This window comes from Lissotriton helveticus, chromosome 1_1, assembly GCF_964261635.1.
Source record: "Lissotriton helveticus chromosome 1_1, aLisHel1.1, whole genome shotgun sequence".
In the NCBI taxonomy this organism is placed as follows: domain Eukaryota; kingdom Metazoa; phylum Chordata; class Amphibia; order Caudata; family Salamandridae; genus Lissotriton; species Lissotriton helveticus.
In genome coordinates this window covers 1,792,862,019-1,793,150,376 of record NC_136057.1, presented here as the reverse complement: position 1 = coordinate 1,793,150,376, position 288,358 = coordinate 1,792,862,019, and the positions used below count along the sequence as shown (strand labels likewise).

General features: G+C 45.6%; 1 protein-coding gene across 2 annotated transcripts; it reads right to left on the bottom strand.

Annotated features, from left to right (window-relative positions):
• Positions 1–60,434: 60,434 nt before the first annotated feature.
• XPNPEP3 (X-prolyl aminopeptidase 3) lies at positions 60,435–220,958 on the bottom strand. Of its 2 annotated transcripts, XM_078640651.1 has the most exons (10): positions 220,802–220,958; positions 135,790–135,909; positions 135,084–135,488; positions 112,418–112,620; positions 82,014–82,076; positions 81,748–81,861; positions 69,798–69,883; positions 64,396–64,579; positions 62,457–62,577; positions 60,435–61,051 (listed from the first exon to the last, which is right to left on the bottom strand). In XM_078640651.1, the coding sequence occupies exons 1-10, from the start codon at positions 220,881–220,883 to the stop codon at positions 60,879–60,881; spliced, it is 1,551 nt and encodes a 516-aa protein (XP_078496777.1). In that variant the 5' UTR covers positions 220,884–220,958; the 3' UTR covers positions 60,435–60,878. The 2 variants fall into 2 exon arrangements, with proteins under 2 accessions (XP_078496777.1, XP_078496780.1); XM_078640654.1 differs by lacking the exon at positions 135,790–135,909 and having other exon boundaries at positions 220,802–220,951.
• Positions 220,959–288,358: the final 67,400 nt, after the last annotated feature.

Below are 288,358 nucleotides of genomic sequence, written 5' to 3'. Positions count from 1 at the left end.
CTGGCTTTCCCTGTGAGGTGTCCACTCCTGGGCACCCCCAATGTGGAGGCCAGGCATCCTTAGCGTTGTGGGGGCCGTTGTGGAGATTAAGCAAGCTATCGCCCAGAGTTGCAGAGTGGGACTCCATGATTGGAATAGGCACCGAGGCGAGAATTATCAGGTCCGTGGAATTTTGAGCCCAAGACCCGCCGAGGCGGGGAATTGAACCCTGGTCCCGGGCTAGAACTCTGCATCAGGGTCTGCCGCTCTAACCATTGAGCCACACTTCTCCACATGTGTGAAGTAATACATGACCGGGAGATATGTATGATTCCCAAAGACTAACCGGTTGTTTATTTATTTATTTTTTATATATATTTTTATTGATTATAACACAAGAGTAGAAATGTACATATCGGGTATCATGTGGTGGAACATATTGTAGTGGTGAACGGGCAAATGAATTGAGAAAATACATAACAATTATAGGCATCTGAGAGTCATCAATACCAGCTTAGAGCTGGGGCAAAACAATACGGTACAGAAAACCTTAAGGAAACATCATCGGAACCCGTCCACCCAGAATACAGGATCGGAAGATCGGACACTCGACACCCGAATATGAGGAACAAAAGGCTCAGGAGAATATTCCACATCTCTTGTGAAGAAGGGAAAAGGAAAAAAGAAAGGCCATAGAACAAAATAAAGGAAAAATAAAAAAAAAACTCAACCCCCCCCCCTGCACCCCTGCAGATGGCTACGACCTAACCCCACTAGCAGCGTGCCTGTCGCCCACTAAACTAAACCCCAAAGATGGGAAAAGATGGAGGAGGAAATGTCATACAATACAATACGGGCTCCCGGACTCCCCTCCCCCCCGCCAAAAGCAGACATCCCCCACCGTCGTACTAAGCGAATTAAAGCAGACTAATAAGCAAACAGGTAGGGGAGTCACAGAAAGAGAAAAGACCTTCCCGCCCAACCCCCGGCACCACAGAGGCAGCAAATCCCTTTTCGAACATAGCCATTGTACCAAACCCAGACAATCGGGCTTCCATCTGGCCCCTACGCTCACGGATACAACCCAGCAGAGCCAAAAGAAGGTCACTGTACCGAACTTAGACAGTCAAATTCAGCCCTGGCCCTCACGATCCATCGCGCAAACCCCATCCAGTAGGACCGACATAGTAGCAAAAGAGTCAAAACGTCGTAGAAAAAGGAGATCAATATATTCTGAAAGGGTCAAAAAGGTTAAGTCCCGAAGTCTACCAGATACACGGAAGTCAGTCCAAAAAGTAGTAATGGAAGTCTCCAGAAGCGAAGGAAGAAATGAGTCCTGCGCGGGCGATGACTCTGCCGATCTTGCTAGCTGTTCAGGGGCTCCAGTAACGTACCGCTGTAGTCGTGCATAGACAAATGGCACCAGGTTTTGATTATGTTCGGGGTTCTCCTCTCGAGGTGGATCAAGCTTCGCGGGGGTCACCGTGTGTTGCAGGTCTGACACAGGGCTGGAGTCCGGTCTCAAACACACAGTCTCGATGCTTACAGTTAATTTGTGGAGAGCAACCTCCATCTGCAGGTGAAGAGCCCCGATGGCGGCCATTACGGTCCCCAGTGTTGGTCCACACATCGTCCGATCCATCTCCGCTTGCACGATAACAAAGCAGATCCTTAACCCCGGAGGCCGGCTACTCCGGGGAGACAGACAGTAGCGGGATGGACGGTGGCAACGGGCGACTTGCAGGCTTGGCGCTCTTCACACCGCTGCCGTGAGCGGGGGCCCCACCCGCGGACCCCGAGAGACTCAACAGGGTCCCGGGACCTGGCCCCCCACCCACCGCAGCAATCAGGTCTCGTCGCCGAGTGTCTAGTATTCACCGGGACCAAAGACCACCATCAGGTTCGAGAATAAGTTTCACTCCGATGAGACCGGACTCCGCCAGGAACCCGCGGCCGATGTTGTTAAACTGAAACCCGGCTGGGTCAGTACTCGAGGCCCCAGCTCACACACTGGAGTAGGCCCGAAAATGAAAGACGGTGTAACTTCGTCAATAAGAGCAATAAAAACTCCGAGATTGCCCCCCTGGGCTCAGCAACGATTCAGACACACGGGAGTCGGGCGAGAGGTCAGGATGAATTTCAGGATGGGTCCGCCAGCGACGGAGGTCGACGGAGCCGGGAGCTTATGCGGCCATCTTGGTTGCTAGCGTAGCTCCTCCCGGTTGTTCATTCTTAACCTTAGGTCAACCGCGTGTCATGAGAGAAGTATCTCAGGAAAGGGAAGGGTTCATCTCCTGATCATATACCAGGTACTGCTTTATATCCAGTGAGACAGTACAGGAGGGTAGGAAGAGGATTGCAAGTATTAATGTGTGCCTTCTTTTGTTACAGGTGTCCCTTCCACCACAGCTCCTACCCTTACCTATCCCTCGCTTGACTGCTTTTGTGCTCTGTATGCTTATAGCTAGTCAGAGTGCAGGGACGTCAGGAGGTGGACCGCTTTTGAGCATCGGTCTGATTCTGAGGAGCCAGCAGTCGTGACAGAATCACGTGCTCACGAACTATACTCCTCCTGATCGGAAGGATCCTCAAAAATGGCGACATTAGATGACGTACTCCAGGCCTTGTTGCTAGTACAACAAGAATTGGCTACGTTAAAAGCTGAGGCAGCTGCCTTAAGGGAAAGGCTAGATAGACAGCAGGGCAATCCGTTTGATGCGCCAGTAGGTGCTCATGAAGATATTCCCGTGATCCTCAGAAAATACAGGCTTTTCTAACGCAGATCACCCTACATTTTTCGTGCCGACCTGCCTCGTTCCCCACGAACCTGTCCCGAGTGGCATTTGCCATCTCATATCTGTCAGGGGATACGGCCAACTGGGTGGTCCCTTTCATTAGGAACGATGATCTCATTCTTTCAGATTGGTCAGCCTTTCGAAAGGAATTCGAGCGGGTGTTTGACCGAAGGGCCACCACCCTCAGCGCAGATCGGGAGCTCTTAGAGCTCCGTCAAGGCAAGATTGATCTGGTCACGTACATGACCACTTTTAACCGGCTGATCGCAGAAACCGCCTGGCCGGAAGAAAAAAGAATGGCGCTGTATTATCAGGGACTGTCTGACGACAGAAAAGATGTGTTGAATCAGATCGACCCCCAACCTACCACGTGTGTAGATTTGATTAACCTCACTTTGCGTCTAGACCAGAGGATAGCAGAGAGGGGAGGAGACCGTAGGAGGCATGACCGAACACCGGGAGGTATGGGACAAATGTCTCATCCTTCCCCAGTAGCGAGAGATAGCGCTCCAGAACCTATGGATGTAGGTGCTATCAGGTCCCCGTTGTCCAGGACAGAAATAGAGAGCCGCCGAACACAGGGGGTCTGTATGTATTGTGGCATGAAAGGGCACTATGTGAAAGAGTTTACCCTGAAGCTAAAGTGACCAAAAACCTTTTATGCTGGAAAGAAAGTAGCGCTCACAACAGTAGACCAGGGCGAAACCGAAGAGTCAGGTACACACAGGAAGGGGTCGGAGGAGAAAGAATGGAGGTTGACATCCATAGCATCCACTGAAGTCAAACACGTAGCTACTCACATCATACTCCCCAAATTATTGCAAACCAAGAAGCAACAACATTCCGTATGGAGTATGATAGATTCCGGTGCTACCGGGAACTTCATTGACGAGGGACTGGTGCAGCTTTTGGGATTGGGGCGAGTTCCCAATCCGCCCCGGAGACAGTGCTGGCAGTGGACGGTACCCCATTGAAATCCGGTCCGATAACAGAACGCACTGAAGTAGTGGAGTTAATATTAAAAGGCAGCCCAGTCGACCATGTGGAAAACATAGTGTTAAACATAATTGAAGCTCCCCAATACGATATCATTCTGGGAATACCATGGTTAGGACTCCACAACCCCTCTATTGATTGGAGGCTCAAATCCGTTAGCTTCCTTTCCAATGAATGTCAGAACACATGCATGACAAAACCTCCCTCACACACGCTAGCCTTAGCTCAGGTCCTACATATAGCCACGGCAGTCAAAAAAGAAACAGTAATGCCGACTGTTTATGAAGAATATAGAGAGGTATTCAGCGAGATCAGGGCAGAGGTGCTCCCACCTCATCGCGAGTACGACTTCCGTATAGATCTTATTGACGGAGCGTCAGTTCCGTCCTGTAGGGTGTATGCTTTATCGGAGCATGAAACAAAACACTTACAGGAGTATTTGGCACACTTCAGCGTGGTCGGGTTTATTCGGCCATCCAGGTCTCCCGCAGCCTCGCCTCTGTTTTTTACGGCGAAAGCCAACGGCGAGCTGCGAACGTGCATTGACTACCGCCAGCTGAACAAACAAACAGTACGGAATCGTTACCCACTTCCACTCATCCCCGTCTTGCTGGACCAAGTGAGGGAGGCCAACATCTATACACGGTTGGACCTCCGTGGCGCCTATCACTTGGTTAGGATTCGCGACGGAGATGAGTGGAAGATGGCATTCAAAACCCGATATGGACTGTTCGAATACCTGGTTATGCCCTTCGGGTTGTGTAATGCCCCGGCGGCTTTCCAGTATTTCTTTAATGACGTGCTGAAGGAGTCCATAGACCAGTTTGTCATAGTCTACATCGATGACATCCTGGTCTATTCCTTATCCAGAGCTCAGCACATCAGCCATGTCATCCTGATCCTGAAACGACTGTTAGAGAACAGCCTCTATTGCAAACTCAGCAAATGCGAATTTAGCGTTGCAGTGGTAGAATTCTTAGGGGTTATTCTGACTCCCCGGGGTTTCCGCATGGCTGAAAGAAAGATTGAGGCTGTTCGATCATGGCCGATGCCAAAATGTGTGAAAGAGTTGCAATGTTTTTGTGGCTTTGCTAATTATTATAGGAGATTCATCTCTCAGTTCTCCCTGTTGGCCTCCCCAATTACCAAACTGCTGAGGAAGGGGGTACCTTTCATGTGGAACCCAGAAGCCATGGAGGCTTTTGAGCTTTTGAAAAAGGCGTTCGTTACTGCCCCGATTCTGAGACACCCTCAATTGGACCTGCCTTTTGTGGTGGAGGCGTATGCATCTGATTTGGCGGTGGGGCCGTACTATCACAAAGAGACAAAGAAACGGGGCAACTACATCCTGTTGCTTTTCTGTCTAAAAAATTAAACCCTGCCGAAACCAATTACACTATATCCGAGAAAGAGCTGTTGGCCATCAAAAAGGCATTCCAGGAGTGGAGGCATTACCTCTGGGGAACACAACATTCAATAACTGTGTACTCAGATCACAAGAACTTGCAGTTCATGAGGACCGCACGCCACCTTTCACCCCGACAAATGAGGTGGATGCTGTTTTTTGCGGAGTACAATTTCATAATAACTTACCGTCCAGGTTCAGAAAACAGGAAGGCAGATTCCCTCTCTCGGCAAGGGGAAAACTCTGTACCACAACTGGTGATTCAACAAGCTATCATAGCTCCTGAGAGAGTGATATGCTTGGTCACTGCTGAACAATTCATACAGCAAGTCCATAGTGATCGGAGTCAGGCTCAGTGGCAAGCATGGGTGGGAAAAAACAGACTTTGAGTCATCAAACATGGAGTACCTCTGCATGAGGGGAAGTTGTATTTGCCCACACATCCCCTTCGTTTGAAGGCGTTCAATTGGTGCCATTACAATGTGCTTGCAGGGCATCCAGGAAACAAGAAAACGCTGCATTTAGTGAAACGCCATTTCTGGTGGGAAAACATGTCGAGAGACGTAGAGAGTTGGATCACCCATTGTGACACCTGTGCCCGTGCGAAAGGTGACCAATCCAAGAGTGGAGGAAAACTCATGCCGTTACCCACTCCTTCCCGTCCGTGGCACACGATCAGTGTGGACTTCATAGTCGTTCTCCCAACAGATCAAGGGTGCAACGCCATCATGGTGGTGGTTGACAGTTTGACAAAAATGGGACATTTTATCCCTTGTACGGCGCGGTGCAAAGCCGTTCCACCTATTCTGAAGGATGGCCAATTGGAATATGAGGTTCGCCGCATTCTGGACTCCAGGTATCGTCAAGGAAAGTTGTGGTTCCTTATCTCCTGGAAGGGATACCAGCCTGAGGATGATTCATGGGAGCCGAGTGCGGGCGTTCATGCCCTGTGGGAGGTCCGATCGTTTTACGCCCGTAACCCGGATAAGCCTGGTGCTAGGAGGCACTGGGGAGGGGGGGCGTACTCGCAGGATCTGACGTACGTGCCTGCCGAATATTCGATAATGAGGTAAAACTACATCTCCCATAATGCTTAGCGTTAGGGGGAGGACCAGGAAGGCATTTAGTAATGCGAGAGACAGAAGTCCTCAAACGTGATTTTGTGCTTGGAGTTGTTGCGGTTCAGCGGACGCCCTGTCTCCGCTTAGCCGCTTCGGATTCTCTGTTAAACCCCTACGTTGCCTGGTTGACTCCGCGGCTGCGGAGAGGAGATCGCGGTTATGCTCGGCTGAGCAAGAACGCCTCTGTCAGCGTTAAGCCAAGTCTTGTTTTGGTCTCCGTGTTTGGTGCTGGGAGACGCTGGATTTGCCCCCTCTGTGCCCAAACAGGAAAAAGCCTGTTGTGTTTGCTCGGTGGAGCAAAAGCACCGTTGCGCATGATCCTGGAAGTGAGGTATGCCTGAGATAAGAGCTGGGAGCCGCTGGATTGCCCCCTCCTAGCCGTATCAGGTATCTGAGACAGTGTTTGGTAACATTGGGGACCTATGAACTGGGAGACGCTGGATTGCCCCCTCCTGAGTTTGGCCTTGTTATACCTACACCGGGAGTCGCTCTCGACTACCGGAAAACACAGTGAGTCATATTCTGAACTCCTACCTCTGCCGGTAAGACGGATTTTGCTTTCTTATTGACTGTGATGGATTTACTATATAGAGTGACATATACCCACCGTGAGACATTAGTGTAGCGAAGCCTTGGTCACGGTTTATGATTTCCTTTGTTTTGGGAGCCTCTTGGTGGAAGACTATATTCACCCAGGAAAAGAGATCGCCAAAAAGACCATATATTCTAAAGATTCTTTGAGATAGAGTGATTGGTATGTATGCTACTTGTGTGAAGTAATACATGACCGTGAAATGTGCATGATTCGCCAAGACTAACCGGTTGTTCATTCATAACCTTAGGTCAACCACGTGACATGAGAGAAGTATGAAAGGGAAGGGTTCATCTCCTGATCATATACCAGGTACTGCTTTATATCCAGTGAGACAGTACAGGAGGGTAGGAAGAGGATTGCAAGTATTCATGTGTACCTTCTTTTGTTACAGGTGTCCCTTCCACCGCAGCTCCTACCCTAACCTATCCCTCGCTTGACTGCTTTTGTGCCCTGTATGCTTATAGCTAGTCAGAGTGCAGGGACGTCAGGTGCTGGACCCCTTTTGAGCATCGGTCTGATTCTGAGGAGGCAGCAGTTCTGACATCCACCACCACCAAGTCTAGCACCACCACCACGTCTACTACCACTAGCACCACCACCACATCAGCCACCACCACATCCACCACCACCTTGTCCACCACCACTACGACCACCACCACCACGTCCATCACCACCATGTACACCACCACCACACCCACCACCACGTCTATCACCACCACACCCACCACCACAACATCCACCACATCCACCACCACCACGTCCACCACCACCAGATCCACCACCACCATGTCCACCACCACCACTTCCACCTCCACACCCACCACCACATCCACCACAACCACCACATCCACCACCATGTCCACCACCACATCCACAATCACCACCTCCACCACCTCCACCACCACCACCACCACATCCACCTCTACATCCACCACCACCACGTCCACCACCACCACATCCACCACCACCACGTCCACCACCACCACGTCCACCACCACCATAACCACCACCATGTCCACCACCAACACCACCACATCCACCACCACCACGTCCACCACCACTATGTCCACCACCACTACGTCCACCACCATTATGTCCACCACCACTATATCCACCACCACCACACTCATCTCCACCACATCCACCACCACCATGTCCACCACCAACACCACCATGTCCACCACCATGTCCACCACCAACACCACCACATCCACCACCAACACCACGTCCACCACCACCATGTCCACCACCACCATGTCCACAACCACCACATCCACAACCACTACCACCACATCCACCACCACTACATCTACCACTACTACGTCCACCACCATTATGTACACCAACACCCTGTCCACCACCACCACCACACCCACATCCACCACCACCACATCCACCAACATGTCCACCACCACCACGTCCACCACCACACCCACCTCCAACAGCACCACGTCCACCACCACCACCACGTCCACCACAAGGTCACTATGACGTCCACCACCACCACATCTACCTCCACCACCACCACATCCACTACCACCACCAAGCCCACCACCACGTCCACCAACAAGTCCACCACCAAGTCCACCACTACATCCACCACCTCCACATCTACCACCACCACATCCACCACCACCAGGTCCACCACCATCACGTCCAACACCACCACCACGTCCACCACCACCACTTCCACCACCACTACATCCACCACCACCACGTCCACCACCACCACATCCACCACCACCACGTCCACCAAGTCCACCAAGTCCACCACTACATCCACCACCACCACAACCACCACCACCAGATCCACCTTCACGTCCACCACCACCACATCTAACACCACCACCACGTCCACCACCACCAAGTCCCCCACCACTACATCCACCACCACCATGTCCATCACCACCACGTCCACCACAACCACGTCCTCCACCACCACGTCCACCACCACCACCACGTCCAGCACTACCATGTCCATCACCATCACGCCCACCACCATGCAATCCACCACCACCGTGTCCACCACCACCAGGTCCACCACCACCACATCCACCACCACCATGTACACCACCAGCACTACCACATCCACCACCACCACATCCACCACCACCACGTCCACCACCACCACGTCCACCACATCCACCACCACCACATCCACCACCACCACTTCCAACACCACCTCATCCACCACCACCGCATCCACCACCACCGCATCCACCACCACCGTGTCCACCACGTCCACCACCACCATGTCCACCACCAACACCACCACATCCACCACCACACCCACCACCACCTCCACCACCACGTCACCAATCACCACCTCCACCACCACTCCAAATACCACTCAGTGCCACATAATTACATGCCACATAATTACACTGCACTCAATGCAACATACACTCCAAATACCACTCAGTGCCACATAATTACATGCCGCATAATTACACGCTACTGAATGCAACACACACTCCACACAATACCACTCAGTGCCACATAATTAGATGCCACACAACTACACTCTACTGAATACAACATACACTCCACACAATACCACTCAGTGCCACATAATTACATGCCACATAATTACACTACTGAATGCAACACACTCCACACATTACCACTCAGTGCCACATAATTATATGCTACATAATTACATGCCACATAATTACACTGCACTCAATGCAACATACACTCAAAATACCACTCAGTGTCACATAAGTACACGCCACATAATTACACTGCACTCAAAGCAACATACACTCCAAATACCACTCAGTGCCACTTAATTACACACCTCATAATTACACTGCACTCAATGCAACATACACTCCAAATACCACTCAGTGCCACATAATGACACGCCACATAATTACACTGCACTCAATGCATCATACACTCCAAATACCACCTAGTGCCACATAATTACATGCCACATAATTACCCTGCACTCAATGCAACATACAATCCAAATAGCACTCAGTGCCACATAATTACATGCCACATAATTACACTCTACTGAGTGCAACACACACTCCACTCAGTGCCACATAACACAATTATATGCTACATAATTACACTGCACTCAATGCAACATACACTCCAATCAATACCACTCAGTGCCACATAATTATACACCACACAATTACACTCTACTGAATACAACATACACTCCACACAATACCACTCAGTGCCACATAATTATATGCTACATAATTACACTGCGCTCAACGAAACATAGACTCCAGATACTATTCAGTGCCACATAATTACACACCACATAATTACACTCAACTGAACACAACACACACTCCACACAATACCACTCAGTGCTACATAATTACAATGCAACATACACTCCAAACAATACCACTCAGTGCCACAAAATTACACGCCACACAATTACACTCTACTGAATACAGCATACACTCCTCAGTGCCACATAATTATATGCTATGTAATTACACTGCGCTCAACGCAACATACACTCCAAATACCACTCAGTGCCAAATAATTACACGCCACATAATTACTCTATCTATCTATCTATCTATCTATCTATCTATCACCCTCTATCTATCTATCTATCTATCCAACGTCACTGCTAATGCATATGATATATGTTGGAATTCTTATCCGAATGACTGATAATATGCCGTTTCCCGATCTTTTGTAACAAAAACCTCAATAATAGATTCACACACAAAAATAAATAATGTGACTTCAGAAAGCTTGGAAATATATGTTACTGATAGTAATTTTACATTTATTTTAGTTCTGTGTTTAGTGCCCTTCAGCACAGCACTGGATAATAGAATTGATTTGTTGGATTTATTATTTATTGATAGATAATAATCCGCTATATGGGAGTTTTTACCTGGGGAAAACAAGTAGAAGAATCTACATTTTTGACTGACATTGAGCCGCCTGGAGTGGCACTTCTTACCCTGGCTTTCTTCACGGTTACAGTGGAGTCAGCACTTGTTGCCAGCTTGATTTGGGTCAGAAAGATACCATGGGGGCGTAGAAACCTTCTTTGCTTCCGGATGTCCGACTTAGATTACATTTTTTTATTGCTGTGTGTAAGACACAATATTTTCTTTAAAGAATGCATGGGTCTAACAAAACATTTGTGCCTATTTCCTGTGCTGGTATCTATTTTGGACTGCGGTGGTAAAAGACCATATGAGCCCCTGATACTGAATTGGGCCCTTGATTGCCTATCCACTACCCCTGGTGTGTGTGTGTGTGTGTGTGTGTTTGGGGGAAGGGGGCAGACAGGATCTGAGCACTACTCCAAAAATAAGTCTTCCCTTATATTCATGACCAAGTTCTGTTGTATGTAGAAGGAGGGACACAGATAACTACACAGCAGCTGCCACCTACCTAAAGCCTTTCCCCTTGAAAGAAGGTGCCTTTATTTTATAGGAAAAACTCTTTTGTGCAGTGTTGGAATATTCAAATTACCTGAAAGAAATTCCTGCTTCGTCCCTGAGAGAGATCCGTCTCGCTCAGGGGTTCCTCTCAAGTCACTTGAGGTAATTGGCAATTGGCCTTTTTGAGCAGCTCACCCAGTTCACTGAAATTGGAGGGGGGGGGGGGGGGAATGTGCTCAGATTTTCAGATCATGGATAGTGTTCTCACTTGGAGACACATTGAGACGTCAGGTTACCACTAGCTTTGGTGCCCAGTAACTGCTAAAAAGCTACACCTCAGTATTCTGTTTACAGTTCAGAGATTGCAAAAGAAGGCGAGGAGACCCACCTGAGGAGCAATCACTACCTCGCCCTGAAAAGGTTTGGCTGCACCCTCCTAACCCACGTCGGGTTTGCGTTGGGAATAAGAGGGGTAGCCATAATGCCTAAGAAATCAGTCCCACAAATTCCACACCAAACGTGGCAGGATCACTAGGGTAAATTTGTGGCACAGCAGGGACATGAAAGGGTCAGGCGATACATCTTTGTTCAGTGAATATCCCCCCTAGACTCCATGCGGGTCCTTTTCAGGAGCTTACCAAGACACTACTTTACATGTCCTCGGGCATCTTGATACTAGGTGGGGACATAAACACTACAATGTCCCCGGAAGTGGACAGGGTGACGGCTTTCTCTCGGGAGTCGGCCCGGAGCGCCTGCGGGCATTTGTGGAGGCAATGGGGTTAACTAACGTATGGTGCGCATATAACTCAACAGCTACACAATACACACACCTGTCAGCCCAGCCCTAGAGTTAGAGTGGGATGGGAATCTGGGTCGTTCATTGGGGTACAAACTGCGCATCAAACAGAGAGAGCTGAAAGACCTGGAGGACAATTTGGCCCAGCTGCACACTATTGCGGTGCAGAGGAGATTGTATGATCTGGGTGATAAGGTGAACAAATTGATAGCTTGGTTGCAAAGGAGCACCAGAAACAAGAAATGGGTACTGGAGATACGAATGCCTCGGAAGCCCCAGTGCACCTCTGGAAGGGGCATAGCGGAGTCTTTCCTGGACTACTATGAGGCCCTAATTAAATCCATATCTGTCAGATCTGGCGAAGACTGTGTCGATCTACTTAAAAACATCTCCCTGCTGGAACTGTCAGTGGGTGATAAGGAGGAACTGGATAAGGATTTGACAGTCGGGGAGATAACGGGTGGGATTCGGGACATACAACCCAGGAAGGCAGCGGGCCCGAGAGGTTTACCCGCGGAATTGTATAAAATCGTGGCGGATAAGGTGGAGCAGCCAATGCTCAATATGTTCCAAACAGCGAGGGAAAATGGGCGGCTGCCGGACGACCTGAGATTGGCCACCATAACAGACAAACCCCAAAAACTGTGCAGTTCGTCCTGGCCCATCTCACTGTTGAATTTTGAAACAAAGGTACTGGTCAAGGCACTGGCTAATAGACTGCACACAATTATCTTGTCAGTGGTCCATCCTAAGCAATAGGGTTTTATACCGCAAAGAAGCACGCGGCTGAACTTTCGATGTCTCTATGGAGTCATGCATATGACAGCAAAACCACTACCTGAGGATGTGGCCCTGCATTCACTGGATGCCTGTATGGCGTTCGATAGCATTGAGTGGCCTTATCTGTTTGCAGAGCTGTCCAGAGTGGGCTTCCGCGACAAATTTTGCGAGTAGGTCAGACTGTTGTACTGCAAGCCAATGGTGGAGTAGGGGTTAATGGGATGATTTCGAGGCCTTTCTGGCTGCAAAAAGGCACACATCAGGGTTGCGCCTATCCACTATCTTTGCACTAGTGCTGGAGTCACTTGCAGCGTGGGTGCAGCATGATCCCATTGTTCACTGCATTACGGGTGAGAGTAGGTGGGAGGAGCGTATCTCCCGGTACGTGGATGATATTCTCCTATATGCGTACAGACCTCGACAGACGATCCATAGACTCCTTCATATATTCCAGCTGTTTGGTGGCTACTCCGGATACCAGATAAACTGTGATAAGTCTTTGGTGTTCCCGCTGCCCCCCCGACAACCACCTGTGAGGCATTGGTGTGGAGGGAAAAGTTAACCTATCTGGGTATTCGCATCAATGTCGAGAGAGAGTTCTTGTATCTCAACCTTCTTCTGCAGCTGGAGAGTTATGAGGGGATGTTATCCATTGGCGGCAGCTCCCGATATCATTGATAGGGAGGGCTGTTCTCTTTAAAATGATTGTCCTTCAGCGCTTAAAATATGTGCTCCAAAATAGTCCCTATAGGATATCGGATGACTTTTTTCGAGCGATAGATGGTGAACTCCGGGCCTGCTTTGGGCAGGTATAGCATTACACAAACTTTAACGAAGGGTGTATGAGGGTAGGTTGGCAGTTCCAGACATTACATTATACTATTTGTGAAGTAGTGAATCCACACACTGATGGGTCCCACAAAGTCAATAGCCAACTTCAACCATGGACCCTCAGGGAGATCACCACGCTGTACAGGTGGTGAAACAATCTTAATAACTTTATCGCTGGTGCAACACGTGACACAACCTGCCACAACATCATTTATTTGACGATCCATAGAAGGCCACCAATAAACCGCACGTATTCTCTTTTTCGTGTTAGTTTGACCAAGATGCCCTTCGTGACCATAACAAATGATTTGACTCTTAAGTGACTCTGGAGGAATACATTTGTCACCACGCATAATCATACCCTCATCCTCCAAAGTAAGTTCTTCAGCAATCTTAGCAAAAGGATGCAGATCAGCATCCAAATGCTTTTCTTTAGGCTACCCTGACACAATGAACTCTTTCACTTTTTTGAGCAAAACATCAGATTCCATGCCTTTCAATCAAGTTCTGAGAAACAACCAAAACAACCAAAATTACATGCATCCACAACTGCAATGATACATTCATCTTCAATCTTGTTATCACATTCATCCATCCTTGTAGGTAGAGGAGATCTAGAAAGATAATCAGCCCTCGTATTTCTCCCACCTGGCATATGAGCAACCCGAAAATTATACTGCAATAACTTTGAACTTAACCTCGCAATCCTGGGAGTATGATCTTTAACAACTCTCCCCTCCAGAACAGGAATATGGGGTTTATGATCAGTAAAAAGCGTAAAAAATGTTCCCCACAAGAAACACTTAAACCGCTCTACAGCCCAGCAACGCGCAAACAACTCTCTCTCAATAACAGAGTGGTTTTTCTCACTCGGTCGCAAAGCACAAGAAGCAAAACCAACAGTATACTCCTTGCCCTGTTTGACTTGTGAAATCATTCCCCCAAGACCATCAATGCTGGCATCAACTGATGAAATACATTCAACAGAGGGATCATAAGGAGTAAGAATCTTACATGAACCTAACTCTTTTTTGATTTCCACAAATTCCTGTTGACATTCTCGACTCCACACAAACACAGTCCTCCTTTTAAGTCGTTCCCTCATGTGCACAGTCTTTGCAGCAAAATTGTGAATACATTTAGTATAAAATTCACACAAACCTAAAAATGATGAGACCTGCTCTTTAGAAATGGGACACGGAGCATCAGAAATGGCCTGAATAAGACCCTCTCTTGGCACAATGCCCTTGCCTGAAATGCAGTGACCTAAATATTCTATGGATTCCACCCCAAAAACACACTTGAGTTTGTTTGCCACTATGCCTTTGGATTCCAAACTTTTCAAAACAATAGCAACATTAGAGTCATGCTCATCCATAGTTTTTCCAGCCACCAAAATTTCATCTTGAAAAACAACTGTATTAGGAACACCCTCCAAGACTTTTTCCATAATACGCTGAAAAACTGAGGCGGCAGAAGCTAGCCCAAATGGTATTCTTCTGAACTGAAAAGTTCCAGCTGGTGACACAAAAGCGGTCACATGGTTAGAAATGGGATCAAGCTTGACCTGATGATAGGCCGAAGCCAGGTCTTTCTTCGAGAAATATCTGGATTCAGCAAATTTGGAAAGAATGTCATCAATTTGTGGTAAGGGGTGTGAATCAACCCACATTTCTCTGCTAACACTGCGCAAATCAATACACACCCCAAGATTGCCATTTTTTTTCTCGCCACCACCAAGGGACTTAACCAGAGAGATGACTCTATGGATTCAATAACCCCACTTTCACATATTGTTTTAAGTTCTAATGACAGGTCATCCCTTATGCTAAAAGGCACATTCCTTAGTTTGTGTTTAACTGGCGATGCTCCATCTATAACTTTTATCAAATGTTCAAAACCAGTAATACACCCTAGTTTTTCGCTGAAAACCTTAGGAAATCTCTTTGACCAATAAGCTAAACTTTCCTCTACATGTTGATCATCTACAATAGAAACTTGTTCCTTAGTACCGGGCTTAAGTATCATGCCAAAAAGGCCTTGATGATACCAACCAAGAATGTTAAGTCCTTTTTTAGCAACATAGACTTTCCCCTGAATACGCTTCTTTTTGAAAATTAAATTAGCTTTTGAAAAATGCAGATAATTCAATGCGTCTGCCTTCATATGATACTGGACACCTATCGGGAAGATTAAGACTCCTGTTATTCCAAGTTTTCTCAAAGAGTTCATCTGTAATCAAGGTTATTCTTGCCCCTGAATCAGCCAAAAGCTGTAGACACTTATCATCCACCCGAATATCAACAATGGGATCAATACATTCTTCAGACTCATCCTTTACTACAACTACAAAATTAGTTAAAGAACTAACTACTTCACATTCATGATCATTCTTTGTTTCTTCAGAGTACACAACATTAACACCACCACAGGAATTACACATTTTCGCAAAATGATCTTTCCCACATTTCCGACAAGCTGCGAATTTAGCAGGACAAATTCTTGAATCTGGAAAATATTTTGGAAAACCACACTTATTACAGGCATTTTTGTTGAAATGACCTTTCCACCCTACTTTACTAGAGGAAAACTTATTGTTCTTTTGTTCAAAATTTGATTTGATTCTTTCTCCTTGTGTTTTTTCATCAACTACATCTTTCTGTTCTTTAACCACACCTGCTGGTGAGGTTCTGTAAATTACGAATTTGTTCGTGCTCAGCCTCCATTTTTTATTCGCCGCCATTTTGTTGCCCTCACTCAGGCAGCACGGCGAACGCGATGTTTTTGTCGTTTCTGCATTTACGTGTCGGGTGGCTTCTTTGCCCGTGTTTACTAGCTAGTGTCAGGGTCTGACCGAGTACACTAATCCCTGTCTGAGCTGATTAATCCCCGTCCGGACTATTTGTTGGTTCACACCATTCTTTCCTCTGAGTTATCTTATATGCTATCCTTCGCAACATGTCTCTTGCATTCTCCCGTTTCACGACTGTCCTTCTACAACATGCAGCTGTGTTTTCTCTACTCGTAAATTGAATTGTGTGGATTCACTTGTAATTTACTCAAGGGGTCGAGTGACAAACATAACCGGGAAACTTGAGTTGCATTAGACTTAAAGTATTGTTTATAACGTTTGCCCATGTCTCATTCTCTTGTGTGATTGCATTTTGCATTGTATTGTATCGTATATAAACCTGTGCGCCACGGAGTTAAGTGGCAGTCTCTTTTGAACCTCGTTTTTACCAACGACTTCTAAGACCACTGTACTAGCTGCAGCTAATAAATACTATCTTCTACGGATGTATGACGATACATCGCGCACCTTTTCATCGCGTGCGTTTACCACGCGTCTTTTACGCCGCATAGTACATTACCTCGTCAACAGTTACATCGACAGCTGTAGCAACGCCAATGCATTGCTTTCTATTGTGCATAACATCACATCGCGGACCCTGATATCGCATGCCGTAACAACGCATTAGTACAACTGCCCATTAGGAGCTGATCACTCGAAAATGTATGTATGATCGACTCACCAGCATGATTTATTTTGAATGTTTACTCACCGAGTCGGACAGGATGCTCCATAGAGAGACGAAATATTTATGGCTATTGAAGCAAAGTTTATGTGACGGTATGCTAAGCACTCTGAAAAGTAAACATCACCTTAACAGTAAGTAGCATGCATAGGTAGTTACTAAAAACTGGAGAAACTGACGATTTCCTGTATTCCGTATTGAAAAAAATAGTGGAGCAATTTATGGTGAGAAAGTTCGTAATAGGATTGCTACAGTCACTCAATATGTAATGTCTGGAGGAGCGAACAATAGGCCGGGGAGATGTATTTATTTAATAATAAAATAAAAGTAAGTGGCAGCGTTGGGATTCAAACTCACGCCTCGAGAGACTAAAGACTACATCCAGGGCCTTAGACCCCTCGGCCACGGCACCGCATTCAAATATGTGTCACAGACAAGAAACCTGTGTTACAGTGAATATATGACGCAGAGGAAGATCTGTTGCTGTTTGAAAATGAAAGCAAAACGATTAAACCACTGTAAGCGTCCCATATAAAAGATGAAGGGGAGGAATGGAAATGCCTCACTGGAGAGAAGAGGGCGGGTGTCTGATGAGCAATAGTTACGGAGGGTTATATCTGTATTGCTCACACACCGCCAAAGTATTCTCCGGCCAATCCAGTCTCCAGCAATTATCGTACACTACTCTCTGACAGGTTTTTTCAAACCATTTTAGAAACATCTGCTCTAAATATGTCAACGTTCATCCACCCTGTACAGACTTACATGAAGCAATTATTGTTAAGTATTTGTTTGCAAACCATGCACCTACCCATTCATCCACCCACCCTTTGATCCATCCATCCACCCTTTCAAACATCCATTCATCCACATACCCTTTCAACCATCCAGCCATCCTTCACCCATCCACCCTTTCAAACATCCATTCACCCATGCACCATTTCATCTATCCATCCACCCACCCATCCACCCACCCATCCACCTACCCATCCACCCATCACCCATCCATCCTCCATCCATCCACCCATCCATCCACCTACCCATCCACCCATCCTCCATCCATCCATCCATTCACCACCCAGCCCCCCATCCATCCACCACCCAGCCCCCCACCCATCCATCCATCCATCCACCACCCAGCCCCACCCATCAACCTACCCATCCACCCATCACCATCCACCCAGCCACCCATCATCTATTCACTCACGCAGCCACCCACCATCCATCCACCCACCCATCCACCCATCCTCCATCCATCCATCCATCATGCATCCATCCACCCACCCATCATGCATCCATCCACCCATCATGCACCCGTCCGCCCATTCATCCACCCACCCATCCATCATGCATCCATCCATCCACCCACCCATCATGCATCCATGTGTCTGAATGCGCACACAACAGCGTTGCTTTTCTGCAATGCTGTCCTGACAACATTGTTGAAATTGTTGGAATATTGCAGGTAATCATAAATCAGAAACATAAAAAAGAAGCACTTGTAAGTGTGTATTTTTTTTGTAGCTCAGGCGAGTCTCGATTCTTGGTTCCCAGCACCAAAGTCATCAGCGCTATCCTGCTTTATTTCGATCTGTAAGTGCTTCGTGTTGATGCTCCTGCCCCAAAAAGTAAAATTTCAACACAAAGCACTTACAGATCAGAATAAAGCAGGTGCACGCGTTGAAGGGCACAACCCGACGTTTTTTTTAACATTTCCTGGCCCTTTTGAGAAGAGACGACAGAAGAATAAGTGAAAGGCATGCAGAATGCAAACCCTGCACAGCGGGAGAGCAGGTGGCAACACGGATAGCGCTGCTGACTTTGGTGCTGGGAACCAAGGATCGAGACTCGCCTGAGCTACAAAAAAAATATATACTTACAAGTGCTTCTTTTTTGGATAATCCGTTTTTTTAAATAAAGCAGGTGCATGCGTTGAAGGGCACAATCCGTTTTTTGTTGTATCAATGCTTATGGTAAAAAACGTCGGTGCATCACCAGAGCTGTGTCAATAATAACAACATAAGCAGGTGCACGCGTTATTAAAAAACGTCGGGTTGAGCGCATTGGCGGTGACATGCCTTGCACCTGCTTGTTTTTTTTGTATCAAAATAAAGCAGGTGTAAAGGTGGCTCAGCAGCTTGCCATAAATGTATTTCAAAACGCGTGTGAGCGCATTGGCGGTGACATGCCTTGCGATGTAACTGTAAACGCTCAGTAGTCGCATGCGTTGAGAAAGCAGGCGATGTAACCGCCCCCGCGATGTAAAGGTCGCGATGCGATGGCAGCGCGATGTAACACTGTCGGTGTAATGGGTGTTCCCCATCTTCTACGCCAGACGAAGAGTCCGTGTCTCTGTTTCTGACAAGGCAGGTGAATCCAGGGGATTTCAGGCGTACCCTGCGCCGCCGAGCCTTAAGGCTACGGTTCTCCAACTGGCGCACAACGCGGGGCGACTTCAACGGTAGCAGTTGAGCCCGAGGGTCGTGAGGAGCCCCGCAAGAAAATTCCGGAGGAAGCGCACCACGTGATCGACCCCTGTATGTTGAAAGTGGACCGAAGGTCTTTGACAGCGTGGCTACTCCTCTCCGACGGCTGCTGACAACTGCTGCCCTGACTGTCGCCCAGCCTTGGACCCTTCTGATGATGTTTGGTAAAGCAAGACGATAGACGGACCTTCGCTGGTGTAGGACGATCCTTAGTTAAGTATTTGGTGGGTCGCTCCCACAAAACTTTGCTTTGTTTTGGTTTTTGAGTTTTTATTCAGGTATTGCAATACCCGAAGCCAAGGGGTAAGTACGTTTGTACTGTTTCATTGATTTACACCCCTTGTTGTTTGTGAACAGTCTAGAGAAGTAACGATGCCTGGCCTGAGTAAGTTCAAAAGAATTTGTTGTTTAGGTTGTACGAGGGATTCCCAGTTGGAGGAATCATGTCCGATCCCTCCAGTTGGAACTCCCACTTATGAGCTCTATTCAAAACATGGTATTGGTCCCATTACCTTTAACGAGACATGGGTCCGATACACGAAAAATAGTGGAGTTTGGAGATGGCCCCAAAATGGTAGTTTTGATCCCGCCATACTAGATAATTTAGAAACGATTCTGTTTAAACGAAAAGCCCGGCCGGCAATGTTTGACTCTTTTTGCCTGTTGCGTAAGGAAGCCAAACAGAAGGAAATTAAACAAGCAAAAAAGGATAAGAAAGCGCAAAATATGTCAATTATAGAGGCTGCTCAGCAGTTTAAAAATAATGAAGTAGATGGTGCGAATGAGATACTAGAGAGACAACATCGCTTGGCAATAGACAAATGCTATCCGATGCTGCCTACTTCATCGTCAAATAAAAGTAAGGAATTGGAAGAAGATTCTCTAATGTCTTGTTTGTTGAATTCACCTCCGCCCTATGCCCAAAATCCTAATGCACCTCTGTTACCCCCTCCTATTGCTCAACCAATGGTTGCCCCATTGCCGATTGTTCAGCAACAGGCTCAGCCTATTAATGCTTCCCTGCCTGCCTCTGCTCCGTCTTTACTGCCTGTAATTCAGCCCCCACCTCCTCCCCAATCTCCCGTTCTTGATACTCAGTCGTCTACGTTCCAGTCCCCGTTGCCTTCTATGTCTGTAAGGACTCCTATTCTCTCAAGGGATTCCCCTACCTCACACAGGAGACTAGCGGACGCTGTTTCGAATATCTTTTCTCCTCTTCTTGGGTCTTTGAATTTGTCTCCAGTTTTTTCTAGACGACAATCCCGTTGTCAACTTCCTCTCACAGATGAGAAAGTGGTTTTGGGGTCCCTAGCTCGTAAATGGATTACAAATGGACTAGACTACAGTACAGGGGACATTATGAGTTCCTTTCATCAATGGGCAGAGCCCACACAAAGATATGTTTTTAATGTCATGTGTCAGACTCTTATCAGTGGTTGGGAGGATATGGAGTTGGATACAGTTCCTTCTGAGTTACTGAAATTACAAGCTGATTTTGATAACGTTTTTATTGTAGGGCCACAAGTTGAAGAGGCGGTGAATAAACTTGTTGCGTTCCGAACAATGTTCTTGTCTTTGTCCGTTTCCGAAATTGATGCTTCCAAAAGCAAAGGCATTAAGAATTATCCGATGCCTGAAGTTACCCCAGTATGGAGGGAAGCGGTGATTGGTCCGCCTGCTGTCCCTGCTCATTTTCAGCGTATATGGGTTCATGAACCCTGGAAAAGGTCTGAAGTATTGGCACTTAAACAAACTCTTCCGGACCCCCGTAAAAAAACAGCTGGATATTACAAGGAGTTGTCTCAAACAGTTGAGGCATGTATTATGAATTTGGCCGATATTGATATGTTATTTGGAAATGTCGTTCCGCAAGCATTATGGGCACGGATTCGTAGGGAGAATCATGTTGGTGAATTAGGTGGTGATTGGGCTGCTATTAGAGCCGCTGACGCTAATCAAGTGGGTGGTGCGAAGCCTGAGGATCTGATTACGGCCCTACCAGGCAGAATAATTGAATTGATGGAAACTATGATGCCCGCGGTGCGAGTTAATTGGGATAAGCAGGCTGCATGCAAGCAAAAGAAAGACGAAAGCGTTTCGGATTTCTTCACTCGTTTTGAAGAGACGTTTAGTGATCATAGTGGTCAGGATTTGAGTGCAGAGGGTGGTCATCGATTGTTTGTGGATAAGTTCGAATACAACTTGCTTCCTGAATTGTCAAATAAACTAAAGAGCTCTGAAAGTGCATGGGCTGCCACTTCCCCAGCTAAAATACTGGCTACCGCACAGTATTATGAGAATAGAGATAAGGAGGAGAAAGAGAAACAGGAGAAGAAAAATAAAGATTTGAAAACGAAGGTTCTGTTACAGCAAGCTTATCCTCCGCGTTCTGCACAGCCTCAGTTTTCTCAACCCCCCACAGTTTCAGAAAGTGCTCCAGAAACCTGAATACTTCACAGCACGTCTTCCGTTGGGTCCTAATCAATGTGCGTATTGTAGGGAAGAGGGATATTATAAGAATAGTTGTCCGGTTTTATTACAGCGTAATAATGGGATGTCTGCTCCACGGGGCCATGGTATTGCCCAGACTGGATCTAGAGGTAGAGGACGAGGTGTGTCCTCTCAGGAGCAGCGTTCTTTTCCTACATCTACTACGAATTACTTTGATCAGCAGAGAGTTCAGTACACGCAGTATCATAATGACGATTATTGTGAAGAAAGGGCTGACGATTTTCAGATCGAATAGGACAGCCAAGGACAAAGTGAGGGAGATGTGTCGATTCCAGTAGATCAAAATGGGCCATATGTCACTATCAACACTATGGGTGTTTCAGAACCGTTTCTTTTGGATACTGGCGCGATGAGAAGTTCTATTATGCATACTAAACTCCCTGGGGCACCTTTGTCTGGCTTAATAAATACTTCAGTAGGATTTTCTGGCGCCCCAGTCCGTAATCCGGTTTCTTGTCCTTTACCCGTTTCGATTGGCCCATATGATTTGAATGCTCCACTTATTTTGACAACTGGTTGTGGCAAGAACTTGCTGGGGCTGGATTTATTGAAAAGATTACATGCAACTTTGTATTGCTCCCCTTCTGGTGTGCATCTAACGTTGGGGAAGAAATTGACGTCTTCCATGTATCTATCTCGAGACCAGTTCCCACCTGAGTTGCTTTCTCTTCCTGAAAGTCTTTGGGCTACAGGCCCGAATAACGTGGGTTGTCTTGCGATCCCACTGTACGTTGTCACAGTTAAAGAGAATGTGAGAATGCCGCGCATTCCCCAATACCGTATCTCTGCTGATGGGGAGAGAGCACTTTTGGCTATTGTCGATGATTTTATTCAGAAGGGTGTGGTTGAAGAAACGAGAGGCAATGTTTGTAACAGCCCTGTTCTTCCGATCCTCAAAAGGACGCATCCCTCACAGCCTCCGGTGTATCGATTTGTTATTGACCTTAGAGAGGTTAACAAAATAGTTGTACCGCAGTTTCCTATTGTACCAGACATTACAGCTTTGTTGACGATGATTCCTGCTTCGGCAGCTTGGTTTTCCGTTATAGATCTTAAGAATGCTTTCTTCAGCATTCCTATTGCTGAAGAAAGTAGGGACATCTTTGGTTTCTCTTTAGGTGGCCGAAGTTTTAGATTTAAAAGAGCACCCCAAGGCTATTGCGAAAGTCCCTCTATCAATAGCAAGGCTCTTAAGTCACAACTTGATGCTTTCTCTTTGCCCCCAGGTGCCACGCTTATTCAGTATGTGGATGATTTGCTGGTGGCTGCTGATACGGAAGATGTGTGTAAGAATGTGACTGTTGCGTTGTTGCATCATTTGTCTGCTTTACAGCATAAGGTGTCTCCCTCTAAGTTGCAATATGCCCGCCAAGAAGTGACCTATTTAGGTCATCTCTTGTCGAAGGAGGGAAGGCGAATGACCCCAGAACTTATTCTGGCTATTTCACAAATGTCTGTACCCACCACGCAGAGAGAAGTGCATGCCTTCTTGGGTATCACTTCCTACTGTAGACAGTGGATTCCCAATTTTTCACTTTTAGCGAAACCACTGTTGGTGCTAACGCTGAAAGATACGCCACACCCACTCCCTTGGACGGATGAATGTCAGAAAAGCTTTGATGACCTACGTACTGCTTGCTCTATGTTCTGCTCCAGTGTTGGGTACCCCAGATTATAGCAAGTCTTTTACACTGTACGTTTACGAAAGAGAGGGTTGAGCATTGTCAGTTTTGACACAGAAATTTGGAGATAAGCAGAGGCCATGTGCCTATTTCTCCGCCACACTAGACCCAGTAGCTAAAGCTTTGCCCAGTTGTCCCAGAGCTACGGCAGCTGCGGCGATCTCTATTAGACAGTCTGCTGGATTAGTGTTGGATAGCACGCTCGTTGTTATGATCCACATGCAGTGGATACCCTGTTGAATAGGACAAGAACACAGCACCTTACAAGTGCTCGTTTGTCTGGATATGAGCTGACACTTCTAGCGAGTCATGTACATATCAAAAGATGTAATACGTTAAATCCAGCTACATTGTTGCCGCTCCCAGAAGAAAAGGACGCTCAGGAAAAGCATGATTGTTTTCTCCGAACGGAAGAAGAAACGAAGGGTAGGATTGATTTAAAGGACACTCCGCTCAAAGACCCGGATGGGATCTTGTGGGTGGACGGTTCTTGTTTCAAGCTTCCGAACGGGGAAACTACTTCTGCTTATGCTGTTACCACCTTATGCACAATTGTTGAGACAGCACGTATTGGACATAATTCAGCCCAAGCAGCTGAATTGATAGCCTTGACTAGAGCGTGTGTGTTGTCAAAGGGAAAGAGAGTGAATGTGTATACAGATAGCCAGTATGCTTTTGGCGTTGTACATAGTTTTGGTAGGTTATGGAGGGAGAGAGGATTTTTTACCTCTCACGGAAGGAAGATTCAGCATGGTGAGTTAGTGACTGATCTTCTTGAGTCACTTACCTTACCTGCACAGATAGCGATCATAAAGTGCAGCGCACATAAGAAAGTCACAGACGACGTGGGTCGTGGAAATGCATTTGCAGATAAGGTAGCAAGAACTACAGCCACAGATATTGCTAGTCGAATGTATGTGGCAGGTCCTGCAAACTGGGTTAGGGAAATTGGAATGTGTGAAGATACGATTGAAAGTGTGAAAACGATTCAAGGAGAGGCTACTGAGAAGGAATTGAAAACGTGGAAGGAAAGTACGGGAATGTTAGACTCGTCGGGTTGTTGGACGGAATTGTCGGAACATCAGCGATGGTTATTACCGGATGCTTATGTGCTGCCGGTTGTTACTATGGCTCAGGGTCCAGCTCACATTAGTGCGAAAGGCATTTGTAAGCTGTTGGCCCCTGTCTGGCAGAATGAAGGAATTCCGAAATGCGCAGAGAATGTGGTTAAGCATTGTATTGTTTGTTTAATGCATAACCCAGGAAAGGGTACCCCAACTCCGGCAGGTCATTTTGCTCCCCCGTCATATCCTTTTGAGGTGTTGCAAATCGACTACATTCATATGGATCGATGTAACAACCTTAAGTCTGTTCTGGTGGTGGTATGTGCCTTTTCCCGCTGGATAGAGGCCTACCCCTTGAAAGATAACACTGCTCTGTCAACTGCTAAAGTGTTGCTTAAAGAATTCTTCCCCAGGTTTGGTTTGCCGCGAATTGTCTGGAGTGACAATGGAAGTGAATTTGTGGGTCAAATCATGCAGAAAGTCTGTTCTGGTCTTGGTATTAGACAAAAGTTCCATGCGGCAAACCATCCACAGTCAGCGGGTTTGGTTGAGTGTTATAATGGTACACTCAAGCTTAAACTAGCTAAGATTCAAGCCAGCACGGGTCTTGCTTGGCCAGATGCCCTGCCTTTAGCTCTCTTGTCAACCAGAACTACTGTACACTCTCGTATGGGACTTAGCCCATATGAAGTGGTATTCGGACGCCCAGCCAATATTTGGGGTGTCCCTCGTCCTAAGAAATACTCTGACATACCATATCCTTTGTTAATTGATTATTTGCATGACTTGACTACTACATTAAGTATTATTCGTCAACAGGTACAAAGTGCTTTGCCAGAGGCCTCCACAGACCCGACCCGGTGACTGGGTCTGTGTTAAGAACTTTCAACGTACCAAGAATCTGGAGCCCCGTTGGTCCACACCTACGCAAGTCCTGCTTGTCAACCGCACAGCTGTGAAGGTGGCCGGCAAACGAAACTGGGTACATGGTGTGCACTGCAAGAAGGTGCCATTGCCATTACCCTTCGACCAGTGGATTCGTAGTGGTGTAAGGGAATCGGATACTACAGTTGTTCCTCGTTTTGAGCCTTTCAGTGACACTCAAATTTATGGAACTCAGTCTGAGAAAGCAGATGACGATATTCTTCAAGCCGCTGTGCCTGCGCATCTTCGAATAGACACTACGAATCCAAAAACTTTATTCAAGGATCAGACGGTGCCGAGAAAAACTCGCTACAACCTGAGGTCGGGAGCTGGCCAAAGCAACTGAACACTTTGAACACTTTTTTCTCAATCAGAGACTTTTTTTGTAGGATATTTAGTATTAGATGCGCCATCTGTCTCCGTCGCAGGGTCACGGTTGGAGTCTCAGACTGTAACCTGGTTTTTGCTCTTTTTAGTAGGTGGCTAGTGCCTCAGGATATACAGAAGTACGTAGCTGAGTGATTAAGGAAGATTGCCTTGAGCGACATTTTTTTTTAGTAAAGATGGATGGTACTACAATCATAGGTAGGGAAAATAGGAAGCAGGAAATGAGATTGAAATGTTGTACATTATTACGTAGTCGATTTGGCGTAACGTTGTGTATTTTCATGTTTCTGTTTATTTTAATAGCTTGCATAGGTTGGTTAGTACATGTTCTACACCCGAGAAATGTGGCTAATTCTACAACTTCTTTGCCCTCTCGTCTTTCTGTCTTTTCACATAATATGCATACTCTACCCCCTCATGAACAAATAAGGAGAGCTGAATATATGAATAATACGTTTATTCAATTGTTACATCAACACCAGTTGGCTATTAATATGACTGATTGCTGAGTGTGCGGTCTTATGCCACACAATGCACGAAAGGGGATGCCATATTTGGTTCTTCCCTTCTCATATGAAGGTTCAGCTTGGGCTTACCTGACTATGTTTTCGGCTGCATACCATAACAGACTTCGAAACCCTGTAAAAACTTCTGGGAATGGATTGGATTTCAGCCATAGCTCTCTGATAAAAGGTATAGTGACGATCGCTAAGATTGTAGAGAAGAGTAAGATTCCGTTAGATGAGAAGGAAGCTTATGAAGGATGGAATGTTACTCACTATGTCTCTATCTTTGGTGACAAAACTAGAAAGGGTGAGTCTTCTCCTATATGGACGGTAGCCCATCAAGGTAATATTTGTCTCCAAATCAACAGTAAGAAAACTGACGTTAAGCAGAATTGTTTACACACCTACATTTTCTTGTCCCTTGATTTCCCTCCGTTGGTTCCGTCTCAAGGAACCTATTTTGTCTGTAAAGACAGAGCTTACACGTGGCTCCCTTCCAACTTTTCTGGAACCTGTTAAGTAGCTTTCCTTCTTCCCCCTACATATACGGCTCTGCCAGACCACCATAGAGTTAGATGTAGCCGAGGTATATTTGATGTCAAGGACACGGCAGAACAAGAGGGAGGAGACTTCTTTAAATGATTCCTTCCCTTTTGGGGCCCGATGGCCAACAGCAGAAACATCAGGCAATTGGTGCGAGTGGTTGAGACCACTATTAATGTTACTGCAGGTGCAATAGGTAACATTACAGCAGAGCTTCAGGCTGACCGTCTTATGACGTTACAGAATCGAATTGCCCTAGATGTGATCCTAGCAGACCGAGGAGGCGTCTGTAAATTGATCGGATCTAGTTGCTGCATTTATATTCCAGACGATGCTCCGGCAGTATACAAAGCCATTTCCAAATTGCATACCATCTCCGAGTCGATTCATCAAGACGAAGGGGACTGGTCATTTATGGGATGGTGTTGGGGACTATTGTCAACTTGGGGATGGAAGATCCTAACGTTCCTTTTTGGCCGTCATATTCTCTTGTTGTCTGTGTGTTCAATGTGGTCTGGCAGTATGTGGTCTGCTGGCTACTTTAAGCGTTCCATGTCCTGCAACTCAGAGGACAGAGAATATTAGGATGATGGTACAGCAGCAGCTTGAGGATTTTATGAACATCGATGCTAATTCCGACTCAGATTAACATGAGTGGATTTGTTTTTGCCTGAGTAATGGCAAAAGGAGGGTCTGAGGTTCTGTAAATTACGAATTCGTTCGTGCTCAGCCTCCATTTTGTATTCGCCGCCATTTTGTTGCCCTCACTCAGGCAGCACGGCGAACGCAATGTTTTTGTCGTTTCTGCATTTACGTGTCGGGTGGCTTCTTTGCCCGTGTTTACTAGCTAGTGTCAGGGTCTGGCCGAGTACACTAATCCCTGTCTGAGCTGATTAATCCCCGTCCGGACTATTTGTTGGTTCACACCATTCTTTCCTCTGAATTATCTTATCTGCTATCCTTCGCAACATGTCTCTTGCATTCTCCCGTTTCACGACTGTCCTTCTACAACATGCAGCTGTATTTTCTCTACTCGTAAATTGAATTGTGTGGGTTCACTTGTAATTTACTTGTAATATACTCAAGGGGTCGAGTGACAAACATAACCGGGACACTTGAGTTGCATTAGACTTAAAGTATTGTTTATAACGTTTGCCCATGTCTCATTCTCTTGTGTGATTGCATTTTGCATTGTATTGTATCGTATATAAACCTGTGCGCCACGGAGTTAAGTGGCAGTCTCTTTTGAACCTCGTTTTTACCAACGACTTCTAAGACCACTGTACTAGCTGCAGCTAATAAATACTATCTTCTACGCCAGACGAAGAGTCCGTGTCTCTGTTTTTGACAAGGCAGGTGAATCCAGGGGATTTCAGGCGTACCCTGCGCCACCGAGCCATAAGGCTACGGTTCTCCACTGGGTTCTTCTCTGTTTTGAGTTCTTTTTTAGATTTTTGTGACAGTTCTATGCTTTTTACGATACTAATTGTTTCATCAAGAGTAGGATTTTTTAAAGTAAAAAGTTTCTCTTGAACTTTACTATCCCAACAGTGTACTACTATCTGATCCCGAATAAGTTGCGAACAAAAATGTTCGAACTCACACTCAGACGCTAAGATTCTAAGGGCAGCAACATATGATACAATACTTTCATCAGACTCTTGTTTTCTGGTGAAAAACCTGTGCCTAGAAACTACGAGACTACTCTCAACATCAAATTGTTTTTACGACTTGATCATAAACATTCAATTCTTCCTCCCCTGCTTCTGCAACAATAGGAGGTAAATGTTCTAAAACAGCTTGGCCCTCAAAACCCAAATTGTGCTCCAAAATAAAACGTTTCCTTTCTGCGCTGAATCTTGAATCCCCAATGGCCCCAATGTACTTTTCAAAAGCTCTGTGCCAAACATTCCACTTCACCGGAGGATCGTCTGGAAGCTGTAAGAAAGGTGGTAGAGCTTGTACATTTTGCATATTGCAACTATAAAGAGAAAGTTTTATAAATACCTGAAAAGGAAAATTAGATTAGATAACAACACAAATTGCACTACCAGAAGTATGAGACCAAAAAAAATATATATATATGAGTGATTTAAAACTGTGTTGCAGTACGTTAAAAAAAAAAAATCATTCAGTCAGATATTCATCCCTTCAAAACACCAAAGTTCTGAAGAGAAGACAAACACATAAATAATACGTAACCCGTAAGTATACTCCAAGATAAATAAACTGTCACACAGTTGCTTGTAGATATCAACCATAAACACGATGAATTAAAAAAAAATAAAGAAGTCTGTGAAACTGGCCAATCTCTTAAGTCTTACTTCCGTAACACAATGCTGCGATCGCCTTCCTCCTTCACCAAATTTCAAAGATTCTGACAGACGAATTGCCAAAAAACTTCTTTGTGACAAAATGTTTCTGAAATGCTCCTGCGCATGAAATTGACCTTATCGCCTATCGAGCGACTTAATCGTCATATCCAGCAACTTCTTCGTCGTTATGGAAACAAGCAACTTCTTCGTCGTTAAAGAAACCTTCCGCTTCGCGCATGGGCATTCCTCTCTCTTTTCTCGATGTTCGCGCCTGCGCAGAAGAGATTAGAGAATCAGAAACCTTGGTGAAGCACGTTTCGAATATTCTTCTGTGCACCAAATCCCTCCGAAGATTCTATGACATCACCAGTCACAGACAGAGACGAAAGGGGAAGGATCTCTCTCCACGAAAGATTCAACTGTCACAATGGAGCCAAAGGCCATGCACAACAGCCACCAAATCCACTCAACGTTTCCAACGTGAATAACACCACGAAGATTAAGAAAATCGCGCTAGCATGCAGCAGGGAATCAGGTAAGCTTTAGCTGGAAATCTCTTTTTTTTTAATGTTGACAAATCGAAGCTTAAGGTAAAAATGATTAAACGATAACAGGCTCAGCTTAAGTCCACAACTAAGTCCATACACTAGAGATGTGTATTACAAGTCTCTAGTCGGGTAAGATGTCTTCTTAAAAATTGCCGACTTCAGAGACTTTTCTTGACATCAGAAGATGCTTGGAAATAAGGACCTTAAAGCAGCAACTTGACACGCAGACTCTACACGCACACGCGTGGGTGGAGACAGAGACAGTGTTCGTCGCCAATTTGAAGTAGTGAATCCACACACTGATGAGTTCAGGAACACAGACTTTATTAGCTGTATGTCTCCACAGCTTCCAGGAACTGACACCACAGCCCCGGGGATTCAAACTGTGAAGTTCTATAACTATGACAATTACATCATAGATAGTTCATGCAAGAATCATGGTCATAAGGTTAAAACAGAGAGTAGAGACTATTACAATTTGGTATCCCAATTAATAAATATTAATGACTGGGTATTTGTGGCTAGCACATAGCCGGCATACTGAATGGACCAGCATGCTATGGGGGGGGAAGGGGCTACCCAGTGGCGCTCTATCGAAGAATTTGTAAGAGGCAGCTCCCTGCACACACGCAGACAGTGTTGAGAGCGTGGTGCGAGGCCGCAAAGCTACTGAGATGGGACATCAAGCTGACGGCTGGGACCCCACTCTGGGACTGCGATGGGCTGGCCTCTTGCAAGGTTTCCGGAAATGTATTATTATTGGGATTGAACATCTTGGAGATGTCTGGCGGACGGGATAATGATCTCCTTTGAGGGCCTCAAAACTGAATATCAAATGGTTGACAGCAAGCACTTTCAGTACGTACAGTTAAGACACGCCTTGAGATGTCATATACCGGAGGGGGAACAGTTATCCGAATACAAGCGGCTAGAGGACAGGCTTCTACTAGACCAAATGGTGGAAAGAACCATTTCTCTTACGTTTTGGAATCTCGTAAATAACTCTCCGGACCCCCTGAAGGAGGCGTGGGAATCAGACGTGGGGCTCCTGGCAGATGATGACTGGGCATAGGGGCTACCATGCCCTAGAGAGATAGCCATAAGATCATGCTTCCGACTGATTCCAATGGAAGCAAGATGGCATGTACTGGGGCTCACGGGGAATGAGATTTGGCCCAGATATGTGGGAACATGGTCATGCTAGCCTCAGGAGTGGGGAAGAGAAATATTGTGCGCGCTTGGGGTGCGGCAGCCTCTCCCCGGGTACGAGACTGGGAACACAATATGGACTGGTGCCAACAGGTGGAGAAGGTTATCTACCAAAGTAGGGGGTGCTCCAAAAAGTGGGAAAAGATTTGGACCAACTGGGAGACACCAGTAGACGATAGCTGAGATGGAACTGCAGCATGAGTGGGGCCAGGATATGAGCAGCGGGAGGTGGTACCATGTGACGCTCCTAAAGTAGATAGGGTATGGCCTGTTGATAGACAACCTTCCTTCAGTTCACCAAAATACTGTAAATACTCTATAAGCGATGACTGTGTTGATGTACATAGCAATTAATCAATAAAAAAACGTTTTTAAAAAAAAAGGCGCAAGACAAAAGGAGGATTACAAAAATTCCAAGATCAATGTTCACCCATTTTGATGTCAGCACAGATGCAATATAAACAAGTAACACATAATTCACTTTCCTCATGGTTACTTTGTCCTTGTCAGCTCTACTACCTCTTTGCTGGTAATGCTTTTTTCCAGTATGGGGGCAGCATTGTAGGATTCAATCATGAATATTCCCGCATTAGTCTAACACGCATCACACCTGACATTTTCAGCTTCATGGGCTCCATGCAATAATTTTGAATAAATACGAATTTTAAGGAGATCAATATTAGACCCATACAAAGTCTCCAAAGCACTATATTCTTTAACACACAAGTGGGTCGTCAGAAACAAGGCTAACATTTGCTGTCAAATACTTTTTCAAGGTCAAATTTGTGCACAATAGTCACAAAAGAAAATATGTGCAATGGCCCTTTGAGTATAATAATGCCTGCTGGTCTATTTGCTTAAAAGTCACTGAACACCCAGAGTGCATGCCTTAGAAACCACTTTCTTCAGTTTCAAAACCCAAAATAAGTAAAGGGCCTGATTTCTTTCGAACCCCATAGACAAAATACTGCCAGAATGTTGCTATTTATGCACTCAAATGTGCATGGCAACTACACGTCGACTAATTCAAGCAGATGTATTAACGGAAATCTATGACAATTGAGGTCTTCGGTTAGGTTGCATTCTATATACAATATTTAATTCATTTACAAAACTAAGCACACACAGAGGATCCGTAGCAGCTACACACATACACAAGTGAGCTACTTTCCTCAACGCATGGTCAGTTTTTGGAAACCACTTTCTTTTGTAAGCAAGTAAAATATTTCTGAAGCACACATATGCATGAGCGTTTTAGCGCTAAAACAATGATGCCACTGATCAAGAGAAAAAGAGTTACATGGACTTTGGGACAAAGAACCACGTTTTGAGCGCTTTTCTATAAGGAGCCTATTTGCTTCAGACCTGGGGGAGGAAGGCAAGGAATTCCATAGTTTTCCCACCAAGTAGGAGAGGCTTCTACCACCCCAGTTGGCCTTCCTCACCCAGGGGATGACAACCATCCAAGCATTTAAAGATCTCAAATCACATCGAAGGACATGCCAGACAAATATTTTCTGGAAACCCTGAGGGCCGAGTTCATACAATGAACCATGAACAATGCCTTGAATTTGATCCTCTCTTGAATGGGCAACCAATGAAGGTCCTTGATGCTGTTAGACGTAGGGCTGAATTTGGGGAAAGAGGAAGTAAAGAGAATAGGAATCTTTCCCCTATGGGGTAGAAGCAATCCCTCTATTTCTCTTCTCTGGAGGAGCTCTTGTACCTCTTCCTTGTGCAGGCCGATATGTTCTCTGCTGAGGACATATGTGTATGGCTAGTTGTTGGGAGTGGTTGTGAGACATTCTAGACAGTAGTTGTAGTGAACCGCTGTGAAAACTCACTGGCCTGATGTGATTTCCTCCCAGTGAGAAAGGAACTCTTGTATTCTCAACCTGACAGGTGACGTGTGGTCTCTAGGGAGGTAGGGCAAGCCAGTGTTCGAAGGTAGAAGCCATCTATGCCCTTCCCTCCGTAGTGATCTCTGTATGCAGCCTACTGGTAGAAGGTCTGCTGCTGTCTGTGGTAGGATTGTGCAAAAACAACAGTTGATGGACAGAATGCAGAACAATGTCATGTCATACATTCACCCCAATACAGAGATCTGGGCCTAAATCATTAGTTTTTTTGCTCACCACACCACCCCAGTTCAGACATGGCCATATGCAAATCAGCCTTGACCCTGTGCCTCATGGGAACAGTCCAGCCCGAACTGCCAAGCCATGTCTTCTCTGGACCGGAATCAAGCATCCTAGGACCGGTTTCTGGCTATCAGCCGTCTTCAGCCAGGATAGCTTGCCTCCAGTGGCGTGGAGAGCACTAGACTCACGTCTGAGCATACCCGTCCCACTCGGGGTGCCAAATGCAAAAACAACAGTTGATGGACACAATGGAGAACAATGTTATACATTCACCCCAGTACAGAGATCTGGGCCTAAATCCATCGTTTTTTTCTCACCACACCACCCCAGTTCAGACATGGCCATATGGATATTAGCCTTGACCCTGTGCCTCATGGGAACAGTCCAGCCCGAACTGCCAAGCCATGTCTTCCCTGGACCGGAATCAAGCATCCTAGGACCAGTTTCTGGCTATCAGCCATCTTCAGCCAGGATAGCTTGACTCTAGTGGCGTGGAGAGCACTAGACTCATGTCTACGCATACCCGTCCCACTCGGGGTGCCAAATGCAAAAACAACAGTTGATGGACAGAATGCAGAACAATGTCATACATTCATCCCAGTACAGAGATCTGGGCGTAAATCCATCGTTTTTTTGCTCACCGCACCACCCCAGTTCAGACATGGCCATATGTAAATCAGCTTTGAACCTGTGCCTCATGAGAACAGTCCAGCCCGAACTGCCAAGCCATGTCTTCCTTGGACCGGAATCAAGTATACTAGGACCGGTTTCTGGCTATCAGCCATCTTCAGCCAGGATAGCTTGACTCTGGTGACGTGACCTTGGCTCCTCCCGGCGACTGTTCCTTGCGAAAGGAACCTCTCGCAGATGGAGTATGCAAGGCACTGATAGACTTGGCAATCTCTGTATCCTTCTTCATCTTCTTTAGCTTCGCATCAGTCTGGGGGCCTAAGAGATGCTTCACATCGAATGGACCGTTGAAGCGATGCTACTGGACTTTGGGCCTGAATCCGGAGATGAAAAAGCCAGGTGTTTGTTGTCTGAAGAGGATGTTGATGCTTCTGCAGGGTGTGCCCGGTGGCATCTAGTGCACAATATATATTGAAGTTCGAGATGGTCATGCCCTCTGACACTGTCCCCCCCCCCCCCCCCCCCCCTCCACAACTCTCCCTTCCTGCACTGGTCTGGCAGGTGCTTGACACGTTCTGGCATCTCTTCCCATTGAGCTCTGTCATAACCTAGAAAGAAGTCCAACAGAATTGGCCATTGATCTGGCACAATGTGGTTGGGGGGTGGGGGTGATCAAAATATGAACTGTCTACTGATACTTGTAAACAACACAAAACAATTGGAGCGTTCTCAGCAAAGTTCCGAACCTGAGGGTGGAGAAAATCTAACATGGAGCTGGTGCCTGTGTGCACCATCAACCACAGGAGCCACAGCTCATGACTCAAAATAAATGCTTCTTTGGTGAAAAACAACTTGCAAAAGTCTGAGTTAAATACTACATGGCACAAGTATGCACAGCATTTGTATCTACAGCCACACATGCTACCGACCTCATTTTTGCTCGAGTCAGGCTGCTCAGGTCTGGGATTAGGTGGGCTTTTGTCCCCATCAATCAGAAATCAGACTTTCTGATTACTGCTTGTGTCACCATTTCCCAGTGTGCAGGATTGGAGCGTGCAGTTAGCAAAGGACCAGTTTCTGAGCTGGAGCCAGCAGGATCTTTTGTGGGTAATCAAGCAACTTCCACTACTGTTAACTCTGCAACCAGCATTTCTGCCTGCAGAATAGGTTGTGTCATGTCTACATCTTGACATTGGGAGGGCTCACCCACGAGTCACAGGTAAGTGCCCCTTTCACAGATTGCCAGAGCATCCACCTCATTTTCCAATCTGGAAAGAGCTGTAATGATACACTGCTGAAATTGCCCATAGTATATGGGACAATCTAATGTACTAGTGCTCTTCTCCTCCATCTCAGAAGGGCAGTGATCCAATTGGGCAACTACCCCCTTCACTTGCAACATGTGTTCTTTAACCTCTTGCAACATCTCCATGGAAGAAATGTTTTAGGAGCTGGATTTCTCCAGGTTTCCCAATGCTCCCAAGAGCAATGCTTCATCCTGGGTGGGATGGTCTTTCTCTGGCTCGACACTTCACTCATTCATATTCCTATGCGATGCCTTTGGCAGCCCCAGGGAAATTGTCTTATGTGACTCACTGCTTTCTGTCCTATGGGGACATCATGCTCTGTCTTCAATATTGCTACCACAACTGGTTCTCACGGCACATTTCAAATGGTTTTACAGTCCGCAGCATCATCCTCAGTTTTCGGCCCTCACCCTGCTGAGGCCAGAGACCACTCTCCTGGCACGTACAACCAGCCACCAGATTCTAACAGGCTCATCCTTAAACTTCTCAGGGCCTTTGGCCCAAGTTCTCTCCGAGCACCAGTTCCATTTGAGGGTGTTGTGCCTCTCCTCCTCTTTCAGGACTCAAGGCTGTTGCAGCACCAAGCATCACCATTTTGACCTCTCTGCCTTGAAAAGCAGTCTTCTGTCTGTTAACTATGGTCAGGGTTCTCACCATACTAGAGATATCCAGGATCATTCCCTATCTCAACCTCATTAGCTCTCAGGTCTTCAGCAGCCATCCCAGAATGTACCCACTGCAGATCTTCCAGTGAAAGCAGATATCGAAGTGCACACCTGGCCCCATTCTCGTCCCTATGGTTTAAACCACTCCAAAGATAGTTGGTATCTACAAGCATGAACGTGTCTTTCTCAAACTGTTCTTCACCCAAAGGTATAGCAACATGCTTGTTATAATATACTCTGTACAGTCTCTGTCATACATGCACAACATACAAACACTTCCCACGTGGGCCACAACACAGAATCACATTCCGGTCCATCAAAAACTAGCTTAACTGCTTAAATGCTTAACTGGTCTAATTCTTATTCCTTTTCACTTTACACTTAAGCATTGGCATGGTGACAGAACCCGATAGGAGCAGAATTCTGGTCTTCACACTTGACATCAAACACTTGTAGGAAGTTGGCTTTTTATGTAGTGTACCAAAATGAGGTGAGAAGGCACCCCTATGATGAAGCATGACACCTCTGGTGTGAGAGGGGAGTCGTCCTTAAAGGGATACCTTCCCCAGTGAGTTTTGAGTTGTCACATTTTTTTAGGGTTTCACTTCCCTGTATTAGTAGTTGTTTGGACCCGTGGGCTCTTTTGTGTGTTATATTTACACTATGTACACAGCCTGACAACTCTTATTGGCTTACAGGGCTTACATTAATAATCCCAAATGCTCTCTTTGTGGTAGTGTGGGCGAGCAGTTTAGGCTTATCAGAGGGCAGTGTTAAGCATTTGTTGTAAAACCAGTCAATAAATGAGGCACACACTCAAGCCGAAACTCAACACTAATTTAGAAAAATACCAGTGATTTTTACGTAACTTTTGACAACAAGATCACCGGGTAAGCACTTTAGACGTTATTACATTTTACAGTAAAAACAGTAGAAAATGACAGCTGTCAGATTTGAGGCATGAGCCGCGTACATGGTAATTTGATCAAATGGGAGAAACAAACACTGCATAGGTAAACTTACAGACGACTTACAGGACTGTTATTTTGGACTTAAGGTAAGTAAGGTCCAAGAAAGCACCAACAGTTTAAGTTTACCTGACCAAGGGTGTCCTGGTGCAGAGGTGCTTAACGCAGCGGTGGCCTCAAACGTTACTTTTTAAAGTCAATGGGAAAAGTACCTGTAAGGAAAAGGCTTTAAGGGGAGGCTGGGTGACCAGTCCGGCAGAATCCAAGGGGGATTTAAAAACCCCTGGCCTTGATATGCCACATAAGCAAAGCGCCTCACCAGCCTGTGATTACTTTTTAGCAGCATAGCTTAACTTTAATGTACAATTGTGTGCGGCTTGCAGGGAGGGGCGCCAGCTGTACATGTTTAACAATAAAAGTGAAAGTTAATGAACGGCTCACAGTGGATGCTAGGGCGTGTTCACGCGCGTGTCCACATTTCCAGTCCGGCCTACAGCCTGCGCATGCCCATCTCCTGTCTCCTTTGATAGCCAAGTCAGCGGCAATAGGTCTTGCTTCGCGCTGCGTCGCTAGGTGCGAGACCTAAAAAGTGGGGGTGACCATGACAAAAAGGTGCATTTTCCTATCTACCTACATAGACGCAGGCTCCTCAACCCATAGCACTCTCATGATTATCGTGCTACTTGTCCTTTTCAGCACCTGGTTGGGAATGAAGTGCTATGTACATGTACAGAAACTGCAGACTGAGCTTCCTTATGGAATTAATGAATGAAACAAAACCACCTGTGTTTCAGTGAATGTTATTGAAGTTCTTTTTTTTCTGGAGGTTTAGTTAATACTTCACAATATTTGCGGACAATACGGAAAGATTAAAGACACTTTATGCTCTTTTACAATTAAATGACACATGGTTATGATTTTGTGAGAAAGTGAAATATTAGTTGGGGTGAATGGTAGTCCACCATAAGTAATAAAGTCACTAATGTGTTTGGTCCAGTTAAAGGTTAGAGCCATTTAAACCTGGCTCAGAGAAAATAGTAAATAGAGAAAAGTTTAATATGCAAAACTGTACCAAAACGACAAATGTCCAATACTGGACCCAGAGATATATCTATATATTTTTTTTAAAGAGTTAAGAGAAATTAGCACCATAAAGCGAAAAGCAGTATTAGCAATCATTAGTCACAGTAGACTGAGATCTAGGTGCAATTTGGGACCAATCACGATAGAGCATGGGGTCAGATATATCAAGTAGATTGGCCCTATTACTGCCTGGATTTATGCACGTTCGAAAGAATTTAGAAGCCTAAATCTGAAAAGGGACTTGGTTATTTTTCTGAGGAAAAACCTTCTCCACATGGGACAAACCTAGAATTCAACCCAATCCCATGGAACTGACGGTCTGATTGATACTTTTTGTAGTTAGACCACTTAGCTCTGGAGCAAAAGTTTTGAAAAAGTCCAAAACTTTTTGGGGTGCCCAAACTGTGGAAAAGTAAATTTTGCCATGTTCTGTGTCCCTACGTGTTCCCCATCTTATGTTATGTGTGCATGATTAATATGCATATGTATTCCCCATGTTCGAATAAAGACGCAATTACAGTTGTGTCCATCTCTAGTATGCCAGTTTCCAGTCCTCGTGAAAGCTACGAGTATTAGGCCTCTGTAAAGTTACGTTGCCACGTTTCTCAGTGTGCACGTTATTTCATTGAAAAGTCCCCGTTTCTAGGCCTCAAAAGGGCCCGGACACCAGATTCAGCTCCTGTCTCCTGAGCCCTCGCTGAGGAGCGATACAGCCCCCACCTGTATTCCTGACCCTTCACTTACTTCCTGTCTCACAGTGCCCGGCTCGGCCTGGCTCTGCCTGCTAGTCTGCCAAGAGTATGTTATGATTCTAGTTATCAGTCCAGCCCTCCTTCTCTGCATTCCTAAGCTACTGAATCGCATCAATAGTTTCAGTCATCGTCTAGCCTTTACGTCTCCATGTAAGAGAAATACTGTATTAATGGTCATTTAATATTCTTCAACACGCACTACATGTAGAATAATGCATGCACCAGTCTTAGAGTCTGTTAGCCTTTACCCCGATAACTTTTAGTTTATATCAACATGTTCTCTAAACATCAGATACTAGATATTGTTTAGGTACATGTCGCCCTGACTCTCCAGACTTCAGTCTCTGCTCCTAGCGCAGAAGTCATAGCCCCCAGCTTCTCCTAGTAACACGTCATTGTCAGTTTGCGCGCACCACTAGGTTAGAGGTCCCGGCTCCTCAGATAGCCCCCTCCATGTCTCCGCCCCATTTATGACATATTCTGTTACGTTTACATCACATGTCTATGTATACGCCTCCTGTTACACCCACTTTCACCCTTATCTTTCGCGACTGCTATTGACCACACCCACTGCTCCGCCTATTGTATGTATTGTAATGCAATTGTTTTAGTATATATACTAGTGCACTGTTATTAAAAGTTACGCCGACTCCGATCCTGCCCCCGGCAGCGCTGCCATCCTATTCCTGTGCAGGTTGTCCTGTTCCTGTCCTTATGCTGTATTAAACCTGCAAACTCCTACTACCTCGAATCTTGACTCTTATTTATTGAGCTATCTGTTATTACTATGTCCAGTCAAAAATAGATCCGGTATTATTTATTTATATACCACATAATGGCGCCCGAACAGGGACTTGCCCTTTCCCCACGCGCCGGTGAAGCCACGCAAGCCCCCTGATCCTCTGCAGCCGTGACAGAACCATACCGTGCACGTGCAGATATTTCTGCTTCAAGTATCCCTCAGGCCCACAGAGGAGACGGAGGTTGCGGTCCAGCATCCAGACGAGGCGGTGGAGGAACGCGGCGAGTCCCGACCAGAGCCCAAGCCGAGAGTTCAAGGTCCGAGGTATCCGGAGGCCCACCCGTAACAGAAGTCCGAAGTGTGTCCGTCCGGCGTCGAAGCAGTCCAGTCCAGTCCGAGGCCTTCCGTTCTTGCTGCCCGGTGAGTACCGTTGCTGGGGTAGTATCTAGACAGGGTCAATCTAATTGACTCTGGTCCGTGGGTTTGGTGGTACACAGACCCAACACGAAGTGTCCACTCCGGTGGATGCGGGTCCTGACGTGTCTCTTTATGAGACCGGTAAGTTTCGTACTGTTTCAGCAGTGCATCTAGTCTCTGTTCTAGTCAGTTCTGTTCTCGAGAAAATTCATGTATTCTGTTTCCAGTATTCCAGGTAGTATTTTGTCAGAACTGTTATTTTAAATGTCATTCATGTATTTTAATGTCGTGGTATGAAAGTGGTGTAATTATCGTGTTCATTGTGTATTGTATTGTGTCTAGATTACAGTTCAGTCATGCCTTTGTTTTCCAAACTACGTCAGTTAAAAACAAGAAAAGGTCTGTTAGAAGAAGCAGTTCCTGTCCCGCCTAGGGACAGTCCAGGTCATTTTATGTATCAGAAGCATGGCATAAGTGCCATATTATATCTAGATTTATGGGTGGAGTACACCAAAGAGTTAGAAGAAAAGTATAGATGGCCCGTATCAGGTACGTGGGATGCCGAGTGCATCATGCGAGTAGAAGAAGCATTATGGAAAAAGAAAGCCAGACAGTCACAGAAAGATGCCATCGAGTTATGGCGCAAAGAATCTCATAAAAGAACCGAAAAAGAAATCAGAAAGTCAGAATTAAGTAGAGAATCCTTAGAACGAGCCCAAGAAAGGGAATTAATCGAGATAGGTGAGCGAGTTAAAACCGAACAGTCAGACAGACAGAGGAATGCCCTCATTAAGGGTATGTATCCTCTTCTTGCCGAGGGCTTGCCAAAAGCGACCCCGGAGACATCCAGTAATTTTCCGCCACCATTAGTTCCGACCAAGTTACGTCACAAACCGACCGCAGCTGATATTTTTCTCTCGTCCTATTTGGACGACACAGTCCCGGAATATGCAAATCCTGTTCCGCCAGTTCCTGTAAATAATGCAATTCCTGCTCCTCCAGACACCGGGGCACCTTTTGCAGTACCTGCTACGGTACCCCCGGTCCAGCCCATAGTACAACTTCCCGCCACATCAGCCACTCTGCCAGCACGAAGAGTATCAGTCGACGATTCTAGTCTAGGGGCCGCAGGAGGAGGTCCTCCTGGTACCCCGCCACCACACCAACGTGTAACGTTAGTCGAGTTACATGAACGTGCGTTACAGCGTACGCCCAAATATAAGTCCGTTGCAGACATCCGACGAGCTCTTACTGAATGCCGCTATGATCCAGTCGCAGGCGATGATAGTACGGTTATATATTCCATACGTGTAAGACGGGTGACCGGGTATTTGGACACCCTACCAGATATGAAAGATGATCTAGACAGAATATATCGTTTCATCCGTACAGGGGATGATCCAGAAAGTATTGGTGAAGCCATGTCTCAAAGGAAAGCTGAGATCCAGCTCATGATATTAAAGTTTCTGATTAATTGTTTAATAAGGGAACAAGATTATCCGACCAAAGATCCGGCCGAAATGAGAACACTAACAAGGTGGAGTGATAATATAGCCGAGGGTAAGCACAGAACCATCAGTAGTATAGAGAGTATGTACAAGAAAATTCGTAAGGAGATAATAAGGTTACACGAACAACGTAAAACAGCACAAGTAAGCGAGAAAGAGAATGACTCTCCTACAGAAGAGGTAGAGGACGAGAATACCGCCAGAATAGCGTATGTAGGAAAATCTAGATTTCCAGACCGCCATTTACGCCTAGAACACAAGAAAATCTTTCATCATCCAGCACCGGAACAAGGTTCTCTGGAACAAGTATTTCAAGCTACCGATCACATTTTGAAATCACGAATCGGTTATAGCGAGTTAAGTACTATGCATGAACAAGAACTAGCCCGATCAGCAGTCCGATGGACTACTGATTCTACCACTTTTCCAGATGAAATAGTGGCACAAATGTTTCTGAAATTGCCCCCAGCCGAGCAACGACTGGTGGGTATGTATATGATTCAGCACCTCATCACATTATATGAGGGTCAACATTCTGATCCAGGTCCGTTACATGATGTCCTGAACGAGTTACTCCAGTATAGATGGAAAGGTTTAGGTACCGATTTAGTTAGTGTCATTCTAGAACAGCGCTACAAATATAGTATGTTTTTGAACCCGCATTTTGTTCATGTCTCATCTCCAGAAAGTAAACCGTTTTACATAGATAGACAGAATCCGTTACGAGAAGTACACCCAGTCAGGACAGCAGATGGTGAAATGCAACGAGTATTTGTTTACACCCCGATTACAAAGATGGAACTCTTAGAGATGAAGAAATTAATTCCTTGTCATGACAAAGATCCAGCAGGGTTCCACCGAGAATTAAAGGACATGCTCCGTATGGGAGAATATACATATCCAGATATTATTAAAATGCTAAAAGTCCTGTTGCCCGCAGGCATATATGAAAAACTCAAGGAAAAGGATTGGGAGGTGGGAGAGAAAAAGATCGATTGGACAGCTCTAGAAGCTGAAGATAAGATACGAGTACCAGGTACTGGTCTTGGAGAGAAATGTAAAGAATTACCAGAACTGTTAATACAAGTTTTGCCTTGATTGTTAGCCACTAAAAAGGAAGACTGGGATGCAATCTCAGCCTGTAAACAGAAACAAGATGAAGACACTAGTGATTTTTATTCTAGGTTTGAAAAATGTTTTATTATAAACAGTGGATTGAAGACGAGTAGCGAGTCATACCCTCATCTTTTTGTTACTAAATTAGTCGAGAATTCAAGTCCACAAGTTAAGAATCGAGTTTTGAAAGTCGAAAGTACATGGCAAGCTAATACTCCGTCCCAAATGCTCCAGATGCTCCAGTACCACCAGAATAGAATCAGAGAAGAGCAAGAACACGAGAGAAGACGTATGAAAGACACGAAAATGAAAGTACTAGTTGCACAATCTGTTCCACAAGACAGTCAGAAGAGGGGTCCGAATCAAGCCAGTCATCCTGCAGCTCCCGTTAAAGGGACCTGCAATTATTGTAAACAGCCAGGTCATTTCATAAACGAGTGTGCAGTTCTGAAACATAATATAGCCACTGATAAAACTAAAGAAAGACCACGTCCGCCTAGACAAGAACAAGTTTCACAGACTTCTCAGCCACAGAATGCACAACAGACAGTTCCAGCGCCGCAGCCTATTGCTGCAACACAGCATGTTACACAGCAGATGTACCAGTATGCTCAGACAGAGTATCCAGAGTATCAACAGTATTCATGAAACAGCCTAGAGAGGGAGGTAGGCTTGCCTCTCATCGAGATTCCTGTAGATCAAGAAGGCCCCTATGTTCATAGTCAAGTACTAGGGAAAGACAGAAAGTTTCTGATTGATACAGGGGCAAGTAGGACCACTATAAGTCACGCCGAAGTTCCAGGGGCTCCGCTCTCAGGCTCTAGAAATGTTTCCCTTGGATTTTCAGGAAAGCCTATTGTAAACGAGATTTCAAAGCCAGTTACTCTAGAAGTAGGTCCATTGTCCCGCACTACTGATCTATTACTTACGAAGTCATGTCCAGAAAATTTGTTAGGCATTAAGACACTGAAAGAATTAGGTGCAGTCATATGTTGTTCCCCCGAGGGAATACGTTTGTTCTTATGTGACTTCAAGGGTCACTATGTATTACGAGATTTTGATCCAAGATTGTCTAATGTTCCGCAGCATCTATGGGCGCAAGGTCCAACCGATGTTGGTTTCATGCAGATCATACCTCATCGTGTGACTCTCAAACCAGGTATAGTCCTGCCACGAATCAGACAGTACAGATTGCCACCTGAGGCTGTAGCAGCCTTATCCAAAATTATTGACGAGCTCATGGCTCAAGGAGTAGTTGTAGAAACTGACTCCAATGTATGTAATTCTCCGATCATTCCAGTCATGAAACGTACTGATCCAAATGCACCCCCAGTATATCGATTAGTGATTGATCTTCGAGAACTTAATAAATGTATCATTCCCCAGTACCCAGTTGTCCCAGATATTTCTTCCCTATTGACAGCCATTGATTCTGAGGCTACATTTTTCACAGTCATAGACCTCAAAAACGCATTTTTCAGTGTTCCAATTCATCCAGATAGCCAGTACCTTTTCGGTTTTTGTTTAAATGGAAGGAGCTATAAATTCACACAAGCTCCTCAAGGTTTCACAGAAAGTCCTAGCATTTACAGTCAAGCACTTAAGAGACAACTAGACAACATTCACATGCCAACAGACACTGCCCTGCTCCAGTATGTCGATGATCTACTGATCACAGCCCGTTCTGAACGTGCTTGCGAGCAAGCGTCACTTACAGTTCTGTATTTCCTTGCCGAGATGGGGCACAAGGTGTCCCCTTCAAAGCTTCAATTCTGTGTCCAGCAAGTGATCTACTTAGGCCACTTACTGTCCAAGTGGGGTAGGCAGTTGACACCCGACCGTATCCAGTTAATAGCGAGTCTTCCTCAGCCCAAGACCCAGAAGGAGGTACGTGCTTTTATCGGCCTTACTTCTTATTGCAGACAATGGATTCCTCAGTATGCATTTCTAGCCAAACCACTGATACAGTTAACGACACAGGAGGCAGCCGTATCGACTGTCCTCCCTTGGACATCTGAACATACACTTAGTTTCAATGAGTTAAAGAAAGCTTTATGCCAAGCTCCTGTTCTAGCTACACCGAACTACAGTAAGCCTTTTACACTTTTTGTTACAGAACGTGATGGTACAGCATTATCTGTTCTCACGCAAGATCAAGCAGGTCAATACAAGCCCTGTGCTTATTTTTCAAGCACATTAGATCCAGTAGCCCAGGCTCTGCCTGCGTGCCTCAAGTCAGTTGCAGCCACAGCACTAGCTATCAGACAAAGTGATTCCATAGTATTAGGACATTCCTTGACAGTACAAGTTCCACACTCTGTGGAAGTTCTTTTAAACCGAACACAAACTCAGCACTTGACAATTGCACGTTTAACAGGTTATGAACTGACACTGTTCCAGCCACACATAGAAATCAGACGCTGCAACGTTCTAAATCCTGCTACACTGTTACCGTCAGTTAATTCAAATCCTGCCACACATGACTGTGTGGAAGTAGTTAACACCATGACTAAGCCAAGACAAGATCTGACAGATATTCCATTACCAGATCCTGACCTGACACTTTATGTGGATGGTTCATGTATGAGAACAAGTACAGGAGAACTAGTAGCCGCGTATGCAGTGACTACTGACACTGAAGTTATAGAAACACACCGTATTGACACCCTGTCTGCTCAAGCAGCAGAGCTAGTTGCTCTGACACAAGCCTGCATACACGCCAAGAACCTGAAAGTTAATGTTTACACAGATTCACGCTACGCATTTGGAGTCGTACACGACTTCGGAGTGCTCTGGCAGGAGAGAGGTTTCATGACTTCTCATGGAACCAAGATTCAGCATGGTCTCCTTATTCAAGCTCTGTTAGATGCCATACATTTACCGACATCTATTGCTATCATGAAATGCAAAGCACATATGAAAGTTACAGACATTGTTTCCCAAGGTAATGATCTAGCAGATCGCACAGCCAAGCTTACAGCACAGACTCCAGACATGTCAGTTAATCCGACACAGACACATACTCCAGATCCAACTACTAGTATGACAGTTAAGGACCCCACTCAAGATGTCATAGATATCCAGTTACATGCTACTCCCGATGAAATCAAGAAATGGTCCGAACAAGGAGGGGTCCAGACAGATCAGGGATGGGTAACGAAGGGAAAAGCCACATGGTTTCTCCCCGACTCTATGGTTCAAGTCATTATCAATACCGCACATAGTCCAGCACACTTAGGAGAAAAAGCTATGTTAGACAGTATCCAGAACATTTGGTTCAACAAGCATTTACGAGCTGCAGCCAAGCAGAAAGTCCGTACCTGTATGATATGTTGTCAATTTAATCCAGGTAAAAGTGTCCCGGTGGAACAAGGTGGTTTCCAGCCCCCTGACCACCCTTTTGAGGTCCTCCAGATGGATTATATTCAGATGGAGCGATGTCGAGGTTTCAAGTATGTCCTTGTAGTTGTATGCGCTTTGTCCAGGTGGACAGAAGCATATCCAGTTCCAGATTACACAGCCGCGACCACTGCCAAGCAGTTGGTACGTGAGTTCTTCCCCCGCTACGGACTCCCTAGGGTCGTATATTCTGATAACGGCCAGCCATTCTCATCTGAACTGATGAAACACGTTTCCCTGTTGTTAGGGTACCAGTGGAAGTTCCATTGTGTACGCCATCCTGAAGCAGCCGGTCTCGTAGAGAGACATAACCAGACCCTGAAAATCCGTATTGCTAAAGTCTGTCAAGAAAAAGGTGTAGACTGGCTAGTTGCTCTGCCAGTCGCTCTGTTTTATATGCGCATGGTCGCACATTCCAGATCAGGTCTGTCCCCGTACGAGGTCGTATTCGGCCGCCCCCCTAATGTGTGGGGTACACCTAGACCCCGAAGTATTACAGATGTTTCAAGTAATATGCTGACAGATTACCTAGCTTCCTTGATGTCTGCCCTACACTCTTGTCGTTCACAGGTTGCCGCCGCATTTCCAGACAATACCGAGGTGGCACCGCATGAAATCGTTCCCGGAAGTCTGGTTCTCGTAAGGAACTTTGATCGTTCAAGTCCGCTGGAGCCCCGCTGGAAGGAGCCCAAGCAAGTTCTCCTGGCCACCCGTACTGCCGTCAAGCTGGAAGGCAGGAAGGGCTGGGTGCATTTGTCGCATGTAAAGAAGTTTTATGGACTAAAGACTGTTTCCAAGAACATTTCCGAGGATTTTAAAGACTGCCAAAGTACTATTCTCAAGGACTGTCCCGCAAAAGACATTGATACAAACCCCTCCCTGTTAGAGAAAACTCCGCAGCAGGAGTATAAGTTAAAATTAAGGTCTAGTAAAATAAGTCAGCCAGTTTGATTGTCTAAGTCCTCCCCTAGGTGAAACGGTTAGACCGGTTTCTGACATGTATAAAATAGACCCCCATAGAGAGAGAGTTAGTGAGAACTCTAAAAGTTGCATTATTATTTTATGTTTTCTGCTATATCTCAGCCTTATGATTACCTGCACGAGTTATGCATTTTATTTATGTTTTCCAGTTTCTCATGTAAATAAGTCTTCTAATACTACAGTAGAGCATACGTTTAGTGATCTGCCTCCTCATGAACTATCTTATCGTCTTGCTATGCGAAATAATTCCTTTATCCGCATGTTACATTATTCACACCAGACCAGCAATGCCACTAATTGTTGGGTATGTGGTCGACTCCCCCCTTTCCAGACACCGAAGGGAGTTCTGCCACTGTTTCCTTATCCATTTTCACATAACGGTTCATGTGGAGCATGGTCCACGTTAACGTCGTCCCCAAATGATATGTCCTTTCTGAACAGTACATGTTTTCCAGACAAGCAAGGTCTTCCCCACAGAACAGGGTTAGATCTAGAAAATGAAGTTTATAATTTAGGTAATCATTCTTCGAATTTCATGGTCCTGAATGTTCAGTCTGATTCTACTCCAGACTTACCTGCTATGTCAGTACTACCAGTCAAAGGTGAATTATGTGTCAGAAAGAATGGTTCCGTACATGTAGGACATAGTGATTGTACTACTATTGTCAAGTATAGTGACAGTGGGAAATCTGTTTTCAAAGCTTCACGTCATTCCTATTTTGTTTGTGGTCAGACCGCATATGTTCGTCTGCCCCTCGATTGGGAGGGAACCTGTTACATTGCCTTCCTACTGCCACCAGTTTTTCTAGCCCCACCTGACTATCATAGGAACTCCCACCTAGTACATACTAGACACAAGAGAGACCTCCCGATTGTTGATTATACTGAAACTGCTCTAGAACAATACATAGACATCAATAAAGGGGTCTTTCCCTACTTAGGCACTGTCGTGAATAGTAAACTGATACGTAGATTAACCAGAACACTTGAGGCAGTAGTGATTGAGACTACCTCTGCTCTAGGTAACTTAACCGAAGAGCAATCCTTTATGAGAATTGTCGTGCTCCAGAATCGTCTCGTCCTTGACGTCATACTGGCCGATAGGGGCGGGGCATGTAGAGTCATCGGATCTAGTTGCTGCATTTTCATTCCTAATAACGCGCCGTCTGTTTATTCAGCTATAACCAGACTCCATAAAATTGCCCATCTGTTACACCAAAATCCAGGCCCCTGGACATGGTCCGGTTGGTTCTGGAATATAATTTCCGCCTGGGGATGGAAAGTGTTGTCCTTTCTAGGTATTGCAGTAGCGATCATATTCAGTTGCTGCCTCTGTATACAATGTGGCCCTGCGATTTGCGGCATTTGTGCTACCTCTTGTATTCCTAGTCCCAAGTCCCGTTCTAAATCCAGTTCCAAGAAAATTCGAGACGAGCAAATGATACTGTATGAAATAATAGATGGTATCATGAATATTGATGTTTCCTGATGGAAACGTAGTGACAAGGAGGGAATGTGGAAAAGTAAATTTTGCCATGTTCTGTGTCCCTACGTGTTCCCCATCTTATGTTATGTGTGCATGATTAATATGCATATGTATTCCCCATGTTCGAATAAAGACGCAATTACAGTTGTGTCCATCTCTAGTATGCCAGTTTCCAGTCCTCGTGAAAGCTACGAGTATTAGGCCTATGTAAAGTTACGTTGCCACGTTTCTCAGTGTGCACGTTATTTCATTGAAAAGTCCCCGTTTCTAGGCCTCAAAAGGGCCCGGACACCAGATTCAGCTCCTGTCTCCTGAGCCCTCGCTGAGGAGCGATACAGCCCCCACCTGTATTCCTGACCCTTCACTTACTTCCTGTCTCACAGTGCCCGGCTCGGCCTGGCTCTGCCTGCTAGTCTGCCAAGAGTATGTTATGATTCTAGTTATCAGTCCAGCCCTCCTTCTCTGCATTCCTAAGCTACTGAATCGCATCAATAGTTTCAGTCATCGTCTAGCCTTTACGTCTCCATGTAAGAGAAATACTGTATTAATGGTCATTTAATATTCTTCAACACGCACTACATGTAGAATAATGCATGCACCAGTCTTAGAGTCTGTTAGCCTTTACCCCGATAACTTTTAGTTTATATCAACATGTTCTCTAAACATCAGATACTAGATATTGTTTAGGTACATGTCGCCCTGACTCTCCAGACTTCAGTCTCTGCTCCTAGCGCAGAAGTCATAGCCCCCAGCTTCTCCTAGTAACACGTCATTGTCAGTTTGCGCGCACCACTAGGTTAGAGGTCCCGGCTCCTCAGATAGCCCCCTCCATGTCTCCGCCCCATTTATGACATATTCTGTTACGTTTACATCACATGTCTATGTATACGCCTCCTGTTACACCCACTTTCACCCTTATCTTTCGCGACTGCTATTGACCACACCCACTGCTCCGCCTATTGTATGTATTGTAATGCAATTGTTTTAGTATATATACTTGTGCACTGTTATTAAAAGTTACGCCGACTCCGATCCTGCCCCCGGCAGCGCTGCCATCCTATTCCTGTGCAGGTTGTCCTGTTCCTGTCCTTATGCTGTATTAAACCTGCAAACTCCTACTACCTCGAATCTTGACTCTTATTTATTGAGCTATCTGTTATTACTATGTCCAGTCAAAAATAGATCCGGTATTATTTATTTATATACCACAAAACAACCACATGAGTACACTTTGAAGTCCCCCAAGATCTAAGGGGGAGGCACTTAGAACACTCAGGGCGTCAGACAGAGGGAACACCAAAGTCCAGTCCCAGTTAAAGTCCAGTTGCCACTGGTCAGCTGGGGTTCTTCTCAGAAATATCCTTTTAAGGTTTTTATGATCCCGGTGCTACCCAAGGGATCAGGTTTATAATCCTTGGAGATCTTTCTGTCCTTGGATTTCAAGTGGAAGGGGGTCCAATCTCTTCGGTTCCATGTCACAGATGCCAAGTGCAGCAGGTTCAGTCTGCCTGGTATCCTTTTGCAAGTCCAGCAGTGTTCTCAGGAAGGTGCCTCGGGGTGCCAGCTAGTGGGTGAGGAAACTCCTAGGCACGCCCTAACTAGTGGGGTAAAGGTTCCCAGGGGCAACTCTACCCAATTGTCTAGTTGTTCCTGTTGGCCTTACTGCAAACAGGCCCAAAATGCCATATTCTAGGACACTTTCAAGATGGCAAAAGTCTTAGACCGTGCCAAACTTGGGCTCCTGTTGCTCAATCTGTGTGTGGGAGTGTCATAGGGCAATTACAATCGTCCTCCCACATCAAACACTAAAATCCAGTTTGAAGCAGGCACTGTACCCCCAACAAACCCAGAGCAAGACACCTCTTAGGACAAAAGCAGGACACTTCAGCAACCAGACAAAGGACACACAAGAATTCTCTTGGCATTCACTTCCCTCAATTTCAAGTGTGCCCCAAGTAGTGTTACATGTGGCTCAACAGACCTGTCAAGCAAGTTTGACACTGTGGTATACCAGGTTCATAGTCATCTCTGCCCGTTAAGTTCAGCCTATTGTTCCCTCCTGGGAGGCATTTCACAACTCTTTGCAGATAGAAAACAGCCGGAGAGGTAATGCAAATCAGCCCCCAGGAACTACAGGCAGAGAAAATGTAACTTTCTTAAGGTTACATTACCTTAATATTCATTAAAAATAAAAAAAAATCAGCGCCTTGAGACCCTCAGGGGTGAGTAGCGCTCTTACAATTCCCTGATTGATTCACTGAACTTCACCAATGCATTAGATTTTTAAGCACTATTAAAAATAGAGGTATTCTTTTCCTCTAAATTGTCTAATTTCCGAAATAGCAGTATTTGTATTTTAATCTGTAATCTGGCTTTCTGTATAGGACTACTAGGCCTGTCACAATGAAAATAGCTTTTGGATCTTGTCACTGTAGGGACATGGTAACAATATTTTTTTCATGTACCACTTTTAAATACCATGCACCAAACCATGTGGGTCTCAAGATCTACACAGGGCTGACATTAATATTTAAAAGGGAGTTCTTACTGGTTAAAGTGTTATTTTAACAGGTCAAACTACAGGTTTTCCAATGCAGCAGCCAGGCTACAATGGTAGACCTGAAGCCATGTTTTATTTTGCTACATCAGTGGGTGGCACAATACATGCTGTAGTCCACAGACAACATTTAACTTTTGATAACATGGGTGCATTTCTACACCACATACTATGGCCGTATATAAAAGTTAAATAAGTGAAACAAGATTATCCACTTTCTATATGTTTTGGGGGCCACAGAACATACACTGGGCACTGTCAGTCAGTGCTCTAGTGTGCAGTCTAAACACCTGTAATAAAATGCAGCTAACAAAATGGAGAGGACCGTGCAACAGAGGTATTTTCTCACAATGATGCTATTTTATTGCATTTCTCTATTGTACACATTTTTATGAAGTATCTAAGAGCACTGATCTCACCGTATTTTAATACGGGACGCTAAATAAAAAGGAGAGAGAGATTTCTCCCATTGGTTAACTAATTCTTTTGAAGTCAGGTGGGCTCTCACAACCCGAAAACGTTAGCTTTATGGTGGAGTAAACCACATCTAGCACCCGCTGTCGTACTGCAGGGGAAAATTAAGCAACTGGTTACATTTACATGGTCCTTAGAATCCATTTTTTGATCCCTTTGTAAAAATTCTTACCTGCTGAAGGGCTATTTAAATTCCAAAAAGGGTCATGGATGTTTTCATTTAGAAACATGAATAGGACTTTGAAACCTACAGATTAAAAAAATGTTTTAACACAAGATTCATTGGATATAAAAGTTTACTTGATGCAAATCAATGCAAGACATTGTTTTTCTGGTTGTATGCCATGGATATTTGGTTCAGGGAGCCAGGTACGATTTGCGCATCTGATTAGTAATCTTATTAAAAGCTGGGTTTTTGGAAATCTTTAAGTACCAACTGAGGGGAAAATGGAGGCTCACAAACAAAGAGTGTACAGAACAGAGAAGACCCTGGTGTCAGCACACTCACTATTCTTGATGATTCAAAAAACAAAGCATTGTGGACGTGCAAAGTTAAGATTAAAGGCCTTCAACAGTTCATTGCATAAACAATGTTTCATCTAGAGGTCACAAAGAGAATAAATAGAAAGGAGATAATCAGATGATGTGGATAAAACTTGGTTAGAAATGGCTTGTTAATTGAAAATCATACTCAGGGACAATAATCAGGACCCCGGACAACATGAGATTTTGCTACATATGCACCTAAACAAATGTTCAGGCTAGATAGTTCCAAGTTCGAATTGTCAGCAGGTCTTCGGTGATTTGACGCATTACTGTGGGTATGTAATAGGGTACTATACATTTTGGAAGAGCAAGGATTTAAATTTTTGACTTAACCTCAAAATTTCCGTGACACATAGATTTCTAATCACAAATTATTTTTCTGATTCTTATAACATGAATGGTATGGTGTTGGCTTTGGTTCACACAATAATAGCTAAAGGACTGATCTAAAGAATTGGAAATATGCGTTTATACTTTTAAATTGAAGACTTGCTGGAAAAGTTTTGGATAAAAGCTGTTGCACAGCATTTAACTTTAAAAAAAAAGCTGTGGGAATACGTTTGAAGCCATTCCCTTAGACATATTTGCATAACACTAATTTTTTTAAATTTATATATTTGTATAACACACTTTATGTAATGGATTAGAATGCCTTTTTGTAATCGGATGGTTAGAATGTCTTTTTTTTTTGTTTGCCTCCATCTTGTGTTTAACTTTAATTTAATTTTAGAATGTCATCTATCAATGCACACTGAAATGATATTACACATTTAAGTGAAAAAATGAATCCCTTGAAAGTAAGATTAAAGCTTGCAACTAAGAAATCATAGGGGTTCTCAACAAGAGAATGTGTGTGTGGTCTATAGAGCACACCATTTTACTGCTTGAAAACAGGAGAAGTCAGCAGGTAACATCTCCAATACTTTATTTCTTTTCTGGGAACCGATCATCAGAATCGACTACGAACCCCAGTAGAATTCCAAGATACCACAGTTTCACACACAAAGATCCTCCAGATTGCATGGTACTGTGGAATCAAAATTACTGTTCAGAATGCCTCTACCAATACTAAAAATTTCGAGGCTATTTCAGCTTCCTGTAAGGCGACATGAGAGTGCTGCAAAAAGCTATGGTGAAAATCACTCCTCCACAAAGGGACCAAATTCTAATTGCTGCAGTCTGGCTCGAAACATCCCAACAGCAAACAAGCATTGGCAAAGATCATAGGTCTTGTCTATATAATAAGGACTCCTCGTTTTCCATTTTTACTGATTTTTACAGGTAAATACAGACAGAAAACATTGTGTTTCCTGTCTGTATTTATTTTTAAAGGGAGAAAAGTACAGACAATTTGACTTATTTTGAGTGACTCTCCATGCTGAGATTCATGACTTTCAGGCCAATAGCTTTACATTCTGGCAGCATGGGGTAGTTACAAAACTGAATAAGATTTGCTTAAATTACTGCATAGCTCAACATGTATTTGTGCAAATATGTTATTCTTTCATGTGGGTTTATTATTTTGGGCTGTGTAATGTGCTAATAATCACCGACAGGCATCATAGTATGTGTGCATGTTTATCTATTAAATAAATGCAGAAATATGTGTGTTATCACCTCATCTGTTCACAAAAAAAATATATGGACCAATACCAATAAGATGGGCCAAAAGTAAATCTGGATAAATACAGACAGAAATGAAAAAAAACAAAAAACTATTTATATGCAAGGTGATGAGCTGTTGACTTGCCAGTGTTTGTTTGTAAAACATTATTTAAAAGAAGTAAAAGAAAAAGGAAAAAATATGTTCAAATACTGGAGGAAAAGCAAAAACTTATCTTACGGAGACTCAAAATCGTACATTGAATTCAATGTTTTACATTTTTATAAATGGCGTCGTTTTTTTAATCAAATACTTTTCACTCATAAAAGTCTGAATAGACTTTAAAAATAAGAAAGCATCAGAATGTAAAGAGAAATGCTTTCCAAGGCCTAATTTACCTTCCACAGGATTAAGCAACTTGCTCCCCTGCATTAGCGCAGGGAGCAGGTGTATGGGCCTCCAGGAGTAATATATGATGTTACAACGCATGCCTTTACAAAGCGGTCAGTACAACAACCGCGTTGTTACCACGCTTACCATTACAACGCAAGTCATTACAATGACTTTCTGTAGGGGGCGCTGGAGTTTGAAAAATTTACTATTCCAAATCCAGTCTGTTCAACAGTAGAGAAGGTGTTGGATTACAAATCCAACACTTAAAGCTCCCCTACAGCAAGTCGTTGTATTGACCTGCGTTGTAATGATATGCATGGTAACAACGCAGTCGTTATAAATGCTGTTTCCCCTCCAGGAGAAGTGTCATAGTAAGTATACCACCTGCCTCAGACACCAGCTGAGTAAGAGCACCATGAAAGCCTTTGTGTGCCAACACTTGTGCATTCACGCAATATGCGGAATGCAGAAACTGAAACAAAAACCCTTAAAATCTGCTTTTTAGCCCCACCCTAGCAAAAATGTTCCTTTTACAGACAAGCTTGAAGGGGTGGCATGCAACTCAGCCTGGGGTGTGGGGGAGGATAGTTGCACAAAAGGGAGAAATGTTTGACACCTTGTAGTATTCTTGAGTGTGAATACAATAATGTTCAAATTGTGTCTTAAGCATGGTTCTTCAAGAGCTAGCCCATTTGTCTGTTAATTTCTGGTCCTTGACTATCACTAAATTGACTGCTACGATTGACAAATGGATTTCCCTTCCCCTATCTATGGCGGGCAGGGCATCCCTCATAAAAATGGTGGTGTTACCTCATTTTTTATATCTTTTTTTAAATATTCCTTATTATCCTGGTGCCTTTTTTTTTCAAAACTCTGCGTACGGAACTGATCAGGCTGTTCTGGGGGGGCAAGCAGCCAAGACTGCGATGGTCGGTATTGACGCAATCCTATGATAAAGGAGGATTTGATCTGCCGGATTTTGAGGCTTATTACGTAAGTGCCCAGGCGCATTATGCCTACTTCTGGATGAAACCCACGCCTTTCATGCCACAATTGGCGGTGGAGGACTGGATAGCTAATCCACTCCCCTTGACTGGCCTTATACAGGCCTCCGTCGCGGCCATCGAGACGCCGTACACGATGGTAACGTGCACAATAGAGGGCTGGAAGCGTATAGCTAAAATCTTATGTTCCCCTTTACTTTACTTGGCGAAAATGCCCCTGACTTACAATCCTCGGCTGGCGCTCCTTCAGGAGACAGGTTTCCAAATATTATGCAAACGACTACAGGTACACACGTGGGGTGATCTTTTTACTGAGGGACACTTCTCTACACTGGATCGTTTCTTCCGGAATTACAGTCCTACCCCTCTTGATACCTTTTATTACATACGATTGCGACAGGGGATAAAGGAGATCTTACCGGACTTCCCGCAGGAACCTGCTACTTTAGCACCGCTGCACTTCATGTTGGGGTCACAGGATGGCTCACATCTAGTTTCAGGCATTTATAGTCAGATTAGGGAGCACCGACCGGGTGTCCGCTCGGCTTCACTGGGAGGAGGACCTAAATACTGAGATTACCGACGAGCAGTGGCTTTACTGTTGTAATATTACCGCTAGAATATCTGCTAGCTGCAGGCTCAAGATTATACATTATAGATTTTTACAACGATTATACTACACACCACTAAAAAAAATTTAATTTTGACTCTCTGACAACGATAAATGTGAAAGGTGTCATGCGGAACACGCTGTTTTTTTTCATTTGGCATGGGAATACCCCGGGGTCCGGGACTTCTGGCAACACGTACACGAGGCCTTGGAGGGTATGGTAGGAGACACCTTGAATGTTGACCCCTTATTGCTGTTGCTGGGTTGTACAATGTCCGTGACCAAATCTTATAGGAAGTTCCTTGATGTTGTTATCTTACTAGCGAAGAGAAAAGTGGCATGTCGTTGGGGAAGGGGCAGGGCCTCGAAATTCAAAATGCAATCTACGCTGAATCGCAGCTGCCCTCATGCAGACAAAAGGACATTTGGGGGCCGCTGACCGCATATCTTGTCTCTCAGGGAACGAGCGAAGGAGACTCTATATGTAATGATGTGGGAAGCACTGATGGTGGGGGTCTGGTGACATAAACGCTTTCATAGTGTATAATGTTTAATTTTCGTCAACCTGCGAATGCATTGCTTTGGGATATAATTGTTTCTGCTTTACCTCTGGTTACCGCAATGTCTTAAATTCATGTGATATGTCTCCACTGTTACCATGATATGCTCATTCTACCGGTCGTCGCTGATGCCATGTCTGATTCTACGGGCCGCAACAAATCCTTTTGCCAATCTGTGCTGCTGCCACTGTATGATGCTTTTCTTATTGCTAAATGATATGCCTTACCACGATGTGCTTTATTACTACCTTGCATGGAACATGTGCTAGTATACCCTTGTAATGTTGTTTTTTCTCTCTGAAAATGACAAAAAATAAAGTTAAAAAAAAAAAATTCTGGTCCTTGCAGGCTTCCTGTGTACCCTGATTTTTAATACTATCTATTTTGCATTAAGTTTGAATGGTAAACGTTTGAAGTGCTGCCCATTTTATTCTTTCAGTGGTTCCCTTTCAGTTCAGTACCCTAGCTCTAGAATCCACCCCATATTTTAATACTCACTCTCACTGTAACACCCATCCTTTACCTCGGACCCAAACCCTGCTCCAAACTGTAACGCCTACCCTTTAATCCTAAATGCAATCTGTGTGACGTACCCCAATCGCCAGTTGCGATTCTTCATGTACACCAGCTCAAACCCTTCGACTAATCCTTAAATTAAACTTTAACCAAACCCTCACCCTATACTATTTAGCCAAAATGTATGTAGGTAACTCAATTTTTTGGTGAGGTAATGCCTGGTCTATTCCCCATAATGTTCGTTTTCACCAAGGAGGGACCGTTTTGATAGACCGGGTCAAAAGCTGCACTTTAGTCAAAAGAGCATTCATAACTATGTATTTTTTAAAATCTTTTGTCACTAACAGAGACAGACAGCAAAGCTAGGTTGTCATTAGCAGAACATTTCGTTGACTGAGATGCTGTAAATGTTAATGATCTGAATTTTCTCAGCAATGACATGAGCAACACTAGTAAACACCACTAACAGATGATGCTGCTACCAACAACCTTTTTTCATCCATGCACCTCGTAATCCGATCTGCTGACAGATGGCCTCAAGAGTGCTTCAGAAGTTTGACAAGAGGTAGGAAAGCACCAGAGAAATAATGCAATTTAATATCACATCCTATTCCAAACATATTGACATCTCAAACTTAACCTTAGCCTAAGGACAATTCTGAATGCTAATTCTATCTCTAACTCTAACTGGTCTGAAACCCTTTCATTACACGGACATGTGCTTCTGTTCTCATTGTCACTGTAATCTTTTGCCTTTTTCTGACAATTTAAATGTTTTTCAAAACTAATTGCTGCAAAGTGACTATTTTTTTTGGGTGGTTACCAAAAGTTTGTCTTTTTGGGGGGGGGGGGGGCGGGGGGGGGGCTCATCTACTATCCAGTGCCAGGTGTATGTGCTCTGGCCCCTAAAACATGTTGAAAATTTGCCTAAAACCTGAATGTCACACTTAACGTCCCTATAAGGCAAGAGTATATGGTGCAGAAATACACCCGTGGTAAGCTGCCACATATATTCAAGAGTGATCAAAATGTTCCGAAGTTATTTGGGTATGTCGTACATGTTTTCCTTCTCAATTACACACTACTCTAACTTCTAATTAAGTTGAGCATGTACAGATCAAACTTTTGAATATTTTCTGCAAATACACTGCATATATATTTCTTTTTTGTTTTGTCCTCATTTGCCTTTAACCCTCTACATATATTTCTTAGTAGTGCATGTGTGCTACTCACGTTACTAGTACTTTTTTCCACCCATTTTACCATTCATATCGGACAAACACAAAAACTGTGTCTTTTATTTTTAACTTGCATCATTTAGGGGTCAACATTGACACCATAGGCAGTGCAGTCGTACATGAATTTAAAGCCAATGAGCTGGATTCCATTAACTATTTCTCAACATGAGTGGATGATCATAAACATGTTGTATTCAATTTCAACTGACTTACATTTTGTAGCTCATGTATAACTAATGTATGATCGTGGCTAGTGAATGTACCCAATTTTGATTGATTCTGTTGGTTTCATTGGTTTACAGCATATTGACTATTTTTTTTGCACATGTCCATCTATTGTTTACATTCCTTCTATTCAAACATTTATTGACCAATTGGTCCATTAAAAATGTCTAAATATGTAGGCACATATAAATAACTCTTCAATACATGTCTGAATTATTTCATTATAGGCTATTTACAGCTGTAGATACTTGTGAACTGTAGCACCTATTGGGCAATCCACTATAGTGGCAGTGAAAACAAGGCTTCATGCTTACCTAATGCAGACTGGTGGCAGCAGCTTGCACCCTGATGGACAGACATGTCAAAAACACGCTTTTGACAGGTAGAAAAATCTGACTTCAAATATTAAATAAGCCCCCTCCCCCAGCAAACCTTGCTGTCCACAAGGCATGGTGCATAATATTAAAGAGTTGAACGTCTTTGTTTTTTTTAAATGGCATGTTCTTCCAATGACTAAATCCAAAATAACATATGCATCGATCAGGCTGTAGCTGGCACATAAGAAAAAGCGAAATGCATATTATACTCTTTCATCTGTAACTTTTGCCTCGCTACAATCCACATTCAAAGGCTTATTTTTATATTTAATAAAAATCCAATCTAATTGTGAAGTTAGATTTTTATTACATATATTGGAAATGTAACTTTTAGAAAGTTAACTTTACCATTCCTAAAGATGCATCAAGCTAGTTTTCACTAGCTCTGCAGCAACTGCTCACCCTGTATTTTCGCCTGAATTAGGTGTGAAAACTGCTCCCACAGCAGCAGTGACAGTGGTCTGGGAACGGGAAGGTGTTTTCATTTCCTGGCAGGAAGACCAGTTGTGGTTGGCCCAGAAACTTAATTAACTTCAAAGGGGTCCGCCCTGGCACAAGCAGATGTAAGGTGCCACTTGGAAAGGCCACAGCTTTTGTCCCCCTAGACAGGCTGGCACCAAACTTAGTGAAAGGAATGCTACCCCTAGAACCAGTTTCAAGTGACTACAGAGGAGGGGACTGCTCATTACCCTGGCCACACCTTTGCCTAAGGAGAGAAGGGTTTCCCCATCTTGGATTTTGAGAATGACAGGCAATGTGAGACTGAATACAGTAGAACAATCAGTAGGACAATCAGAAAATGCTGATAAAGTGAATTGTGTTGCCCCAAGAAAAGTTTACTCCATTAATTAGGGAATGTCCAGCAATCGAATTCCTAGCTGTTGCCAATCATAAATGTGGCACCACAAGACACCTCCACAGTACACTTACTAGACCTGCAGAAGATACAAAAGAGGGCATGGGACCAGAGAGAAGCCCTGAAGGACCGGACCCGCTCCCTCTTGTACCCAAAACAGAAAACTGGACTACACGGGTCAGGGGGATGACCTTCTGTATGGCTATAAAGGCACAACAAAAATAAAATTGGTTGTGGAATTTTATTGGGTTTTGGCTGACTTTTTCTAAGGTATATGCACAGTTTAAATACTTTACACACTGCCTTTGATTTAAGCATGATTGCTTTGTCTCACATTACCCAGGACTGAACTAAGGTTCATTTTTATTTAATTTGTTTCAGCAGGTGGTGTACTTATCCTTTGAAGTGGACACTTGTCCTCCCCACATCATGATCCACTTTACTACACTAATGATTTTCAGACATTTCGTTTTTTAGATGTAAGCTCAAAACGTTTATTAGCTCACTTTTCTTATATGCACAACATCCTGAAAACTTACCAGGGCCAAGCCCACATAGCCACGGTGAACACCCTTGTGTTAAGGGAACAGTTAACTTTCTCAAAGGTTTGATTGTTACCCACTTCTTCTGGCAAGGAACAGATGAAAGAAATGATGCACCAGTTGGTGCAGCCTAGCTCAACGAGACCCAAACATGTGCCTCAGGCCACCTGGATAGAGAGGCTGACGCAACTCTCTATCTGAGGACATGCAACAGGGACCAACCAGGCTGTACTTTCAACAGGTGGAAGTTGGGGGCCCAGGCCATTTTCTCTCCAAAGCAACATTTAAAGTAAGAAACTGTGATCTTTGCAGAGGTCACACCAGCCTGCTCAAGTAGACAACGTTGCTTCAATATCAAACAGGCACTTTTATTAACACTTTATGAACAGTCCAAACACTGCAAAGGTTTATAGATAAAAACTCTCAGCTGCCTGTGTTCGCCACGTCTGTCTGTCTGTCCAGGGAGGAAGAGGCAGGGCTTGCAGTAAAGGCACTTAACATTAGAGTCAGTGCCTAAATATACTACCGCCCATGCGTACTCGCTGAGTAATTTTGGGCGACAGATATTAAACATCATTGTTCCACAAGTGTAAACAGAGCTCCTGGGACAGGTATTTTGCACAAACACTTGATAAATAGAAATATATAAACGTATAATAAGTCTGTAAATGGTGGTCAGAGGAATCAGAGTCCATCTTTCTGTCTTGACAGTGTTCATGGGTTGGACGGGTGGGCACTGCTTGCCCCCACCCTTGTGTTCAGGACCTAGAGCCATCACCAAAAGTGTGATGTCAGGCTCGCGGACTTCGGGCACAGATCTGCTCCAGGTCATAGATCTCTTTGGGGCAGTCTGAAGATAGAACTAGTGGGGTATCCTCAGTGATCAGCACATCGTCTTCAATGCGCACCCCCATTCCACGGAACTTCTTGGGGACTGAAGGGTCATCCTCTCCTATGTAAATACCTGAAGGATGAGGAAGTGGGAGAAAGAGAATAAGGAGAGTAGATTATGCCCCAGGCTTCAATACCCGAACAACCAATCAAATGTCCCCCACCAGTGCAGAGTGCACCTTGAACAGGTTTATGGTGATTACTGTGTCTACACACTATGCCGCCGGGCATGCTAACGCCATCTCATCATGTGCATACTGCTCTGAAGTCCAAATTGATCGGAGTTTTCATCCGCCAGTCTACATGCTGTCTTGACAGTCAATCATTCGTAAATTAATGTTCATTCCCAATATGCTACCTGTTTCAGACATCTCCACTCAAAACTCAGGTACTCTGCATTAACAGTCCTATCCTGCTGCTGCATTCCCAAAAGATGCATCTTGCAGGTGGATCCAGAAGCCCTTGTGGACTCGCTCCTTTCTACTGCTTTACGATTGTTCCTGGAGTGCTCTGAGCAATTTCCTTTAATGCTGTCACGCATGCCTAACGAAAACAGACTGCTGATTTTGTCCCTCTCCCTCCTACCATCTTCCCTCCTACCATCCTTGAGCCTCTGGACACCAATCCTGTCCTATGTGAAGGATTTACTTTATTATCAGCCTCCAAATGCACCCTTCTGGTGGTTTAATTAAGGCTTTCCATGTATGTCTTTTGCCAGAATTCAGAGTCTAACCCTGTAATGCCCCTCAGCTTATCTTCCTACTGTGTGCCATTGAGCCTAGTGTCTGAACTATCAATTCTGTATTGCAAATTAATGTTTGTTTACGTTTTCAAATGGAGCACATAATCCCCACCTCCCCAGAGGTCCACTCTACCTTGCTTTGCATTTTCCAGTTTCAGCCTAAGTTTTCCTGGAAACGCTGCTGCCCCTCCAGCTCCTTTCTCCTGGGAGGCCTGTTTCGCATTGTATAGGATGCTGCTTTATCACATAAAGCCTCTTCTTTAGCTCCCTTCTTCTTAGTGTACGTGTGCTTTAAGAGCCTTTGCTTTGAGCATCGATTGGTTCTTATACAAGACAGCTCTATATTTCCATTTCCGTACCTGGTGTTAGCTCATCAGTGGTCAGCTGTGTGTCCTTTGGACACGGAAGTCGTCTAAGGTGGATATTTCCCTGTTACATCAACCCAGTGCTGGAGCGGTTGAGTGATCTCTCCCATTTCTTTCCCTATACATCTTGGCTGGTTGTCTGTTGAATAATATGTGATCTTCCTTTTACTGTTCACAGAATTTTGCCTGTTCTGAACCCCATCTTTCTATCATCCCCTACCCTGGACATTCACATACCTCTCCATGGTGCCCAGAACTCATGCGTGCAGCCTTCCCACAAAGAACCTACAATACCCACTGGGTAAAACTACAGCTTATGTAGAGTCTTTATTCCTGTTCTTGATACTGGACCTATAGTTTCAATCACCTACCTGGCTCGATAGTGATGACCATGCCGGGCCTCAAAGGTAGGGACCGGGACACCTCGGGGGTGTCGTGGACATCCATCCCCAGGTAATGGCCAATATGGTGGGGGCAGAACCTGCGGACCGCCTGAAAGAAATTGAGAGGGTCAACATAGTGCTGGCTGTTTCACTGAGCTGCGACTAATCACCTCTCCGAACGCACAACTCATTTGTGCATTCAAATTCACCCACCCACCCACTTGTAAATACTGCACTGAGATCACAACTCTACCACAGTGTTGGGCTTTTCCTACAAAGGTTCAAGCTCCACCAATGGACCATTCATCAGTGCAGTAAAAACATGCATATATATCCAATGACAGCTTGTTTCCACAGTGAAAACCACCCACAGCGCTGTCAATGCACCAGTCATTAGGGCAGTAAAAACATGCATATATATCTGTCAATGCAGAGCTTGTTTCCACAGTTAAAACCACCCACAGCGCTGTCAATGCACCACTCATTAGTGCAGTAAAAACATGCATATAGCTGTCAATGCACAACTTGTTTCCACAATGAAAACCACCCACAGCGCTGTCAATGCACCACTCATTAGTGCAGTAAAAACATGCATATAGCTGTCAATGCACAACTTGTTTCCACAATGAAAACTACATACAGCGCTGTCAATGCACCACTCCTTAGTGCAGTATATCTCTGTCAATGCAGAGCTTGTTTCCATAAAATGTATACACACTTCAGTCAACACATTGCTCATTAGTGCAGTAAAAATGAAATCACAGCTTTCAATGCACCAGTCTGGAGTCCAGTTTATAGCATCAAAGCGCTGCCAAAGTACACCCGTTACTGCAGTTAAACCATTCACCGCTCTGTGCATGCACTGTTGTTACTACAACAAAAGCCAATCACAGCTCTGCCAGTGCAATAAAACCCATAAACAGCTCTGTGCATGCAACCCTTACTTCTACAACGAAAACCATCCAGGGCTCTCTCAAATCAATAGAGCAAAAAAAAACACAGCTCGTTTATAGAGTAAAAGCATCCACAGCTCTGTCAATGCCTCACTTGGTAGTACTGTAGAAGCCCCCATAATTCTGCAAATGCACCATTAGTTAATGCTGCATAAAAACATTCGTACCATCTGTTAATGCACCAACTGTCAGCAGTAAAAAACACACACAGCTGGGTCAATGCACAGTCTGTCAAAACACTGCTCACGAATGCACTAAAAAATATGTACCGCTATCAAATACTCATTAATGCAGTGCAAATCAGTACAGATGTATCAGTGCACAAATTGTTAATTAAATAAAAAAACACCCACATCTCCCACAATGATCAAAAGTGGAATTTTAAACATCCACAGGTCTGTCAATGCACAACTTGTTAGTGCAGTACTGCCACCGTGCAGCGTTGCCACAGCACAGGATGTTCCAGCAACACCACCCACACTGCTTTGACAGTGGAGCGCTCATTGGTGCAGTGAAAACCATCCACAACCTTCCTAAAGCCCCAGTCATTATTGCTTTACTGAGGCAAGACTGTTCTCGCGCAGTGTCGCTGGTTACCGCTGCATTGAGGCACAACATCTCTGACAAAGTGCCACAATCAAGAAGTGCAACGGACACTTCTATTTCAATCTGAGACCAAAGGGCAACTTTTCCAACGTACAACTTATAATAGCTATGCCTACATTACCCACTGCTCTGCCAATGCATCACAATCCTGACCTACAGCATACCAGGTATTCTAGTAGTGGGACTAAACACAGATCTCCAAGTGCATCTAAATCTTACACTGCAACAGTTCTGCTATATGTGTCCTGGCCCCCTCAAAGGTCAACATTAACCTGCAGCACCACTGCTGTTCTGGCACTGAGACCCACACACAGCGCTGCCGCAGCATGGCCTACAGCCCTAGAGGTCTTGCTGCAAGCTTCGGGTACCTTGAAGAGCTGGTCTTCGCTGCACTTCGCAGGTAGGATCCCCAACTCCTGCAGCTTCTGCCCAATCAGGGTCAACATCATGCTGTAGATGTTCTCCAGGCTCATCCCAGGGGAACATAGGCTGAGGCATCCTCTCTGCACCTCCAGCACAGCCTGGTACAACAAAGCCTGGGGTTCAGAGAATCTGCAATGGAATGAGAAGGATATGTGTGAGTGAAGACATCGTGTCTAATGGCTCTCAGCCTCATCAACATCAAGGCAACCAACCCCTTCCAAAATCCCAAACATCCACTGAAGTGACCATATCGCACTGACAGCGTAATACAGCTGAAACACGTTTTCTTGAAGTCACAGGCAAGTAAAAGGTTACCCGTTGGCCGTAATATTTGCCACGGCATTCAACTGCCACAATACCCTTACATTACCACTTAAACGGCCAAGTAGTACAATTTAGCAATATCATTATAGCATGGGTACGCAAGAGGCGGAAGAGTTTAGATATCCAGAACCAGTGACACAACAGAAAGCACTTAATAACTTCCATACCCAGTTAAGTTAGTACGTTACTTTATAAAAAAAATTAAATGACCTTAATAACAGGACATTTTTAACCTTCAGTCCTTCTTGGCCCATGATCTAAATCGAAGCTTTTTACAGCTCCCGCCCAAAATGCACTAGAATTTTGTTTCACGTTGAGCCATTTACGCAAATGCGAAAATATGTGGGAATGTCTAGAGTCTGCTCAGCAATGGTCAAATGCGCTCAGGTCTCTTAATTAAAAATAGATGTTTGAGGGGTGGTGTATTGTACCACAGCATTTACATCAATCTAGCTACCTGTGGTAACCAAGAAGGCCCCTGAATAAAAGGGGACAATGCAAAGATCTGAAAGGTGGAATGCATTAATTAATCACAGCAAACTGGTAATTAAGCTAAATCCACATTCCAGTCCATTCTTATTTGGCTAGTCTGTACAATTACAGATTGGCACCACCCATACACAAATCAGAGTTGGCTCCATCGCACAAGTAACAGTTCAGACGAATTGCCAGGCCTGCTCTCCTATGAGTGGCATTATCAGCAAACGTAAAACATAACAGATCGTAACATGTTCGCGTAATTACAAGTAGCTGAGATTAATTCAAACAATCTGCTCACCAACTTTTTGGTTTTCCATTGAGCATAAGGGAAGCACTAGAATATCACAAGCTCTGCATGGTGAGATGCATTCAGACTTAGCAGACCCTCACCAAGTAGGTCAGACTGGCAGGTGCCCGGCAGTTGATAAGTTAATTGAAGAAAACCTTTTAAACAAGTTTCTTCTCCCATGGTTACTAAGTGGGTTTATTGGGTGATGTCTGAGGCAGAAATTGACACCGCTACTCTGGGGTACATTCTACCCGAGGAGCAATGGCTTCAAAGGCCTTCACGGTGGGAGGCGGGTTGGCGGATATCCCCAGGGCAGCAGACTGCTTTTTGGACTCCACTTTTAAAAGGTTTTTACTTTAAACCTGTTGAGGATGTAGCAACCACAGTGGCGAGTAGGCTTTGAACAAACAATCTGAAGCCTCTGGTCCTGATATAGAATGAAACAATTCATACCTATTGTGAAGAAAGGTTTCAATTCTATTAAGGACAAAGAGACGAAGATTATGCCATCCGAAGGGAAAGTGATTATTTCTTCCTACCCTCAAGCTGGTACTCTTGTGTATATGTTAGTGTAGGCATGCAATTGGCTACGGATTTTCAGATGGTACTACAAATATAGAGGGTCATGTATTCTGTTGATTTTGTTGCAATGGATACAGTTGTTGATCTTTGACTTCTGGTCTTAAGAGTTTGGATAACTCAGATTTTTGTCTTACAGGTGGTGATCAGAAACAAGACTTCCAATAAACAGCCTTTGCTTCTGGAGACTTCTGCATAAAGAAAGAGAAAGTGCTTTACCTTGAAGGTTTTATCTTGGGCCTGAGAGAGCTGCCTGGCTGGTGGACTGCTGGACTTCATCGGACTCTTGGGATTTGTAGTCTCTTGAATTATTTTATTTGTTTGAAATGGATGTGCTGATGACTAATGAAATGGAGCAAGTTAAAGTATCATCTTTGGCTCCGTGTCTTTAATAGACTTGAAAATTTCCTTCACAATAGCCAAGAAATCTTTCATTCTGGAGTAGTCAAAGTGTTAGACAGCAACAGTCTTGTGACGTCTCCTCAGTTGGAAGGGCCAAGAGAACAGCACACCTTCTCACCTTTTCTGCCCTAAAATTGAATTAAATAAAAAACAAGTAGTACCCAGGCTCCAAGCTCTTCTTGTAGGCCAAGTCCCGAAAATGATCTCAGTTAGTGTTCCAAAGCTATTCTGGTAGCAGATCACATGGTTCTGCACAACGTTCGACCAGAGGAAGGCATTGATCTAAGGACTGTGTGGACTGCAAGCCGACTGCAGACATCTAAATCTGCTGTTGTTTTTTTTTATTAGATTTTATTTGGTTATGCACTTCCTCATTGTATTACAATCATTGTTACTGTGTATCATTGAACCATTTGGTGTCATTGTTGTCCCCGTTTCCTTCAACATCATTAACATTCCTAACTTACACCCCACCCTTCCCCTTGAGTCGTTCCTCGCTTTGATGTCGTCAGCTTTGTGTGGCATGTATTTACTCTTTAGAGGTCGCCATACCGTAGCATGTTCGAGATATGGGAGCTGGGGGCGTTAGTCAGAGAGGCCGCTAGAAGTGCAGCCCTTCCCATTCCCTCTCCTCCCTGTTCTGGCAAGGAAGGTCGTGAGTGAAGGCCGCATTAGCGTCAGAAACCGTTGCCACCAAGTTGTCAACTAGTCCTCCCCAAGCCCTGGCTGCGTCCAGTGTGCCTATGCAACGTCAGGCTTCCCTCAGGAGTATTCTCCCTTCGCATCTAGCCCATTTTTCCAGTTCTCTCCTCCATGTTACTACACTCAGCCCTCTCATTGATTTCCAGTTCCTAGTAATTTCCCGCTTGGCCAAGACATAAGCAAGATCTTCAAATGTTCCTGTAACTTTAGTTTTAGATGTGTGCCGGAACCATCCCAGTAGGCAGTGACCTGGAGTGTGAGGAATCTCTCTGTTACTGATAGTTTTGACTACAGTGATGACCTCCTCCCAAAAGGCACTCAAGGTGGGACAATCCCAGAGCATGTGTAGAACATGCGCTTCCCATTCCCCACATTGGGGGCAAGCTGCCTTCTCCGATTGGAAGTATTTCCCAATTCTCACCAGGGTAAGGTAAGCCCTATTCAAGATACAGTCGTTTATAAACTTAATGCACATTTCGTGAGACCTTTTGTGCCCTTTCTACTATGGTATCTCAGCCTGCTTCAGGGATCGGGATCCCCAGGTCTTCCTCCCACTGCCTGCGCAAGCCCTCCATTGGTTGCTGGAGATCATTACGTATCGCTTTGTAAAGGCATGTGACTGTTTTGATTGTGCCTGCCAACAGGGCCAGCCGACAGGATCTAAATCTGCTGTTGTTGTGGTCACAGGCCGAGAACTGCGGTCTGCCTGAGCTGTATCCATTGTAAGTTCTGTAGGGACAATAATAACTGCAGTAGTGAGAGAAACGGGAAGTGGTGGCTGAGTATGTCTACTTTGTTGAAAAGCTTCTTGTGCAGTTATGGAAACAGGAAAACAGCTAATCTGCTATCTTTTACTTAGGTCCTAACCTAGTCTAATAAGGAATTTGGGAGAATAAACCCTGTTATCAAGGCTGAAACCCACTGAGAGCCTAATATACCTCTTTCCTCCTCGAGGAATAGGTTGGTGCAGAGGACTTTATGGTTTGGATAGAGAGGAGAAGGGAGGTGTGCTGCCAAAAATCCCATCCGCCTCTCTCCCTTTGAGCTATGCAGTTTCTGCAGCATTCCTCTGTGTGTGAAGTATGGCGGAAAGTGTAAGGGGTTGGGACAGATTTTAAGGACTTCAACACGGAGGAGGCCGCTGTGGGATGAACTGGGTGGAAATGCTGACGTCAGCAGCAGAACAGAGCTCCCAGAATGAGCCACAGTGGATGATGTACCCGCATGAAACAAGAACAGCGGGTCCTCTAACTAGCCAAAGTCAAAGAGCCCCTATGCAACTAGTCTAAGACTCTGGGCACTCTTGGGGCTTCCTCCTGCAGTAATCCAAGCACCATGCTCTGGGAGGACTGCTGCATACAATCACAGTGTGCGTTCCTGACTTTAACACCCTGGGATTCTAAGATCCAGGCAGTGCATCGGCAGGAATTATAATACACACATATGGGCAAGGGGATATGGAAAATAAAACTAGAATGCATACATCAATACCCTGCGATCCCACCTCACTCTTTTCAGTAAACTGAAGGATAATGATGCAGTTACCCAAATAAAGTTTCAAAGGAAACCACACTTATGCTTGACCTTGAGTTGGCCAAGGAATTCCACCAAATAGCACAGTTCCTCGGTGAGGTCCCAAAGGAATTTGCCAACTGTCGCCCTCTGGATCTCTCAACGGAACTCATGGATTCTGGCACCCAGGGGTGCGCAAATGATGTTGCTCGCTAACCCAGTCTCCTGTGTGTGCTCAGATCACCTCAGTGGCTGTCACTGTAACAGCACTTACAGGCACTTTATAATACACCACCGTCCATCTTACCTGTTGAGCAATATAAGCACGTGTCTGCCCCGGCAGCAATGTGGTTTTGCAAAACAAACTCTTCATAAAAGAAATAAACGATCCACCTCTTGACACAGTCACGCATGAGTATGCAAAGGAATCCAGTGATACTCTCATCCCAAAGGACTACATTCACATCACACACAGATGCCTGGAAGAAAAGGTACTGAACCTGTTTATCATGAATGCCAAAGGAAACTTAAAAAAAAAATGACTGGGACACATCACCATGTGAAAGTCTATCATCCCCTGTGGCCAGATACTTCACCACTCATTGACAAAACACAGCCATGTCAGAGATCAACCAATGGTTGACAATCAAAAAATATCCAGCCAGGAAACTCACATCGAAGTCAATTTCCGAGGTTCAAATAACGGCAGAACCTTGACGAATCACTTTTGGGGATACTATGCCAAAATGTGAGGGGGTATGTGCAATTTGCATACACAAAGTGAAGTCATTATGTGAAATCTACTTGCACTGGTATGAAGGTGATAAGAATGCGGCGCATGGCATAACTGCTAAAGTGTATGACAGTACGTGGTGCACTATTGTGAAGGTGGTATACGCTATATGTGTTGCACTATTGTGAGAAGGAAATTACAATGTGAGACTCACTAAAGTGAACAGACTTGAGGATAGAAACCGTGTCCAGAAAGCTTAAGCACTCTTAACATCTTTTCTCACAACTTCTTTCTTCTGCCCCCCCACCACAACCCCAGTCACTTACCTGCCATTCACTGGCCAGGTGCGAGTGATGTCACTCACGTAACAGGATGCCTCGCAGCCCCCGTCCAGAAGCACCATCTCACCATCCTGCAGGGGAGACAGGGAAGAGGGTGTTGTGACTATCACCTTTTGACAGGCGAAGGGTCCATCGGCACAGCTGTGTGTTATTCTCACTACTGGAAAAGCAGGGGGTGACAGATCAGACTAAGGTACACCCGGGGAGCCATGTGTGGACTGAAGCATTACAACAGCTGTGTCTTCTCATGGAATAGCAGTGGAAGTTAGCAGGTCAAATAAATAGGTATTGCATAAGAGCTGCATGAAGTCCCAGTACTAGATTATCATGTCAGGATTTAAGGGCAATGGCCGAGTCCTGTGTGGGTCCCTTGTACTGCAAGAGCAGGGATGATGTAGGCCAGGATGGAGCTGCATTAGCTGAGCAGTGTGTGGGTGCCCATGCCCATGTCTGAATGAAAGTCCTCTGCATGATTCTGGAAAGCTGTGCTGCCCTAACATTGAATGTGGTCTGGTATTTCCCCCCAGTGAGCTCGGTATTGATCTAAGTCCACAAATGGTGCTCCATGTGTTTTACATTTTGGTCGACAATAGAGGAGGGTTCTGATGTCAGGCGGAAACCTAAAGTGTACCCTCAATCTGAGTGAGAGTAGCTGCTGCCATCTCAACACAGCCCATGTGGTGACTGGCTGGGGCTGCAGAGAGACTGGAGCCAGGCCCTCAGGTGTTTTTACATGAACCCCAGAGGTGAAACTGTCTACCTGCTCTCTCTCCTGTAAAATGTTTCTTCAGTCACCATAACTGGGATCTCTGTGCCTCATCATATCCTGACATGTAGGAAGGATGCATACTGTCTGTTTTGGAATGTCGGACTTACTAATGGACTTCTCAGTGCTGAGACCCATTGAACTTCATCTATATGTGATGTCTAAAAGGGTGGTTTTCTTTGTACTGGGCTGGTAATGTCCATCTTGGACATCCAAGGTCGAACATACACTCCCCCTGCCATTTATTTACCTGGTGGATTTGGGAGGATTCCAGGCCATTTCACTTTGTCACTAGGGTAGGATCCCTCAGCCTGAGTGAAACGCACACTCTGCCCTTCAGACAGAGGCCAAAATACTGCACTCCTGAGCAAATCTGAAGTGGGCTTTATTCACAGACAGTAAGCCAGTGAAATTTGACCAGCAGCAGAACGTTCCTCGAAACTGGAGAAACACCTTTTCAGACCGTCAGATGGAGCTGCCCGCTGCAATCCATTGTTCCCCAACTACAAGACAAATGTGCCACTCGTCCCTGGATACCAGTCACTGAACTATGTCCCCAAGTGGACACTGGTGGCTGTATGCTCTGTCACTAGGAGCAACCAAGTATTTTTTTTATGGGTGGGGATATTGTTGACTGGATGGAAGGTTTTCGGGGATAACTATACTTATCCAGAGATTCTTTTTATGATTATTATAAGTCTCTTTATTAACTGCAAATATATATACACACATAGATTCTTTTGGGGCAATAGGTAAACCCTTGGGGTACATACCAAACAAATACGAAAGAACAGTAAGTAGGACCTTAACTGATAAAAAGTCATGTTATTGGTTTCTTGAGGAACTTAAAGTGGTTGAGTTTGCAAATGATAAAAAACAGACATAAGATGTGGCCGCCAGGTCTTTTTAACATCAAGCACAGCACCTATTAAGCTGCATGGATGGCACTGTGCATCTAGGGATTCTGGCCAAAGGCCACCATCCCGACTATTGGGATGATTCTGTGTCATCATGACTTCTGGTTTTGATAGATAACATTTTGAAAAAAAACCTTTTCTTTCGTTCCCAGAGACTGTTGAGCACTTTGGGAGTGCTCATTGCCAGGTCCGAGGGAGTTTTGCTCTTGCAAGTGACAAAGCAACTGTGTATCGTCTGCAGGGGTAAAATTGACCAGCACTGCAGAACCTGAGTGAACTGGTTTTAGCTTCAGACATGAAAGCGCCAGTCTTAACCGCCCAAATCATAGCACTAAGAAAAGACTGAAACTGCATAGTGTCACTCCTAAAATCCCACATTCTGAAATGTGTTGGGCAAACAACTGACGGTCAACGGTGTTGAACAAAGTTGGCAGATCCAACACGATCAGTCTGCTAAAAGAACAGTAGTCTTAGGTCGTTGACAACAGAAATCTCGCATTCCAAACTTGAAGCATGTGTCGAAATCATCAAGTATTTCATTACCCTCCACATAATAATGAATCTGCAGAGTGAAACCTTTACCTGGTAATTTTGTAGGATATGTCATTAAGGAAATAGGCCTGAAAGAGCTGAATGTTTGGCATCCAGTGTTGATTTTTTAATTAGCCAGCAAATGTTTTCTGCCTTAAATTCCACAGGAACCATCTCTACACTAAAAGATGAGTTGACTATGTTTAACAGAAGCGGACCTACTTTGCTTTTTTTACATGAAAAGACAGCCTGTCTTAACAGACCATCTGAAAGAGACACTGAGCCCTTACTTTTAAAGATCTTCCAAATCTGACAAAAAAAAATAGCTGACATTTCTCAAACACCACCGTACATAAAGTTATACTTCTTATACAGCAACTTTCAGTGGGCTCACTTATTTTCAATCAGATAGCCTCATGGATCTTTCTAATTGTGTCAAGGAAGACCTGAGAAGAGCTACCAACTACTTGTTGCAAGGAATCCACCTTATAAGAACAGGCAGCCAGTGTTAATTGTTTTCAAAGTCTTAAATATGTCCTGTAGCCCGAGCTCTCAGGGAAACATGCTTTCTAAGAGCTCTGATGCAGCTTCAAACTTGGGCCGATTTGGCTACCATGGGCAGACAATTGGCCTCCTGCTTACTGATAAGCAGCAGAAAGAGGTGATGCGCTGATGCTCCTGCTAACTCCAGCAGGGAAGTAAAGCTGGTACCATCAGTTGCGGAAACTGAGAGAAATTAGTCTACCCTTGGAGCCGGCTAATAAAGAGAGTTGTGGTCTACTCAGACAGCTGCGGAGCTGATGGGCTACAGGAGATGACTTGCTTGTCTTAGAATACCTAAGACCAAGAGAAACGTCATCGCCATGACACAATGGAAGGAAACGGTGGGCAGATCCGAGCGCCCAAGGAGCTGACCAGTGCAGTGGCTTAGAAAAGTTCTATCCTTGATTGAACAGTATTGGACTTTGGATTAATGATAAGAAGTTTCAAAAGACTCAAATGCCAGGGGAGGTTAACAAATGCGCCTAGTAAAGAACAAGTGCGCCTAGTAAAGAACAAGCGCGCCTAGTAAAGCACAACTGCTGTGCTGCCACCGCAGAGTTGCATTTAATGCACTAGTGAGTGCTAAAAATCAAGTCAAGATATTGGCCCCGGACTGTGTAGAATCCCCACGACCCACTAAGATTAAAGGTACTCATATTATTGAAAAAATGCTTGATAGTATTGACTTGTAGTTTGGCCACACTTCTTAAGAATATATTTAACAGTCATTTCATTTAAGCTGGAAAGGACTGGCATTTCAAGTTATTAAAACCAGAGCTGGCTTACATGATTATACCAATAATTGTTTCTCTTTTTTCCTTGAAGATTTCTTTCATGTAACCTTGTTGTTTTAGAGTGGGTTGAAGATTTCTTTTGTGTAACCTTGTTGTTTTACAGTGGGAGAGCTTTCATAGAGTAGAACAGCCTTGCCAGGAACAGAACGTGTGTGATGTGCATTTGAAAGCATGAGAGAGAGAGGTGGTGTGGAATGTACTTATTGTCTCGGAGTGCAATGTTATATGCTGTGGTGCTCAAATGTGCATTATGTTGTATATTGGGAGATGAAGTATGTGATGCTATAGGCAGTGGTGCACAAATGCGCATTATGTTGTACATTGGGTCGTATTATGAAGTTCTTACTATTGGCTTTGACATGCCCTCCTGCCATCTTGAATTCTGACTCTTTTTAGCGCACAAGGACAGGCCCCCAGATTACTCAAGCTGTTTAGGCTATTCACGTTCAAGGTTGTTTTTGGAGATTGTCTGCTGTACTTTCGTAAGCTTCGTTTAGAGAAGGGACTGGAACATGTAAGAGCGCAGGAAAAATGTGAGAACTGCCTTTGGAATGCTTGCACCGAAAGTAGCCAACTCCAGTAGGTTTCCATGGCGCAGAGGAGGGCCTCTCAGAAACATCTACAGCTTTGAGATTATAAATCTGAGGTTTGTTGACTTGGAAACTGGGATTTTGTTTAGAATCTGAATGGAGGCGGACGCGTATACTTCAGTACAGCAGAACCCGGTTTGCGAAGGCTCTTAATCCCGTCTGTGAATCTCCCAGTCTGGAGTGGGCTAAGATGCAGTGTTTGCAGTGGGTAAGGTGTTTTATTTTTGAGTATTGACTTTGTGATGTGTGAGTGTGTCTGTGTGCACATTCAAGTCTCTAGTGGTTATAATAATCTGAGGTGTTTTCATTGTGATGTATCAGTGTGTCTGTGTGCACAATCAAGTCTTCAGTGGTTATGATAATCTGATGTATTTACTGTATATATATATTTCTGTTTTATTGGAGTGGATATCCATATTATCTGCTTGTATTTCATTCCATGCATTTAACATATTCATCTGCCTACATATAATTGTGTAATTATTGCTTGTACATATGTACACATGTACATATCTCTATATACATTTGAATGTTGTTCAAGTGACATCTGGGAAGGCCTTTCTGCTAGAGAATGTTGCACAAATTAAAACCCCATGCCTTATCCTGAGAACAGTTTTTTGCTGTGTCTCATTTTATAAAAGAGAAGAACAGAAGTTACTTACCTGTAAACTGTGGTTCTCCAGTATTGGTGTCTTTCATAGATTCACATGCTTGAATATTCCACGTCGTCGAAGTGGGAGTCCCACGTTAAATAACATAGCAATGTAGCTATAGCACAAGCATATATACATAGAGAAAGCAAAAACCATAGAGTTTTCCTAGATAGACAACATATCACTTCTATGATATGTCTTAGGCATTATGTTTTGGTCCAAATTCCAGCCAATCAGGCGTCAGCACCCTCTTAGAATGTTCTCCTCAGAGGCTCAGGCCCTCAGATGTTCGTAGCACAGAGTAATATAGAGTCAGGAGATCAAGAGAGAGAAAGAGAGCCTCTGAAGGGAGGAGGGTGGGTCGCATGTGAATCTATGAAAGACACCAATACTGGAGAACTACAGTTTACAGGTAAGTAACTTCTGTTCTTCTCCAGTTTTGGGGTGTCTTTCATAGATTCACATGCTTGAATAAGAGCAGAGAGCAGTAAAATTAGAATAAAACAAGGTACTGATCAATCATCTTAATAATGATACCATAATGATAACCATAATCATGTACAGTACAAAAGATTAAAGTATATAACATTGAAGAAGAAAGTACCTTGTATATAGGAGAAGGGAAGCAACAGAGGCCACCTTATTTAAAAAGATTTCGAAGTACTGCTTGCCCCACAGCTGAAGCAGCATTGTACGCAACATCTAGACAGTAGTGCTTCGTAAAAGTGTGCCTGCTGGACCATGTTGCAGCTCTGCAAATGTGATGAAGAGGCACACCTGCAAAAAGCGCCGTGGACGTGGAAACCTTTCTGGTAGAATGCGCTCTGACAGATGTAGGAAGTGGCTTTCCTGCTTGTTGATGGCAAAAGGCAATAGCAGAAGAAATCCAGTGTGCAATTGTCTGTTTGGTGACTGGATGTCCCTTCCGCATCATCCCATAGGCCACAAAAAGCGGGTCCGATTTACGTATTGTCGCTGTCATTTGAAGATAGAATTTCAGACACCTTTTAATATCCAAGGAGTGGAGTGCTCTTTCTGCTGATGTCTGAGGATTAGGAAAAAAGGACTTTAAAACAACTGGTTCGTTGAGGTGGAAGTCTGACGGCACCTTAGGGATGAAAACTGGATTGGTGCGTAATAATACGGAGTCCTTAGTAAACTGCAGAAAAGGTGGTTTAGTAGTAAACGCCTGAATGTTACTGACTCGACGTGAGGAAGTGAGAGCCAGAAGTAGAGAAGTTTTCCAAGTAATGTATTTAAGATCAGCTTTATGAATTCGCTCAAAAGGGTGTCTCATTAGTTGTGCCAAGACAATGTTTAGACGCCAAGGAGGAGGTGGTCGACGAATTGGCGGGAAAAAATTGCTGAATGACTCTGGAAGAGTAAAGAGAGTTAGAGCCATCCTGATGGAATCGTGAGATTGCTGCTAGAAAAACCTTTAAGGTGGCGAACGAGAGGCCTGGCTTTGCCAATTGCAAAAAGAAAGCCAAAAGTTGCTCAGGAGTGGAATGTATAGGGTGCACCTGGGCCCCACTGCACCATAGACAGAATCTTTTCCATTTGAGTTTGTATGTCTTCACAGTTGAAGGTGCTCTTGCTTTTGCTAGGACCTCTCTACAATCCTGAGGAATGTCCAAATGCAGAAATTTATAGTGCTGAGGTTCCAAGCCGCTAAGCATAGAGAAGCTGGGTCGGGATGGCAAACTTGGCCCTGATCCATGGTCAGGAGATTCTGAAGAGGGCGAAGGATGATCGGATCGCACAGGTGCAGAAGCAGGAGTTACGTGAACCATATTTGCCTCGGCCACCTGGGAGCGATTAGAATAATTTGACAGGCTTCTTTCCTCATCTTTCAAAGAACTCTGGGAACCAGAGGGATTGGTGGAAAAGCGTAGGCATATATTATCGACCAATTCATCAAAAAGGCATTTCCGCATGACTCTGGTTGGGAAAGCCAACTTGCGTAGGACAGGCATTTGCGGTTCTGATATGTTGCAAAAAGATCTAGATTCGGGCGACCCCATACCCGATAACTGTGGTTCAGTGTGGGCTGATGTAACTCCCATTCGTGATTCGCTGTAGAGGACCTGCTTAGAGAATCCGCAAGATCGTTTGATGCTCGCGGAACATGCACTGCTGAAAGGACGACTTGATGCTGAATAGCCCATTCCCAAATCTGTTGAGCCTGACGGGATAGTAGGATGGATCTTGTGCCCCCCTGTTTGTTTATGTAGTGCATGCACGTTGTGTTGTCCGTTTGAACCAACACCGATGCTCCTTGTATGATAGGACGGAACGCTTTTAGCCACAGAAGGAGACGGCCTTCCCTATCTTTCAAGGTCTTCTGTGAGAAGGTCCTACATATCTTGCAATCCTTAACCTGATGTTCAGGATACAGACAATCAATACATTTTTTATGAGGGTCTTCAGAATGAAGTCTCTGCTTTCCACAGCTACCACAAGGCATGAAGAGTGATTTCTTAGTGGTAGACAATCCAAAAATAGGCTTCTGAGAGATTTGGGAGACTCCCTTCACATGACATGCGGTAGAAAATCTAAGGGCCTGAGCCTCTGAGGAGAACATTCTATAAGAGGGTGCTGACACCTGATTGGCTGGAATTTGGACCAAAACATAATGACTAAGACATATCATAGAAGTGATATGTTGGCTATCTAGGAAAACTCTATGGTTTTTTTGCTTTCTCTGTGTATATATGCTTGTGCTATAGCTACATTGCTATGTTATTTACCGTGGGACTCCCACTTCGACGACGGGGAATATTCAAGCATGTTAATCTATGAAAGACACCCCAATACTGGAGAAATCCCTTTCCTGGTGGTTTTTTTATTGCTTCGCCGTGTTTGTGCCTCTGTGTGGGAGGGTGGTATTTTCTATTTTTTGGGAGGCGAAACAATGCAATTGGAATGGACACATTATATTTGTAGGCCATGCTTTACACAAATGCATTTTAATAGTTATTTGCACAGACAAGGCAGTGAGATGTATCGATATTTTTAAGGCCATTAATGACTAGAGTTGGCTCATATGACTATCATACAGCACTCAATTAGCTCTTGCAGGTTATATGTATCTGAAGGATATACGTAGACAGGCTATATGCATCTGCCTAAAGGTATTGCAGGCTTTTATTAGTATGGCTGCATTAAAGTTTAGGCCATTTCTCATACGAGTGCATTTTAACAGCCATTTGACAGACATGGGCGAGACATAGATCGACATTCTAAGGCCATCAAAGACTAGAGTTAACTTATATGACCATTATGCACAGCACTTTATTGGTTTCTGCTTAGTCAAGGTTACTAATGATCGCATCGTTTATATCCTTAGAACTCTGTATAATAGTCAAACTTGTTTTTATTTTATTTCACTGTTTAGCACATTAGCTGGCCTTTTGATGTTTAGGAGATACACTAACCTATTTCATGATTATTCTGCTACTAGTTGTTACTGTGTGTCTCCCGCCTAGCAATGTTGAATGTATTTGTTATATATATATGGTGGATGATAGTCCCAATAAATTTACTAGTTGAGAAAATCACTTGAAATAACTGTCAGTCCACTGGGATTACTATTATGTTGGGTTGCAAATTTATGAGTCGGGATGTGTAGGATGGAGGTATTGTAGCATAAGTAATGTGCACAAGGAAGAAAATGTTATGTCTCTGTATTATAGATAGTCCTTAATATGTTTTAATTGATTATATGTATATTGGGAATCTGTGACTTGTTTATTTCATGATCATTATTGGATGGCTTTAATGCAAACCGAAATAATAAATAAACTGAATTGTAGACCCACTCAGATATTAACATCACATGCCATCATAAGCTTGTCAGGTGAAGACAACATAAATTGTCAGTTCATGTAACCAGTCAAAATAGGAATTCAACAAAAATAGCAAACAGTGTGGCTCAGACACAATGAGCTGTCACACGTTTTACTATTTACCATCAATGATTTATGGTAGATAATGGCCATTCCCCCACCTTTTTCTGACTACAAAAATGTCATAGAAGTTTATGATGCACTGCGTCACGTCCTCAGTTAAAGAGGTTTGGCCACCAGAAAGTCAAGTCTCTGTAAGAAGCATTTGCTGAAGGTGATGCTCCTCTCTAAGTGCATTGATCAAGTGCATGTTCTTGATTGGTGACCTAACATTAATGAAGTCAGCTTTAATACTAAACGGTTACTTTTAACCAGGTGACTCAGTTAAGTGCAGGTCCAAATTCTTTAGTGGGATTGGGTGATATAGATTTTCCTACTGCAAATTTGTAATTGAGTTTTAATCATAAACAAAATCAGTGGAAAATAAGGAAACTAAAACCACACTTTAATAACAAAGATGCTGTCTTGAACGTAATGGCTGTCCACTGGCTGTATGCAAGCGTGGAGAGGTGCAAAAAGGCTTGCATTAGGTATGCCTCTAGCACGCTAGAGTATTGTTTGTGCCATCGCTGCCATCAAGAGTCCCTCCAAAGAGAAGTGGCCCTAAACACTAAGGACTGAACTGAGAACCAAAAGCAGCCCTGGTAAGTTGTGTCAGACCAGCCCCCATACGGTGCATAGCGAGTGAGCGAGCCTGACCACTACAAAGGGGGGTTCTCCCCCCAAGAAAACTTTGGGGAAATTGTACATTCTACAACACATTTGTCATTATATATTCTATTGTATTAGCATTTAAAGCATGGTAAATTGGTAAATGATTACCTTAGTGTGCACCAGGATACAATCTTTGTTGGTGCGCTTCAATGCTTCCCTCACCATCACCCTCTAACAGTGCCTCTCATCTCTCCATAGTCCCTCTCTCAGATGTACTTTATTTTTATTATAACACATCTCATACCAGTGTAGGCTGTTGGAGCAATTTACATCACCCACCCATACAGAGGCAATGAATCATGCACGTGTAAATCAGTGTATAGAAAGGTTTACATAAGGCAAAGGAGATTAGAAGGTGTAGGAGCCACATGCGAGCCATACTGGTAGGCACTTTTCAAGAGTGCGTGTTCAGGAGAAGCAGATACCCAGGATTCAGAACATGTGGAGAAGTGTGGCTCACTGGTTAGAGGAGGCAGACCTGGAAGCAGAGGTCAGCCCGGGACCAGGGTTCAATTCCCGGCTCGGCGGGGTCTTGAGTCCTAAAATGTCCATGGACTCGACAATTCTCGCTCCGGTGCCTACTCGATTCACGGGTTCACACTCTGTGACTCTGGGCAATAGCTTGCTTAATCTCCACAACGGCCCCTCGCGGCGGGATGCCTGGCTTTCACCTTGCGGATACCCTGCCGGGGTTATCTCACAGGGGAATACCAGGACGGGTTCCCTAAGCAAGCGCTTAGAAACCGCTTGGTGATTTGCGCTATATAAAAAATCCTGTACACAGTGGTTAGGGTTGACTTTAAGAATACACATTTATTTCTACCCCAAAAACCTTTTTTAGCAACATAAAGATAATGAAACACTGGGGAAAAAAATGTACTTTCTAACCTGTACCATGCAGGTGCATGCATCTCTCTGACGGCAGTTCATAGCTCACTGTGCTAGATTATGATTGTAACTTATGAACTGCACAGTAGCAAAAGAATCTCTGTGACAAAAGCAGTAACGTACTGAGCTATGCACATAAAAAAAATTCTTTGACATGCATAGTACACGTTCTTTTCAGCAGGCATATTAACCCTCTGCTGCACTACCTTAGAGGAGACAAAACTGCTACTTGACAAAACTCCAATCTCTCTCAACAGGTACATTAATCACCAGGGTAACTTCACAGTTTTATTGTTGCCCTAAAAACTGCTGACTATACAAGGGACTTTGCAGTGCTTTTAAAATTACTACACTGATACAACTCCAGCCCCCACAACAACAGCTGCCCCCACCCTTTCAGCCTCGCAGGAAAATGCCTAATGCCCAGTAAGGCCAGTCCGGCCTGGTAAACAATGCCCAACTCCAGGTAGTACAAAGCAAAATAAAGGAACAAAACTGCCAGGCAAGGATAATAAATAATATATTAAACAAAATGAAAGTGATGCCAAGCAAGACCACATACCAGAACAAAGGAAAGAAGTATTAATCATATAAAGAAAGCTAAAGAAATAACTTGAAGAGGGAGTTTCAAGCACCTCTCTGGCCAAACTAGTTGTTCCAAAATGACATCCTTCAGGTAAAAAAATCAGTTCCTAACAGTCCATCTTCCAAAAGACTCATTAAACCTGAAGGGACCAAAACACTTCAGAAATCTATAGATTCAACCTGAACCAACAATATAAAAATGTTGGCCATAGGTCCCAATGTTAATGCCCTCTTAGGCCCAGAGAACTATAAAGACGTTTGCAAGCTACCTTGGACGTTCCTTGTTCTCTGGTTTTCGTTGTCCATCTTGATTTTAAATGTGATATTTACTTAGTTGTTAATAAAGGTTATTTTTTTAGGAAGCACAGCACTGCAGATTGGACATTCAGTTGGCTATTGTTTCATACAAAATGTGAGTTTCTTTTTATTTAAAGTTTGAGTTTATTAGAGAAAGAGAAACAGCAATTAATAAGCACATGTGCCATCAAAAATCAACACAGAACAAAAGTTATACATATAAAGCATTCTCAGAGACAATGACATGCAAGCATAATGATAAAAGAACAAAACTCTACATTATAAGTAACTGCATAATAAAACAGGGGGAGATAAAGGAGGGGGAGAAAGGAAATGCAATATGTAACTTGTTATATCAAAACAAGAACTGTAACAATATCTAATCTAAATCTGGATTTCTAACCTCCTCAACCTATTGGATTCAGCTCCCCATCACTACACTGACAGAGTCCCTTACAGAAGAACCTTGGTTATCTATTTTGGTGAGCACTAGCATTGTGGCACTGAAACACCAGGTGTATACACAGAATACTGTCCAATAACCTCTTACTGCTCTAGGAGCTCAAGAAAAGCTCTCACAATCCACATTTTTGGGACAGCCGGGATGCAGCACCGCATGATGGAGGCCCACGGGTGAGACTGGGATTTATATGGTTTTTTTGGGTGGGGGTCCCAGTACTGGACTAAAAGAGGGTACTGTGGGTCTTAAATGAGGTGATTTGGCAAATGGATGTCAAAGTATCTCTTACCTTCACCTGTTGGTTATTCTTTACATAGTGTAACGTGTTGGATCTGTTGCCCCCTGCCACAACAGGAGGGTAGGCAAGGATGTCAGCCCCGCGAGCTCGGCATTCAAAGTCAAACTGAGATTGAGAAAGAGGGAGAATGGGAGAGGAAGAAATATTGGTTGAAAAGAAGCACAATTCAGAGCAAAGTGGTCACTGAATAATTGTAATACCGAAGTGATCACCCCAAAGGCTTCCCATACAGGCGGCCAGTAGTCCCAAATGCTTACCTTGGCATACAGAAAGCTCTCCTCCACTGGAGCCTTGCTTGCACACATAGTTTCAATGAAAGCCTGTTGGGGAGAGAGGCATATAAAGAGTGGTTTAAGAAGGCAGATTGGGCCAACAATGGGAACTCTGCCATACTGACCTCAGAGACATCACACCTGACTTACCTTGAGGGACATCCCCAAACCATGTGATCCCCACAGAAGCTCTGCCCCACGGTACATGAAAAGGTCTTATCATAGAGGGCCTCCCATAAGCACCTCTTGAGAAAGCTTGACCCATCTCACTATAAGTAGAATTGATATAATAATAGATATCTGCTGCCCCGAATTGTATTTGAGGCACAAGTGTTTCAATGGTAGTCAAGCCTAGAAGAATGGTTCTGTCCAACGGATTAATAATTGTTCCAAAACTTGTGCTGTTTTTGATGTGTGCAAAATATCGCTATCTATATCGCTGAAAATATTCTATTCTTTAGAATAATCAAAGGAAAGAATATACATTTAAGTTTGTTAGACTATAAATAATGGAACTTACAATATTATTGAGATTTGGCTGGGTCAAAGCGTGTCTGTTAACTGGTTTCGCTGCAGAAAATGGACAGAGGAGGGCAGCAGCCTACAACAAAGTTGATGACAAAGGACAATAGAAAGTGCTAGAGTAGAAAGGATCTGAACAGCTCTTGTAAGTTAGCTGTAGTGAGTGAGTATGCAAAGGACAACCTCTGGTTGTGACCCTTCACCCAGAAAATCTGATAATTTAGATGAAAAGTATTCTAGTACTCTTCCACTTCTTCTATCCTACAAAAGGATTACTCATAGTTATGAATTCAATATTCATGTTTTGCAGTGTGAATCTGTTCTGGATACACATGCTGTGCATTATTCCGCAATCTAGTGGTTGAGTCCGTAATACTCCTGTTAGTCCTCTTTTTCTTTCATTTTTTGCTGGGCGTCATCTGTAGCCATTTGGTGCTATGTCCTTCTCTCCAGGACGTCAGATGTGCGCCCCGGAAGCCACTGTGCGTGGTCGCCACCCTTAGTTTGTTTTTTGGGTTGTTGGGCCTGGAAGCATCAGCCAAAGCTCCACGAACGCAGAGAAAGAAGAGGATGAGGGGTCAACTGACCGATCATCAAAGATACAGATTAAAAAAAGAAACACCAGAAAGGATATATGTGGAGAGAAAAATTGAAAAACACAGAAGATCACGGAAAAGTAGATGCGCCATATGGGAGGGCAACCATGCAGTCGGAGAATGCCCTGGCAGGGGGAAGAATCAGTTGAGAGAAATGGAGAACACTCCCTTTAGACTCTGTTTAGACTCTGTTCTAAGTGCCACCATAAGTTTGGCCAGCAGGACAACTGCAGGTCTGCAATGTCTGCAAGGCGTGTGACGAGTTCCTCCGAAGATGCTGAGGAGTAGAGCCAAGCAGAGACAGGCACACTACGCACACTACGCCACACTACGCCACCATGTAGACACAGAAGAAGGAGAGCCTGTTCATAAGAGAACTTGGCTTGTCGAGCAAAGATGAGGACAATGTGGCCACAGAAGCAGCACAAGCCAAAGGGTACGACGCTGAGACCGAAGTAGTCGACCTGGAGTCACATGTCCCCTAGAACAGACATATGGAAGTAGAGCGGGCCTACCCCCAGGGAAAGAGAGCAAGAGAGTGGTAATGGTGTGGCATAAAAGGGAGAGAGGTGCAGCAACACAGTGGAGGTTCGCTAACTCCAACGCCCTCCTAAACCGATATGCCCACCAGCACTGGGAAGAAGTGGGAGAGTTGATGAAACACCTCCTAGAGCATAGGTCTTCAAACTGTGGGGCGCCCCAGGGGGCGTTCAGTGCACTTCACCCCACATTGTTGCTTCCAGGCGCGAGACGTGCATCTCAGCCTGGGCTGCTGCAGCTCCAGCTGCTGGGGGCTCGGCTGAGAGTGTCAAGAGTCACAGGTCTTTAAAGGCCAGAGGCACAACAATTTTGGGAGGGGGGTGCTAATTCTCATGGTCATGGAGATACAGGGGTTCTAAGAAAGGGTGGAAAACAACAAAGCCTCATTAACGCGTAAATGGTCTTTTAAAGACCTGTGAAGTACTCGGTGCGGCTGGCAGATCCAAAACTGTCTGTGTGTGTGCCCGGGAAGCTGTCTCAGCCCGGGCTGACACACACAACGGGTGGGGGTGGGAGGGTGTTGTGGGGGGGGGGAGGGGTCGGCATGCTGAATCCTTTTGAGCCCATGGGCGTTGTGCGCCTGTTAAAAACCATGGGGCTTATTTACAAGCCCCTTGCACCAATTTTGCCACACTGTTAACATGGAAAAAGTGATGCAAAAGTGACACAAGGGTCTTGTAAATCTGCCCCTATGTGCATATTTACATACCTTTGTAAACTGATTAAAGAGGCTGTTTGTTTTCTGGTTCCAGTACCCCCTGTGCCCCCACTCTGCCTATTCCTACATTTTACTTTTTAATGCCTTAATGTGAGAATGCATTTCATGAAAAGGAATATAAAGTAGGATTACCAAAAGAAAAATGCCAGCTATGTGCTTTTTAAAGAGCCTAGAAAGCCCTTGTCTTGACACTAAATAGGGTTATAAATAAAATAGTATGAATTCCTTTGTAATGTGACGTTTCAATCTTTGTTCCCTTTAATTATAAGTCATAGATCATTCAGGCAGCCTTAGAACACAATTAAAAATGCTTTTTATGTATTTTTGTTGTTCCAAGTGTGCACAGATCAGTGTTGAAAATAGGCTTTAGGGGACTGCTTACTTTTGTACCTTCTGGTACATCAATATAATGAGCTGGCAACCCTAATCGCCAGACTGGAAGTTTATTGCAGGATGAGCACAATATGTATTTCCTCCACCCTCGATCCCTGGACCTTGAATAATGCCATAAAAGCAATAGTTTAACTTATATCTGAAACCCTATGCCAAACCTCAATAACATGCTGAGTAACTTCAACGGTGTCTGGGAATGCACCCTGCATTCCGACAACTCACTCCTCATTCTCGTCCTTCACTTCACACTCACCGGGATCACAAAGTACTCACACTGATCACTATACACTCAACCCATCCTCTCACCCTGTACTCACAGTGACCACACTGCACTTATGCCACTCACCATGAACTTACACCGTTCTCCCTCCACTTACCCTGCGGTCACATGAGCACACCGCACACTCTGCACTCCCAGTGATCACTCTGCACTCACAATACTCTTGCGCTGTTTACCCTGTACCTCACCCTGCAGTCACACATGATCACCCAGTACCTCACCCTGCAGTCACACGAGCACACTACTCACCCTGCTCATGCAACACTTAACTCACCTGTCCCTCTCACATGTGCGATCAGTGTTAGGGCCAGCCCTGGCTGGGAATCTTAGCCCCCCCCCCCCCCCCCCGAAGTTCTGTCTAGTTGCGCCCCATGTTGCTTCTAACGTCGGAAGTACGTTTGACTGCAAGGAGTTTACAAAGTTTACATCCTTCCAGAAGATTCCATTCTCTGGCAGGTAAGAGTGAAGAGCTTTTTGTATTGTTTTTTTAAAACCTCGCTCCTTTCCCCTTCGTCCCAATACTAGTGGGAACGTTGGATATTTCAAGGACCTACAAGGTGGTGGCAGCTCCTTGGCAGTCTTATTGACATCAGAGCTCGTGCAGATTGCGAGGGGCTCCTCCTCTGCACACTGGGAATCATTATTGTATATTGTGTAGATTTTAAAAACCGAATTTTAATCTGTTTTAAACTCGTTCCTTATTGCACAGTAACTGATGCTTAAGACGCTCTAAATACTTGCAGTAGATTACCGTATCTGTGGACCCCCGCCCCGTTCCATCGCGGCTTGTGCCGATTGTGTGGAGGGCAGGGTCAGTTTCTAAATCACAGAGCCGCCTCCCCGAGCAGAACGGAGCTAGCGTTCCAGCTGGGGGCGGGGCAGAAAGGATAAATACAAGCGTGATTGAAGGCTCGGAGACCTACAAGGTGGTGGCAGCTCCTTGGCAGTCTTATTGACATCAGAGCTCGTGCAGATTGCGAGGGGCTCCTCCTCTGCACACTGGGAATCATTATTGTATATTGTGTAGATTTTAAAAACCGAATTTTAATCTGTTTTAAACTCGTTCCTTATTGCACAGTAATTGATGCTTAAGACGCTCTAAATACTTGCAGTAGATTACCGTATCTGTGGACCCCCGCCCCGTTCCATCGCGGCTTGTGCCGATTGTGTGGAGGGCAGGGTCAGTTTCTAAATCACAGAGCCGCCTCCCCGAGCAGAACGGAGCTAGCGTTCCAGCTGGGGGCGGGGCAGAAAGGATAAATACAAGCGTGATTGAAGGCTCGGAGACCTACAAGGTGGTGGCAGCTCCTTGGCAGTCTTATTGACATCAGAGCTCGTGCAGAGTGCGAGGGGCTCCTCCTCTGCACACTGGGAATCATTATTGTATATTGTGTAGATTTTAAAAACCGAATTTTAATCTGTTTTAAACTCGTTCCTTATTGCACAGTAATTGATGCTTAAGACGCTCTAAATACTTGCAGTAGATTACCGTATCTGTGGACCCCCGCCCCGTTCCATCGCGGCTTGTGCCGATTGTGTGGAGGGCAGGGTCAGTTTCTAAATCACAGAGCCGCCTCCCCGAGCAGAACGGACCTAGCGTTCCAGCTGGGGGCGGGGCAGAAAGGATAAAATGGTCACTCTGAAGCGCAGCAGTCGAGCGCAGCGGGAGCGCCGACACCGCGCCGAAGCCGTGCCAAAGGGGTGCCAGTCTGCGCTAGTCCGCGCTGGGTCCACGCTGCGCGCCAGACCCCCTGCCTCCTTCGATATTCACAATATTCCCAAGGTAATAACTTATACTCGATCCCAACTTTTGTCCATAGGCAATACTTTAATTGACAAAAGTTGCTCCCATTTTTCTGCCGACTCTCTGGCCAATCTGCCTATTAATCCCTGTCCAAACTGCGCTTTTACATCTACATCTCCTCACTATAACCTAGCTGCCCCTAGGTTGCCACTAATCCCTGAAGATTATGTACATTGTGCACTTATCAACGCTCGCTCCCTTGTCAAGCACAGGTATGAGGTCGCTGAATTTATAGCCACCCATAATCTTGACATACTGTTCATTACAGAAACCTGGGCAGACTCTGCCTCTGGCCCGGATTTTAACATAGCAACCCCTGATGACTATCATGTCACCCGACTAGATAGATCCTCTGGAAAAAGAGGAGGTGGCTTAGCTATCATACATCGTGCTAACCTGGCTCTTAAAACTGAACCAATGATCCATGATTCCATGGAAGCCTTATGTTTCACCTTTACTCTTTCTCCCACTCAAACTTTTAAAGGCACATTACTTTATCGACCTCCCACCTCACGCACATCTTTCCTGGAAGCCCTCAACCCTCTATTAGAACCAGTAGCTGCTTATACAGATTACACAATACTGGGTGATTTTAATTTTCATTTAGAAAATCAGACCGACAAAGACTCCATTAAGATTATTTCTGATTTTCAAGCCGTTGGCTTAGAACAACGAGTCCCCTCAGCCACCCACCAAGCCGGTCACATCTTGGATGGATTATTCACTAATAACGTATGTATAAATCAACCTATGGTGATGCCACTCACCTGGACCGATCACTCGGCAGTCATATTCTCTATATTAATTAGGAAACGTAAACACTGCTTACCATCTACACGCTCTCAAATTAAATGTCGTGACTGGAAAAATATTGACCATCATGTTTTTAATAATGTACTCAAAGCCACTAAATGCAAAGAATCAAATGACCCAGGTGAAGCTTCCTATAACTATGTGCGCTGGTTGAACAACGCACTAGATTATGTGGCACCTGTAAAAAAACTACAGCCTAACCGTAACAAACCTTCAGCTCCTTGGTTCTCCGAACCACTAAGGCTCGAGAGACAAAAGTGTCGTAATCTGGAGAGACGCTGGCGTAGGAACTACGACAACAACGATAAAGAGAGATATAAGACAGCCATGCAAAACTACAAAAAACTTCTTACTAAGGAAAAATGTAATTTTTACACCAAACAAATAGAATCAGCTCAAAATTCGAGCAAACAATTATTCCAGGTGGTAAAAAAGCTATCTAACCCGATGGTTCCTGATTCCATAGAACCTTCTCAAGCTTTTTGTAATGAAATTGCGGATTTTTTTAAAGGAAAAGTAACAGACATCTTTAATAATTTTACAAAAAAAACTTCTGATGCTATAGCAGATCTAGCTGCTCCTTATATACCTACCAGACCTACCCTGGAATCATTCTCCTCACTCTCTCAAGCATCTATAGAGGAAATTATGAATGCGGTCAATTCAGGATCTCCTATGGACTTGTGCCCTCCAAGCATTCTTAAATTAGCATCTGATCAGGTAGCCCCGGTGCTTACTCACATCTGCAACACGATGTTCCAGACAGGAGATTACCCAAAAGTCTGGAAGAAAGTCATCGTGAAGCCTCTTCTAAAAAAATCAACTCTAAACCCAGCAGAGCTGAAAAGCTATCGACCCATTGCCTCGCTTCCTTATCCTTCTAAGGTATTTGAGAAAGCAATGAATTTACAGCTTTCAAGCTTTGTTGATAACAACAACCTATTAGATGAGACCCAATTTGGGTTTAGAAAGGGGCACGGCACCGAAACCGCCCTGATAAAGGCAACTGAAGAAGTTAGAATAATTCTAGATCAAGGCGGCACAGCAATTTTGATACTTTTAGATCTTTCAGCTGCCTTCGACACGGTCGATCATAACATCTTGATCGACCGTGTCGATGCCATGGGCATCCAAGGCAAAGCTAAGACTCTTCTGGCATCTTTTTTATCAGATAGAGAACAATCTGTGAAATTGGGTAGCTACTATTCGCCTGATTTCACTCTGCCTTGTGGAGTTCCTCAGGGCTCCTCGCTAAGTCCGACGCTTTTTAATATCTATGTATCGGACTTAGCGAGGGTGATCAAGTCATTCGGCATAGGAATAACATCATACGCCGATGACACTCAATTAGTCCTGGCTATTCACAGGGACGGAGCTGCAGTGGCCGCTAATTTCCAGGAAGGTATGAGAGCGATTTGCACCTGGATGGACCAGAACTGCTTAAAGTTAAATTCCGACAAGACGGAAGTCATGCTTTTTGGCAATTTGACCCCGTCTTGGTCACCAGCCTGGTGGCCAGCAGAGCTGGGAGATCCACCTCTTCCGGTGCCTAAAGTTAGGAACCTCGGAGTTCTATTTGATAACAGACTTACTTTCCTCAGCCATGCCAACGCAGTGGTTTCAGCGTCCTTTTATACCTTGAGAATGGTAAAGAAGCTCCTCCCGTTTCTCCCTCCAAACTCAGGTAAAACTCTAATGTCTACGCTAGTCCTTTCAAAAATTGATTATTGCAACGGACTATGGCTAAATGCACAGGAACAAGTCATGAATAAATTACAACTAGTGCAAAATGCTGCGGCAAGAATCCTAACAGGTACACCCAAATTTTCGTCCATCTCACCCATTATTCGCCAACTTCATTGGCTGCCTGTCAGAAGCCGCACAAAGTTTAAGGCTTTGTGCATTGTTTATAAAAAATTGCACAACACCGGACCGGCCTTCCTAAAAAAATTCCATCACTTTCCACAAACCCAATCGCTCCTTACGCTCTGCGGCATCTCAGCTACTTGATATTCCACGCTCGAGGAAAGCAACATGGGGTGACAAACGCTTCACAGTTGCTGCCTCTAAATTGTGGAATCAGCTCCCTCTTAATATTAGATCTAGCTCTTCCTTACTTATATTTCGTAAGCACATAAAAACTTGGCTTTTTAACCAGTGAGCTTTTGTAGGAACCCCCTGTAATCTTAACGAATTCAAGCGCCGAGACACCGAAAGGTATTTGTGCGCTCTAAAAACTTTATAAATAAATAAATAAGGAGGAGTGGATTTGGCATTAATGCCATAGGTGCTGCCTTTGGTTCTGTGAACCTAGGTTCAAGTCCTGGGTTCGGCTCAACATCGTGTGATCTTGGGTAAAATCACTTAATTTACCAGTGACTTACGAAAAATGAATTTGACCTTGATTAAGTCGCTGGTCCTTGTTCCAATCCCTAGAGCTGAGTCCACAAGTCAAATATAACAAATATTGTGAGGAGTGCCTACCATCTGTCCTCGCTTCTTTCGTAGACCAAATTTAAATGTTTTCTTGTGCAGCTTTTTCTGAAGCTTTGGAAGGTGATCTTCTTTATAAGCCAACTATGCTAACAAATTGACTCTTGATGCTGATAGAGTATAAAGATGTATATATCCTCTTGAATCACTTATATCACATGTGTGTGTTGTAAATGTCCCCTAGGCCTTCTTGGAAAACTGCGGCTGGCCTCCTACTGACATGGCAACACCTGGCCATACTCCACATAATCATGGATTTTTCAATTGTGTCAGAAAGCATGTTTTGTGGAACTTCTTTTTCTGATATCTTGTTTAGGGGCAAGGATGTGGCACAACAGCCGGAGCTGATGACTGTAGAGCTGGGAAATCAGGTTCTATTCTTGATGTCTGCTCAACATCCTGTGATTCTGGGCAAATCACTTAATCTCCCTGTGCTTACAAAAAATGAATGTGTGCTTGTGTAATGTAAAAGATGCTCCTGTAAAGCGCTCCAATACCTTTAGGTCATGTTCGCCCTATATAAAACTACAAAAAATATATTGCAAAATGTTGTGATCACTCCCGTTTCCAGGCACTGCTCATGACTGGAAGTGGAGCACAACCTAAGGATGGCAGAAGCAAGAATCCATCCACACATTGTCTCTGTGGAGAAAAACATGCACTTACACACCTGTGTTTTGGGAGTGTTTTTGCTAATCTATCCTACATTTTGTGTTTTATGTGAAAAATAAAGCACCAATGTAATTTTTTGTGCTCATTTTGTTCTTGGAGACTTTTCATTTGAACTTTAGAATAAGCACATGCACTACAAAAACTTCCGTTTACTAAACACTCTTACTTTAATATTATTTGCCCTATACAACCTGGGCTCTGCAAGAGGGAATGGCCATCAATGATGCAGAGTACCAGCTTCCAGAACTTTTTTGTCAGGTGGTAGTGGCGGTGGGGGGGCTCGACGTGTAAAAAGGTTTTGATGGGGGGCCTCGGCCGACTTATGTTTGAAGACCTCTGTCCTAGAGCAATTCGAAAGGCAGGTAGCTGCACCAGTAGAAGAGAGGAAGACCATACCCAACACATGCCTGAAGTTAGCCCTTGATGTTGCAGACACAGCCAGCAGACAGATGGTCACAGTTACAACCCTGACTATAGGTTTCAGGGTTCAAGAGTGAGGCGCCCAACCGCAAACCACGATCACCCTCAATCCCGGGCTCTTAAAAATCCCTGATATTGAAGAGGAACTACACAAGCAGACGATTAACTATTTTAAAGAAAATGTAGGTTCTGTTGATTCGGCACTAACCATATCGGAAGCTTTTAAAGGGCCTGACATTGTCTCTTAAAACGGGGTATATTAACAAGAGACGCCAGCAGCTAGTCCAACTGGAAAGCGAACTCCAGCAATTGGAAGTCAAAAACACCAATGCGCCTTCAGAGGACGCTCTCCACCGCCTCACACTTAAACAGGAGGAATATAAGATCAGGGCTAGAGAACAAATGATGGCCAAACTCCTCCATACTCAGCATAGGCTATATGAATTAGGGGACAGGGCGGGTAAAACCCTGGCCTGGTTAGAGAAAAGAGATCAAGGTGCGAGGTGGGTGCCAAGACTGTCTCTCAATGACAGCACGCAGATCACGCATACAAGGGACATAGCGGAAGTCTCTGCAAATCACTTAGAGCAAATCTACTTCCCCTCTACTACATACGCGGTAGAAGACATCCGCCAACTCCTTTCTTTTTTTTATTTCAAATCATTTTTATTTTCAAATCAGAAATAAAAAGTACAAAACAATACAATAAGGATCAAAGAAGCATAAAAGATGTTACAAATGATTCATCATGTACAAAGAACTGATTATGCAAGAAAAAAGAGAAAATGGTGAGTGAATCATTGACTCATTAGTGTAGCGGACAAACCTAAATAAACAAAAAGAGACAACAACATACTGCAGTGGTCATGCAATTACATATATGGGAATACATTCGTAGTTGCAAAGCCATCAATTAGCGCGCATAGGATCAAATCTTGACTTGAAGGTTTGCTGGTTAGGGCAGGTTGACTTGAGATTAGTTCAATGGCCTAAGGGGGGTCAAACGAGAAGGAGGAAACTCCTTTCTGATAGTGACATACAGACGCTATCTGACACCAACAAGGACACCCTAGACCAGGACTTGACGGACAAGGAGATCCAGAAGGCCAAAAATCATAACCAGTCGGGAAAGGCGATGGGACCCAACGGGACTCCCATTGAATTTCTAAAAATAGTGGCCTCCTATGTATCCCCGCACCTACGAGCTATGTACCATGAAAGTTACGAAAAGGGGAGTCCTGCCGGAGGATCAACGCCTGGCATCCATCTTCGTGATTCGTAAGCCAGGGAAGCCAGCTGATAGCTGTGGCTCCTATAGACAGATTTTGCTAATTAATGTAGAACCAAAGATTCTAGCGAAAGTACTTGCCTCGCGACTGGTCACGGTCATCTCCTCATTGGTCCATCCGGACCAATCTGGCTTTATGCCAGGGAGAAACACGGCACTAAATATTTGGCGTCTCCACAATGTACTTGCATGCCGTGGATTCATAGAGGAGGACGCAGTGGTATTGTCCCTAGATGTCTCCATGGCGTTTGATTCTATCGAGTGGCGGTACCTATTTGAAGTCCTGAAGCAGATGGGCTTCGGCGCGAAGTTTTTGGGCTGGGTAAAACTACTTTACACTGATATAAAGGGCCAAGTACGAGTCAACAACTATAGGTCACAAACATTCTCATTACAGAGAGGCACTCTACAGGGCTGTCCTCTGTCCCCCTTGATTTTTTCCATCATATTGGCACCGCTAGCTGCTTGGGGGCGGCGGGATGTAATGGTGAAGGGCCTGAAATGGGCGGAAGGGCACGACAATCGAATATCCCTATACGCCGATGACATCCTGCTCTACCTTGCCTCCCCGTATCGGTCTATTCATGGGGTGTTAAATATTTTCACAAACTTTGGGAAGTACTCCGGCTACGCCATCAACTGGAGCAAGTCGGCGTTATTTGTGCTCCAAGGCCTAGTTCCGCGACTCCCTGCAGACTGCAAAGTAGAGGTGGCCACGGATGGCTTCTGATATCTCGGAATATATATGACTCCGGATCCCCAACTTTTTTATTACCACAATCTTGTAACCCCACTGGCCCGACTGCGTGCAGATGTTAAGCATTGGAGGTCCTTACCTCTTTCGTTGGTGGGCCAAGCTGCCCTTTTTAAGATGCTGTCCCTCCCTCGCTTTCTCTACATCCTTCAGAACTGTCAGAACCGGGTTCCAGACGCCTATTTTTCAGGAATAGAGAGCGAAGTCTAGACACTGCTATTGGAAGGTGGATCTCCCCGCATTGTGATGAGAAAGTTGACAAAAGGGTGGTACGATGGGGGTATTGCCCTCCCAGACATCAGGCTCTATTATTGGGCATCACAACTATTGGTAGTCAATCACTGGATCTATCGCTCCCCTATAGATCCAGCTTATTTGCTGGTCAAATATCAAACTGGCCGTACGGGATAATTGGGGGCATTGTATTCAAAAGTAAGTAAGGGGCGATATTTTGGGCCCACATTTCACACTATATAAATCTGGCATCAGGCAAACTCCCGGCTGGGATGGTCAAATGTCCTCACAAAAGCTGCGCCCATGTGGTATACACAGAAACTGGGACACCTGTGTCACCAACTTGGCTTTGATAAGTGGGATACTATAGGAATTTCTACGGTGGGGAATTTGGTAAAAAAGGGCTCAATCCTTAGGTTTGAGGAGCTCAGAGAGAAATATGACATGGCCCCAGGGGAGGTATTCCGGTATCGGCAAGTTAGACACACCCTTACAACAGCTTTACCTGATCTTACAGACATACCCGAGTCATCACCATTGGAAGACAGACTGCTTGACGGCCCACTGCACTCAAAAGCAACATCACTGACCTACAAAAAACTATGTAACAACCTACCTGACAAGTTCCACAAACTTAGGGAGCAGTGGCAAAGAGACCTAGGACCCATTGACAATAAGGATTGGCAAACAGCACTAATGTCCCCTAAGGAAGCAGCCATTACCCTCCGTTACAGATTGATACAACTCAAAATCCTGCATAGGTCTTACTTAACAGGGGTTTATTCTGGCGAAGATAGGCGCTAGACTAGACCGGCTCTGCCTTAGGGGCTGCCAACAACACGCGACAAATCACATGATATGGGAATGCTCCGCAGTGCGGCTAACATGGGAAGGGGCCACAACCCATATCCAGAATGCCCTGGGAAAAGAATTAATCCTTACACGGAAACTATGTCTTCTTAACATATGGGAGCTGACTGACCTCACAGAGGTGGAACAAAAACTGACCAAACTGGGTTACCCCCTGGTCAAACGTGACATTGTGAAGGGATGGGGGGCGGCAGGTGAGCCCTCTACCTGAGTGTGGGTAGAAGAGTTCGACAAGTGTATGATTGCAGAAACTGAAGTATTTAAATCACGGGGGTATTAGAGGAAATGGGATAAGAAATGGGGCAAATGGAACGTACATCGTGGTAACCTGTCTGTTTCCCCATCAGCGAACATGGACATGCGACAAGTGGGAGAGCGACATTTAGACATATTATGATTGTAACCATTCTCACCTCAATTATTGCAATGAAACAATGTACAACTATTCGCAATGCTAAATGGAAAATGTATGTGACTCGCATTGTTGTAAAATTAATAAAAATATATTTTTTTTAAAGTGAGGTGCAGGCAAGCATCATCAATACCCCTTTCAACGGAGAGCATCTGGTCAGCTTAGCGGTGGATGAAACACTGCAACAGCTTAAAAAGGACAACATCACGGCCAAGGTAATAGGAGCATTGTAGTTTCAAGGTCACTAACAGAGAGGGACAACCCTCATGAGAAGACCAACTGTAAGAGGAAGGTTCCCGGAGCGCACTGCCACAGGTGCCCTGCCACCATGCAGTGCAACAAGAACCATCAGCACAACAGTGGCAGACTCAAACAGCCCAGTGCCATTCCTTTTGTGGCAGAATGAGAGGGAGAGGCCAGCCCTCCAGAGGAGCCAACTCCTCAACCAAGTGACTAGGCTTACCAACAGTCCCAGCACATTACATCAGTGAGAGGCAGATTAAAGGCCTTGCTTCAGGAATGAAGGAGGGTCACGCAAGACCAATGGATCCTCAACATTGTCCAACATGGATACTGCATACAACTTATAAAGACGCCACTGGGGTCAGACCAAAGAAAAGATCACACTCAGAGGAGAGGCACTGCCTGCAACATGAGACGAAGGAACTCTTGGAAAAGAGGGCAATAAAGTACCCACAGCAGAAATTAATCAAGGAAACTACTCAACATACTTTCTCGTCCCAAAACCAGACAAGTCTCTAAGAGCCATTTTGGACCTCCACTTCTTAAATAAGTTCATAAAGACGTAAAAATTCAAAATGACCATACTGCAGGAGGTCATCCCGCAGATGCAGGAAAAGGACTATACGTCCACCATAGACCTAAAGGATGCTTACCTACACATTCCCATAAACAGCAAACACAAAAGATACTATGGTTGTAGTGAACAAAAACCACGACCAATTGAGTGCTCCCCTTCGGAATCAAGTTAGCACCCAGGGTGTTCACAAAATGTCTAGCTGCAGTGGCGGCCAACCTAAGAAGGAAAGGAATACATGTTGACCAATACTTAGAAGAGTGGCTAATAAAAGCAAGCTCATACTCACAATTCAAAAGGAACAGCAGGACAGTCACAGAACACCCTTCACGGACAAGGATTGACAATCAACCTAGAAAACTCTTCAACGTAGCCAGAGAGAGAGAAGATTTTCCTGGAAGCAAGAATCAACACTGTGGAAGCGAGAGCTTTCCCTACCCTCAAGACAATTCAAGCAACCACAGGACAGGCTCACAACCACAACATGGGGCAGTCTTTGACAGTGAAGACTGTGGGAATTATGGCGCTGATCCTGCATGCAAGACCACATATGAGGACACTTCCGAGTGGATCCAAAACCACTGGTCACAGACAACAGGGAGTTGGCAAGATCTAGTCGTAGTAATGCAAAAGGTACAAGAAGAGACAACATGATGGCACACGGACAACATATCAGTTGGCAGGCCCTTCAAGCATCCACCCCAAAGCGTGACTGTTACCATGAATGCACCTCACATAGGCTGGAGAGCACATATGGGAGAGCTAAACATCAGAGAACTATGGAAATTGGAAGAGGTGATACAGCACATACATTTCCTGGAAATAAAATAGTCTTTCTGGCCCTAAAGGCTTTCCAGATGCCAGTGAGGGAAAAGACAGTGCAGATCCACAGACAACACAACCACAATTTTCTATCTAAACAAGCAAGGAGGGAGAAGATTGTATGTGCTGTCAGAACTATCCCAGGATATCGGGAAATGGGCGCTCATAGAGGAATAACCTTGATAACAATACATCTGCCAGGCGCAGAAAACAGGGAAGCTGACAGACTAAGCAGACAAGCATCCAAATCACACAATTGGTAGCTAAACAAACAATTGCTCCAAGAGGTGTTCTGGCAGTGGGGTACTGCAGGAAGCTGGCTCGCTATATAGTGCACCAAATTGAGGTACACTGTGCAGAGTCCAGGAGACCCTTACTGGTTTACAGGGGTTAAAATAATAATCCCAGATGCTCTCTTTTCAGGTAGTGTGGTTTAGCAGTTTAGGTTTATCAGAGGATAGTATTAGGCATTTATTGCACACAGAGTCAGTAAGTGAGACACACACTCAATATGGAAATCCGACAACTAATTTATAAAAATAACACAGATTTTTATATGAATTTAGACACCAAGATCATCGTAATCAAGGCAGTACTTTTCGAGATAGTGATTAAACAAGAAATAGAAAATGCACTGTATTGCATCATTAAAGCGGTAATATTATCCTACGGGGGAAAATCATATACTGCATTCGGTCACTTGCAACAACTTACAGGAATGTTCTTCAGGATTTAAAGTAAATATGGGGCAAAGTCCAAGGCAGCACCAACAGGTCACCTCTGTTGGCTCTAGGCCGTCCGGGCGCAGAGGTGCTTTTCGGTGTGAGGAGCCGTGTTAAAGTCAATGAGGAACAATACCTGTCATAAGAGGCTGCAAGCGCAGACTGGGGGGCCAGTCCAGTAAAACCCACCGGAGGCTCAAATCTTGAGGGCCCAGGGCACACAGGGACACCATCGGTCCACTCAAATTCAGGGGGAGGGGGGGGGCTCGTGTGCAGTTGTGCTTTGTCCTGTGAGGTCACGCTACTGAAGACTCTTGCGGGGTCTGCAAAACAAGGCTTCAGGCGGCGACTGGGGGAGTAGTCTGGCAAAACCGAATGGTGAGCTCAGCTCTTGAGGGTCTCAGGACCACGCTGGCACCATCGCCTCCTTGAGCTCAGGCTATGGGGTGCGGGTGCAGGGATGCTTTGAGGTGTCGGGTTGCGTCCGTCGGAGACTCACTCTGGGTCTTGGTGACCTGGTGAGGAGGGGGAAAGGGAAAAAGGTCAGTTGCTGGCCTGGTGGGTCCTGACAACCCTTGACATTAGGTCTTGCTTTGTGTTGTTGGAGTCCAGACTGGACCGCCAACAAGCCTTGATTGCTGAACGGCTCTGGTTCCCAGGGTTTTGGTGCTGGGCAGTTCCTGGGGGTCCTGGCATCTCCAAACCTGGCAAGGAGACAGATCTGGCCCCCTGGAGTACAAAGACGTTTCACCTGACATGCTGCTCCTTCTGTGAGCCCAATGGCTAGCAACACGGTGGACCTGCAGATGCTTTGCGGTGCTGGCAGATGCAGTGAGCAGCTCCTCTACCCCAAGGGAACTCTTTTCCAGTCGCTGAGGTGCTAGGCAGTACTCCAAGGATTTGGGAAGGGTTTCCAGCTCCTGGCAAAGTTGGTCCCAGCGATAGTCCAAGTGCAAGCAGCCTGGCAGGATTTCGTGCCAATCTTGGGTGCACATCTTCAGTTTCTTTCTCTCTTCGGTCCTTCGTCTTTCTTCCCCGGTTCCCAGTAGTCTAATCTGATTTCCTGGTGTCAGGGGGCCATCTAAATACTCAACTTAGGGGCATTATGGGGAGTAAAGTGTAGTAGCCAAGGGGCTTCTTACCCCTGGGGTCACTACACTCCTAGATGACTACTTCCTGTGTGGAGTGGGCATTATCCTGTCCCAGAGTTCCTAATTCCAACACACATAAGAAGGTGGAATTCTCTCTTTCGTGTTCACTTCAGGCTGCCCACCTTAGGGGTGTGACTAGCATAGTGGAGCAACATGTCATGCATTGCTAATTTCCCGCCTGTCCTGGTGCTAAAAGAGCCTCTGGGTTGGGGGTAACATCTTCCAGGTCTAGGGGAAGCTGACTTGCATATCACAGGCAGTGGGCTCTTTAATCTTCCTGCCTTGGCATGTAACTTTACTAGCCATCCTGCTGGAGGAGGTGTAAACACCTCCTGCCAGAGCAGGCATTGTTTCCGACCTCTGAGAGTGTGTCTCTCACTTCCTAAGGGGGTCATAATCTCATCTGTGGTGGCAGGCTGGACAGGACCAGTGAATCAGCACACTCGGACTAATAGGGTTCAGAGGGTACTTCTAAGGTACCCCCTGTTTGCATATATTAATAAATCCACCACTGAATTCAGTGTGGGTTTATTAATAAGAGGTGTTTGATACCAAACATCATAGATTTCAGTGAAGCTATTATGTAGCTGGGAACATCGTTTTGACCAGTACCCTTACAAACCTAAAGTAGGCTTCCCTGCTCACTTGTAATATCCACCAATGGAACTAGACATTACAGGGGTATATCTGCTCCTGCTGACATGTCCTCACTTGTGCTAGAATGCACCCTACCTTAGGGCTCCAATGTCTGCTGTAGTGGTGATTTACATATAGCCCATGCAGTGCTTTCACATGGCACACAGGAGTGTGCCAAGTCATGTTTTCAAACATGGTTTGCACCATGACACGCAGCCTGCAATGGCAGTCTGTGTGGAATTTGTGTGTGGGTCCCTTAGGGTGGCATAAGATATGCTGCAGCCCTTAGGGACCCTCTTGAGTACCCATTCCCTAGGTACCTGGGGTACCATTTCAATTACTAGGGACTTACAGGAGTGCTAAGGTCCTTGGCCAATTGTAAAACAATCAGCCATCACTTTGTTTTAAGGAAGGAGCACTGGCACTGAGGCCTGGTTAGCAGGCCTCAGTGCATTGTCAGAGTCAAAAACCAGCAGCTAAGAAGGGGGGAAAACGTGGAAGGACAACTGCAAAAAAAACCTGTTTCCTTAAGTTACTCTAGAGATCGATTTGTAAGCAACTCCAGACAATGCTAAATGTGAAGGCTTCGCATCCAGGCACCCACACCACTGCTCTCAGAAGAATGTCCAGTCAATAGCCTGGTCAGGGAAAGTTGCATAGGCTTTTTCCCCAATCCCTCTCATACCTCTAGTGATAAACAAGTGCCAACAGTCATATATGGCACTGATTCTAATCGCCCTCCAATGGGCAAGACAGACGTGGTTCTCCGACCTAGTAAAGATGCACAAGAAACAAAAAAGATTACCGACAAGGCACAAAATCCTCTCCATGCACGGAGGTAGGATCCACTGCCCGGAAGCAAACAGCCTAAGCTTAGTGGTTTGGCTACTCAGGAGACTCAGGAGTTTGGACACCTATATCATCCAAAGCACCCATGAAATTCTAAAAGAAGCTGATGACCAAGTACAAAAAAAATGCTACACAGCGAAGTGGCAGAGATATGCCCCGTGGTGTGGGGAAAAAGAACTGTTCCATAACAGGACAGAGGACACTACAGAAATCAGGGACCTAAAATACCTCCTAGATTACGGTTTGGCGTATGCTTCACTGAAAGTTCACTTGGCGGCTATAACAGCCTACACAAGAGGACACATAGGGAGACATTTACATGACACCTGATTTTAAAAGGTTTCATGAGGACAAAAGGAATAGCTGCACTCAGATCGACACCCACACCAGTGCGGAATCTCAACCAGGTACTAGCTCAACTAATGAGAGATCCCTTTGAACCACTCTCCACAAGGTAGAACTACAGTTATTGACCCTAAAGACCGCCTTCCTAACTGCTAACACAAAGCTGTGCAGGGTAAGCGAGCTGTAGGGGCTAACCACCCAGGAGCCCTATACGCAAATACTTACGGTAGTCATGCAGATCGTCCCATGCTTCCTCCCAAAGGTCATATCACAGTTCCACGTGAACTAAACTATTCAGCTCCAGGGTTTTTTTCAGCAACCAAAAACACAAGACGAAAGAGCTTTGTGTATGCTAGATGGAAGCAGAGCTGTGATATATTATCTAGAAAGGACAAGGGAGTTCAGAAAGGGAAGCCAATTCTTTGTATGATTTGCGAGCTTGAACAAAGGCTCACCAGCGATGAAGTGGACCACTGCAAGGTGGACAGTACAAACAATCTAATAGTGCTAACAAAAAGCAGGGGTTCGATTAGTCACAAGACCCAGGGTGCATTCCATAAGGAAAAAAGGAGCCACCCTGGCCTTCCTAGCAAACGTTCCAATAAGCAACAACCATCATCATCATCAACATCTTTATTTCGGCTTCGTTTGCCACAAAAGATAAGACGCAACAATTATACAGATACAACAATTAGTTACATCATGGACAATTAATCAGAGATCTTAAAAACAGCAACTTAATTCCTTAATGCATAGCAATATGCAGGGAGCTCTAATTAGTCCATTAAAACAATGAAAAATGTTAAAATGGTATTTACATGTTGATAATATTTAAAATGTAAAATTAGGCAATTATTCAACAACCCTGGATAGTAATCGTCTTCTCTTCTGCATGAAGGTTTCCGGGTATTTGGCTACCGCGAACACTATCATACCAGAGAGGTCCGTTTTGAGAACCCTATATGCCTGCAGGCAGTGAGTAAAGTCCAGATTTTTACAGGCCAGAACAATCCTTCTAGCTTGCACATAGGTTCGACAGAAGAACAATATGTGCAGCTCTGTTTCCTGCTCATAGTTACACCCGGGGCAGTGACTCAGGGAGGGCTCTGTCCATTTGCTTGTGAAGGCTCGGATTGGTAGACTTCCGTACCTCCACTGTAGGTACAATTTCCTGGTGTTCGTTGGAAATATGACGTCTAGGATTCCCTCCAGCTTATAAGTATCCTTAATCTTTAGGAAGGAGTCAGTCGGGTACTAGACTGTGTGCCCTGTCTATGTGCCACTATTTTACTTTCGTAGTACAACGAAAGCAACTGCTTCCGAGAAACCGTGGGGCCAGCAGTCGCAGGATCAAACCACAGTTTGGCTAGTCCCAAGCGCACAAACTCGTTTTTTATATACTGAAACCAGGGAATATTCCCTACAATCGAGTAATTCAAAATTTCCTGCAGCTCGGACCTGTAGTTTGCCAGCTCTGGTGTGGTCCATACTCTACGCCAGAAGGTCAAGGGCCTAGCACCCAAGTCTTCATCAAGCGGCCTTAGTCCCAAATCAAGCCTCATCGGCAACAGGGGGTACTAGGGGGGAGGGATAAAAGCTGCCTGATGAATTTATTCTCCGTTGCCACCAACTCACGTTTACACATATGGCCCCGGAGTTCACTACCATACATAACCGCTCCCCTGGCCTGCGCTCTATAGATCTCTAATGGGGGACCGATAGCCTTGATAGTAGATTTGTTTTTATTTATAAGGATAACCACTCCTCCAGCCAGTTGGGCCAGTTTAAGTTGTGATTTTGTTTGGTGATGTCCCCACGACATATTCTCATTTAGAGTCACCCCAAGGTATTCGAAGGTTCTAACCCTCTCCAGCCTATTTGCACCGATGCATGGATTAGGACGTGTTTTAGATGGGGGATTAAAAATCATATATTTGGTCTTGAGAGTGTTAATCTCAAGGCCATGATTTCCACAGAATACCTCGAAACCATTGAGGACTCGTTGGATCCCCATAGGTGATTTAGACAGCAGCAGGGTGTCGTCCGCATCACCATCCTCCACCCCATTTAAATGGGCGATTACCCCGTTGACATAGAGGCAAAACAGGGTCGGTGCCAACACATAACCCTGTCTTACCCCCCTGTCAACGGGGAATCTATTAGATAGAGAGCCATCCCGGCCACATCTAACCTGTGCATAGTTATCCGTGTGTCAACTGACAATCATATTTAAAAGGTGTTGCGGTACCCCCATGTTGGATAGGACAGACCAGAGTTTTCTTCGGGGTACGAGATCAAAGGCCGCCCGTAGATCTACGAAAACGGTATAGAGGCTGCCACCCTCCAGCGTTAACGTTTCCCAATACAGAAGGGCCAAGCGGAAAATTTTATCTATGGTAGAGACTTTATTCCTGAACCCTGCTTGATAAGGGCTCAGGACTGAATGATCAAGCATCCACTCTAATAGGCGGTCCAGGATTAGCCTAGCAAAGACCTTTTGTGGGACGTCTATGAGGCTGATAGGCCTGTAGTTGACTGGGGGCAGAGGAGAGCCCTTCTTGAAGATGGGTACAATCTCTGCCCCCAGCCAAGTACTAGGAACCTCCATCCCACCTAAAATTGAGTTAAAAAGGACCTGTAAGTGTGAGGCCCAGACAGTTGGTTCATGTTTGAACAAGTCTCCCGGGAGCCTGTCCAAACCCGGAGCTTTCTCCGCTCTCAATTTGGCAATTGCGGCACCAACAAATGTGTGGCAGCCACATGGTCATCAATCCACACCTTCACAAAACACTATTGTGTGGACATCCAAGTCAACAAGGAATCACAAGTGGGACAAAGAGAACTGAAACATTTGTTAACAAGCTCAGATTCATTTCAACCCCACCTTCAAAAGTGAACAAAGATACTGCTATAAAATCAATACACAGCATGCAAATCCAGAAAAGATTCACGCTTCGAAACAAAATGGTTACTTACCAGGAGTAGTTTTGCAGCTTGATGGCTTTTCTGGATTCACAGGCGACCCTCCGACTACCCCAGGAAATGAGGTGCAGCAAAAAATTGAAAGAGACTGTGACACCGCTCAAACATAAAAGGAAGCCATTAAAGACAAGGAGAGTCGCCAAGGGGAAAAAGGAATCTCAAGATGGCGACCTTGCACAGTGGTTTGGGGGCCACACATCTGATGTCATGGAGGGATGGACACAGCACCAAATGGCTACAGATGATGTCCAGCAACAAAGAAAAAGAAAGGGAGGACTAACAAGAGGTTTCTAGACCCAACCACTAGATGGTGGAATAAAGCATAGCATATGAATCCAGAATATTTTTCAAGCTTCAAAATTACTCATACTGGTAAATAACCACTTCATTATTCAGCCTATGATATATAAATAGTCATAGCCAACACATGTTTAGCTTCAGCAGTTAACCAATGAGCTGTGTCCAGTTAAATACTGATGCCATGTCACAGTCAAAGTTGAATATGAGTTTTGATAGTTCAGCACTGTTATTTGTACAGGTCACCAAGCCAGGTCCCGTTGTGTTGTTTTCGCATTTACCAAGGAGTGGAAAGTGTCTGGTATGTTATTGGACAGGCTCTTTCTTCATGCCTCTGAAAACAAAAAGTTCCCCAATCTGAATTAGCCAGAATATACTGTTCACTTCAGAGTAAAAGTCTCTTTCCTGCGTCTCTCAAGACCATCAAGATTATGGACTAAGGACTAGAGAACTCTGTAAGCGTGGTAGATGACAATAAGCTAAAACACTTTGAACAGGAAGGAAAGGCTGTGCTCTGATATGTAATGGGCATTTGAATAGGGTACAATTTGGCATTGATATGGCATCATGGCAGGTTTGGCACTCAGGAGACTTTCTTGCTGGGTTGCATGGTTATCCTCACTGACCAGATTTGACTCAGCTTGCGAGGATATTTGTATTGTATTCTGTTCATATTATCAGTTAGGAGATTTTGCATTATTTGTGCTGTAGGTCACAAGGCTTTGCCAATTGCTTAGACATTTTAAAGAATGATAGGCAACCCAACTCATGTGTGTGTGTTGCCCATGAGAGGCAATATAACAGAGATCGTAACGCCACTTTTCTAATAAGTAAGAGGTGAGTAAGACTTGCTTAGACTCAGTAATTAACTCATCTGTGGACTGAGAAACTTTAAAGATCTTAACAACAGCAACACATTTTTTAGGGATTTCTAACAAATATTTATTGACATTTTTAGTCCTTTCCTAATGTGATCAATTGAACAAGAATGTTTTGCTCTGACTCAAGAGCCTGATAGGTTCTAAACCACTGATACATCAACTGAAAATAAATACAAATAAAGGCATTAAGATTACAAATTCCCAAAGGTCCCCAGATAGCATTTGCTCTGTCTATACAACAAACATATGTTCACTTAATACTGGACAATTGACCAGATAACGTGTTGTATGCAGCACTTCACACCACACTTCTAAATTTTTTCAACTGATGTATTTAAAATTATTATCACCACCCAATTTAATGTTGCTCAATGGACAAGTTACTTACTTTCGGTAATACCGTATCTGGTAGAGACATGATCTAGCCGCAGATTCCTTAACTTTGAATTTCCCAGGCATCAGACTGGATCCGGAAGATTTTTCTTTGAGCAATACTCCTGTGAGCTAGTAGGTGGCGTTGGACGGCTCCAGATAAAGTCATCCGTGCCGGTGTGAAGTCTGCTTCACCAATATAGGCACCACCTCGGCGCGTTCTGACGTCATTTACTTTTCACGACTTTCCACTTCAGTAGCGCGGAGCAATGAAGAGCACTGACATTGGTGTGTTTTGAACAATTAGGGCCCTGAAAGGGATCATCCCTGTCCACAGTGCAGGGAGGATGGGTGGACCGGTAAGGAATCTGCTGTTAGATCATGTCCTTATCAGATAAGGCATTACCAAAAGTAAGTAACTTGCCCATCTGATAGAGACATCTAGCTGCAGATTCCTTACCTTTGAATAGATACCCAAACAATACCATCCCCGGCGCAGGGACTGCGGAAAAGTTTAGACCAGGAAGTTCTGCAGGACAGAGCGGCCAATAAAGCCGTCCCTGCGGACTTAACTGTCCAGGCTGTAGTGCTTCGTAAACTTGTACAAGGATGCCCCCGTTGCTGCCTGACAAATGTCGAGGACTGGAACTCCACATTGCAATACCGTGGTAGCAGCCTTAGTTCTGGTGGAATGAGCCCTTAAGCCTTCAGAAGGCTGCTTTGTGGCCAGAGTGTAGCAGATTTGGATGCATAGGACAACCCATTGTGAGATAGTCCTGTTCTGCACTGCACAACATTTCTTTGATCCAACGTACCTCACAATGAGTTGCCCGTCCACCGGAACTCTTTGGTGCGGTCAAGGTAGAGCAACAATGCTCTTTTGGGTCCCAGACAGTGGAGTCCGTCCTCTTCTTTAGAGCGCTGTGGAGGAGCGTAGAAAGTGGGCAAGGTGACAGATTGCCCCACATGGAATGGTGTTACCACTTTCGGTAAGAAAGAGGCCATAGTGCGAAGGAGCTTGGATGACAGAGCATGCAGTTCGATCACCCTCCTGCAGATGTAATTGCCACTAAAAAGGCTGTTTGATAGTAAGCAGCCAGAGGGGGCAATTATGCAGAGTCAAATGGATCACACATTAGAAAGATAAACACCAAATTAAGGTCCCACTGAGGCATAATGAAAGCAGAAGGTGGGAATATATGTACAACTCCTTAGAGGAATATATTTACAATCTAGATTTGAATAATGAGGGTTGATGTGGCAGCTTCATGAAGGCAGACAGAGCTGAAAGGTACCCTCTAAGAGTGCCCAGTGCAGAACCCTGCTGAGAAGAGGGTCAAAATAAAAAGCAAAACTTGAGAAAGGGAAGAAGAAATAAACCTTTCTGAACAATATTTTACAAATTTGTGGCATCTGCAGGCACACACAGGCTTGGTAGAGAGATGTCAGGCTGCCAAAATAACATTAAAACTTCTGAAGGAATGTCGAATGCTATCAACCGCCACCACTCATTCTCTGCGCAACATCACTGTGAAACAAGGCGTAGAGTTGACAGGTTCGGGGGAAGGACCCTCCCCTGCTGCTGCGACAAAGGTACTCCCCAAGGGGCAGCCTGATCTGAGAATCAATGATCAGTTGGAGAAGGTTGGGATCCCAGACTCTCCATTCCCAGTCCAAAGCCACAAGAATGGCTCGGGCCCAGTCACTCCTGATCTTCCTGAGCACTCTGGACAGGAGTGGTATTGGCAGAAAGGTGTATAGGAGGCCTGAGCTCCACTCAAGATGAAAAGCGGCTCCGAGCTTGATTTGCAATTTGGTTTGATTTGCAATATGTAAAGCGCAACAATTACCCTAAGGCATCAAGGCGCTGAAGACCAGCCGTACGGAAGGGAACTGAAAGAGAAACTACCCCAGATAGAAGCTAGACCGAGAAAAGCCATGTCTTAAGAGCCTTTCTGAATGGTAAAAGAAGGGGGATGGCCCTTAGAGTGAGAGGAAGGGAGTTCCGGAGTTTGCTTGCTGCCACCGAGAATGCTCTGTCACCCCATCTCCTCTTTTTGGTTCTTGGTACCACCAGTCGCATTTGAAGCGAAGATTAAAGAGGTCTGCTGGGGGAGTGTCATCTGATCATTGTTTTTAATCTTGACGGGTAAGGTATATAGAGTGACTTGTGTACCATGCAGAGTTACTGAAAGCTAATACGTCTATTGATAGGGAGCCGGTGCAGAGATTCTAGCCCCTAACTGGCCAGTGCATTCTGCAGCACCTGAAGTTTCTACTGTGTGTTCTTTTTGGAGTCCAGGTATAGTGAGTTAGAGTTATCGAGTCTAGACATTACCAAGGCCAGTGCTACCAGTATTCATGCTGGCCGTTGAGTGAGAGGGAAGATTTTTTTGAGCATCCTTATGATCCAGGTACAAGTAAGGGCTGGGGCCAACACTTGCTGTTGCACTTTGATGTCGCTGATCCGAATATCATCACTTCTGTCTTATCCCCATTAAGCTTCAAGAAGTTACCAGACATCCACTCTGCCACTTTAGTCATGCATCCGAGAATGTTTTCTGACGTTGAACATGAGCCTTTGGGGATTGTAACAGATCTAACCAAGGCTCTCACTGCTGTTAAAAGAGACCTTGCACCACCTGCAGATGGAGACGCCATTCGTGATCCACAAGGTATCGAGGGCTGAGTTTGTCCGCCCTGGTGTCCAGAGAACCTGCCAGGTGTTAAACCACCAGGGATATGCCCTGCTGTTCCAGCCAAGTCCAGAGACATAGGGCCTCTTGACAAAAGGTCCACAACCCTACCCCGCCCTGTTTGTTGCAGTACCACATGGTGGTGGTGTTGTCCATGAACTCTTGAACCAGCTTTCCTTTTACCGAAGGAAAAAAAGCTTTCAATGTCAAGTGAATCGCTCGCTGCTCCAGCAGGTAGATGTGGAGTCCGGATTCCGCCTGAGCCAGAGTCCTCTGATCTCCTCCTCTTCCAGATGAGCGCCCAAACCCAGAAGTGACACATCTGTCACTACTGTGTGGTCTGGTTGGAGGAGGGAGAGGGGTCTGCCTCTGACCCAATTGCGGTCAGTAAGCCAACACTACAAGTCATGTGCAGTTCTCTCTGAGATCTGGAACATGTTGGAGAGATTCCCCTGATGCTGTGCCCACTGGAACTTCAAGTCCAACTGCAGAGGCCGCAAATGCCATCTTGCATGTGACATTAGCAGGATACAGGAGGCCATGAGGCCCAGCAGCTTCAGAGTCATCTCACTGAAATCCAGGACAGAGGCTGAAACATCAGTATCGTAGCCTGAATATCCTGGACTCGCCGTTCGGGAGGATAGGCCCGAAAATGCACTGTGTCCAAAACAGCTTCAATAAAAGGGAGCATCAGAGAGGGAGTTAGGTGTTACTTTGGCACGTTGATATAGACCCCAGCGAATGCAGGAGGTTCGCCATAGTCTGGAGGTGGGAGACGACAGGCTGGGGCGAACACGCATTCAACAGCCAGTGGTCAATATACGGGAGGAGTGACACCCATGATCTGCCATGATGAGCTGCGACCTCCGACATCACCTTAGTGAACACCCGAGGGTCACTAGTAAGGCCAAAATGGAGCACAGTGAACTAAAGTGCTCAAGGCCTACCATAAACCGCAGGTAGTGCCAATGAGCAGGTAGGATGGGAATGTGAAAATAGGCGTCCTGCAAGTCCAATGCTACCATCCAGTCTCCTGGGTCCAGGGCAGACAACACCTGAGCTAAAGTGAGCATCATGAACGTTTCCTTTTTTAGGAAGTATTTGAGGGCTCGCAGATCTAGGGTAGGGCGCAGGCCCTTTTCCTTCTTCAGGACCAGAAAGTAGCGAGAATACCAACTACAGCCTACTTCTGGCGCAGAAACCCTCTCTTTGGCTCTCTTGGCCAAAAGAGTCCTCACTTCCTCCTGAAGCAAAGTCAGGTGATCCTCCATCAGCCGGTCGTAAGTTGGAGGAATGGAGGAAGGAGTAGTCTTGAAGGGGAGGGAGTAACCCCTGTGGACTATCTGGGGGACCCACCTGTTCGAGGTGATGTTCTGCCATTGGTGAAGGTGATGGCTTATCCTGCCACCAACTGGCCGCCCATGATCTTGAAGGGCTGGCCTAGGAAGGTTTGGAGGCTGAGGTTGCAAGGGGGGTGGTGGACTGACCCGACCTCAGGGTGCCCGACCCACAGGGTTAGAATGAGCAGCACAGAGAATGTTGAATTTGCGCTGTGTTGTGGCTGGTATATGGCTGGCGCGGCTCAAATCTCCTTCTGTAGCCATGAAAGGGGCAAAAGGCAGACTGGGCTTGAGTGGCCACTGGGAGGACCAAGGACATGGCCGTAGCCTGTGAGTCCTTAAAGAACTCCAGCGCCATGACTGCCTTGTCTCCGAAGAGACGGTGCAAGCAAAGGGCATGTCCAGGAGAGAGGCTGTACATTGCCTGAAAAGCCAGAAGTCCTCAACCAGGCATGGCGTCGAATAGCCACTGTAAAAAAAAAAATAATTGCTCTGCCCAGCGAGTCAGTTGCGTCAAGAACACAACGAATGGTGAACTTTGCCGCATCTCTCCCGTCTGATACTGCTTGGGAGAGGATGACCCAGGCCTCCTCTGCGACCTGAGGCAATACTTGCGCAACCGGTTCCCACAAAGTATGGGAATAACGGCCCAATAATCATGAAGAGTTCTCCAACCACAATTCAAGGCTGGCAGGAGAAAATATTTTCTTATCCCAACTATCCAGCCTCTTGGATTCCCTATATAGGGGTGCGGAAGAGAACGCGCCTTGGGAGGTAGAGGGTTGGACCACCAAGCTCTCAGGGGTAGGGTGGCTGGTGAGGAAATTTGGATCACCCAGTGCAGGGTGATGGCGGTGTGAAATTGCCCTATTCACAGGAGAACCTGTGCTGGGTATAGACAAGGTACCCAGTAGGATATCAGTTAAGGTCTCTTTGAAAGGCACCAAGTGTTCTGAGGAGGAGACACCGAGCTGCAGAAGCACTGTCAAGATGTTCGTCTTGACTGCCACGGGAAGCTGAAGGCCCAGGACCTCAGCTTGCATCAGCACAACTATAGCATATGATGCTCCAACCTCTGTAGCCACTGTAGCAGGAGAAAGTAGGCCATAATCTGGAGCGGTATCCAGCTCGCTGGCTTCAGCCAATTCCTCATACCAGTTCATTTCTTAATAAGGTTGATCTTGTAAAGGGTCTAGCGACCCCTCTCAATCTTCCTCCATTCCTAGCGCTTCAGAATAGGGCATAGAAAGCGACCTAGAACCTAAGGGTCCTATTGGCACCGGTATCGGCGCCTGAAGGCTTCAATCCGACTCTTTGTCGTCGGGGATCGCAATGGGGCTAGCACCGCCAGTAAGCAGTGTTGGGACCGGTGCTGGTGCGGAACCCAATGGAGCCCCCTCTGAGTCTCCGGGGTCCAAAGATGCACCAGTAGAGTTAGGCAGCCCAAATATGAGGCACAATGCATCATACAATTCCTTACGCTGGCTGGGGGTCGCTCCGGCTCCTGGGAAGTGTGGAGCCAATCCTGGCGCAGGTTCCCAGGAACGGGGCTAAGAGAGTCGAGACACCTTTGTCGCTTCAGCCGGGGAGAGGTCAAAGGACGCTTCGATTTCTTATATTTCTTGTGCTTCTTACCTGATCAACTCGGCGACTTTGAGTGGGAGAACAAAGACTTGAGACTCCTGGAGCAGTGCCCAGACATTCCTCGCGACCAATAACAAGACCTGCGGGGAGAACGACGTGGTGCTGAGCGCCTGGCCACAAGCAGCTTTAGGGACTGTTCCCTCAAAGCTTTTCGAGCCATGGCCCAGCAGTCGGAGCACAACTTTGAGTCATGGTTGCGCTCCAGACACAAACCAGGTGTGGGTCTGTTACCGACATGGCGTGGTGACAGGCACTGCACGGCTTGAAAACAGAAGTCTTCTTTGACATGAGGAAAAAACATACACACCAAAAAAGGGTCGACAAAATGACGAACAAAGTCTGCCAAAAAGTGACAGAGGGTACCTCTGTTCATGAACCTACACTACCTGGCGCGGAAAGAAAAGAACTGAAGTCAACGCGCTGAGGTGGTACCTATACAGGTGACGCGGACGGCTCAATGGCGCAGATGATGCCGACAACGTCATGTGGAGCCGACCAAAACGCAGGGTTTTAGCTTGAAGAAAAATCTTCCAGAACCAGTCTGACGCCTAGGAAATTCAAAAGTAAGGAATATGCGGCTAGATATCTCTATCAGATCTACCAACCTAGGCAGGACGGAAGGTTGAGGTCAGCATGCTTGTGATTCAAACTTGTGACCATAAAATAACAGATGTCCTTAGCGCTCTTTTAACTGAATAATCTATTTTTACAGCTAAGACACTAGTGATGGAAGTATGGGGTGGTCCCCAGGGAGAGTGGAGTTTAAAGATTATTCATTATCATAATTGGGAACTCTGGTGCACTAGAAGCATTGTAAACTCAATATCCTTTTATGCAAGCATAATTAATTAATACAAGAGTTTAGATTTAGGATCCTAGCAACCACTAGTATTCCAAAACGTCAGCCCATTTCATTAATGTAGCCAAGCAAGCACTAAGAATTTCTGCCTCTCACATAATTCCCACGATATGCCCTAGTTGGCGATCAAACTATGTCCACATAAGAAGAACACCTTGCTTAATTTAACCTGAACTAAGTTCGAAAACACTTGTTTCTTTTTTTAATGCTGCTGATGAAAGCAGATAAAATTAAATATTAAAAAAAGAATAAAGAAAACAGTGTTTAAATACTTCACTGACTGGTGCAGTGTCTGAATATACAACTTTTCACAAAGGGATAGAACTAACCAAATGCTTTGGTCCCAAACAAGATGGGGTAGCAGGTCCCATTGGAGGTGCAAACTTCAGACTGTGCACAAAATGAGACTGCATTCTGGGAGAAAATCGCAAGTGTTAACTCCCACAATCTGTGGCAGGAAAAACATGCTATACATCGTGGGAGCAAACTGCACAGCATTTCACTTTGCATGTTGAGAGCTGTATTATGGAAAATGTCCCATGGGTGAAGCAGCTATTTGTGCCTCCTTTTTTGCTCCACCCTGGGGTACTTTGGTATTACAGAAGGGGCAGGAGATGCCTGTGCAGCGCCTTCGGTAATATGGACTGCGCCTTCGCAAAGTGTGAGTGGCCCCATACAAAGGAGGGAAAACTGTTGCTTTTATGCCTCCGCTTTATTGAAGCACAGGTGCCAGGGTAAATAAGCATGTGGGGAGGGAGCTTCACATTTCACATGAACGACCTCAGCTTGGACCCTTAGGAAAGTGGGCAAAGAGGTCCCAGCCAACATCCAGTCACCTCTCCTTCAGCTGGGTGCAGTCAGTCACTGTGCCTGCTTGTGACAGGTCGCAACAGTATCCTCAAAGACTTGTCAATAATTCTGCATTGGAAGACAGACCAGAATTTCTCAACGCTAGCCCACCTTTCAGTGCTGTGCTATCCCTAAGCAGGCATAAGCATGTGTCTGCACAGCGGCAGCCATGTGTTACCCTCCATCGTTCAGCACACTGTCCAGGTTTGTGCCAGGCTCATCCAGTGAAGGGCATACCACAGTGCAGACCAGGAAAGTGCAACCCATGTGTACTAAGGCACTGAGTCAATGTATTTATCATGCTTAAGTTGTGTGTACCTGGGAGGAGATCCTGCCTGCGGTCTTCATCAACTCCACCTCCGCCTGGGATTTGAGCAGTCTCAGATTTTGGATCAGATGGCGGACAGCCCGGACCTTGTTCCGGCTTTTGGCTTGCGGTTCCACCAGGGGATGCAGGAGACTCCAGTGCAGTGCTGAGTGTGGAGGCTTCACAGCATCATACCAGAGAGTGACTGACTCATCTAAAAGAGAGAGGAATAAAGTCACAGCAGAAATAAGAGGGGTCCTAGGCTGCAGGTACCCTTGTATGCTTGGGTTTTGATTCAACAAGCTAGTTTAGAGAGCGGTTAGACCTCTACTAGGATGGAACTTGAAAACCACGAGAGTAGACAGAAGATTGCAGGATAAAATAAGCAGCATATATGGTTAGCATTTGGATCCTATCCCCGGACGTTTCATCCATCTATAGTAGCCCCACTCCTGACCAGCAGAGTTCAGTGTAAAATCCGGTTCTGACTCTTCCACATTAGGGTCTGCGTTCTTCAATGCACTCCCTCCCCGCTCCTTCAAGTGTCACCGTAAGAGCAGTATTGGGATCTCCCTGCCCGGGGGCTTTTACTTCAGCAGCACTTTTAGACCCTCCAGAAGGTGTCAATATAGGAGCATTACTTGTCTCTTCCTCCCCGAGGGCTGTCTTACTGCAGTAGCACTCTAAAAGGAATATGCCTCTTTTTTCCGCTTTCCCTCACCCCGCATGTTGTTACAACGCGGTTGTTACGACGACTGCGTTGTAACGACGCATACCATTACCTCGCAAGTCGTAACAATGACTTGCGGAGGGGGGCGCTGGATGTTGGAATAGTATAATTTACTATTCCAACTCCAGTCTGTGCAGACAGTAGGGAGTCGTTGTAATGACTTGCGGGGTAATGGTATGCATTGTTACAACCCGGTCATTGTAACAACCGCGTTGTAACAACATGCGGGGTGACGGATGCGCAGTACTTGGCTCTCCCTTCAGGGGCTGTGCTACTTCAGCTGCACTGGAACTGTCTGATCATGCACTTCTTTCCTTTTCTTTGCTCCCATACGAGCAGGCACCCCCGGCTAACATATCTAAAAAACTGTGCAGAATCTGGTCCAAACTTTCGGTAGAAGAATGGACCTTAAATCTGAGGAAATCTATGCCCATGAGTAGCAAGGATCCCTTAGTGGCCAACGCCCTTTTTAATCAGTGGCTGGAGTCCTCATTGGATGTCGCCCTCCCCAAAACTGAACTGCACCACAGGAGTGGCACCAATAAAAAAGCATGGTACACCCCCGAACTCAAATCTCTTAAACTTATCTGTAAGCAGCAAGAGAGAAAATGGAGGAAAGACTTTTCGGATATAAGTAAAGAGAGCTATAGAACTGCATTGCGGAACTATAAGTAAAAAATTAAATCTACTCAGTCAGAATATTATTAAGGAAAGATTGCCCTAGCTTCCAATTCCCCTCGGGAAATTTTCAAAGTCTTTGGTCACTCCCTTGGGTCCCCTTAACGATCCACTCCTTGCCCACTCCCGCTGTGAGGAACTAACAAACCTCTTCGCCTCTAAAGTGGCCAATATTTACTCTTCGTTTCATCAGACGGTCTCGGGGCCACTTCGCCCCCCCTCCCCTCTTGGCATGATGAGGCTTGAGGAGCTTAATCCGCTTGACTCCTCGATGGTACAGCTTCTCCTAGGCAACCTCAAATCGGGGTCTCCGGTCGACGCTGTTCCTCCCACCATTCTTAAGAGGGTATCTGAGACGGTCGCCCCAGTCATTCAGGAGGTGGTTAATTCCTCTATGGCAGCGGGGTAGCAGGCGAGAGTAAAAGCTCTATTGAAAAAACCCAACTTAAATCCGGAGGACTGGGCAAATTACCACCCCATCTCCTTGCTACCAACCATCAGCAAGGTGGGCGAAAGGCATGTGAATTCTTTGCTCTCTGCCTTCCTCTAAAATAATAACGCACTACATTCCACCCAGACCGGTTTCAGACGCAAACAGGGCACAGAGACCGCCCTCATTGCTGTGGTTGAAGAGGCCAGAAAGGTAGTTGATGCTGGAAACTGTGCAGCTATTATATTATAAGACCTCAGCGCGGCCTTCGATACCGTCAATCACTCCATTATGATTCAAAGGTTGAGTGATGTAGGGGTGTCCGGCACCGCATTAAAATGGTTCTACTCCTTCCTGACGGATAGGACCTTCACTGTTTATGAGGACGAGGTTTCCTCCACCCGGATGCCTCTCCAGTGTGGCGTTCACCAGGGATCATCCCTCGGCCCTACCATGTTTAACATCTACATGAGACCATTGGCTGAGGTGGTGTTGCCCTGGGGGGTGCAACTGGTTACCTACGCTGACGACACCCAGCTAGTAATTTCTCTCTCTGGGCAGGACTCAGCCTACAATCATCTCTCCTCATGTCTCAGTGATGTCCTTGAGTGGATGGATGAGTCCTTCCTGAAGCTCAATGGTACAAAAACTGAGGTTATGATGCTTGGGCACAATGCACCCTCTTCAGTGGATGCATGGTGGCCTAGTAGTCTTGGACAGCCTCCTTCTCCCAAAGAGCAAATTAAGAGCCTTGGGGTCTGGTTAGACCCAACTCTTAGTTTTATGGTGCAATCTCGGAAGGTGGCAGCCACCTGCTACGCTTTAATAAGAGGAATTAGAAAAAATGTTAAGCTCCTCCCATTCAAAGCCAGGCGGATTCCAGTACAGGCCCTAATCCTCTCGAGATTGGATTACTCGAATGCTCTTTATTTAGGGGCCCCACAGGGAACAGTCAAAATCCTACAAACCGTACCAAATTGTGCGGCCCACCTGCTACTGGACATCCCTCGGCGGAGTTCAGCTAAGCCAGCATTACGCCAACTACACTGGCTGCCAGTACAGCAGAGGATCTGGTTTAAGGCCATGACTATCGTGCATAAAGCGATGTCGGAAGCCGGGCCTGCCTTAATCCAACCTATGTTCTGTCCTTACCAGACCTCTCGGACTTTAAGGTCCAGTAACAAGAATCTACTGACCATCCCTAGGATTATGATAACCCGCATGGGTGGCAGACATTTTTCTTTACAGGCTGCAAAGTTCTGGAATCTGCTTCCTGACACCATCAGACTTGAAGTGAACCATCTCAGGTTCAGGAAGATGTTAAAGACCTTTCTGTTTGCCTGAACCGTGAGGCAATGACTCGGTTATCTAATGCGCTGGGATGCCTCCGGGTAGCCATGCACTATATAAGTGCGTAGTCATTCATTCACTATCATCCAGTGTCACTATAAGAGCAGCACTTGGTGCTCCCTTCTAGGGGTGTTATTACTTCAGTCGCCCTCATGGCCCTAGCCTAGAGGATGCGTTATTAAAGTTCCCCATTTCTACTGATTTTTACAGATAAATCCAGACACAAAAACATTTCTTTTCTTGTCTGTATTTATTTTTAAATGTGGATGAAAACGAAAATTGGGTTGCTTTTGAGTGATTCTAAATACTGTCTGCCGTGAACGCCAGGCCAATAGCTGTGTGGATTAAGGTTGATACTGAAATGTGCATATTTTCTTATAAGTACATTAATTTATCTTCTGCTAGTGTTCAGAGATTTGCAACCTGGCAAGCATTCAAACATGAGGTCATATTTATCGGTTAAATAAATGTGGAAATATAATCATTACAGCTTTTTTTTCACAAAAGTCAAAATAAATATGGATATAGATAAAATCAGCAAAAAATAAATATGGATAAATATATACGGAAATGTAAAAAAAAAAAAAAACATAACACTTGGGGCCCAATGTTTTATTTCGGCAGTACTCCCAAGAGGGAGCCAGAAATGCGCCCCAAAATCCTAACTGTTACAGTGTTTCCAATTTGTGCCAGTTGCAGTTTTCAAGTCTTCGTGCACAATATTTAAAATGACTCCTTTTTATGCCCCCCGTGCCAACTAACTGGACGGTCATCATGGCAGTTTGAGACAAACTTTCTGCTCTCCACCCTTGGACCATGCCTGTCATCTTCCTTTGTTTTATCGAGTCATTCAATCTACAGGGCCAGTGGTCCTAGTCTGTTCTTCATAGCAGTTTGCTTATCGTCTGTTTATAATCTCTCAATGGTGTCAGTCCTACTTTGCTCTCAGTTTTCAAGCTCTGCTCAACAACAGGCCTGACTTATGCAGGGACTGTCCAATTCCTTCGGCCATAGGCTCTTGGGACCACCCAACTTAACAACAATCTGAGTTGCCTCAACCCCACTGGGAAAGCTCTTCCTTTAGTTCATAATTGTGGCTGGTTTTTCTAGCTGACGCTCAAAGAATCTCGGCCTTTGTCTTGACTGTTCCATACCATCGCCCTACTGCGTGGATAGTTCTTACAGTAATCTTTAAACTTGTGAAAATGCTTTACTTCTAGCTAAAATAAACCTTGAGCCGGTGTACAATACACCTATTAGTTAATAAACTGTTCTGCCTAAATGTTCTTAGGACATCTACATATGAATTTGGAGCAATTAACTTTTGTAGTAACTTCAGTGTCTTTTGTCTATCAGCCCCACTTTCAACATTTCGTTATACATTCGGGATGTCCTACCCGATAACAGAAAACACTGGATCACATAACAAAGCAGAAAAGTTTAAGTCTCAGTAAATGCACACCCTGCTTTCCACATGCCCGATTACACCTCCCTTATTCCCTTTACTGTTTTTCAGGAGGCCATCCGTAGGTAATTTTCTTTAGAGGCGGTAACAGGCAGTTGTATGAAGGAGTGAAGGCAGATGAACTAAGCAGAGAAGGTTGGTAAGTTTAGTGTTTGGTCTTTCTTCCACTTTCATTTGCAAATCCAAGAATTTAAATAGTCAATCAATATAATCAGGGTAGTGGCAGCTGCCAAAGCCATGTAAGTTCAGCCTGGTCAAACCTGAGAATCATCTCTCAAGTGACCTCCAAAGAGGAGTGCTTTCAGAAACACCAAGATGCTGCCATCGTCTGCTCTCAGAGGTAAGGCAAGAACACAGCACAATAAGCATGGTACTGTGAAGGCATGGTATTGGCAATATGGCACCTTAGAGAACTCTTCAGGCTGGGTAAACGTCTAAGATGTTTTATTACCATAAAGTTATAACAACAACAACATAAATATACACCACTCTTTCACACAAGTCTCAATGCTTTGTAATAACATGTACTACTATCACCTCACTAACTCAGTGGTACTCATTTTATCAATCTCAGAAAGATGAGGGGCTGAGTGGACCAGGACAGGTTCAAACCTGAGGCCTGCAGGTTGCCCACACATCTTTGTAATAGATTTATCATCCCACGGATCTGTCTTAATAGCCGATAGTTCAATCCACCTCACTACCATGTAAGGTTGCTGCAAATAATAGAGTCTGAAAAAAATATATTTACTTAGCTTGTACTTCCTTTTTGTGAAGTGCGGAAGCTCCCAAGGGACCACAAGCTTAAAAGACGTAGTATTGACTGAAGGGCGGAACTATTGCCCCGTGTACACAGGGCATTTCAGCCAGGCTGAGATGTACTCAAATTAACTTTTTACATAAAATATGTTACACACTAGTGACGCTTTCTTCGAAAAATGGGAAAGATCCCCTCCCCTAAATGCTACAGGTGCCATCAAAATGAAGGGGATGTTTATCGTATGGTCTGAAAAGGCCCAAAGTATTTTACATTACTAGCAATACATACATGATGATCTAACTAGGTGCGTTGGATGAGATGGGGGGAGGGGGGGCACGAGAGGGAGCGAACAGGCATTGGAGCTTTGCTTGAGAATAGGGATGTGGCTTAATATTGGAAGGCAGATGCCACCCCAAAACATGACTGGCTCAAGGGGATGGACAGCTGTCCACCTACTGAAGAAGCAATTTAAAGAGCACATTGATGCCCACATAAACACCACGAAATGGGGGTCGCTGGTGGAACCATTTCCAGTTGAACAAAACATAATCCAAATCTTTCTTGACAGTGTACTGTGGTACCTCAGAACAATATAGACTATTTGTTATTAGATATGTGAAGTGCTGATAAATGGTTACTGCATTGAGATATGTCATGTGTTGCACTACATTGTTTATTTTGCATAAAACATAAAAGAGTTTATATAAAATGCTGTACTATTAGCAAACTAGTGTCCCCTGAAAGTCCCTCTGCCCCAAAAGGAAGGAGCATGTCACCAAAGTTTGGACAAGAACTCAGAACCCTAGGAGAGTCCACGGTGGGAATAGATGAATATGTTGGAGGCTTGCAGGATCTGTACTCCCCAAAGCCCTTGGGATAAGGCTTTAGGGGAACATGAGAGAAATCCGTCAGGTAGGTTAAGCACTCCATCTAAAATTAGTTTAAAGTAAAATAACAGGGGGCGTGGCCAAGATGGCGGCAAGGTAGGACGCATAGATCAGAGCTCCTTCTCGCCGTCCACCGAATATAGCTTCATACAGCTTCTGTGGGAGCCCTGCCGACCTCCCATCACCCTGAGACCCTCCTGGACCCCCCTCGCCTCACTCAAGTGGTGGGTGGCCACGGTTTGCCCCGGTGACGGCAGCCGGCGAGGAGCGCGGCTTGCCAGACGCATACCACGTTGCGGCAGCGGCCTTGCGTAAGGGGTGGCCCCCGACTGGGGTTGCCGAGGCCGGCTTCTGACTTAGAGGCCTACACTGCGCGACCCGGAAGACACGCGATCGCGCTCCATCGCCCTACAACTGCTGACCACCTATCCCGAGGCTATCAGGGAGCGCCTACCTGGAGCGGCTCGGCCCCAACACCGCGGGGAGCGGAGGACATCTGAGTGGATGACGGTGAGCTTCCCCCCCTGGACCGCAGACTAAGGCGCCGCCCTGCGGCTTCTGGAGGCGACCCATAGCACCTGGACGCCTAGAGGGCTGGAACCGGTAGTTCTCCCTGGAGCTTGACAGAGGCTCTGGACCATCGGGAAACCAACGACGGTACGCGCCAACCCGAACAGCTGCGCAGCACCAGAACCTCTGCACCCACCTAAAGCAGCGATCGGGGGGCCCATACGAAGGACTGAATCTCTGGAGCGGCCGGAGAGCGGAGGCAGCGGCGGCGGGAGGCGGACGCACATCTAACCCCCCCATTGCTGTGGCTTGCTCCCGGGCCCCTAGGAACTGGATGGTCGCCATTCTCCCCTGCGCGCTGTGGAGTGACGGAGCATAAGTGGACTACTTGGCCCCACACAAAGCAGTGAGCGGGTGATCCATATCGGAGGACTGTGCTCCGGGAGTGACTTGGGAGTGGGCATAACGGCGGCAGTAGGGCGCGTGACACCAGTTTGCCCTCCCCAAGCTGCAGGGGCTCTCCCCCCGTCCCCAGCACTCGCCCCTGTGAGCGGTGGGGCGCTTAGACGGTGGTGGACTACGTAGGGGCACCTGCCAGCACTGGAGACTGTGACACAACGGACGACAGTGCCGCTGCACATAGCGCGTCAGTGTGCCCACGAGTGCCCTGCTGCTTCGGCTCTTGTGGGGCACATGAGGTATGAGGGAGTGAGGCTGTGATTCCCCCCCCCCCCCGGTTTCCTTCTGGGACGTGGTTTCCCTATCGAACTGGCCCCGCGAAGGGCCCCCTTGTCCAGTGCTAGCTTCTAAGGCGGTAACTAGTGCCTCAGACTGTTTGTGCAAGTCACCTGCCAGTAGACCTGCAGTGGACACAGAGAGTGGCGGACATCCCTGGACTGGGCAGAACAGGGCTGGGGTGCGGCGCGTGGGACTGGACTACCCTTACGGAGCGCTTCGCCTGCCCCTCACCGAGGCCCTTTGTGAGGGCGGCCACCACTAGCGGCACAGCAGAACGGCGACCGGGTGGACCCGGCCGCACACCCAAAACAGGCAGACCTCGCAGAACCACCTGTAAGCGGCGGTGGGCCCCCAGCAGGAGCCGGTGAGGAACCTCCTGGATCCAGATGCCAGAGCGGAGGTAAGCGGACACAACGCGGCTGAGAAGAGGGATTAGCTGCCCTCGCGGAGCAGACGGTGCTCTCGGCAGCGTGCATGACTGGCAGCACGCTCGAGTATGCCTCATCCAGAACACATAAGCAGAAAGCCCTGATAGATATCTTCGCTAGAGCTCCCTCCGTTCACAGCGTGGCGACTGTGGCACCCAAATTGGCCTTCCAGCAACAATCCCCTGGAACAAAGGGCGAACCCATAACTAAGGATTTCCTAGAATCCCTCTTTAACACTATCCGGGCAGACATCCAGAATGTGAAGACGGACCTGACCGCTAAACTAAAGGAGATCCGCAAGGATGTTGACGAGGTGGGAGAACGGATAGCTACACTGGAAGGCAGAAATTACACTACGACAACGGAGGTGGCCATGTTGCAGCAAGAAATCCTCCACCAGTTTTTGGACACCCAAGTGGCACATCGAAGACTTGGAAAATAGGTTACGTAGACATAACATCAGAATCCGAGGAGTCAATACCGCTGATGATACCAAGGACCTCTTTGCTTTTACGATGGGCCTATTCCGGTATATTTTAGGAGTACCCGACAGCACGGACATGCTATTGCTCGTGGGGTGCATTAGGGCTCCCCACGAGCGCCTAATGCACCCCCAGCTGACATCTTAGTATGCCTTCAAGACTTTAAGACCAAAGAGGCCATTCAATCAAGGGCTAGAACTCTTCATCCTATTTCCTACAACGGGCACGCCCCGGTGCTCTACCAGGACCTAGCCCTGATTACCCTTCAGCGCCGCCGCCAGTTCCGCCCGGTGACAGAGCACCTCCGTCAACAAGGTATTCCGTATTCATGGGGACACCCATTCCGCTTGATATTTCGCTTCAATGATAAACTGCACCAGATGCGCTCCGTAATTGAGTCTTGCCGCCTCTTGGGCTTGGAGGTCCCTAATGAAGATGATAACGGCCAAAGAACCACCTCGGGACCCGAAATTACACCCTCAGGGTGGCAACGCCAGAGACGACGTCGACGGGCCCGGAAACCGACGGAGGCGGACATTGCGAAGGGCCAGCAGGATGCCCTAGCCTTAGCTTCGGACGCCCTGGCTGGGACAGGCTAGACAGTTCCCTGACCAACAGCAGCTATGTACGGTGTGACATGGTTCCCTACTGTGGGGTGGACGGCGGGGGAGCAAGATCCCAGCATCTTGTTACACTGTGAACCCCGCTATGACGACCTCCTGGCTTATCTGGGAAGGCGGACATTACCCATGGAACTTATTCCTGCTCCTAGTTTCCCCATTCCTTGTTGTATTTGGAACTTTCTCTGGGACTGTGCCCCGCTTGGGGGATTGGTTACGGTTATGGGTTCCCTCATCCACCTTTTTTAATTGCCCACTTGTTTTCCCCCCAACTAAGGCGTCACTGGCTCACATTGCCGACACTCCTCTATCCCCACCGCCGCATGACGATTGATGCCACAAGACCCACTTAGAATCCTTACGCTCAATGTAAGAGGCCTGAATAACCCTATCAAGCGCAGAGCGATCCTCAGTTATCTTGAGCAATCCAAGGCCGACATATGCCTATTGCAGCAGACACACCTCTCCAAAGACCACTTTAGACTGAAATCCTGAGCTCTCCCCATCCAATTATTTTCCTCTAAGACATCCAAGTCAGCCGGGGTAGCGATACTTGTCTCACGTTCTTTTAGGGGTAGGGTCCTCCAGAAGAAAGCAGAAATTAAGGGGCGCCTAGTTACATATCAATTTGCTCTGGGAGGGATGACTTTTGTGGTGGTTTCCATATATGCACCCAACGACGGTCAGGTCAAATTTCTTCTCTAAGCCCTTCAAGAAGCCGCTACTACAGCGGTTCGCCATTTATTACTTGGGGGGGATCTCAATATTGTTTTCGACAATGACATGGACCGGTCCTGTCAAAGGACGCATCAAACAGGGGTGCTCACACCCACGGGGCGGACCTGCCTCCACGATCTAGGGTTACTTGACCTCTGGTGCCATCTCCACCCACGCACCCGTAGCTATACCTTTTACTCTGGAGCACATAAAACATACGCACGGCTAGACTACTTTCTCTGCTCTTCCTCATTTTGGGCTAATGCGCGAGATGCTGACATCCTGCCAGCCTCCCTCTCCGACCACTCCCCCGTTTTGGCTTCCTTCCGTTTGCGAGCCTCGGAGCGACCCCTTAAGAATCGGCGCATGCGCGATACCTTCCTCCACCGCACCGCAGTGCGGGAACAGGTTCAGAAAGCTATCTCGGGTTTCACTGCCCTCAACGCGAATCCCGATACCTCACTGGCTACACAATGGGGGGCGCTGAAAGCCGTCATTCGAGAGGAACTCATAGCCATTTCAGCTGCTGATAACAAAGAAAGGGCACGCAAGAGAGCGGAACTCACCCAGAAAGTGTCAGTACTGGAGCAGATGCACTGGCGCTTCCCGTGCATGGCGGCAGCTTTGCATAGAACGCAAACATCTTGCTGCTTTGGACCAAGACAGGGCCGAATAAACGGCCCTCAGGCTTCGCCACTCCTACTACACAGGAGGGGACAGATGCGGCCGCCTCTTGGCTAACAAATTTCGGGAAGCCAGGCAGAGGCAGGGAGTCCACACAATCCTCACACCGCAGAGAGAGTCAGTCTCTGAAGACGCGTCAATAGCCGAAACATTCTGAGACTTTTATGCTGCTCTTTACGCCGGGGACCCCCTGGACATTCAAACCAGCGCTGAGTACATAGCCAAAGCCTGCATGCCCAAACTCACGCAAGCCCAATTACCTCGATAGGCCGATACAGACAGAGGAGGTTATCTCCGCAATTTCGCGCCTTAAACTGGGCAAGTCTCCAGGTCCGGATGGCTACACGGCAGCCTTTTATAAGGCGATTTGCAGCCAGCTGGCCCCTATCCTGACGGCGCTGTTTAACACCTTTGAACACACGGAGCCATCCCTGGGGAGATGCTAGAGGCGGCGATAGTAGTTATTCCCAAACCAGGGAAAGATAACACGGTCTGCAGCGCCTATAGGCCCATCTCTCTTTTGAACATTGACATCAAATTATAGACCAGTATCATAGCGACTCGCCTGGCTCCATATATGGCCCAATTGGTCGAGCCAGACAAAGCGGGCTTTATCCCGCAAAGGCAAACTAATGATAACACTAAGCGAATTCTGCACTTGATTGAACTGGCCTTTCGCACACAAGGGGAATATATCCTCCTAGCCAAAGACGCGGAAAAAGCTTTTGATAGGGTACAATGGCCTTATCTAGAGATGGTCCTGATCGCTGCAGGCTTTGGTGAGAAACTGCGGTCCCGAATTTCAAATTGTTATTGCTCCCCTTGGGCGAAAGTCCGGGTTAATGGTCATACTTCCTCTCGGTTCCCTATTGGGAGAGGCACTAGGCAGGGATGCCCCTTGTCACCCCTCCTTTTTGCCCTTTACATGGAGTCCCTGGCCCTTAGACTCCGACAGCACCCCCTCATAACCGGGATCAAATTTGGGGGAGATTTTCACACTATTAGCCTCTATGCCGACGATATCCTTCTCTCTCTCTCTAACCCTATCACGACTATGCGCGCACTCTTTGTCGAACTAGACTGTTTTGCACTGGGGTCTGGTTTTAAGATCAACATGGACAAATCCATAGCCCTTAATATCTCCCTCTCACCGCACACTCTCGCACACCTGCGAGAGGAACACCCGGTGGAATGGGCCTCAACCACAGTCCCCTATCTGGGAATCCAATTGGCCCCACAATACCCGCTACTGCGGATATTAACTACTCTAGCCTTCGCGCAAGTATCCGTACGGTACTCAATAGATGAAAAACTTGCACGATGTCCTGGCTAGGCCGGATTGCGGCTGTTAAGATGACAATTCTCCCTCAAATCCTATACCTCTTTTTGTAAATGTTCTTGAATTCTTTTCAGTTTGTGGGCCCGATCCACGCCTCTTACCTCTGGTAAAGTTACCCTTTGCGACCCTATGGTCCCATATGCGCAGATTTTATGGAGCCGAGAGCCTTGTTTCCTTTTATCTGTTTGTCTTCAAATCAATAAAAAGATTTAAACTATAAAGTAAAAAAAAAAACCTGCATGTTCTTATGAGAGCTTCCTATGAGAGAGCAAGCACAGTCTGGTCACATCATTTTGTATCATCTAAAGTCTTCTGGTTAGTTCGGCACTGATTCCAATATAGAGTGCATTGCCGTAGTCTAGCTAGCTGGTGATGAGGTCCTGGGTGATGTTTCTTTGTGTATTGATCGGGAGACATTGAAGATTTTTCCAAGAATTTTGATGGTGTGAAAGCAGGAGCTGGTGACCGCTTTCACTTGGCTGGTCACAGCAGCTGGTTCGTAACCACTATTTGGTTGAGCTGCGATCAACAGTTCCATAGTGAGATGTCTTTGCTGATGAGTACTACTTCCGTTTTGTCTGTATTGAGTTTTAGAAAGTTGGTCTCATACACCTGGTGACTTCGGACATTAAGGCTGTGAAGTTGGTCCGGGTGCTAAGTGTTTTGTCGGAGAGGAAATGATGAGCTGAGTGCATCTGAATACCATTAGATGGTGACTCCTTAGGCTTGCATGATGTTTGCTAGTAGCAGAAGATGCCTGGTGGCCTTTAGCACCCTCTAGCATGCTTGAAGGCAGAGTGCCACTGGCATTTGTATTATCTAAAGTTAGCTTGTTATGTTTCTATTAAGTCTTTCCCATTTTAGCAGGTACTGTCAAGCAAGAAGAGGGGTAGATGACCTAGGGCAGACTGCATGGTGGCCAAGATCTTGCCTGACCAGCCACTAGGTTCGCCTTACTGAGGATCCCTCGCTTCACTTCCGGGTTTCCACAAATGAGCATTCTCTTTTCAGTGAGGACGCTGTGAACAGATGTGAGGAGAATCTTTCATGATTCCCTACCCTGCTCTGTTCTTTGGATATGGGCTCAGGGGAGGTGCCATCGAAATCCTCAAAGCCTTATGGACCCCCAGGCGAACTTGCTGATGGGGCAAGGTAATCTGCTCAGCTTATGTAGTGCGGGAACAGAAGCAACGAGGAGCTCACTGTTGGGCTTAGTGGTGGTGGCAGGGCAGACTTGATTCTGACCGGCTCCGTCCCGAGCCCCGTAGAACCAGTGAAAGCGGCGCTTTAAATCGAGCGGAGATCACCCCGGGGTGAAGCTGAAAGTAGCGAGAACACTGGAGGGGGTTTGGAGCCCCCAAGAGGTCCCGAATAGCTGCTGATGGGAAAGGGTCGCGGAGAGACCCGTGCAGCATGAAGATCACTAAAATGGTGGACCGCGTCGACGAGTGATCTCAGGCACCCAAACTGCGACCGCTGCCTGAATTTTGAGATAGGGGCTTGTGGCAGGCCCCCGTGAGGCGGAAGGCAACGCTGGCCTTGAGGTTGGTGGCATCTGGGACGAGCAGGAGTGAGCCGTGAGTAATGCGGGGCTCCCTGATCGGGTCAGCCCAGTAAGGGAACTCATGGCCTGGAGGACTCACCAGCAGTGGGAGGAGTCCGGAGAAAACACAGTAGGATCCCCTACATCGTTGGGGGCCGTGAGTGCGAAAACTGCATGCTTCGGAGTGCAGTCCTTCTCCGGTAGGTGCCTGACCCCAAGATGGCGTCAGCTGGGGAGCCGGAGGGCGGCTCGGAGACTGAGAAGCTAACGGGTGACTACGCGGTCATCATCAGGACAAACAGTGGTTTGAGCGTTTTCAGTAACAGCATTAAAAGCAGACCATTCAAGATTTGAACGGCAGGTACAGTACGTTAAAATGTATTGAACAAATCACAAGTCCTCATAACACAAGTCGAGGACTGATAAGAAAGCTTACATGCGAGTGTATCTTCAGCAAGAAAAGAAGTCCATGGGGATCATTTAATTATGGCCCAGCGTTTGCCCAATCAATCAGCATAAGTCTGTGGGTCAGGCGGGATAATTCACAGCACTGCGAGTGCAGCAGTGCTGTTACTGAAAACGCTCAAACCACTCTTTGTCCTGATGATGACCGCATAGTCAACCAACGGTCGAAACGCCGTCGACGCATTCTGTGGCCACAAATTGTGAAGGACACATTATTTGTTTTTGATGTTCTTTTTGTACATGTAATGTTTGTATGTTAGCCACGTGTTTGGTAATATGAATTGGTTGTCCTAGTTTTGCCAACACCTTTCTGTGAGCGTTCATTTGACTTGTAATGTGTTTTACTTGAAATTATATGTCTAATAAATTATGAGTATTTTTTGTAATTGGTTTTGAAATATAGGCTTCTTTCTTTCCTTCCTTCTTTACCTGAATGAATTTTCCAGTATGAATTTGTAGTTGTTATTGAATCTGTGTACCTGAACCTCTTGTTAGTTGTTACTACTAACACATGGAGCGCAGCCACAATGCCTTAATCTCAATTGCCTTTCTCTCAATAGCCTTACTCTCAATTGCCTTACTCTCAATTCTGCTTCTGGGAATTGGGGTCGATCTGCTTAACTTCGAAGCTGTCCCTACCACCTCTCCTCTCATGGGGCAAGTTGGAGGATGAGGCTGACGACGCTTCGTAGTAACACCGGGACTGCTACCGTCGATGGAACTCTGACGATGCCCCATGGGCGGAAACTGAAACTGTTTGTACTTACCTCGGAGACCGAGTACCCTTGGCTGTTGCCCGGTGGAGCTGTCCTATGCAGCTATAGAGGAGCCTGATTCTGGTTCACCCTTCGGCCGTCACCTACCCAGCCAGACATCAGACATCGTTTTTCACGGTTCTTCTTGGTTTATCTGTCTTTCACACTGACTGCTTGGTTCCCCCTGATGGACTTTCCCCCTTCTGCCTACCTTGACTATCGGAATTCCCCTCCCCTGTTTACCTTTCCCTCTCTCTGTTACGCCTCGCACAAGTAATGCATACTACTGTGTTACTGTGGTTTCATCATGTAATGTAATGTAAGAGACATTTCTACCGCGCAGCTTTCACTCCAAGGAGTATCTTGGCGCACAGACAACTCAGATGGGGGAGTTGTGAAGAAGGGAGAAAGATGTCACTAAGTTCTACACACACACTACACTAGAGTTCCACTGGTGGCATCAGGCAAGGAGAAGATCCAGGTTTTCAGTGCTTTTCTGAATGGGGCTTCCTGGGAGATTAATCGCAGCTGAGGAGGAAGTTTATTCCAGGCCTTTGTTCCTAAAACAAAAAGGGATTTACCACCTTTTGTCATCAACTTAAAGTGAGGGGGGGTGAGTAAGTTCTGATGAGCAGATCTCAAGCAGCGAGTTGGTTGATAACTTTTAAACCCATTATATAAATATGTTGGGCCACGTTGGTAAAATGCCCTAAAGGTAATTAGGAGAATCTTAAACAAAATTCTTTTCCCTATTGGCAGCCAATGAAGAGTATTTAAGGCTGCCGAGGCAGATGACCTGCGAGGCAGACGCAGTACCAAGCGGGCTGTCGCATTTTGGACCATTTGCAGTTTGTGGAGAACAGATGTATTTGCTTCAGCATATAATCCATTGCAGTAGTCTAGTCTAGAACTAATTAAGGCCACTGCGACTGTTTTCCTCGCTGGTAGTGGAAGGAGATCAAAAAACTTCCTTAGTGCTTTGATGATCTGAAAGCACATACCTGCTACTGCCACAGCCTGGGGTTTAAAAGACAACTGATGGTCAAATTTAATGCCCAAATTACGTGCAGATGTAATTGTATTGGGGGGCACTTCAGCCTCTGCTGGCCAGCATGTAATTGGGGAAAAAAGGTTATTCTTGCCTACAGGAAGGATTTCAGTTTTTCCGGTGTTGCACTTTAAATGGTTATTAGTCATCCACTTAAAGATTGCTGTTAGACAGTCCTTGAGATCTTCCTCGGCACCAGGCCGCTCCCTATCCAACACCAATATCAATTGGGTATCGTCAGCGTATGAAATAGAGCTGATCTTGTATGACGCGATCAGCTTCATCAGGGGCACCATATAAAGATTGAAAAGAACCGGGCTCAAACTAGAGCCCTGAGGAACCCCTGACCTGACTTCTTTTACCTCCGATTGATATGGGCCTAGCACTGTTATTTGGCGTCTGTTGGTAAGGAAGTTCCTACACCATGCCAAAACCTGTCCTCCTATCCCTGCGGCAGCCAGACGGTCCACTAAGATGGTATGTGAGACCGTATCAAAGGCTGCCGACAGGTCTAATAGGATAAGGACAGCCTTGTTTCCCTGATCCATTGCTGCCCTTAATGTTTCTGCAGTAAAAAGTAGGGCAGATTCGGTGGAGTGTTCTGACCGAAATCCTGACTGATTAGGATGGAGAACGTTATTCTTCTCCAAGAAGTTGGTAAGCTGGCTATTAACAAACTTTTCAGTCAGTTTGGATAAGATGGGTAACAGGGAGATCGGGCGAAGGTTGGTAAGAGTAGTAGGATCGGCAATGGCCTTTTTTTGGAGTGGCTTAACAGCGGCAAGTTTCCAATCGTTAGGGATAGTTGCCGTCTCTAAGGAGGAGTTGATGATCTGATTGATCATTGGGTTCACCATCTCAATTAAAAGATGCAACACCGGAGGGGGACAGGGATCGAAGGGGGATCCCGATTTGCTAGCTGAAATCACTTTAGCAGTTTCCTCCAGGGATACTGGAACAAAATCATCAAAACGAGAAGAAGATGTCGTCTTCGCTATCACTTCAACCACCATCGTTGTGATAGCTACTGGTGGGAAGGTGTTTGTGATGTCAAGGATTTTGTTCACAAAATAGTCAGATATCGCATTACATAGCTCTTGTGAGGGAGGAATCTCCTGCGATAGAGCTGAAGGGTTCATGAAATCCTTGACAATCTTAAAAATTGTTTTTTGTTCCTGTCCTGCTAAAGATATGGCCTGAAGATAGTAGGTTTTTTTGCCAGCTTAATTCCTATATGGTACTTCCGCCTTGCTGTTATGTAGATATTACGGGCGTCAATGTCATAATTTCGACGCCACCTACGTTCGAGAGTTTTAACTTCACCTAGTTCAAGTTTTAAGGTTGTTGAGAACCATGGGGCGTTCTTTTTTGTAATTCTAGGAGTCAAGTTCTGATTTCTTGCTGTTTTTAGCAGAGAACCCGCTCCAGCAATCCAGTTACAGAAGTTTTGATTGTCTGTTGACGTATAACCCGTCATGACTGGCATACTGTCCTTAAGTTTCTCAATAACATCAGACCTGCTGGCTAGTGCTTTCCAGTCTGTGGTGATGTTAATATTACGACAATTATTACCTTTTGTAGATATTATACTAGGTTTCAAAACTCCAAGTATGTTGAAGGGGATGAAGTAATGATCTGTCCATAATTGAGGGCGAGGAGATTTAACCATCAAATTATGATAGTTTGAACAGACACAGTCTAAGAGGTGCCCTGCCTGGTGGGTGGGTTCACGATTCCTAAGGGTAAGGCCCAACACTTCCATTGTGTCCATAAGGCAACTCACCCCAGGGGCACTGGGGGACTCAAGGTGCATATTGAGATCACCCAACACCGAAAAATTAGAAAACCTAAGTGTTAGGTCACTCAGCACATCCCCTACTGTGTCCAAGAACTTAGCGGGGGGCCCGGTGGGCGATATATCAAAGCCCCAGAGAAAACAAAAGTGTCATGAATTTTCAAAGAAAAGACTACTGCTTCTGCCTCTTTTATATCCTTTATTTCTTGGATGGAGCATTTGAAAGTATTTCGATAAATGATAGCAAGACCTCCTCCTCGTTGATCATGTCTATCCTGCCGCAGGATATGAAAATTAGGGGGGAGGGCTATCGCTACGGCCGGATTACACCACAGCTTAAGCCATGTTTCTGTAATCAGTAGCCAGTCTAAGTGTGATTCGGTGATGAGATCACATATATTTTGGGCATTCTTCACTAAAGAGCGAGCATTAATTAAACCACCCCGTGCTAATATGGTTTCTGTAGATGTTTCCACCGAAGGTTCAGGAAATAAAGTCATGTGACACTGAGCACAGCAGACAGGGCCCTGCCAGCTGTGAGGAGATATGACACAGTTACAAGATACTTGAGACTCTTGGAATGATAATAAAAAGTCACGTGACATACCTGAAACCATCATATCCAGGTGAACAACAACCTAAAATTGCTCAGAGTCTCCCGCCTCTCACGCCTCCTTAGCGCTGACGGGCGCAGACGGGCAGACTCTGGCTTGACTCAGGCGTGAGTCAGGCGCTTCAGCTGCGCGTCAACCGCTGCGCGGTTAAGGTGAGCTTTAAATAAAGGCTCACCTGATGTGAAAACCGAGCACTAGAGCGCTCCGGCAACTACCAGGATCCTAATCTCCAGCACCCCTAAGATGGCGGCGAGGCGCCTCGAGTGACTGCAGGAAAGGGAGGTAATCATGTGTCCTTATGTGCTATTCGCAAGTAACTCTTGTTGTTACTATGTAATCGCTGTGTAATTTATGTAAAATTTTTGTAACTTGCAACTCGCTGTTCCTTATGTAAAGCGCTCTGATACCTCTGGGTCTAGCCAGCGCTATATAAAACTCAAATAAATATACAGTTTTTGTGGCTGGAGGCATCAAGACACCCTCCCCCCCCCCCCCCTTACCACCATACCAGCCTCGTAATCGATTGACCCCTGCAGGAAGGTAGGGGGTAGAGTAAAGCAGGGATATATGCTGCTGTCTTACCAACCGTGACACTACCGATACCTAGATACTCTGTGAGCCAGGGGAGCATTGAGCCCAGAGATGAGTGAGTGTTTCAGCTCAAGGAATTGGGGTGGGACAGACATGTGACGCTTTGTTTTTGCTTTCTTCGGTTGGGTGTCGATTTGAGGAGGTTATCAATCCTATTGTACCAATAAAATATCAGCCTAATCGGACCAATGAGGTCACATCATCCATAAGGGTCTCCTCGCCTTGGCAACTAGAATTCAGCCACAGCTAGTCAAAAGAGGAAAAGGCAAGGCTTAAGGGGCAGATTTGTACTAGTAAAACAGGAAAAGCCCCCTCCCATAAAAGCAGCAGCACAGAACAGCATATGTTATGAACTGATCTGGCCATGTAGCAGGACAGGAATAATAGTTCATTTTAGGACAGATTCGGAATCTTCACCCAAAGAAATATCTTTACAATATGGGTGTGTGGCCAAGATAACCGAGCGGACGCACTAGCAGAGAGCTCCGTCCACACCACGAGCCCCCCTGGTAGAAACACACAGCCTGCGCTCCTTGACCAGTGGGGGCGGTGCTTGGTGCTGCGGTCTGCCATGGAGGCGGCGCCGCAGAGGGCAAGACTCGACGCTTGCTTAGCAGACCCTGTGGGGTCTAGATCAAGATGAGGAGAAACGCCGGTATTCAGCTCTGCTGTTTGGGGGGTCATTGGCAAGCAGCAGTTGTTAGGGTTCCGGGTTTGGTGGTTTAGTGGACTAATGCATTCACTGTAAGGGGCCTGTGTGAGACCTCATGGTCACAAGTTCAAATCCCGGCGGATCCACTCAGCCTTTCATCCTTCTATGGTCGATAAAATGAGTAATATTGAGTTGGGTAACAATAAACATCTGTTAGTCAGCGCCAAGATACCCTTGGGTGAACGTGCGCTTTACAAATACACATAGTATGTTATGTTTAGCTGGGACAGGGAGTTGCTCGGCTCTTACACATGGGATGAGGAGGGTAAGCAATGACGAAGGTGTCCCTGGGCACTATGCACACACAAGTCTGGACCCCTTGGCTGGTCCCCAGCCCAGATACATGGGAGGGCCGACAGAAATGTCCCTCAAGATCTACTCTGGGAAAATGGCTAGTGACTCAGTTGAGACACTCCATATGGCCTCCTGGAATTTCCGAAGCCTCAACGCCCGTACTAAGGTATAGGGTACACACCTACCTCCAAAGGCATGGTATTCGCATTTACTACTACAAGAGACACATCTAACAGAGGAGGAGGAGGCAACCTTAAAAGAAATGGAGGGAACGATGTTCTCCTCAACGCACTCTATGCAAGTGGGGTTACAATATGTATACCTACTGGTGTGCCTTATGTCCTGGTTTATGGATTATTAAATGGGAGGGAAATCTGCATTGGAAACACGTGCATACCCAACATGGATACACTGCCTTTTATTGGATCCTACTGGAATGTCTATCGCCATACATGTGTCCGCCCCTGATCCGGGGAACAATTTTAACTGTGTTCTGGATGCAAACATGGACGGGCAATCCCTTCAACTCCACACAAAACAGGGCATAACAGCCGCAGCATCAGAGGAGATGGATCGCCTGGGGTGTATAGACATATGGTCTACCTTACATCTAACCTCAAACGTTTTTCCTGTAATTCCCCAACACAGAAACACTCATAGTGGAATAGACCGCATACTGGTAACCTCTGACTTCAGCACTAGGATACAAAGTGCCCAATATCTTAACCGATTTCAGTCGAACCATTCCCTGCTATTTGTGACCTATGTTGACAATCGGCGGAGAGAGTAGCAATTATTTTGGTGTTTAAACCCGGAAGCCCTGACTGATGCGATCTTCCTTTCAGAAGTTAAGGACGTCCTAGACTCTTCCCTAGAGCATAACAGGGGTCCATTGACACGAGAAAGGCGGAGTGGGAGGCACTGAAAGCAGTAATGAGAGGATTGCCTCTCCAGGATGGCATCGAACATCGCCTGAGCTAAGAACTCACACACAAAGATACCATACAGGCTCAGTAACAAGCGTGAGAGGGCATGAACCTGCACCGATGGGGTGCTTGCTAGGCTTGGACTGAGAAATAGCTACTCTATGGGACACACTAGGGGATAAATCATGGCGTCTGCTAGCATGCTACTGAAGAGGAGGTCCAGTCTCCCCATATACTCTCCCCAAAGGGGACTGGTATAACGAAGACGGGGACACAAGCCTGTATAAATATGCTTCCCCAGCCATAAGCGGACTGACAAAGAGGAAAGCGTTGGGGGAGATGCGTTTCTATCAGAATTATCAAACTTTTTCTGACCTCATGAAGGATAGACTCTTGAAAGAGTACCTGGATGCTTACCAAGTGGGGGCCCTTCCTGTCACCATGAGGGATGCCGTGATAGTCGTGATACCCAAAGCAGAGAAGGACACTGAAGAACTGGCATCGTACCGACCCCAGTCAATGCTGAAAGTAGATACAAAGGTGCTCTTCTGGTTGTTGGATTCCAGACTATTACCTACAGGGGGATTGGTAGCCCTCTCTCAAGTTCTAGCTGATCACTATGCTTCCACAACTGTCTGTCCCCCTGTGCTGTCGGTTGCTTTGCTCCCCTCACCAACTCTTTGATGCTGGTGATCTTGCCCACACCTGTCTTTGATGATGGACATATATATTGACCACCTCGCTGTCTACAATACCAACCTACCCCTTGCTCTTTGGTGTTGGTCACTTCCGCCTCCCCCTGGCCACTTGGGTACTCATTCTTGCTGCCAGGCACTCTGCACAGTTGTTTTTGGTGATTGTCTGCGCTTCTTCTGAGTGCTTTCTCCAGTCCCTGTCTGACACTTTAGTGAGAGTTGCCAGCTCCTAGGACGGTCCTCCTGCATAGGGTTACTCACCCCTCATTTGCAGTTTTCCCTACGCCCACAGATAATTGCATGAAGGTCACAAAGAACCTGCAAACCATGCATTGAAAACACACCCCAACCACAACGAGTGACACCACACCGTCCATTGCATGCAGCCGTCCTCCAGCTTCAGTAAGAAAATAATTTAGGATTAGTTGCAGCTTTTCAACACATGAAAGCTGCCTTTTGGTTTCTTCTGCAATCATTCAGTCTATGGAAGGGCTTACAATGAGTACGGGCAAATGTTTACCTAGTGTCATCTGCTGGAATCAGCAGTGCAGCCAAATGGAAAGATATGATTGTCTATTTTTAAATATGTTTGATTTCTCTCCACTCTGTGGAGTGAACCTCATCCTGCCTACCGTTCTCTGTATACCTTATAGCCTCCTGACAGTCTCATGCCTGCTTGCCTCAATCCTTCTTATTGAAATTCTGCAATTGGAGGATACCTCATTCCATGTATCACAACATCTCCTATTTAAAACCCTATCCCTGTAATCTAACATTACCCAATATGCATCAGCCTGTCTATCTCACCAACCATTCAGCTGAAACCACATAGCCCCCACTAATGGCCATACCTACCTGGTTCTAATATATCACAAAGTAACTGGAGTAAATGCATGCAATTTTTCTTGAGAGCACGAGTAATCGCAATAACCAACAACCAACAACCACTAGATTAACCACTAACCCTGGGTTCCGGAGTAGTGTGCTACTCGCCGTAAAGCACTTCAACACCTCATTAAAGTTAGTAAACGCTAGATAAATCCAATTACAATTAAAGTAGTCAATCTTGCTATCAAAAAAAGAGAACTGAAGAGAGTAGGCATAAGGGACTACACCATGTGTGTAGTTTGCTGTTAGTTTCTTCTGCAAAAGCCTTTACTTGGGTCTCATCTCTTGTTGGGAGGAATGTCACTGGTGTATAAAAGAAGTCAGGCAAGAACATACATTTATTTAGTTTATCATGCCGCTTTTATGCTGCTTTACTCTAACATTCTATAGCCTCTTGCGCTTGTCACATTCCAGACCAGGCAAGTATAAACTTTGCTGCTATATATATACTAGGCTGCTTTTCCAGTTTTTCTACTGTATGTAGCTACGCCCCAGCCTCCCCCAACAGTTTAAGAGCCCTACTGTTGCCTCACCTTGCAGTTTGGGCAGGAAGTGTTTGAACTCCTCCATAACGTAGGCCTCATCCACGCCTGTAAGTGCTGTGGCACCGTCAGTCCCTGATCGTGGCCCATCCCACAACTCTCGTCGCTGGTCCCGCTTTGGCACAAAGAGGGTGGCCTTGTGGGCTGGAAGAGTCCTGCCTGGCACGCTTTGCAGCAGCAGCAAACTGTCAGGCTCGCGGAATCCTGTGAGGTAGAGGAAGTTGGTGTCTTGGTGGAAGGGAAAGGGAATGTCATTGGTCATGTAATATGTGGGGTTGGACAAGAGAAGGACTGCATGCTCTGTATTGACTCCGACCGCCTCCTTCTGGATCAGTGACATCAGCTTGTGCCTCCGCAGGGCATACTCTGTCTGCGTCAGCCCGGGCGTCACCTCACCTGGGAAACAAAATGGGAGAGAAACTGGTAACAGAGAGATTAAACACCCCTCCTTCCTAGATACTTGCATTCTTCCCCAACTATAATGCACTGATTTCTGTAATTGGGGACGAAGAGTCTTTGGATGTAGTTGTATGGGTATGGTTGTTATGGTTATGTGGGTGTCTTCATCTGGACTCCATGTGTGTCTGAGGGTCTGTGAAGAGTCATTAGGACCCCATGTGTGTGGGCAGCTCCAAAAAATGGCCGCATGTGGGTATGTGAGCGTCTATCTCTCTATGTAAGCAGATGACAGGCCTACCTGGTGCCAGGAGATGTGGGTGGGTAAAATGACTGGGCTGGCCGAGGTACCGTCTGGGCAGCTTCTCCAGCTGTGCTGGCTGGATGGAGAACTGTCTTCGAGGGTGGGTACCAGTGCCATCTGTAAAGAGGTAAGTGGGAGGAGTAAGTGAGACAGGTGTGATCTAAAAGCTCAACTTGTACTCAGAATGCACTGCAACAAGAAACAACACTCTTGTGGGAAAATACACTGACATCTCCCTCCATCAGCCTCTACTTCCTTCCTTTCACCCCTTCCACACCACAATGGTTGGTATCTCTCCTGCACTAAACTGCTATTAGGAAGGTTATGGCATGGCTGAGAAAAGTGCCAGTCCTTGGGTCTGGCAAGAGGGTTAAATGACGAAAGGACTTTTGCCCAGGCATTTGATATGGGGGACAATTTTAACTGTGTTCTGGATGCAAACGTGGATGGGCAACCACTCCAACTCCACACAAAACTGGGCATAACAGCCATAGTGTCAGATGTAATGGATCACCTGGGATGTTCAGACACATGGTCTATCCTACATGCAACCATCAAACGTTTTTCCTGTGATTCCGCAACACACAACACTCAGAGTAGACCGCATACTGGGAAAGACAGACAGATCATACTAATCAGTGAACACCAGTGCAAGATAGTCTGAAAACATCTTTGCAATCTTCATGGTTGAAAGAAGCTAAACAGATACAGTTCCCACCCAAAATGCAGAGCGCGCAGTCGTGGAACTGACACACAACAGTATGATAGACTGTCAATGTCATGTCAGCACATGGAATCAACAGGTTAAATCAAAAGTCTCATGTCATTGCCACCTGAGCATGGATCTAAGCTTACAGGAGAGCAACAACGCTACACATCTGGGCTATTTTGGAACCTCTGGTTTGCCCTGAAGAAATAAAGGCAAGAACTCAGATTTGGCTGTTAGAAACAGGAAAGGACATTACTCTGCTGCAGCACATGTGAGGTTCTGCTGTTAACACAAGTGTTTTAACTAGAGGAAATTCTGCTGGAAGATCACACTATTCACCCGCATAGGCAGTCTATGCAACAAGGAGACAGAGCTGCACAATGCCAGTGGACATCATCATGGTCTCTATTGTGCCCGCTTCCATAGTAGCATTGAGGAACTGAGAAAACAAAGCAGTGGGAAGTAACCAGGTCTAAAGGTGTACCCCCTGGTTATCCGCAATGAGGGCAATGAAAAATTACAAGGTGCAGTAAAAGGGTGTGTGTATTTTTATTTATTTTTTGCTTCATAAAGTGCAAACATAACCCTTCGGGGTTTCAGAGCACTGTACATAACAAGCATTGGTAATGCATCAGCTTTGCCTATGTAATAAATAAAGAGCTGTTTTCATCACTCATCATCCGGGAGAAGGAAAGAGATCCCTGACAGATAACACGGGAGTGGAGAGGATGTGGTGCAGCGGCCAGAGCTTCCCACTCGAGAGCTGGAGATCCCTGTTCGAGGCTCCTCAGCGCCACGCAACATCCCATCATTCTAAGCAAATCAATTAATCTCTCTAGGTGATAAATTGTTACATAAATATGACGCAAGAGTAAAAGGTAAAGCTTTATGCAAAATATAGTTACACCAAAGCGGATGTTAACAGTATTTCAGCGACGGGACACTGAAATGAGAAGCAGAGGAGGAACAAGCATTGGTAATTGCAGAAAAATATGCTACAGCTAATAGAAATGGAGGAATGCTAAGTGGCATGCACAGGAACCAATGAGAAGCCAAGAAAGAGAGGAAGCAGGATGTAAGTGCCTGTTAGGTTTATATTAAAAAAGATAGATTTCTCAAGCACAGCGCAAGCACTGTGCAGGTGAAACCTAAAAAGGGAGTTTAAACAACTGTCAACAGTCAACCATGGCTTGACTAAAGACCTTGCAAAACGCAAATTGTTTACAGTACAGTGTTTGATTTCTGTGCAAAGGAATATTAGGTAGTTTATTTTGCACTAGGATAGTTAAAACAGTGTTTGAGAATCACATATAGGTACGGTAAAAACGTGCAAGTAGTAATAGTGCATCTGCTAGCAGAAAGACGGAGGGTATTTAGCACTTCGAGGGATGTCGGAAGTGAACAGGGGGTGGCAATATAAGATTACTGATGCGTAATCAAGAGAGAGAGGTAGGACCAGAAAGCTAGTCCATGTCCCCGGTTAATATATGATTAAATCAAAAAGAGACTAGCTCAAGTTACTTTTAGGGGAGGGGGAAGACTCTGATATGTTTTGTCACGGAGTGTGAACACCCAGCAGGTGTGTTCAAAAAGCCCTCACCCACCAACCTGGTTGGTGGCATGCTTCATCATCGGGCCCACCTAGTGGCACCTAGCGTGCCCCGGGTGTGCTTCAACGCCTGACTACAGCGGAGCTGGTATTTTACTGAGTGTGCGGTGAAGATAGTTAAGGAAGTGATGTTAAAACGGCTGAACGGTGGTCCCAGTACCCGAAGGTAAAATTAGACTTTAATACCTGGGCCTCCGTCAGCGGTTAAAAATAAGGCAAGGGGATGTAAGAGGCGAGTTACGACCTCTCACATCCAATGGGTCAACATGTTTCAGCCAGTGCCTTATCATTTGTTCCGACAACAAGACTCGACAAGTTCAAATTACATGTGGAACTGGCGCAATTCTTCCGGAAACTGAAACTAAAGTCGTTTTTCGAGAAACCAATCCCAGAAATAGAACCAGTCCACGACAATCCCAATATCACTGGTCTGCGACCAAAATCCACGTTTGTACCACCACCCTCTGCCATTCCCCCCGAAATCGTGACGTTTGAACAGGCCGTGTACAACGATATTGAGAGATTAAAACCTACCAACCATTTCAACAACCTATCTTGGGAGGATAGGAGGACTCTACAACGGTTGCAAGACAACCCCCTGATCGTTATCAAACCGGCGGACAAAGGAGGAGGCATTGTCCTCCAAAACAAGCAGGACTATGACACTGAGTGCCGCAGATTACTAAGCGACAACAGGAACTATCGCCGGCTGGCACAAGACCCCACCGACGAACTAAGGACCACGATCCACGCACTGGTCAAAAGGGCGGCGGACGCTGAGCACATATCCAAACAGGAAGCAGATTACCTATGCCCACAGAACACCAGAACCCCATATTTCTATACTGTGCCCAAAGTTCACAAGGGGGTCACTCCCCCCCCTGGAAGACCCATAGTATCAGGGATCAACTCCCTATTGGAACCACTGTCACGCTACTGCGACTTTTTCCTAAACCCCCTGGTACAGTCGACCCCGACATACATCAAGGACACTAAGCATCTCTTACAAGTCCTCAACAACAAGGAATTCAACCCCACCACACAACTGCTGGTGGGCCTAGACGTGGAGAGCCTCTACACCAGCCTCCCACAAGATGCCACTCTCCAAGTACTCCATGACATCCTTATGGCTACTAACTGGGAATACCACACGCCAAGAGCCTTTATACTGTCATGCGCAACCTTGGCACTCAAAGAAAACTTCTTTGAGTACGACGGCACTCTCTACTTACAGACCAACGGGACATCGATGGGCAGTGTCTTCGCTCCAAGCGTGGCGGGACTATACGTCCACCACTTTGAAGAGTGCCATATAACTACAGACACCAACCCCTACATTAACCACATCCTAAGTTGGCGCAGGTATATAGATGATATTCTGATGGTCTGGCAAGGTTCCCACTCCGACCTGGACGAATTCATGACGTGGCTTAACAACAGGGACCCCTACCTCAAGTTCACCAGCACGGCCAGCAACAGCCATCTCCCCTTCCTAGATCTGGACATCAGAGCCAAAGATGGCACTCTGACCACTACCACGTACTACAAACCGACAGCAAGGAACTCATTGCTTGACTTTACCAGTTTCCACCCACGCCCCCTCAGAGAGAACCTGCCCTATGGACAGTTCTTGCGTATACGCAGGAACTGCACGAACATCTCTGACTACAAAAAACAGGCCAAGGACTTGACCGACAAGTTGTCACAACGGGGCTATCCAAGACCAATCATCAATAAAACACAAAAAAGAGCAAGAAACCAAAATCGGGAGGCCCTCCTCGAGACTGTCACCAGAGTCCAAGATAACCCACCCATCACCTGTGTTACGACCTATAACACAGCATCGAATGAGGTGTCGAAAATTATAAAAAGACATTGGAAAATCATCACTTCAGGACAGAGGAAATGGGACCTCCCAAGATTCGCATACAAGCGAAACTCCAATCTAAAAGACCGCCTTGTCAATACCCGTCCCAGACTACCACCGCCATCTGCCACCAACACCCTCCGCAACATATGGGGCCTCCCCAATGTCAGCGGGCACTATCCGTGCAATGACTGCAGCGTGTGCCACCTTACTTCCCACACCAAAACCTTGGATCTGGAACCTAACAAGATGTGGACCCAACGTTGCCACACTAACTGCAACTCCCGCAATGTCATCTACTTAATTACATGTAGATGTGGACTCCGATACATTGGGATGACCACACGGAAAATAAAAACCCGTATAACTGAACACCGAAGTACCATCAGATGCAAAAAGAACATAAGCAAGATGACCAACCATTTCATCACCGAAGGTCACACACCAAATGACCTATCATGGACGGTGATAGAGCAGATCACCTCTGGCGCTATGGACAATGACCAGAAACTACTGCAGGCTGAACAACGGTGGATCTACCGCCTTTCCACATCCACCCAGGGATTGAATGACGCTATCCCGTGGAATTCCTTGACCCGCCAGTGATCCCCCATCATCATATGTCTGGACACAGCACCACTGAAACGACTACGTCCTCTATGCAGTCTTTCCCCTGAAAATTGCTAAAGATTGTCCCCCATTGACTCATAATACACTTGTTGACATGTTTTTATATGCCCAACATCCATGAAATGGACGAAACGAAATCATTTATAAGCCCCAGGTCCACCCAATGGACGAAATAAAATGAGCCCGGTGAACAATACATCGCACATGCGCGGGCGATCACCCGGCATACGCCGCACATGCGCAGACCAGCCCGGTCATAATGCGCATGTGCGTACAAGTAACACTACCCTCCAGGGCGTTCCCCTGGGGAGCTTGCACTTGGTCCTATCGCGCATGCGCTAACTATAGACGCGAGCGCCTGGGTGGTTCCCGAGTGGCCCATAACTATGCCTCCCAGCGCGACAGGGCGTTACAGCGCGCGCGCACCTAAGGCGCCCATACTTACTCCAGGCAGCATGACTCAGGCCTGTGAGTCTTTTCACCATTGCCCTCCATCACAGGTGCACCTAATTAGACCAATTAACAAGAGTACTTAAGACCTGGGAAAACACTCATTCCCCACCGGTATGCGAAGGAGGCACTACAGGTCCAGAGCAGGCTCAACCCAGAAGTACTGTGAGTATGAGAAACCACCATCACGACTCCTGGTAAGCGCTATTTTCTTTCCTAACAAGTCTCCCTAATCAGTATGGTAAATGTTTGTCCCCCCAGGGTCAAGCCTTTTGCCACCTCCCAACCTTGAGGTCAGACTGAGCAAATAACTTGCGTAAGAATCCCTCCTTGCGCCGCATTTTCACTAATGCACCCTGTTTTACTCCGTCTCTTAAAACACCTCACTTTCGAGTTATCAGTGCGATTCCCACTGTGATGGTACCACCAATACCATCACACCATAGCCGCCTATAGCCCACCATCACTCGCTATAGTGACGGCACCAGATGTGCGTAAAATTGTACATCCTAATGACTCTACCTTCTCCCTGTATGTTTTGTTTTGTCCTTCCATGTTATGTGTACAGGTGGTCTTGAGAAGGGAATCCCCCTCTCACACGTAGATACACTTTAGGGCGTGTAGACACATAGTCTCCCCTACACCCCCACTAGGTAATTTGCACTCACTTATTTTAGGTCCTGAAGAAAGCCAGTCTAGTCATAAGGCACTGGCTGAAACATGTTGACCCATTGGATGTGAGAGGTCGTAACTCGCCTCTTACATCCCCTTGCCTTATTTTTAACCGCTGACGGAGGCCCAGGTATTAAAGTCTAATTTTACCTTCGGGTACTGGGACCACCGTTCAGCCGTTTTAACATCACTTCCTTAACTATCTTCACCGCACACTCAGTAAAATACCAGCTCCGCTGTAGTCAGGCGTTGAAGCACACCCGGGGCACGCTAGGTGCCACTAGGTGGGCCCGATGATGAAGCATGCCACCAACCAGGTTGGTGGGTGAGGGCTTTTTGAACACACCTGCTGGGTGTTCACACTCCGTGACAAAACATATCAGAGTCTTCCCCCTCCCCTAAAAGTAACTTGAGCTAGTCTCTTTTTGATTTAATAATATAAGATTACTAGCAGCCCGTCCCGACCTTGTCCGGGAGCAATCAGGCTTCAGGGCCCCCACCCGTCCCGGCCCCCGCCCGCCCGCCCCGACATTGTCCGTGGGTCCCCCGGAGTAGCAGCCCGTCCCGACCTTGGCTTCAGGGCCCCCGCCCGCCTCGACATTGTCCGTGGGTCCCCAGGGCCTTAGCTCATCCGCCGCACCTCCCCGCGCTCCTGAGTTCACAGGTCCGCCACTCCTCGCCGCCTGTCCGCAGCTCCTCACCGCTCCCTCCCGCGCTCATGTCCGCCGCTCCTCCTCGCGCTCCTGGACGCCGCTCCTCCCCGCGCTCCTGATGTCAGCACGCACGTCGCGGCCGGCGCTACTTCCATGGGACTACTTTTTTTTTTCTCGTAAATTTTTTAAATAACTTATATTTTTTACATTTATATAGCCTATGTCCATCTGCACACCCTGACAATTACAACAATGTATCGGGTGTGTGGATTGGCGCTGTGGTTCCCGAGTTTACCCGCCTCAAAGGTTCAAAGTTCTTCCTTTATAATAGTAGTATAGATCATACAATGAAAGAAATATAGAAACTAAATCAGGCTGGGTAAAAAAAAAATATTGTGGTGAAAACTACTAACTTGGATTGCCAAAACCAAACAATAGACACATTACAAACAATAGGGGGCTGGATTGTCACCAATAAGACTACAAGTACAAACCTGCAGGAATACGTGGGAAGGTATAGTAAGGCAGTAATTTGCATAAGGCACAGGATATGAGCACCAGAACATTAAGAGAGGTAGAAATTAAGGGTAGGTAACTAGCAGTGGGAAATTTACAACACAGAAGTTGGGTGGGTGGTGGGACTAGGAATTAAGGATGTTGTAAATCACCATGAAATAAGAATGAAAGCAGACAAATGGGAAAGGAAACAAAGTAGAAAGAAGTTATCTAACACCATTTTGGCAAGTGTTCCTCGAGTAGAAGGTTTTTGATGAGAGGTTTGACGCTATGTATGTTCCATACGCTCAGGCCATTTCTGGAAAAGTATTGCATAGTATGGATTTGTTTCTTAACTGGGGAGTGGAGAGCGATCTTCAGTCTTTGCAGCAGACATGCACGAGTCTTCCAAAATGGACAGTGTCTGTGAGAGGCATTTAGAAGTCTGGCCATGCTGGGCTTTGAAGGTAGAGCACAGCAGACTCGATATAGAGTTCCTAATAAGGACACCAAGCAGAAGCACGGAGACGACAACAGAGGAACAACTGTAAATCTCAGTGGATCTTGATAGTTCTCCAAGCTTATTATCAATATCTGATACCTCCAGTTAAAACTAGAAGTGGTTTTAAGATCCAGTAGTGCATTCTGCATTTGTGTACATGTAAGACGAGGCAAAACAATGAGCTTCAGAGTGTCCTCAATGTCCTAAACATTCCAGAATGCTATCGGTGAGACCCAAGCAGAATCACAATGGGATCTGTTTACCTGTTACCGCTACAGATGCTGACTGGCAGTTGGCCACGTTTGTGCCCTCTTTATGCATCGGTGCGCATCCACACTGCTCCTTACTGCATCTTGCAGTCTGGAACGCAGCTCTTTACCTGCCTCAACAACTTTTGTGTATTTGGGGGGTTTTCAAGTGCTCTTTATCCCTTATTGCTGGTGGGATGTTTTGTTGGTCACTGGACGTTTTCATGTCATAATTTTCTTCAAAATGATTCACCAGAGCTCCCACCTTCTGCTATATTGGTGGCGCCCTGTTGTGGTTCCCTCCCTACCTGATGACTCTCTGGGGATCGTGAGAGGTGGATGTAGACAGGAGGAGTCTGAGCTGAGTTGTGGGCCCCAGGAGCTCTATGAGCCAAATAAGAATAACTGTTTGACAGCTGGCTTGTTTCTTTGCTGTTCTGCTGCTCCAATGTGTTGCTGCTCTACTGCTAAGTCAATGCCTGAGCCCCAGTCGGAGCCATTCGGGTGCTGATTCTTAGGGCTCAGAACGAAGAGCTCAGCCCCATGACTTTGGAATTCCAAAATTTGGATTTCACAGCAAGAGCAAGATGAGGTGGGAGTGGGATTGTGGTCTCTATCCACATACTCATTGTGTGTAGTCCAAGATGAAACTTTGGTGATCCCCTTGCAGACAACTGGAGACTTTAGTGGCTTGGCTATGAGCGAGTGGTAAGCTCAGTCTGGTCCTTGTGTAGATTTTCCATAAAGGACTGGTACAGTTACACATTTGAACACATCATGCTCACCCTGTTTGCTTGCTTTGGGGGTCTCTCACTCATTAGCTGTGCATTATTAAGGGCCTCATTAAGATGTTGAGCGGAAAGCCTCTGCCGACAGTCAGAATTTCCTAGACCGCGTCGGAACCCTTCTGACCAACTCGGTCAGTTAACAATCTGCCCGACCAATTACGATGTTCACAGTCGAAAAGTAAACCGCACGGTTATTCTGTATTGGTTCCGACAGGCTCTCAGAGTACACGTATCAGTCGGAACCGCATCGTGCACCTCTACGAACAGTGTTTCCGACCGACCGATTAAGATGTCGATTTCCAAGAGACTTTCCGAGTCGGCCTATCTGATTTTGGGGGCCGCTAGCAGGGCCCCCCTCATTCTGCGGCCTCCGGTTGGGGGCCAAGGCAGGTACCTAAGGGACCCCCTGTACAACCATGCACTGTGTGGCTGGCACCGTGGGCTGCCTGCGACAGGGTGCATGGTATTAAACACACACCACACTACACCGGCTCCCAAAGGGAATAATGGGACTCCGACTGAACAATGTTCGGTCGCATCGTAATGGGTTCGGCGGAACAGCCGACCGCGAGTCGGTCGGTTCCCGAATCAGAGACGGTGTTGGGTGGAAAGTGTACGCCCGACATCGTAATGAGGCTCTAATTGTGCACTGGAGCTTCTCATACACTCAATATTAAAGACAAAGGGTGAGAGATTTTTGAAGGGCAATTCAGGGGCAATAAAAATGTCCTATTAAAATTTATTTAAGACAATGGGCAATTGTTATTGGTGCAGAAGTGTACAACCCCCTAACTATAAGAGAGCTGGGGGCGTGGCTTGGCGCGCGGCAAGATGGCAGCGCTGTAGTGCTGCTCTGCCAAAATCCTTCAGTACCCTGCCCTAACCGGGCTAGCTGCCTGATTTATTGCGGGGGAGCGATTTGCCATCATCTTCCCTCGCCTGCTGTGGTGTTTTGCTGTGCGGCTTGGTGTCCGGGAGCTGCGAGGACGACAGCCGAAAGTTGGCGAGCCGGGCCTGCTGAGCTCCGGTGCAGCTTGGAAGCGCGAGCGGAGCTGAGGATCGCGCTCCCCTGATACCTGTGCATGCAGTGGAGACCTGACACTTGCGTGGGAAGAAAGCCCGTGCCGGAGGAGGCCAGCCGACCCCAGATAAGTGGAGCTCGTCGGGAGTCCGGGCCTTGAGCTTGGCGACGCGGGGAGGTGGCTGCACGAACCGGGCTGTGAGGTCACGCGAGCGGCCGGCTCCGGGGCCTACGCTAGGCCGTGAGTAGGCCGCGAAAACCTGGGCCATGTTTTATTGGATCTGCCTAGAAGTGCGCAACAGCTGTGCATACTGGCCCTTTTCCTGCACCCCTATTCCCTAGACAATGAGCAAGTGACGCCTAGCGCAAGGTGAGCTGGTCGCTGGGCAGACGACCGTGAGAGGCGCAGGGGGTGTGAGGAGGGCCGCGTCTCCCCCCTGGGACTGCTTACATGTTGACGGCGAGGCTGGCATCGGAGAAGCGTGAGCTGCGGTGAGGACGGGCGATTTTAGAGCCCTGGCGAATGTGGTGCTGATCTTATTCTCTCCTCTGGGCAGCCCTTGCAGAACCAGTTGCTGGGACATCGGCCAGAATAGCTTAGTGGAGGCCAGCAGCACGCTTGTGTGCAGAGACTGTTGATGCAAGCGAATACCTGGTAGCTTGAGGGGAAACTCTGCCTCCGAACTGTCGCAACAAGTGCCATTTTGGGCCCACTACGCTGCCATGTAGAGGGGAAACTCAACACTATTGGACAGACCCAGCTGTTGAGCCTTGCGGACAGTGTGTGCCTACTGCCTGTCTGCGCCGGAGGGTCCAGAGAGAGGTAACCTGAACTCTGTAGTAGTGCGAGGTTGTCGCCGACTTACCAGGTTGTACCGGTCGCCACTGAGGGAGAGCGAGATGGGCAAGCCGGATAAAACTCAGCCGAAAATAACATTTGAGCTCCGCAGGGGCGGCAAGTCAGCCCAATCTGAGGCCTCGGGCACTGAACTGGACGCTGCCTCGCAGGGCCCTTCAACCCTGGAGAAAGCGATGGCCGCTATACAGACTAGCCTGAAGGCGATAGACAGGAAGATAGAGGCACTGAATGGCCGCATGGATCAGTTCTCTGCCAAACTAGACAAGCAGGCAGTACGTATAGGTGAGGCTGAGCAGAGAATTACAGACGCAGAAGATGGCCTCCAGCAAGTCGCGGAAAAAACATCTGATATCACGAGGCTTCTGGCGGTCATTCAGGCTAAGAACGAGGACATCGAGGCGTGCTCGAGGCGTAACAACATCCGAGTACTAGGCCTACCGGAGTCAACGAATGTTGGGCGCTTGGAGGACTACATTGAGACCATGCTACGCGAGATCTGTGGTGCGGATGAGCTGTCCCCCATGTTTGCGGTCGAGCGAGCCCACCGATCGCTGGCTGCTCGCCCACCCCCTGGCACTCTGCCGAGACCCATAATTGCTCATCTGTTAAACTACAGAGATAGAGACACTGTTCTCCGTATCACCAGGCAGAAGGGCAAGATAACTTATCAAAACAATCCTCTCTCGTTTTATCCAGATTTCACCACGCAGGTACAGGCGTGCGGAAAGAAGTTCAAAACGTCAAGCGGTTGCTTCAGCAGGAGAAGATCCCATATGCCATGCTCTACCCAGCGTGGCTACGAATCGGGGAGTTCGAGGGCGGCAAAATCTTCGCGACCCCGAAGTAGGCAATGGCATATGCGAAATCTCTACAGAAACGGCGCAGATCTCCTGGTTCCACGTCGGACATTGAGGACTGAGTATTCAATTTATAATGGCTGCCTGACTGTATGTTGTGTTATTCTGTTTAGAATAACGTACTGATTGTTTCCTGGGGCTCCAGGACGGGCGGTGCTGCTGTGGGAATGTTCGTGAGGCTATGACTACCGGGCTGTTGTCCTGGGGGATACTTAGCGTTGGACGATAGCACTGGCATGCTGAGGAGGGCTGGGGGAAGTGGTACGAATGTTTGCTATTGAATACGTTGTTATTGTGAGGGCCGCACCCCGACTGATACATGTACTGGTCTAGGCATACTGGCCATGGGGGTAGGTTGAGATTTATTGGCACGGTGGCCCGCTCCCGCCTAGTGCTGGGAGTGTATGTTGCCGCTACAGCCCCCACTGGGTATGACCCAAAAAGTACACTGGATGATATTGGTGTTGTTGTTGAGGGGAGGGGGGTGATCTGTTTCTTTGGCGGGTTGGGGTTGCCAAAATGGGAGGGGGGGTGGCTGCCGGAGCCTAATTTCTGCTTGAAGGTTTGGATTTGGGATGGTGTTAAATGCCTGGTGCACAGATGATAAGTCTTCAGCTGTCGGAGGACGATGCTGGCTCGAGACTATCTGAGGGCTTTCTAAATGGCGGGTGAACGGTACAAATGTATTACCTGGAATGTGCGTGGCCTGAACACACCCAAAAAGACCAGGCAGGTACTCGCACACCTAGATAGGCAGGGTGTGCACATCGCTTTACTACAGGAGACCCACTTCACTAAGCATACGGAGGACTCTGTGGCGAGGCGATGGGCTACCTTCCGGTTAGCTTCCTCTTATTCCAATTATGCCTGTGGGGTACTGATTCTAATCAAGAAGGGGACGCCATTTCAGCCGTGTGAAACCTGCATAGATAGAGGGGGCCGGTGGGCGGTGGTACGGGGCACCCTGAGGAGGACGAAAGTGACTATTGTAAATGTATATGTGCCGGTGGTTGATGAGCCAGCATCGTTCATGATTCTATTTCAGGTGATACGTACATGGCCGGAGACAGCGTTAATCATTGGGGGGGGGGGGACTTAAATACACATCTGGACCCACAGTTGGACAAGTCTGTCTCCACTGGCACTCGCATGGTTAAAGTTGCCCAATGTATTCAAGACTTTATGGAAGAAATGGGACGTATTGACGCATGGCGCACACAACATAAAGGGATCTTGGAGGGCACGCACATCACTCCGGCTTATAATACATGGTCACGTCAAGACTATTGGTTACTAGATGGTGCAGCTAATGGGTGGGCGACAGAGGTCTGCATATTGCCGAGGACGCTGTCGGATCACAATCCAGCCACACTTCAGATACTGGTACCTCATGCAGTGAGACGCCTCTTCACTTGGCGGTTTGGAGCTGACTCTCTTCTAGACCCTGTGTACGAGGACACTATACAGAAAGCTATTGTACAATACTTTGATCTCAACGTGGGCACAGTTGACAGTGCTGCTACTCTATGGGAAGCATTCAAAGTTACGATCAGGGGGGGGTGCATAGGTACAGCGGCGGGAATCCTACGCGACCTAAGGGGTCAACTACGGCGTACTGAGGAACGACTTCGTGAATTAGAGGCATCTTATGATGCATCGCCTACACCCGACACACTGGCACACATCAGAGAATATGTCGAGGAATACAATTCACTTGCGAACTCAGAGATAAAATATCTATCAAAGAGATATGTGGCGAGGGCATATGGGAAGGGTGGCAGGCCCGGCAGGGTGCAGGCTAGTCGGCTTCGGGTGCGCACTGATGCCCCTTTGATAGATCACATAGTAACCGACACTGGCGCTGACCATTTTACACCTGACCGCATCCTGGATAAATTTCGCACATTTTATGAGACACTGTATGCCTCGCGGGGTGACATGGCGGAATCTGCACTGAGTGAGTACCTGTCTGATGATACAGCGTGCGCCTGTTTATCGGATGTGCACAGGAAATTCCTCAGCCTTGCAATAGACGAGGCAGATATCAAGGAGGCCATTATATCGTTGCCTAATAAAAAAGCCCCGGGGCCTGATGGGCTGACAGCAGAATTCTATAAACAATATGCAGATTTACTTACGCCGCACATTCTGGCAATGTATGCGGAGGCGCACGAGGTGGGGCATCTCCCACCCTCGCTGAAACAGGCGCTGATCGTCATCTTGTTGAAAAAGGATAAGACCCCTACTCGGTGTGAATCCTACTGTCCCTTATCCTTAATTAATATTGACGCGAAAATCCTCGCCAAGGTGCTGGCTACTAAATTACATCCCCTGATGCCTCTATTGGTCTTGCCAGACCAATCTGGATTCATCCCAGACCGTTCCACAGCCTAGAACCTAAGAACGATTTTTGCCATGTTTCACGTTCTGAACCCGGAGCTGCCTGCCGTGGCCGTGTTACTGGACGCGGCTAAGGCGTTTGATTCGATTGAATGGAAATACATGATATCTATCTTATGTAGAATGGGCTTCCCTCCTGTTTTTGTCCGTTGAATATAGGTCCTCTATACGGACCTGTCGGCAAGAGTGCGGGTGGGCGGTCTTACTTCAGATCCATTGACTATCCAACGCGGCACTAGGCAGGGGTGCCCGCTATCGCCGTTCCTTTTTGCCATCGTCCTAGAGCCCCTAGCATGTAGAATTCGTCAAATCCATAGAGCGGCCTCTCTGAATTTTAATAATAGGCCGGTGGGTATATCTGCCTATGCAGATGACATGGTTTTATATGTCCGGGAGCCACATATACATCTGTCACCGGTCATCCGTGAATATATCCGAATTGGCCTCTTTTCTGGCTTGAATATTAATTGGGAGAAGTCTGTCATCGTTCCTCTCACACCTGCTACCACATCACCGCAAGTAGAATATCCCTTGGTGTGGACGGAGGACCCAGTGAAATATCTGGGTATTTGGGTCGACCGGGATCCTGTGGCGGTGATACGGGAAAACTATGGGAGGGCCTACACTGAACTGGAGCAGCAAGTTGATCGCTGGGTGGGCCTGCCCCTGTCATTAGCAGATAGAATTGCGGTGATTAAAATGGTGGTGCTTCCTAAATTTTCGTATTTATTTTGAAACATCCCCATTCGCTTAAACAAAGCTGCTCTGGCTGGTGTGGGGAGCGAAGCCTTCGAGAATTAGCTAGTCCACGCTGACACTGCCGTTTGCAAAGGGAGGGTTTTGTGCTCCAGATTTCTATTTATATTACCTGTGTGGGCAGGCCCAATACGTGTTTTTCTGGTTTCGTCTGCATGGCTTTATACCTCATGTGGCGGTCGAAGGGGGGGACGCGGGTGCTGTACCCTTACAAGGCATCATTACTCATGTTCGGAGACTAAAGCCCAGGTCAGAAATCAACACAATTGATGCCACGGTCTCGGCGTGGCAAGACATTGGTAGGCGGACAGAAAGACTTCCACTATATGCTCCGAGCATGGCTATTGAGGGACATAGTGCTATATCGGTGGCGAATGAGCGGGGCTCGATCCGAGCGCTTAAAGAGGCTGGTATATCTGTTTTGGGTGACCTATATAAGGGTGGGACGTACCTAACTGGGGATGAGCTGAGTTACATTTCTAACCCTACACCACTGTTTATGTATACTTGCTATCGACTGCGGAGGGCTCTCAGGGATCATTATCCCAGTTTCCCAAAGGAGCCGGAAACATCTAAGACGTTACAGTTGGTTATAACAGCGGCCACCAAGAAACATCCACTCACCAGACTATATAGGGCGGTGCAGGAAGAGACGGTGCTACCAGAAGATAAAAGCCTACGGCGCTGGAATAAGATTTTAGACCCACAGATCACGGGGACTATGTGGGAACAGATTTGTATGGTGACGGGGAGACTGTCGTCTAATAGTAACCTGCGCATTATACACCTGAAGTTTTTGCACCAGACCTATCACACACCTGCAAAACTCTATAGAATAGGACTCAGAGAAACGGACTGCTGCAGGAGGTGTGGGCAGGCAGGGGCGAAATTTGTGCACCTATCGTGGCAATGCAGAAGGGTACACTCATATTGGGTAGAAGTACTGGAGCTGCTCTACACTATGACTGGACACTTGCTGGAATGCACGAGGCTGCTATGCTTATTGGGGTACGTGCCTGAGGTAAAGGGTGTATTGGGTCGCTTTGTAAGAGTGGCACTGCTGTTGGCTAAGAGACGTGTGTTATTCATGTGGGATGGGAGGCAGGGCCCGAAATCTGCTAAGTGGCTTACTGATATGGTGTACTGCCAAGAACAATTGATCTTATACGCGGAGGAGCTGCCGAAAGTGTCTAGGCCAAAGGATATCTGGGCCCCACTGAGGGAATACTTACTGGCCCGTAGCGAGCACAGTGGAGATGATGCAGACACCAATTCGGACTTTGCTTGTTAATGGGACTGTTGGGAGACATATATGAACGTACTGTAATTTTGTACTGAGTGGTATAGGCATTTACACCTGGCAAATGGGAAAGGGAACCGGATGACACTGTATGTTATTGACTGTAGCAGAGTGGCTCGGGCGGGGGGGTTGGGATGTTCCGATTTTATGTTTGGCAAAATGTCATTGTGATCTGTCATTGATCTGTCAATTTGAAACTAACAAAAAAAGAAAACTATAAGAGAGCTTTAACAAAGGCCAAAAATAGCAAAACATTTGGAAAATTCGCTGATTGGCGTAGAAGATCAACTAAACTACCCAGGTCATAGATCTACAAGCTCAAAGCAATTAAAGAAATCCATCGCTGATTATTTTGAAAGAGCCGGCCAAAGCCACCATCTCTGCCCCCTCCTATTGATGGGGAACAGGGAAAATAATGACCACTGTGATGGCAACAGTGACAAATATGGAGACTATAGTTATTAACTCTGGGTTGTATGGTGGTAGCAAAGCTTCCACTTTAAGCCATAGTCAGACCCATATGACGTTCTGTGGCAAAAATCACCTTGCAAGGACATCTATAACAAGGCCTTCACTACTAAAAAACGAGACGCTGCCATTTTCCGACTTTTAAGAGACTCAGTCACAGGTTGGAAATGAATCTCCTCTCTAATCAATAATTAGTTGTTTTTTGACTATACAGTACCTGATATACCCTTATCACAGGTTTTTTGGCTCTAGTCCCCTAAACCTTTCTCTCCATCTTAAGGTTGCAAAGAAATATTACACAGGGGTGGTATCTCCAACTTTGAATCTTCTCCTTGAGAAATGGAAGCATGTTATACTACACACACTCAAATAGGATATTAGGTGGTAGAATCAACACCAGTTAAGAACCTTACTCTTCCACCCCAGAAATTACAAGATTGGCCTCTACCTTAATAGATGAACTCAATTCAAAACGCTTTCTCTTTTTTTAATTTGCTGGAAAAATACGTTCCATCCCAAGACAATATATAATAAGAATATTAATCGGAATTTTGAAAGGTCTTTTGGTTGCAGGCAATTACAAAAAAACACCTGTAAATGAATGTCCAATCATGTCATCGCCTAAGATGCCTCTACCTGAACTGGTACCAAGAACAAGAGCACACACGGCAATCTAAGTTGCAAAACCCCGAAACCTCGAACCATTTTTTTAAAAATCTATTACATAAAAAAAAACGTTCAAGGATCAATGCATGTGCGAATGAATATTTCGGAACTAGCAAATGAGGTGCTGTTTTTCTGAGCTCTCTATTGCATCTCCTCCGCGGGGGAGGGTTAGTATTAAAATATTAATAAAAAAATTAAAAGAACGTACCTGAAGCCGACTGCCGCCTCGCCTCCAGCGTCGCGCTTCCTCTTCTCATCATGACAGCCTCTATGACAGACTCCCATCCAATTCCCGCACTGCTCTCCTAGGAGAGCAGCGCGGGGATTGGCATGATTGGGCTGAAAAGACGCTTCGCTCAGGTCAAGGAGTCTGTGGGGTTTCTCCAGACCAGCTGCTCAAGGCATGTGTGTTTTGGTCTGCCTGAGATGGCCATCCAAAACACATATGTGCACATAGCACTCCTCTTCCCTCTCCCATGCCTCGGCCCTGCCGCTCCCTACAGCACTGGCTCACAGCAGGCAATAAAAAATAAAACAATGCTACAACATCGTTTTATTTTTCGTTTGCTGGCTCTAAATCAAGCAGTGGGGCGACACTCCTCTGCCATTGCGGAAGAGCCACCACTGTTTGTGGATTGGGAGTCAATGGAGCTCAGTTAGGTGTGGGGTGGGAGGTTGAGTCTACCTGCTGAGTTTTGTATAGTGTGGAGTCTTCTGGGTAAGCTGAGCATTGATTCTAAAATAAATTTGATTTGCCGTAGTCCAGCATGCTGTGATTTTCTTTGCTGAACTCCAGCTTGCTGGTGAAGAGTGCTTGAGTGACGATTCTGCGAGTGTTGCTAGGGAGCTATTTGAAGATCTACTTGCGCATCTTGAGTGAGTGGAAGCAGGACACAGGACTGGTTTCACTTGGCTGGCCATGGTGAGTTGGCTGTTGATTACTATTCCAAAGTGCTTTGCATGGGTTGCCGCGAAGGGTGTGGGTCCGAGTTCGACAAGACACCAGCTGGAGTCCCAGAGTGAGTGTGTCTTTGCAGAAGATTACTACTTCTGTCTTGTCTGTGTTGAACTTGAGGCAGTTTGTTTTCACCTATCTAGAAACTTCGGTCAAGCAGGCGGATAAATCAGCCCAAGTGTTTGGCGCCTTGTCGGAGAGGGAGAGTATAAGCTGGGAATTGTAAGCATAGGACATTCTGTGGACGCAGATGAAGCTGGCGAATGGGATCATGTAGCGCTGGACAGGGTGAGGCGCAGTGAGGATCATTGTGGAGCTCCACAGATGAGGATGACAGCGCCCAAGGTGAAGGGGGCCAGGCTGACTGACTGGTTGTGGCCTGTCAGGAAGGGGCATATCCAGCAAGGTGCAGAACCTTGGATGCTGACTTCATGCACTCACTGGATAAGGATGGGTGGAAGATAGAGTTGAAGGCTGCAGAAAGATCCAATAGGACGAGGGCTGTGCTGTCATCTCTGTTCATGATCATCTGATGTTGTCCATGGCAGCGATGATGGTGGTCTCTGAGGAAACATGGGCTTGTGACACATTTTTGTGTTCAGTGGTTATTATATTATTACTACTCTGGCAAACAATTCTATGATTGAAAGAACATGCCAGGGGAGGACTAGCAATGTTGCTCTCTATGAACTAGTCTTGGTGTTATTAAGTCTAACCTTCTATATCACCATGCAACACCTAACTCAGCATGATCAGATAATACCCATAGTTTTGCTGAATGTATTTATGTATATATATATATATATTCACTGAAAAAACCATAGGTTATAGACCATATATAGTTAGGAATTAGCATTTACAAAACCTTGAAAATTCACTGAAAAAACCATAGGTTATAGACCATATATAGTTAGGAATTAGCATTTACAAAACCTTATTTTACTCACACAAAACCATTGAAATTCCATATATAGTTAGTTGCACTAACTATATATCGCGCACCCGCAATCCACTGCTGATGATGTCACATATTACATCATTCATGACATGGTCAGTGACATCACTGATGACATCACTGATGACATCTCAAATGACATCACTGATGACATCACTGACGACATCTCAAATGACATCACTGATAACATCTCAAATGACATCACTGATGACATCACTGATGACATCTCAAATGACATCACTGATGACATCACTGATGACATCATCCAGTGACTGTGTGTTTCTGTAAAGTTAAAATGTGTCTTACATATTGAAGAATGAGTGGAAGTATAAGTGTCTGGACAAAGGATTTAGTAGGTGCATGACTGAATGTATGAGTGAGTGATTAAATGTGTCTCACTGAGTGCATGGGTTAGTGACTAAACTATCTTAATTTGAGCATCATTATGTCTGTTGTTCTGTAAACTGCTGCACGTGTTGATCAGTAGCTATATGATTAACTATATGGGTTACTGATTGATTGTCCAAGTATTTGTATGGGAGACTGAGTGTGTGTGTGGCTGGCTGGCTGGGAGGTGTGTGACTCTGTGCAGATCAATGTGTACTTGTATCAATGATTCTATAAGAAGGTAAGTATGTGTTAGTATATGTTTGAAAATGTAAGGTGCTCTATGTTTAACTGTATAGACAAGAAAATGGAAGTGTCATTGATTCTTTAACAGGACTGACTACGTGTGTGAGTAACTCCATGGATGAGTGGCAGACTGTGAGTGTCTGTATAGGTGTATGAGTGCATATGATAGTGTTGTAAAGATGAGTGATTGTATGTATGAATGATTGTATGGGTGAATGAGTGAATGTGTGTGTAGACATAGGAATCAGTGAGTACGTATGTAGTAACTAGTATTGGTGTGTCAATGGTTTCAAAAATTATACTCTGTATTTAACACTGGGTGAAACAGAGGTTATATTAAAATGTGAGGAGATGCATTGTATTGTCACATGAATGATATCATCAGTGATGTGGTCATTGATGTCAAATCACATGTCATCAGTGATGTCATCAGTGATGTCATTTGAGATGTCATCAGTGATGTCATCAGTGATGTCACTGACCATGTCATGAATGATGTAATATGTGACATCATCAGCAGTGGATTGCGGGTGCGCGATATATAGTTAGTGCAACTAACTATATATGGAATTTCAATGGTTTTGTGTGAGTAAAATAAGGTTTTGTAAATGCTAATTCCTAACTATATATGGTCTATAACCTATGGTTTTTTCAGTGAATTTTCAAGGTTTTGTAAATGCTAATTCCTAACTATATATGGTCTATAACCTATGGTTTTTTCAGTGAATTTCATTGGTTTTTTAACAGCTAATATCTGTAGCTGTAAAATGTATTCTTCTTTAAATCCAAAAATATATTTTATATGTTTATGAATAATTTTTTTTTTTAATATTTTTTTTTCTTCGTTCCCGCTTCGCGAATCGGGAAGCTTCCCATTAGCTGACCTTGATGCCGCGAAATAGACCGCGAGCCGGTAAACGTTTCTTTACCGCAACTGCCGCGTTACAAAACAACATCGTGACGCCTCCCGTCCGCATGACGTTTCACGTTGTCGCGTGATACGTCATATGACGTGCTACGTTAGCGAACTGGTACGCGAAGCGAGTCGCAAAGCGCAGGTTTCTGGAAGCAAACCGGGAGGCCCTGCAAAGCGCGTAACGTAAACACAGCAGGTCATGTGACTTGGTAATAACACTTTTCATTGGTTCATTTCACTTTTGGTTTCCTAATGATGTAAGACTAGGTCATATAATCTAAAATGAACACTTTTCATTGGTTGAGAACTCTTGTTTTTCCGAAATGATGAAAATCCCTCCTTCTTTCCTCACTCTGACTTTCATCATTGTGAGAGAAAGACCCTTTGTGATCACTGAGCAATGGCTTCTTTAGTAGCTTCAGCTGGTGCTTCCCCATCACCTCCACCACATCCAAGGAAGAGTGGACCACCTGCTCAAGTTATAATTCAACAAGAAGAGGAAGAAGAGGAACAGGATGACGAGCACGAAGAGAGGCAGTTTTTGTCTGAGGAGCCCAGGACGTCTCACCGGAAAGAAAACTTCATTTGGCAATTTTTTTAAATTCCCAAAGGTCAGAAAAAAGTAAATGCAAGATACGTAACTTGCCTTATATGTCAAGATAGACTGTCCAGAGGAACCGAGAAAAAATACAGTTTCGGAAACTACACAATGCATCGCCATATGACTAGGTGGCATCCTAACAACTACAGTGCTGCACAGTTTCGGAACGACCTAGATAATCTCCCTATTATGGCCAGAAGATCTGTTGTACCGGAAGTAACGGGACCAGAGGGCAGGGAGATGGTGCCAAATATACAAATGAGATTTGGTGAAGTAAAACACATCTGCGTATTTTGCGATGGATTAATTTCCTACGGAGAAAGAAGCATCACTCTGATCAACAGAGCTATTGACTATCATATGCAAGTTTGTACGAAACGCCCAAAATAATAAATACTTTTTTTTTGTTTTGTTGCTCCTGTTGAGCCCTTTACAATGAATCGTTTTCATTGCCCCCTCCAAGAAAACCCCAAAAAAATATAAAACTGTTCAGAAAAATTCAAAAAAAGTAAAAAAATGTTCCGAAAAATAATAAAAAAAATATAAAACAACAAAAACAATAAAAAAAAAGTTCTTTTCAGAACTACCTCCCCGTTATTAAAAAATTGGTACAATATTTGGAACTGTGCCAACCTCTATTTCTCTTAGTTCGCTTCCCAGTTCGCTCGCCGGTACGCGAACCGGAAGCGAACCAAAAACAGTAAGTATAAGGGAAGGAAACAGACACTTATGTTAAAAGAAAGACAGCTATAGGGGAGTAAACTAGAGATACTATTACCCGTAATCCACTGCTGATGATGTCACATATTACATCATTCATGACATGCTCAGTGACATCATCAGCAGAGGATTGCGGGTTTTTTGGCAACGTGCCTTATCCACGGTTTAATAACGCTGCCTTTTGCTTTATATAAGTTTTCAAATTGTATGAAATATATACCAATAGGTCGTTATGAACCTTTAGGTAGTGCTTTTCTTCATGAGGTCTGGTCGCTTCCATACACATACAGATGTTTCAAAGATGATCAAGAAGTTTATCTGAATGGAGAGGAATGCACTGAGACGCCAGATCATTCACTAATGTGTAGGCACATACAGTTACACGGTTCATGCAACAAACACCGACCAAATATGGCTTGCGTGTTGCAAGGCACGCCAGTTCCTGCTATCATCCCCACGTTCAAGTTGTTGGAAAATGGTAGTTATTTGATGCTCAATAATGAAGATTGTTCTGGGTTAATTAAAAGTATTCCTTTTATCGTAACAGTAAGTGAACGGGTTATTTGCTGCAGAAATGTTCTATTTCCTCCCACACATGAACATAGGGAGTTTTCAATCTCGCCACAAATACCAACCTTGGGAGCAGATTTCAACGGCATGGCAAGAATAAGAGCTCTTTTGTCTCAGAGAGAGGTGGCCTTGAGTTCGGCCCGTGAAACTTTCGTGCTTCACATAGCGAACACCCGTACAGAGGTGCAGACCCTTTTCAATTCAGATTTGCCTTTCCATTTCAGCAAGATGGATCGGACTATCTTTAACGCATCCTCCACAAAGGCCCTGGCGCACTTTTTTAAAGTTGTTACCAGTGGTCTCGTGACTTCATTTGAGAAAATCTTTGGAGTCATCCCTGCTTTCTTTCATTCTATTTTTTCCACTCTGCTTCGTGGATTGCCATTTTTACTTGCATTACCAGCGGACGCTCTTGTGCTTTTTTACATTTTTAAATATGGATGTCCCTCCTATGCAACCTCCCGCCCTGCAGCTGCCGACACTGTTCCGCAATCGCATGCTAGAATATTATGGCACAATGCCGTTGGCGATATTAAGCACGGCATATGGATTATCTTTTCGATTCTCCTACTTCACCTGTGTCCAGCCTGTATTTCACTGCCTGACCTGTGATTTCGATTGGGCCATTGATTTGTGTCTCTGCGGACCGGTTTCTCCTGACGTCGACTTTAATCAGCTGATGACTCCTATCATTACTCACGAGTTGGTTTGTCCTGGCGAAAGGATTATGGCTGTGGCATTGATGCATGGACTAATTGGTCCCTGGAATTTACTGGCGGCAACACAGTCTTTCTTGGAACAGAGCTTTCTTGAAAACCCACCGAGCTGTCCTCTGATGGTGATAGAGGATCCGGTGCTGGGAGAGCACGTATGTTCTTTTCCGCTTTTAAATTGGATGGCTGAACTGTTTTCGGATGAAGACGGTGACTTCCTATTGGAGGCTGTTGCAGCTTATTTTGCATACACAGTTATGTCATGGACCTTTTTCATGTTTGATATGCTGAGTACTAGCATTTCATTGACAATTCATTGACTTATTTGTCAAGTTTTTATTATTTACCTTGCCTATTGGCTTAAGACTCGATAAAGTACTTGGCTGTTTTATTTTTCTTTAGCATTAAATTTTCCTAGTTTTTAATGCTTTACCTTGCGGACCGTCCACATATAAACTTGCAATCTGCTCTCATGAGATGGCACTTCTATTATCTTATTCAGTTCGTTTCCGGATCATGGGGAGGTGTCATCTAGGTCCTGGATATCTTTACACCGTGTTAAGTTAGCATGGGCTCATTACCGGTTTAAACGCCATTTTTCCTTTTTTGCAACTTCTGCACACGACACTTAGTTGTTGCTTTAGCTTTCAACCTAGTAGTTCATCGTGGTTTACATGAGAATAATATGTTATTGCTCTACTATCTGCTTTGCTTGTTAAACTATATCCGTACAGCGAGTGCTAAAGTTTCAAGAACAACACGATACAGAATTGTTATGAGGTCTGATCTCCACGACTTCATACTCATAACATAAGTGCAACTTCTGCCAATTCTGGGCATGAGGCGGGTTTTATATTGCTTTGCCGAACACACATACACAACACTTGATGCGGTTCACATGAAGAGAGAGCTGGTGTATGCTGATGTGATTCCTTCAAATCTAAGACACTAAAGTATGGGCACGCCCTAAACCAACACAAAGAAACCTTCTTAGCAAATAATATAATATGTGTATTAGGGAGGGTGAGATATAAGCAGCCGCGGGCCGTGGAGGGAGTTACGGTGAGGCAGGGAGGCGGGGAGGGGGAGAAGCAGGGTGGAGCCCTCTCCACCCTGCCCCTCCCCCTCCCCGCCTCCCTGCCCCACCGTAACTCCCTCCACGGCCCGCGGCTGCTTATAAGTGTTGCTAACTCTTATTCATTTACAGCATGTTAACATACTGTCACCATTCGCTTTTTATGTACTAGTAACTATGCTGGTAATTTTGCTACTGATAATATGTGTACTTGTATTATCTAAGATACTACGCCTGAGAAGACGGCATTAGTAAATAAACATTTCAAATACACATGTGTTCTTCTTAACTCCATGTTCTGGTTTCTAAGAAATATATAACGACCGACTGTTCATGAGTTCCACATATCCTGAGGTACTATAAGTTCATATTCTGGATTGTCTAAACATTGAGAGTTTGTTATATCCAATGTGACACTGTACCTAGCTTGCTAAGGGGTTTTTGATTACTAAGGTGAGTTTTGGGACACCCTAATTCGCCGAGGTTCCAATCCTCTGTCCACAGTTCTGTGTGAGAACAGAAACCCTGCGACAGGGGCACCCCCGACCCTTGCTGGAGCTTCATCACACTTGCGATACAACTCCAGCAATGCGCCACCTTTACGGCACAGATACATCATGCATCTGTGCTGTTTTTGCCCCATGATGCGCCGCATTGTAAATGCAGCACACCATAGGTGACGGAACAGCGGCACAGAATGACTAACACATCCCTGGTGATGCGCCAGTCATCATAAATCTATCCCTATGCTTCTTATCTTGTTAGAGATGAACCGCCATATGTATCATCAAAGTTTTTTGCATTTCCTAAATAGCGAACTTTAAGGAATAAATAGCGATTCTTTACCATTCCTAGTTTGCGATGAGCTATTTGCTAATTACAAATTACCCATTCATTTCCTTCATTTCCATAGGGCGGTTGGACTCACTTTTAGCTCGAACGGCTGAATGGATTTCCACGAAACTTGGCAAAATTGTAGGGACTGGTAGCCCGATGTGCCTTTGCTATGTCTCAAGATATATGCTCCAGTGGTTTTTACGAAAATTAACTTTGAAAAATATATATTGGGCTACATTGGCCTATATATATGTTGGAGCCCAAATGTAGCCCAATGTAGCCCAATGAAGCCCAATGAAGCCCAATGTAGCCCAATGTAGCCCAAAGATGGCCGCCAGAGACGAAAAAAAACAAATGTAGCCCAAATATCAGCCAGATGTAGCCCAACTATAGCCCAGTGACAGAATGACCAATCAGCTTCGCAAACCTCCGTTACGCGAAGCGGAGCGCTGTTACAGATATATATCTTTTTTTTAACGTTAATTTCTCAAAATCCACTGGAGCACATATATTGAGACCTAGCAAAGGCACATCGGGCTACCAGTCCCTAATATTTTACCAAGTTTCGTGCAAATCCATTCAGCCGTTCGATTATTATTATTATTATTTTTTTTTGCCCCGCGGGGCCCTTTTAAAACCTCCACATCAAACCTAGGGGGTCAGCGAGGATCTACTATTCCCGCTTATGGTCATTTGCCCCTTCGCTTTCGCCTCCTCTTGTCTCTCGATCCTACCGAGAGACAAGATGGCGGCCGCTACGGACTGTTTGGAATGTTGACAGACGCCGGAGAACCAATCAGCTTCGCTTCACAAAGCTCCGTTGCGCGAAAAGTACGCGTCCTGGAGCGCTGCCCGGTCCGCTGTTACAGATATATATCTTTTTTTAAACGTTAATTTCTCAAAATACACTGTAGCACATATATTGAGCCCTACAAAAGGCACATCGGGCTACCAGTCCCTACAATTTTGCCAAGTTTCGTGCAAATCCATTTAGCCGTTCGGGCTAAAAGTGAGGCCAACCGCCCTATGGAAAACTCAATGTTAAAAACACGTTTTGGGACCCCCCTTTTTTCTCGGCCCCCCCTTGACGAACCCCCCCCAAATTTTCAAGGGCTGCTCAGAAACAAAATGTGCCATTTTCCTGAAAATTTCAGCCAATTCCGTCCACAAACGCCAAAGTTATTAGACATAGAATTTTCAAAAATCCCATAGAGAAAAAATCCTAACTATATATACCTACTGGCGACCGCCAGTTGGTAATATATATATATATATATATATATATATATATATATATATATATATATATATATATATATATATATATATATATATATATATATATATATATATATATATATATATATATATATATATGTACCACACGGTCACCTCCTCTGGAAAAGCGAAAAGCAAACAAGAAGACACAGCGGGGTCACAGGAACCGGTTTTAAAACACTGATGGCATGACACGTTTCGGCGAGTATGCCTTTCCCGAATGCCTCAACACCTGGGGTTCTCTTTGCAATACAAATTAAATGTGCTTCCTCGCTCTAATTGGCTGGAGCACAGCTGATCATAGTCCATAGACAAGAGCATTTTGCAGCACCTCCTTCCAGACTGCATTTCCCAATATGCATCTTCACCAGAGAAAATGTCTTGTTAGCCCTGTTGTTTGTAATCCTCAGGTGAGAATGAGCCAATACATATTGGTTGCAACCTATAACAAGTTCGTTCGGCCTAGATTTAGACCATTAAAACAGTTTGCTGTTCACCTACATCCTGCCACAATACCGTGTTTGAAGCATACCTGGTAATAGGTTTAGAAAAGAGCTTTTACAATTTTTTGGATGCGGTCAAAGCTTATTCGTAGGGGCCACAGGGCACGTGGTGGTTGAGGATGTTTGCCACTGGTTTCCGGGGGCCCCTCCTGTTATGGCACTGCAAAGTGAGCCAATTACAACCCTTGCCATACTGGACTCTGTGGGTAACGAGGGCAAACTGTCATGAGTTACTTAGGTAGGTAATATGAGGGGGGGGCTCAATTTTACAACTCCATAATCAACCAACAGACACAACAATCTTTTTAGAAAAGTACCTTTTAATCTCACAGAGAGGTGCTTCATACTATTCACTTCAACTCTGCATACGACGCAGTGATACTGGTCATGACTCTTTTTTGAGGCACCTAACGTCCCTTTGTCCCCCTTTCTGCCAGAATGACCGTAGGCAAACTTGTCCCCCAGAAATTATGGCAGAGGTATGGGCTCACCTGCAGATTACTGGTTCCCCACAAGTCAAATGTGCAATCAGTTCACTTTTTGATTGAGTTATTGCCCCTGGTGGTGTTGTGGGTACAAATTCAGTTCTTAGTACCCTGTGCCCAACTAGATCTAAAATGGTGGCAAGATTCTACTGCAGGCAGAGGCCTCCGGCATTTAATAGCAATCACTTAAAGGGCACCAAGGAGGCCAGGTACAGCCCATGTCTTTCTCACATAAATCCACCTAGACTGATTCACTGCCCCATGGTTACTTCTGTAATTGTGTAGGCATCACCATCTGGCAGATGAGCTGAGCAAGCTGAAATAGACTGACACAAGTACCACAGAAGTTGTGGGCTCGAATGACCATGGCGATCCTCACGGCAGCATTAGCTCCGATCTGGCAGGCAAACGCATGATAGTTGTAGGTGATCTCAATGGCAGTTGTAACTCCAATCAGGTTAGATGAACCCAACAGCAGTTGTAGCCCTAATCAGCCAAGGCGAACACCATTGCGTTTGATGCCAGATCGTGCTAGGCTTTGAGTACACTGCAGAGCAGTCCATTCCTTGCTTACGAAGAACCATGAAATGGAACAAAGTGGGTTGGTTTAGACCCCACTTTTATACACCATTTTTAGACAGGGTATGTGGAGCCACTGGCTCAAACTTCAGAACTGATTTGGGGTGTTTTTTCTTAGATGTGTTTTTACAGGAAGCTGTCCAAATCAGCCTGTGTGTAATGTAATGGTTCTCACAGCATGTAGCACTGGGGATGTTGTGAAACTGGGGCATCTACAGCATGAGCACAATGAAGTGAGAGATTTCTACAGCTGGCTGGCATTAGCCTCTCTGAAGCAGTAAACAGAGAAAGGGCATGCCTGGCCCAGGAACCTCCTCAGCATGAAAATTAAACTGCAGTTTCACTCTTCACCATCTACTAAATGACAGTGCTCAGGAAGAACGAATCAGCAACTAAAGGTATACCTGACTTTGTCATTCTCACATCATTCCCTGGATATCCTCCCTCGAGTTAGAGGAATGCAGGCAATAGAATTCCTTGTTCTAGGGAAGATGTTTTCATCCTCCATCTTGTGCCAGGGTATAAACAATGTAAGATCTGAGGGAGCACCAGGTCCTAATGGCTTGCCAAATGCACTCTTCCGGCACGACTCCTCATTTTGGACTGGTATTCTAACTCCATTGTTCATGCACGCGTTAGCAACCGGCTCGATCCCTGATTCCTGGCGAGGAAGCATTTTAAATCCCATATACAAAACGGGTTCACGTTCAGACCCTGCGAACTATAGAATGATTGCACTGATTGATGTGGAGGCCAAGATATATGCTTCAAATCTTTTGGCAGATCTAGAGGATTGGGTCAATCGCATAAACCTGTTACCAAACACTCAAACTGGATTTCGGGCCGGAATGGGCACCCTTACTAATATTTCTGCTGTAACACTTCTAGCCAATCAAGCTTACGCAAAATCTCAAACCTTGTACGCTTGCTTTATTGACCTTAAAGCAGCGTTCGACAAGGTTCCGAGAAAGAAGTTGTGGGCCAAAATGCAAAGCTGGGGGGCACCACCCAAACTTTTGGAGGCAATAATCAACCTTTACTCAAACACGTGGGTGCAGATAAGGAAAGGAGATGTCCGCACCATAACAAACAAGATCCCAACATTAAACGGGGTAAAGCAGGGGTGTGTGTTGGCCCCCTGTTTATTCAACATCTACACAGCCGATCTTGAGAAATACCTGCAACAAGTGCAAACTGACCCCCCAAAATTAGGCAAAACATCAATCAGGAGCCTTCAATACCTCAATACTTCAATATATGGGTCGGAAATTATGAATACAAAAGATGCAGCCGCCTTAAATCTAGCCCAATCGAGTTTTTTTAAGCGCCTGTTTTTAATTCCTCTGCACATCTCTCAGGCACAAGTTCGACTGGAATACTGGCTGAAAAATCAGAAACCTGCCAGACAAGGGGCGATGGCAAAATATCATTGGCGGATGAGGCAAGCGGAAGACAACACTTTAGCCCACTGCTGTTGGGAAGAAATCGAAAAGCAAGCGAGGCAAAAAAACTCTATTGTTTCAGTCCTAAAAGAATCACTAGCTGATCTACATCTTGAAGAGGCATGGCATACATCAACATCCTATTCCGGGTTCAAAAATATGGTAAACAGCGCAATAAAACAAACTTTGCTATTTATTGACAAATCCGCCTTTGCTAGGAAAAATCATGCATGGGCAGTGATTCAATCATATCAGTTTCTGAAACCCCAACCGTACTGGTCTGAATACTTCTCGCATTACAAAAAGCACTATTTGCCGCTGCTGCGGCTGGGTTCATTCCCCACCAAGGATCTAACCCCGAAATGGAAGTCTACATGGCCCACTAAAGAATGTCGCCTGTGTGAACAAGGAGAAGAGTCGTTATTACACCTTTTATGCATCTGTCCCTTGCTATTAGAACCTCGAAAAATAGTCCTCCGTGAGATTTTTAGGAAACACCAATTGAGGTCGTGCAGAGCTGCAGTGATACAATGCCTTGGTGGACTGTCAATTCAGCTGTCATGTCGAGCCATTACTTTTTGGAAAATAGCAGCCAAAGAATTGGACAAAAAAACATAATAGTCCACATGGCAAAGGTATATGACTGTCTGGTCACTCCCTTTCTGCACTGACATCAAATATCGCTCTTTTCATACTGAACTGCAATCAACTTCTTACAATTTGTATAGATTATAATATCTTTGTTTTAATTGTCGTTGTGACCAAAGCTTATGAAAGGATAATGTTTTTTACTTGTTTGCATTTTATAGACTTTTATCTTAGATAATTATGATGTAATATGTGTTTTTTCATGCTTTTATGATTTTTAATGAAATCAAATAAAAGTAATACTTACTTACTTACTTGTGCCAGGGGCATTCAAAATGGATCCCACAGGTTTCAATGATCAGACTCCTACACACAAATAGTGTTACTATTGTTCAAGTGCTACACAAACTCTAAACTCACAGCGTGTTAGTGCAAGGTTTTGAGTAATCATAATCCCTCCCCAAACAATCATTATAATTGAAATCTAGGTCAACTCTACATCGGATCCTAACTTAGAAAATTGCCATTCCTGAAGGGTATGATGTTTTTATAGTGGAGGACAAGCTACACGTGGCAATGGCATTGCTTTTATTTATCGCGACCATCTAAAGGCCGAGTTCCGGCCCATTACTCATTTGGACTGTGTAGCCTTTATGTATAACCTAAAAATAAATAACACCAGTGCCTTTAATGGCATTTTAATTTACTGCCCACCAGGGCCCAGAGAAAAATGTATCCAAACTTTAATGGATTTTAACTGAATGCTGCATTTTAACTTTCATCCAGTGCTACCGGAAAACAGAGATAGCGAACACCTAGTCGACAGCCTGCTCAGCTTTGACCACACACAAATAGTGAAGTCACCTACCCACCAGTTTAACCACACACTAGATGGAGTTCACTAGTAACCCTGATTTGAGTTTGGAGAAAGATTTACCTTTAATTTGGCTAGACTACAAAGCCGTAATCCTCAAGCTTAAAGTCCCTAGTATCAACTATCCTAACCTTAACACACCATGTTTAAATTATGTCCTTAGCATAAAATTGACAAAATGAAATTAAATAACATCCTTTTGAGGTCCTGCCCTACACCAGGAAGCAATATTGACTCAGCGACTGCTAATTTTGCTGATTGGATTGATAGTGCAGTCACCCAGCTGTACCCCGTAAAAACGGTTAGAAACCACAGAAGGAAACTGTTGTATTCAATTCTCTTACTTCCTCACCTCTATGATCCCTGCCTTCACTTCCCCTGTCCTCCATTCTAGAACTTAGATGGCTCTGACTCACTTAGAATTCATTAGAGTCAGTTTGTGCCTAGCCAGCGAGCGTTTGGTAGACTGCTGTTTATACTCTGATTAAATAACCTATTTAATCTACAATACTCTCACATCTTCATTTACAACAATTTGGCGACGTTGGAGTGGACGTGTGCTGGCCAGGAAATATAAGGAGAGTGAGCTGTGTCCTCTGAAGACAAGAAGACGTTTTTACCATTTTGAAAAAACGACAAACAGCAGCTGCCATCGCTAAAGAACCCACTAAGTGCTATCCACATCGGGAGTCGAAGAAGGAGAAGAAATTTACTTTTTTCAAAAATCTGAGGAATTTACCTGACTTTCAACGACAGTACAACGAACTGTGAGTAAACTGCATCGTTTGAATCGAGGCCCGCGCTCTCCCTGCGCCTGCATTATTCCTTCTCGCACGTCATTCCTCTCTGTCTTCCAGCGCGAGAGGAAAAAGGACTGCGCGTCACACGCGAAAGGAAAAGGCTGCGCGTCACAGTAACTAGTCGCGCTGAGCCCCAAGCCTCGCTTTCATCCGATTTCAAGCCTCTCTTTGAATCTAGGCCATTTTGTATACTTCAACGCGAGAGGAGAAGAGCTTATCAGCACTGTGCCTCACAACAACTCTTCGCGCTGAGCCCCAAACCTCGTTTTCAACCAATTCAAATTATTACTTGGATCAAGTTCAGGTAATCTTATTCTAGCGACTGTATTTTCCTCAAAGCTTCGTTTTTTTTTTTTATTCATTCTTACTGATTAGAAGCAGAAAACGAAGTCCTGAGACTCCCATTTCCTAAGAAAATAAGAAGGTATGTCAAAGTAAAAAAAATATTCATATTTGTTTCTAAGTAAAGCCAGACTTCAAATCTTCTCAAGGAAGTTTTGTGCAGAATCATACATCATTTCTTTCTCGCAATTTGGGTTTCTGTGGTCACTATGACTCAACAGGTGAATGCTCCCATAAATGTTATTCTTCCACCTCCTTTTCTGACTGACGCTGGAAACCCACAAATCCCATGGGAAGATTGGTTCATAATATTTGACAATTACCTGGAAGCATTAGATGGGCAGGAATTCTCTGCAAAGCGGAAGAAAGCCATTCTTCTTAGCTCATTAGGCAAAGAAGGTCAGAGAGTTTTCCGTTTCTTGCCTATAGCACTGCAAGCAAATGGGCAAGCTATGCCCGATGAGTACAAGGAAGCCATTGCTAGGCTAGAGGTAAGATTTTCAAAAGAGGAGAATCTTGTGATGTATAGATATAAGTTCTATACACAACATCAAAAAGAGACAGAATCAATAGATGACTTTGTGGCACGTTTAAGGGAACTATCTATCAAATGTAAATTTGGGGCCATGAATGATGAGCTCATAAGAGACCAACTAATGGTTCAGTGCGCCAACAAGAAAATTAAAGAAAGACTATGGGCCGCCAAGAACCCCTCATTGAAAACTGCTATCGAGTTGGCAAAAATCATAGAGGAGACAGAAAATTGTATAAAGGTTATTGACTCTCATAAGAATAACACTTCACAACAAGATGTCTCTGAAGTCTCTATCAAAAAGTTCAATCCGGAATGTGGGCATTGTGAGGAAGAATCCATTGCTGTTGTTAAAAACAAATCTAAATATTTCCAAAGAAAGGATGTTTCCAACAGTAGGCAATGTTCAAGGTGTGGTAGTTATAGTCACTCCTCTGAAGCAAGGTTTTGCTTTGCCGCGAACAAAGAGTGCCTCAAGTGTGGCCGTTTAGGACATTTCTCAAAAATGTGCAGAGCCAAGACCAAACAAAGGGTAGCAGTTGTACAAGATTACTTACATGAGAGTGTGAGTGAGAGAGACAAACTTCTGATTATCAATGATGATGTCACTGTCAATGAAGAAAGACGTCAGAACAGACCCAAAGCTCTTTTCCTCTTAGATAAACATCAAGTCTACTTGATGGTAGACACTGGTTCTCGTTATACTATCATTCCTCAGGATTTGTTTTTAGGCATTTGGAAGAACAAAGATCTTAGTCAGAGTGACATTAATCCTACTGGTTTCCAAGGAGGAAAGATTGACATTATAGGTTACTTTAACTCTGACATTGTGTTTGAAAAGAGGTCTACTTTTGGTCGAATATATGTTTCGCTGGACGGCCCGCCCATTTTGGGATGGGTACACCAATACGACCTGTATATCATCATTAATCCCAGAGCAAAAAACCAAATTATGGTCATTGAGGATGAGAGCGTTGATAGTATTCTCGAAGAATTTAAAGTTGTTTTCAATAATGAACTGGGTGAACTAAAAGGATACTCCCACTTCATCAAACTAAAGAAAAACAGTATTCCGATACAACACAAATTAAGGAGAGTACCCCTGTCCATAAGAGATGAGGTGAAGGCTCTTATCGATGAAATGCTGCAGAGTGGTGTGATCGAGCCAGTTGAAGCTTCGGCTTGGGTTTCGCCTGTTGTGATTTGTAAAAAATCGGATGGCAAACTGAGGTTCTGTGTGGACCTCAGGTCACTAAACAAGTGTATAGTTGCTGACACTTTCCCCTTACCCAATATAGGAGAAATGGTGTCTACTCTTCAAGGGGCGAAGTTTTTTTCTAAACTTGACTTGAAGAGTGCATACCATCAGGTGAGACTACATGAGTCGTCCAAAGAACTCACTGCCTTTATTACTATAGAAGGTATTTTCCAATTCACTCGCCTCCCTTTCGGTTTAGTGTCAGCAGCCAGTGTGTTCCAGAGGATGGTGAGCGAGATCTTCAAAGGGTTGCACAATGTTATCTTCTTTCAAGATGACATTCTGCTTTTTGGTAACTCTATAGCGTGTCATAATCGTGTACTCAGAGATGTACTACACAGAGTTAGAGACACTGGTCTCACTTTGAGAAAGGAAAAGTGCTCTTTTCTGGTGCAAAATATAGACTACTTGGGACATGAAATATCAGCCGAGGGTGTCAAACCAAAAAAAGATTTATTAGAGGCCATACGGTTGGCTCCTAGTCCTGCAGACAAAGACCAGTTGCGCTCCTTCATGGGTTTGATCGAGTATTATTCACGATTTGTTGAGAAATTTTCAGAAAAGATCATACCCATGAGAGAGTTATTGAAAAAAGGATGTAAATTTTAACTGGGGAGTTGAGCATGAGAATTGTTTTGTCAACATAAAAAAAGATATTTGTAATGCAAACATTCTAGCACCTTTTGACACCAAGAAAACATCAACACTGTTGGTTGATGCCAGTGCCACCGGCATTGGTGCAGTACTCCTTCAGAAGCACAAAGAAGGTGATCGCCCCATTGCATTTGCCTCACGTACATTGTCAGCTTCTGAGAGAAATGACTCGGTCATCGAAAAGGAGGCATTGGCAGTGGCGTGGGGTACTCACTATTTCCGTGCTTATCTGTGGGGTACAAAATGTATTCTAAAGACTGATCATAAACCACTGGTCCGCATTTTTTCAACTGGTGGTACCACTGGTGGTTCTCCTAGGCTTGCTAGATTAGCAGCGAAATTGCAGGAGTATCAATTTGACATTTCACATTTACAGGGATGGAGGAATTTTCAGGCAGACTGTTTGTCTAGATTGTCCGTTGATACTCAGGAAGGGAACAAATCAAATTTTTGCCTAGAGTGTTGTGATGACAACATTGCTTGGATTGATGATGTTCTTCTTTTGAGTGAAGGGTCCTTTTCAAAAGATGAGTGGTTTGATGCCATGTCTAAGGACACTGTACTAGCAGAAGTCGTTGTGTTATTGAGAGCTGGTTCCAAACGCGAGAGTTGTGTTAATGTCAGTGTGAGGCCGTACTTAAAGGTCATTGATGAACTTTCCTTATTTAAGGACAGTGTCTTGATGCGTGGAGATAGATTTATCCCGCCCTCTACCCTGAGATCTAGATTAATAGCTCTAGCACATGAAGGTCATTTGGGACAGACGTTAACACAACAGAGGTTAAAAGTCAACTTTTGGTGGCCTGGTCTGGACTCTCAAGTTTCTTCTTGGATTGAAGCATATACATATTGTAAGGAGAGTGAAAAGAGGCTGAAAGTTGCTGTTGGTTCAAGTATGGGGACAATAATTCATCCTGATTTACCTTGGCATACTTTGTGTTTTGATTTCATTGGTCCCATGGAGGAATTGCCTTTGTCCCAGCGTTTTGCTATAGTCTCTGTTGATCTGTTTAGCAAATGGCTTTCAGTTGAGTTTTTAAGAGACATCACAACTGACACAACCATTAGACATTTGAAGACTTTATTTCAACAAGAAGGCTCTCCCAGCGTTGTAGTCACTGACAATGGGACACAATTAGTTTCACAGTCCATGTGTTGTTTTTTGAGTAGCTTTGGCATCAAACACCATAGGACCTCCCTCTATAACCCTCAAGGAAATGGTCTGTACGAGCGCTTGAACAGACTTGTGAAAGGTACTATTCAGATGGCCATCTCTCAAGGTGTTCCTGTTAATGACTTAGTACAGGAAATGGTTTATGCTCATCGCACTTCCACTCATGGGTCACTTAACAGATCTCCGTTTGAGATCATGCGGGGCAGAGTTCCCACCACTAAACTAAACCCGTCCTGGATGAGAAACATGATCGCTGATGATGCACATCAAGAGAATTTTTCCAGTACTCAGTTTATTATTTCAAAAATTCAAGAGGGCGATTTAGTGAAAGTGAGGCCTGGAAGAGTTACCAAAGGTTTGTCTAAGTTTAGAGGCCCTTTCTCTGTAAAAAAATGTTTTTCCTCATTATGTTACCTTAACCAATGGTGAGAGTTGGAACCTAAGGAGAGTTGCCTTGTACAAAAAACTTAGTAACTGTGACTCTGTACCTCTACAGAAAAATGTAGTTAATGGGGGGAATAGTGGTTATATGTTCTCTTCTCTTGAAAATTCAAGTGTTCCTACTCCTGCTCCTGTCCAGAGCCACTGTGTCGGTGGAGGTGATGCTACTGATTCACAATGTGGTGAGTTGGATAACACCACTTCCATTCCCCCTGTTGCTAATTCTGTTTTCAATCCTGTGAATTCCAGGCTCTCAAGATATCGCAAACCACCTGCGTACTTGAATGATTATTGTTGTAATTGACTTAATAACTTTGTACTTAATTGTACCTGTTCTTCATTTTTACTTTTCTTTATGTATTAATGAAGGAAGATGTGTTGTATTTAATTCTCTTACTTCCTCACCTCTATGATCCCTGCCTTCACTTCCCCTGTCCTCCATTCTAGAACTTAGATGGCTCTGACTCACTTAGAATTCATTAGAGTCAGTTTGTGCCTAGCCAGCGAGCGTTTGGTAGACTGCTGTTTATACTCTGATTAAATAACCTATTTAATCTACAATACTCTCACATCTTCATTTACAACAGAAACCTTACGCTCCATGGTATTCACAAAATCAAAAAACACAAACAAAAATGTAGACTCCAGAAACAAATATGGAGGAAAGATTACTGTCCTTAGGAAAAAAATATATATAAATCACTCATCAAGGACAACAAATCTTGAATCATAGCGGAAAAATCGAGATATTTCACAGATGAAATCAACACTGCTAAAGACTCCACCAAGGAGTTATTCAAAACAGTAAAAACCCTAAAACCAGCAGCGGTGCGTCCATTGGGGCGTAGGGGCGTAGCCCCACCAGCCACCATGGACGCATCGCGGCCGCCGGCCTATCTAAATAAAAGACATTGCGCTGAACAATCAGCCGCCGGGAATGCGCAGGGGGGGGTGTGGCCTGCTGCAGCTTGAGTGACAGACACTCAGGCTGCAGCAGACCGTAGTGGGCAGTCCCGCTGGGGAACTTATAGTGCGCATGCTTGGGAAAGTTGAAAACTTTCCCAAGCATGCGCACTATAAGGTCCCCAGCGGGACCCAGGGGTGCTGTTCGCCTGCCACAGCCCGGGTTTACAGAGGGCGACAGGGCGAGCAGCAAATATGCCACGCTAGCCAATCCTTGCGCTGCTGTCCACCGGTGCAGCATCCCATTGGATGCCGCGCTTGGGGGTGGCGTCAGCGTGGCACACACACTGTCTGACGCACGGACTGCTAGGATGTCGGCGCCGCAGTAAGAAAACTTTGGGAACCTTTCTCCCGTTATTGTTTTTTTACAGCCTGTTGTGTAAGCTGCTCGAGCCCGTCGTCCATTACATGAAGGGGGTCGGAATATTCCGATTTTAGCTGTAGATCGCAGAGCTGTCTTTATACACACCGCAGTGGTAATTGATTTGCTCGTCATCATTGTGTGATATGCAATTATCTCATGCTACTGCCATCTAGAACCCTCTATGCCGCAATAACTTAACTCGTATCTCCTGGCACGAACAACTAAAAAAACACAGACACGCATAGTTCCTGCCAAATGCTTGGTCACGTGTTTTTGGTGCTTGGTTACAAGGGAAAACAAATATTGCTCTACCGTTGCTTTCTTTTTAGCAGAAAACACCGTATGTATTTTTCTTTGCCTCATCCACCTGGGAATGTCCATTTGCAAAATGTCTGGCTTGCTCGCTGGAGGCGAGCTGCTGAGGGGGGAAGGGAAGCCATTTCCCCCACTGCTGCTGCGCCGCTTCTTATTAATTCATTGAGCCGAATGGCACAGGAGCTAATTTATCTCACAGAGCTCTGTTTGTATCTGGCCACTGAAACGGAGGATGGGAAGGGAAACCCGGCAACGAAACGAAACTCCAGAAACGGGCGATAGCAAAGCCTACTAAGTCCGTCCAAGCTCGCCACCCCGCTCTCACATGTTTTTATCTTTGATACTTGCACAAGTGCCACCTTGCCTACATAACGCTTGTTCGTGTGCCTGAGTGTCTAGCACCTTTTGCAGTATTACACCTAAAATGATACTTTGTTCTCTCTTGTAACTGCACACTTGTCACTTTTTTCTTCCTGTGCACTTTTTACTACCTCATGTATTTTTGGCTGCTCACAACTTTCACTACCTCATGTATTCTGTTTGCTCACAACTGTCACTATTACCTTTACTACCTCATGTATTTTTGGTTGCTCACAATTTTTACTACCTCGTGTATTCTGTTTGCTCACAATTGTCATTATTATCTTTACTTCCTCATGTATTTTTGGTTGCTCACAATTTTTAATACCTCATGTATATTGTTTGATCACAAATGTCACTATTATTTATGTAACGTAACGTATGCTTTTGTAATGTTTCTCATTATGTTCCATTTCTGTTCCTTTTGTGAAGCGCTCTGACACCTTCGGGTAAAGTCCGCGCTATATAAAACTGCATAAATAAATAAATACTACGGGAACCTACGGGTTGAAGCCCTGTAGTAGCTCCTTGGTACAGAGTCCCTTGGTCAGAGAGGTTACAAACTTTCAATGTGTAATGGTGTAACTCTGGGGGACAAAATGTCTTCTACTGCGTGTGAAGCGACGGTTGTATTATTCACATTAATTTGTTGATTCAAAAATTCGACATGAAAACATGTTCTAGTACATCATGTTTTGAAAGCACGCATGAGTGCACATGCGCCATTTTCCAATCGTAACATTATAGGAAGAAACTCGTCACTGACAACTTGTTTAATGCAAAATGGTGTATCGCTGCAGAATGTGAAGAGGGCACCCAAGTGTCCCATATCTCACAGATATGATTTGACTTGGGTTGAGTGGTGGCCCCTTGAAGAGCTGAGGGCCATCTGAAGGGTTGAGGGCCCCCCGGGGGCTGCAGGGGCCTGTGTTACACCCCTGCACTCATTTATTCCTGCAAATGGCTCTCACCATTCGTCATTGAGGGACAGTTTACTGATAATATGAGGGACAAAAGGTACCCTTATACCAAAGAGAGTCACATTATATGTAGATAACTATATAATTCTCTACAAGCCCTCATGTGACGTGTCATTATGGTTAGGATGCAAAAGCTAAATACTGCTGAACTTCATCATGTATGTTCAACTACTCATTACTTTAAAATGCTTAGTAGATTTAATCACTTTCATGCGTGCTTCTCTATTTCTCCCCCCTGATCCACATTCACCTATTAATGAGTTAGTTCCAGAAGTAAACTGTGGACCCGGGTCTGTGTGCGGCAAATGCTGGCGCGGATGCCCCGAGTGGATGAAGCTGGTGCCATGATGGGGCGGCCTTTGTGCCTCCTGGCTGCACAGATGCAGTTCTTCATTAGGGTGCCCTTGCAATGCCAGTGTCACTTTGAGACTCTGTTTTCTGTGATTTGTTGCCAGCTCTCTCCCTGTCCAGAAAGCTGGATTGTGGCTATAGACAGCAGCAGGGACATTTTAAGGATTTTGCGGGCCCTGGGTCAAATGTATTTAGGGACCCATTTTCGGAACAGCTTTGATTTTAGGATCCAGTTTCATCTCTTTCATGCCCTCTTGGGTCAGATTCTAAATGTGATATTCAGGGATAGTGATGTGTGTTTTCAGTCTTGTAACACAGCAGCGGCTCACTAATATCTCTGTGACACCCACCCATTTCTCACATGTGAGGTTCTGTATTGATCTAAAAGAATATTTTGTATGGATTTTGCATGAATCATAAACACATTTTGTCTGCAATATGTCTGTAATAGACTTTCATAATATTAACAATAAATGATAGAAAAACGCTATGTACAACAATCTGTTTAAATATTATTCAAGGTTGTCAGGGCAAGACTCTCTGCAGAACAGAGCTGGCTCTATGGGGGGAGGGAGGGGGGGCGCTAAAGGCAGAGGCCCCAGGCCTGAGCCCACTTTGCCCATGCCTCAAAACATCTCTGCTTGACAGGCAGCAGGCCATGTCTGAACTGGGGTGGCAGAGTGGGCTAAAGAATGGTGATGGATTAAACCCAGATCTATTGACTGGGTGTGAGTGTTTGATTGGTTCAGATGCTCCGTCCATCACCAACCCCTTTTGTACCGCTTTGTTCGCCATAAGTTGGCAGGGTATGCTCAGACGCGAGTCCCTTGCTCACTTTGCCACTGGATTCAAGCAAGCCTGGCTGAAGACAGCTCTAATGCCAGAAACCGGTCCTAGGAAGCAGATGTGTGTACCAGCGATGACGTTGATCAAATCCATGTGTTGTGAGGCAGGAGGTGGGTCTTGCAGTAGGGTTAAAGGAACAGGGGCAGCGGGACCCATGGGAGTAGGAATGTTACAAGCATCTGAAAGTGATCACATGCAGTAGTCTGGGCTTGGTGTGTTCTTGTTTGCAGAACTGCTGGCGAGAGTTGCCTGTAAGCCCTGTCTGCGCAGTGTTTATATGTACGTCATGTTTGCTGTCAGTTGACCTCTGTTGCCAATGTATATTAAACAGTTTTGGATGTGAAGGGAGTTCTGCCGAATCCCAGGATAGTACCTATTGTATTACGAGGGAAACTTGGAATTGCATTTATATAGCGCCTACTACCCCTGGCCATTCGTTGGCGCGCTTCACTGCGAGTATCCAGTTGTTCTGACTACCGTCCTCAATGTAGCATCCTTGTTGGCTAGGCTACCCCGGCATTCGATGGCGGCTGTATAACTAGTTATTTTTATGTAATTAAAATGATAATGGAATCGATTATGATTTCCAAAGTCCTTCTAAAGAACATTGTAACAGAAAGGTGTTTTTTTTCTCGCCAGTGCACTTAAATTGGTGTGAAATCCCCTTTTATTTAGCTCAGCGGGTTAATACATCTGCTGCAGAAATATGCAAGTGCAGATCGATTTGAAGCGCCCCAAAGGGCTGACTAAGAAGTTCGTTCTTCTGTACTTAGGAAGATATCCTTTTCTTACTAAGGGGGGCGAGTATATCTTTTGCGACCGATACCCACATCTGGGTACATTGCCTTCCTTCCCAAAATCCCATCAGTGCCCAATAAATGAGCCGAACAAAGGGTTAACATAAACGTCTGTAAATACGCGATGATATGTAGAGTGCAGGAAAGCGATTATCAGCTTTACTTTGAGACGCCTTCACCGCACCTTGGTGTAAAGGTCACTTCCGGGATTGTGGTGGTTCTTTCGAGCTTGTGCCGCATACTTGGCTCTGGAATCGACTAGAAAAGTCTGGGGTGTCTGAGAGCGCGAGTGAGTGGGTGTGTGAAAATTAGATGCACGCTGCTTCCAGCGCTGCGGCCGCGCCATGTGATCTTGTGCATGCCCATCCCCCACTGTGACCCCTGTCATTCTTTGTGCATGCTTACTGTAGTTCGTTGTCACATTTGTTTCGCTTTTGCCAAGAGGGACATGTTTTTAACGTGCCTTTTTATTCTTCCTTTTTAGTTTGAAAGATTGGAAAGCCCGCATGAACTACTTCCTGCAGCATTCCCCCGCTTCCAACGACTCCCCGAAAACCGTCCAGGGCAAGAAGGGCAAAAAGTACGCCTATTGCAGGTAAGAGTGCCACTACCTTGTGTGTACATATTGCATCTCGGGTGCTGAAGTGCACTTTATACTTTGCTTTTGGGTGACACCAAGTATTGCTGGTTTAATTGGATTCAGTTTGCTGACTTGTGATGCACGGCTTGATGGGTGCATGCGTTTGTTTTCCTGTGACTAGTTTGTTCTGATATAATTGTCTTATTTGCAATAGTTTTCAGTACACACTTTGCTCAATCAGTTATGATTTTGTGTGACTACCTGGATTCCTGGAGTGCCTCTGACTTCGTTCTGTTTCTTTACTTTTTGTGACTGTTGGTCCTGCGGGGAAACATTTTCAATTTATGTTGTCTTGTTTACTGGGAGCATTGCTTTTATTTTCCTTTAGTGTAATAGGCTGGCTGGTGAAGTGCACTTCCCATAGTGTGCAGTCACTTCAATTTGCCTTTAGGTGACTACCTGGCTTGATGGTGGTTTTCTATTTGATTTCATGTAAATCCTTGTCTTGATGCGTGCATTGGTTTTAGTTTGTTTGAGGTAACTGCTTCACATGCTGGTTTCATCACACAGCTGACACCCACCCTGAGAAAGCCAGAGCTGCCCTGTTAGTGGTATCAACACCAGTGCGCGTAGGTTCCTTACAGCTCCTTCACTTGAAGTGGGTTACCACCTACCCGTTACTTTTTGTATCCTGCTCGTACCAAGTCAGATCCAGATCCAGACCCAGACCAGTCCCCACAGTTGCTCCGGATTAAGGGACATTGTCATGTCATCTCAGGCGCGATGTAAAGACTCCCAGTGAGCTGAGGACTCTTTTGGCTCAAGAACCAACTAGCTGGAGACCCTTGTGGTTGTTTAAAGATTTAGGATCAGCCTGTAACTCAGTCTTGAGCTGGGTGGGTGACCTCGATTACAAAGTGGCTGTGCCAGATGTCCCATTATGACCCCTTTTGCCTGTCTCCCTTTCAGACACACAGGGCATAAAAGTGGGGGGTGCTCAACCCTGCCAAAAAACTGAGGGGTGACCCTAAGAGCACAGCTGCCATCCTATCAGTGGTGGGATGCTTTGGTGTGCTGGTCTGGTTTTCTGGATGCATTGGCTCAAGTTTTTTCCCATGTAATTGATTAGGTGTCTTGGTAAGTTGCTTTTATGTGAATGTCTGACTAATGACTGCGCATTCCTTTCAGTGTGCACTTGCTTCAGTTTACTTTTTGAGTCACTGTCTAGTTTGCTGGATGTATTGCTTTCATTTTTCTTTCATTAAACTGTTTGACTTGCTTGGTGCTTTTATGTTGGTGCCTGCATGCTGAGGTGTACTCTTCTTCAGTTTAAATGTATGTGACTGGCCTGTTGACTAGCACCCTGCTTTCAAAGTGAAGGTTCACAGGTTCACACTTGCTTTAGTTTACTTTTGTATGGTTGACTGCATGCACAGTTTTGCTGGATGCATTGCTTTAAGTTACTACTTGATGCATTGCTTTCAGTTTGCTTTCAAGTAATTGCCTCTCATTTTCCCAATGCTTGTGAAGGCTGTTTCCCAACTGCTGAGCAACTTCTTCTACTCTTAGAGCTGAGATTTTCATGAAAGTCTTATAGTCTGAATTCAACACCTGAGCGTAATAGGACGGAATGTATGAAGCTCTGTGGTTATATTGAATAAGCAGCTACCTATGTTATGCCATCTATTAATGTAATAACTGCACTTTCACAATTGCTTTATTAACCTTCCTGCTTTCTCAAATTTGCTTGAAAATGCACGATTTGTCCTCTTTTTTTTCAAAATTTTCGTGGGGGGGGTTATCCCCCCAAACCCCCCTTTTGGGGTTCGGGCTCGCTCGCTGCGCTCGCTCTCTACGGTGCTGGATGCTAATTACTTTGCGCCCCACCACTTTCAAATGTCACCCACCGCCCCTGCCTAAAACCCTAACTAACTGTAATAATAAAAACACCATCAGTCTTGACCAAACCCTGTGTAACAAATTAGCAAATATTTTCCAATCAAAGGTAAATCTTATCTTTAATTAATTTACTTCCCATCAAAATGTTGCACCTTTAGAAGCAACTAGTACTAAATCTAGTGCCCCACTGCCTTTCTCTCGTGCTGTGAAAATATATATCCTGCTTGTAAACGGTTTAGCGAAGATTCCTAGTCCGTCCGAGTTGATTCAGTGATGCGCTCGTGTTCACACAGGCTGTCTGTCTGTGCATGACAGTTCTCCTGCGGCCGCGTACGTGCCTAATTAAGCGTGCCGGCTGGTGCAGCATCTATGTTGTGTTAGTCATGGGAATGTAAAGCCCGGCACAGAGTGCGCAGTGAAGCACGGTCCACACGGAACTTTAGTATGAGCTTAGAAAACCGTGAATATTAAAAATGGAATTCTGAAAACAACCGATAATACGTTCATACGTACAAGTAATGTAAAAACACAACAAATGATAACAATCATAATCCCCATATATGTCGAGATGATTTTCGTGTGGGTGACATTTGGACATTTGTATTTCAATTAAATTATCTAAGATGGTTAGCTACGACCCATATGCTTAGGTTGTACATTTTTAGTGCACTATAACATGTTGTAAAACATTTGGTTACAGACATATTAGCATTATCATTCTGTTGTATGTATACAGTGGACACTAATACAATCTGCGCTACTTTCAAACTCAGAAAACACCTATTATGACGTTATTATAGTATTGAATTCCAAGGTTGATTATGGATCAAAAATATATTTCACAGGTGGTGTAGGCCGAAGGTGTTTTATAGGTAATAAATGAGCATGAGCAGGTAGGTGACACTCGTATAATACAAGGAGTGTAAGGCAATGGGTTATAGGCTGACCATTTGTTTATATGTTTCCTCATGTTCATTGAGGCCTGAGCTCACAGCGTCTAGGATATGAATCCAGCGGCACTCTTTGTAGTTTAGGAAGGTGATAATGCTGCCACCTCTGGGGTGTAAAGTGATTTTTTCTAGGACCCACCATTCCAGGTTCTCTGCAGTATGACCCACATTCAAATAGTGTTCAACCAATGGTGCTCCCTGGACTTTGCATTTGATTCTGCTGGTATGTTGCAAGATCCTGTTTTTAACCTTTTGTATGGTCTGTCCCACGTAGATCTTTTGGCAGGGACATCTGATAGCATAGATAACATTCTGACTGTTACAGTTTGTCAATTGTGTAAGGTTGTACAATTTTCCATTGTGCGTGTAGGTGGGCCCGGTTAGGGTAAGTATGCACGCTTTGCACTGACTGCATCTATGGTGGCCGATAACTGGTGGTAAGCAGAATTGCTGTCTAATGTCTGGTGCAGGCGAAGTTTCCAGATAGGAGAAGACCACATAGTCCTTCACATTCATAGCCCGTTTAAATGAGAACATGAGTTATTTTGTTGTGTTGATTTCCGTTCCAACTAGATTCCAGTGTTTTTTTATCACTCTTTTGATGTCATGACTCCTGGTATTAAAGGTGGTCATACATATTAGTTTGTACATCCAGGAAGTGTTCTCGGGGTCTGTACCATGCCCTCTTCCTTGCTCTGTTGAGCAGACCCTTCGAATACCCACTTTTTCTCAACTTTGAGATCAAGATGTCGTTTTCCTTAAAGAAATCAGCTCGTCTAGAGCAATTGTGGCGTAACCGTAAGAATTGCCTATAGGGCAAATTGTCTCTATGGGTGATGCGAGTCATATTTAAGGAGAGTATTGCGGTAAGAAGGTTTTTTGTATAGGTTCATCACAATTCTGTCTTCTTCTATCTCGAGTGTAAGGTCCAAGAAGGGTATTGAGTCTTTATTATAGGACATGGTGAATTGGATGACGTGTGAGCGTGCATTCAGCCATGTCACAAACTCAGTGAGGTGATTTTCTATGCCTGTCCATATCAATATGTCATCTATATAGCGCTTCCACATAGTGATATTATCAAGAAAGGGGTTCAGGTCGGTATAGATGTTGTGCTCTTCAAAGCTGTCCATGAACAGATTAGCCAGGCGCGGAGCGAAGCCGGCCCCCATGGCTACGCCTTTGCATTGATAGAAAAAGGTGTTTTGAAAGATGAAGTAATTTTTAGTAATGGGGATTTGCAAGAGTTGTAGTAGAAAATCAGTCGGGATCCAACATGGTGATGGTCGTTTCTCGAGGATGTTCTTGATAACCTCGATTGCCTCGTCTTGTGGTATGCTGGTGTACAAGGAGCATACATCCAGTGTCATTTATTTATTTTATTTATTTATTTATTTATGCGATTTTATATAGCGCGAACTTTACCCGAAGGTGTCAGAGCGCTTTACATAAGAACCAGTTGAAAAACATAAGGACTTAGGATTACATGCGTTACATAAAGGATACAAACAGAAAAAATTGCAAATGTACAAGATGTAAAGTCACACAAGGAGGAGATACAAATGGATATACTCTAAGAGTCACATAGGAATGGTAGAGAGCACAGCGGACTACTGCATATACTAGTGATTAGAGTTATCTCTATATACATAGGGAAGGGATATGACTGGATATACTCTAAGAGTCACATAAGAATGGTAGAGAGCACAGCGGACTACTGCATATACTAGTGATTAGAGTTATCTCTATATACATAGGGAAGGGATATGACTGGATATACTCTAAGAGTCACATAAGAATGGTAGAGAGCACAGCGGACTACTGCATATACTAGTGATTAGAGTTATCTCTATATACATAGGGAAGGGATATGACTGGATATACTCTAAGAGTCACATAGGAATGGTAGAGAGCACAACGGTCTACTGCATATACTAGTGATTAGAGTTATCTCTATATACATAGGGAAGGGATACGAATGGATATACTCTAAGAGTATATCCATTCGTATCCCTGTCACAATGAACTGTGATGACTTGTCAAAGGACTGATTCTCAATTAGTTGGATAGTGTGCATAGGGTCACGAAGGAAGGACCTTGTCTCCAGAGCAAACGGCTGTAGGAAGCTATCTATATATTAAGAGGCTCCAGGATGGATCCACAGGCCGAGACAATCGGTCTCCCTGTTTTTTTTTTCAAGTTCTTATGTATCTTTGGAATGGTGTATATAGTCGAAATCCTGGGATTGGTGTTGTTGAGAAACTTAAATTCTGGTTCAGAGAGAAATCCTTCTGTAAGTCCCTTGCTTGTAAGGTCTTGTATGAGCTTGGATATTTCTTTTGTGGGGTCTCTGTTGATGCAAATGTAAGTTGTCTCACAATTCAGTTGTTGATCGATTTCCTTTGAATACTGGTCTCTGAATTGCGGCTTCTGTGCACTATGTGCCCTGCCACTGTAGTGTGTGTAGGAAGTAGGTTAGAATCACCTGCCTGACCCCAAGATGGCTGCCACAGTTTCCCCTTCGACCGGACTCCGACCAGACCTTGATCTCCTCCCCCATCGGCCTATATGGTAGCCCCAGCTTCTTCTCCGTCTTGTTTTTACGCCCTCCCTCTTCTTTTACCTCTATCCTCGTAGTCTATTCAAAACTGTTTTTCCCGATCGTTGAGACTCTAGCAACATGGCTGATGCCCGGTGGAGTTGATAGACAACTAATGAGAAGATTTGCCCTGGTTTCCCCTTCGACCGTCACCTACCCAGCCGGCATTGGACACAGTTCTTCCTAGTCTCCCTGCTATGGGCTCCTTCCTCCCCTCCTTTCCTACAAATCTCAACCTCGTTGTTTGTTTACTGTACCTTACCCCGCTATTGTAACTGATGTCATTTGTAACGCAATGTTTCTCTGTTGTAGCGCTCTGATACCTCCGGGTCTAGCCAACGCTATATAATCCTTTTGTTGTACCTTATAATGCAACGATCCCCTGGTTAAGCGCTCTGCTACTTCCGGGTCTAGACAGCGCTATATAACCTCCGCAAATCAAATGAACTAAAAACTGGTTTTCCTGAACGCTGAGACCTGAGCAACATGGCTGATGACCAGTGGAGCTGCTTGACAGCTAATGAGCCTTAGTTTCCCCCTTGACCGTCAACTACCCAACCGGATATTGGGCATAGTTCCTCCTCGCCCCCCGCTATTACTACTTCCTCCCCTCCCTCCTACGAATTATTGAAACATTGTTTATGTGTACTGTACCTTACTATGCTCTTGTATCTGATGTAACTTTTAACGCAACGATCCAAAATGTAAAGCGCTCTGATACCCTCTTGGGTCAAGTTTGCGCTATATAAAACTTTATAAATAAATAAATGTAGTCTTCCATGTTTTGGACAACGACAGCACCTCCTTTATCCGCTGTCTTTATTACAATCCTCCTGTTGTTACTTATGGACAGTAAGGCTTGTCTCTCTTCCTTGGAGATATTAAGTTTGAAGTATTTAGTGTTATTTTCCAGGACGTCCATGACTTCTGACATGACTATTTTCTCATAGGCTAGAATCTTTTCCCTCATCAAGTATGAGGCAGGAGTGAAGTTGGATGTGGGACGGAAGTCCGTCGCGGCCGATTTATTGGAGTACTGGTCATTCTTCAAATAAAAGTATTTAAGCCGAATCTTTCGTAAAAACTGTTGCAACTCCAACTTGATGTTAAATGCATTGGGTTGAGTAGTGGGGCTGAATGACAAGCCCTTTGCCAAGATATCATGTTCCGCTTTGCTGAGAGTGTAGTTGGAGATGTTAATGATGGGGTCTTTTTGTATTGCCTCCATGATCCTAGGTGGAGCTGTTGCCAGTGATAGATCTGGTGGCGTGTCACAAGTGTTTCCAGGTCCTGTGGTGGTTGGAATCTCTACCAGGTGTTGCCTAGTTGGCTGTTCTTTGCCGGTAGGTGGCTCAGTGGTCTCTCCTGTCCTTGCATCCTCGATTGTGGGTAGAGATGTCACCAGCGATAGGTCTGGCGTTGTGTTCGGATCTCTCCATGGTTCTGCTGTTGTTGGAATCGCACCCCCGAGTTGCCTCGTTGGTTGTTCCTCGTCTGGTTCCATCTCAGCAGTATTCTCCATCTGTTGTTCCACGTGGGGTCGCCTAAAAAGGAGATGAAGCAGGGGGCCCATAGGAGTCTTGATACTTGGGCCCTGGTGGATGTGGTGGACCTTGCTGGTGATTGTGTTCTTGTTGTTACGAATGTTGGATTGAGCTTGTGCTTAGTCTTTCAGAGTCACTTTCTGATCCACTTCCAAAGGAGGAATTTGAAAAAGTGGCAAATCCAAGTGGCCCTCGTCTGTGGCGGTTGGTGTAGAAACCCTGATGGTCTTGTACGTAATAGTCCTCACTCAGATATGGGTACGTGTTCTTTTTATCATATGCCTTGATGTCTTTGACAAGTTTTTCCAATTTCTTGTTCAATGTCGTGGTGTTGAACTCAGCTGTAGCCTTTTCCACACGTTCTAGAGCCTCTTTGGCGTTTCTGAGAGCTCTGTCCTCTAGAATCTCTTTTTGGAGGTCTGCTATTTCCTGGGACAGCTTTTTCACGTATTCCAGAGCAGTCTCCACCCCCAACACCATCCAGTGTCGGGAGTAATTGTTCGCCACAAAGCTGAATCTCTCTCTAAATATTGGGAGATCAATGAAGATGGCCGGTTCGTTTCTAACCTGTAGGTCCTTTGGGATAATGTTTATTTGTAGGTACTCTGTTAGGAGGTAGCCATGTAGACATGTGCGGATACAGTTTTTCTCAAGTCTCTCTAATTTAGATAGTTTATCGTTCAGAGTGGTATCAATCGGAGTTAGTCCAGTGCCTAGGAAATCAAGCTCTGCTTGCTCTAGAATCAATTTGTTTAGGTAGTCCTCACTGTAGGACAGTGTTTCTTTATCTGACATAGTATTGATATTTGATATTTACACTAAATGAACACAAACCCTCGCAGGTAGATACCTGCGCTAGTTAGCCATTGAAAATAATGGGGTAACCCAGTGACTCTCAAAGCTTGGGTAAATGTAGTAAAGGTAAAAAGGGTTCTGTTGGGTAGTACAACTTATTTGCACAAGTTATTAATACAGTACATGAAAGGATATGCACTAGTCATATGCTTAAGTAACACACCAAAAACCACAAATTGTAGTATGTAAAAATTAAATTTGTTTACTTTATATTTATATATATGTATATGCAATTAAGTGCGATGGCTGTCAGTGACATGAAACACATACGGCGAAAGAAACAATTTAAGTAAGGTGTATACTCAGTGACTAAAAGTGATGGGTGACATAGTGCACTACAGGGGTGACAAAGAATGAACATGTACAAAATACATAGCAATATTTATCTTTCAAGTCCACGGATAAACGCATAAATCCCAACACTAATTATTATTTAATATTCAAGGCAGGGAAATTGCACGGACTAATCAAGGTAATCACGTTGACGTTTCGACCCTAAGTGGTGAGCAGCTTATTATGCATCAGAGGTAGGGCTTCATCAGGACAGGGGGAAGGAGGGGTTGACAGCCTGTTGAATAAGGATATATTTAGGTCAAAGGGGGGTGTGTGTACTTGGTTTAAAAAGCAAGAGGTGAAGAGGCAACTACATGCTTACAGATTATTTGCGATCAATGTAGAATAATAATAAGTGCGGTACAGAGCCCTGTGCCACAATGCAAGTCAATGACGGTGAGTAAATGAATAGGGGACCAGTAAGGTGCCAACATACCTGAGTATAATTCAATTATGTCATCACCAGCCGGTGGAAAATGATTTAAGCGAGGCCACCGAAGAAAAGAAATGAACTGCAGGGCAAAACACAAAAGACTTCATCACTGCAGTACATGTGGTACTGTATCTCCCACCCCCAAAACTGTGGCAGGAAACAGTGTGTATCTAAACCTGCCCTGGTTACCCCGCTTATCTAGGAGTGTGTAAACAATACCATTTGTTGGTTTCCCTTAAGTGGCTTCACAGTACATTACTGCTGGTGAACCCTTTCCTCACGGGCACGCAACCCTGTTTTGTTTAAATTCATGACCCCTCAGGGCAGGTTTAGATACACACTGTTTCCTGCCATAGTTTTGGGGATGGGAGATTCAGTACCACATGCACTGTAGTGATGAATATATGGGACTATAAAAATCATCTGCTAGGACTTGTCCCAATAAGGTGATTGAAGATTTCGAAAACAGCATATCAAAGTTTAACACAATACTCCAAATGAATGGCAGTATTACACTAAGCAGAATATCCGTGAAAGGGAGTAAATGTAAGCAGCAAATGTCTTCCAAAAAAAAAAAAACGTGATCTGCAGGCAATTTTTTTTAAATCACACTGGCAAGCAAGGATGGCTGGGTGATAATTGCACTGGGTTATTTGTGATGAGAACAGTATTATGACTATTACACAAAGCTCAAAGGATAAGGTCTAGGCCACCCAAAAAAAAAGAAGAAGAGAAGACACACAGAATTTGTCAACTGTTTATTTATACCTCTCTATCTTTGTTAGCTCAGGATATATGTTATGTTTAATTTTTTTTAAATCTGTTGTCCAGGGGAAAGCTGAGATACGATGAGGTGGAAAATTATGCAGATATTATAGCTTGTTCAAGAAGCTACAGGACCAAGCATGGCATAATCTACAAAATGCAGCTGGAGAACATAAAAACACCTGGAGTTTCTGGAACTTAACTGCCTCGCATACAGGGGCCAAAAAATCCCCAAGGCCTGTGGACAGATGGACAACCTATGTTACTGATCTTTATTCATGTAACAATTTAAACCTTGTGGGTTTGGTCTCTGTGCCTAAACTTGCTCCTTCAACTCAACATCCACGGTCATTCAGATAGTCAAAAATATTGCCAATTCAAAATTCTTCAACGCTATAAACACTGATCAAATTCCAGATTTGGTTATTAAAAAAAAGAACAACATTTATAAGGAGAAATCCTGCAGCCACATTTTGTGCCCTATTACATCTCAGATTCCATCCCCAATGGTTGGAAGGACAGTCAAATCATGCCAATATATTTGAAAAAATACATGCAATTAAGCCCTACTTAGTACAGAGAGCAAACTGTTTTCTAGAAGCCTACTCAAAACACTTTATGGACCTCAGACAAGAGGATTATTCCAGTTTTGCAATCCGAATTCAGCACAAATGCCTCTCTCTACATGGTGACTGTGGGGTAACAGACTTGTTGGTCTTTTTAAAAGACTCATAAACAGAATTGACTGACCTAAAATGTTGCATAGTTCAGTGCTACAGTCTATCTGTTTATTAGTATTGAGGTTTGTTATTTTTTTTAACTGTAGTAACATAACATAACATAACATGTGTATTTGTAAAGCGCACGTTCACCCATAGGTCTCTTGGAGCTAAATAACAGATGTTCATGTACCACCCCCCGGGGGACAACCTCGTCTTCTCCCAACAACTCATGGACACAATATTAATCAACGCAGGACGGCTACACACACAAATTTACCTTGGTGACTACAATCTCCATTGGAATGATGGCAGTGACGCAGTAGTTAATAGCCTCAAAAGTTTCCTTACCGCCTCTGACCTCACTCAAATTTGCAACACTCCGACACACGACAAAGGCTCGACCCTCGACCTGGTCATTTCCAAAGAAGGCACCACTCAACTCGACTCAATACAACCTTGTGACTGGTCAGACCACCATATTATAACATTCATCATCAAGGAAAAGGTAAAACTCATCCCGGTGCAATACGCCATGCCCAAAATCTGGAAAAGAGACATGAGGAAACTCAATCCAAACTCTCTACCCCCCAACAGCTGCAATCTCCTACTCCCCCCTGCCGACACCTCTGATGTGCTGGTCCTAACTGACCACTATCTCAACTCCATGGCCACAATAATCAATGAGGCCGCTCCAATGCAATTGAAAAGTGTATCCACGAAGATATCCAACCCCTGGTACAACGGGAGTCTCAATGAAGAGAGACGGGCTATGCGATCGGCAGAGCGTACCTGGAGATCAATTCCCTCGACATTGCATCTCAAAACTCTTAGGAAAAAGAGAAATGCATACTTCAGGAAAATAAAACGCTCAAAGTCAGAGTTCTTCAGAATCCAGCTAGACCAAGCTAAAAACCGTCCAAGTAAATTGTTCGAACTAATTCGATCTCAATCTAAGGAACAACCCCCAGCTGTCGACATTATCAGCACTACCCCTTCTTGTGAAGATTTCGCAGCTTTCTTCAACAATAAAACTGACAATATAAAGAGCGACCTCCGCAATGACGCAAGCCTGTACTCAATACCCAACTGCATAACACCCATTGAACTAAAAAACAATGCGACATGGTCGTCCTTTGACACCTACTCTGAAGGAGAAATTGGCAGAATACTCAGCACTCTAAAACCATCCAATCACCTCACTGACCCTCTTCCTGCTAACGCCGTAAAAGACTTCATCCCTCTGCTACTCCCACTCTGGACTAAAATTATCAATAGTTCACTACAACAAGGAACCATCCCGGACTCCCTCAAAGTTGGACAAGTTACACCTTTACTGAAGAAACCAACAGCCGACCCCACCGATCTAAACAACTACTGTCCGATTACCAACATTCCCACTCTCGCCAAGCTGCTAGAAAAATGCGTCCAACTGCAAATGACAAAGCACATAGAACAGTTTGATCTCCTCAACCCACACCAATCAGGCTTCCGAGCAGGGCACAGTACTGAAACCGCTATGACTCACATTATTGACGACGCCATCCAAATGTTAGATCAAAACAATACCTGCCTCCTCATCCTTCTTGATCTCTCTTCGGCATTCGACACAGTGAAACATGAGAGCTTCCTCGAACTCCTAAAATCAAGAATGGGACTATCTGGGACTGTGCTTCGTTGGTTCACTTCCTTTCTTCACAACAGGTCTCAAAAATTCAAGAGCAAAAACCTAATGTCTTCCCCAGTACCGGTATCGTTAGGCGTCCCTCAAGGATCCTGCTTATCCCCTACTTTGTTCAACCTAGTTATGGAACCTCTCACCACTCTGTTACAAGCATCCAATGTACACTTTCACATGTACGCCGATGACACTCAAATATATCTCAAGTTACAATCCCCCAAAGACATCCTGAGTCTGAATTCAACGATCAGAAGCACCCAATCCTGGTTGGCTGACAACCACCTCAAACTCAATGCTATGAAGACTGAGTTCCTCCTAATCTCACCTCCCACGAAAATATCTTCCGCACAAACATGGCTTAAGCACCTAACAGCACTCAATGTCCAACCGACCATCGTGGACTCAGCTAAATCCCTAGGCATAACACTAGACACAAACCTCAGCATGCAGCAGCATATCAGCAAGGCTACTAAGGGGGCGAACTTCCAAATAAACACCTTGAGAAAACTGAAACCCTTCCTCCCAGCAAAAGACTTCCAAACAGCAGTACAAGCTCTAGTCATCCCTCGCATAGACTATGGCAGCGTGGCCCTCTGCGGCCTCCCCCTAACGACAACTGCACCCCTAAGAGCGTCACTAAATGCGGCAGCAAGACTCATCACTGGATCAAAAAAGCATTCGCATATCTCTCCTGACTTCAAAGCCTTGAACTGGCTGCCTCTGGAAGCCAGAATTCAGCTGAAAATTGCCTGCATGACGCACAAGGCTATACACTTGAAATCACCCAGCTACCTCACTCATAAGTTGACAATCTCTGGTGGGTCCAGAACTACCAGGAGCACGAACAATCTTCTGCTGAAACCGCGAAGATTCCGGAAGGAAAAAACCTACAAACGCTCCTTCTCTGGTATGGCGCCCAGGATCTGGAACGCACTTCCTCCTGAAACAAGGCTCATCTCTTCCTCCCTTCTTTTTAAGAAAGAAGTCAAAAGTATCCTTATGGCTAAATACACTTGAACAATTTGGCTTGTTTTACATTAAGAACAGTATTACCAGTATTGTGCTATGATATTGCCTATATATTCCTATGCACGTGTTTATTTACAGCGAGTGGATGGCCTACGCTCCAATTTTGCCTGCTACCTCGTACCTGTACTATACGTTATATGGGTACTATGTTATATACTATATTGGTGCTATGTACATGAACTTGTTGATGACCTACGCTCCAACTATGCCTGCTACCTCATACCTGTACTATACGTTATATTGGTACTATGTTATATACTATATTGGTGCTATGTACATGATCATGTTGATCTACCTCCCTACTATGCCCCCTTGTTCCCCTACCCTCCACCTGCCTTTGTAAAGCGCTCTGTTATCTGCAAAGATCTTGTTCGCGCTATATAAAACTCTCAAAATAAATAAATAAACACCCAACTCAATGGTACTCATTTTATTGGCCTCAGATGGATGAAAGGCTGAGTGGACCCGCCAGGATTTGAACCTGTGACCACGAGGTCGAACACAGGCCCCTGCAATGGACGCATTAGTCCACTGAGCCACCAGACCCGGCAGTTCCTTGCTGGAATTCATGGCCTCTTTATTTTTCGTATAAAATAGTTACTTTTTTCTTCTAGGATGAGTTTTTTATAAGTTGCTAGGGAGGTTCTGTATTCATCTTTCGTCCATTGTTCGCAATTGGTCCTCCATTTCCTATCCGCCCTTGTGCATTTTTGTTTTGCGCCTTCAGTTTATCGGTGAACCATGGTTGTGAGGCAACTTCGCACGACTAGTCGTCATAAGGTGACAAAATTTGTCTTTTAATGACAACATGCCATCTACTCCTTAGAGTATGGAAGGGCCCATCTACTAAAGTCCGAATCAGTATGTTATGAACAAAGGAAATTCAAGGCCTTGGCCACATTCTTTTTTTGGCCCTCCCCCTACTATCTAATGCAAGGTAATTTATATATTCATTGTTTATTCAATATAATGTTAAATCTGGGTATGACGTATGATCTCTATTAATGTCACTGTCTGCTTCGGCTGTTTGTTTTTGTATTTTTACATTTTTAATACTTTACTAATGATATTTTAATTCTTGGGATAATTGGAGCATGAGTTCATTATTGTTTATTGCTATATACTGGTATTTTATCTAACAGCTATTAATATGTGTTGATGAAGGAATGCTGCCCTCTAAAAGAGGATAACAATATTTTAAGAAAAACTCTCACTTGATACACAAAGGGTTGTCAACATGGGTGATGGTATACACCACGTTGGAACAGCTAGATCAGTATCATCAGATACCAGCTGTAATATTTCAGAAACTGAACTAATTCTACAGCGAGATAAGTTTGAAGTCCTATCATCCAAATAGTATTTTTTCGTTCCAGTATCACTGTAAATTCAAAAAGGCGAAAGATATTATGATGACATCAGCAGCACCAGATTATTTCTGAAATTAAGGAACTTTCTAGGCAAGCTACCTTGCTTGGGAGGTTCATTCCTGACTTAGCAACTCCAACTGAGCGCCTACAATACAAAAATACTATACTGCGCTGGCCTGATAGACAGCCACAATCCCCACCCAAGTGGTCAAACATGCATTCTCGGCAGATAAACACATAGGTGTGTTTCAACTACCAAGGAAAACAGAACTCACAGTAGACACTGGTCCCGGTGAAGTTTGAGAATGCAAGTGAATAAATAAGGGACATGTGACGAGTAGATATACTTGTAAACCGAAAAAGAGGCAATTACAATCGTCTATAGTTGTCACCACTGTCATCTGTTTTTGTATGGACATACATTGGAGAAAAGTCTCTGAACTGAAAAGAGCACGTAACAGACACAAGAATACACAGAAGAGTAGCAGATGCACACCAATGTTCGTCACTGTAGTCCTTGTTTAAGAGTTAATTCTATACCGTTTGCGTGCAAACTGGAGACGTGACTCGCCTCGACACACGTGTCTAAATTCCAACAACCTGGCAGCAATCCAGTTACTGCATATCCAGTTGCACAGCTTGAAAGAACTGCTTCAATTTGCTTTTGTTCAAAACTCCCCGTTTATTAACTGTTTTCCAAATTTCATCACACTTGTAACTAAACACTATAAACCTAATTTGTTAACAAAACACATTAAACACCAGTATTTCCAAACATTTAGTGAGATGCCCCCATGTCAAGTATGGAACGCAGTTAATTTACTTTAACCGCTTCCGCGCTACCGCGAATTCCTGCTGTGCGCTGGAATTTCAAAAATGGCTTGTTTATGACAAAGCCAGCTCGTCATCCGCGTAGCGCAGGTAACGCCCATGACGAACTGGCTTTGTCATTAGCGCGGAAGGGGTTAAGAACAGTTTATTACAGCATGTATTTTTTTGTAAAACATTACAGCGCTCGATAATGGAAGATTAACGGAGGTTTTATTTCATTTTTTGAAACAGTTACCCCTGACGAAGGGCTAAATAAAGAGCATGAAATGCATTGGGACATGTTACATCTTGAGCTGTAATATGAATTGAGTTACCACGTGGGGTAGTAAGAGGCCTGGATGGGCACAACTGTTCCATTTGAAACAATTGGGTTTTCGGACAGCCTTACAGTGAACAGCAAAGTATAAGTGTGATGAAATTTGGAAAACAGTTAATAAACGTGGAGTTTTGAACAAAAGCAAATTGAAGCAGTTCTTTCAAGCTGTGCAACTGGATATGCAGTAACTGGATTGCTGCCAGGTTGTTGGAATTTAGACACAAGAATACGCCTGGCTGGTTCAAACAACAGTGAACACCTCACACTCAAAATGATGTGCACTGCTCTTGGGACAACCGTTCTAAAGGATCATACTGCATCATTGGCTTTTCATAACACTAAAATGCGGAAGAAGCAAAAACAGCATAATGACAAGGTCCCAAAAGGAGCTGGAAAATCTGAAATTCACCAGGAGGTGATCTAGTACTGATCACACAGAACCACCCCAGAGGAAAATTCTGCAAGGCAACTAAATCACGCCCATTTACTTGGATCGGCCAGACCGGGTGCCTAAAGTATAATTGAATCAAAAATATTTATACGGTATGCCTCAAGACCCTACACAAGATATGATAAAGAAGTAACTCTACTGAGGGCTCATGCATGGTATGACCTTTAAAAGGTCAGAATGTATGAATTGTCTAGAATATGACTGGAGGAGAGAAAATAAGTACAATGCAAGGACACCCAACAGAGTTGAAATCACAACGAGCCCAAGAGTTATGACTTCTTCTATGACCTCACCCTCGGTCACTGGTAAATTAGACGGCTATGTGGTGTGAACATTGCTAAGGTATAAGAGCCTAAATGAACCTTTGGACCAGTTGTCTGAGCAGAGAACTGCAGAGAACCGCAGCAGTGTCACGGAAGCGATCCCCCGTAGTACGACGCTGCAACGTCGTACTACGGGGGACTACCGAAAGACGACAGGAACCCTCGCAACTTCAAACAGACCTCGAGGAGGGGGTGTGCTATAGTGCCCACAGGGGGTTTGGTGGCCCCTGAGCTTTATTTGGCAGTTTTGCGGTTTACGAGGCGGTCTGCGGAGCTGCGGAGCGGACGGAGAGCCTGCTGCAAACCTTGCCTCACCCGCCCCACCCCGCCTGAGCCTGCGAGCTACGAACTCACTGCAGGGCCCGGCTGGTCCTGCTGCCCTTGGGGGTGCCTGCTGCCCAGCCAGCACAGCGTCGGCGACCACCACCACCGGACTGGGTGAGCTGTAGCCCCCCCCCCCCCCCCCCACAGTAGCAGATCCACTACTCTCAGGTCAGAGTGTAGAGCAGGAATGAGCGCAGAGCAAGGAGCGAGGCGGTGAGGGGGAGCCGAGCCGAGCCGCGGGGGTAACTGGCGGTCGCTGGCAGCTGGGAGACAAGCTCAAACACCCACCCGCATGCCGCTCGAGCACCTACCCGCCCTCCGGTTCCTGGACCCATGAGACTCGCGATACTGCCGGTATCACACCCCCTTAACCAGCGCTTACTCGCTGAAAAGAAGGAGAAGGAGGAGACCACTGGTTCTGCACATCCGGTGAGCACTTGTCTATCTGTCCCCCGGTATCCCCGCCTGCACCTCCGGTCCTTCACTTGCCAGGCTGCAGGTCTGTGATTTGTCACTCTTTGTGCCAGGGAGAAAGAAAAATCTCTGCTCCCGGACTTAGTTCTCAGCCATTGTTAGCGAGGCGTGAGAGTTGCGCGACTGTGACTGCGCCAGGAGCTGGAACAGGAAGGGGGATCGGGGGGGTTGCGCCACAGGGCCACAGGGCTACAGGGCTGCAGGGCGGAAGAGCGTGAGCGCGGCTGCCGACAGAGGCAGCTGCTAAGTAAGAGCCCGGGGAGGGACAGTAAGACAGCTTGACTAGGTTGAGTTGATCTGCGGTCCTCCCCGTGAGCACCACTTGCCTCTACTGAACCCTCCACTGTACCTTCTCTGCACTCTCTCTGCGCTCACCCCCAAATCAAATTCACCATCAGCTACCAGCTAGCAATCAGCTCCAACTATTCTCCAGTAGGCACTAATTCGCAATAGTCAGAATCAGAGCACCATCTGGGGAAAAAACGGGAAGCATAAGCAGGAACCCCGCAGCTGATCCCATTTCACCTGCTTTGCCCTGCTTGTCTAACTCTAACAAAGCGCCAGCAACAAGACACAACAAGGACACAACAAGCCAAAAAAAGAAGGGAAGAGGGAAGGGAGAAAGCAGGAAAAAGCAGAACAATGAGATCAGGAAGAATTAGACAGATACCAAAACCAAAATCCAACCCCAAACCTAAATCTAAACCACGGAAAAGGAAACTGGGGAAATTGGATCCGGCATCTCCACTACATCCAAACAATTCGCAGGAAGACAGCCATTCCGCCAGCAACAAAATAAAAGAGGTCACAACTCTCGCACTAGTGGAAATGCCAATACTAACAGTAAACTAAAATTCAACCTTCAATTCAATTAACAAATAAAAACGCTCAAACCAAGTCCTTTGCTGCATCCCCTTGTCTAGTTACAGCCCTTCAGCAATCACAGAGATCTACACAAACCTCATTACCTTCCGCATCAAAGCCAGCACCAACAGTTTCAGATAATCTAGTAATCATTGATGGAATGTCAGCTAAGAAAAGGATATTATCCAGTCGCCGTCCGACCTCAGGGTTGTGGACTGAATGGCCGTGTACCGCTAACTAACCCATCTAATGCTTCGCCTTTTACCTATATGTAAACAATTGTACTGCACCAATTATCCTCTGACATATCACAATAAATTTTTTTTTTAAAAAGGATATGTTCCTACCAACCAAAGATTTACACTAAGTTCTCGTTCCTAAAATATCCTGGGACAGGTATTTATTCCAAGATAGGAAACATTAGTGGACTTCACACACCGCTCTTACAAAGCGAATTCGACTGTAGCCGGACTTCTAGTGATCAAATAGTCGACTCCCGACTAGCCGGTGTCCCCCACTCACCCAGAATTGAGACTGCCGCTGTCGCACCAACACCAGTTCCTCCTGCTTCTAGAAGAGCGGCAGCGGACACTCAAAAAACAGACCTAGACCCCACTAATTACAACACTTCAGAAATGGCGTCCCCTAGAAAAATTTCCATCACTGAATGGAGTATATCAAAGAAAGCTGAGCCTTTAGAGACAGTAACTGATGCACACTCAATGGATCAGGGCGAGGCTCATCCTGGGAAGTTCAGCTCGCCCCCCCTAGGAAATCAGGACGCGTCAGTGAAAGTCAAGGTACTGATCCACAACGAGGAGCGAAGAGAAGACATATCTTCTTCTCAACTACTTAGCAGCTCATTCAATTCAACGAAGGGAACTAAAGACCCACGACCAAAACCATTTACAGTAATTGAAGAGCAAGGAAGTGGCACTCGATCAATTCCATTCTTGAACACATCCTTGTCCCAAATCAAGTCACTTCAACTAAACCTGTGTAACACTCCTGAACAAACAGTCTCAAGCAACAAGTTAGCAACGCCAAATCCATCTCAACGCCATACCTTACTACCATACAATGATTCTCAATCAATCAATAACTACATAAATAATGACATGTCTTCCAGAGCAGCACTGGAGTGGGAGGAACTAGTTGCTACTTATACCCTCAAACTATCGGAAGGGAAACCATCCATCGACGCATCTCCAACATTAAAGAGTAGTAACCCAGGGAAGCCAGCCCCCGAGTCTATATGGATAACAATCTTGAACACCCTGCAACACTCGGCCACAGCCTTGGAATTTCAGTCTCATACAATGGACCTGCAGCTTTCAGTTCTGCAGACAATGGCCGATTCCATCTCAGGAATCAACTGGAAAATTTCGGAACTGAACGGTCTGAAAAGGAGGGGTCAAGACGCCGTCTCTGCTGCTCAACTAGCTCCATCACAATTACTACCCTGTGATCCAATCTTAGATAAACTATCATTCTTACCATCTATGTTAGGCGATTTGATATCCGACCTAAAATCGACAGTTCAACAAACCAGGATCCCGCAAACCTCGGATCTACTTCTAGAGCTCCCAGTGGCGTCAGCAGGCCTAGTGACGGAGCAGCGGGCTGAGCAGAGCTCAGCAACTGCCCTGCCCTCAGTCCAAACACCATCATCCAGACCTACGGAAACAGAGCTAATGACCACTTCTGAGACTTTACTTGAACCATCGCCAGCAGAGAAACAGGCCTCTAATAGGATCCGCAGAAAGAAAAAAAGGAAAGGAAGAAATCGATTACTAACGGACGCAAGATTAAACACAATTGAAATACAATCAAATTCTTCTCCTTTACCAGCCTTCTACGGCAGGTCACCAAATTATAACGAACAATCGCCTCCCACGTGCAAGGTCGCTGAAAATACTTCATCAGAGTCCCCACCACATCACGTAAAACTGACAGCTATCGTTACAAAGAAACCACGACCAAAAAAAAACCAAAAAACTCAAACAGAAACTCTTACAATTCAAACCAACTCAAATAGTACATAACGCTTGTAATGCTGAACCAACTCCAACCAAAAGTGTTCCAACAACAGGAAGAAATGAAAACGCCATGGCTATCAATGCGGAGCCAACTCAGCAATCTGTACGCAAGTTGAACACCAAAACCTGGGGATCAAGGATTGACCGCGATCAAAATGAACAACCAAATTATTTGGATATGGTACGCCCAAGTCACTCCCTTCAACCAACTCAACAGGGCTACGAGAGACCTCAAACCAACTCACCAACACCAGAGCATGTGAATAGCCCAACATCAATTTTATTTATCCCTGAATATACATCTCGAGGTAGGGATGACATACTAAATAGGAGCAATATACTAAGACTCCTACGTTCAGTGAATGAATGAATGAACCGGGTCTTCTCATGCGCAAACTTAGCCCAATGGGCGTCAAGGCGCCTAAATCAAATAAAACAGCAATGTACCCCCCTTCTACAGCCTTCTCTCATTGGTATGCCCTCTTGAAAAGGTAGGTTTTAAGAGCCTTTTTAAATATCTCAATTGAGGGAAGGGTTTTTATTTGGACAGGGATAGAGTTCCAGAGCTTCGGAGCAACCACAGAGAAAGCTCTGGCTCCCCATCTGGCTAACTTAGCACGAGGGACAACCAGTTGACAAAGTCCCGAAGAGCAAAGATCTCGTGTAGGAGCGTAGCGTGTGAGAAGAGAGCCAATGGCGCTCGAGGGGCCTTCTGCCAGAGCTCTATAAACCAAGCACAGAATTTTGAAAGAGATTCTGTGGTGGACAGGGAGCCAATGGAGTTCTTTCCTGGCTGCAGTGGCGGAGGAGGATTTGGGGAGAGCCAGGACAAACCGAGCTGCAGCATTCTGCACTATCTGCAGTCGGTGAACAAGACTTTTGTTGGCTTCCGTGTAAAGAGAATTGCAATAATCTAACCTTGATCCTACCAAGGCAACTGCAACCTGTTTACGAGCCTGGGGGGAAAGATACCCTCGGATTTTATTGAGTATCCTAATCACACCCCAGCAGGTAGCCACGGTTCTGTTGGTTTGAAGGGTCATGGAGAGCGAGATGTCGAATATTACACCCAGATTCCTGGCCGATTGGGAGGGGGTGGGGCGGATGCCAAGAGAGGAAGGCCACCACTCGTCAGACCAAGCATCTTGGTCCTTCCCGAAAATCAACACCTCCGTCCTTTCGACGTTCAGTTTCAGGGAATTTATAGTCATCCAGTCTGCCACATACTGCATGCATACCCTGAAACTGGCAGCCGATGACCTGGCGGAGGAGTGAGCCAGTGACACCATTATCTGGGTGTCGTCTGCGTAGGACACCACCTCCATCCCCTGCGATCTTACTAGTCTTGCCAGGGGAGCCACATAGGTGTTAAACAGGGTCGGACTTAACGCCGACCCTTGTGGCACCCCACATTGCAAAGACTTAGCAGGGGAGAGGTGGTTCCCAAGCATCACTCTCTGTTCTCTTTCCAACAGGAAGGAGTTGAGCAAACTCAGGGCCGACCCCGTGACACCAGCTTCCCTAAGCCGAGATGTAAGAATGGCCGGGGATACGGTGTCAAACGCGGCCGTGAGGTCCAACAAAACCAAGACCGTGGTAAGACCCGAGTCCACTTTGCGTCGGATATTATCGACTACATAGATAAGGGCGGACTCGGTGCTATGGTGTTTTCTAAAACCATGTTGCGTGTTGTCAAGATATCCAGATGACTCAAGGAAGGAAGACAAATGCAAATTAAGATGCGCCTCAAGCATCTTGTCGGGGGCAGGCAGGAGGGAGATCGGCCTGAAGTTTTTCAAAAAGGCCGGATCGAGGGACGGCTTCTTGAGGAGAGGCTTCACAATAGCCTTCTTCCATACCGGTGGAAAGGAGCCCTGGATAATAGCCTTATTCATTATCTCAAGCATGGGAGGAAGAAGGCAGTTTCTACATTCTTTAAGTTTTTTCAAAGGTATAGGATCCAGGGGGGAAGCAGATTTAGTCTTATCCAGCAACAGGTTTAATCCCTCCAAAGATAGAGAGGGAAATTGTACAAAGGAACAGGAAGAGTCTGTACCTAGGGAGTCCAGGCTGGAAATGACAGATGGAACAGTTTGATCCAGCGCTTGGCACTGGGCTTCCAAAGAGGTATGTATATCAAGAATTTTATTGTGAAAGAAGTCGGAGATGTTATTACAGAGTTCTTGCGAGCTAACTACGGGATCTGGTAGTTGCAGGGAGCATAGGGTGTCTGCGATTTTAAAGAGCTCCCTAGAGGAAGAGAGGGAACTTGTGAGGTTAGAGAAGTACTCCTGCTTCTCTGTCACCACTCTCCATTTGTATTCCCGCAGTGCGGACTTGTGGGCCTCACGGTCGTTTGGGTCCCAAGATTTCCTCCAGGTTCTCTCACTACTCCTACAGCCCCGCCTCAAGAGTCGCAACTGGTCGGAAAACCAAGGTGCCGTAGGTTTCCGGCGGGCAACGTAGCGCAAAGATGATGGGGCAAGTTGTTACACAGCATTAGCAATAGAGTCTGTCAGGTCTTGAGCTGCAGCAGCTGCGTCTTTAAGAGATAATGATTCGGAAGAAGGGACAAAAGGAGCAAGAGCCTCATCCGAGATTTTCCTAAAATTTCGTCTAGGAATAAATGGGGAGGTTTCCATGTTGATAGGGCAGGTAACAGGAAGAGAAAGTTCCAGTGGGACGGCAAAATGATCAGTCCATACCAAAGGTAATGGGGGGCCAGTAGAAAGCCTAGGATCATTAGAAAATACCCCATCAAGTATATGCCCAGCCTTGTGGGTGGGACTATTAACAAGCTGGGCAAGATCACATGCACCTAACGAATCGACAAGAGATATAGTGTCCTTTGAGTTAACCTCATCCAAATGAAAATTAAAATCACCCAGGATGGTAAAGGCAGCTCTTCCAAAATAGGGTTCCAATAGAGTCAGTAGTTTTAAAGGGAAACTGGCTCTGAGACCAGGGGGCCTGTATACCAAAATTCCCGAAAAAGAGACAGATGGAGAAAGGGTAATACAGAAATATAGGGCTTCGTACCCATCTGAGGGCGTTGAAAGAGATTTTATCAGACAGGAAAAGGAGGATTTAATAAGAATGGCAATACCTCCTCCTCTACGTTGAGGTCTATCCTGCCTGTAAAGAGAATATCCATCAGGGATGGCCAAGATCAGGTCATGTCCTGAGGTGTCTGAGGCCCAAGTCTCTGTAATGAAGACCCAGTCTGGCTGTCGCTCATCAACAAAATCGTGAAAAGCGATATTGTGTTTGATGAGCGAACGAGCGTTAACCAAGAAGCCCGATCTCACAAGCACATCGGGATGTGTGGGCGAGAGATGAGGAGTTACAGTGCCGGAACAGGAGAAATCAAACAGTGACCAACCTAGCAACCATCAGCTCAAACGATTTTATGCTAATAAAGTTTCAGCCAAATACTGAGCCCTATCGCCCAGACATAACAAAAGCAACATGCTTTTAGCTCGGCTCTCGCAGCCCTCCGGCCTAATTGCCTATCCTGTCTACTATCCTGTCCGGAGACGACACATTATCGGGGAATTGGAAACAGAACACCTTGTTTGTTCTTACCATTTGGCCCGGAGATTTCAACGTGCAGCGGCTCCGAAGTTGTGCCCTCCGCAACATCGGGGCCTCCGTGGAACCTAGACCGGGACCTAGCCGGTGGGATCCGACGGCTCTCGGCCCCGGCCGAGAGCGTGAACCAATGATGAGAGCCGTTGTGCGAAAATCCCGGCGATCCTGATTCGGGCCTGCCCTGGTGACCGTGCGGCTGATGTGGGTGAGATGCACCGGGGACTGATTCTGTGAAGGGGTCCTCCCCCCGCCGCTGCTTTGTCCGGCGGCCCTGGTCCTCTGCGCCCGTACTCTGCTTGCTGGGGGCGCCGGTGCTGGTGTAGGCGGGGACCCGTATTGGGCGGACATCCTTTCGGCACCAAGGCTGCCATTGCTGGGACCCCCGGAGCTCTGTAAAGTCCTACATTTTTGAACTGTTTTTCCGGGGGTCGTGGAGGGCGGCGCTGGGCTGACTTCACGAAATGGCGGCCGACCCTCTGAAACAAGAATCGCCCTGTGGCGGCGGGCTTGGGTTGCCTAATTGCGCGGGGGTCTGGTCTGGTGAGCGTGAGCTTACGGTCAGAGATATCCTGGAAGCTCTGAGATCCCTGCGCGCATCCCTGGCCCCCGATGTCCCTGTGGGTCCGCCACGATCTGCCGCCATTTTGGCCAGCCGTTTCTTCTTGCCGCCCTCTTGTTTCAGTGACTCCATTGCCTCGCCCCCCTCGATTGCTGCAAGTGTTGCTGCCGCTGATCGAAGATCGTTTTGTGTTCCGGTGACTTTGGAGCTCCCTGTTTTTCGAGGTTCTGACCCCGGGGACTTGGACATTGTGCCGCGGCCCTGTCCGGCATGGATGCCTGGAACTATTGGTGGACTGCCGCCTGCACCTGCTCCGATGGCTTTGCCTTTGTCTATCATAGAGACCCCCTCGCCCTCCCCAGCGGCGAAACTGAACTCCTGTTTTTCATCATCCGTGCTGCGATTGCTGATGCATCTAAACTCTCTGTTTGGACTTCTGCTCCCTTGCGGACCGATTTACCCCCCATGTTGTTATGGTAGTCACCATTTTTTTCGACTGTATGCTGGTCTTGTATTTAGTATCTCATTTTACACTGTCATGTGGTGGGTGGGATTTGTGGTTCGGAAGGGATGGGGGTGATATGCACGACTCTTGGTTGATTCTTGGTATACGACTTAGTGGCGCAGTTGTTTGTACCCGTGGAGCGGTGGGAGGTCTCCTTCTCTGTACGTTTTATGGCGCTTGATGGGGTGTCGTCCTGGTCTGTTTTTGCTGTGATTGTCTGGCTGGGCGGAGGGCGGCGGCCGACCATATTGATTGCTGTTCTTATGCTCCTCCCTCCTGTTTTCTTATTTCCGTTTCTGTTTCTTTTTTGTCTCGTTCTTCTCTCTTTCCTTCTCGCTATATTTCGGGTTCTGGTTTAGGGCGACAGGCACGCTGTTTGAAGGGTAGGCCATAGCCTTCTACAGGGGTGCAGGGTGGGATGGGTGGGTTGGGTTCTATTTGTTGTTTGTTTTATGGTTCTATGGCCCTTTTGTGTCTCCTTTTCGTAAAGCCGCGTCTGTCCCGGCCTCCCGTGGTGTGTTCGGGGTGGGGTGTGTGGCGTCGTTAACCCTCCTCTTATGGTTCGGTTGCTTTTCTTCTCGATCGCTGTACCCTCACTGGTGCTGATACTCCTGTTGTCTCCTGTATTCCCGCCACGGGACGCCTGTGTCGACATGTCTTCTTTCTTTCGTTTTTACATTTCATTTCTTTTTTCCTTTTCTCATTGTTCCACCTTGACCTCCTCCCCTCCCCCTCCTTCCCCCCCTCTGCCCCCTTTTTTCCTCGTCCCCGCCCCCCTCCCTCCTTTTTCCTAGAGGTCACTATGACGGGCTAGTTTTGATGTGCTGTTTCTCCGATCCCTCTGTTCTGGTTTAGCTGTGGTTTGGGTGGTGGGCATGTGACGATGATAATGCTCAGGTGTCGATTATGTCTCAATTATCCTGATCTTCTTGTGTGCATTGTGTTGTCCCTCCTGTACTGCGGCCCCTTACCCCCTTATTGACGCTGAGGCTGGTTCTGGGACATCGGACGTCTCTATATTGAAAGTGAGCCTGTCGTACGCCTTATCCCCATATTATAAAATTAACCTTTTTTTGCTCCTGTGTTTTGGCCCTCTGGTTCCTAAGTCTCTTCTCTTCTTTTTACGATTGTACTGCCTCTGCTTCTTGCTGATTGATTCTGTAATGTTTGCCTTGGAACCTCTGATTGCTTTACACATTGCGGCCGGCCGGTTTGGTTGTAGGCCTAAAATTGTATATCCTTTTGATGCCAATAAAGGTTTTTAAAAAAAAAATTTAAAAAAACAAAAGCAACATGGCACTCACAAGAAATAGCACACAAAATTATGGAAGAAGGAGCAACATTCCAGCAATGGGGGATTGAACTGAGGCTCGAACAGCAACCACGCTATCCGACACCTCTCTTACCATCGGCAAGACCCTCGGTTAAAAAACCCACTAACTCCATACTCAAGGGAGCAAGGAGCAGTTCGCCGAAGTTGCTGCCACTAGACATAAAAAGGCCTCGGCCTGGTCAAAAACAAACTCAAGGTAGCCATTTTTTGCCAAAAAACATTCATAACTGGAAGTCAATACAACGTACATTCATTACAACGACTGTCGATAATTGACAAAAAAGGGAAGAATTCACCACCCATCCAGGCAAGCCCAGCGAACTCAGAATCTGCTCCTGGAACATCAACGGCTTAGCTAGTAAAAGAAACAACCCTGAGTTTCTTCAATACCCGAGTGCATTCGACCTTCAATTGCTCCAAGAAACGTGGGAAGAAAAAGCATTCGAGCTCCAAGGGTTTACTTCGTGCTGCATTCCGGCAAACAAAAACACCATCTTTGGGCGAAGGTCAGGAGGCTTAATGTTCTTCGCCTCAATACCTACAATAGGCGAATTTGAGATAATGGATTTCCACATAACTCCCCCAAGTGCTATACAGGTGGTAAAGATCCTGTTCCGGTTAAAAAAGCAGGTCAAGGGAGTAATCATAATTAACACATACATCCACCCCAAGCAGAAACAAAAAGCAGTGGAAGACTTGGCAAAAACGCGGGAAAAAATAATGGAAGTAAGGGAGTTCGACTCATTCATCTTGGCCGGCGACTTTAATATGCACCTCATTAACAAAGACGAAGACAATGACCTCATCCAAGATTTGAATGCAGCCTGGGGCGTACCAACACAAGGCCCAACAAAAAAACAGAAATCAACAAAGCACTCAAAAAACTTACTACGATCTTTTGAGCAACTTAATTTAAGGGCCTTAAACGGTCCCTACGCTGAGGACGATCCACCAGTAGCTACCTTCCACTCCAACAAACAATCTTCTCAACTCGATTACATGTTTATATCTTTAAACATGTTTTTCTGGGTAACAACTTTTAGAATAGGGACGAGCGACCTCAGTGACCACCTGCCTCTAGAAGCCAAATTAAGATCAAACTGTCAACTGGTGGTAGCATTATTTATAGGCCCTGACACAGAAGTCAGCTCAAACTTAAAGCGGCTACGGTGCAACGCCGGCAATATTGACTCTGTAAGCTGCAAAGCGAAAATCCTCTTCAATGAAATTGCCAGCTCTTCAACCAAGGTGTCAGATGTTTGGCAAAACTTTATTCATGCCATCAGAGAGAAAATGGAAGAAATTATGCCTAAAAGCCCAGGTCGAGGGAAGGGAAATTCGAATAAACCAACTTCAACAATGAAAATACAACAAGCATTTACAATGCAATGGTCTCGGCATTATTAAAGGTAGAGCTATTGGCAAGGCTCATGACATTTTTTATTTTATTTTGCCGAACCAACAAACAGGCAACAGATAGACTGACTAATACAGCCTAGTAAACGTGAGCACACATACAGTCAGGCTACACACAAACTGGCAAACACAGACTGACAAACACAACCATGCATACACACTGCCAGATTAACAAACAGACAACATAGAAACTGCCAAACAGATACAGAGACTGGCAAACACAAGCATACACACACACACTCAGGCAAACACACAGCCATACCAACAAAAAAGACAACATGCAGACTGAGAAACAGACACTGATAAATACAAGTATACATATCAGGCAAGCAAACTACCACAGGAACACACCAATGGACGGACTAACACATGGACTGGAAAACACAGAGACAGATGCACAAACAGAAGTACATAGTTACACACAGTCACACACACTCACCAACTGGCGGGTAGACAGAAAAACATGCAGAGATTGACTATCACGGTTATACAAACGCAGAGAGTGGCCACAAGAGACACATTAAATTAACAAACGTATAAGCGCACAAGTGCACTCAAGCCCATTAGCAAAAGAACCTCTTCACCCACAGAGAAACGTGCAAAGTCTTAAAACACAGACCCATAGACACACAAGCACTTAGAAACACTGTCTGATGGGCCGATAGTTACACACAGACTGACGAGCATGGACATACAGACTTATAAACAAAGAAAACGACAACCTCACAAACACACTTCTAGGTGTACTGACTAACAGCTTCACAGCCTGAACGGATGCACATAAACACGCACAAATCGACACCCAAACTAACATATAAGAGCATGCAAACATGCAGTTCAGAAGTACTTACCCACAGTAGTACCACAGAATAAGGCATAAGCACGCAGATGCAAACAGGCTCAAACATGCGCACACAAGCACATGTACACATTTAGGCACACAGAAGCACACATGTAAATTGATAGAAACCAAAACTCACAAGTACACATATATGCATAGACACACACAACATGTGCCCCACTATACCACCGAGACACGCACAGACACTTGTAGAAGTGATCATTTGAACATTATTATTCAACACGCAGGCAGAAAGTACACACCCACAACACACATAGTGAAACAGACAGAAATATATATATATATATCTATATATATGAAGGCATATATGGGTATAGCCACACATACAACCACACAAACACATAGACACAAAGATTAACATACTTACACACAGGAACACACAGTCACATATGAATGTTCTTCTATGCAAGCACAGACACAGGTACACTCATAACAGGAATAAAACAATTTTCATAGTGTCAAATGCATACCTTGTGGGCTCGGTTGGCGGGTTTGTGGGAACCTCATGAGGTTTCAAGCTTACCCTGGATAGTTCCCATGTTAGGTAAAGTCTGCTTGGACAACTGTCCCACACTGAGCTCTAATCCGTTCCCACGGTTCTCTCGCCTCCTTCCTGTGGCCCTAATGGCTCCTGTTTACGCTGCCAATCAGACTCCTCGATGGATGGCCTGCACTCTCCAGGCCTGGGCTCAAGTTTGCCCCTGACCGTGACTCTTGCCTCCACACCTCATTAGTCTCACACCTGAGCCCCGGCCCTCTGCTTCCATTTGTCACGCTTGCCTCTGGAGGGGAGGTCGAGAGTGCAGACTCCAGCTCTAGAGGCTGAAAGGCCCTATAGTCTGAGCCCACCCTTAACCTCTGAGGCGTCCCCTGGAACCTAAAGGTGAGCAGACTGAACGTCCTTATCCATAAACAACTGATACATGATCACACATGTCAGAGGAGGTTTGTTTTCATCTAGCTGAGAGCGGATGAGGACAACTCCAAAGCAGTCTGCTGATCAGTGGTGTATGGCAAAATGATGCCCCCGCCCCAAGCAGAAGGTGGGAGGGGCCCCCGAGCCCCGGTCACGGTGCACGTGGTGGAACCAATAAAGTTTGGGGGTGCCTACTTGGGCATGCCACTGTAGAGACTACAGTTAATGGGTGGCTTCATTCACGATTGCAGGGCTCTGCTTATCAAACTGGTTGGTGAATCCCCCAATACTGCTCCCTCGTCGGAGGAGCACTGAACATGACTTCAGCCACAGCCACAGGCCAGATGCGGCTCTCCTCTGATGTCTGTAAGTGAAGGCGGTGACGGCTCAGCTAGGCGCCATAGCTCAGCCTGACATGCGGGAGAGCCATCCGTCTTTGAGGCTAATAGAAGCAGGGCACTGACGTCTGGTCCTGCCTACCAGGCGAGAAATACGTCACAGCCCCTCGGGGTGGCAGGATCACTAACCCTCGCCCTTCCGACACGGGTCAGACTAGGGAATGGCTTCAACCTTCATTTGGCAAACCTGAATTTAGCAAGTGAGCTTTCTCCCATCTCTGCCCGCCCGACCCCCGCCTCCTCTCAGAGACAACTGGAAGACAAGAGGAGACAACGGGTGCAGCAGAGGGGTGAGCTGAGACTGGCCGGGGAGCCTTCTGCCTCTAAGTGTCCGTGGGTGCAACCCACACAGGGCAAAGCAGGCAACAGGGAAACGAAACAGGGGGGTACATGTCTTCCGGCAGCCGCCGGTATCCCGAGTCCCAGGGCTGCAGCGCCACGGGCTCCGGGGCATGTGCCATGCTGTCCCGGGGCAGAGCTAAGCACTAGACTAGACGGGTGGGAGACACGAGGGCAGAACCCGGCAGGGCACGAGAGGGAATAAAAACAAGAAAAACGGCACTCACCGGCTGTTTGGGGAGGCGGCGGCTCCTCTCTGCCGCGGGCAGGGCTGCTGGGCTTCTCCGGTCGGCGGAGGCTAGGAACGGGCTTCTTCTCCTTGCCTGGCAGGAGCGCGGGGAGACCTCCCGTCCGCTTCCTGCCTAGCCCACTGTACTTCCGGGTCGGGGCTACGATTTTCGGGTGCCCTGGGCTGCGGCGGTAATGCGGGGCTGATGAGGGGTAGGCTCCCTCTTTAATTTAAATATACAGCGGGGTGAGCACCCGATGGGGGGATCCCCACGCCGGGACTTCTTCCGGCGGCAGCGGTGGTCGGGCAGAAATGGCTGCCTCAAAGCTTCCGAAATTTTTCGGATTTAGGGGCGTGGTTTGCTGTCCTGAGTGACGGACGACGTCACGAGCTAAAGAACAGCAAAACGTACGCCCCCAAAATCCGAAAAAGACGGGGCTTCTTTGGAATTACTCCCTTCTCTTCCAATGGCTGGCCTCCATTTAGGAAGCCAGCCAATGGAAGCGAACGGAGCTGAGAGGCGGGTCTAAACTGCCCTACTATACAACATAAGATCTCCGGACCGGAAGCTGCTTCGCAGCTTATAGGTCCCTCGACCTAAAAACGACTAATAATTCAAAAACTGAGGCAATTGCGGAAGGATCAGATAAACCAGCACCTAAAAAGTGATCTACGGGCAGCAAAAAGCCAACTCAAACGGTTGAAATGGGAAAGGCAGAAACTAAGAAATAAAGACCTGTGGGTAAAACTCCTCTACGAAGGGAAACAGAAAAACAGCTCCAAGTTTTGGCAAATGATCAAAAGACTACAGAACCCTGATCACTTAGGTTAAAACTCAAATATTTCAGAGGAGGTATGGACAAATTACCTATCGACGCATTTTAATAATGACGACACCATGGAGGACGTCACTATATACAATTCTTGTCCAAAAGCCATAAGGTCAAAAACAAAAGGAAATTCGAACCGCACGGGCATAGAAACCGAGAGAAAGTGTGCCCACGGAGCCACTAGCGTATTAATATTTGCTAAACCCAATACGTATGAAGGCCCTGCAAAGGCTATTGAGCTTGGCCCATCGTACGAAATCCTGCCAGTAGACATCAAACGAAAAATATCGAGGGGGCGACCCTCTGGGGCACCAGGGCCGAATGGCATACCACCGATATTGTATAAAACAGACTTGGAGTTCTGGAGTGAATCGTTGGCGCCAATATTTAATAATATTGAACACACTCAGACTCTCCCAGAGTCTTGGCACGGGTCAGTCATCAGCCCGATTTATAAACGCGGTAGCAAGAAGCATCCCAGCAGCTACCGGCTCATTGCCCTACTAGACGTGGAGGCTAAATTCTTCGCTGGAGTCATCCTGAAGGAACTAACTTCATGGGTATCCAAAAACTCAATTAATCAAACGGGTTTCTCCAAGGGCCAAGGGACCACAACCAACATCATGGCATTGTCCTTGCTGATGGGAGCAGCAAAAGAGATCAAGTCATCTTTATACCTCTTGTTTATCGACTATACCGCGGCATTCGACCATGTGGACCGCAACAAACTATGGCAGAAACTGGACCACTGGGGAATACCGAAACGCCTCCTAGATGCGCTAATATTGCTCCATTCAAAAACCTGGATCAAAATTAAACTTGGGGCAGGTACGCACCTTTCGAACGCCATCAGGACAACAAAAGGGCTAAAACAGGGGTGCGCATTAGCACCACTACTATTTAATCTTTTTCTAGCCGACCTATCTGGGGTCCTCGACAAATGCCCTAACCATGCACCCAAATTGCGGAAAATCGTCCTCTCTAACCTCCTGTTTGCGTACCCGACCTGGTGCTGATAAGTCAGACACCAACAGGCCTCCAGAACCTCTTGAACGTAACCCACACTTTTTCAGTAAAAAACTCCCTCCAAATTAACTTCAGTAAATCAAAGGTCATGGCCGTGAATTACTGGAAAAAAAGGAATCTCTGTTGGCATCTGAATGGAAGCAGCTTGATCGGGTGACCTCTTATAAATATCTGGGAGTTATCCTGGACTCCAAAAACACGTCTAGGGCGCAACTTGACTCCTTACGAGGCAAGGCAACGACGATCTACCTGGCATTAAAACCATTAAAGACCAAACTACCTAATCTCACCTTTAAACCGCTCCTTGAAATCTTGCGTGCAAAACTACAGCCTACTCTCACATACGGCAGCGAATCGCTCCACGGGAAGGATGCCACAATACTGGACACAGTCATAGCCAACACATAAAGGGCTCTTTTCAATCTTCCAAAATACGTCTCTCCAGCCCAAATTCGACTAGAGTTCGGTATCCTCAAACAAACCCTAGAAAGGCGGAGCGTGTGCATAGCAAGCTGGCACTAGATCCGCATAGCAGAGACGGGCTCCTTAAGCAATGTATGGAAAGAGCTACTTCGGCACCGCAAATCCTCGCCCAGAGACTACCTATTTGAATCACTCCAAGTTCTTGGCCTGACCGACATCTGGGAAACATCAATAGACCTTTTGTCCCTAAAGAAAATCACCAAAAAAGCGTTGGCGTTGTCTCTGTGATCGAAGACAAGCATGATCTAGCAAACAGGGTGCACGGCTGGATAACGTTGGGTGACTATGGGAAAATACAACCGCAAGCATACCTTAACATCGGTATGAAAAGGGAACTCAAAGAAGAGCTGCTAAAACTTCGCCTAGGGGTGATCCCCATACTCCCCCACCTCTCACCCCGGGAAAGAAATAACTCTTCACAGCAGTGTTACCTGTGTAAAACCTCCAAGGAGGACATTGTCCATGTAATCTGCACCTGTCCTAGACTAAAGGGCCTGAGGCATAACTTTTTACAACCATTCTTTAAACTACATGCCATTCGGTCCTGCAGGCAGGCAGTCAAACTGTGTTTTAACACCAATAACACTAAATTGAACTGCCAGGTCGTGAGGTTCTTTTGATTCGACAAAGAAAAGACTAAACAGTGCTAGGCGAAAATTACACGGCTCCGAGGAAAAGCATGAACTGATCTCAATTAATTCTTCATTTTTAATCTAATTTAACTTGATATGCCTAAGTACACACGTCTTTTAAAATGTATATATTGGTGTTTTAACAATTTTGTAAAGGTTTTAATTAACCATGTACAAATAATAAACGTTACCTTACCTTACCAGTTGTCTGAACTCAAGCTTTTTGGCATGTTGTGCTTACACAACATATGAATTCTTGCATATTAAGCCTCATGAGCCTGCTCAATGATCAGCCAAATAGATGAAACCTTCTATCAGTACATACTATGCTCCTTGGCACTCCAACGCCCACTCCAAACTGTAAATATTCCACTAACGATAAAGGGATTAATTTCAATTTGCCACTGATGTTCAACCTGGCCCTGACACCCTCGCCTAAGGCAAGGAACCTTGTTATAATGTTTTACTTTATGTTCTTTAAGAAAATAAATAAACATTTTTCGTGCTCATGACAGGTAACGTTCCGGTCCTGCGCATAAAAACAAGCTCGTATTAGGAGCAGGTGATACCAGCCCAACGGTCGCGGGACACCAGCAGCTATCTTCTGCAGCGCCCGGTTGATCACAGACGTTTTTGGTGTGCATTATAGGTAAGAATAACGTGATGTTGCTCATATATCGTTTAGATTAATTTGGAATCTTTTGTATTTCTTAAATTAAATAGATATTTTACGTATCTCTTGCCCTAGACCTAGAATTTTATCGACTGAATTGTAAACCATGAAGAGTGTTTAGTAACTGGCCATTGAAACGCCGTTACGCTGCTATAAGCAGCCTTCAAGGATTTTTCGGGTAAGGATAACCCTGTAGATTCTTTTATGTATTGGAGCGTGAGCGTTCAAATACGTAACAAAAAGTGAGGCTTTCCCCTTTCTAAAAATATTGTAATTTGTGTTTTGTCATTCAGAGACCTATCAAGAACATTTTAAAGTAAAAAAGTAAACCTGGTCATCGGACAAGACCAGAACGATTATAATTAGCATGTAAGTTCCAGCTGCATATCTATTAATGTGCCTTTTTTATTTATAGTAATAAGGCTTAAGATCAAAATATACATGAAATTTAGGGTATACTTACTAGTGTCCCCAGTGCAAATTCGGTCTCGTATATAATAATGATCTTTTTGGAGAGGTTTTTGAGAAGTTTACTGACTAGGATAAATCGTGTCCTTTAAGGGGAAAGTTGTTCTTCACAAACACTGAATAGAAGTATTTTCAAGTAGATAAACTGCGTGTAAAACATGGTCATAAGAAAATATTGACTATTATATCACCAGCAATGTATAGAAATGTATCGATTGGTCTTGGCCCTTCCAACTGCTTAGTTTGATGGGCCTAGTGCAATCGATCTACAACTGCTCAAATATATAAATATTAGACTGTATCGTGTTAGGCAATAACTAGACTGCCTTAGTAAGATAGGGAAGGGACTTTCATTTAGGAACTTGTGTCATGAATTAATTGTTTTTATCTTAGTTTGTTATTAATGTGATATTGTTAGTATAAAACTTTTTTGTATATGTTATGTTGATTTTGTGTATATTTTGATTTTTTTAGACGGAAATTGTGGCTCTGAAGAAGGCGTTTTTTGTAACGCCGAAACGCGCGTCGGAATATAATCATTGCTACTAAATATTGCTTTTTAAATTTTATGTGAATGTATTGTATTGAAATTGTTTAATTTTTTCGTTATTGATTATTCTATGTTATGTTTTAGCAGTATGTATAATGGCTGCTTTTTAATATGATTCTTTATTAAATGAATTAGAGTTCCTTTTAATTTTGTTGTTCCTTCATGAATTCACCTTCCCTTATATTTTGTCAATATTGTGTTGCGATATTCACACAGGTTACTTTATAACCTCTCCTTCACATCCCAAATAACTGAATTGGGTAAATCTACCAACTTTCAACTTCCCATACTCAGAAATATACTACTTCCCTCTAGACATTTTATTGAACTGACGAAAATCACTGGAGAGGATCTGTCTGGATTATAGTAGTACTGTTTCCATCGGCCTCCAAAAGACCTTGTTACTAGGCTACAACAAGATCAGAGCCTAATAGCCGGGTTTTGACTCAATCTAAAAAGATATAACCATGTAAAGAGTGTTGAAACTCTTACATTTTCTCCAGGTGAAGGGAAAGATTAAATTCAGGACGCTGTGTAAAACACATAAAGTCCACTGGAACAAAGGCCTAGGGTATCTTCAGAAACTAACAACTCCAGTCTTCTTGATGGCATCCTTGACTGGCTACTCTCACCTTTCCTCAGTATTTTACCTTTCCTACCCCATCTTGAACCCCTTATTAATCTCACAGAAACTGTATTATCAGTGCAGTGAATTATTGATATTGGCATGGTCCTATAGCGCGTAAATACGTCAAAAACACGAAGGGATTTAGCAAGGTGGTAATAACCCCGAAAGCATCAAATAACCGGATCATGACATCAGTGGCATTTAATAAAGGGCCATTAATGCCTCCTTGTCTAGTAAACCCTAGTTAACTAATCTTCATTAACCTCTGTTCCCCTTTATTAATATTAATGCCTTGTGGTGTAACTGAACCATTCATCGGTCCCCCATTTTTCATTCTTAATTAACCCCATTAATGTTCCCTGGAGATGGTACCACTTTATTAAAGCTGACCCAATTACTAATACCACCTGATATTTTATTACAACCACATCAATGCATATGATGTGTTATGTTACAATGATTTTTTTCACTTCAGTAATTGCCCTTGTTTTCACTTATTCGTTTACGAATGCACACCGGTGCTCAAATCACTGTAATACTTGCCCCCGGTGCACTTATTTATAAATGTACTATAATTTTAGGATATTATGGAATAAGTTAAATCAGTAGTCAAGTAGCGCACAAATGGAAACCATTATATGTAAATGTGGCGGTCATGCGTTAAGTTTTAATATGCTATATTAGTTGATTTGTCTTACATTATAATATGGTATGACTCTTATTTTTAGGTTGAAGCTGCGCTGTCTGGTTTGCTAAAGACATCTTGAGGAAACTCAGAAAGCTTCCCTTGATACGCATTCCGCCCACTGCTTACCATTGGCTTTGTGGTTTGTAACTCACATGTTCTGGTTTTCTATTTGCAGGGTTATTTTGTTTTCTACTGTCCAGGGTGAGTTTGACCCTTCCAAGGAGCAAAGCATTTTCACACAAACTCCCCATGTATTTTTCGATGAGTGCTACTTTCTGTAAACAGGCATGGAAATCTTGTTTTTATCTCATCACATTTGCTGTGCATTCAAAGACCACGGTCAAATGTCAGGCTCTGTCTTCCGAGAGAGCTTGGTGTTTACTTTATTTTTCTTCTCTGAATTCAAAGTGAGAAGATTTAAGTGACAATCTTGCTGGATACTGTGGGTAGGAAAGATTTTTCTTTCTAGAACATAACATTTAAACAAACCGTGCAAGTATTTCAGAATTAGGAAAACAAATGAAGCACAGTGTATGTTAATTCTGAAGTGTGTTGGAAACAAATACTTTAATATGATTCCAAAAAATCATTACACTAAGTGATGCCATTTCCACACATTATCACTTGTGCGCTGTATAGTTTTATTAGTAAAACTATGTCTGTGCCAATGGAATGGTCGTTTCAATTAAAAATGTATTGTCTGTAATGGGAGAGTGCTACCTCACCATGCATAATCCACTCTACTCTGCACCACTCCACAGCACTCTACTTCACACTGCAGTCTTTGCCACTGTCCTCTACACCACTTCAGTATAGATCACTCCAATTTGTTCAGCACGACTCCACTCTAAGCCACTCTACGCCATTGCACCCTATGCAAATGCACTTTACTCTGTAACACTCAACTCTGCGCCCCTGCGCTCTACGCCACTCTAATCTACTCAGTACCACTCCACATCCCTCTACTCTACACAATTACACTCTATGCCACTGTAATCTACACCATTGCACTCTAACCTGGACCACTCCACTCAACTCTGAAACAACTCATGCTATGCCACTGCACTGTACATTAGGAAGAGGTGTGGCGCCGCGGCCAGGGCGACTGACGCTGGAATCTGGGGACCACGGTTCGATCCCCGGCTCCGGCGGCAGGTTAGCCCAGCACCATGTGACTCTGGGCAATAGCTCGCTTAATCTTCCCGACGGCCCCCAGCGCCTAGAGACCCTTACGGGTGATTGTGCGCTTTACAAATGTGGACTTTACTTTACTTTACTCCACAATGCGCCAATGTACTCTAAACTACTGCAGTTTACGCCAATGCACTGTAAAGTCACTGCTCTCTATGCTACCGCACTCTACTCTGCATCACTGTACTCTATGACACTCTACTCTGCAAAACTGCCCTCTATGCAACTTCACTCTGCATCACTCCACTGTACTCTACTGCACTCTACGCCACTCCACTCTGCACCCCTCTACGCCACTGCTCTCTCTGCCACTCTACTCTAAACCAATGCTCTCTATGCCAATGCACTTTATGTCAAGCACGTTATGCCACTGTACTCTACATCAGAGCACTCTACTCTGGAACATTGCCCTCTACGGCACTCTACTCTGCAAAACTGCACTCTATGTCACAATACTCTGCACCACTGCACTCTATACCACTCTACTCTGCACCACTCCACTCTGAACCACAGCACATTACTATGCACCACTCTAATCTATGCCATTACATTCTATGACGCTGCATTGTACGCTGCCGATTATGCAGCTGCACTATAAGTCACAATATTCTGCAACACAACGCCAGTGCACTTTAAGCCACTCCACACCACTGCACTCTACGCTGTGCCAATGCACTTTACTGTGCACCACTGCACTCTACTCAGGACCATTCTACTACACTGTACACCAATCCACTCTGTCGCACTATATTCTACTCTGCACGACTCTACGCTAATACATTCTGTCCTACTCTACAACCCTGCACTCTGACACTCTTCTTTGCACCACTGCATTCTACTATGCAACACTGTAACGTACACCGTGTTCTACAACAATGCATTGTACGCAGCTGAATTCTATGCCATTGCACTCTGCAAAACTCAACACTGATGCACTCTATACCAGTCAACTCTACTTTATTTCATTGGACTGTAACAACTCCACTCTATGACGCTCTAATACACGACACTCTACTCCACTCTTCACTATTCCTCTCCACTCTCCTCTATGCTATTAACTTTTAACCCTGCTGAACAGACGGATACCTGCCAACTTGAAGAGCAATCTCACCGTGAGGAGGAGGCGGAGCCTCGTGTCGAGAAGTACCTATAAAGCACTTTTAAACCACACCCCCAACCCCCTCCTTCCAAAAAAAGAAAAGAAAAAGCTTGCTGATGCTGGTGCCGATGTCTTGGGGAGTAGTCACACCTCTTAATGGATGTCTGCCATTCAAAGCCTCGGAAAGCGAGCTGAAAAAACATTATTTACAGTTTTTTTAATCAGCTCGTTTTCTCTGTCACTGTGTGATATCGGGTCCTCCCCGGGAGACCGTGTGATGAGGGCCGATATTATGTGTGACACGTTGGCGCTGTGCGAGTTGGCTGGTACGTCAGCAGCCACGCTGGTGTACAACATTGTTAAAACAGATTGGCAAAGCCAATAGTTCTTGCGCAGTCAAGACCTATTGGCTTTGTCAATGCTTATATTTACTGTATTTCTCCCATTGTGAATACTACTGCGGGCACCCAGTCTGACCACTTGTATAGGGTGACCAGATTCTCAAACAAAAAAACGGGGACAGGTCATAGACACAGAAGTAGGACTACGGTTTGTAGTAACAATCGACATAAAAGCAGGACTATTTGACAGCTGTCATAAACAAAGAAAAGGGACTACAATGACAGCTCCCTCCACAGACCGAGATGAAGCATTACAGACAACAAATCCGAGGTCTTTTATTGGCATCCCTCTCCTTTACGCAGCAGCATTGGTACTTTTTATTACATTTACACTTGTAAGGACTATAGCTTATATTTGCCAAAAATCTATAAAACATCACAGGCTACCAAACACCAGACTTACTACCTTTATCAACGCTCGTTTCTATAGCTGCGCGTCAGCACCACGTAAAGTACAACTCACTAATGTTGCTTAGTTGCTCATGACAGAAAAGCATGGGAGGTAAACTGCGGAATGATAAATTGCCCAAGGGCAGCCATGGACCAATGTAAGAAAAACACTTCTCTCCAGGTATTACTGCCTTAGGGTCTTAAGGGTCGCAAAGGCTGGCCGACCACACAGTCCTCCCACATTTGCGTGGTAACTGCTTAAGTGCACTCTAGCCATTGGTATCATCTCATAGCACAATAGTGTGAAGACCTGAGCAAAAAGCTCGAGCAGCGCTGCTCGCCTCTTCCACAGGCGTTAATACTGCTCCTTTAAGTCCTTTCCAGCTAAACAGTTTCCAGTGATCTGAAAGTTCGGTCAAAAGGTCAAGTCATAGCTTTGATATGGAGAACACAGGATTTCTGTTCTGAACTGGTAGAAATTAATGGTTGGAGCTTGAGAAGGACATTGGGATATTATCACCACATGTGTTATCGGACACTAATCCTAACATTCAGAAATAAGTTTCTGTTTCGTGTACTTCTAGGTGGGACATCGGGGGGAGCAGCAAACACACAGCCTCAACAGATCACAGAAGTTGAGAAAGTTCATAAACTGGGGTTGCACCTTAATATCACTATTTCCTCCTCTAGCGAAGATTCAGTTTTGATGATATGCAATTGTTCAAATTTGGCTGGCACGATGACGTAGGTGGTGCTGCGTGTAAAAAGAGAAGGGAAATCACGAGAGAAAATATCTCTCTTCAAAGGATTTCCCTTCCTGCTACAGCGCTCACCTCAGTGACGACACACGCCATAAACAGTGCAAAGAGAGCATGAGCGCGCATGCTCAACTGGAACAATGAAAAACAGGGACATTTCTGTGTTTAACACGGATACTGTTTGAAAACAGGGACATTTGAGTCACTTGGAGAAAAGTGCCGGGACACAGAGACACTTCTCCAACAAGCATTGGCATAGCCAATAGGTCTCGCTTTTGGAACCTTCTAAGTATTTAGTTATGCAGCACAATATCCTTGATGCAACAACATCAACTGTTGCGTGGCTAAACACTTATAAGGTCCCAAAGGCAAGACCTATTGGCTATGCCAATGCTTGTTGTTTGCTTATTTTCCAAACCTGCAATGTGGGAAAAACTGTGGGAAAAATATACAAAATAAAGGAGCAGACCAGAGCTCCAACATGCCAGCACATGCACTGTAGTGTACTCTTTCTCATGCTCCTGTGCACATGTGATCAAACAAAATGCTTTCACTCATAGTGCGGACAGCCAGTGAATAAAGTGGGTTGACTAACTACCGTGTAACCTGAAGGCACGGGGCAGTAGATGAGCTGTACAACGGATGGGTGATATGCAACTCTACTTAGCAGAACTCTTGCTAAATTAGGAAATGACAAAAATCAAGGAGCAGCACCAAAGTAATTACTAATGGTACATAAAGCAAGTATGGCAAAAAAGAGCAGCTTTTCCTTCCATGTGAAAAGTTATACACGCATAGAACGAAGTGAGCATCTCCCGCTTTGCACACTGAAAGTGTTTAGACCTTAAGCGGAGTACAATTTCTGTCCCTAAAGGTGGGGAGGGCGGGCAGAATGAGGTTTTGCGAGCTGCGAGGAAGCCACAATTCCTAATCAACAAAATAAATTTTTAAAGGCACCTAAGCTGGCACTGGAGATTAGAGAATGGTGAGGGAGGTTTAAAAGGGGAGCCAAGGAAGGTCGAACTACTTCTACTCACAGCTCGGTTTGAAAAGGAAAGGGCTGTGGACTATGTCTGGAAATTCTAGTCGAACCGCCCACCGCACAGGCTAATGTGCCTCCTTTAGGCTGTTCTGCCCTACAAGATTTACTTTAAGAGTTGGCAGGATGTTAACTGTACCGGGTGTGTGCACAACTTTACAATGACCTTTAAACAATCTCGTCTAGCCTAGTCAGTGGCTGCAGGGAAAGCACACATTACTTTTTTTGTTGCTGACAGCTTCAATGCAGCCTTCACACAAGTGACAACGGAGGTGTTCGTTCTTCCACTTCATATTCTAATACAACAGCACTAAAGTGCTTCTCGACCCTCCCATGCGTCTGGTAAACATGTTCATGTTTGCTCTTCGATTTAGAGAGGAAATGTTAACAGCACCGGTTGCAAATGTTCAGAGTCCCTCTAATAGTGGGCTTGACAAGTATACAGAAGATGGTGATGAGGGCGGGCATGTGACCCGATGACTAATTAAGAAGGCGCCTGCCTTGCGGGCGTCCCTGCAGTGGGGAAGGAAGAAAGGTACAGAGCGCATTTAAAAGTGATAGCACAACGCTCCGGTTAAAACAACAAACAAACACAAAGGGCATAGATGGGGGACTTGGGGGGAACAAAGAGGAACTGTAATATATGTAAGTGATTTAAAAAATGAGATGGTTGAGCTGCGCGGCTGCTGTTATTAACTATATGAGACCGGATTCCTTCAATTAAGACAGCGCCCGCCTCGCATCAGTGAAGCGCGGTGGGGAAGGGAGCGCATTTAAAACTGATAGCGCGACACACTGGATAAACAAGCATTCAGGCATAGAGCACAACGCGCATATAATTGAAGCGGCAAAGCTACAATGTTGCAAGAATAACCTGGCACAATAAACACACATGCGCTATTTTATGAAGAATAACCGCATTGCAAACACAAATAATACATGATGCTATGAAGGTAACCAGCATTTAAATTAACGTTGCAGAGAATTAATTTTTGCAAATGGGCAAAGGTCGATAAAAAAATTTGCCTACGCACGAGAGAGAATTCATTGATAACGGACAAAAAGAAGTCCCTTCAAGTAAGCACATAACATGACCGTCTCTTCTTTGAAAAGCTTGCAAGCACGCAAATAAACGAAATATAAAGTTTCTTTAAATGTACTTTGCAGGGCAGAATCACCGGAGGCCACACACGCGCACAGGAACAACGACGTTTCACATTGAGAACCCGCATTTGGTTTGAATACACGTCCTCTAAGCAGTTAACGGCCAAGTAAGCCCCTTTTGAGAAATTAGTGAGCACGAAGTAAGGGTTGCCAGACCTGATGAGTTATACAATTCATTATAATCCTCTAGGTACCCGACCACTTTGACAAACAAGATGTCAGGCTTCACGTGAAATGGGTCCAAAAAAAAAAGCCTTCGATGCAGCAGGGTGCGGAGAGCAGGGGCCGGATCGGGAAGAGCTGCTGCCGTGGGAGGGTGATTTATGGGTGGGGGGGGGAAGCAGATCCCTTTGAAGCTGCTGGCAGTGGGAAGGCTGGGTGTGGGAGGGGGGAGGTGCTGGTGTGGGAGGAGTGCTGCTACGGCAAGGCTGTGTTTGGCAAGGCTGTGTTTGCGGGGAGAGAGAGGGGAGGTGCTGGTGTGGGAGAGGGGAGGTGCTGGTGTGGGAGAGGGGAGGTGCTGGTGTGGGAGGGGGGAGTTGCTGGTGTGGGAGGAGTGCTGCTAGGGGAGGAGAAGCCCTGGCCGTGAATGCTCGTGCATGTTCACGTGAACTGCAAGAAAACGCCGGGCTGAAAGCCCTTAGTTTGAAGAGGATTTTGCCGACATGAATTCGATCCTATCCATTCCTGCGGACTGGGACAGGCTCGACCTAAAAACGGGGACCATCCTGGGAAAACGGGGACCACTGGGAAAACGAGGATGTCTGGTCACCCTACACTTGTAGCAGATCCTCACTGTTGTGCCAGATTATCTGCCCATTCACTCAACGCCCTCTGAGACCCCTTAACTTTCCTAGCTCATCTCTTTCCTCCGTCCACCTCGCACTTTGTTCTTACTGTCTACCACATTCTCAACATGAAGCCCTACCACCTCTTTCCTACTGAAACCCTCATTCATCCCTCTGCTTTCTCCATCACTCACTCTGCATCCTTTCGCCACAGTCCCAATTCTTACGCAATACTCAGACTCTCAATTACCCAAACCCACAATTCATCCCCTCTTCTTTTCAATCTGATCGCCCCCGATTCCTTCAACAAACTATCCCATACCTCCTATTTCCCCTAAACAACATCCTTGTCACTCTCGCCTTCCTTTCCAAATTCTGCTCGCTCCTACGGCTAACTTCTCCCTCACCCAATTTCATTCCGCCTTTTATTTTTTTACGTCTTTCAAAGGTCTTGCAACGACTATGTCAGTCACTGCTTGCATTGTAACACCGCAGTAACCATAGATCTGCAATTAAAAAGCTCACGCTGACCTCTACAGACCTCGTCCCTTGGAGGCTTTATCACCAAATCACCCATCCTTACCAAATGAGGTTCGAGGAGGAAATCTACCCTTGGTTGAGGACCTACGCTAGATGAGCATTTGTGCGCTCTCGAGCCAAGAAATCAGTGAAAGGTGAGTTATATTAATACAGATATATAATTTAACGACTTTCCTTAACACTTTATTAATGCCCCTTAACGTTCTTGCCGTTTATTAACGACTTCTGTTGTAATATTAACGTCACAGCCACCCCTTCCCGTGGCATTGCCATGTACATGAAGTACCTCCTGGCCCCCGAAGGTCCCTGGGGGCGGTGAGCAAAGTCCTGCACCCCCAGCACCTCCATTGGATCCGAGCCACAGTCATTTGAAAGCAGTCTCTTCAGAGTGGAACACATGCAGCCTTCGAGATAGAAAGGGGACTATTGCTGTCTAATAACCCGCGGCCGCCATGTTAGAACTGGATGATTTTCGTTGATTGGAACAACATACGGCCTGAGATATAGAAATGAGACTATGTTGTTGTCTAATAACCCGGGGCTGCCATTTTAGAACTGGATTGTTGTCTTTGCTAGAAAAGTGGCACCATTTTAGATCAGGGCAGCTTTAGTGACGAGGTATCGCCATCTTAGAGGAGAGCATAAACTCTACATTAATTGTTTTCCCCCGCGCGAAGGGCATTTTGTATGACGGGGCACCGGCGCTATTGTAGAAAGGAAAGTCTTTGTTTGTGTAAGCAATCTTAAATTCCCAATGCTTTTGTCATTTTCGGAATGTCTTATTCTGTAAGGGGGAGGGAGCGGGTGGGGCGGAAGTGGGCGCGCCTTGTTGGCTTAAAGAACTAACATTAAAGTACAGTGGAACCCGCCATCTCGCAGCAGGTTGTGAAGAATACACGTTAACATTTCATACATGCCAACCCTCCCGATTCAGGCGTGAGACTACCGATTTGAAGGCTAGTCTCCCGCCTCCCGATTCCTGCAAGCAAAAACCCGATTCCTCGGGGTTTGTTGACAGGGCGTTTGTGTGAAGTGCTAATTTTTCCAGCAATAGTCAAAGTGGCCATGCAGGGGCTCTCGATGGGGTGAAAAAACAACAAAGGGTCATTAACAAGGCAATAGTCTTTTGAAGACCTGTGAAGTAGGGGGGGGGGGGCGTGTGTGTGCACAGGAAGCTGTTTTCGGCTGGGGTGTCACACAGGGGCGGGGGGGGGGGGGGGGGGACAACACTTGCATCACCCTCTCAGCCTGCCATTGCGCTCCATGCTTGTAAAAGGTAAGAAAAAAAACGTACATTTGTGTTTCAAATGTCCAATCCTGCAGCAGCACACTTCCAAAGCCCATACACGCCAGTAACCCGATTTGAAGCCCCATTCTCCCGATTTTTTAAAAAAAATCTCCCTCTTTGCTCTTCTGAAATGTTGGCATGTATGACATTTTAGAACAGCAAAGTGGGACATTTAAATGAAAAAAAACGATAAAGGCAGTTGTATTAACCCCATTGACCTCTTGACGTGGGGGCAATTGCAGGTGCCAGGCAGCTGAATAAAAGCCCTTTTAGCTTCATAAATCAGTAGAATAGCATCTCTTTTGCGTCTAATGGCAGTGGCACGTAAGCTTCCATTCATTTGTCAAGGCAAGGGGCAGACTGAGGTTGCCACATTTCCCAGAGAAAAATACCATCGATCTGTTCACGCTTTTTAGGTCGAGCCTAAGGCATTGCTTTAGCAATGCTTGTTATTAGCGAGATTATAGTAAGGCTTTCAAAAGTCTACGCAAACCGCGGATCTGGTACAGTGCATGTGAGCACAACCACGCGCATTTCGTGCGTGCTCTCCGCCTCTGATGCCACTTCAGCTCACCAGGCTGCGTACCCCCTCAGCCCTCGCTCGCCAATGTCCCTCCCACCCTTCCTTTGATCTCCGCCGCACCGCCCCCGCCAAGCAATGCCGCTCCCCCGCCCCCACCACGCAATGCCGCTCGATCGCCCACTTCATCTGCCCCCACCCCACCACCCGGGTTCGGTAGCAGCTGCTACTGAGGTGGCCTGCACAGATACACGCAGCGTTCCTCGTCCGAGAAGCATGCTTGTTGGTAGAGGCTTTAAACTGGAAGCTTGCTCATTGTCACTGACACGTTCCTCTAAAACTTTCCTAAAGGTATTCTGGGTCAGATGGGTTTTAAGTGGCTAATAATGACTTGGAAGTATTTAGTTATGCAGCACAATATTTGGCTTCCAGACTACAGCGAGTATTTCACCTTCTGTTCCCTCTCCCTGTTGTTTATCCATTTGTTTCCCCTCCCATCGTGCAAGTGAACCCAAAATGGCAAACGCCACTAACCATGCTTCCACCATCTGCAAAGCATGAAACCTAAAACTGCTCTGCAGGTGTCTAGAAGCAGGCATTGCGTTACACCTAAGTCAGGAAATGTAGTTTGTGTGGTTTTATGCTCTGTGATGCAAACTATAATTTCCCTGGCTTTTTCTTTCTCGGTACCCACTTTTCTTCCCCAGGTCCCAGAACTGTTGTCTTGTTCTGTTTATTTCCGTCTCGTCTGCAATGAAGAGCCCCCCACCCCACTCAACTCTTGTCCAACTTCCAAACCCGTCTGGATTCCCTTTCCAGTAGCTCCCACTAGTCGCCAATAAAAATAAAAAGAAGATGTCTGGTGCAAGTGAGATATTTATGACCTCAGCTGCCCTGTAAAATTGCCACCAGTACATCACATTGCCCCACCCAGCCCAGTCCCCATCTTTCCAACTGTCCTGCGCAAAAATCCTCTCCCATACCATGCACATCAACCGGCTTCCTTAATTCCCAACCTCCTGCGAACCTCCCTCCTGACCCCATTGCCTCTTAATTGCGTCCTCTGGGGGATCCCGGCCCTGCCTTTCCACTCTCTCGACCTCCCGTCCCCCCCACCCTGAGGGTCCCCTCCACTCCAGCCTCTTCTCGAGTCCAGTCCAATTAGTTAACTCTACAAAGCCCTTTTCCTTTCTAGCCCTATGTGTACCCTTGCCCCCTTCCAAGCCCCACTGCACCCCTGACTCCACCCTCTTGCCCCATCAAGATCTCACACCCCATCCCTTTACACACTCTGCTTCTTTACCTTCGCCCCCCTTTCTGCTGCCTCGAGCCCTGGTTCCCTGCCCCTTCTCCCTCTCTTACTAACTCTGTAACCCAACCCCTCTCCCTCTTCCACTTCCTACCCCGTGTAGCCCCCCTGTTCCCTTCATTCCTCTGGCTATACTCCTATTTTGACCCTCTGCTTCTCCCCCACGTTCTCCCCTTTCCCTGCCCCCTTTGAATTCCCTTCACCGTTATTAACCCCCATAGCCCCTCTTTACTCCTGCTTTTCCCCGCCACTACATATCTCCGGTTTCCCAAACAGTTCTAACCACCATCTGGGTCCTCTCCTTTCCAGCCCTTCATATGTCAGGATCCACACCCTGCTCATCCCCCATTCCCCTCCGATCCTCCCCCCCCAACCGGGCCCTGCAAAGCACTGCTCTACATTGATCTGTGTTTATGCAGCAAGCAGCATGAAAAAATACTGGGGAAACCACTAAGGGTGTTAATGCACCTACGGCAGAGACTTCTGTTTATTCCGCTGGTCACATATTTGAGAAATGCCCCTTCATCAACAGTCTTCTTTTCATGCAGAGCCACCTGGAGGCCAAAAACAAGAAATTGGGCTCCCCTCTCCAGCTCCTTTAAGACAAAACCTACTAAAACGTTTGAAGGCAGTGCATGGTGCTGGTGACTTTTCCACAATGTGGGGCGTAAAAGTTGGGGGTGAGTTTTACTCAGCGAGCAAGCAAACCCGACTGACACCCAGACTGAAGGCACAGCCCAAATCATTTTACTTGTCTTTGTCATTTGTGACGGTGTGTCACAACTGCAGTAGTACATAGTGAACGGAAACACCTGAAATACTCCTATTTCGCAGGTTTTCGCTTGCTTTTCGCTTGCTTTTCGCTTGCTTTTCTGGTGCACAAATTGTCCAGAGCTCTCTGCCTGTCAAAAGTTATGTGTTCAAATAATCTTGCTGTACATTTCGGTAGTCTTTAATATTTGATGGAATACATGTTTTCAAGTACCATAAATGCCAGGTGTGAGTGAGCACTGCTATTTATTTACAACCTGGGGGAAAAAACGTTTCTTTCCCTAAAGATAATCATACAGGATCGCCCAACCTTCTAAGCACTGTATTATCTGAGACACGAAGTCATTGATATAAACCACTCTGACTGTCAAAAAATTGTGACATAAGCGCTGCTAAAAAGCCAGTGGTGTTGTAGAAGAGTGAATCATGTGGCAGGAATGTGCCACCCCACCCTGGGGACCGTTTAGAGGCCCCATGCCGTCAGTCAATTTCACTAAAGCCCTAAAGGCTTAATTTCTGTGTCCTGTGCTAGAGGCTTTACAGAGGCCAGGAACTGTTTGTTGAGTGTTCTACATATCCCCTTAAAACCTAGCAGTTGAAGTGCATAAACAAGCATTGGTAAAGTCACAAACTCTGACCTACGAGAGCTATTGGCTTTCTTAATGTTTTGTAGCTCAGCTGCCGTACAACATGGTTCTACGTTTAGAAAAAGAAATATGATGTGGCAGGGCTTCATGTCATATTGCTTTTTAGGTCTCGCCTAAGCAATCCTGTTAGGGATGCTGGCGAGATTATAGTAAGCTTTCAAAAGTGTACCCAACTGCGGATCGGGTACAGTGCATGTGAGCACAACCACGCGCATTGTGAACAGCTGCGTGCTCAGCTTCTGCTGCCACATGCATTCAGCTCACCAGGCTGCACACCCCCTCACTCTCCATATGCTCGCCTTTCCTTTGATCTCCGCCGCGAAGCTGGGCGCGTGCACATCGCACGCCTGTGAGCCTCGACATCAGACTTCAAAGGAGTCCGCTCCCCTGCCCCGCATCTGACTTCAAAGGAATCCGCTCCCCCGCCCCTCTACCCCCCGCCAGGCAATGCCGAGAGCTTGTTTTTCAGAACCGCTACTAAATCGCTTATCAGTTATACTCGGTAAGTGCAGAGAGCCAGAGTAGAGCTTAGGTTATGGGTTTTAAATGTATTACTTAATTGTATTTCTTTCTCCAGTAAAGTTGTTTGTCATCTTATTAATTGCATAACTTGTTTAATTCTGGCCACCGTGTTGACAAAAGAAAGACGCATGGCTGCTTCATTTGTTGCCCTACATCTTTCTTTTTTACTTCCCCTGTTGTCAATGCTCCCCTGCTACCTTATTCCCGTGGTGTTGCAGATACAGTGACAGAAACCTTATAAGCATATACCTACAATCTTACTGAAGTCACTGAAGCCAAATCTTTTTTCGGAAATGATAATGTCCTCTCAATTCATCCTTTCAGCAGTTGAAAGCAAGAGCTGGATGCAACAGGATTTGCATATGTGCGTCCTCGGCAGTCTCCTCCCCCATTCATTGATGTTTTATGAATGGTGAGGAATTTGCACAGGCTCAGGTTTAAGCGCTTCTTGGTCAGAGTGGGGAGTAAAGGTTTAGATAAGTCCGAGCCACTGCCAGTAATTTCCTGAGCACGCCGTCCATAACTCCGCCTCCATGATAACGTTATAATTTGACGAAAAGCTGTGCAAATCTTATCATATCCTCAGTTCTCAAAAACCTAATGAAGCAAGACATTACGAACAAAGCTTTGCTGTGTTTTAGGTTCTTAATTAGGCAATGGCTCGCGTAGACACGATTATGTTGTTTAAGCTGCTGACTTTACTGTCTTTTTGACAGCGTACCCTCTTAAGTTTTGTTGTGGATAAGGCTTGAAAGTTTAATTATTTGCCCCCACTGGGCTTGAACACAAAACACTGGCATCATTTGCTCAAGCAAACATATTTTTTGTCTTATAGCAGTACAAATGTGACTTCTTCCACCTCTGTTTTTCAGCGTTCACCATATTGCTCCGTCTGCAAGTGTTGTTTTATCACATAATCTGCAGTTTGGGATCATGACAGTTTTAATGTTGAACAATTGCATGCGGTTTACAACTGGAGCAGTGTTTGTGTGGCACTCCAGTCACATTGAGCCTCCGGAACTGAAGCATGCAAGGATGGTGGGGGTTAGTAACCATAGACTGCTTTTTTTCTGAGACTTATTGTGTTTCTGTGTTTACCTGGGTAAATGCTCCCCAGTGGAAGACGCTGTAAGGATTTCACGTTTGTGGGATGGGCATAGTTACACTTTGCAAAAGAGACTATTTAGTTTTGACATTTATATGTTGTGGTCTGTGACTATTCCAGTAGGAGTGTTTGTAGCCGGGTGCCCTTCATGTAATTACACTGCCAGTAGGCTCCTTTCTTCCCGTCATTAACGGGGGGCAGGGCTCTGCGTGGACCCCTAGTGCTAAGTACAGGGGACCTCTTCTAGGGCTCATTCAACCCACTTAATGGCTTCTTTTCAGCATGCCTGCCTCATTGCGAGCTGCATTATTGAAAGTTCCAGTGTTATGCCTCAGAGAGGCTGTCCCAGCTCTCCACCAATAGACTTGGACTTTGTACTTAGGCCGCTGAGTCTCGCGCCAGCACAGCTGTGTGAGCCGCGGCATCAATGCATGCCAACTCTCTTATCTCGAGGGAAACTTCAATTTTTAACTCGCAAAGGATTTACTTCCAACTGTATTTTACATTCTACGTTCTCTCACTTCAAAATATCAATGCTTCTAATTAAACTTAACCGGTAAAGAGTATTCCCCCAAATTTTTCTTTTTTAGGTCGAGCCTGTCCCATTCCGCAGGAATGGATAGGATCGAATTCATGTCGGCAAAATCCTCTTCAAACTAAGGGGTTTCAGCCCGGCGTTTTCTTGCAGTTCACGTGAACATGCACGAGCATTCACGGCCAGGGCTTCTCCTCCCCTAGCAGCACTCCTCCCACACCAGCAACTCCCCCCTCCCACACCAGCACCTCCCCTCTCTCTCCCCGCAAACACAGCCTTGCCATAGCAGCACTCCTCCCACACCAGCACCTCCCCCCTCCCACACCAGCACCTCCCCTCTCTCTCCCCGCAAACACAGCCTTTCCTTTCATTTCTCCTCCCCCTCCCCTACCATAGATCGTGTCACTCTGCTGGCCGCCACACTCGGCGTCTGCATTTTGCCATTCCCCCTCCCCCACCACAAAGCACGCCTCGTATGTTAGTCCCTTCGACTCCACTCTGCTGGCCGCCATGTCCGTCCTTCCTCACTCTCACGAATCCACCTTTACCCCTCATTCTTTTATCTTGTTTTCTTGTCCACGTCCGCGCGGCCACAGCACAGGATCACTGCTTGCAGCTCCAGCTCGGATCTTTTGATCAGACAGGCTCATCCTTGAAGAGTTCAAAGCAGACTGCACATTCACGCTTTTATCTGAGGTGCAGAAAACCGTGTTAGAAGAGCGTTTCAAAGCTGAGTAACCTTCCTGACAAACACAGCCGGTGCTCCGGTTCGCGGCCACAACACAGGACACAGCCCCTTCTGATAGCTTGCCTTCTCTTGTTTTTCCAATTATGCCTGCATGCCATTGATGAGCTTTTTTAAATGTTTTTCTTCTTAACAAAAAAAGTGCGCAGTTCTGATGCTGCCCGAAACATAGCGCTTTGTTTTGTATTTAGTTAGACTGTGTAGCATAGCCCTTTGTTTCGTATTTAGTTAGACTATGAAACATAGCGCTTGCAAAGTTGTGCCTCTCACACGGATCTGTGTGAGTGCTTTCAGCTCTGCTGCCTGTGGCGTCTACTTGCCCCTCTCTCTCACAAGGTACACAGAGTCTACACCCCTCTCTCTTTGTCTCTTTTCTCCCTCTCTGGCTGGTCATCTCTCTTTTTTTTTTTTTTTAAACCTTTATTGACATCAAAAGGATATGCAAATCTAGGCCTACAACCAAACCGGCCGGCCGCAATGTGTAAAGCAATCAGAGGTTCCAAGGCAAACATTACAGAATCAAGCAGCACGAAGCAGAGGCAGTACAATCGTTAAAAGGGAAGAAGAGACTTAGGAACCAGAGGGCCAAAACACAGGACCAAAAAAGGGTTAATTTTATAATATGGGGAGAGGGTGTATGACAGGCTCACTTTCAATATAGAGACGTCCGATGTCCCAGAACCAGCCTCAGAGTCAATAAGGGGGTAAAGGGCCGAAGTACAGGAGAGACAACACAATGCACACAAGAAGATCAGGATAATTGAGACATAATCGACACCTGAGCATTATCATCGTCACATGCCCACCACCCAAACCACAGCTAAGCCAGGACAGAGGGATCAGAGAAACAGCACAGCAAAACCAGCCCGTCATAGTGACCTCTAGGAAAAAGTAGGGAGGGGGGCGGGGACGAGGAAAAGAGGGGGAAAACAAGGGGGGGAAGGAGGGGGAGGGGAGGAGGACAAGGTGGAACAATGAAAAGGGAAAAAAGAAATGAAATAGAAAAACGAAAGGAAAAAGACACGCCGACACAGGCGTCCCGTGGCGGGAATACAGGAGACAACAGGAGTAACAGCACCAGTGAGGGTACAGCGATCGAGAAAAAAAAAAGTAACCGAATCATAAAAGGAGGGGTAACGACGCCACACACCCCACCCCGAACACACCACGGGAGGCCAGGACAGACGCGGCTTTACGAAAAAGAGATACAAAAGGGCCATAGAACCAGAAAACAAACAACAAACAGAACCCAACCCACCCATCCCACCCTGCACCCCTGTAGAAGGCTATGGCCTACCCTTCAAACAGCGCCCTAAACCAGAACCCGAAATATAGCGAGAAGGAATGAGAGAAGAACGAGACAAAAAAAAACAGAAACGGAAAGAAGAAAACAGGAGGGAGGAGCATAAGAACAGCAATCAAAATGGCCGGCCGCCGCCCTCCGCCCAACCAAACAATCACAGCAAAAAACAGACCAGGACGACACCCCATCAAGCGCCATAAAACGTACAGAGAAGGGGACCTCCCATCTATCCACGGGTAGAAACAATTACGCCACTAAGTCGTATACCAAGAATCAACCAAGAGTCGTGCATATCACCCCCATCCCTTCCGAACCACAAATCCCACCCACCACATGACAGTGTAAAATGAGATACTAAGTACAAGACCAGCATACAATCGAGAAAAATGGCGACTGCCATAACAACATGGGGGGCAAATCGGTCCGCAAGGGAGCAGAAGTCCAAACAGAGAGTTTAGATGTATCAGCAATCGCAGCACGGATGATAAAAAACAGGAGTTCAGTTTCGCCGCTGGGGAGGGCGAGGGGGCCACTATGAAGGACAAAGGCAAAGCCATCGGAGCAGGTGCAGGAGGCAGTCCACCAATAGGTCCAGGCATCCATGTCGGACAGGGCCACGGCACAATGTCCAAGTCCCCGGGGTCAGAACCTCGCAAAACAGGGAGCTCCAAAGTCACCGGCACACAAAACGATCTTCGATCAGCGGCAGCAACACTTGCAGCAATCGAGGAGGGCGAGGCAATGGAGTCACTGAAACAAGAGGGCGGCAAGAAGAAACGGCCGCCCAAAATGGCGGCAGATCGTGGCAGACCCACCGGGACATCGGGGTCCAGGGATGCGCGCAGGGATCTCAGAGCTTCCAGGATATCTCTGACCGTAAGCTCACGCTCACCAGACCAGATCCCCGCGCAATTAGGCAACCCAAGCCCGCCGCCACAGGGTGATTCTTGTTCCAGAGGGTCGGCCGCCATTTCGTGAAGTCAGCCCAGTCGCCGCCCTCCACGACCCCCGGAAAAACTGTTAAAAAATGTAGGACTTTACAGAGCTCCGGGGGTCCCAGCAATGGCAGCCCTGGTGCCGAAAGGATGTCCGCCCAATACGGGTCCCCGCCTACACCAGCACAGGCGCCCCCAACAAGCCGAGTCCGGGCGCAGAGGGCCAGGGCCGCCGGACAAAGCAGCGGCGGGGGGAGGACCCCTTCACAGAGTCAGTCCCCGGTGCATCTCGCCCACATCAGCCGCGTGGTCACCAGGGCAGGCCCGGATCAGGATCGCCGGGAGTTTCGCACAACGGCTCTCATCATTGGTTCACGCTCTCGGCCGGGGCCGAGAGCCGTCGGATCCCACAGGCGAGGTCCCGGTCTAGGTTCCACGGAGGCCCCGATCTTGCGGAGGGCACAACTTCGGAGCCGCTGCACATTGAGATCTCCGGACCAAATGGTAAGTACAAACAAGGTGTTCTGTTTCCAATTCCCCGATAATGTGTCGTCTCCGGACAGGATAGAAGACAGGATAGGCAATCAGGCCGGAGGGCTGCGGGAGCCGAGCTAAAAGGCGACCATTACGCTCGCGAGCTTGGCTCCTAGTCGGTCATCTCTCTTATTCTCCTGTTTCCCGCTCGCTCGCTGTCCTGCTCCCTCTCTCTCGGTCTCTTTTGCTCTCTTTCACATTGTCTCGCTTCTGCTCTAGATGTGTGTCTCTCTCTCTCTCTCTTCCTCTTATCCCTTTCCATTCTGCTTTCTCTCCTCTCTCTTTAGCTCTTATCCTTTTCTTTGTTCTCTCTTTATATACCCTCTCACTTTATTGTTATTTCTCCTTCTGTCTTTTTCTTACTCTCTCTCTTCCTTTCTCCCTCCCTCATTTCCTCTCTCCCTCTCATCCTCTCTTCTTCTCTCCCTCTCATCCTCTCTCTCTTCCTCTCTCCCCCTCTTCCTTCCTCCCTCCTTCCCTCTCTCTTTCCCTTCCTCTCTCCCTCCCTCTACCTACTTTCCTCCCTCCCTCCCTTCTCCGCCTCTTCTCTCTCTCCCTTCCTCGTTCCTTTCTCTCTCCCCACCTCCCTCCTTCTCTCCATCCCAACCTCTCTCCCTCCCACCTGCCCTCCGTCCCTTCCTCCCCTTCCCTCCTTTCCTCTATATGCCCTTCCCTCTCTCCATCAATCCCTCTTTCCGCACCTCCCTCTCTCCCACCCTACCTTTCTATATCCCTCCTTCTCTCTGTCCCTCCCCCTCTCCCTCCTTTCCTCTCTCCCGCCTCGTATGTTAGTCCCTTCGACTCCACTCTGCTGGCCGCCATGTCCGTCCTTCCTCACTCTCACGAATCCACCTTTACCCCTCATTCTTTTATCTTGTTTTCTTGTCCACGTCCGTGCGGCCACAGCACAGGATCACTGCTTGCAGCTCCAGCTCGGATCTTTTGATCAGACAGGCTCATCCTTGAAGAGTTCAAAGCAGACTGCACATTCACGCATTTATCTGAGGTGCAGAAAACCGTGTTAGAAGAGCGTTTCAAAGCTGAGTAACCTTCCTGACAAACACAGCCGGTGCTCCGGTTGGCGGCCACAACACAGGACACAGCCCCTTCTGATAGCTTGCCTTCTCTTGTTTTTCCAATTATGCCTGCATGCCATTGGTGAGCTTTTTAAAATGTTTTTCTTCTTAACAAAAAAAGTGCGCAGTTCTGATGCCGCCCGAAACATAGCGCTTTGTTTTGTATTTAGTTAGACGGTGTAGCATAGCCCTTTGTTTCGTATTTAGTTAGACTATGAAACATAGCGCTTGCAAAGTTGTGCCTCTCACACGGATCTGTGTGAGTGCTTTCAGCTCTGCTGCCTGTGGCGTCTACTTGCCCCTCTCTCTCACAAGGTACACAGAGTCTACACCCCTCTCTCTTCGTCTCTTTTCTCCCTCTCTGGCTGGTCATCTCTCTTATTCTCCTGTTTCCCGCTCGCTCGCTGTCCTGCTCCCTCTCTCTCGGTCTCTTTTGCTCTCTTTCACATTGTCTCGCTTCTGCTCTGGATGTGTGTCTCTCTCTCTCTCTCTCTTCCTCTTATCCCTTTCCATTCTGCTTTCTCTCCTCTCTCTTTAGCTCTTATCCTTTTCTTTGTTCTCTCTTTATATACCCTCTCACTTTATTGTTATTTCTCCTTCTGTCTTTTTCTTACTCTCTCTCTTCCTTTCTCCCTCCCTCATTTCCTCTCTCCCTCTCATCCTCTCTTCTTCTCTCCCTCTCATCCTCTCTCTCGTCCTCTCTCCCCCTCTTCCTTCCTCCCTCCTTCCCTCTCTCTTTCCCTTCCTCTCTCCCTCCCTCCCTCTACCTACTTTCCTCCCTCCCTTCTCCGCCTCTTCTCTCTCTCCCTTCCTCTTTCCTTCCTCTTTCCGTTCCTTTCTCTCTCCCCACCTCCCTCCTTCTCTCCATCCCAACCTCTCTCCCTCCCACCTGCCCTCCGTCCCTTCCCTCCTTTCCTTCCCTCCTTTCCTCTATCTGCCCTTCCCTCTCTCCATCAATCCCTCTTTCCGCACCTCCCTCTCTCCCACCCTACCTTTCTATATCCCTCCTTCTCTCTGTCCCTCCCCCTCTCCCTCCTTTCCTCTCTCCCTTCTTCCCTCTCTACTCCCTTTCTCTTTCCTTCCCTTCCTCTCTCTGTTCCTCCCTATCTCCCCACCTCCCTCCCACCCCCTCTCTATCCTTCCCTGCCTCACGCTCTCCCTCTCTCCGTCCCTTCCTCTTTCCCTCCCTACCTCCATTCCTCTCTCTGTCCCTCCCTCTCCCTCTTCCCCTCCCTGCCTCTCTCCATCCCTCCTGCTCTCCCTCCCTCCCTCTCGCACTCCCTCCCTCTCTCCGTCCGACTTACACACGTACAGGCACGAGCGGAGGTGCCATCTGGCTTTCCTCTCGCTCTCCCAAGTGCACGCGCCTTGCTCCGCCTCTCTGTGCCAATATACGTCTCCCTTCAGCAGTCACCTCCCTGCTTTTCGATGCGCTCAAGTGTTTCCCACTTGAGTGGGCCCCTCCCCTGCCAGCCACTCACCCATGTCCCTTCTGGCATTAACTACTCGCCCCCTTGGCACTCACCCTTCACCTCCATGGCACTAGCCCTTCACCCCCCTGGCCTGGCAGCTACCCTTCGCCCCTTGCACTCACCCTGCCCCTCCCTGGCACTCACTCCTCACCTCCCTGGCACTCACCCTTAACCCTCCTGGCACTAGCCCGGTTTCCCCAAGAACAAAAAATAACAAGCATTGGTATAGCCTATAGGTGTCGTCTTTAGGACCTTATAAGTGTTTAGCCACGCAAAAATTGATGTTGCACCAGCGATATTGTGCTGCATATCAAAATACTTATAAGGTCCCAAAAGCGAGGCCTATTGGCTATGCCAATGCTTGTTTTTTAAAACTCTCCCTCGTTTGTGATTCCAAATGGTGAATACTAGGCATTCCACCAGAAACTGCAGTACAGTATTTTTTCAGAGATCTTACTGGTGTACCCAAATACAAGTTCGGGTTAAAGACCCATCGGTACGAAGATTCCTTTTTAAGGAGAGACGTTCCATTTTAACACTTTAGTAGGTACATATTGAGTCGTTTAAACAAATAAAAAAAAAACTCTGTTTTAGTGGGACGACTTGCAGTAGAAAATGTTTACACTCACATACCACTGAGCGCCACACAATTACACGCCACATAATTACACTGCACTCAATGCAACATACACTCCAAATACCACTCAGTGCCACATAATTACACGCCACAAAATTACACTGCACTCAATGCAACATACACTCCAAGTACCACTCAGTACCACATAATTATACGCCACATAATTACACTGCATTCAATGCAACATACACTCCAAATACCACTCATGCCACATATTTACACGCTAATGAATGCAACACACACTCCACACAATACCACTCAGTGCCACATAATTATATGCTACATAATTACACTGCACTCAATGCGACATACACTCCAAACAATACCACTCAGTGCCACATAATTACACACCACACAATTACACTCTACTGAATACAACATACACTCCACACAATACCACTCAGTGCCACATAATTATATGCTACATAATTACACTGCGCTCAAAGCAACATACACTCCAAATACCACTCTGTGCCACATAATTACACACCTCATAATTACACTCTACTAAATGCAACACACACTCCACACAATACCACTCAGTGCCACATAATTATATGCTACATAATTACAATGCAACATACACTCCAAACAATAACACTCAGGGCCACATAGTTACACGCCATTCAATTACACTCTACTGAGTCAACATACGCTCCTCATAATACCACTCAGTGCCACATAATTATATGCTACATAATTACACTGCGCTCAAAGCAACATACACTCCAAATACCACTCTGTGCCACATAATTACACACCTCATAATTACACTCTATTGAATGCAACACACTCTCCACACAATACCACTCAGTGCCACATAATTATATGCTACATATTTACAATGCAACATACACTCCAAACAATAACACTCAGTGCCACATAATTACACGCCACACAATTACACTTTACTGAGTCAATATACACTCCTCATAATACCACTCAGTGCCACATAATTATATGCTACATAATTACACTGTGCTCAACGCAACATACACTCCAAATACCACTCAGTGCCACATAATTACAAGCCACATAATTGCACTGCACTCAATGCACATACCCTCCAAATACCACTCAGTGCCACATAATTATATTCTACATATTTACACTGCGCTCAATGCAACATACACTACAAATACCACTAAGTGCCACGTAATTATACACCACATAATTACTCTATCTATCTATCTATCTATCTATCTATCTATCTATCAATCTATCCATCGCCCTCACTCTATCAATCTATCCATCGCCCTCACTCTATCAATCTATCCATCGCCCTCACTCTATCAATCTATCCATCGCCCTCACTCTATCAATCTATCCATCGCCCTCACTCTATCTATCTATCGCCCCTCACTCTATCAATCTATCTATCGCCTTCACTCTATCTATCGCCCTCACTCTATCTATCGCCCTCACTATATCTATCTATCTATCTATCTAGCTATCTATCGCCCTCACTCTATCACCCTCACTCTATCGCCCTCACTCTATCTTTATCTATCTATCTATCTCCCTCACTCTATCACCCTCTATCTATCTATAGCCCTTACTCTATCTAATTATCTATCGCCCTCACTTTATCTATCTATCGCCCCTCACTCTATCTATCTATCTATATGTCTAACTATCTCTCGCCCTCCCTCTATCTCTCGCCCTCCCTCTATCTATCGCCCTCCCGCTATCTATCTATCGCACTCACTCTATCTATCGTCCTCACTCATCTATCTATCGCCCCTCACTCTATCAATCTATCTATCTATCGCACTCACTCTATCTATCTATCGCCCCTCACTCTATCTATCCATCTATCTCCCTCTATCTATCGCCCTCACTCTATCTATCGCCCCTCACTCTATCAATCTATCTATCTCCCTCACTCTATCTATCGCCCTCTATCTATCGCCCTCACTCTATCTATTGCCCTCACTCTATCTATCTATCTATCTATCTATCTATCTATCTATCTATCGCCCTCACTCTATCTATCGCCCCTCACTCTATCAATCTTTCTATTTATCGCCCTCACTCTATCTATCGCCCTCACTCTGTCTATCGCCCTCCCTCACTCTATCTATCTATCGCCCCTCACTCTATCTATCCATCGCCCTCACTCTATCTATCGCCCTCACTCTATCTATCGCCCCTCACTCTATCAATCTATCTGTCTACCGCCCTCACTCTATCTATCCTATCTATCCTATCTATCTATCTATCTATCTATCTATCTATCTATCTATCGCCCTCACTCTATCTATCGCCCTCACTCTATCTATCTATCGCCCCTCACTCTATCAATCTATCTGTCTACCGCCCTCACTCTATCTATCTATCTATCTATCTATCTATCGCCCTCACTTTATCTATCGCCCCTCACTCTTATCAATCTATCGCCCTCACTCTATCACCCTCACTCTATCTATCTATCTCCCTCACTCTATCTATCTCCCTCACTCTATCTATCGCCCTCACTCTATCACCCTCACTCTATTGCCCTCACTCTATCTTCATCTATCTATCTATCTATCTATCTATCTATCTATCTATCTATCTGTCTATCTAACTATCTGTCTATCTATCTATATCCCTCACTCTATCTATCGCCCTCTATCTATCTATCTATCGCCCTCTATCTATCTATCTATCGCCCTCTATCTATCTATCTATCGCCCTCTATCTATCTATCTATCGCCCTCACTCTATCTATCTATCGCCCCTCACTCTATCTATCTATATGTCTATCTATCTCTCGCCCTCCCTCTATCTCTCGCCCTCCCTCTATCTATCGCCCTCCCGCTATCTATCTATCGCACTCACTCTATCTATCGTCCTCACTCTATCTATCGCCCCTCACTCTATCAATCTATGTATCTATCGCCCTCACTCTATCGCCCTCACTCTATCTATCTATCGCCCCTCACTCTATCTATCTATCTATCGCCCCTCACTCTATCTATCTATCTCCCTCACTCTATCTATCTATCTCCCTCACTCTATCTATCTATCTATCGCCCTCACTCTATCACCCTCACTCTATCTATCGCCCCTCACTCTATCAATCTATCTATCTCCCTCACTCTATCTATCGCCCTCACTCTATCTATTGCCCTCACTCTATCTATCTATCACCCTCACTCTATCCATCACCCTCACTCTATCTATCTTATCTATCTATCTATCACCCTCACTCTATCTATCTATCGCCCTCTATCTATCTACCTATCGCCCACACTCTAACTATTTATCTATCGCCCTCACTCTATCTATCTATCACCCCTCTATCTATCTATCTATCTATCTATCTATCTATCTATCTATGTATCGCCCTCACTCTATCGCCCTCCCTCTATCTATCTATCTATCTATCTATCTATCGAACTCACTCACTCTATCTATCACATCACCAGAGCATCACTCAGCACCACCACAGCATCACTCAGGAAACCACCACATCACTATGCGCTACCACAGCATCACTGAACACCACAGCATTACTCGTCGCCACCACAACATCACTCAGCGCCACCACAGCATCAATCTGTGCAACCATTCAACAACAACTGGTTCAAATATGTTCTATCAATGTTTATTACTATTGTGACAAAAAGATGTTAATATTTCACTTCTGTTCTTGGATTTTCGTCACAATGAAATACACTGAACATAATCTTCACAAAAGTTATTTACAAAACTTTAAGCTATTGCCATTATAAATTACAATAACTTTTATTTAAGTATTAATTATTTAAAAAAAATAAAAGCCATTGTTATTTGTAATATCAATACATCTAAGTCATGTAAATACAACACATATTGCATTACAAATGCTATAGGTGTCACATTTGCGAAATGTATAACTATTGGCATTGTAAATGACAAAGCTATTAATTTCGCTATTTTCAAAACCAACACATAAATACAAAATTTGTCATTTACAATACCAATAGCTCAAACTTTCCTAACGAGACCTGTTGCATTGCAAATGCTTGTTGATTTTATGTCAAGAAATTGAGGCTCCTATCATGTCTTCTTTCTTGCCATTCATTAACTTGTCAATGTGTTTTTTTTAGCCATGTTGTGCAACTTTTGTACTAGGGGATTAGTATACTGATTTGACAACCAAATGCAGTAGCCAGCTAAGCCATAACTGCCAAGTTTCCCGGGTCCATGCGTACATTTCTGCTCCAATCTAGTTTTTTAGGTCTCGCCTGTCGATGCGCATGCGCATCGAGCAAGCGAGACTATAGGGGCTCATCGACTCTTTATCTAACTTGCAAGGAATCGTGGCGATTCCTTGCAGTGCCCGTGACTTTTAAGCTCAATGCGCATGTGCATTGAGCTTAAAAGCGCGTGCACAGCCGCCCGCATTCCTCCGACACCTTTGAAGTGAAGCTTAGCTTCACTTCAAAGGCCCGGCTTCTTCACACCCACATGCCGCTCTGCCCCGCTCCGCCCCCTCCCCTGAGTCATCCTGCCTGCCCCTTCCCGCCGTGTCGCATTTCTCCTCCCCCCTCCCCTCTCTTCCCTCCGTCTTGTTTATTTTACCCGCTCTGGCCCCTCGCATTTCTCCTCCCCCCTCCCCTCTCTTCCCTCCGTCTTGTTTATTTTACCCGCTCCGCCCCCTCCCGCCGTGTCGCATTTCTCCTCCCCCCTCCCCTCTCTTCCCTCCGTCTTGTTGCCTATGGGCGGCTGTGCTGGCAAGCAGCGCTGCTTCCTCTCCTCTTTCTGTTGAAACAAACAGCAGGGAGGGGAGGCGTTTCCAGGGCCAGCTCACTCTCGCTCTCTTCGTCTTGTTAGGGTTTTCACCACCAGAATCAAGGAGTGACAAACCAGCCAGTATGTACATTTTCAATTCAGAACGCCACCTTTTTTATGCACACTGATTTACACAATATTTCTGCGCAGTGTCCCGTTATTATTTCAAGGCGCTACATTTGCTCGTGACAAACATCTCGCAAACCATTTCAGCGAGCAAAGACGCGCCTCGCGCTGCCTGCGTCTATGTGACAGCGCGAGACGCTTCTTAAAATAGAGCAGCGGTCGCTGAGCTCCGGTTCAAGCCCTCGTAAACTTTATTTTTTCAATGCAATCACTCCTCCTGCAGGCGGCTGATCTCCTGGGGCTGGCGGGAGGCCAGGGCGGCTGCAGCTGGGCCTTGCTGTCTGTTCTCCAGGCCTGGGGGGCAGGAAGGCTTGGCGCTCACCAGCGCGCCCTGTTATGAATGCTGCCTGTACCCAATGTGCCCTCGTTCCTCGCCTGTGCCCGGACCCCGTCTTTTGCCTCTGGCTGTGGAGCGCTTCTCTCTGTTTCCACCTCGTTTCCCCGAGCGGGGGCCGCACCTGGTACCCCCTCCAGCCTCACACCCTTTACGCTTCCTGTCTAATGAACTGTGTTTCCATCACTGCTCTCTCTCCCTGCCAATGTCGCCTTTCTCTCCCATTGCCCTCTGTCTATGACCCTTCACCAGTCGCTGTCTCTTCTTCTCTGCCCGTCACCTCTGCAAGGGGGTCTCCTTTCTTCATGCCCTCCCGTCCTTTGTTGACATTGTCACTCTCAGCTCTCCTCACGCGCCCTCTCTCCTGAAGTGTCAGTAATCGCGGCCGCCGTTTCTCCCTCCCCTCACCTCTCTCCCTACTTCCCTCGATCTGTCTGTAACAGAGTCACTGCTCCTCCCACTCTCTCTCTCTGTCTGCCTGACGCCCTCTCGCCTATCCTCCTATCCTGCCATCTCTCTCACATCCTGACATCTCTCTCACATCCTGACATTTCTCTCACACTCTCTCCCATCCGGCCATCTCTCTCTCCCATCCTGCCATCTCTCTCCCTTCCTGACATCTCTCTCTCCCATCCTGCCATCTCTCTCTCATCCTGCCATTTCTCTCACACTCTCTCCCATCCTGGCTGCTCTCTCCCATCGGGCCACCACCCTCACCCTCACTCACCCTCACTCACTCACCCTCAACCCCTCACCCTCACCACCCCTCACCCCCTCACCCTCACCCCCTCACCCTCAACCCCTCACCCTCACCCCCTCACCCCCTCACCCTCAACCCCTCACCCTCAACCCCTCACCCTCACTCACCCTCAACCCCTCACCCTCACTCACTCACCCTCAACCCCTCACCCTCACTCACTCACCCTCAACCCCTCACCCTCAACCCCTCACCCCCTCACCCTCAACCCCTCACCCTCAACCCCTCACCCTCAACCCCTCACCCTCAACCCCTCACTCACCCTCACTCACCCTCACTCTCACTCACTCTCACTCACCCTCACTCACCCTCACTCACCCTCACTCACCCTCAACCCCTCACTCACCCTCACTCATCCTCACTCACCCTCAACCCCTCACCCTCACCCTCACCCACCCTCAACCCCTCACCCTAACTCACACTCACCCTCACTCACCCTCACCCTCACTCACCCTCACTCTCACTCACCCTCAACCCCTCACTCACCCTCAACCCCTCACTCACCCTCAACCCCTCACTCACCCTCAACCCCTCACTCACCCTCAACCCCTCACTCACCCTCAACCCCTCACTCACCCTCACTCACCCTCACTCACCCTCACCCACCCTCACCCTCACTCACCCTCAACCCCTCACCCTCACACAGTGCAATAGGTCTCGGAGCATTTGAGTTAGAGCTTTTAGAATTGTTTATGGCTTTTTTTATTTGTAATTCTTTAGCATTGGCTACAGGAAACAAAAATGCTAAAGATTTACAAAAAAAACCCATAAACAATTCTAAAAGCACTAACTCTAATGCTGCGAGACCTATTGCATTTCCAATGCTTGTTTTTAATGTTACATCTTGTGACATGTAGTCCTGTTTTATAATGGAATAAAGACGGCAAGTCACAGAATTCAAATTTTAAAACATGGACTAGACTAGCACACCATACATGGACCTGGGAAACTTGGCAGGGCTGAAGCAGACTATAACCATAGGGGAGAGGGGGTGGCCTAACTGCAAAAGCTGCCGACTGGAGGTGGGGAACCAGGCTCGAGTCTCCGCATTGGCTCAACATCTTTTGATTCTGGGCAAATCATGTAATCTCCTTGTGTAATGTAAGTGATGCTTCAATACCTTTGGGTCGAGTTTGCACTATATAAAACTGCAACAACAAAAAAGCCCACAGGAAATACCATAAAGGGGCCTGTAGAGCTGTTCAAACCTGCCAGCACTGAATGCAACTGCGAATCTGTCTCTCACATCCACCATTCTCCACACTGCTATCCGCTGCATCCCATAACACGGTAACCGTGCCTTGGTGGTCCTGACTCACAACATGGAAACACTTCTCACATAATATCACAATACGACAACACCCTTTTAACCACACACCCTAGGTGGCGTAGCTTGCTCCACATGTAGGTAAGCACTTCAGTGCTCCAGTAGAGGTAGTAAGCACTATATAAATGCAATACAACACGGTACGATACGACATAGGCAGATCAACAAACATTGACAAAGCCATTAGGTCTCGCCCATGGGAGAGGTATTGGCTTTGTCAATTTCTTTTAGCCATGTTGTACAACGGCGCGGCTGCAAGTTAGGGGGACTAGTGCTATGACGCAGCCTGCGCTGACTGTGAGGGGCAGTGATCCATTTTCTTAGAATGTGATTATTCTCTGCCTTCACAAAAAAACCTGTTTCTTTATTTTACATCTAAGCAAGAGTTTGCAGTTTAGGCCCAAATGAAAACATAATTAAAAAGGCCATGCAGAGCAGGGAACACAGTGCCATTCACATATTTGTAGCATCTTGACATCCATTGGTGTGACTTTTTGGCGCTTTTTTTCCAGCACGGCAGGAGGGTGCAAGCGACAAAGAGGGAGCGGTTGAGGAGGGGCAGGGCAAGCAACAACGCAGGAGGAGGGTGTGGGATAGGGCAAGCAACAGTGCGAGAGGGGGGAGGAAAGGGATGCATTCAAAATTGATTGTTATATCATTGTTATTTAATCCTTATTTTTATTAAATACAAGCAGACTTAGCTTACGTCTGACCCACCGGGACCACACTTGAGCATTGTGCATTTTTCATGTTCAGCCTCATGATCTCATCTCACAGTAGGTGTCGGGTCACAGCATTATCTAAGCATATTTCCAGATGCGCTTCTGCAGAGGAAGCTGGATATTTACTACAGATTTTGAGTGGAGTGTTTCCACTTCATTTTGAATGCAGAGCCTCCGTCTACTTCATGCATAGGCCCCATATCTCTGCCCTCATGATACCTCCCTACTTCATATCTGCGCCTCCTGATGACCTCCCCAAGGTCAGTGGACACACTTATTCAACTTGAAGCCTCTCCCTGTTACACACCTCTAAAATTATTTTAGGAAACCACTACTCACCATAGAAAAATAACTCATGAACATTGTAAGCTGGTATTTTATTTTATTCACATCGTTTTAACTACTACTTTGGGCAGTAAAATACTTTATAAAGGCTGACTCCTCTGAATTTGACAAAATGGAGGACAGTTAGCAATATTAAAAAAAAAAACATTTCAAGCATTTTATTAATTCCTCCATAAAATTTGCAGTGAATAAGACCATGGAATCTATTGTTCAGGACATTGGGAAAAATGTGAAACAAATTATTTCTTCAACCCATACCTTTCCTGCTGTTGATGGCAGACCAAAATATGTTCCCAAATTTAAAAGCCCAGTAACATTTTTGTTTCTTTCAAATACCTAAAAATGAGAGAAAAACGAAACATATTTCTAATATTTCTGGGTCTTCAGAGTTGACAGGTTCTGCCCATATGACCGTGGACGCAGTCAGTAACTTTGTTGAGGAGGATGATTCCTCCATCGATGATGGCGTTCTGTAACACAAACAATCCTCTAAACAAGTCCAGGAAATGTCATTTCCATGATGTAATTGATCAATCTGACAAAAATTCTGATGTAATAACTTTTTACCCTGATTCATATTCTGACTACCAAAGAATTTATGACTTGCATTGTTTTGGGCCAAACAAAAACAAAATAAAAATATTGACAACATTTTCTAAGCACAGAGTTTCTCCAAAAGAAATTGTGGACACCTCAGCGTACCATTTATTTGATCCTTCTCTCCTCTTTTATCCTTTCTTTTCAAAATGGTCCACTACTCAACATGTTGAGGACTAAAGGCCTGATTTATATATTTGCACTATATGAATACTCAGTCACAAGTGCTACGGAGCATACATACCACCAAGATAAAGGTCAGCCTAATTCAGATGTGGGTGGACCATAGGTTTAATCACAGTGGAGATACTCTATCTCCACCGTGACTTCTAATTTCGCCTATCTAATTTAGATGGGTGAAATTAGAGGTCAGTTTGCACTGCCTGTCACTGACAAGAAACTCTGACGGTAAGGGGCAGTGAAACCTGCCAAATGCTCCCATGGTGAGGGGAGCATTTTTATTTTTATTTTCAACAAGAAAATCCAGCTTTGGGATTTTCTTTTTTGAAAATAAAAAAGAAAGTGCAAGGCTCCATCATGTTGACAGAGCCCTGACCCAAACTGTAAACAGCATTTACAGGAACCGCACTGACGTGACAATGGTTCCTGCCAATGCGGTACAAATGGCTGCCAGCTTGGCGGTCATTTCGAAATTTGGCAGGCAGAGTAGTCTTGGCTTGGCAGACATCAAGTCTTGCCTTCTGCCAGGCCAATGGAGATTACTTCATCCTCCAAAATATAAATTGGGTCCTATATTTTTGAAATCATTAGATCTCCTCTGGACACGGTGATTAGAAATAAGATGAGAGCTGAATGTCCCTGACCATTAAAGACAGACCAAGTTCTCTCTACACCAGTAATTGACCTAAAACGTTTTTTACTTCATATGGTAAACGGCCAAAAGAAGGGATTGACAGGGCTGGTCCACCTGTCAGGATAAACCTTTGGATGCCATGTGCCCCGTCATGAAACTCTTTGAGCTAGCTCAAAGACCAAAGGAGGGGAAAGCTTCAATATACCCTTCAGAACTTTCAGACTGGATACTAAGGTTGATGTTGATGTTTGGTTGGCAATGGCAACACAGCTATCTCCACAGAGAGACGCAAAGGCTTACTTCTAAAACGTGATCCAAAGCTCTCCAAATTGGCGTCTCTTGAAGAAGGTACAGCTGCGAAGGGCTAATTGTTTGATGATAATTTTATTAAAGAAATCTCCAAATATGTTACAACCTTAAACTACTTCGACAAGGCTCAACTTTTCCCTGAAGAAAATTTTCGGCCAGCGTGTTTTTGCATAGATCTTCAGAAAAGGTGGCCCTTTTGCCAGTCGAGGAAAGAGTTTCAGGTCTCAGATGTTCTCAAACAGAGAATGTCCATACTACCAATATGGAATACCAAACATTTACCCCCAAAGTGGAAGAAGGGGCAGATACTATCACAGTGGTCACCCCAGAACAAACACAGTTATCAGTGAGTATAAAATCTCCTCCAATACATTTCGGAGGGAGAATTTCCTAATTTTTCCTGATGTGTTAATTAGCTATAGATCAGTGAGTTCTACTGATAGTCTTAGGCTCCAAATAGAGTTTTATCAAGATCTGGTGCTGACCTTTTCTCACACAGATTGAATTTGTATTTCTCTGGAATTAGATCTACTAAGAAAAGGTGCAATACAGAAAACAACTTTAGGTTTTTCAGGATTCCTAAGCAACCTTTTTTTTGTAGAAAAACAAAAGTAAGAAATTGAGGACTGTTATAAATTTCTGGCAGTTCAACCATTTTAGTGATCCTCAGTCTTTTCCCCATTATATATTGTCACGACCCCCTCATGCACCCTCTATGTAGTGGATCTAGCATGTAGGGTTCATGTTGCTTTACCACTATGGCACTTTATAACACGTTATACTATCATGACTGATGTTCCCCCTAACACCCTGATGACTGATGTTTCCCCAGCACCATCAAGACTGATGTTCTTCCATCACACTCATGACCGATGCTTCCACAGCATCCGTAATTTCCATTGCGCTTGAACGCCAGCAAGCATGCCCCAAATCCTGTTAACCAATGAATTAATTGTCCTCACTGTTCCTAGGGCCTTGGTGTGGTTTTCCATTAAATCCCTGCTGGCTTCCCCTAGAATTCCATGAGCCAATGACAAGCCTTGCTCTCGCTGTTACAGGGTCCTTGGTGTTGTTTTCCATTATGCACGTTCAAGTGAAAATAATACATTTGTTTCCGGTTTTTGGGTTCCGATCAACAAGTTTCACCTGCCCATTCTGTAAGGTCAAAGAGAGCGTACTAACACATGTTATCCCTAAGGTTCGAGATCTGCCAGACGCCATGTGCCCCACTCGCCACACATGATCTAGTTACATCTATTGAGCCTTTGAGAGGATATATAAACCCTTCCCACACCTGAATCCTGGCTTAGCCTCAAACCCTTTCCACTCACCGGAAGAATCAGTGCAACCAAGTAGTGCTCCAGTCTCCTTCAAGTCCATCAGAACCGTTGCTTCCCGTGGCACTAGGTCGCTTGACATCTTCTTCCTTGCTTCCTCCTGCACAGCTACTCTGGACTCTCCTGCAACTCCCTGAGTCACTGCCTCAAGATATTCTTCGAATTTCAGTCAAGTGGAAGAACTAGGCTAAGCACTTGATATGAGGTTAGTGCACAGTAAACCTCCTATAGTTGTAAACAGGACCGAGTATCCCCGTCTTCAAAGACTATAGACCTTCAAAGACTATAGAGAGCAAGATCACTGACTCATTGTCAGCGAAATTGCTCTCCCTCCCTTGCAGCTCCACCATTAAGTGAGGCCTTCCCCCGAGCCCCTGCACTCTCGAGTATTTTTGTTCGAGGCCCTCCACACGCAGGTTTCACCTGCGCCTCATCCCTGGTGGTCCAGTGGACCTCTGTCTCGATTCTCTTGCTCCGCTTTTTCTCTCCTTTTTCACTCATTTTTTCCCCTCACTTCTATCTCCCCCCTTCACTCTCCTGGGTGTTTCCTCCACTTTCTGTCATTTTCCCCTCATTTCAAGCTCCCCCTTCACTCTCCTTCTGTGTCTTTCACACATTTTTACCCTCATCTTAATCTCCCCTTTTCACTCTTCCTCTGTCTTTCCTCCACTCTTTCTTGTACTTTTGCTGCCTTATTTGCACTTTTCTCTCTCTTTTTGCCTTTTTCCTTTTTCCTTTTTCAGCCTGTTTTCCCCGCCGCTGTTGCCCCCGCGGCCCCTCCCCCCAGCACCACCAGTGCGACCAGCCCAATCCAGTTCCTGTCCCCGCTTCCGCCTCCCAGCTGCCCAGCCCTCCCCGACCCCTTCTTAATGACAGCTGCAGCGGGGACAGGCGAGCAAGACCACTGACTCATTGTCTGTGAAATTGCTCTCCCTCCCTCGCAGCTCCACCATTAAGTGAGGCCTTCCCCCGAGCCCCTGCACTCTTGAGTTTTTGGTGTTCGCTACCCTCCTCCACCCGCAGGTTTCCCCTGTGCCTCGTACCTGATGGTCCAGTGGACCTCTGTCTCCATTCTCTCGCTCCGTTTTTTCGCTTGTTTTTTTCCCTCACTTCTATCTCCCCCCTTCACTCTCCTTCTGGGTCTTTCCTCCATTTCTGTTGTTTTCCCCTCATTTCAATCTCCCCCTTTCACTCTCCTTCTGTGTGTTTCCTCTGTTTTTCCCTGCCGCTGCTGACCCCGCGGCCCATCCCCACCAGTGTGACCCGCCCAATCCAGATCCCGTCCCCGCTCCCGCCTCCCAGCTGTCCAGCCCTCCCCGACCCCTAATTAATGGCAGCCATTCCGCCGGACCGCCAAAGGCAAGCCCGTCTGCGCCCGCCCACGACCCAACTGCGACCAGTGCCAGGAACCCTGGGTCTCTGCACCGCCATCGCTACGACCCAGTGGCACTCCACACTCTCAACCCAGGCCGCAACAACAACTGCAAACTAGCATCACCAGCCAACACCCACGGATCCTTCAGCTGTCACCGCTGCCGGCACACCTGCAGCACCGTCAAGACATCGGACCCAGCGCAACCCGACCGCAAGAACACAACCGCACCAAAGACCCTGCAATGCATCCTCCTCAACGTCCGATCCCTCCACAAACACACCACCGAAATCTGGGACCTCCTTTGCTATCGCCAATCCCCAAGGATGCAAGATATCCAGGAAGGACCGCCCCACCCGCCTTGAAGGAGGAATCACCATCGTCCACAAATCCACCCTTCGCCAGAGTACACTCCCCAACAAGCCCACAGACCTGATGGGACACCTTCACTTCAAGATACTGACCAGCCCTACCTCCACCCTCCGAGAAACCCTCATCTACCGAACCTCTGGACCCCTCTGACTTTTCGCCAGCTCCATCACAGACATCGTCTCCCCGCATACCATCGCGTCCACCAACTACACCCTACTGGGAGACCTCAACTTCCACCTTCGACAACCAACTGGACCCCAGCACCACATCCCTCCTGGACAACCTCCACAACATTGGACTCCGCCAGATCGTGATCGAAGACACGCATTCAGCAGGACACACCCTCGACCCTCTCTTCACAACAGGAAACGCCATCACCTTCAGCCACACCACCGAACTCCCATGGACTGACCATCAATGCGTCCACTTTGACCTTCAGAACACCCACCATCCACAAACACCAGCACCTGCTCCCACGAAGAAACTGGACCAGAATCACCGACGACCAGCTAACCTCATCACTCAGCAACTCCACCCCAACCATCGCGGAAAACGACAACCCCAACACCGCTGCCTGAATCCTGCACAGAGGATCTCCGACAGCGCCAACACCATAGCCCCCCTCAAGAAATATTATTATTATTATTATTAATAAATTTGTATGAGCGCAACAGCTACCCAACAAGGGTTTCCCGGCGCTATCAAAGGAGCAGCAGAGTAAAAACAATCTACTGGCCAAATAGCCAGGTTTTAAGTGACTTTCGAAACAGGAGAAGGTCGGATTGCATGCGTAGAGAAAGGAAGAGCATTCCATAATACAGGGCCCAAGTATGAAAAGGACCGACCGCCCATATGTGAAAGTCTCATCTTGGGGACCTGAAATTTAGCTTGTGTGGCAGACCGAAGAGTGCAGGAGGGTACATAGGGGTGGGCTAGGTGTTTAAGATAGCGGGGGGCTCTATTGTACTTAATACGGAACATATAGGTTAAAGCCTTAAACCTGGTCCGTTTTTTGACTGAGAGCCAATGTAGCTTATTCAGTAGACTGGAGGCCGAGGAGAATCTGGAGGCCTGGCACAATAATCTTGCGGCCATGTTTTGCACGCACTGCAACTTGCGCATGACATCTTTATTAGCTCCCAGGTAAAGGGATGTTACCGTAGTCCAGCCTTGAAGTGACAAGGGCCTGGACTATGGTTCTCTGGGTAGGGACAGGCAACATCCATTCAATCTTCCTCAGCCATCTCAAGATGGTAAAGCAGGTGGCCCCAACCTTGGTGACCTGTTGACGCATGGATTGAGATTCATCAATGATAAAGCCAAGGTTGCGGACCTGCGAGGAGGGCTGAGGAAGAGGACCCATTTCTGTCGGCCAGTGTAGAGGGCCACAGAGTCCTTTCTCCTTGCCCAGGACCAGCACATCCATTTTTTCACCATTCAATTTTAAAAGATTTGCAGTCATCCAAGACGCCACCTTGTTTAACCCTTTCCTAAGGGCTGAGGGCTCTGTGGTCTTCCCTGCTGAAAGAGAGAAGACAATCTGGGTATCGTCGGCATAGGAAAAAATCGACAATCCGGGTGTCGTCGGCATAAGAAAAAATCGACAATCCAGACTCCTCAACAATAGTAGCTATGGGTCTAACATAAATATTGAATAACAGGAGACTAAGAATCGAACCCTGTGGGACCCCATAAGGTGATGGTTGGACCTTGGAATTGGCAGTAGATGAAAAAACTTGAAATGTACGGTTCGTGAGAAATGAAGTTAGCCAATTTAGAGCGGCGCCTGTTACTCCTATGGATTGGAGCGATTGTATTAGTACGGCATGGGAAACCGTATCAAAGGCCGCGCTCAAGTCCAATAGTACCAAGGCCACCGTATCGCCCGCATCCATGTTCCTGCGAAGCAGTTCCGTAACACCTAAAAGTGTCGTCTCAGTCGAATAGTCAGTCCTAAAACCAGATTGGGAGGGATGGAGAAGCTCATTAGATTCGACGTACTGAGATAACTGTATGTTGCTATGTCTCTCTAAAAGAGGGCGGGAAGCAAAGAAATAGGTCGATAGTTGGAGGGAAGAGCCGAGTCTGTATTAGCTTTTTTCAATAGAGGAACCACCATAGCGTGCTTCCAGTCAGCAGGGATGAAAGACTCCATAAGGGATGCATTAAGAAGTTCCAGAATGCGTTGAAGGGCTGGCTGTTCAAGCTGTTGTAGTACAGAGATGGGAAGGGTATCAAGCGGTGATCCAGAGTGAATCTTATTAAGGAGTAGTTTAAGCATGGTCATATCAAGGAGTGACCAGGAGTTGAGTAAATTTCCCCGGTCAGAGATAAGGGTAATTGGACAGTCGAGCAGGGGGCTAGATTGATCAGAAATCAAGGCGGACAGAGTGTTAGGCGGAGGGATTTTACCTCCCAGTGCAGAGTATATTGTTTCCACTTTATTAAGAAAAAACTGAGCAAGATCCTCGCATTGCATTGTGTTTAGACTGGGGGGAGCCTGCGCAGTAGCTGCACCCGCAAGATCTTTGACCATCTTGAGAGGGTTTTAGGACAGTTGTTAGCCCCTGTAATGGTAGAAGAGACAAAATTGGCACGTGCGGACCTACAGTGGGAATGATAAGCCCGTTTTGCTGACAAATAGGCAGCTTTAGCATCAGGTGCATAGGTCTTACGCCATCGTCTTTCCATATTTTTGCATTTGGTTTTTTCCCTTTTTAGTTCTTCAGAAAACCAGCGGGCGGGAGGGCGGTGGTTGTTTAATTTCCTAGATGAAACCGGAACACAGGTATCCAATGCGGATTGAATCCAGCATTGAAAGGCCACCAGGTCAAGGGCAAGAATATTTTTAAAGGAAGGAGCATTAACAGAAAGAAAATGATTAAGTTTAGCCATGTCTAGATCTTTCCAGTTTCTAATTGGTTTTTTTGCACTGTCGCTCCATTTATGTGAGGGACAAGGGGCAGCGAGCGAAAAGCTCACTAAAAAGTGGTCGGACCAACACAGTGGAGTAGCAGCTGGGCAGACAAGGCAGGGTATGTTAGAGAGAATAGGGTCAAGCAGATGACCAGCTTTATGGGTAGGGCCCAAATTATGAAGTAGAATATTCATAGCGGCCAGGTCAGAGATAAGGTACTGCTGACACTGCAGTCAGGGTCTTCCAGATGGAGATTAAAATCTTCTAACATTGTGAAATTGGCCGAGCTGAAAAGAAAAGGGGTAATAAAATCTGGGAAATTTATAGCCCACGGGCCGGGTGGACAACAACACCCTCGCCAAGAAAGCTAGATGGTTCACCACTGAACTTCGAGAGTCCAGACGCACTTGCCGCCACCTCGAAAAGGCCTGGAGGAACACCAAATCCACAGAAACCCACAACTTCAGAGCCGCCACCAACTTCCACCACCAACTCAAAAAAGAGGAAAAAAGTGATTGAAGACAGAATCTCCACTCATGCACACAACAGCAAAGAACTCTTCAACATCATCAAGGAGTTCGCCCAACCCATCAGCGAGTCCACCGACATCCCTCCCTCACAATACCTCTGCGACCAACTCAGCACCTTTTTCCCACCACAAAATTAAGAGCATCTACGACAACTTCGACGAAGACAACCAACACACTGAACCCTCACCAACCACCCCGACACCCTGAAGCCAGCAATCGACAACTGGACAGCCCTCACCACCGAAGACACACTGAAGACGATGAAGTCAATCCACTCTGGGGTCCCCACAGACCCCTATCCCCACCACATTTTCAACGGAGCCGCCGACACCATCGCACCCATGCTCTGCCACACCATCAACCGCTTCCTGGCAACTGCCTCATTCCCTGACGACTGGAAACACGCTGAGATCAACCCCCTCCTGAAGAAACCCTCGGCGGGCCTCACCGACCTCAAAAACTACAGACCCATCTCCCTGCTCCAGTTCCCAGCGAAAGTAATGGAGAAAGCCATCAACAGCCAACTCGTCACATTCATAGAAGAACACAACATCCTCAACTCCCCCCAATCCGGCTTCAGAAAAAAACACAGTACGGAAACCCCCCTCCTCGCCGCAACAGACGACATCCGCACCCTAATGCGCAGACTCCACGACGCAGGGATCCAAGACAAGGCCCTCGACTGGATCCACTCCTTCCTCTCCGGCTGAACGCAGCGGGTCAGACTCCCCCTTTCCTGTCGGACCCTACACCTAACACCTACGGAGTCCCCCAAGGAACCTCCCTCAGGCCTACGCTCTTCAACATCTACATGGCTCCGCTCGCCCCCATTGTCAGAACGTACGGACTCAACATTGTGTCATACGCAGCCAACACCCAACTCATCCTCTCCCTATCCAACAAACCCAACACCCCCAGACACAACGTTCGAGAAGGCGTGGAAGCCGTCACCAAATGGATGAAAAACAGCTGCCTACAGCTAAACACCAACAAAACAGAAGTACTCATCATGGGCCCAAACCCCGACGCCTGGAACGACAGCTGGTGGCCCCCGCCCACCCCCACGGACCACGCACGCAACCTAGGAATCATCCTGGACTCTGAGCTAAAAATGGACCGCCAGATAAACTCCGTCTCGTCCTCCTGCTTCCACACCCTCCACCTCCTACGTAATACCTTCAAATGGATCCCCCTCGAACACAGAAAGACCGTCACTCACACCCTGGTCACCAGCAGGCTCGACTACGGCAACGCACTCTATGCCGGAATAAACAAAAACCTCACCCGCAAGCTACAGAACATCCAAAACACCGCCACAAGACTGGTTCTCAACCTGCCAAGACACTGCCACATCTCCGAGCATCTGCGCACACTCCACTGGCTCCCCATCGAAGCTAGAGTCATGTGAAGAGGATCAGGGTTGCAACACCGCTGTAGTCCCTATGGGTCCTCATGATAGACTGGACCTGTCTAACGACTGCCCGATAACGGCAAGGAAAGAGTTAACCTCCTACGACCCTTCTTCCATACAGGACAAAGAACTCCCTCTGAAGCGGAATGGCCAATGGTTTGACATCTCCTGGAGACAAGGTGCAGAGCTATCTGCTGAAAGGGAACTCCCGGAAGACGCTAAGGCACGCGTGTTCAGAAGGCGAGAGTCGGAACTAGAAACCCAAAGTGCCACTGAGGAACAAGGACAAGAAGTAAACGTGCCTGCCCAGGAGCCAGAACGAGAAGTAGACGTGCCTATCCAGGAGTGAGGACGAGAAGTAGACTTGCCTGCCCAGGAGCGAGGACGAGAAGCAGACAAGCCCGCCCAGGAACGAGGACGAGAAACAGACGAGGGATCCCTGCGAAGTGTGAAGAAAAGCGATACAGAGCGGGAGGAGTGGTCGTAAGAGTGGTGGACACCCCCGGAGGACGCTGTAACACCGCCGCAGCTCAGGAGAGCTGCGGCCCCTGCGGTACGTGATTCAGGGCAAGGAGCTTTTGTAAGAAAGTGGCTCTGTATATACTGGACCAAAGTAAGGTACAGTGTGCACAGAGTCCACAGTCTTCAGAGGTATGACAGAGGCATGATAGAGGCTAAAGCCTTACTCTCCAAAGTGGTAGCTTGGTCGAGCAGTAAGGCAGTATCAGGGGACAGTGCAAAGCATTTGTTGTACACACTCAGTCAGCAAAAGGTTTCACACACTCAAGAACTGAACTCTGGGCCAATTGTTTTGTATCAAAAGATATAAGTATTTTATTTTAGAACCAACAAGGTATCAAAATATACTTTCTCAGCATAGATTACTTCAGTTAAATACTTTTCAAATAGGCAGTAGTCTCTTTGAATACAATAGTTACAGTTTGTTGCAATAGGCAACACAATTTCAAACAATGCAACATTGAGCTCAATGGGAATTTTCAGTTAAATGCAATTAATTACTTTGTAAATTATTTTTCTAAGCACAGGACTGGATCCTGGATTCAGTCCTGGGACATGAGCTGTAAACAGTTAAGCAAAAGCGTTTTGGTTACAGTAGTGATTTTTAAGGAATATTATTGTATTTTAAAAGTTGACACTTAGAAACTGTTTCAATTGAAATTACCAGTGTTACCCTATGGAAGGAAATTCAGTTTGCATGTAAAGTATGTTCACGTTACTTTTGTAACCCAGTACTGGACTCCTAGGTTCAGCACTGGACCTCAATCTAAAACAGGTAAGTAATTACGTTTTGGTACTTGGTACGATTTGCAAAGAATATTTGTTGTTTGCAAAAATCGACACTTAGAAGAAATTTCACAGAAAAACAGTCAATGGTTTCCTATGGAAGAAAATTCAGGTTACTGGTAAGTAGGGTTAGAGTTACTTTTCAGGGTTTGTGCTGGGCTAAAAGATCCAGCACTGAGGTCTCTCCTGATAACAGGTCAGTAAATCTAAATTTGTAGTTCGGCTGATTTTAGGTGAATATTTTAAAGTTCCAAAACTCCACACTTAAAAGAATTTCCAAGTGAAACCAGTCAATGTTAGCCTATGGAAGAAAAGTGAGTTATCGGCTTTTAGGTAAGTACTCGACTGGCAGAGTTAAGGTTCTGGGCAGAGCCGTCGAGCGCTCAATGTTGTTCTACGAGAATCGTGAAAGGTGAACAAAGGCTGCAGACTCGAGGATGGAGGATCTTCAGGAGCGACCAACACTTCAATTGGGAAGTTGGGATCCTGGAGGATAGGTGGGCACCCCAGAGTTGGGCACAAGGGGCAGTGGGCGCTGGGTGCAGGGGTGTCTTTTGGCATCAGAAAATCTTACCCTCTGCTGGTAGCGGCTGGAGGGGTCCCTGGTTCTGAGTCTGCAGGCGTCGTCTGGGTCGTCGAGGAGGGTCCTTGGGCACTGGATTCCAGGTCAGAATCCCCGGGGAGACGTCCTCAGGGTCGAACAAGCTGGGCTCGGTGGGTGCAGAGTGGGCTGGGTTTGCAGTTCCTGGCTGGCACCAGGGGTATTGCTGTTGGAGCAGAACCACTGCTCATGGGAGTCCCAGTCTCTAAGAGGGTCAAGGCAGGCAGGTCCTCTGGGGTTCTCGAGGTTGCTGTCCGCAGGAGACGACTGGTTTTAGCAGGAACAGATTCAAGGATCAACAGGCCTGTAGGGCTGGGGTCAAGTCAGTTGGTGTTGTCCTCTTGTTAGCAGCTGCACGGCGCAGGTCTTCTTCTTCTTAGTCTGAGGAAGGAAGGTTCAGGGTGCCCTAAATACTAACTTTAGGGGCGTTACAGGTAGGGGAAGGGCAGGGACCAATAGGTCCCTGTCCTGGGGTGAGCACCCCCCCTATCCTGCTCCTCTCCTGTGGGAGGGGGGAAGGAGCCTTTCTCTGATTGGGCAGGGCTCCCCAACTTCAAGATGGCTGGGGCCAGGAGTTGTGCTTCACCTCGCCTCTATCACCTGAGGTGTGGAGTTGGCACAGGCTGGCACCCCCCTTCCTGACGTAGGGTTTCCCGCCAGTCTTCCCGCCAGAGTGGGGGTCAGAACTGGTGGTGGCCAGTTGCTGAGCACAGCAAGTGGCCTGGTTAAGCTCACAAAGGCCTTTGAAGCTTCCCCCTGCCCATCCTGGGGGAGGAGACCTAGCACCTCGCCCAGGATGTGCATTGTTGCAGGCCCAGGAGAACGGGGGCTCTCCACCCAGGGGTCCAGCTACATGTCTGCTGTGTGGCAGCCTAGGCAGCCTCTCAGACAAGACGTGGATTGTAGGTTAGGTTTCAGGGGGCATCTCTGAAATGCCCTCTGTAGTGCATTTTACATTTAATCCCACACTGGCATCAGGGTGGATTTAATATGCTGAGAAGTTTGAGATCAAACTTGTCAGTCTTCAGTGTAACCATTATGGTGCCGTGGAGTTCGTAATGACCACCTCCCAGCACCATATACTCTTAATGGCATCACTGCACTTACAGTGCCAGGAATGGCCCTGGGTACTGTAGGGACACAGGGCTCATGCACCTGTGCCCACACTACTGGCATAGTGCACCCAGCTAGAGGGGTGACTGATGTATGCCAGGACAGTGGGTTTGTGGGCATGGCACACAGGGATGTGTGCCATGTCGACTCTTGGTTTAGTCCTGCACCAGGACACTCAGCCTGCAAAGGCAATGTGGGTGTGTCAGGGTGCAGGGCCCCTAAGGGTGGCACAATAAGTGCTGCAGCCCTTAGGGGTCTTCTCTGGTCACAATGCCCTGGGTACCTAGGGTACCATTTACCAGGGGCTGACATGTGGCCAGAGATGCCAATTGGGTTTTGATCTTCAACACAGTTTTAGGGAAGGAACACAGGCCCTGGGCACCTGGTTGGCAGGAGCCCAGGGCACACTCAGTCAAAGTACATCAGCAAGTCAGCAACAAGTGGGGGCATACTATGCAAGAAAGATGGCACTTTCTCACAGCTTTGTAAATACGGGAGGGAGGGCAGTGGCGAGTCTAAGGGACTCAGGGTTCCCGGGGCAGTGGGGGTGCTCACGCGTTATTCCTGTGTTTTTGATCACAATTCCCTCACTCCCCAATCACCTCCTGCACCATAGCACTAAAGGCAACAAACCACGAACGTCCACACCAAATTGGCTCCAGTTTAAACCTACGGGGAAAAGGGGCTAAAAATACAAATGAATAGAAGACTACTAGGTCACTACTTTACTTTCTTCCTCTTTGTTCCCGACCCAAACCAGGGTTGCATCTCGGTTTACTTCTCCCTGAAATTTCCCTCCCTCCTTTTTCCTGAGTTGTATCGTGTTCACGGTGACGGCATGTTCTGCACTGTTCATTAAGCCTTCCCAAAAGGGGACAGCCGCAGTGACCGTCTTCTCTCATTTATTTTTACCCGGCGCTGTGCCACCGTCACCCTGAGAAGAAGACAAGAAGAGCCACAACCACCAACACCTGGGCGAAGACGACATCAAGTTATTAGACCTCCTCAATTTTGTTTTCCACCCATCCCTCTCACAAGTCACCTTCAAGATGCTAACCCACGCTCACAAGGCACTCCACGACACCAGACCAGCATACCTGAACAGCCGACTCAAATTCCACGCACCCTAAAGGACCCTACGATCAGCCCCCTCTACTACTCTGTAATCACCCCCACCAGAAAGACCAGATTGGGAGGCCGCTCTGACTCCTTCTGCGTGGCCAGAGCCTGGAATGACCTTCCGCTGCACCTCAGTAAGATAACATCGCTCCCCATCTTCGCAAGAAACCTCAAAATCTGGCTCTTCAACAGACCCCCTCCTTGATGGACACAACCTATCCCCCCCCCCCCTCCACAGCGCCTTCAGACCCTTACGGGTGAGTAGCCGCGCTTAACAAACACCGGATTGATTCCTCCATGTCCTCTCTGTGATTTACTCCTGTGCTTCTTGTGCGTTTATACTCCTGCCTCTTCCTACAACCTTGGCGTGAGAAATGTATAGTGCAAGGATTTAATATTTGAGCTTAGTGTTTCTATGATGAACAGTAATGCCTAGAGAAAGCACTTCAGAGTCTTTGAAATATGTATGAACCTTGTGCCAAAATCTGTATTTCAAGTTTATTCCTATGGGTGACACACTCCAATCTGTGTTTATGGTTATTCTGCTCTCATGCTGAGCTGCTGATGAAACCTGTATGTTTTTGTCACTGAAGTTAAGGCATGTTCATTGTAGCTAGAGACTTGTTAGTGTATCAATGGCAACTGCCTCCTCTTGTTATTTCCAGTGCATTACGTCATTGCAAAAACAGAGGTTCTGGTCCCGGGCACATCTACCTGACAAACGTAGAATGTCTCAGAAGTGACAGATCCTGTTACGCAGTGTGGCACAGCCGCAAAGCAGATCCAATACCCCAAGTCTCTTTCTTCTTATTTCATCCCAACGCCCCCCTCCCACCCCCCACACCGGGCCACGCTTTGTTAAAGGAGTTTCCGTTCCTTGAACAGGCTAGGCCTTGAGAGGAATAGGAGGTCCAGCATCGTCTTCAGTGTCGTCTCCACAGTTGGGATCAGGTGAGTGCATGGCAGAATTCAAGATCAGGGCATGATTGGATATAGATATCATTCCTATCTCAGATTGTGATATTAGCGACACGTAAACGATGTTAGCAATTATATAATAAATTCTTAACTATGTCCTATGGATATTGGAAAAGGATGTATAATCTTGTTTTGTATTGTGTTCTTCCCACCAAACATCTTGGAGCCATGGATCTCTAAGTTTGCCCTTAAATGTTCTTGGAGAACGCTCCTGAATGTTGTGCTACAACTCATGTCCAACCCATTGTAGGACCCGGGCTGCTTTAAAATCACCGCTAAGTACAATGTCTTCCTCCATAAACTTTCCTTTTATTGCTACTGTGTTCCATAGAAAGGTATTTTAACCTAAATTGGGGGCGTACATAACCGCTGTTTTTCCATTCCAACAATCCCTTGACCGTGCAACATCTACCCTTCTTATTTCTCTTAACATAATTAGGAGGACATGCACAGACCCTAGGTGATTAGCGAGTGACTGACTGACCAGCATCAACACCACACTTAAGACTCGGCGTTTTTAGCACGATTAGGCGCTATTTGGACATCTTGCCTAGCGGTGTGGTTGTGGTCTCTTAACTCTTTGTGCTCTAATTTAATCAGTTTATTTTATTTATTTTTTTCGTTTTGGCGTGGCGCTTAAGTCTGGGTTGTTTTACATTTACTCAGCTGCCCCCGCCTTCTGTTTTTATCCTGTCGGCATTTGTCTGAGCTTCCTAGTCATCTGCCCAGCTTGCCCTACAGTCTTCACCCCTGACTCATACCTTCGTCCATCCGGGTACAGCTTCCCCCCATTGCCGGTGCCTCTTCGACACAGCCTGATCCGACGCTGGGTTTTCCCGTTCGACCGGAGGGCCTGTGCAGAAATGAGTCACCTGATCCTTTTCCACCTGATCCTGGGGGGGGCGGAGCCTTACCTGAGGCGTCACGGCTGGGGACTACAAAGCCCACATGTCACTCCGGCCGCGCAGCGGGCGCGCCGATGGCGCGCCAAAGGCAAGCCCGTCTGCGCCCGTCCGCGGCAGACCGGGGCTAGGGGCGTGTGATGCTGCCCGGATTTTTAACTATTCTCCCTCAGAGCTTATGGCGCTTCAAGGTGAGTGGCCCATTTCTAAACTCACACAAGCTAAGCTCGTCTTGCTGGGTCTTTTGACTAACTTTGGCCCTTCCCTTCCAGAACTTGCAGCTGAGGAGGCCACCGTCCTTAAAGACAGTGGGACTTTACCAATGGTTCCTCCCTCGGTCTGCTCTCCTATTGCTTTTTCGGCATGTCTGCTTAATACTAGATCATTAGCTAAGCATCATTTTGAGACGTTTGGCTTTCTCGATCAAGTCCAGCCAGATTGTTTATTTCTCACCGAAACCTGGCTCACTCCTACTTCTTCCCCTGATATTTTAGCGGCCATTCCTGATAATTATTATATTTTGCACTCAGATCGTGCGCCCGGTAAGAATGGGGGTGGGGTGGCTGCCATTATTCACTCTAGATGGTCATTTACCCCATTGCCCTCTCCGGCAATTCCGGCAGTAGACTATTTGGTCATGAAGACTTTATCGGTCTCTCTGCCGTTGGTTTGTGTTTTGTTTTATCGCCCCCCCCCCAGTCTATGCCTGCCTTCTCGCACCTGGTTGGGGAGATCCTTGCTAATCTGACAGTAAATAATGCACGTATAGTGATTCTAGGTGACTTTAATTACTGGCCTGGCGACCCCCTGGAGGATTCTTACTCTAAAGAGTTTTCCGATCTACTCACACATTTGAATTTAAGACAACTGGTTGAGTTACCTACTCATAAGTCCGGCCATATCTTGGACTAAATTTGGTCGGCTAATTTAGACATTTCTTTACTTTCGGTTCTCCCTTGTCTGTGGTCCGATCATTTTTTTGTCTCTTTTGCTTTGTCATAAAAACCTATGGTGAGTACACCCTTACCCACGAACATTAAAGTGAGGAATTGGGGACGAGTTAACATTAATTCTTTGTGTGCCTCGCTTTCCTCCTCTAGTTTGTTTAAAGAGGATGTTTCAGATTTTTCTGTTCATGATCAGGCTTTGGCTATCAATTCCTGGCTCTCCTCTTCTTGTGATGAGTTGGTCCCTTGGAGATCTATTCGATTTAAGCGTTCACACGATGCACAAAGATGGTTCTCTCCTTCCCTACAAGCTAAGAAACTCCAGCTCAGACAGGCAGAGCGCAAGTGGCGTCTATATTATGATCCACTTGACAAAATTATCTATTCTGCTACTCTTAGGAAATACAAAAATGATATTCTCGCCGCCAAAACACAATACATTTCCTCACTGATTCTATCTTCCTCTAATAAATCTAAGGAGATTTTTTCTATTCTTAACAGTCTGTCCAAATTAGATCGAGTGACTGCTAATCCTCTCCCATCCCAGGAGCTGTGTGATTCTCTTCAAGATTATTTCTTTACTAAAATTTCTACAATCAAACTTCATATATCTGCTCCCTCCTGTCCTTTTGATCCTCCTTTACCCCCCCCCCCAGTACACATTCCTTGACGCATTTCCCCCCCATCTCGACGGAGAACTTTCTTAGTCTGGTGACCTCCACGAAATCTGGCTCTCCCACTTACAGCTGTCCGTCACACATCCTTCGGGACATTTTCTGGGTTTGCTCGGACCCACCTCTTGCCCTCCTCAACGAATTCCTGGCCTTGGGTGTCGTTCCTAATCTCTTCAAGTCAGCTAGGATCGTTGCTGTTTTGAAGAAGGCAGGGGCCGACCCTACTATTCCCTCTAATTTCCGCGCTATCTCCCTGCTTCCATTCTTGGGTAAGGTGTTAGAGAGATATGTTACTCACTACCTGAGTGCCTTCGTTGAGGACTCCAATTATCTAGATCCTTACCAGTCTGGTTTTGGTCCTACCCACTCCACAGAATCAGTCATCCTCTCGGTTTTGGATGATCTGAGAGTGGGTGCTGACCTCGGAGCCGCTCAGGCCCTGATACTTTTAGATCTGTCAGCCACCTTTGACACGGTCGACCATCTTCTTTTGGTCGACCGTGTCAAAAGTGCTGGCATTTCGGATGTGGCTCTGAGTTGGATCTCCTCCTTTTTGGAGAACCGCCAACAGGCTGTCCAGCTCTCTTCCTTTTCTTCAACTCCCCGAGCAGTAACCTGTAGAGTCCCTCAAGGCTCCGCTCTTTCCCCCGCTGATGATCTTCATCTTATTTTTTCTTTTTCTTCTTCCTCTGATTCTATTTCTCACTTTCAGAATACCATGATTTTTATCCAGGATTGGATGAGCATGAACCATCTGAAGTTAAATCCCGATAAAACGGAGTTAGACCTGATCGGAGGCTCACCCAATCCCTGGTGTTCTAATTTCTGGCCTTCTTCTCTTGGACCTGCCCCTTCCGCGGCTAAATCTGTGAAAAGTTTGGGTGTGAAAATTAGCGATGACCTCTCAATGCACTCCCAGATTAGCATGATTGTCTCTTCTTGTTTTTTATGTCTCCGTACCATCCGGAGGGTCTCTCGGTTTTTTACCATTGACGCTCTTAAATCCATCCTCCTTGCTCTGGTCATCTCGCGGGTTGACTATGCCAATTCCTTATATCTTGGCATCCCAGCGTACGAATCGCGTTGGCTACAGCTTATCCAAAACCAGGCTGCCAGGCTGATTTATAGTCGGTCTAGATTCCATCCAGCTCTTCCGCTTTTGAGGCAACTGCACTGGCTGCCTGTCGCCTATAGATGCCAATTTAAACTTGGGTGTCTCATCTTTAAATCTTTGGCGGGCTTAGCTTCCCAATATGTGACATCCAGGCTTTTAACCTACACTCCTTCTAGAAACTTACGGTCTTCCTCCAAGAGCCTTTTGGTTGTCCCACGTTTTGTTAGGAAAAAACACGGGGGATCGAGTTTCTCTTTCTTGGCCCCAAGGTCTTGGAACGCTCTTCCTGACAATCTTCGATTCTCTCAATTATATCTTGAGTTCCATAAAGGTCTGAAGACCTGGTTATTTACCTGGTTATTTACTAGAGCATTTTAGGTCTAACTGTTGCCTGTCCTGTGCTGTACCGTTTAGCGCCATGAAACCTTGCTGGTAAACGTGCGCTTTATAAATCCCCCCAACTTCAACTTCAGGACTACCCCATTGTACCATGAGAGGCAAGATAAGCAGAATGCTAGCAGATATTGCTTATCCTGAATCGTGTATTCTCTGACTTTTTTAAATGCGTCTCCTGGATACCTACAACATCACATCTCCCATGTACTATGTAGTGCCATATTTTAATGTGTTTATTTGGGGCGTTAACACCTTTTGCATTTAGTAGTATTATTTTCACCCTCCTACAATCTATATATGGGTAAATCTTTCTTTCTCCCAACTCTCAGGAGTGTCTATGTGTACTGAAGACCTGGGAGCATCTTCTGTGTTACTGGTCTATGTTTGGAATATGCTTTTCCTGTTGGGTCACCACAATTATTTTAGTCTTTTTGCTGAGATCTATTTTTGCTAATACTGTGCACTTTACCCCTGCTAACCAGTGTTGAATTGTTTGTGCTCCTCCTTTCAACATCATAACACTGGTATACTCCTTATTGACATATTTAACTTACCTGCAAGTTCCTAGTATATGGTACCAATATGTATCCAGGGCCTGTAAGTTAAATGTTGCAAGTAGACTGCAGCACCTATTATGCCATCCATTACAGTGATAATTTAAACATGAGTGCAGGAGTGCCACCAGCAGCCTGGTTGTGCCGGCATTAATGGCAAAATAACCACTTTTCATCACTGTCAAAAGGCTAAATTTTCCTTTTAAATACTTAAAAGTCATCCCTAAGTAGGTCTTACTGCCCAGGTGGGATGTATGATATTTAAAAGTAGGATGTGTAAATGTTTAATGTTAAACATGTCCTACAGTGAAAATGTCCTTAAATCTGTTTTCACTGCAGCAGGGTTGGTTGTTCCATAGGAAAACACAGGGGAGGCAATAATAACCCCTTGGCTGCGGCCGGAATTCTGCGCCTGTGCGGCACATTCCGATCGCGGGCATGGTCATGACGGCTCCCGGCCGTCATCAGCACACGCCCACCGTAACACATGACGGCTGGAAGCCGTCATCAGCACCGAACGGGTTAAATACTAATCCTGTATCTTGGCAATGGGACTAGCTAGAAAATAATGAAACAACTATTTTTAATAGTTGTTAAAAAGCCCAGTTCAATGGTGAATTTTGACTTGTTTTCAATATTATGGAAAGGTAACTTAACATTATACCATTTACCTGCCTTAAGCCCCTGAAAGCTAAATCTGCTTTTTGATCTCCCACTTTGGCCAGTCAGCAATTAGCATTTAAAAGGCGTGAATATGGTATCAACTTGCTACCAAAAGCAAAACAACATGCTGACCTGAATAGGAAGAGATGACCCCTCTGAACCTGTGTTATAATTGTCTGCCATAAAGGGGTCCCAGGTTGGGCGGTGCACACACTACAACACTCCCACCTTCCATATATCACAGTATGACTGGAATGCGGATGTTGATATAGAAGGAATACGTGAGGTAATTCAGTTTGGACTCCATTTTGTATTCCGTCACCATTATTGTATTGCCCTCACTCAGGCAGCTTGGCAAACCAAGTGCTTTTGCCCTTTGTACTGCTACGTGTCAAATAACCCTGCTTCCTTGTTGTGAAGCCAATTCCAGGAACTAGCCAAACTAACTAATCCTTGTCTAGACTGACTAATCCTTGTCCCAACTATCTGTTGGCCTTCAGTATTCTTTCCCTGCCCTATCTTATCTGTTGGATCGCGGTATTCTTTCCCTGCATTATCCTATTTCTCAAGTTGTCCTTTGAAGCACACAAACACATTCTGCCATTACTGATTGACTTATAGGTGCTGTCATTGATTGGCTTATGGGGTTGGGCAAGAACACGACTCAAGGGGGACGTTCTGGTCACATGGTGTCTTGTTTTTTTTTTTTTTTTTTTTTAAAACCTTTATTGAACAATGAAAGCTCACAAATACTGGCCTACAACCCCACGGGCTGGCCAGAACAGAACGGTCGAATAACCAGCATACAAAAAGAAGATCTGCACAGGATATAACATCAGGAGCACTGGTGAAGCAATAAAAACCATCGAGCGTTCAGTAGGAGCAGGATAATAAAGGTTAATTTTCTAGCACGGGGAGGGGACCAAAGGAATAACGGGCCGTCTATGAGAATACAAGGGAGGGACCGCGGCAAGCCGCCATTTTATAAACACAACGTAAGAAAATGACTCCATATAATCAAATCTAGCAAAGGACAGTAACAGAATCAGACCATCAAATAGCGACAGTGGCAACAGTCAATCGCGCTCACTCACCTCCGCCCCTACCCGAACAAAGAAGACGTGATCAAAAAGCCCCATCACAAAGACTATGCAATTCGCACCCCAACGGAAAAGGGGGACCTCCATAAAGGAGGAAGGGAAAGAGGGAGAAAATGACAACAAAAGGAACACCCGCCAGACCATGCACCCCCAGGGGGAAAGACAGGACAATAAAACCGGCATGCGATGTAACAGAAACACCATACCAGAATAGGCAGCGAACCACAATCAGCCACGCACCGGAAGAAGGACAGAAAACCCCCGGGGGAGACACGAGGTGACAGAGTCCCGAAAAAGTGAATACACAAGAGCCATAGAACAAAAAAAGGGGGAAAATAAGGGGGGAAAAAGACCCCCCGACACAAACAGACCCCCCCCACCCACCCCTAAGCCCACCCTGCACCCCTGCAGAAGGCTACGGCCTACCCCCCCCGCAGCGTGCCTGTCGCCCTAAATAGAACCCGAAATATAGTGGAGCAAGAAAAGTTGGAATTAAAAGACAAAAAGGGGGTGGGGGGGGAAGGAAGGGAAGGAAAGAAGGGAGTAAAGACATACAAACATACACACGGGGGAGGGCCAAAGACAGGAGTAAACGCACCCATCCACCCGCCCGGGTTAAAGGTCCAAGTCCTCGGGAAGCCAAAGAGTATCAGGCCAAAGTCCAGGAACACTAACCAATTACACAGAACCATATCAGGACACAGAGATCTTCCAAACCGTTCATGAGCTACCGCATATAAGAGTCAGTTTTCATCAGCCCTGACCCTTTTTATCCAAAGCAGTAAGGGTCCGATCCAACGAGGACCCTGCCAGAAAGAACAGAAGGCAGGCAGCAGGAGAGTCCAACGGGAGTCCAAAAAAGTCACAGGAAGAAAAGCACGGAAGATCCAGGAAAAGCACAGAATGTAGCAAACGATGCAGGCACAGTTCCAAGGATATATCCATAAAAACCGACCCATCCGGGCCGGCACAGGAGACGTCATCGGGCAGCCGTGATTGAGAGGGACCAGGAGAATCATGAAAGTCCGGCAAAACAAAATCCAGCTCCCGGGCCAAGGGCAGAGGAGGCAGCACAGGAGGAGAAGGCGCCATCAGGTTGCGCACCTCCGGGGCGGCAGCCGGGGCCGAGTCCGCCAGGACAGTACCAGCCACACCCCGCGATATCAATGCCTCATCCGGTCGTGGGGGCCCGGGAGGCCCGCAGTGAGGAACCGTCTCCAGAGCCAGGAGTGGCGCGGCCACCGAGAGCCGCCAGGATAGCAGGATGTTCAAGATCCCCTTAAGTGCAGGAAAACCTTCACAGTATCCGACACCCAGGCCTTGCGGCGGGCCCCCAGTGCTCGTCCGGGCCCGGTCCAAACAAATGGGGTTGGTCGCCATCTTGAGAGCCCGAACAGGCCGCGCGGCCAACAACCTCCGCCGGGGCGGCAGTCAAGCAGACGAAGTCCCGCCGACAGGCAGAAGAACACCCCGGACAGGAAGGGGGGCCACCAGAAGAAGGGGATTCACCGGCCCCCCAATGTCGCCAGTCCCGTTTTCCGAGTCCGGCGGCAAAGAACAAAATGGCCGGACCGGAGAACAAAGGGGGAGGAAGCTGAACACACGAGGAACCCCAATAAGGAAGGGCAGCGTCACCATCCAAGGCTGCCGCCACACAGGAGTCTCTCAGCCAGGAACCTCCGGCTCACACGAACAGCGGCCCTCCAATCACCTCCAGCGCGCCCCGAAGGGCAAGCCCGCAGGCTGCATCCGGCCCAGGAGCCGGGACGAAGAACCAGGCCAGTCCGCTCTCGAGTCCCGGGAATGGTCGGGGGCACTGCACCGGACCCACAGCAGCCAGGACAACCGGAACAAGTGGTAAGTGCCTGCAGTGCGTCGTAGTAGTACCACACAGCAAGGAGGGCTTCCCGGGGCGGGATAAATGCAGGATAAATGTGAAAAACACAGGCGGGCGAACGGAGCCGAGCTAAAGCGCGGCCATCTCGGTCGCGAGCTAGGCTCCTCCCCCCATGGTGTCTTGTTTTGAATGTTTTTCTATTGGCTAATATTTGGTGCATGGGGAGTATTTTTTTGGTGGATGTATATGGTTATAAAAGACTGTGAAGTGGAGTGAAGGCGCAGTCTCCTGAGAACCTACTATTGGTGTACTTCTGGGACAACTGTGCATAGCTGCAGCTAATAAATTTGGTTTTCTACGCTAACAGAGTATTCCGTGTCTCTGTACAACAAGGCAGGTGAACTCGGAGATTTCAGGTGTGCCCTGCGCCGCCAGGCCCTTCTAGGCCCGGTTCTTCAACTGGCAGCCGAACGTGGGGCGGCATCAGAGGTAGCGGTCGAGCCCGAGGGTCGTGAGGGTCGTGAGGAGCCCCGCAAGGAAATTCTGGAGGAAGCGCACCACATGATTGACCACTGCATGTCGAAAGTGGACCGAAGGTCTTTGCAGCATGGCTTCTCCTTTCCAATGGCTGCTTGTGACTGCTGCCCTGACTGCCCCCCTGCCTTGGTCCCTTTGGTGATGACTGGTATTGCAAGACGTGAGATAGACCTCTGTTGGCGTAAGAGAACATTTGGTTAAGTAATAGTGGGTAGCTCCCACTTCTTTGTTTTTGATTTTTGATTCGGCTCTTGCAAAAGCCGAAGCCGAGGGGTGAGTACATTTGTGCTGTGTTGATTGATTAACCCCTTGATGTTTGTAAAGGAGCCAGTGAAATAACGATGCCTGGTTTCAGTAAGTTTAGAAAATGGTGTTGTTGTTGTCGTGATAGGGATTCCCGACTGGAGGACTCTTGTCCAATTCCTCCGGCTAGAACTCCCACCTATGAGCTTTATTCTAAACATGGTGTAAGCCCCATCACCTTTAATGAAGTGTGGGTTCGTTATACGAGAAAATATGGTGTTTTGCAGTGGCCACAGAATGGTAATTTTGAGCCTGATATATTAGATAATTTGGAAGCTACATTGTTTAAGAGAAAAGCCCGGCCGGCTATGTTTGACTCCTTTCGCCTTTGGCGCAAGGAAGCCAAACAGATAGAAATTAAACAAATGAAAAGAGATAGGAAGGAAAAGGGCATGACTCTTATACAGGCTGCCCAGCAGTTCAAAGACAATGAGACTGATTATGCGATTGAGGTCTCAGATAGACAACATCGTATGGCAATAGATAAGTGTTATCCGGTGTTGCCAACTTCCCCTGCAGGCAAAGATGTTGACCCCGAGAAAGATCCTTTAATGTCCCACCTGTTGAGATTACCCCCGCCCAATGCACAGGCTGCTAATGCACCCCTACTATTGCCACCCGCTCAGCCACTTGTTGTTCCCCAGCCGGTTCCTGCAACTCTGCCACTGCCCCTTCCGGTAATGCCAATCCCGCCACCTCCTTTGCCTCAGACTCCTTTGCCTCAGACTCCCTTTATTCCTGTCACCCCCTCTTCTACCCCCTCTTCTGCCCCGCCTAATACCTTGTTCCTTGTCCTGATGTCGAATTCCCCCTCAGTTCGTAAGCGGATGGTTGACACAGTTTCTGGCTTTTTGCCCCCTTTCTTTGGGTCGTTCAACATGACTCCTGTTCTTCCTCGTAGGCAGACCCGTAGTCAGCTCCCAGGTACCGAAGAGCGAGATGCGTTAGATCTCCTTGCCCGCAAGTGGATCATGAATGGTCCCCAGTATGGTATACAAGATATCATGGACAATTTCCAGCAGTGGGATGCGCCAACGCAAAGACATGTTTTTGATATTATGTGTGTCATTCTTGGACAAGAGTGGGAGGACATGGGATTAGGATTAGCTCCCCAGGGTCTGCTAGATGTTCAGGCTGACTTTAACAAAGGGATAATTGTGGGAGCTGAGGTTGAGGATGCTGTAAGGACACTTGTCACCTTTAGAACAATGTTTACCTACCGGTCTCTGTCTGAACTCGATCTTTCTGTTAAAAGGAAACTGAAACACTATCCTATGAGAGAGGTTCCCCCGGTGTGGAGCGAAGCGGTTGCACCCCGGGCAATAATCCTGGTATACCCGCTCACTTTCAACGTGTATGGGTACATGTTCCTTGGAAAAGATCTGAGGTTCTGGCCCTCAAACAATCCTTACCAGACCTCTGTAAAAATCCTGCTGGTTATTACAAAGAGCTGTCCCAGACTGTTGATGCATGCATTATGAATTTAGCCGATATAGACATGTTGATGGGAAATGTGGTCCCACAACCATTATGGGCTAGGATTCGGAAAGAAGACCATGCTCAAGAATTGGGGGTGATTGGGCTGCTATCCTTGCCGCAGATGGACTCCAAGTGGGTGGTGCTAAACCTGATGCTTTAATTGCTGACCTTCTCGCTAGGATCATTGCTTTGATGAAAACTATGATGCCCCCTCTGCGAGTTAATTGGGATATGTTAGCTGCCTGTAAGCAAAAGAAAGATGAAAGCGTTTCCGACTTCTTTACTCGATTTGAGGAAACGTGTCTTGGTCACAGTGGTCAGGATATGAGCACAGAAGATGGCCAACGATTGTTTGTAGATAAATTTGTGTTTAATTTGCTCCCCGAACTTTCTAATAAACTAAAGGATTCTGAAAGTTCATGGGCCGTTTCTTCTTCTGCTCAGATATTGGCTACTGCTCAGTATTATGAAAATAGGGATAAAGAGAAAAAGGACAAACTTGATAAAAAACGAAGGAATTAAAAACGAAAGTTCTTTTGCAACGGGCTTACCCCCCTCGTCCTGCTCAGCGTCAGTTCCAGCCGCTTCCCCAATTCCAGAAGCTGTTACTAAAACCTGAACCCTTTGTTCCCCGGCCCCCACTGGGTCCAAATCAATGCGCTTATTGTAAGGAGGAAGGTCACTTCAAGAATAGTTTCCCGGTTTTGTTGCAGCGTGCTGGTGGTATGCCTGGGCCGCGAGGCCGAGGTGGCTACCAGTCAACACCCAGGGGTGGGGGGGAGGTACATCATCTCAAGACCAGCGTTCCTTTCCCCCTCAAAACTCCATGAATTATTTTGATCAGCAGAATGCTCAGTCTGCCCATTATTACAATGATGATTATTATACCGAGGATGAGAGTCAAGGTTTTCACACTAGCTAGGACAGCCATAGACAAAGTGAGGGAGTCATATCATTTCCAGTGGACCAAAATGGGCCTTATATTGAAGTCATTGCACTAGGTGTTTCAGAGCCGTTTCCATTGGACACTGGTGCAACAAAGAGTTCTATCATCCACCCTAAACTCCCTGGGGCACCTTTGTCTGGCTTAACAAATGTTTCTGTAGGATTTTCTGGCGCCCCAGTTCATAACCCAGTTTCTTGTCCTCTGCCCATTTCAATAGGTCCTTATGATTTGGAGGCTCCACTTATTTTAACAACTGGTTGTGGTGAAAATTTGTTAGGTTTGGACTTGGATTAAAAAGACTGTACGCAACATTGCATTGTTCCCCTTCTGGTGTACACCATATTTTGGGTAAGAAATTGATTTCCCCGGCGTATTTGTCTAAAGACCAACTCCCCCCTGAATTGCGCTCTCTTCCTGCCACCCTCTGGGCTACAGGCCCCAATGATGTAGGTCTCCTGCAGATTCCGCCCTACATCGTCACTCTCAAATCTAATGTTAAGTTACCTTGCATTCCCCAGTATAAGATTTCCAGTGATGGTGAGAGAGCTCTCTTGGCTATTATTTATGATTTGGTTCAGAAAGACGTGGTTGAGAAGACAAGGGGAAATGTATGCAATAGTCCTGTTTTACCTGTTCTTAAACGTACTGACTCTTCTCAGCCACCCGTTTATCGTTTTGTGATTGACCTCCGGGAGGTCAACAAGATTGTTGTACCCCAATTCCCTGTCGTCCCAGATATCACTGCCTTATTGACAATGATACCTGCTTCGGCTGCTTGGTTTTCTGTTATTGACCTCAAGAATGCTTTCTTCAGCATTCCCATTGCTGAGGAAAGTAGGGATATTTTCGGCTTCTCTTTAGGAGGCCGAAGCTTCCGGTTCAAGCGTGCTCCTCGAGGCTATTGTGAGAGTCCCTCCATTTATAGTCAACCTCTGAAAACTCAGCTTGATCCTTTCACTTTGCCCCTAGGTGCCACCCTTATTCAATACGTAGATGATCTGTTGGTTGCTGCTGATTCTGAGGACATTTGTAAACAGGTTACTATTTCAATTGTTACGTCACTTATCTGACCTTCATCACAAGGTTTCACCCTCTAAATTGCAATATTGTCGCCAAGAGGTTACCTACTTAGGTCATCTCTTGTCGAAGGAGGGGCGGCGATTGACCCCAGAACGTATCCAAGCAATTGCTCAAATGTCTGTACCATGTACACAAAGGGAGGTGCGTGCCTTTTTGGGCATTACCTCTTATTGTAGACAGTGGATTCCAAATTTTTCTTTGCTAGTGAAACCTCTGTTGGCACTCACTCTCAAAGATACACCCCAACCTCTCCCTTGGACTGCGGAATGTCAGAAAAGTTTCACTGACTTACGTACCTCTTTATGCTCTGCTCCTGTGTTAGGTACTCCTGATTACAGTAAGCCTTTCACATTCTACGTTCACGAGAGAGAAGGTTGCGCATTGTCAGTTTTAACGCAACAATTTGGAGACAAGCAGCGCCCATGTGCCTAGTTTTCGGCCACATTAGACCCAGTGGCCAAGGCGTTACCTAGTTGTCTGAAAGCCACAGCAGCAGCAGCAGTTCCCATTCGCCAGTCTGCTGGATTGGTATTGGATAATACTCTTATTGTCATGGTACCACATGCAGTAGATACCCTCCTAAATAGAACAAAGACTCAGCACCTTACGAGTGCCCGCTTGTCAGGGTACGAGCTGACGCTCTTGGCCAGCCACGTACATATCAAACGATGCAATACCCTAAACCCAGCCACGCTGTTACCGATACCAGTAGAAACAGGTACTCAGGAACAGCATGATTGTTTCCTCCGTACAGAGGAGGAGACAAAAGGTAGAGTCGATCTAAAGGACACTCCACTCCTGGACCCGGATGGGATCCTATGGGTGGATGGTTCCTGTTTCAAGCTCCCAAATGGTGAGACGACTTCGGCCTATGCAGTCACTACTTTGTACACAATTGTGGAAACAGCACACATTAGGCATAATTCAGCCCAGGCAGCTGAATTGATAGCTCTGACTAGAGCTTGTGTATTGGCTGAAGGAAAAAGAGTGAATGTGTACACTGATAGCCAGTATGCATTTGGAGAGGCCCACAGTTTTGGCCGTCTGTGGAAGGAAAGTGGGTTTTTTCACCTCCCACGTCGCTAATATACAGCACGGCCAGTTGGTAAATGACCTTCTTGAATCACTTACCTTGCCCACTCAGATAGCAATTGTTAAATGTAGTGCGCATAAGAGGATTACTGATGATGTGGGTCGAGGAAATGCTTTCGCGGCCCAGATAGCGAAAGAGACAGCCAGAGACGTTACAAACCGCATGTATGTTGCGGGCCCTGCTAGATGGGCCAGACAAGGAGGGATGTGTGAGGACACAATAGAAAGTGTAAAAATGATCCAGGGAGAGGCTACAGAAAAAGAACTGAGTAAGTGGAGAGAGGGTACAGGAATGTTGGACGCGACAGGGTGTTGGACAGAATTGTCGGAACATCAGCGCTGGCTGTTACCAGACGCCTATATGCTTCCAGTAGTTACCATGGCACATGGTCCAGCCCACATTAGTGCTAAAGGGATATGCAAACTTCTGGCCCCTGTAAGGCAGAATGTGGGGATCCCTAAATGCGCAGATAATCTGGTTAAGCACTGTATTGTTTGCTTGATGCACAATCCAGGGAAGGGAACACCAACCCCAGCAGGCCATTTTGCTCCTCCAACGTACCCTTTTGAGGTGTTGAAAATAGATTAAATTCACATGGAGCGATGTAACAATCTGAAGTATGTCCTTGTGGTGGTGTGTGCCTTTTCTAGATGGATAGAGGCCTACCCCCTAAAGGATAATACTGCTCGGTCTACGGCTAAAGTCCTTTTGAAGGAGTTTTTCCCGAGGTTTGGTTTACCTCGAATTGTTTGGAGTGACAACGGAAGCGAATTTGTGGGTCAGATAATGCAGAAAGTATGTGCAGGGCTCGGTGTAAGACAGAAATTTCATGCGGCAAACCACCCTCAGTCAGCAGGTTTGGTGGAACGCTATAATGGTACTCTTAAGCTCAAGCTCGCGAAGATACAGGCCAGCACGGGTCTTGCCTGGCCCGATGCTTTACCCTTGGTCTTTTGTCTACTCGAACAACTGTCCATTCCCGTATGGGACTCCGTCCCTACGAGGTTGTGTTTGGACGTCCAGCAAATGTCTGGGGAGTCCCAAGGCCAAAGAAGTATTCCGAGATAGAGCATCCGTTGTTGATTGATTATTTGCATGACCTCACCACTAAATTGCGTGTCCTTCACCAACAGGTACAAGACGCCTTGCCTCAGGCTTCCACTGATCCTGGCCATACCATACAACCCGGTGTGCGTGAAGAACTTCCAGAGATCAAAGAATTTGGAACCTCGCTGGAGAGAGCCACGTCAAGTATTGTTGACAACACGCACAGCTGTGAAGGTGGTCGTAAAGAAACATTGGATCCACGGTGTGCATTGTAAGAAAGTACCCTTGCCTTTGCCTTATGACCAGTGGGTCCGTGAAGGTATTGGTGATTTTGAAGGTGAAAGGGTCCCCCGATTCGTACCTTTTAGCAATGCACGCCTAGATTGGACTCGATCTGAGAAAGAGGATGATGACGTTTTACAGGAAGCTGTACCACCACATCTCAGCTTGAACACAACCAATCCAGAGACACTTTTTCAGGACCAGACTGTGCCAAATAAGATGAGATACAATTTGAGGCCTAGAGTGGCTAGAGACAATTGAGATTTATTTTCTTTTGATTGCACTTTTCAGTGACACTGACCATCCAATTAGGTTACAGGGTCGTGGTAAGGGTCTTAGTTTGTGACCCGAGTAGTGGCAATAGGCCTGCGGGACTTGCAGTGTCATAGGACGGCTGATAATCACAGCTGAGTGAAGAAGGAAGACTGCCACGAGCAACATTTAGAGGATGGATTCTGCTATACTAAAGGAAAATGATGATAAGGATAAAATGAAGAAGAAATATTGCAAATTATTATATAATAGATGTGGTATAAGATTGTGTATTTTAATCTTTTTATGTATTATATTAGCTTGTGTGGGTTGGGTTACTTATACTATGCAGCAGACACCTACACCTACCTCCCATTCCGTGCCTTTTCGCACCACTGCCTCCCCGCACCAGTTACATACATTACCAGAACATGAGCAAAGTAGGAGAATGGAATATTTTAATAATTCATTCATTCAATTGTTGCACCAACATCAATTGGTAGTCAACACCACCGATTGTTGGGTTTGTGGACTCTTGCCCCATACTACGGATAAAAGGATGCCATATTTAGTTTTCCCTTTTTCCCTGAAGGGGTTCGCTTGGGCTTATACATCTATGTTTTCTAATGCTTACGAGAATCAACCCCGGCACCCTGTTGGTCCATATGGGGGTGGGGTTGACGTTATCATGACCCTCTGGCGAAGGGAATGGTGGCTATGTCTAAGCATTATAGTAAAATTAATGAGTTCCCCGCCTACGAGCGACGGGCATACATTGGCTGGAACGTGACCCGTTACGTTACTAGCCTTACAGATGGGGCCAGGCAAAAAAGATCCCCGCCCATATGGACTGTACCCCACCGAGGCCACCTGTGTATCCAAGGAAATGGTCAGAATGCTAAGGCCCAATTGGGAAAGAGCTTTTGTGCACATACATATACCTATGCATCCCAGACTTCTCCACCGTTAGTGGCATCTCAGGGAACATATTTCGTTTGCCATGACAGGGCCTATACATGGTTACCAACTAATTTCTCAGGGTCATGTTACGTGGCTTTTCTCCTCCCTCCGACATATACCGCCCCTTCAGGACATCACAGAAATAGGTACAGGAGAGGCGTCATTGATCCAGAAGATACAGCAGGACAAGAGGGAGGCGACTTTTTTAAAGGGTTCCTCCCATTCTGGGGCCCTATGGCCAATAGCAGAAACATAAGGCATCTTGTTCGAGTTGTTGAGGCAACAATAGATGAAACTGTGGGGGCACTGAGTAACCTCACAGCCGAGCTTCAGGCGGACCGCCTTATGACATTACAGAACAGAATGGTTTTAGATATCATTCTTGCGGACCGTGGTGGGGTATGTAAATTGATTGGATCCAGCTGTTGCATTTACATAACTGACAACGCCCCTACAGTATACCAGGCCATCTCTAAATTGCACCTGATCGCTGAGTCCATTCACCAGGACGAAGGAAACTGGCCTTTGACAGGATGGTTCTGGGGATTATTGTCCACATGGGGATGGAAGGTACTGACTTTCATTGGAGTGACTTTGGCTATTATCTTTTCATGTTGCCTCTGTCTACAATGTGGTCCCGCTATCTGCGGCCTTTTTGCCACCTTGTGTGTCCCAAGACCTGTCTCACAGAACGCAGAAAATATGAAAATGATGTTGCAGCAACAGCTTGACGACCTCATGGCTATTAACATTGACTCAGATTAACGTGAGTCTGTGTTTTGCCTCCGTAATGGCAAAAGGAGGGTCTGAGGTAATTCAGTTTCGACTCCATTTTGTATTCCGTCGCCATTATTGTGTTGCCCTCACTCAGGCAACTTGGCAAACCAAGTGTTTTTGCCCTTTGTACTGCTATGTGTCAAATAACCCCTCTTCCTTGTTGTGAAGCCAATTCCAGGAACTAGCCAAACTAACTAATCCTTGTCTAGACTGACTAATCCTTGTCCCAACTATCTGTTGGCCTTCAGTATTCTTTCCCTGCCCTATCTTATCTGTTGGCCTTCGATATTCTTTCCCTGCATTATCCTATTTCTCAAGTTGTCCTTTGAAGCACACAAACACGTTCTGCCATTACTGATTGACCTATAGGTGCTGTCATTGATTGACTTATGGGGTTGGGCAAGAACACGACTCAAGGGGGAGGTTCTGGTCACATGGTGTCTTGTTTTGAATGTTTTCCTATTGGCTAATATTTGGTGCATGGGGAGTATTTTTTTGTGTGGGTGTATATGGTTATAAAAGACTGTGAGCCACGGAGTGAAGGGGCAGTCTCCTGAGAACCTACTTTTGGTATACTTCTGGGACAACTGTGCATAGCTGCAGCTAATAAATTTGGTTTTCTACGCTAACAGAGTATTCCGTGTCTCTGTACAACAAGGCAGGTGAGCTCGGAGATTTCAGGCGTGCCCTGCGCCGCCAGGCCCTTCTAGGCCCGGTTCTTCATAAGCGGAGAACAGGTATTGAACCACAACTCCCAGATTATATCTGAGTTGGTAACAAGGTATTTCCTGAATTCATACACGTGATTGATGCCTATATAAGCCCCTCCTCTTGCACAAACCCGTGCTTGACATTCAGCTTGATCGTAAGCTCAGTCGTGTTCAGCACTTTGTCTACGACAAATTTGCTTTTTCTGCCAACTTCCTTGTTTTCAGCCGCAAGTAGCGGGAGGGACGTTTGGTTTGCGTCCCCCACTTGCTTGACTCCTGTGAAGCGATCGAGTATGGCAGTATCTTTTGTGACAATACTTGCGGGAGAGCCTGCCGGCTGCATAGCTGTGGTCGGAATCTTCCCACTTTGTGTCAGAGCTATTCTTTTGCTCAGGGGATCGGCTCTGTCTTTCCACGGGACGCAGAGGATTGCGTCTTCCGTGCAATGAGAACCACACCACCCCGCTCCTTCTCTTGTGTAAGAAAGAGGAGAAGAAAATACCTGTTCAATAGCAGGACTGCTGGCTGCAAATAAGTATCCCGCCTAGTGTGTCTGGCGCCTATTTGTCCTTTGATCTTTGTTTCATTTGGATACTTTCTTTGGAGTTGTTTCTGACAAGATTCGGATCGTATTCAGTAGTTTTTGAACTATATCCTTGCATCATTATCCCCTACCAGCCCTGACTTTCTCATTACCATTGGATTGTATAATTTGATGATGTCAGGACCAGGCGCGCAACACCCATTGGGCTCACGGGGCTTCAGCCCCCCGTCGTGTTGGTCAGCCTGGGCGAAGACAGCTTCGCGGGCTGGCGAGCATCTAATTGCAGCCGCACCCGAGTACTTAACAGGTCTTTAAAAGACCATTTAGTTGTAAATGAGGCTTTTGTTGTGTGTTCACCCCTTTGTACAGCCACTATGTCTAAGTTCGGAAGAAGTAGCCCCCCCCCCCCCCCGAAATATTTTTCATCCCCCCCGAAATTTGGCTCTAGTTGCCCGCCTGGTCAGGACAGGACGTATTTGAGTTTCTGTTGCCAAAATATTTCTGCTTGAAGTAAGGATCGGAGTATTTTGGGAGAGCAGATGATAAGTAATATAATTCTTGTGGTGTTTGGGGAGTGAATGACCATACACTGCTGTCTCTTTTCTTGCATACAAAGCAACATATAAAGGGTGTGCGTTTCCACTTCTGATGAGGGATTCTCAACAGAGACCTCCAAGAATATATTCAGCAGCTTGTGTTTTTTTTATTTTTCTATTCCTCTTTTCCCAGGAACGTTTCCTTGCAGAGAAGTGGTCTACATGCACTCTTTGTGAGGTAACGCGACAGGGGAACAGATGGATATATATATATATCACACCAGCCCCCTGCCTCCCCTGCCTCCCTCCGCCCCCCTGCAACAGAGATATTCTACATCAGAGGGTGCTTCTGTGAGCTGTTTAATCTGTGTTTACTAGGGCCTGTGCACTTCGTTTTTTGGCCAGCAGAGGGAGTCCCGTTTTATTCAAACAGTATTGTTAGATTTCAAGTTAGTGAGGCCTTTACCTGCAGAAGTCCAAAGTGTTGATTGAGCCTGTCTGTCTCCTAGGAGATTCTGAAAAGGAGAAGCAGCTCTCCAGCCCCCACCCCCAGGCCAGCAGACCACTGGCTATTCAGTTACCAGGCAACTCTGAGCCCTCCTCTCACACCTGCCAAGACCCCTTAAGGCAGGGGTACTCATAGTACGGCCCGGCAAGCCTTCTCTGGCGGCCCGCGGACCTTGCACACATCATACCAGTGTTTTAATTTTTTTTTTTAAAGAGTGTCTGCAAACTAAGTTACAGCAGCGCGACTCCGAGACTCTGCTGCTCTGTGGGGGCCGGCCGGGGGATTCCTGCCATAGTTGGAGTGGAGCTGCAGGGGCGCTAAGAGGATAACAACACAGCCTCATTAACATGCTAATGGTCTTTAAAAGACCTGTTAATGTGCTCAGTGCGGCTATGTGTGTGTGTGTGTGCTCCGAAACTGTCTCAGCCCGGGCTGACACAGAGGCAGGGTGAGATGACAGAGGGAGAGGGAAAGAAAAGGAGACTAAGTGAGGAAGGGAAAGGGAGAACGGGTGAGGGAGTAAGAGAGGGAAGGAGGGAAAGGGAGGGTGGAAGGGAAAGGGAGTTGATCCAGGGCTCCTATTGAAAAACTGTCTCAAAAACGCTACCTATCACCACAATACTCACCATTAATCATGAATCACATAAGAAGGCCCATAACACTAATGAGACAATTTTTGAGCGACTGAATCATGTGGACTGATTAATAAAACTACACTAAAACTATTTACACTATTATATACAACTGCAGTTTAACTGTTTTCACTATGGTTTAAAACATTTATCATTTATAATCAAGCCACTAAAGGCGATAGAATCAACTGATGGTAACTAAATCATGAATAAACAAGACCAGCTTGTCGTTTCAACACTAATTTATTAACTTTATTATTCATAAGGAAAAGTCATTTACATTCTTTATTTCATAAGCAATCAAGAAAGCAGCATTTTAGTGAGGAAATTAATTAATAAACTGACATTTTCAAAGCAAGATCAAATTATGAATTAATAGCAGAATAACGGTTTCCATTCCCTAAAACTATTTCCCTGTCTAATTCTCTCATCACCTAGAAAAAAATAATCATTTAAAGTCTGCTGTCCTTACGTGCGCCAAAAGTCCGACAGCATGTCACGTCAATCAGGAATGGCAAGCAGCAAGAGTTTTTGCTCCACTCCAAGTGTCAAGTTTTATACCTTTCTTTCTAACTAAACTAACAACTTCTGCATTCTTTCATAAAAATCCAATCCTTTCATTGGCTGAGCCATGTCAGTCCACGATTAAGGCATTAGGTTATCTCCGTTTCCAAACCAAGTTCAGGTTTTTCTTAAGCCCTATTGTCCTTTGCTTTCGTGTCATTTGGCTTCCTCAAAAGAAATACTTTTCTCTCGAGTTACTGTCCACAACTTCCTTGCCTTGGCAGTCACACTGATATCCTGTCCTTGAGCCTTTCTCCAAAAGTACGTTCATCACAACTTATTAAACTGTATTTTCTGACAAAAATGTCAACGTGGTAAAAGTTTCCACTTCTGAATATGTGCAAGGCGCCACTCTGGACAAGTTTTCGTAACGCCATTTCTTTGCATGCCTTAGGCCTCACTTGGAAACTATTATTTAAACAAACACAAAACATCAATTAATTAGAGAATTGAGACCCATTCTGTTACCCACCCACTTTACTAATTAATCCTGTTAATTAAGTTACCTAGCTGTAGCACGAATAAGCATCATCATATCTATCAATCCAAAGGATTGCAGGAACTCTTTTATGCGTTTTTGTCACAGAAAACACATAACATAAGCACATAAAATAAGCACATGCCATTAGTTAAACAGCCGCATTTAATACTGACAAAGACAATAGAAAAGGTTAGTTTATTATTTCTTCTTTTGCGTATGCGACATAAAAGCACATTTGTTAACCCACGTGTTCTGTTGAATGCATTTTTAAACTAGGTTGATTAATTATTTCACCACATGCTTGTTAGTTCTATTATAATTATTGAGAGATTAACTTTGCAAGTTCGAACAAAATATTGTTCTGCACCTTGCTTCATCAACTCCCTCATCTGGTGATTTTAAAATCACCAAACTATACCCAAAAATGTATCAATTTTCAACCCTAGAACATGTTTTGGACTTTCTTAATATTAGTATTTCTAGAGTTTAGATTCATTCAATTTTCTGCAACTTTCATATTGAGTTCTCTGAAACTCTTCTAATTCTATTGCTTTTTCTTTCTCCTTTCTCAGTTTGTACATTCTTTTCTTTTCCATAACATGTTTTCTCCTCTTATGTATCATGCAACTGATTTTTAACAAAAGTATAACTATAGCTATGACTATTAAAGGAAAAACTATTTTACCTATAATTGAACTACCAATCTCTTGAAACCAGTTTTTGATTGATGCAAATCTTTTACCCAAACGTTCTGAGAAACTATCATCTTCTAAAGGTTCTACCTCTTCATGCAATTCTGTTATGTTTCTAATGTACATTTCTATATCCTTACTCTTGTCTGGGACATATGTACAACAATGTTGAACATGTAAAATTCCACAGACTCCACCTTCTTTTGCTAGCAGAATGTCTAAAGCAAGACGATCCTGCATTACCATAGTTCTTAAAGCAATAAGTTCTGTATTCACTAATTGAAAACCATTTGCAGTATCAGTTGACAACCTATCAACAATTGTAGACATTTTCCTGATCTTAACTGCATTCAGGGTTATACCCACCATGGGTATTATTGCACCAAATATGTCTCCCATTATTTCAGAAAAACTTTCCCTTTTAAATCTGTTCAGGTGATTGCCAATTTCAAATGAACCTTTTGCATTTCAATCTACATGAAAATTTTTAGGAAAAACTAAACCTATATAACAAGTGCCATACCAGTGGTCAGGACGATTATAATAAGCTTTGTTCCCACATACAAAATATATTCCTGGAAAAATTGGATCTTTGCCCCCTTTGAATCCCCAACCCCCTGTTATACGATAAGTGTCTTCACATTGGCTTGCACCAACAAAATAATTATCAAACAAAGTATTATCTAGTCTAATACAACATTTTCCACTAACAGGTGTATCTATATTAATTGCAACATTCTCAATTCTACCATTGAGTTTTTCATCTTCCATTTGCCAAAATTTAGACTTAGTATGTTTCAACGCCTCATTTCATTTGTAAATTGCCCTTCTCTCTTCCACCAAATTTAAGAATGACTTTTCTTCTGCTCTCAGTTTACATGTTAAATTATTTCTAAAAGCATACTCATAAGTGAGTTCATTAGTTACTAGGAAAAATTCCCTCACCTGATTAGCATATTTCACTTTATTCAAGCTATTTACAACTTTTAAATTTGCAAACATTTCATCAAAATCTGAGTAAAAATATTCTAAACGACCAGTTTGATAAAACAAGCTAGCTATTACGCTACAGGTTATGCCATAAGTAAGAGGAAGCATGTTGTAGGTCACACCTTCAGTCACAGAAGTAGGTAATTTTACACAAATGTAGCAATCTTTTGCATCCATTACCTTAACATATTCAGATAAAAGTCTAGAAAAGGTATTACTGGAAAAATCTCCTACAGATCTATCTTGATGAATTTCTGGACGGTGTACAATGATTTTATCAGATTTTTCAGCTTTAGCATGACTAATCACTACTTTACTAGTCATATTAGGTTTATACACTTCTTTATCAATTCCAAAGGGAAAAATGACAGCTAGAATTAACCAAACTAAAATTATCAAAATTACACATATTGAAGACATTTTACAACACCTCTTGAGAATCGAACATCTCGAATTATTACTATAGGAAGGCATCTTAAAAAACTAAAAATAAAAACTAAAAATTACTGAAATTACTGAATATACACCCCTCCTTTTTTTTTATTTTAACAAATGATTTCATTTTCTAACAGCTTTTCTTCGACCTTATGTCATACATCAATATGTTTTCCAGCTAACACAATTTCTTCGACCTTGTGTCACCTAACACAATTTTCTTCAACCTTGTGTCACCTAATGAATGAAATCAATCATTGTCACTTGCATCATCAAAATTACTTTGACTATTTACCTTAACTACTGGAGGGATAATAATATAAGTCCATTCAGTTGACTTGTACTTTTGATTTGGCTTTATTACTCTTTTTCCTCTGCTGTTTATGACTTCTATTCTTTTACCTGCTTGAACTTTCTTATCTGAGACTTCTTTTTGACTTGAAATCTCATTAACCTGCTCTTTTGCTAATTTAAGCTTTAGACTTTTGTTTTCAACCGGCCAATTATCTCCCTTTCTTAATAATTTCTTTTTTGGTTCCGCTGAATTTTGTTCCACTCTCCAAGCTCTTTTTCTTGATCTTTTCACTTTTGATTCATCTTCACTTTCATCGGTTTCGCTTTCTGTGTTGTCAGCTGATTCATTGATAATCAGTTTTACTTTGTCAGATTCTTTCTCAATTTCAGAAACTTCTTTACTCGGCAGTTTCACTGTGTTAGGAGCATCATCCTTATAGCTGGTACTAGAAACTTCTTCCTCTTCTTCTTCGATTACTTCCAACTTCCCAGTTTCAAAATTTCCGTTCCTGCTTCCAGAGCGTCCAATCTGCTTTTCAATACTCTCCTGATCTTGATTTTGAATCACTGTTTCGTCAGCTTCTTTTTCTGCTTCTTGATCTAGCAGATCTTCATCATTTTCATCTGAATCTTGTATCACAATTTCTTCATTCAATGCCTCATTAGCATTTGAATCTTCCAGATGTCGACTTTCTTGTCGATCTTCAGAATCTGGATTTTGATTTCTTTCAGGTTCTTCTTCTGAATCTGAATCAGCTGTTGTATCACCTTCGTCAGGATTCTCAGGAGTAGGGACTCGTATGGAATGACTAGCATGAATCCATCTCTTCAAACTGCATTTGTTGTGACAAGAATCACCTGTCTTGCCTTCTGCCACCTTGGTACTAGGCAGTTTCTTCTTCGGTGAACTTTTGTCCTCACCCAGTTTCCAGGTAACAGATCATGAGCTTGTTCCTTATCTTTAGTAATTAATTCAGTTCCCACCTGATGGAACACAGAAGTCACCACATCAGATAGATTTTTACAGTAATCCATTATGATGCCATCATTAATGGCCAGTACTGATGATGTTTACTTAGGACTAGGATTGGTCCTCCATAGACAGAAAATAAATTCCGAAAAGGGTACTGCTATTTAATCGCAATTTTATTTTGTAGAAAATCAACAAATTAGTAAAAAATTTATCTTTGCATTTAGAGGAAAAAACCAATTTGGGAAGTCAAAATAGAGTCTCCTTAGTGATCCCCCAGTTTTCTCTTCGGTCTCCTTGAGTGTGTCTGCAACTGCGCAGAACGAATCAGAAAGACTCTTGCGTCTTAAAAAGAAGCAGATTAGAACTGACCTGCATGGCCACTTCCTTCTCCAACATCTTAGAGAAGGGACCATCCCAGGGGGCCTACAGATCAAAAATATCCCGGTAATTTTTACCGAGGATCCCATTTTCAAAAAAGGCTTTTCCTTGATTGAAACAAAGTGCAGCAGGGACCTTATGGTCCTTACTGTAGAGACAGCTGTTAGACTCTCTAAAATTGAATTAGAAGAAATAGCTAAGCTGGAAGCTGAGATTAGCACTAATTCCACAATAACGGATGCAAAATCATTACTAGAGAAAGTAGAAAAGGAAATCCAAGAGTTTAAGGATTATACTGTAACACAAAAAACCAACCAATTTGAGAAGGATAAGAAGAACTTCTCATTGGATAATATATATCCTTATCTGCAGCCTGACTTTTACACCAAACAGGAATCTAGAAGATACCTATCAGATAATCAGGGTAGATCCAGAAAGCATTTTATTTCCTTCGGTGAGACCTCATCTTCTTCAGGGAACGACAGTGACAACAGTAGTAACATCAATCAGCCGAATAGGAATAGAAACTGGAACCCCAATCAGCAAAATCGAGGACAGGGCCAGAATTCTTTTTTAGGCAGAGGCCAAACGAGACCCAGAGCCAGAGTGAGATACACGACCCCTTGGGAAATGAAGACCCGTCGACAGCACTACAAGAACTGAAAGTATCCCCAATATTTAATCTCTCACAGAGAGTATTAACCAAAGCAGAAGAGGATATATTGTCTAAAGGACTATCCTTTGTTCCTTCCAAAAGGACTGATTTTGTACGTATGAAAACGGAATTCATAGAATTTTGCAGAAAACTTAGACTCACAATGTTTTTTCTGGAAAATCCTATACCACACACCACTGAGACAACAGGTTTACGTAATAAATCTACTTTTTGCCCCTCTGGTAATATGATCCCCAAAGATTTGGTCATTTTTGAAAAAAGTGTACTCTCCGCTATTTCCAATATGGAAAAAGAAAACAAATTCGTTAAATTCAATACAACGAGAAACGAAATGTCAGCTCTAACGGCTTTAAAAAATGATCCCACCATGGTGATAAAACAAGCCGATAAAGGCGGATCCATAGTCCTATGGGACATTGTAGATTACACCAACGAAGTTAGAAGGCAACTCGATGACCAGAGCTGTTATCGGAAAATCGATAAAGACCCCACAAATTAATTACAAAGTCAACTTTTCGTGATTATTCAGGAGGGCTTTGATCAAGGCTTTGTTGGTAAGAAAGAATATGAATATCTGCAAATTAAACATCCCAAGGTACCCTTGTTTTATGCACTACCTAAAGTGCATAAAAATCAGAGCAAACCGCCAGGGAGGCCCATCGTGGCAGGATGTGGCTCCCTTTTGGAACCTATCTCGAAGTACGTCGATTGTTTTCTTAAACAATTTATGAACCGAGTTGTGTCATACTTACAGGACACAACCGACTTTATAAACAAGTTCGACAGTATAACCTTTCGTGAAGGGACAGATTTGCTAGTCACTCTGGACGTGACATCACTATACACGCAAATCCCCCAGGATGAGGCAGTGGCAGTGCTCTCCTACTTTTTAGATTCACGTCCCAGACCTATGCAAGTTCCCACGAAGTTTTTGGTCGACCTGTCTTCTTTCGCCCTGAAGAAGAACTATTTTGTTTCAACAAAGAATTCTATTACCAAATCAAAGGGGTGGCGATGGGGTGTCCCTTTGCCCCAGAGTTGGCAGTGCTGTTTATGTCGATGTACGAGGACAAGTACATACATAATAACAACCCTTTTGGAGAACACATTGACAAATGGTATCGTTTTATCGACGATGTTTTCATGGTATGGACTGGAGGAATCAACAACTTGACCTTGTTCCATCAATGGCTCAATACCAGAACACCTGACATTCAATTCAGTCTCTCCTATTCTGAAATCAAAATCGCTTTTTTGGATGTCGAGGTGTTCCCCAAAGATGGTAAGCTGGCTACGACTCTGTTCATAAAACCCACAGACCGCAATAAGGCGTTACTTTTCCAAAGTAACCACCCGAGAAGTCTAAGAGAAAATCTGCCCTATGGACAGTTTCTACGCGTGCGTAGAAATTGCACATATGAGAATGACTTCTCCCACCATGCGGAAAAACTTGTTTCCAAACTCTGTGACAGAGGATATCCCAAAAAACTGGTGAAGAATTGCATGAAAAGAGCTAGGTGGACTCCTCGTGAAACACTACTAGAGCGTAAAAAGAAACCAGAACAGAAGCGCCCGGTTTGTGTTACCACTTTTTGTCCCAATGCCAACCAATTGAAACGTATTATTGGACAGAACTGGCATTTGGTGAAGAATTTAGATGAAAGTCTAAGAGATCCCCCCCTTTTTGCTTTTAAAAGAGAGAACAGTGTCGCAAACCATCTAGTAAGAGCCTCCATGCCATTCCAAACTCAACCATCTCTTCGCCAAATGATGGGACTGGCACCCTTACTAGGTCATCACAAGTGCGGCACATGCCTATGCTGCGATACCACCCTACAGGGTTCTCTTTTCCAGCATAAAGGTATATCCTGGAAACATGAGGTATTCAGCAATTGTAAATCGAAATTCGTAGTCTATGGCATAAAATGCCCATGTGATTACTTGTACATCGGCAAAACAGAGCAAGAAGTGCGTCAACGCATATCACAACACAAGTCGAGATTGAAGAGAAAAGTTGAAAACGCGCCGCTGGTTAATCTTTGGACCAGAATGCAACATGGACTCAATGAGTTCAAATGGACGGTTATCTCGAGAATAGAAAAAGACCCCCGAGGTGGCGATTTGAGCCTCAAACTATCCAAAAGAGAGGCTATGCTAATCGTGAAATTTGACACGGCTGTGTCAGGTTTAAATGAATTATCCGAAATATTCAAATTATAACCTTTCTGCACTTTTCGCCAGGTTTACTTGCCATGCAGGAGCTGAGATCTAACCTTTACACACCTTCGATTCAGCCTGCAATCTGACAACCCCTTTTTTTCTCTTTTTTTCTATTTTTCTTGGTTAAACTTAATTTCGTTCTTATATGCAATTTTGCCCTTTTAGAATTATTCAATTTATTTCATTCAATCTTCTTTTTCTCGGACCATTCCGCTATGGTTTGGTTCCATAGTGAATGCCAGCCCACTCTCCTAGAACCGCCCCTTTTCCGAGGCCGCTGGTTCTTTACCGGTGATAAAAGGGAGTTCCTTCTACTCGGCAAAGTAATGCGCCTGCGCGAGTGATTAGTTTCGACTTCGACGCCGCTTAGCTGGAACGGATAGAAGCTACTCCGTTACTCTCCCAACCCGGTAAGAGCGAGTGTGAGTGTCCCCCTGCATCTTCGTTTCTTGGCCCATTTAGGATACGGCCTTTTTAGAACCCCCGTCTAGTCTTAAATCGCTTGTCGTTTCCCTTTTTTATATAGCACACGCGATCCAGTCTGCATGTGCTGACGCTGCCAACTCCCGTCTCCAATTGAATATCGACAGAAGCATTTCATTTCTGACCGCTTCGAACAGGTGATGTACACCGTCAAAACCTTGTCGTTTTTCGTTTTATAATTTACTTCTAAATTTCTTTAACCATTGATTTAATGCCCCATAGATCTCAGAGTGGTTACGAGCAGGCAAGAAACGTTGCTACATCCGACTTCGATGCCTCCATTCTCTTTATAAGACGACGGCTGTCATCTTGGTTCACTTGACTGTGGTACCCTTTCTATTTTAAGGTAGCTGCTCGTGTTCATTTGAATTCATTATCTCCGGACATGGTGTGTATTAGGTCTCTTTTTAAAAAGTTCTTCGTTTCTTTCACAGATTTACCACTTGGACATTTTTTCTCCCTTGCTGTCTGTGTTCGTCAAATCCTCGCACAGCGGTAAGGCTTCACTCTTAAGTTGTTTTCTTAGGCCTTGTTTGTTAGAATAGCAGGGTAGTTGTTTTGTGTTGGCTGACTAGATCACATTGTCCTTTCTAGGCTTTTGTACTATAGAGAAGGTTTCCCCATTCGGACCTACAGGTTTTCTGTTTTGGCTTTAATTGGGGTAAGTAACCTGCCACTTTTTGATCTCATGCCTGGTTCACTCCTAGTGTAATACAGAGGTGCTTTCCAATCCCCGTTCTACCTGCAGCCCTTCACGATGAGACAACTCAACATTGAGTACCCTCCTCACAAAGGAGGTTTTTCTTCTTCCCCCAGCCACCGATTCACTAAGTCTGAGACCCCTGAAGTGTTGCTTCCCCTAAGGTGTTTGCAAACCCACCTAACTATGTATACAATTATTTCCTTCTAAAAAAGTGTGTGTTACCGTTGTTCCTAATAGTGTATGCTATGCCTGCATCTGTTTCTTCTGTAAATCTCTTTCTTATACAAACTTCTTTTGTGCATGTTTTTTCTTCAGTTGCCCTAGGCCCTGATGAGAATCTCCGACGAATTCAAGGGGATTTGAAACGCGTAGGCCTAATTTTACTGGTCTGCTTTGGTGTACAGGAGTAAAACGTCTACCTGCCTACTCCATACTAATCCCTAGTATATTACCATCGGTATCAAATTGTAACAAATGTGTAAAAATGTAAAAGACTCACGGTTGTGTACTATTTCCTAAACAACTATTTTTGAATTTTTGTTTAATTGATGCAGACCTAGTTTTGTATATTCTCCAGTTTTGTATATTTCTGGTTTGAATGTGCTATGAATGTGACATGATTGAAGTTTTGAATGTTTGATGTGTTCAATTGAATACAACCTGATGTGTCCTTTCTCTATTTTGACTTCCCAAATTGTTTTTTTCCTCTAAATGCAAAGATAAATTTTATACTAATTTGTTGATTTTCTACAAAATAAAATTGTGATTAAATAGCAGTACCCTTTTCGTAATTTATTTTCTGTCTATGGAGGACCAATCCTAGTCCTAAGTAAACATCATCAGTACTGGCCCTTCTTTTTGTTTATTGATATATAGGCTCAGCCTTGCTGATCAGAGCCAACCCCATTCTGTTTTTTCATCATTAATGGCCAACAATTTATCAACTGGAACAAATGCTTGCCTCATGACCCTGCCCATTAAAATCTCATGAGGGCTCAAACCTGTTTTTCTATCTGCAATGCTTCTCAAAGACATCAAAACAAGTGGAAGTGCGTCAGTCCACTTCATTCCTGTTGCTAAACACATTTTGGCTATTCTATTTTTTAATGTACCATTCACTTGCTCAACAACACCTGATGCTTCTGGTCTGTAAGCACAGTGTAACTTTTGCTTTATGTCTAGAGCTTCACAAACCAATTGTAGCAATCTGTTTTCAAAATGTGTGCCACGATCTGTCTCGACCGTCACAGGAAATCCGTACCTTGGTATGATTTCTCTCAAAGTAATTTTGCCACAGTAATGGAATCATTGCGGCGTGTGGGGAATGCTTCCACCCATCTTGAAAACAAACAGACTATTACCAAAACATATCTCAATTTGTTATGAGGTGGCATGTCAATGAAATCCATCTGTAATCTAGTAAAAGGACCACCCTCCCGTCCTATGGTTCCCATGCTCACAACAGTTTTTCTGTTTGGGTTGATTTGCTGGCAGGTAAGGCACCTCTGACAAAGGGATTCTGCAATTATTCTGAATTTTGGATTGTACCATGTTTGTCTAAATAATCTAATCATTGAGTCTCTGCCAATATGTCCTGGACCATGATACATGCGTGCCATGTCAGAAATCATGCTGTCTGGCATTACTACTCTGTCATCTTTGTAAACCCAAATCTCATCTTCTCTCTGTCTGCAACCTGCTTTTAGCCATATGTTTTTCTCTTCTTCATCTGCCTCATCTTGCAACTGTTTTACTCCCTGCCAAGTCTCAACTACAGATGTTAGCATAAGTAAGTTCAAAACATGTTCATTTGCTTTTTCCCGATTGATTGACATATTATTTTTCGCACAAAATGTCAGCATATGAATTTCCTTGTGTTATGTAATCCTCTCCTTTTTTGTGTGCTGTACACTTTACAACTGCAATCTTTTCTGGAAGTTGAATTCCGTCGATCAGTCTTTTGATCAACTGTGCATTTCTGATTGGTGATCCTGCAGAAGTTAAATAACCTCTTTGAGACCAGAGCTGGCCATAGTCATGGACTACACCATAACCATACTGACTATCAGTCACTACAGTTATCTTTTGCTCTTTACCCAATTCACATGCACGAATCAAAGCAATCAATTCTGCTACTTGAGCTGAACGAATTCCTTTGAGACAAGAGGCTTCAATTACATCTGCAACTGTGCACACTGAATATGCTGCATTCAAAACACCTTCTTCTGTTCTCAAGCATGAACCATCAACAAAATAAACATAATCTGATTCAGCTAATGGGACATCTTTTATGTCCTGTCTGGGTTTTGTGCAATATTCTAATACATCCAAGCATTCATGATCAACAGCTTCATCTCTGATTTCTGTTTCTGTACCATCCGGTAATAATGTAGAAGGATTTCAATTCACACATCTCGCAATCAAGACATTATCTGAACCAAGGATAACCTTTTCATATTTTGTCAATCTGCTGTTTGTCAAATGTTGTGTTCTGCTTCTTGTGAGGAGAATATCAACTGAGTGTGATACATATAC

Coding starts and splice junctions, on each gene's coding strand:
- XPNPEP3 (XM_078640651.1), bottom strand. CDS start 220,883: ATGACTGTGGCTCGGATCCAATGGAGGTGCTGGGGGTGCAGGACTTTG. Junction 82,077..112,417: donor CAGGCAGGATCTCCTCCCAG/GTACACACAACT, acceptor TCTCCCCAACAG/GCTTTCATTGAAACTATGTG. Junction 62,578..64,395: donor GCGAAGACCAGCTCTTCAAG/GTACCCGAAGCT, acceptor AATTTCTTTCAG/GCGGTCCGCAGGTTCTGCCC.